The 287,058-nt window shown below is 43.8% G+C and overlaps 8 protein-coding genes across 13 annotated transcripts; 4 read left to right on the plus strand and 4 right to left on the minus strand.

Annotated features, from left to right (window-relative positions):
* The first annotated feature begins 918 nt into the window (after window positions 1-918).
* On the plus strand, window positions 919-57,967 carry CYFIP2 (cytoplasmic FMR1 interacting protein 2). Of its 2 annotated transcripts, none has more exons than XM_030503912.1 (31): window positions 919-1,085; window positions 7,764-7,904; window positions 9,930-10,019; window positions 10,100-10,177; window positions 12,992-13,093; window positions 14,053-14,234; window positions 14,542-14,638; window positions 15,323-15,451; window positions 16,774-16,878; window positions 19,931-20,022; window positions 22,919-23,036; window positions 23,917-24,036; window positions 24,723-24,848; window positions 25,821-25,987; window positions 26,262-26,409; window positions 26,726-26,879; window positions 27,427-27,583; window positions 28,330-28,426; window positions 28,980-29,056; window positions 30,042-30,150; window positions 30,505-30,624; window positions 31,307-31,506; window positions 32,008-32,095; window positions 42,038-42,181; window positions 43,768-43,858; window positions 44,554-44,684; window positions 47,796-47,868; window positions 48,384-48,478; window positions 52,423-52,661; window positions 53,129-53,276; window positions 53,827-57,967. In XM_030503912.1, exons 2-31 carry the CDS (start codon window positions 7,788-7,790, stop codon window positions 53,992-53,994), a joined length of 3,762 nt encoding a protein of 1,253 aa, XP_030359772.1. In that variant the 5' UTR covers window positions 919-1,085; window positions 7,764-7,787; the 3' UTR covers window positions 53,995-57,967. The 2 variants fall into 2 exon arrangements, with proteins under 2 accessions (XP_030359772.1, XP_030359773.1); XM_030503913.1 differs by having other exon boundaries at window positions 937-1,085; window positions 19,934-20,022.
* FNDC9 (fibronectin type III domain containing 9) lies at window positions 32,128-34,708 on the minus strand. Its single transcript, XM_030503917.1, has 2 exons — window positions 34,579-34,708; window positions 32,128-33,602 (listed from the first exon to the last, which is right to left on the minus strand). The coding sequence occupies exon 2, from the start codon at window positions 33,593-33,595 to the stop codon at window positions 32,942-32,944; it is 654 nt and encodes a 217-aa protein (XP_030359777.1). The 5' UTR covers window positions 33,596-33,602; window positions 34,579-34,708; the 3' UTR covers window positions 32,128-32,941.
* A 5,570-nt stretch (window positions 57,968-63,537) lies between the features above and the next one.
* NIPAL4 (NIPA like domain containing 4) lies at window positions 63,538-72,891 on the plus strand. Of its 2 annotated transcripts, XM_030503916.1 has the most exons (8): window positions 63,540-63,692; window positions 65,279-65,518; window positions 68,157-68,213; window positions 69,250-69,340; window positions 70,393-70,553; window positions 70,651-71,234; window positions 71,691-71,727; window positions 72,444-72,891. In XM_030503916.1, the coding sequence occupies exons 1-7, from the start codon at window positions 63,656-63,658 to the stop codon at window positions 71,700-71,702; spliced, it is 1,182 nt and encodes a 393-aa protein (XP_030359776.1). In that variant the 5' UTR covers window positions 63,540-63,655; the 3' UTR covers window positions 71,703-71,727; window positions 72,444-72,891. The 2 variants fall into 2 exon arrangements, with proteins under 2 accessions (XP_030359775.1, XP_030359776.1); XM_030503915.1 differs by lacking the exons at window positions 71,691-71,727; window positions 72,444-72,891 and having other exon boundaries at window positions 63,538-63,692; window positions 70,651-71,519.
* Window positions 72,892-73,291: 400 nt separating this feature from the next.
* ADAM19 (ADAM metallopeptidase domain 19) lies at window positions 73,292-106,642 on the minus strand. The gene is made up of 23 exons (XM_030503914.1): window positions 106,562-106,642; window positions 106,265-106,338; window positions 103,310-103,380; window positions 93,713-93,791; window positions 92,652-92,728; window positions 90,887-91,079; window positions 90,619-90,684; window positions 88,588-88,659; window positions 87,617-87,783; window positions 86,385-86,469; window positions 86,008-86,147; window positions 84,253-84,430; window positions 83,465-83,554; window positions 82,050-82,245; window positions 81,669-81,777; window positions 80,943-81,147; window positions 80,299-80,379; window positions 79,987-80,095; window positions 79,753-79,885; window positions 79,461-79,527; window positions 78,649-78,843; window positions 76,183-76,329; window positions 73,292-75,755 (listed from the first exon to the last, which is right to left on the minus strand). The coding sequence occupies exons 1-23, from the start codon at window positions 106,614-106,616 to the stop codon at window positions 75,690-75,692; spliced, it is 2,655 nt and encodes an 884-aa protein (XP_030359774.1). The 5' UTR covers window positions 106,617-106,642; the 3' UTR covers window positions 73,292-75,689.
* A 5,373-nt stretch (window positions 106,643-112,015) lies between these two features.
* On the minus strand, window positions 112,016-120,838 carry SOX30 (SRY-box transcription factor 30). The gene is made up of 6 exons (XM_030504865.1): window positions 120,393-120,838; window positions 119,776-119,981; window positions 118,324-118,563; window positions 116,543-116,722; window positions 114,189-114,669; window positions 112,016-112,448 (listed from the first exon to the last, which is right to left on the minus strand). The coding sequence occupies exons 1-6, from the start codon at window positions 120,836-120,838 to the stop codon at window positions 112,076-112,078; spliced, it is 1,926 nt and encodes a 641-aa protein (XP_030360725.1). The 3' UTR covers window positions 112,016-112,075.
* A 183-nt stretch (window positions 120,839-121,021) lies between these two features.
* Window positions 121,022-126,981, plus strand: THG1L (tRNA-histidine guanylyltransferase 1 like). Of its 3 annotated transcripts, none has more exons than XM_030503918.1 (6): window positions 121,022-121,243; window positions 122,040-122,216; window positions 122,668-122,837; window positions 123,526-123,614; window positions 124,237-124,344; window positions 125,309-126,981. In XM_030503918.1, the coding sequence occupies exons 1-6, from the start codon at window positions 121,044-121,046 to the stop codon at window positions 125,468-125,470; spliced, it is 906 nt and encodes a 301-aa protein (XP_030359778.1). In that variant the 5' UTR covers window positions 121,022-121,043; the 3' UTR covers window positions 125,471-126,981. The 3 variants fall into 3 exon arrangements, with proteins under 3 accessions (XP_030359778.1, XP_030359779.1, XP_030359781.1); XM_030503919.1 differs by having other exon boundaries at window positions 121,063-121,243; window positions 122,672-122,837; XM_030503921.1 differs by lacking the exon at window positions 121,022-121,243 and having other exon boundaries at window positions 122,150-122,216; window positions 122,763-122,837.
* A 1,966-nt stretch (window positions 126,982-128,947) lies between these two features.
* LSM11 (LSM11, U7 small nuclear RNA associated) lies at window positions 128,948-144,320 on the plus strand. The gene is made up of 4 exons (XM_030504652.1): window positions 128,948-129,505; window positions 133,621-133,760; window positions 134,512-134,595; window positions 136,121-144,320. The coding sequence occupies exons 1-4, from the start codon at window positions 129,073-129,075 to the stop codon at window positions 136,523-136,525; spliced, it is 1,062 nt and encodes a 353-aa protein (XP_030360512.1). The 5' UTR covers window positions 128,948-129,072; the 3' UTR covers window positions 136,526-144,320.
* A 12,546-nt stretch (window positions 144,321-156,866) lies between these two features.
* On the minus strand, window positions 156,867-208,642 carry CLINT1 (clathrin interactor 1). Of its 2 annotated transcripts, XM_030503739.2 has the most exons (12): window positions 208,403-208,642; window positions 181,364-181,468; window positions 180,607-180,703; window positions 179,000-179,108; window positions 177,944-178,108; window positions 174,346-174,520; window positions 169,271-169,508; window positions 168,665-168,746; window positions 164,272-164,349; window positions 160,020-160,312; window positions 159,106-159,310; window positions 156,867-158,630 (listed from the first exon to the last, which is right to left on the minus strand). In XM_030503739.2, the coding sequence occupies exons 1-12, from the start codon at window positions 208,441-208,443 to the stop codon at window positions 158,269-158,271; spliced, it is 1,950 nt and encodes a 649-aa protein (XP_030359599.1). In that variant the 5' UTR covers window positions 208,444-208,642; the 3' UTR covers window positions 156,867-158,268. The 2 variants fall into 2 exon arrangements, with proteins under 2 accessions (XP_030359599.1, XP_030359600.1); XM_030503740.2 differs by lacking the exon at window positions 164,272-164,349.
* Between the last annotated feature and the right edge of the window lie 78,416 nt (window positions 208,643-287,058).

The following is a 287,058-nucleotide window of genomic DNA, read 5'->3' on the forward strand; positions in this document are numbered from 1 at the left end:
GTAGCAGAGCTATGGTGTAAACCTGGTGTCCAAACTGCCCTGCAGAGACAACATATACCCATGCGAACAAGCTCAGACCCACACTAGCACGGACAGCAGAGCGGTGGTTGCTAAGGAATCAGGGGTGGTCAGACGACAGTCCATTTTCAGCATAGGGTGATGCTGAGGAAAGGGGCACTGCCAGAACCACCAAGGAAATATATCTAGAGCTGTACCTAGACCCTCAACAGTCTTTGTGTACCCACCAATGTCTTTCAACAAACAAACAGTCATAACAGAAGCTAAGGGATGCGGAAAAATGAATGAAGGCCCCGCGCAGGGCTTCTATCAATCACCATGAGGCGATGTTCCTCTGAAAACTGTAATCCCGCTTGGATTTCACAGTAGATCTGAAGAGCTGTATTGGAGCTTTAAAAAGAAGCATGAGCAGAAGGACTGGAAGCTTGTCCCTGAAGAAATGCCAGTTGCCAAAAATGCCAAAAGGAAGATCTTTTGGATGCAGTGCTGACTCAGAAAAGGCTTAGCGTTCTGAGCAGAGGCACTGATTGCCTTCTGCTTTTGGTCCCTAACATGTGGGGTGACCCAAGGCTTTCTATGTACTCTGTAAAGAGGGCTTTCGTTAAAATGGTAGGCAAAGCCTAGCGATGATGCAGGGAAAGCAAGCCGGACACCTGAGACCCTGCAATCTCAGCAGCGGGGTTATGGGGAACCCCAGCCGGGTCCTGCCGTCTCAGGCACCCAAACGTGCCAGACGGGGGGGGGGGCTGCGGCAGCCGACCCCGGCCCCGTCCTCCTCCGTGCACTGCGGGGGTCCTGGTATTCCCGCTCCCCGCCGGGGCCGCACTGCCGCCCCCCGCCCGCAACAGCGGAGGGGAGAACGCGGTCCCCCGGCCCCGCCGCGCAGCCCCGGCGCTGCCCGGGGGAGGAGCCGCCTTCCCGCGGCGGGGGCCGGGGCTCCCCCCGCCGCCGTGCGGAGGGGCCGGCGGAGAGCCGCGGAAGTGCACTTGCTGCAGCCATTTCCTGCTCTTTGTGCGGGCGGCGCGGAGCATCCCGCGGCGCGGAGCATCGCACCCGCGGAGCGCCAGGTGAGCGGCGGGGGCTGCGCGGGGGCTGCGCGGGGGCTGCGCGGCCTCACCCGCTCCCATTCACCCGCCCGCCCTCCTCCTCCGGGGCTGCGCGGGGGCTGCGCCCGCCGCCGCTCCCGGTACCCTGCGGCCTCGCCGGGCGGGCTCAGCGCGGGGCAGCGGCGGGGCAGGTGCGGGAGCAGGAGGCCCGTGCGGGCCGGGATGTGCGGGGATGTATCCCACAATGCTTAGAGCTACCTGCAGCGTTCAGCCTCCCCGCAGCCGCTGCAAGGCGCCGGGGGGGGGGGGGGTGCGTGGAAATAGCGCAAATCTCCCTCTTCTTCTCCGCATCCCGGCTCCGCGCACCCAGGTCGGGGGGGAAGGGGCCGAGCCCCGGTGCCTGAGGGCCCCGCAGGCCCCTCCGCGGGCGGCAGCGCTGGGTCGCGGCGATGCCTGGCGCAGGGAGAAAGGGTGATGGAGGGGATGGAGGAGGTTGAAGGTGGCCCCGGCGGGGGCTACAGCCAGCGCCTGCATCACCCGTGGCGTGGAAAAATGGTGTCCCTGGGGGAGGATGGGGAAGGAGGAAGCAGCGGGGTCTGAGCCAGGGTCGGGAGCGAGGGGCTGGAGCTGCGCCCGCAGGGTCGTGCTTTGGCGTCGGTTGGAGGCGGCGAAACCTTCCCCTTCCAAAGCCGGCAGCTCCCCGTGCGTGGGGCCGGCAGGAGCGAGGTGCGGCCCGGGCAGCGCGGCTTTGTATAGAACTTCCCACCCGAGGACGCTGGGAATGCGCCGTGCCAGCCGCATCCCACCTGGGGAGGGAGGGATGGATGCGTTCTGCAGGGAATCTCCGCGGGTTGGAAGGACCGGGAGGGAATGAGCAGAAGAACAAGAGGCACACGCTAAAACCTGCCTGCGTGCTCAGGGTTGTTTTGGAGAAGGGGGAAGGGTGACGGTTGTGTGCGCTGTCAGAGGACGCTGCCAGCAGCAGAGCTTGTCCCCTTCGCCATCTGCCGCTTTCCACGGGGGGTTCCTGGCCGGAGGGGGGGGTTGGATCACAGAGATCTCGAAGAATTCGGCCGAGTCGCTAAACCCGCCCGCATCCCTCCTGCCCTGCGCTGACACCGAAAGGAAACGCACCCTTGTGTTTTGCATGATGACAGTTGTCTGGGGTTAGTCACTGGGGGGTGACTAGCCCGGTGTTTTGGTGTCTGTCACAGCCATATCATTCTAGGGTAATTCCCTGCAAAGGATAGTTCTTTTCTCTGTACAGTTGTTATTAATGAAGCCTGAGGAATATGGAAATATCTTCCATTTTCTGACCGGGGTCTCTTGAGCAATGCTCATTTCACGATAATAATTTTATTAACAAACAATCATCATCTTTGCATGAAAAATAGGAAGATTGGTTCTGGAAGATAAATAATTTACAATGCTATCCTGTATGATTTGATTTCCCAAGAAGCGCTGTAACTGTCAGCAGTGGGCTTGCTTTGTAAACTTGCTCTAAATTTCTCAACTGTATTGGAAATGTAGCTATGTATACGTGCCTCCTTCCTGACCTTCTTTCTTCGACACCAGAAAAAAAAATGATGAAGTTATTCTAAAAAGAATAAATTCCAAAATAATTGTGTTGCTGAGAAACAAGCAGCATAAATGCTTGGAACTCGGCCCTAATGGAATGAGAGAAAACGCAGAGTGGAGATACAGAAGAATGGCTCCAGGAGTCATGCAGTTTGCCTTCCTTTTTTAATGGGAAGGGTAATTTCATGGTTATTAACATCTGTGTCTGCGTAGGGCAGGAGGCCGGCTCTGCCAGCCTCCCTCATCCTTGGCTGTGTTTATTTGCTCCTGCAGAGAACCTCCTGACTGTCATGGTGGTTGAAATTACAAGTAATTCTTACAGCGTGAGAGAAGGGGTTGGTGACATGCATCCTAAAACACAGGGGACTTTAATCCCATGCGTTTTAGGGAAGGGTCAAACTAAACTTTTGCATGCTGATGTTATTCTTCTTGACTTAAAATATGTTAGTGGCCAGGAGCATTTATCTTCCTCTTGTGAGGCAGTGGGTACCAGAAACACTCTGCTTTATGCACCCAAGACATCAGTCTGCTGGAGTACTCATTGGGCCAGATGCTTCCTGACCAAGTTAGATGCTATTTTGGAGTAAGAGGGAGAAACATTATCACAGGGTGAAAACAAATTAAGTGACGTTCCCAGGTTACCCAGGGATTGGAGAAGAATCCAAGATCCTCGGGAGGTGACCAGCAGCAGTTTGTCCTTCTCTACGTTGCCATCTGCCCAGCAAAAGTAATTTTGCTGCTTGCAGGGCTTGGACCCTGTCTTACTGCCAACCTCCTGGGCAATTCCCATTTTCCCTTGCCTCCGTTCCTGCTCTTGGTAGCTGCTGCAGCTCCAGTGTGGATGTCTGCTGTAGGAGCAGGCGAGCTGACAACCGAAAGAGCCTGGGCCACTTCCCCAGAGCTCTCAGCTTCGAAGCCGGGCACACATGCATGCAACATACTCATCATTACCCTGCTTTTAAAAGTCTTGCTTTGTTCCCCCAAGCTGCTCTAACAATAAAGTCGTCTTTGTTCCTCTCGCTGCAGAGAGGATGATGTGGCACTGATACTTCTGGGCAAGCATTTTGATGGGGAAGGTAGGACCTGCCCTGCAAGTTCAGACATCTGGGATGTCCACCCTCAGTCTTTCTCAAAGCATTCCTACACCATCTGTTAAATCTGCCCTCCAGGCTGCTGCCACAACAGAGTCACTGTGTTGGGAACTCTTAATTTCAGTCTTGGGGTGGTGGGGCCATGCGCTGTGCATGGACTCCACGTGGCCAGATCCTTGTAGTATCTGGAAGCCCCAGTGCCTCTGTGTGACCATTTGGCTTTAGAAGGTCTAAGAGATGGCCAGAGGGGTTGTGATGGAAACATGGGATGGAGAGGGGAAGTTTTTGCAACAGATGGGCAGAAAGTGTGGGCAGCACTGCACTGGAGCAGCAACTGTCAGCAGAATCAGTCTGGTGGTGCATCCCTTCCCGGGGCTCCCCTGGAGTGGGGTTGCCTTCTGCCAGGTTCATGTCCAGTTTTACCAAAACATGTAGGACCAAAGAGACTTCAGCCTCTCTGACCAGTGGCAGGATATGGAGAGAACAGTAGTTTTGTGAGACGGCTCAGAGCAGCCTGTGTGGCTGTGTTTGAGGCTGCTCAGGCGGGGTATGCTTCCTGTGTGCATGTGTCACAGCAGCAGAAAAGCCCCGTCCCTGGGCAGGCTGCTCATGGGTGGTAAGCCCCCAGCCCCACGGCCACGTGCACTGAAGTGCTGTTGGCAAACCACCACCACCGAATCATAGAATCAATGAGGTTGGAAAAGACCTTTAAGATGGGCTGACTCTCCTCTTCCCAGCACAGCCACCGGTGCCCTGAGGCCCAGGTGGTGGATGGTGGTTAAGGCTTAATGAGGACTTTCTGATGAGTATCCCTAGGGATCCCCATTCTCCCTGGGCTGGAGCCACTTGGTCGCTGCCCTCCTCATTGCTGGACTGAGGGGATGAAGCTGGGTTTGCTGGGGCAGCCCCAGCATGTGTGTGTTAGAAACCTTTCTGCAGGAAGGTGAGGCAGCAGGACTTCCCCTTTCAGCTTTCTCGGGCAGCCCCTGTGGTGGGGAGATACCATGAAACACCCCATGATCTGGGCCAAGCAATTACTGATGCCTTCAGAGCCTTACCCAGCCTTTTTGCCAGTGCACACTCCATCTAACTTCTAGGTGCTCATGACTGGCAGTGGACCCCAACCAAAAGCAGGGCTCCCACCAGCCCTACAGCCACCCCAAAGAGCAGGGGAAGGGCCTTGGCAGCTTGGGGATTGCTTGAAGCTGTTCCTCTGTGGATGGTCTGGGGTGATCATCAAGGTCTGCTGGCCCTGGACCAGTAGCCCCTCCATCACACGCTCCAGCTGTGAGTTTGCTGTCTGTTGCACTGTGCTACATGCGTGAGTAGGGGAGGTCCTTGCAGACCATGCTCTTCCCTGTCGCCTCTGTTGGTTTAGCTGTTGGGCTTAAGAAAGCATAGAATGGAAATTAAGAGTCCCCATCAAGATTCATCTATTAAACCCTCAAAGTCCATGTAATTTTTCCATCCATATCCAGATTCCTGCACTTTGCTCCACCATGGCAAAGCTCGGGGTGGGCTGGTAGCAAATTGCACCGATCGCTCACTGTGGTTTGACACTTCCTTTCCTGTTGATGTATTTCTACACTCTGCCTCTCTTCCTCTGTCTGAGTGCAAGAGCTTTAGGGCAGGGACTGGCTTAGTCTCGCAGGTTTGTGGACTGCCCAGCACAGCAGGACCCTGACGCCCTACTTGGGACTGTATCTCCTGGTGTGGCCCAAACAGCAGCAATAACTTTGTCCCTTGAGTTGCTGAGCTCTTTGGGAGTCACAGGGTTATTGGGTTATTGGAGAAGCATCTTTGATTACAGCAAACACCTTGTACAAGTGGCTTTAGAATTAGATCTATAGAAAAATGAGAAATGATCCCAAATAACCAGCCACATCCCTCAAAGCTGTAAAATGGAAGGGTTTTGCTTTCCCAAGCCTGAAGTACGTAATGACACATGCGTGAGTACCAGGGGTGTTGTTCTGGGAACCCAGAGGCGAGTCTTGATGCACTGGAGGATGGTGGTGGAGAGCGGTGGGCAGCAGAGGAGATCCATGGGGCTGGACCTGTTGAGCCACCAGCCTCGTGCAGAGCAGCACACGGTGCTCACAGGCAGGGAGGAAGCTGCTTCTGCCTATGGGGTGCCAGGATGTAATGCCTGGTTTTGACGGTTGCTACAATTTGTAACAGGAAACCGTTTTAACAAAGAGGGATGATGGAGGAAACAGAAATTTGAGCGTGTAGGGAAAGGGCTGCTTCATATTTATTTTTCCCAGGCACTTACTTCATGGTGCTTCGGCTGCAAGTAAAACCGAACCTGTTTCTCAGCTGCCTGGTACCTTGGGGAGGCATTTGCGGAGGTGGAATGGCTTTCACCAAGCTCATACATATTCTTGCAGTCCATGTGTGCAGGCAGAAATGATGTCAAGAGGCACAGCAGCAGATTCATCCCAACGTGAAGCTACCCCCGGACTGCATACAGTGTGCATCCCCCTTGGCCGTGGTCCTGCCTGGGTGAATGTGTGTCTGTCTATGGATGTCCTGAAGCCATTGTCCTTCCATGCTCCCAGTGAGGCAAATGAAAAGCAAATTTATATTCTTGGAAACAGTGACTCAACTGAAAAAAGAAAGAGGACCTAAGGGATTCGTAGCAGATAATGGGCTGAATATGAGCACCTACAGAGATGATGTTGTGACCAAAGGAACTGGTGTGATTGTATGCAAGGAGGGAGGTTACACTGCTGTTTTATCTGGTCCTTGTGCAGACACCACTGGAGCCTTGTGTCCTGCTATGGTGTCTGCACTTCAGCAAAAAAGCTGCAAAATGGGATCAAGCTTAGAGAAAAGCCAAAGAGATGATTAAAGGATTGGAAAATATGTTCTGTAACAAGACAGGCAAAGGGCTCAGCCTGCTTGTCTGAGCCGAAGTGCAGGTTGCAGGGTGTTTTATTGAAACGTGTGAGTATCTTGATGGGAACTTTGATAACAGAGAGCTCCACCGTCTTGCAGATTACAGTGATAAAACTCTGATGGCTCGCATTTGAAACTAGACAGGCTCCCAGTGGGGAAAAAGCACTGAAGGGGAGGATGATTTGTTAATTGAGCAACATGACAATATTTAAAGCGTTTTCTGTCTGCAGACATGTAAATGCAGTGGGGTGTTTTTCTAGGAGACCTAAGCTCTAGGTCAGCCACAGCTATTGCACATGGATTAGGTATTAACTGGGGAAGCCCTGTGACTGTGGTTATACAAGCGCTCGGCCTGGGTGACAGCAGCCCCATGCTTGTACACTTCCAGCAAAGGTGAATGGCAGAGGCGATAAGGACATAGAGGTTTGGTTCCCATTAGGTAGCCTGCCAGGGGTAAGTGCCAGCGAGCTTTCAGAAACATTTCCCTTTGCTTTTTATTTCATGTGCAAATGGCATTGTTGGCAGGCCAGGACTGGGCAGGGGACGCCGCCTGTGAACTAGAAGCAAGGAAATTCTCTTTAACAACAACAACAACTTCTTTTTCTGCTGCTTGCAGTGCCACAGCCTGCCTGTGCAGCACTCCATCCTTTCCGGTTCACCTTTGAGAATGCAGTTTGTTGTTTTCAGTTTCCAGCGCCGTTCATGTGTGTGAGAAGAGCATGTGAGTGTCAGCATCAGTCATACTTCTTTAATTGTGCTGCTTTGAGAGGTATTTTTGACACCAGTTTGTATTCTGGAGCGCATGCTTTCACTTGGGGCTGCTAAAGCTGCACGGCAGCACCTAGCAGTTCTCTGTCTTAAACAGTTTTGCATAGAGTTAGTAGAGAAGGGCATGGATGGGTAGTTGTGTTCCTCTTATTCTGCATTCCTCTTCTGCTGTTGAATCATGGAAGGAGAGATGGCATAGAGATGTAGGTTAAATACACAAGAAAAGGAAAACGAGATAAACCGGGATCATATCTCCTGCAGTGCCAGCCAGTTGTGGTTCTGGTTTTGTCCTTTGGCACTTTCCCACTCAGTCTTCTTGCTGCTGGCTGTCTGTCTATCACCCTCTGTTTTCCTTTGGATTTAGCGTGGAAACTGAACATCCAGAACCATGACCACTCACGTCACGCTAGAGGATGCCTTGTCCAATGTGGACTTACTGGAGGAGCTGCCTCTGCCAGACCAGCAGCCATGCATCGAACCGCCTCCATCCTCCATTATGTACCAGGTACCTTCACCTCCGGATGTGGTGGGGCAGGGAGGGTTGTTCTTTAGCTCACAAAAAGCACAGGGACACATGGTGCTGTGAGAACTAGCCGAAAACATCCTGAGTTCAGCGTGTTTAAGGAAATGTTCAGAACAGATCTAGCCACAAATCTGTTCCCAAAGGCTTTAAAAAAGGAAAGCACTAGGGATTGGTGAAAAGGATCTTTTAAGGCTGAGCAAGACATAGGGAAGTTAAAAATGAGGACCAGAGTGCTTGAATGGGTAGGAAGCAGGAGATAAGATTTGTGATAACAGCAGAAAGTTCTCAGCGATGTTTTATTGTGCACATAGTTCTGTGCTTCCTTTTTATGCCATGCACATATCTAAGGTCAGAATCAACGTGCTGCCTGACTTTGGCTGGCCTTTGCCGTTAGCACAGCTGGAGCTGCTGGTCCGGGAAGTTGGTGGCATGCAAGGGAGGGCGGTCACTAGAACCACTTCTCTGCCTTGAACCACCACAGATTTAGCTGCAGCTGCACTGACCAAGCAAAGCTTGGCATGAGCCCAGGGCAAGGCTCAACCTCCTGCTTTCAGATCCACAGCAGGATGCCTCGGCTGCTTGGCCACCACACCCTGCCCTATAGCACACACCCAGGGTTAAATATAATATGGGGTTACTTTCTCCATCCTGCCACTCCGGAATTCATGGACTTGCCCATGGCAGTGTATAAATACACCCGCACAGTGATTGCAGTGCTGTGTACACAGGAGTCTGAAATTACAGTATCTCTTTCAGCAGGTCAGACTGCAGGCTCGTTCAATAGTGTTAGTATCTCTGTGGGTTATCAGACCCAAAGGCAGTTCTGGGCCACCCAAATTTCATCTCTCCCTGGGAAATCTTGATATTTTTTACTTATCTCTTCTCTCAATAAATATTTAGTCTGTGCTGGCTTGTGTCCTGTGAGGGGCTCAGGGTCAGGTCTTATTGCACAGCCTCCTCTCAGGACCATGAGTGTGTGCACACAGCTGGGGCTAAAAACCTCCTCTAAACTGGATCTTGAAGTAGTGGCCAGGCCTATTTCCTCATCTTATTCAGTTTGTATGTAGCCCTCTGGGGCTTGCTGGCCAGAAATGCATATGGAGCCTCAGCTTTTATTGTCACATAGTTATATGTGATGTCCTGGAGGCACTAAGAAGAGTAGTCCTGTGGCCATGGGTCTGTGCTCCCGGTTTTCCTACTCAGGAAATCAGTTATCAAGGTGAGTGTGGTCGCTGCAGTGCTACTGTCATTGCAAGGAGCAGCTCTGAGTGCTTGGGACTCTGCCCTCTAGCAGATATCACCAGCCAGCCCTCGCAGAGGAAAGTGCATGTGTGCAGAGCATACCCTGCTTGTTCATACCCTGCCTTGCTCTGCACTTTCTTGCTCCCCTGCCCTGACCTGAGTAGTAGCTCAGCTTCCAAAATAGATATTTGTCCCAAAGCATCTGCTTGCAAGAGCAGCACTAGCACTGATAACAACACCTGGATGAGTGCTGACTTTCATATTTATGTTTTCCAGACATCCCACTCCCTGCCCTTTCTGTGTGTTTATTCTTTACAATTCCTGCTGACAGGATGTGGTCTTTCCCTAGCAGCCAGAGCACAAATGGAAATTAATGAGGATGCTTCTATCTTTGAGTTACCAAGCTAAAATCCTTGGAACAATTGCTGTATGTTTGCTCTCTGGTGTGGCTGCAAGTCCCTGCAGCTGATCCCCATCTGAGTTTGGTTTAATTTTACAAGGGTTTGTCAGTCTTGATTGTCACATTTCCACACACAGAATCTGCAGGATTTCCTCTAATGAATATGTGTGATTCAGAACCATCTCAGGCTGCGTGTATGAATCTACTTCAGACCTAGAGGTGCAGCACCTCAAATTGCCCATAAGCTGCTCCCATGCCCCAGGAGCTCTGTTGATTCCTTTTGCCAGCAAATCCCAAGATGGACTATATTAGATGAGCAAACAACCAGCTGTATGTTAATCTGTCTCTCTCCCTTCCACCCACAGGCTAACTTTGACACAAACTTTGAAGACAGAAATGCCTTTGTGACCGGCATTGCCAGGTACATCGAGCAGGCGACGGTGCACTCCAGCATGGTGAGTCCCCCAGGCACTGCCCCAGCGATGCTGAGCCTTTAGTGTGTGCCCTGCCCCAGCAACACCTCTCTGTCTTTCAGAATGAAATGCTGGAAGAAGGCCATGAGTACGCTGTGATGCTTTACACATGGAGGAGCTGCTCACGAGCCATCCCGCAGGTACTCAAGCCCTTTCCCAGGCAGGGATGTTCCAGAGCACCTCATTGGTTTTGTCCTTAGTGTGGGTTAGTTTGGGCTGGAGACAGAGCAAAAGAGCAGAGATTGAAGCAAATAGAGATGCTGAAATGAGAAAACACTGACTCTTCAGATTGTTTTCTCCCCACAAGAGTCTCAACCACTGATCTAGCAGCTGGTAACCATTTCAGGAGCAGATCTGTGCTGCTGGCCTAGCAAAGGGTGTTGTTCTGCACCCTCAGATATAGATGAGGCTTCATCCCTGACCCCTCCTAACAGTGCCTCTCAGCTCACTCACAGTCACCACAGCCCAACTGTCTCTATAAACATTTCCTGGTTTCATGAGCCCCTCCCCTGCTCCCCAAAGCAGCCACATCTGAAGTTATTTCAATCCCCACAGTACCAGCTTGTTTGTCCTACAGCTGCCAACAGGACTCAGCTGAGCACAGCTCTGGTCCAGAGCTGAGGATAGTGCTGTGTTTTGTCACTTGGGTCTTTATCCACTTCTCTGTCTGGAGAATGGGTAGCCTTTGCTTTAATTAAAGCAGTGTGGTTATTTCATTCCTGATGCACCACTTGAATATTTTTCTCTCTTGAGTTGTGGGGAAATGGAGTTTACTTCAGAAAAAGGCAGTTAGTTTTTGGAAGTTGAGAGTAAAATCACCCGATCTGGTTTATATCATACTCTACTGATACCATTGTGTGGTATCAGGAACTTCAGTTAAAAATAGCCCCAGTACCGAGTGGGACTCTTGTATTGTGCGAAGAAGGGAGCCCAGGCAGCCTGGGATGAAAACAGCGGGTCCTCTCGACATGTGGCAGACTCAGGCTCTCCCTGACTTGCACAGAGCAGATTAGGCAGCTGGGGCAGGTTTCAGCATCCCGGACTGCTGCCCTCAGGCTGGGGTGCTCTCTCTCCTCCCACAGGAGCCCCAGAGTTGTAGGTGTTGTGTGAGGATGTATGAAGGAGCAGCTTGATTTGCCAGAAACCTTTCCCCAAATGCCCTTTTTTGGTGGCGATACACCTGAGGATCCTGATTTCCCCCCAGTTTTGATCATTCTCCATCTCTGCTGCTAGTTCTGCTTCAACTGTTTTCTAGTCCTTCTCTCTCCAACCTGAATTTTGGTGGCTTCATCCTGCAGACACCTACAGACATGAGTAAGGTTGCCCACATGGTGATTCAGACTCCAGCTCGGAGCTTGTCTTCCGCAGTGTGAACACGTGCTGGATCACTGCAAAAACACCGACTGACAGTGCGCTGGGGTGGGTGCAGTGCACTTCCATTAACCCTGCAGATAAAAGGGTTTGCAGCGCTTCTGTGGAGCCAGGAACAAATATTTCCACTTGGCTGGCAATGCTCATGTTTGTGATTCCCCAGGAAAGGTCAAACCTCCGTTCCCCTCGGGTTATACTCTGCTGATGGTCTCGTGAGACCCAGCCATGGGGAAGTTTCCGCTGCTGATTGAATATTTGCTTCTCTCCCATTTATATTTGATGTTGTGCTGCTGCTGCCTCTCTGGCTGTGATAACAGAAGGCAGGCTGTGGCTGAGCTGATGGCAAGACAATGCTAGAGATAACCTGGTTTAGTGTCCTCCCATCCCCATCACCCCCATGATATTCGTGCCTTTCTGTGCACAGCTTGTGGGATCCCTGCTCCCTACCCCATTCTCCCCAATGGGGCTCTAGACAGTGCCACATGTGACAGAGGAGCAGACAACACCATGGTATAGGGTTCAATTACAGAGTCACTAGATTTGATCTTGCACTTTGCCATGGGGCACATGGCTGCAGCCGGGGGTCCTGTTCCCAGCCCCAAAGCTTGGCTGCTCAGTCATGTACCTCCCTGTGCCACTTCAGAAAACTGTGGTTTTAGAGGTGAAGACCAGAGCCTACACCTAAATATGGACGACTCCTCCCTACCATGAGCTGCATCCTCGTGGCCATCAATATTGCCTGGCTGCAGTATGAAACACCAGGGCAGGGATATTAGATTCCCCACTACAGAGAGGGCAAAGCTAGTTTCGCATCTTCCCACATGTAAAGCCAGCTGAGTTGTCTGCTCTTGCTCTATGCATCAGCTGCTGGGATACTAAATTTGTGCCAGAGCTGTCAGCTCCTTCACAGCCTTGTGTCAGCAACAGCTGGAAACAAAACCAGAGGAGGACAGAAAGATGCATTGCCCTGGGCAGCTGGGGTTTTCCCTGAAAGTTTGGCAATGACTCCAAGGAACTCTTTGGAAATGAGATGGATGACAACTGAGTAACTCCTTAAATTTAGCTTCCTAGGATGTCAGTGAATGTGACTCACTTCATTGCTGGTAGGCACGTACAAGCCCAAGTTGCTGGTCAGCAACAGAAGCAAAATTATCCCAGGGAGGCTATAGCAGAGCCATAGCCTGGTGCCTCGTGTGTCCATGGGACTTTGCAACACAAAGTCTCAACTAACATTATAATATAACACTCCCACGTTGTGTAGCAAGTCCAGACTCCATGTTCCATGTGTTCTACCCTAGACAAATGTATTTAGAAAACTTTTGTTTCTCAGAGTCAGGATTGAGGCTGTTTATAATAGATGGAGAGAATTTCACATCTGAGAAATAGCCCCTTCTGCTGTCACCTAACTGTTTGGAAATGAGATGGATGACAACTTGCCCCAAGAAAAAGCTCCCTCTCACATCCCTCCATTGTCCTCAGATGGGACAGGATTCATTCTGAAACAAGAAGATGGTGGCTGCTGCAGTCCACAGGTGTGTTAGAAACTCTGATGCTGAGAAGGATGTTTTGTCTTTGCAACACAGGTGAAGTGCAATGAACAGCCAAACCGAGTGGAGATTTATGAGAAGACGGTGGAAGTCCTGGAGCCAGAAGTCACCAAGCTCATGAAGTTCATGTATTTTCAAGTAAGTGGTGAAGTAGAGAGGCACCTTGCCTGCCAGGCCAGCTTGGAGAGGGCCCAAGCGCCCTGATAAGTCTCTTCCTTGCAGCCACCAACAAATACCTGAGACTTGTCTAAGGGAAAACCTGTGTCCCCCTTGCTCAGCCCTAAAATCTTGTATATGAGTTGGGAATGAACACATACCCTGCAGTTCATGGAGGACCAGAGTCCCCACTATGTGGAGCTAATGGGTGGCACAGGCTCCTGTTTTTCCAGTGTGCTGGCTGTTGGATGTGAAGAGCTGTTTCTCCACCAGCGCCAGCACAGCTCGCTCTTCTGCTCCTCCCTCTGAAGCAAAGCCAGGAAGAGCTGAGGGCTGGTGGTGCTGCTAGTGCCTGGGGTGGGTGGGATGCAGCCATGCAGCTGGACACCCTCCTGCTGTGGCAGCAGGAACAGGGATGTGCTCACAGCCCCCTGGACTCGGGGGGCAGCCAAAGAGCACCAGAACTTAAATTTAGCAGTTGCTACACTTGAGGCACTTGACAAAATAATGCTTAGATCTCTACAGAGCAATGACCACGTGGCAAATGCTGAGCTGCTGTAGGCTCCAGGGACCTTTCTCTATCACCTCTTGTGTTTATAGCTGGCTGCAGCTGGGTTTCACCACCCTTTTTAGGTTATATGTCTTGCAAGGTCTTTATGCCCCTCCTAAAAACCTGAAGCCTGATTTTGCAGAACACGCCACACTCAAGGCGGGCACAAATAGAGGGTTTGAGCCACCTTCTCCCCTCCAGCACTCAGGATGTTTATCTGCAGTGATTTTTTACGCTGCTTCATTCCATGGTGGAGCCTCCATCCCCAGCAGAAAATGCTTTTGTTAAAGGAAGGAGGTGGTGGGTGGGTGAAAGGGGGTCCTAGTGGTGGTGCAATGACCATGGGATGGCAAAGCCACTGCTGGGATGACGCTGTTCCGCTGCCTTCCAGCGCAAGGCTATCGAGCGGTTCTGCAGCGAGGTGAAGCGCCTGTGCCATGCTGAGCGGAGGAAGGACTTTGTATCTGAGGCCTATCTCCTCACGCTGGGCAAGTTCATTAACATGTTCGCTGTCCTGGATGAGCTGAAGAACATGAAGTGCAGCGTCAAAAATGATCATTCTGCCTACAAAAGGTGAGAAGGGGTGAAGCAGCAGGAACGGGGACAGCAGTGTGCCTGGTCTGCCCAGCAGTGAGGGCAGGTGGACATCAGAAGGCTGGAGGCTGGGTTTCTGTGCTGTTGTAGGCTCTTTTTGAGAGTTTAGGCAAATCTCTGAGCCCTGCAGTGTTTCGGTTCCCTCTTGGTAAAACAAGGAGGGCACAGCTGTACTGCAGGGGGTCCGAGGCTGCTGCATTGCAGCTGCAGGTCAAACAGGGAAGATGGATGGTGAGTCTCACAGTGGGTTAGTGATCCTCAGTGACCTTGGATTTCTCCCTTCCAGAGCTGCCCAGTTCCTGCGGAAGATGGCAGACCCCCAGTCTATCCAGGAGTCCCAGAACCTCTCCATGTTCCTGGCAAACCACAACCGCATCACACAGGCAGGTCCCTTTTCTCTGAACCACTTAACATTTCTGTGAGTAGAGAGAGGCAGTGATTGTGCCAAAGTTGACAGCACTCCAGACCAGAATTTGGCCATAGCTGTTGGGTCATTGCCACTGTTGGTGGCTCTGTTGGTCTTTTGGTCAGGCTGTGTAACTCTAGCAATATCTCCTTCTCATGGTTCATCCCGAGTGGTTTTGAAGGTCTCTGTGACAACACAAAGATGATCTACAAGATGTAAGAAGAGCTTCTGAAGGGGAAGTTTCTGCCAGAACTTCTTCCCATTTTCCTCAGGAAATCCATCCAGTCCGTGTCTGCAACTGCATGGGAATTGCAGATCAGCCCTTTGGCCCTCCACACTGCACAGGCTCTATAGCTTCTGCTAATTAGCTACTGCACAAAGGCAGGAGAGAGTCAGAAAGTCTCTGAGGCATCTTTCTTTACATCTCACTGTCTGCTCTTTGGCTGTTGTGATCAGTCTGAAGGGGAAATGTCCTGCAGAAGGCAGGTTGTTCCTTACATGTGGTACCATGAGGTCAATCTTCTGTTGGTAACTTAAAAAACCCACAGAGATAAGGTTTGAAGAAACCTTTTGTCATTCCACTCAATCCTTCAAATACTTTTCTCCCCTGGTTTCTGCTGTTCTGTCCATGTGGATAATGTGGCCCCTGTTGATGTTTCAGTGTCTGCACCAGCAACTAGAGGTCATCCCTGGCTATGAGGAACTGCTGGCTGATATTGTCAACATCTGTGTGGATTACTATGAAAACAAGATGTATCTCACTCCCAGTGAGAAACACATGCTCTTAAAGGTGAGGTTCAGCCGTGCTTAAGGGGCTGGGTGCTTGCATAGTTCCACTTCTGTTTTAGTAAAATGAAATTCCCTTCAGGACAATGTTTCTCTTATTTTGTTTTTCTTTTTACTTCTTGCTCCTTTGGGTTTACACACATCCCTTCTCTGCAGAGCCTGCGTCCTCTGGACACACGAGTTGCTATGAGATAGAAAGGCCATATGCATGCAGCAGCAAAGCCACCTTCCTCCTCTTCCTATTTCCCTTCTGATCTCTGTTACTTTGTGTCTTCTGCTGTGATACCTCAATCCTCCCATATTCACCTCTTCTTTGTACCTGAACACACTGGATGTGGCCATGGGTTGGAGATGTCCCACTCCTGTGCTCTCATGTGGAACCTCTGTTGGGCAGTGCCATGAGCTGCCTCTGTTCCTGCTGAACTTGGACATTCTCCCATCATTTCTTTGCTGTCTTTTCTGGCCTTCTCCCATATTCCCATATAAAAGCATTCCTCCCTTTCTCCCTTTCCTATGCTCTTCTCCATCTCTATCTCTGTCTTTTCCCCCAGTCCTTCCCAAGTTTGCTCTGCCTGCGTGGGACTAAGTGTGGTGGTGGCCTCCAGCTGGTGGACGAGAGCACTGGTGGGTGCCCTGTGCTCTCCAGAGTTAGAAGGGGCTTTTCTGTTGTGCATGGATGTGTGGGATCATGGATTTAACCTGTGTAACTGTATGGGACATGCCAAAATCACTACCAACTTTGCAACCCTGGATTTTTTCTGATGGCCATTCCCGGCAATAATTCCCTGCAGAAGGTAGATCCTTCCAGGTTTTGTTTCCTGGCTCTAGAGAGCCCTCAAGATGAACATGCCCAAGTATCTGCTTGTTTTGTATATTTGTCCTTACTGCCAGTTACTACAGTGATTGCAGTCACTGTTACTATAAGAACTTCATTACCACAGTTCTTTGAAGGATAATGTGGGTAATTTGAATATCTGTAATGATTTGTATTGAATTAAAGGGAAAAAAATCAAACCAGGAGAATATTCTAAATGTTTTTAGTTCTTCTTGGGGAGTAAAGGTTTGCTTTTGGGTTGTTGTTATATGGGAGAAAGAAGGAACAAATGACTAAAGTGTATGTCGTGGTTTTGCACAGAAAACAAAAGCAATCCATCATGTATCCTCTGTCTACCATGTGCATCCTTGCAGATATGTGCATGTTTTATACAGTCTCAGGTGATACAGGAGCCTGAAATGGTCTTTCCTCATGTTAAGTGATGGAGAACTGTCTTTGACTTGTGCTGTTGGCTTGACGCTAATGAAACCAAACCTTCCTGTCTTCTGCAGGTGATGGGGTTTGGCCTATATCTCATGGATGGGAACGTCAGCAACATTTACAAGTTGGATGCCAAGAAGAGAATCAACCTTAGCAAAATAGACAAATTCTTCAAGGTCAGTGACCTCTCTGGGTGAGGCTGGAGTTTATTGCAGACCATGAGTTAGTGACCTGTACCATTGCATGTACTGCCAGCAAAAAACAAACCACAGGAATCATTACAGGTCCAAAAATCCTAAAGGGTTGAGAAATTATCTAGGCCAAAGGACGAGGAATGGGATTGCTGTGAACATGCATGGGCACGGCGCTGCAGCATGGGTGAGACTGGTGATGCAGGCTCTCAGTGCCAGCAAGGTTGTGGATGGATGAGCAGTGCCTGGGGCTGGCTCTATTCCCATGGCTCCAGCACAGTGGGAGCTGGTGGGAGCTGAGGATGCTGCACACCCTCACTAGACAGCCCTGCCACAGCAGCTCTACCTGCTTCCTGCTGAGGAGCAAAGGATGGGAATGGTGCATGGACCATGTTTTGTGGATGAGGGAGGGGTGAGCCAAACATCGCTTCTATCTCTTTGCACATATCTGAGGCAGGTTTGCAGTCTCCTGAGGAGCACCATGCTTTCAGCCGCCTGGCTGGTTTGCTGAGGTCTATGTGGGTGATGGTTGCACTCCCCTTTCCCTCAGCAAGCTGCTGAGCTGAGGGACAGAGGCCGCAGCTGGCCAGCCAGTGTGTGATCTGGCAGTCTTACTTCACGTATGTGTTCCCTGTAGGACAGGAAAATGCTTCTTGGGAAGCTTGTGTTGGCTGGGACTTGGAGGTACTCAGTGAGTTCCTCAAAGGGCTCTCACCTGGTGGTTTAATGAACCTCTGTTGTCTTATCTGGGATCTGGGTTTTGGGAAAAGCCTGTGAGAACTGGATGCACTGGGAAGCAGCCATGCAACCCCCTTCTGACCATGCACATGTACAGCTGAGTCCAGCCATGGGCTGGTCCAGAGCTGGAGGCCAGGCTGCATCCTGGGGCTACTCAGCATGGGAAAGGTTTGGGTTAACCCTGTTGCTTCCCCCCCAAATCTGGTGTGTGGGAGCCATTGGCCACCAGTGGCAGATGGACCCCACACAGCACCACCTGTGGCATTCACAGAGGGAAATGATGCCTCCTTTCCATTGCTTCTGTGCACAGGATGGGTCTAGGAGGCATTTCAGGTCTGGGGCACGTCAGCTTTAGGAGGCATGGTGGGATCTGGCAAGGGGCAAATGTATTGGCAGCGAAGAATAACAGTTGTAGCAGGAGGATAGCAGAATAACTTCCCAGATGGAGCAATTAGTTTTCTTACAGACCTACTGAGCTTGAGCAGTCCTTCCAGAGTCCTTTTCCCTCCACTGTCTTAATCTTTCTTCTGAGATGGAAAGATTAGTTTTTGTTACCAACATTTGTTCCATATCAGGGAAAATGAGAAGATGATGATTTTTGGGAGGGACAGAGCCCTTCTTCCCCATCACTGTCTCAGCAGAGTGGGTTCTCCCTGTTGCTCTACCCAGGAACCTGAAAGAAGAGGTCGGTTGTGACAGGGTAGAGGATGCCTCCCTGCTTATTGCCCTGAGTTGCAGTTTATAGATAATGCATTGGGTCTGTGCAAGGGGAATGGGAAGGAAATGGGCAAGCCCAGAGAGCTGGTTTCATGAAAGGTTGGTGTATCCTCACCCAGAGCAAGTTGGGGACCTATTTACCCCAATTTGCATCATCTCCTGGGGACAGCCCTGAGAGCAGGGCTGAAATGCCCGCATAGGGGACTATGGACAGACGCCATAACCTCATGGACAGGGCAATGATGAGGTGGGTGTCCCTCCAGGCACTGGGGAGACTGCTGAGGGCTGCAGCTCTGCAAAGGTGATTTATCATGCCATCCCTCAGTGTCTTCCAACTTTTCCCTGACTCAGCTTGGCTAATTCAACAGAATCTCAGTTTAAATCAAGCCCTCAGTGTAATCTGTAGAGTTTGGTCATCTTGGTGCATTCGAACAGATGCAAAGTGCCATGGGCCATCAATGAATCAGGTAAAATCTCTTCCACTGCATGGAATAACTTTCTTCTTTCCAGCTTTTTTTCCATTTGCACTTCTCCAATATCTGCTGTGGTCTCACCTAATCAGTTAAGTACCACTCCAGACTATCGGATCTCAATAAGAAAAGGCCAACCGCTCGTCTTACTACATCTGCTTATTGCCTTCTGATTAAATTTCTAGTGGATTGACCAGGAATTTGAGTAGTGAAAATGAACTACCCCTTCATTTAAACCTTTTATGGAAGTGCCACTGGGAATCCGTGATGACAGCATTACACATCCTCCACAGAAGTCAGCTTGAGAAGAGAAGTATGTGATAATAGGACAGGGAATTTGCCACCATCTTCCCTGAATTTTGGGGAAAGGCTTTTGTAGCTGGGTGAAGTGGAAGCTTTATATTTTATTGAAGAAAAGTCAGTAGCTCTTGGTTCAATTTTGTTTGTAGCTGAAAGCTTAGTGGAGCAGGGACCTGTCTGAGCTTGAGGTATATTCAGTGCACTTGGAATTTATTTACCATCTATATCCTCCCGAGATGTAAAGATGGAGCAAAACCGTGTTATATTGCCTGTGTCTTTCTCTTTGTGGAGAGATTTTAAGACACATCTGACTCCCTGGGGAAAGATGCTGTATCCCTGGGAGTCCAGGCAGCAAAGCAGCCTACAGCTCCCCTCTGAAGGGAGCCGTGCAATGTGTTGACAGAATACCAACGTGGTGGCTTTTCATCCCTCTCTTCTCTTGGAGGATTATGGTGGGAGGCAATAAGCCCTGCTCAGGAATATGCTTCTCTCTTTTTGTTGTGAAAGAGCTTTTCCTCTGCCTGGTTGCAGCACTGAACCATTCTGGCCATAACTAGCCCGATATCTGTGAGTCCAGGACTCCAGAGTACTCGCAGGGGTGATTTTCCTCACACAAAAAGCCTTGTGATCATTTTCAGTCACTTCCTAGGTGTGAAATGACCCTAGGTCTAGGTTTGCACCTTGCTTTAAACAGCCTGACACTTCCCATAGCTCCAGAGATGCAGGATGCCGTCTCGCAGTCCCTTGTGTTGCGCTGAGGCCACGGGCTCTCTCTCTGCTGTGTTTCAACCATCTTTTGTTTTCTTTTCCAGCAGCTGCAGGTGGTTCCTTTATTCGGCGATATGCAGATAGAACTGGCCAGATACATTAAGACCAGTGCTCACTATGAGGAGAACAAATCCAAGTGAGTGCCTGCCATAATGTCTCTTGGCTTCTGTGTGTGTCCTGAAAGCCATGGGAGCTGCAACTGTCTGGTGTGCGTGAGGTCTGTGCACGGGTACCCGTGTGTGTCTCTGTGAGGTGTGAGTCCTGGTGTGCCAGCTCTGTGTGCATGTGTGTACCTCCCTGTCACTGCATGGGCAGATGTCCTCGCCGGCCCCTCAGTGCGTGTGCAGCCAGCTCTGAAGCTCCATGTAACTGTACCCCCATGTGCAGGCAGGGCAGTGGGCATGCCTGTACCTCTGCTCCCGCTGGCAAGGGCTGGGAGGATGCTTGGTGACCAGCAGTGAAGCAGAAGGAAGGAGGAAGGAGGAAGGAAAGGCAGCTGGCGCATGGATCAGGGCTGAGTGCTTGCGAGGTGTGTGAGTGTGAGCAGCGTGTCCCTGCTCTGGAGAGATTTTAATCCACATTTTTCAGCTCAGGGACAAAATCCTCCAGAGCATGAACACAGCAGTGGATCCCTTCGCAGCAGACAGGTTGTCTCCTCTAGCTCAAGCAGGTTTCGTGAAGATTGGCAGAGGGAATGAGGGTTGAACCAGAGGCTCAGATGCACTAGAAATGAATTAATATTGTAGGAGAAGGGCAGAAGTGGAGTCTGTATGGGAGAGCTCAGGAGTGGTGTGATGGTGTAGGGCACTGCTTCCCAGCCTGTGTTCACAGGCAGTTTGCTGCTTCTCTCAGATGAATTTGCAGATGTTGTGTCCGATCGTATCAAGCATGTGGCCCCACTTGATTTTGTAGTTTTGCATCACGCTCAGTTATTGCCAGAAGAATCGGTGTTAGGTTTGGATATCCTTGGAATGGCGTTTGCAACCACATGTAAGCAAAGCCCATCTGAGCTGTGTCTGGCTGTGATGGCTGGTGGCAGCCTGACTTCCACCAGTCTTTCACCCATGGAACCGTATTGCGTGGAAGTCGGATTTCTCCAGTAGCTGTGAGAAACAGCCAAGCTGAGCTGTCTCAGCAGGACAGGAACTAACCTGTAGGCTCATCTCTTTGCTCCTGTTTGCTCAAACCTTTCCACCTCAGAAGGTCTGGTTTTTCTGCCCACCATGTGGCTCCCCCAGGAACAGCCCTTCCCTGCCCTCCCAAAGGCTGGTTGAAAAGTGCCATTAATTGTTCATGAGAAATTTGACAGCAAGGTGACAAAACTTCCTGAGCAAAAGGTTTTCAATTGAAATTGAAAACAAGAAAAGAAAAAAAGTTCTACAAACTGTAAATTTAAAGAGTATTTGTGAAAACTCAGTTTAAGAGGGAAAAATTGCCTAAAACTTTGCACCGTTTTATCCCGGATCATTCAGAAAGCACATTTCAATGAAATGTGTGTCAGCTGCATTCATTTTCTCATCTCAGAACCGGGGTAGCTCACGGGCTGTTTACCTGTGCACAGTTTTAATGTCTGTCTTGAAATCTGTCTTACCAGGTCTGTGTGCTGTACCTTACTAACCAATGTTTCTTCCTCACTCACTTGCTTTCCCAGCAAATTGCATGGGTCTCGCAGCACTAACTCTGCCAAGGTGGTTCCATTTAATCCCCATTTCTTACTAATATTGTTTTTTGTCACTTTCTTTCCCTCCTTGTCTCCATGAAAGTGGAATTAAGTGATGTTTTCCCTGCATGGCACTTTGTTTCTGCACTGTGGACTAGGTTGTGTGTGGCAGGGAGGGCTGGTGCTGCCCTGGCCATTCCTGCTAACCTGCCGATTGTCCGGTGGGGAGCACAGGACATTGAAACGGGTAAGAGTGGAGCAATGGGACTGTGGGAGGATGGATTTCATGAGGGATGACAAGGCCCCGTACTTCCAGAACCTTCTACCACCACGAACATTGGCAACAAGTGTCTCCCAGTTAACTGTAGGAATACATCTTCATGTCTATGTCCATGTTAGAGGCAGGTTTCTCACCTTCCTTTTGTACTGCCAATCTAGACTGGAGAAGATAACTATCTATAGTAAGATGGACAATTATTTGGGGGGGGAGAGCAAGATGTAAACTTTTACATTGTGATCACAGAGTAAGACATGAGAGTCTCACTGAGAGATGTTTGCTTGCACAAAACATTTAGGTGGAGCCATTCTGGTTCTACGTCTGTTGCTAATGCAGAATGGGGAAAAAGGAGATGTTTAATTAAATTAAACCTGATTAGCACCATTTCTTCATATGACTGTGCCTTTGGAAGGGGAGCGCTGCCTTCTTTTAGGACGTCATTACACTGTTACGTGGTTCGTGTGGCTCAATGCAAATGAAAATCTCATTCATTTAATCATATTCTGCTCGTCATTTGTATTCCACATTGTTCACTGAGCTGGCAGTGTGAGTCAGAACCAAAAGCAAAGTGGGAGGGCTATTCTCTTGCTGGCTATTCCCTTGGCCTCTTATAGATTCTTTCTCTGCAGGAGAAAGCAACATGACCCAGCTGTTTCAGACCTGGACGAATGAACTCTAAGGGGATGATTATCCTTAGGTTTAGCAGGAAGGATGGTGGTCTTTGCTGTTCAATGATGCTGGGTCTTTGCAGTTCATCCTTCCCTAAAAGTTTGTGCAACAATGGCCTGGGAAAGAGCTATCTCTGCCCATGGGGTAGGTGGGCCCAGCATGGAGAGCAGCCTTCAGGGTGGGTGGAGCAGAGATGTTCAGGCTGAAAGGTGAGGCAAGCGTCCCCATCATGCTGTGTGAGACCACCTCTGGAAGACTCCACACACCAGGGAACATGACAGACAACACAGGCTGACATTTGCCCTGAAGGTGGCATGTCTTGAGCACATTGAAGTGAAGAGAGCAGTTGAGCACAAGGCTTTATCCCTGGGGGTGTCTAAGTGGAGCCCATGTCCTGTCCTTGAAACTCTTGCTTTTTTTGCCCAGGTGGACATGCACGCAGAGCAGCATCAGTCCTCAGTATAACATCTGTGAGCAGATGGTCCAGATACGAGATGACCACATCCGCTTCATCTCAGAGCTCGCTCGCTACAGCAACAGTGAGGTAAGCTCAGCAGGGAATCGCTATAATCAGGCTTATTAGATGGGTGGGGCTTGAAGAGGACAAGCATGGCAGGAGTATGGTCTGCCAGTGACATGCAGGGAGGAGGGAAGAAGGACACAGATGGAACAAACCACTTCTCGATCTAGCCATTAAAAAGCAGGTTATGAAAGGCCCTGGCAGGTCCAAAGTCATGTGCACGAGATCTACTACAACAGCTTCTGTTCTTTGACCACGGCTTTGTTAAAATAAGAAGCAGAAAAGATTTTGCAGCTAAGTGTTTATGAAGAGCTAGGTGGCAGAACACCCATGACTTGCAACTTGGTCTTTTCTGTTACACAGAGCCATTGGTCAGGGCTTTGTGGAAAGTTCACGAGAGCATCTCTGTTCGTATCATTACTAAGTGCCTGCACACTCTCTGATGCACAAAAACTGTGACTGGTTTTTGCATATGTATGATCCTCATTCACCAGTGTTAGTTTAATGAATTGTTAGCATTCTCAGCCCTTTTCTTTTTGGCATTTGTAAATGCTTATTTGATCTTTAAATCAGGAAAGGACTGTCAAGGATTTCAGTAGTATTAGTTTATCAAAAAGGAATAGGAAAGTGGAATGAAAACAGTCAGTTATTTGCTCTGAGGTGGCAGGTCAGACTCATTTTTCTGTAGGAAATTTACTGCCTGGGTGAAAAGAGCCTTGCCAAGTTATACCCCTTTTCCTGAGGGACAGTATATGCACTGCTCAGTTTTATCTTGATTGTATAAGGTCATGGGGAATCCATTTCAGCTGGGATTTGAAGAGCAATCTGTGGCTGCTGTTTGGCTCAGTAAAGCCTCTGCAGCAAGTTGCTGAGTCCAGCCCTGACGTGACGTGTTGTTCTCCAGGTGGTCACTGGTTCAGGGCTGGACAGCCAGAAATCAGATGAAGAGTACAGAGAGCTCTTTGATCTTGCTTTACGGGGACTGCAGCTGCTGTCCAAGTGGAGTGCCCACGTCATGGAAGTGGTGAGTGTATTCATGGAAGTGTTGAGTGTATAACATCCTCGTCTTCCCAGGTGAGCATGAACATTTCAACATGGCACTTAACAGACTGTGAAAGGTGAGCTTGCTTTCATGCCACCCAGCTTTAAGCCATTAAGAAACACGCTAAGGTCAGGCAGCTAATGACCCTGAACACCCTCTGTACCAAGTGGAGAAAGAGAGCTTGATCATCTCACTCTGGACCTGACCACTCTTTTCGAGGTGCTGGAGTGTCACCACCGATGTTAGAGGGGGACTGGGTGACTGTTCTCCTAACCTGAACACCTTGGTTAAGTAGTGAAATCTGACTGGGATGAGTCTGGGCCTTGAGCAACTAAAACTGCAATTCAGATGATGATGGAAATTCGTAATTTGCAAAATTTCAGCCATATCTCAACACAAGTCCATTGATGTCAAAAGCCCAATATGACTGGTAACCTCCCAAATAAACAAAACCAGTATTCAGTGCCGTGATAATAAAGCCAGAAAGAAGCACAAATTCTGCTCCGTAAATGAATGTCAAGTAACTGTAATAAATTCTGCTCCCAAACAAATGTCAAACAACTGTAGTAATGTCTAGGGAGTGTTTTCCTGGCATAGGGCCCTCTTCAGTCTTTCCAGCCTGGCTACTTACTCATTGCAATGTTGACAGTGTCTTTTCCATCTTCTAGTACTCTTGGAAGCTGGTTCATCCCACAGATAAATTCTGTAATAAGGATTGCCCAGGAACAGCAGAAGAGTACGAGAGAGCCACACGGTATAACTACACCAGTGAAGAGAAGTTTGCTTTTGTGGAGGTAGGTGCCAGCTACAGAAGAGTAAGAACCAGCCAGGGCTGGTTTCCTGTCCCATGTTCCTCAGGCCAGGGGAAAAGGAGGGAGGGGCATCTCACCACATTCAGCCAGTTCCTCATTCCCATGGGATTAAGGTTTCTGACATCCCTGTGGCCCTTAGTTTGCCAAGAACCATGGGCTGCAGAGGAATCTCTGAGTTTCTCTCACATATTCTCATTCCTCTCTCTCAGCTGCAATTGTGCAGGGGTTTTTCGCCCTTCTCAAATACATTATCCCAGAGGCACTCCCACCATTGCTGATGAGCTTGGCCTTGGCCTTGGCCTTGGCCAGCAGCGGATCCATCTCGGAGGGAAGCTTCTAGCAGCTTCTCACAGAAGCCACCCCTCTAACCCCCCCTGTTACCAAACCCTTGCCATGCAAACCCAGTACAGCAGCCTGGCAGAGCAGTGTGATCTGGAGCAAAATCAGGAGCTACATACAGGCGCTGTACAAATGCAAGTGAGCTTGGCTGTGGGAAGCCCCCAAATCTTCATCTTCCTTTACACATTCCGAGATGGTTTGAATAGTGCCTTAATTTTTGTGGCTCACTCCCTCCTGCGAATTTTCTCTGTACTCTTGTACAAGGAAGACTGTGCCCTGCGGATGTAGGTCTGTGGAAGCCACACAGTGCATCCACATGTGGAGCATATGCAGTTTCCTGGGATTATGTGTTATTAAAGATACCAAGAGATGAGGAGTGGAAACAGTCTGCCAAGGGACAGGGACCATTTACAAGAAACTAGTGGTGTAAATGCTCTCCTCAGCTTTGTTGTGATCTGTAAAGCAGCTAATGTCAAAAAAACCAGCCACCTAATTACTGGACCTCAGTTACTTCAGTAGAATTAATTTAGTCCCAAGTTCTCTTAATATTGGATTTATAGACCTCTTACTACAATGGAAAAATAGCAAATACATCCAGTTTTATTTTTACTTCAGGTAATTGCCATGATCAAAGGTCTGCAAGTGCTGATGGGCCGGATGGAGAGTGTCTTTAACCAAGCCATCCGCAACACTATCTATGCAGCCCTGCAGGACTTTGCCCAGGTGACCCTGCGAGAGCCACTCAGGCAGGCGGTCAGGAAGAAGAAGAACGTGCTGATCAGGTCAGTCTGTCCTTCTTGAATGTAATGCAAAGCCCATGTGTTTATTTGTTTAACACATTGGTACTCTATAAGCATGTGGCCTGGCATACACCTCAGGGTATACAACCAGCCAACAGCTCTTTCTAAGGTAACTTCTGGGCATGACTCCCCCAGTAACAACAGTGTATGTCCCCACCTCGGGTACTTTTCCTCCCATAAGTGCACAGCAGTTAATATTTTAATCTTGAAGCAGAATTAAGCTTAAGCACTACTTTCCCTCTTCCACCTATTCCAGTGTCCTTCAGGCAATTCGGAAGACGATCTGTGACTGGGAGGGAGGTCGAGAGCCTCCAAATGATCCTTGCCTGAGAGGTGAGAAGGATCCTAAAGGTGGATTTGATATTAAAGTCCCACGACGAGCAGTAGGACCATCAAGTACACAGGTATGTAAACATCCATCTCCTGTGTAAGGAATTAATGGTTTTACAGCCATGTAGGAGTCTCCTACCCCGTGGAGTAGCAGCTGTTTCCATGATCTGTTGCACCAAGTCTTCACACTGTTGTGTGTTAGGGGTTGTTTTGATGCCTAACTTGTTGTACAGTTCCCAAAGCCTCCTTTTTTGGGGATGTAATTGTTTCTAGCTCTGGAAGATAGTACCTTATGGGAGAGGTATTAATTTTTATTGCAGAGCACTATGGCTGTGCGTAGTGGTGTTTCACTGCAGGGTGGTAACTGCATGTTGACTCTTTCTTCCACAGCTTTACATGGTGCGGACCATGCTGGAGTCCCTCATAGCAGACAAGAGTGGCTCAAAGAAGACTCTGAGGAGCAGCTTGGATGGGCCGATAGTCTTGGCCATTGAGGAGTTCCACAAGCAGTCCTTCTTCTTCACCCACCTTCTCAACATCAGCGGTGAGCTTATGGCAGGGGGAGGCTTGAATCCAACTCTTGCATACTCAGAAAAGCAAAGATAGATCAGCTTTGCTTCTTATTGACTAGGCAGATTTTCCTTGATTTTTTCGAAGTGTCCTACTTCTGCCTTATTCAGGCATGGTTTAGGTAGTAATCATTGTGTGAACGGGAATGAGTTATCAATATGAAATAGCAATAGGTGACAGTTTATTTACTAGGACTGGAATTTTCTTTCTGTCCCACACAAACTTCTGAGCCACTGAGAACAGCAGAAATCTTCCAGAGTAACTCTGGGCCATTGAAACGTTCTCCCTGGAGCTCTAGAGCAAAAAGAACCATCCCTTCTTTTTTCCTCCACTACAAAGTGCTCAGACAGCATGGACATAGTCTGGGTTTGAAAACAGAGAGATCCTATAAAAATGTTCCATACCCAAAGCCAGTCCAATATGAGGCTGCAGGAGCTGCCTCTTGTGCTCTCCCCTCGCTGCCATCCCCATGGGGGTAACGTGGGTGCCCTCCCACTGGGGGGATCTCCTCTGCATTTCAGAAGCGCTGCAGCAGTGCTGTGACCTGTCCCAGCTCTGGTTCCGGGAATTCTTCCTGGAGCTGACCATGGGCCGCCGCATCCAGTTCCCCATTGAAATGTCCATGCCCTGGATCCTCACGGACCATATTCTGGAAACCAAAGAACCCTCCATGATGGAGTAAGAGCTGATGGGCTGTGTTGGGACTGTGCATGTGCTGGGGCTTGGGATTTTGTTTTCAGAAGGGTAGGCTGGGGATGAACAGTCTTTTTGACATGGAAGGGAAAACAGATGTTTCCTGACTTGCTGTCATGTGGATATGTACTGTACGAGTACCTTGTTAGCAGATGCACACAGTCAGCTTTCTGGTACTGGCACTTACTTATGCATCATAAACCATATTTGGATGTGGGCACAAATTGGTGGTACTGGTACTGTCATCTGCATGCAGCAGTCGGACAGCATGTGCAACCAAAGGGATGTGGGCCCTGGCTAAGGCATCTAAACACTTTTTTTCCATATATGTGATAAGTAATGAGAGGAATTGCTGTTATGCAAGTGTAGTTATGTTCATAATATCCTCCTCTAATGAGGAGGATAAAAGAAGAAAACTTTGTTTTCCATTTTATGACCATTGTCAGAGCATTCTGTGGAGTGAGGGCAGGGTGAAAGCTTTGTTAAGGGCAGAGAAGGAGCAAGTGTTTGATTGAACAAGTCACAGCTCAAATCTAGATCTGTTGTAGCTGCTTCCAGCACAACAAAAAGAGCAAGAGGGAGTATTTGAGGAGCTGGAGGGATTGGAAGTGATAGAAGTGAAGTCAGAGAAAAGCCACTTTTTGCAATGAGCAGGGCACATACAGTGCCTGCTGTTCATGCTGATATGCTCCAGAGTCAATTTAAGACATGATCTGTGTTCTTGCCCTCAGGTATGTACTGTACCCCTTGGATCTCTATAATGACAGCGCATACTATGCCTTGACCAAGTTCAAAAAGCAGTTCCTATATGATGAAATTGAAGCTGAAGTAAGTTCTCTTCATCTTTATTGTATGGAAATAGCTCACTGAGATCACATTGCCCTGTTTGACATCCTCACCCAGCAGTTCAGTGAATTCATCATAGGCACCTCAAAAAAAAATACCCTATCAGACTGAGAAGTTTTCAAAGGATCAAAATGTCCAGAGAACTGATTAAGGGCTTCAGCTTTGCTGTACCCAAGGGGAACCATGGAAGCCAAAGGCTGTCAAACACTGGGAGCATCGAAGAGTCTGTCTGATGGGCAGAAGGTTATGAGATATCAGAGGAAAATGAGAAATCAGAGATCCCGGAGAGGGAAGGATGATTGAGGATGGGGGACCAAGACCTGTAAGAATATGCAGAAACTATAAGAGAGAACTGTAACTGCAATTTTCTGTTTAACCTCAGTATGTGAGAACCTCAGTGCAGTTTTTAGATAGCATGACATACATGTATGTATTAAATTAGAGCTCTGTGTTGAGCTGTATTGATCTTGCATGCATAGGAAGGAGCTGCTCTGTGCTAGTACAACCTCATAAAGTGTTGTTTTTTCTCCCCCAGGTGAATTTATGCTTTGATCAATTTGTGTACAAGCTGGCAGATCAGATCTTTGCCTATTATAAAGCAATGGCTGGCAGGTAGGAGAACCTGACTGCTGATGATGACTGATGATAATCACTGTATCCAAATTGCTGTTAACCAAAAGATTTCCCTCAGGGAGTAAGTACTGCAAGTGGACACAGCAAAATAGATCATTCCTCTCCCACAGAGCTGGCTGTCCATGTCAGACCAGTGCAGATGGGGAAATTAATTAATGGTGGCACGGAGACGTGGTTAAAAGTGAAAAATAATAATTGGCATCCTAAGTAGCTTTCTGAGTACAGTTTGTGAGAGCAGCAGAAAAGCAAACTGAGCCTATTGAAGACACGTCCTTGCTTGACTTCTGTTTGTGTACAAGGCAGATGAGTGAAAGCCTCCCATCTCTAGGAAACAGGAACATGCACTTGTCCTCACCTTAGTAAAGCAGAACTTGTAAAAGTGAGAAGGGTAACTCAGTATCTTAGGTCACACATCAGACCTGCTGTCTGTAGGACTTCTGCAGAGTCACTTGCTCCCTTATGAGAAGATAGGCCCTTTGTGACATTTCCTTCTTACCGATTTAAAGAACATGGATGAACTCTAGTGAGAGTCCTCCTCTCATGTCCCCAAAAGTGAAGCAAGTCTTTGGTGTAACTCTGCAAGGAGTTTTGTCTCTAGATCAGATTTGGCCTTAGATAAGGAGGGCAATCACCATCATCAACCAAATGCTCCCACAGCAGATCTTCAAGGAGGGAGCACACCTGTGGGACAACCCCAGTACCTGGCATTAGTGATACCTTTCAGCACAATCTTTTATCTTTTTGAACATTGTAGCTATAAAAGCTAAGAATGATGGACAACGCTGTGGCCTTCCCCAGATAACAACCGCTGTTCTGTGGTTTAGTGGTTTAAGCAGTTAATAGTATGTGGAAATTTCTTGGCATTCAGAGCAAGATGAAAAGAAAGGCTAAAACAACTGAAAGGTCCAGACAGAAGCTGATAGTGTGTGTTTCTTTTTTCCTGACACTGCTTCCTTTTTTTCAGTGTTTTATTGGACAAACGTTTTCGGGCTGAATGTAAGAATTATGGGGTGATTATTCCATACCCACCATCCAACCGCTATGAAACACTGCTCAAGCAGAGGCATGTCCAGGTACTATGCAAGCAGTAGACTCCAGTACTTATAGCTCTTGATGTATTAGCCTTTTGTTGGTGGCTGCCATCCTAGTGCTGGGCTCAATGGCAGTTGGTGCTGGAATGAGAAGGGTTGAACCTGTTTCTGACACCATGCTCAGGGCATGGGGCCTGAGGGGAAAACGAGTTATGCTCCACATTTCCCTCCTTCCCTCTTAAGTAATGATAAACATAACTGAGGCATTTGTATCACCGCTTTCACATTTAAGCAGACTTGGATGTTTGGTTTTAATTTGTGTCTGTTACAAAAAAACCTAAAGTACCTTTTCCCCATCTGTATATAACATGCAAATGTCTTCTCTCCTTTTCCCAGTTGCTGGGTAGATCAATTGACCTGAACAGGCTCATTACTCAGCGTATCTCAGCAGCGATGTACAAATCATTAGACCAGGCCATTAGCCGCTTTGAGAGCGAGGACCTGACATCCATAGTGGTAAGAACTGTTAACTGACTGTGAGTATGAATAGAGAGAACAATACAGTACTATGGATATGGAATTAACTACTTTCTGCTTCAAGTCCCACCTACAGTAGGTTTCAGCCAGCCATGTATCCTCCTTTATGCTGCTGCGTCTCTACTATTTCTACTTACGAAGCTTTAATTGCATTATTACTGGACCATTAAGTGTCTGCATAAATTGTAAGGTGACAGCCAGCAGTTAGATTTTGCAGAGCTCATATAAGAGAGTTCTGTAATCTGGGAGAAGGAAATCCTGGCTTTGATTCCCCTGTTGGGTGAAGGTGGCTGAGGCATCGTTTGTGTGTGTGCAGGATTTGCTGTCTGATACGTTACGGGAGCATCAAAGTCAAGCAGTGTAAAATTACTAGTTTCCACCTTTGGAGGATTCTGGTGTGAAAGCCAGCCAGCACTCAGTGGGGAACAAACTCATTTTGCTTCCTGCAGGTTTTAGAGATACCAGACCAGGACACCCTTGAGTGGAAGTGCAGTTGGCCTTGGCCACTGGGTTAAATGGGTATCTTCAGCATTTTCTCCATCCTCACCTGAGGACTTCTGTGTGGGTGTGGATATAAAATCATTCCCCTGGCAATGAAATCAGCTGTTTCTATTGTCATCTTGGTGATATGTTGCATTTGCTGCTGCTTTATGTGCTGCAGGAGCTGGAGTGGCTCTTGGAAATAAATCGCCTGACTCACAGGTTGCTGTGCAAGCACATGACTTTGGACAGCTTTGATGCCATGTTCCGGGAAGCCAACCACAACGTCTCCGCGCCCTATGGGCGCATCACCCTCCACGTCTTCTGGGAGCTCAACTTTGACTTTCTACCCAACTACTGCTACAATGGATCCACCAACAGGTGAGGAGGAAAAGCAAGACAGGGGGCACTGGAGACTCTGCTCTTCCTTCAGAGTGTTGAACCTGCCGCATTAAATTCACATGCGTTGCAGTGAGGTTTGCATTCTCTATGGGATACAACAGTTACACTTAAAATGAAGTTGAAGCCCATCAGCTGCCCTTGGCCTTGAAATGTTAGTAGCAAATTCAAGCGATAGTTAAGGCAGTGGTTGTAAGCAACAGAGCTAGTGTTGTTTGGAGGGTTGGATTACTGAGCAGCTGTGGTAGCTGCTCATACATGGGTTTCTAGCCTGCCCCAAATAAGAAGAAGCCTCACCTTTGGTAGGTTAAACTGATGTTTTATACCACCAAAAGATTAAGACAGGAGTTTGCCTTCCAGTTCCTGTGATGAATCGCTCATTAGCCTACAACTGCAGTTCATCCCAGACCATCCCATATCTGCGCTCAACACAACTAACTGGGCTCTGACCACTTTCCTCCCTGTCTCCTGTCCCTGCCACAGGTTTGTGAGGACAGCAATCCCATTCACACAGGAACCCCAGCGGGACAAGCCAGCCAATGTTCAGCCATATTACCTCTATGGATCCAAGGTCAGTAAACAAGCTGCAAGAGCCAGAAGGGATGGATGTTGGAATTATTTATTTAGGAAGAAAGAAATGCAAGAATTACTTCATTAACAGAATGGTGGGTGCAAATTTGCAGGGTCACATAGCCGTGTGAAACCAAAAAGCCATGCAAGAAGCAGATTCAGTGTGCTTTTGCTATTGCTTTCCCATATTCTTCTCCATAGGAATGTTTTCCTGTGTTAGGGGATGCTGACACAGGTCTGTGCTTGGTGTTGACACTGAGACTCAGTCACATCCACCCAAATGCAGAGAGAGGAGAACGAGTTTGAGCTCCAAAGCACTGCTTCTCCCCAAGGAAGGTACCACTTCAGGAATCCCGTTTGTAGTTCAAAATGGGAATTACTAAAATACTTGTGTGTGCAAAAGAGACTACTTAATACTGACAATAACTCTTTTGTCAGGCTGTGATGACTGTTTATACAGGTGTTATGAGGGCTTAGGGTGTGATGCTAGTGGAGGATCACTCAAGTGTGAAACTGTTTGAGTGGAGTTTATTTGTTGCGCAAGTTGATTGATGACTCTGAAGTGAATTTACAGCACTGATGCAGATTAGCTAATGACACTGCAGTCGGCTGAGCCCGGCCCTTCCCAGAGACCTGACTTGGTTCATTTTTACAAAGCCTCAGCAAATGAGAATATTTTTGCCATTTGACAAAAATCTTTCTCCCTACAACCAATGTCCCTGCCTCATGTTCTACCCTAGGACAAAAAGCCCCCATGGACACACAGACAATCCTATTGGCAAGAGCTGGGAAAGAGCAATGTGAACCAAGCAGGGCTCTCCAAGCAGGATCTCCCTTTATTTTGTTTTCATTGAAGGCCATGCTGCGGCAAGATGGCCTTTTTATCATCACTGGTTTTGTAGGAAAAGAAGCTGTGAGGGGAGCTATACGGGCTCTCCCTCATGAAGCTGGAGCTCCTCATTAGTACAGTGGTCATGGGGACTTCCAGAAACTCCTCTCTCAGTCCATCATCCACTGGCCTCTCCAGCGAGCTGCTCCCTTCTTCAGGGCTGGCGTTGGGATGCTTCAGCCTCACAGCCCGGTGGCGCCGTGCAGACCAGAACTGCAGGCAGCCATAGGCCAGGAGAGCGGTGAAGCAGATGAGCAGCAGGCTGCTCACCATCCATATGGAGGTGGTAGATTCATGCTTAGAGCCGCCGAAAATCAGAGGGGTTTTGTCCAGAGTGTGGAAGGTGGTGCAGTGGTTGCTGGAGGGGTAAGAGTTCTTGCATGTGATGCAGAGAACATAGATGGTGGATGGTGTGAGTCGGTGGAGGACGAGGGAGCTGAGGGGGTGAGGAACTCGCTCCTCACGGTGGAAGTTTTGGCGTAAATAGCCAGCGAAGATGCTGTTCCAGTTGGGGCGGTACATGACGTGGTAGTAGTTCTCTGGACAGGGGTTGCTCATGGCCCAGGAGACGGTGGCGCTGGTGTAAGTGATGTTGTGCACTTCGATGTTCATTGCGTCCCTGAAAACAGATGCAGGGAGAGGCTGACTTTCCTCATTCATATACAGGCTCAAGGTCCACTGACATCAGTGAAGTCTTTTCACCGCTTCACCGGCCCTGAGATCGGATTCAGGACTATGCCTGGCTAGTTTAGATTAGCTGGTAGGTCTTGGATAAAATTAAAAAAGATGAATCCTGCTGGTGCCTGGACTACTGTATCACCCTGCTTCAAAACCAGGAAAACAACTGGGACATAGGGCATACTTTATGCCTTAGTTAGATTTTGGTTTTCAAATCTCTTCTTTCTGACTAGTTGTCTATACAGGAAGCTTGCTTAGCTTCTTTGTTTCCCATGGAATAGAAAAGACACTGCAAGTGTGATTAACATAAACTGATAATTAAGCTAGCTCCAGCTTGTGAAACTGCCAACAGATACTTTGATTTTACACCTAAGTGCCATTTTAAAAGCTGCGTAATGATTAATTCACTGGTTTAAGTTTTTTGCTGCATTTTCTGTACTTTACTTGTTGCTTAATGGAGCATGAACTCTTTCTATTCCTGCAGCATCTCACACTGTAATATCAGGATTGTAAGTCTGAAACCTGAAGATTGGTGAAATATAAAATCAATGCCTTTAGGGAAATACAAACACATGAATAATAAGTACAAAGCTCTCCCCCAGATAGAAGACACTGACCACTAACAAACTACTGTTTAGCAACACCGACAAATCACTTCAGTCCATCACTCCTTTAGAGTGCCCTCTGAGCCTTGCTGCAGCATTCTCTCTCCCAGCCATCCCAGTTCTCCAAGCAAGAGCTGCATGCAATAGAACCGGTTTCTTTTTTCCCTCTTCCTCCCTCTCTATAACTAACTTTCCTTTAATTCATTGAAGAATCAGCTCATCTCAATGGCCAGTTCAGCCATTCTTACATGAAGAGCAGTGCAGCACATGCACCCATTGCAGAGCCCTCCCGGGGCCAGGGCAGCCACTTACCTCCTGTCGGTGCTGGGGAGCAGCGTGGCCACAGGCAGGCAGAGCCTTCCCCTCTTCCCAACTGCTCTCCTCCCTCCTACCTCTGCAAAATCCCTTCCCCGCACGCTGCCTCGTATTATACCCGTCTGGGGCTCCGTCATCTCTCACCATAGCAACCAATACGGAAGGATGGGCAGGCACCTCTGAGTGATTTGGGAATGTTATCCCTAAAAGCTTCTGCCTGGGAGAAGTATGTCTCCCAAACAAGCCAGGTAGTTTTGTTTGCTGGCTTGTTTGGGGTTTTCTGGTTTTCTCCTGTCCAGAGTCCCCCAGCAAGACCATCACTGGTCCCCAGCAGGGTCTGCATTAGAGACATATTGGCACATGGTATGAAATGTGGGATACTGGCCTGTAGTACACATTGATAGTTTAGCACTCCGGGGCTTTGTCTTTAATTCTATGATTCCTTGCACATTTAAACTACTGATTTAAGCCAAAGCCAGTGAGCCGCAGATTTTCATCCCTGATGCTGCAGCAATGTCTATTAGCTTTTTAACATTTTCTAAGCTGTGTGATGAGAGCAGAAACTGGGTTTTCAAAGACTTTGACCTGCTGAACTCCCATGGGATTAAGACAGGCTCTTCTTTGTCTGCATTATAGACACCTCAGGGATGTCCCCTATCAGTCTGGTGAGAGAGCAGGAGGGAGAGGCAAAGCCAATAGCAGTGGTGGTCAGGGGAGCAGCTCAAGTCTGTGGCCAGGAGGGGACAGACATGGCACTGGGTCTGGTAAGGAGAGACTTTGAACAAGTGCCTCACTGCTCTTTGAAGCTGAAATGTGTTTGAGAGAGGAACTCTCCCAGAAGAAATGTTAGTTCTGAGTCTGGAATTACTCATTCTTTGTTATTCCTGGAAAGGTGCAACGTTCCAGAGATCTTCTAAATATCAACAGTGACTAGATGATGATGCAACCTGCATCAGGAGAGGCTATTACAAGCCTGGGGAGGACACATGACCCTTGCTTTTGATTTCTGTTTGGCAGTTCTGCATGTTTTGGGTTTGTCTTCCAAGATCAGTATTCCCTTCTGTCCCTGTGAGTGAGCTGTGGCTGCCAGTGAGCTGAAAACTGGGAGCAGAGATGAAAATAATTATGGGCAGGGATGGAAATGAAAGTGCTCCCAGGTGGCTTCCTGCCTTTTACATGGCTCCGTCCTGCTTACAAGAGCAGGGGGATAAGAGAGCTCTTAGCTGGTCCCTTGCTGTGAGTAAAGTACATCTTTGCCTGCAGGGAGAGAGCTGAAGATACAAATCCGTGCTTCAGAAAGGTGGGTTACACAAGAGAACTGCCTTCTTACTGTGTTTGGGTTTTTGAGTTTATCAGTGTTCAGAGTGGCTTAGAAATTAAGTTCTTGTTGTTCACAAATAAGATGTGTTAGCAGCAAGAGAGGAAATTGAAGTGGAAATAGCTGGATTAGGCCAGCAAAGGGTCCCACTTTCTGCATGCTGTGATCAATACCACTGGCTCAAAGGAAAATGCAGCAAAGCTCTCAGTGGTGTTGGTACTACCTGCTCCAGAAGTCAAGCTTACACCCCTTTACACTTGTGATGAGCTTGTAATTCTTATTTCCTAGGATGAGGAGATGCCAAAACCATGCCAGTGCCAGGACTGCTCCAGCACTGGTGTTCCCCATATCTGCAGGTGGACCCAGCTGGGACCCCTCACTCCACACCATAGGATGCAAACCCCAAGTGCTCTCTGGTGGCCAGCAAAACTGAGCCATTTTCTGTCATTCAGCCACTTACAAAACACAGCAGGTTGCCAAGTGTCTGACAAAGAAGCTGCAAAATTACAAGCAACCCACTACTTACTGCTCATTAGCACTTAGCTCTGTAAGTGCTTTAGATTGGGCTTCATTTATGTATTTTCATGAGTGCTTCAGTTTTTCTTGGCACTGCTGGACCAGGGTCACACAAAACTCACTGGAAATCCCTGTTTCCCTTTCCCTGGTTGAATTTACCTCCCCCTTTTTAACAAGATGTAGGCAGAGGTAACCTGAAGGACAGTACATGCTGCCGGCGCTTGTAAAAATAGTTACGGTGTGTGAATGGGATGGAGCTGCTCTGGTTTTTGCAGCGACAGCCCAAAGGTGTTCCGAAGCTGTGGCTGCTGCAGTTGGCAGTGGGGGCTGCTGATCCCCTCCAGCAGACTGCATGGGCTGTGCTACCTGGAGTGCCACAGCCATCAGCTTGTATGTAATAGTGCATACAGATCCTGGAAATCAGGAGCTGGTATAGCAAGGCTTTATGCTGAGACACAGAATATACACAGACACAGCCTCAATACAGTATATAAACATATCTGCCGCATTGTACATGTCCATCCCAGCTAGGGAATATGTATTCTTTATCATGAAAGTGCTAGCAATGAGCCAATACAGCTGAATATAGTAAAAGCTTTATAGGGAGAGCGAAGGTTACTTGTGGCAGGGGAAGGAACCAGGTCATATTCAGGCTGTTTGACTTAGAGAACCTCCTCTGACAATTCTGGTCAGAATTGTTTTTCACTTTAAGACACGTCTCAGCTGTCACACTGAAGGTAGGTTGGCTGGGAGCCTGGACTTATCGGGCTGTGTGCAAGTCCTTTTTTGTCTCTAAGTATTTTCCTTTCTCCTTAGCTCTTCATTTTTCCAACAGAGTTCTGGCACGGGCAGTCTTATCTGTCTGTTATCTCTCTCTCTGATCTATTTCATTGGATAAAACTCTCCCTGCCTTCCCTTAGATGAGCTCAGACAGGTCTGGGTGATGGCTAACAACAATCTCAAAGACATGGAAATGACAACTGGGTTTTGTTTTGATTCAGTTGCTGCTGAATCTGCTCCACAGCATCCCTGGTATAACCTCCTGAGGTCCCAAAACAACTTGAGGGCCTTCCCCGCATGCTTCCAAGTACAGATGGCTGTCCTGAGACCTGGGGTGGGACACCCAGGCTCTGTGGGATGCTGGGAACTCTGCCCGCACTGCAAATCCCAGCCTGCCTGCACTCCCAGCCCCAAAACCTGCCCGTTTGGCCCCAAACCAAAGGTGGGGCAAAACTCCACAGTCTTTGACAGCTGCTGCTCCCAAGACACAGCGAGATGGGGGCTTTGCTCTGGCTCTCTGAAGGGGTAGAAGCAGCCACCCAGCGCGGGGGAGTGAGCTGTGCTGTGCAGCCAGCTTGTATGTTCAGCTGTTTTGTCTTAAAATACCCACTGGTGTCATTTTTTACATCCTACAGTCTTTATCCCAAGCTGTGTATCTCACCCTTAAATGGAGCTGTATTTTTAATTGCTGGCGGAGTATTATTATTAGACTTGAGCCTGCTGCTAATGCACTGTGTGGCTCTGCAGAGAGCTCCATGAACCAGCCTCATCTTGCAGACAGGCACGGACGAATCCTCCTGCTTGTCTGCAGCCAATACACGTCCTAAAATGTGTGTTCTCCCAATCAGGCTTATTGTCAAGACCCTCACTTGAGGGAAAAGCCCACTTGAAAGCTGCTCTCCAGCCCCATTATCCTGCTAAGAGGTGAGGGAATGCTGTGATGTGGGTGGCAGTGCAGCAGCACCGGCTGCTTGCTGCCCATACAGTAAAATGTCAGCCCCATTATGGGGAAAATCTGACCAGTTCCTGCACAACTGGGTGCCAGTGGTAGCCCATCTCAGGGGACCATGGCACATGTGCAGATAGAAGACCTGTTTCCTAGCCATGGAGTAGCAAAGAGGCTGCCAGAAATGAGTGTGGATTCATGAGCACACTGAAATGGGGATATTTAATTCAAGTCATGGGTGTGCTAACTGTGGGGAAGCAACAGAGTAAAAGAGCCTATGGGGAGGCAAGGAAGGAAGGTGTGAGAAGCCATCACCCTGCAGCACGGTGCTTTCTGGGGACACCCGGGGCTGGAACAACAGTGCAAAAGCCGCAGCAACAGAACAGTGTGTAGCATGGCTGGGCTGGGACCCTGGCAGGTTACTGGCTTCCCTATGGGATGATTGTGTTCGTCATTTGGAAAATGTTCCAGGCTGGGCGTTACCTGGTGTTTAAATAGACACACTTTTAAAAACATAAACTATTGCTCATTTTCACACATAGCAGTGTGCCTCTCTATTATAGTAGGCAATAAGCTGCTGGACCAGAGCAGGGGGGCTGTAACAAAATGAAGGACAATTAATTAATTGATTCAAGCAACTGACCAGACTATGAAAGCACAATCAGTACATCAGTCTGCTGAAATTCTGTATATGAGAGGAAAAGAAAATACTTTTCTGATTCTTAGCAAATGACTTCCCTTCGTAACTCATTAGTAACTCAAATGAAGTGTTAAAGTAAATCTCAAGGAAGTGAGTCAGAATTGGAGGACAAGGGAAGCCTTCAGCTGGCTGTATTGTGGCAGTGTTGGAGGAGAGACACCATTTTGCCCTGTTATACTACTTCACACTTGCTCCCTTTCACCCTAAGCTCTTCAATGCATTGGTCCTTCTGCTTCCTTGGCTCCATTACTGGCAGGGAAGGGAATCCCATCCCTGTAGAATAGGGTCTGCAATATCTGCAGGGAAGCAAGCTCCCCGCTGCATGAGGGTGCGGTGTGCCTCTCCTGTGCAGCACTCACACAAGAAACAAAGGCAGCCTTGCATGGTGCATTTGGAATACAGTTTGATTTGTTTTCTTACCCTTGTTTAAGTTCTTCTGGTAAGCATGAGCCAAGGGTTTATCTGTGTGTTGCTGGAAGAGGCACTACTGCCAGAATCTTTTCAAGAATGGGCTTTTTTTGCTGCTTACTGAGGCTGCAGTTATAGATGTCGTGGGGGGAGATTGCAGCCCTTCTCTGCTGGGCTGAATCATGGTGCCAACACTTCTGCTGCAGAGCCCAATCTGAGCATGTGGTGTCTCAGCTAAATCTAATTTTCCCTATGTTTTTTTGCGGATCACACAAGTGAATTAATTCCCCCTACTCCTGTTTCCCTCACACCAAATGGATCCTAGAAATCTTCCACTGATAAAACATTGCAGCAATTTCCACATTTCCAAGATTACACTGATACAGTACATTCCTGGAAACAACTTTGTTTTCTGCCACTAAAAATTTGGGAGGGGGCAGAGCCCTGGGTACTATTCTCCCTAGACCAGGGTTAGATTCTTGCCTTTTTCACAATCCCATGGGGTTGCCTATTAAGTACAGAGATTAATATAGAGCTTTGCAGGATGCAAAAAGGACTTTTTCTGTGTCTTTTCCAACTGCCCTTAAACTCAGGTGCTGCAGTTCCTACTTTTGTTAATAAGTCTCATTTAAAGCAAGTGCCCATATGAAAAAAATTCTGCCTGATTACAGGTATATAAAGCTTTTCATTTTAGTAGAGAAGAATTTGGCCCTCTCCAGAAGCTATCAGGAGAACTGGCTACCATGGATTTGGAGAAGGCTGAGGTTCTTAATGACTTCTTTGCCTCAGTCTTCACCAGCAAATGCTCTGACCACACAACCCAAGTCTTGGAAAGCAAATGCAGGGACTGTGAGAACGAAGACCTTAGGCCCACTGTAGGAGAGGATCAGGTTCGAGACCATCTTAAGAACCTGAACGTGCACAAGTCCATGGGACCTGATGAAATCCATCCACGGGTCCTGAAGGAGCTGGCGAATGAAGTTGCTAAGCCACTGTCCATCATATTCGAAAAATCCTGGCAGTCAGGTGAAGTTCCCAATGACTGGAAGAAGGGTAATATAACCCCCATTTTCAAGAAGGGGAAGGTGGAAGACCCGGGGAACTACAGACCAGTCAGTCTCACCTCTGTGCCTGGCAAAATCTTGGAACAGTTTCTCCTGGAAAACATGCTAAGGCACATGAAAAACAACGAGGTGGTTGGTGACAGCCAACATGGCTTCACTAAGGGGAAGTCCTGCCTGACCAATTTGGTGGCCTTCTATGATGGAGCCACGGAACTGATGGACAGCGGCAGAGCAGTTGATGTCATCTACCTGGACTTGTGCAAAGCATTCGACACTGTCCCACATGACATCCTTGTCTCTAAATTGGAGAGACATCAATTTGATAGATGGACCACTCGGTGGATAAAAAACTGGCTCGATGGCCGCACGCAAAGAGTTGTGGTAAATGGCTCGATGTCCAGTTGGAAACCTGTAACGAGTGGTGTCCCTCAGGGATCGGTGTTGGGACCGGTCCTGTTCAACATCTTTGTCGGTGACATGGACAGTGGGATTGAGTGCGCCCTCAGCAAGTTTGCCGATGACACCAAGCTGTGTGGTTCGGTTGATACGCTGGAGGGAAGGGATGCCATCCAGAGGGACCTTGACACGCTTGTGAGATGGGCCGATGCCAACCTTATGAAGTTTAACCAAGCCAAGTGCAAGGTCCTACACCTGGGTCGGGGCAACCCCAGGCACTGCTACAGGCTGGGCAGAGAAGAGATTCAGAGCAGCCCTGCAGAAAAGGACTTGGGGGTGTTGGTTGACGAAAAGCTTAACATGAGGTGGCAGTGTGCACTTGCAGCCCAGAAAGCCAACCGTATCCTGGGCTGCATCAAAAGAAGCGTGACCAGCAGGTCGAAGGAGGTGATCCTGCCCCTCTACTCTGCTCTTGTGAGACCCCACTTGGAGTACTGCGTACAGTTCTGGTGTCCTCAACATAAAAAGGACATGGAGCTGTTGGAGCGAGTCCAGAGGAGGGCCACGAGGATGATAAGAGGGCTGGAGCACCTCCCATATGAAGACAGGCTGAGGAAGTTGGGGCTGTTCAGCCTGGAGAAGAGAAGGCTGCGTGGTGACCTCATAGCAGCCTTCCAGTATCTGAAGGGGGTCTACAAGGATGCTGGGGAGGGACTCTTCCTTAGGGACTGTAGTGGTAGGACAAGGGGTAATGGGTTCAAACTTAAACAGAGGAAGTTTAGATTAGATATAAGGAAGAAGTTCTTTACAGTGAGGGTGGTGAAGCACTGGAATGGGTTGCCCAGGGAGGTTGTGGATGCTCCATCCCTGGCAGTGTTCAAGGCCAGGTTGGACAGAGCCTTGAGCCACATGGTTTAGGGCAAGGTGTCCCTGCCCATGGCAGGGGGGTTGGAACTAGATGATCTTAAGGTCCTTTCCAACCCTTACGATTCTATGATTCTATGATTCTATAATTTGGGTTTGAAGAAGCAAAGGGCCAGTGACCTGAAAGCCTTGATTGGGAATGTACGAAAGAGTAAATTACCTTGGAATTGAAAATGTCATTGCTACATAGCAGGATAAGAAACCTTGCGACGTTGACAGTATGTTGAGATTAGAATATATCTCACTACATAGCAAGAAAAGAACTGTTGTGGATATTATTATTTCTCCTTCTCTGCCTTAAAAATTAATTGAAGTGATGGAATGTAACACTGTGATAAGAGAATTGATTACACGCCTGGTAAATGCTCCTGTCTAACTGTGTTGCTGTGCTTCTAATTTCTCAGCCTCTCAATATTGCCTACAGTCACATCTACAGCTCTTACCGCAACTTCGTGGGGCCACCTCATTTCAAGACGATTTGCAGGCTTCTTGGCTATCAAGGCATTGCTGTGGTCATGGAAGAGCTGTTGAAGATCGTCAAGAGTCTGGTAATTATGAATCTGACCCTGGCGATGGAGAAACCTCGATGTCTTGAGAGGCATAGGTTGGATGGTCAGCCTGGGTTTTGGGTTCAGGGTGTTCACATCTGGGCACCTTCATGTTCCTTGATTCATGCTGAAACACTTGTATTAACGGCTGATTTTCACTGTTGCTGAGGAATCCCACTGTTTGCTGTGGGATGATGGAGTGTTTCCACCATCTTGAAGTGTTAACTGTGATCAGCCACCTACCTCTGGGGGTGGTGGAGCTGGCATGCAGCTTTGCTAAAAGCCACTGGGAAGTGATCAGGTAGGACAAGGCACTCACGGTCCCTCAGCACTGCCTGTGCTGCAGTCTGGGACACCTTCAAGACGTGTGCTCATGCTCAGCAGTAGCACAAGAGCACTCTGTCTCACTGCCTTGTGATACCCTAGAGAGCTGCAGGAAAGCAGAGAGCAGGCAGCAAAACTGATGAAACCAACTTTTTCAATCTTTATAAGAAATTTCCTGCTATAGGTGAGTCCTTATGCAAACCATACTGTCCATTTGTATCAGGTATTCTGAAGCCAGGCTGCCAATAGCCCTATCTGCTTTCCAGTTCTTTTTCAGAAGAGAAATGTGATGTTCACAGGGGAATGATCCCATATGCTCCCTAAGGGCACTAACAATACCGAGCATTAAGAAGGGAGGAGGGAGTGTGCAAAGACATACAGTTTTTCACGTCATGCTTTTCAGCTACAACCCTTGCTTTGCTTTACTGGAAAGACAATCTTCATTCATTATAAATATCTAAATTCTGGTTTGATTGCAATGACGGCATTTTGAACTTGTCTAAGAAAGCAATGTAAAACTGAAAACCTCAAGTGCATATCCAGTTTCCCTACTGTTAAAACATCATAGTTACTGAAGATGTAATTTGTGTCACTTAGTTGAAAATGCTGTAGCTGGTGTGCGAGATCAGACAGCATTCAGCACAAAGACAAAGATCTTATGTTTGGCTAAATAGTGTTTAGTGTATAATCCTGCATAATGTATCTACAGGATGCAGGTGTATAACTGCAAATGACAGCAAGCGCTTCTAACTAAGAAATATTCTTTGCTCTTTTCCATATTAGTTCAAAACATCAGATCTGCAGAAACTTGTTCTACATGCTTGTAAATTCTTGTTTAAATTCCAAGTATTTAGTGATCATTCCTCAGGTGGAAGGAGCATTTCCTGTGCTGGGGAATGACTCCTGTAGCAGCTCTGGTGAAATGCTTTTTGGGTTAGGAACACAAGTCCAGCTGGATCTAAGACTGAGCCTTGTTTGGATTTCAGCTGCAAACAATGCAAATACAGCAGGCTGTATTTTGAAGTCGAAAGTCCATGCAGCTGCGATTGATTATTTGGGAGGAAGCTGTAAAAGCACTCTAATTCCATACACTCAGTCTGAATTTTATATTTGAATGAAATCCAAAATAAGCAAGTTCTTGGATTCCAGCTGAAGTTTCATCCTGTACTGTCAGGTGTGGGCCCATCCACAACCAGCCTGTTTCAAAACCAATGCCAGGAGAAGACCACCATTCCAGCTTAACCTCACTTTGTCTCTGACAGCTACAAGGCACCATCCTGCAGTATGTGAAGACTCTGATCGAAGTAATGCCCAAGATATGCCGTTTGCCAAGACATGAATATGGCTCTCCAGGTGGGTGCTCCTGATAGATACTTGAGCAAGAGCTCGCCCATGTGTTGGTACACCATTGAGTCAGGCATTACTCATTTAATTACATTAGTAATTAAATAAGGCTTGGCACCTGACATGCCAGTGCAACATGCAGCCAGGCTTGCTGGGACACACTTTCAGCTGCTTTGCTATTGACACTGGAACACGAATAGGAAACTTTTCCAGGAAATCTCCCATTGGAAATTTCCCTTTGAACACACAGATGGCTGATAAGGGAATGTCTTCTGGTAGCTTCTGTTTTATTTTCAGGATTCTGTAGGCTTTTGTTATTGTGGGTTCACTGATATTTTTCAAAAGCTCTACTCAGTTAACACAGAGATTTTTTGCAGTCTGCCATTGAAGTGGAAGGGGAAACTCTGGCTGGTATACATGAGCCAGCACCAACACATCCATTACAGTCTTGAATCTCTTCATTTCGTCTGATGAGGAAATCCAAGGAGTTCATATAAATTACTCCCTATTTCCCAAGGGTTACTGAAAGCAGGATAAGACACTGCATCCTAGTTCTCCCCAATACCAATCTCCATCTATCTGTTTAGCAGTTACGGCTTGCAATTTCTGATTAAGAGAATATCAGGCACTGATTGTCATTTTATCCAAGTTATCAAGGGTGATTCTGTTCTTGCTTTTCTGACTGTCCTTCCTTGTCTTTTAAGGAATCCTTGAGTTTTTCCACCATCAGCTGAAGGACATCATTGAATACGCAGAGCTGAAGACCGATGTGTTCCAGAGCCTCAGAGAAGTGGGCAATGCCATTCTCTTCTGCCTCCTTATCGAGCAGGCTTTGGTAAGGCAAAACCCCCTGCACAACAGATCATACTTGAAATTGCCAGCTCCAGACTATGTGTGGAAGTGGGTTTTCCAGCAGAAGAGCTGGGAAATGTTACTTTCCAGCTTCTTGTGTGCTCAGGGTCTCTCTGGGGCTGTGTTACTGGGCTCTGTGGGCATGTCCATGGATGGTGTGCGTTGGCACTTGGTCACTGACATCTGGGATTGCTGGAGGAGAATCTGAATACTGGAAGATCTAGATTTAATTCTTGGACCCAAAGCTACCCCTTGTTTGTCTTTCTCAGAAATAAAACCAACTGGAGCTTATTTCTAGATTGTAAGCTCTCTGGGGCAGGGATCAATACTTTTTTATATACATATTTGTACAGCGAGAAATAGATTTGAGCCCTTTGCTCTTTTGGGTTGCCAGTGCTATGAAAAAAAACCTGATTGATTCCAATGGTGATAGAGATAAAGTAATCCAACAGGAAGGAAATCTCAGAAGAACTGATGATAAATTTCCTCTGCTTATCTTTACTGAATACTTAGATGGAGCAATGACTTGGTATTGCCCCCATACAAGTATTTCTCCCAGCTCATGTGATGCTCTTTCTGGTATGGGGCAAAGACCATGGCTGCACGCCATGTGTCTCCTTAGCTTCTACTTTTTCACATGATAAATTCACTTCGTAATGAATTTATCTCACACTTTGGCCTAGAGCCAACTGAGGTATGTTTCATAACACAATTTTATATTAAGAATGCATATTTCATCTCATAATGGTTTTGACAGGGGTATATTTTGCAGTTTTTGCAGCAATATTTCAGAAAGACTTCCTTAGCATAAGATGGGATTTCCAAGCCAAGTCAGAAAGTTTTGTTCAGAGCAAAACTAGAAGGAAGCTCAAAGATTCCACGTTTTATCCAACCATAGAGCACAGAGAAAACCAAAAATCTCTGCATGTCCTCAAAATGGATATTTCTGCCCTTGCCTTTGCATTTTAACCCCAGATAGAGAGACTTTTAGTTCCTGATACAGTATATCAAACATATTCAGTGAGCAGTAGTTGTGTAAGATTAACTAGAGAGATGTATATCACCTAGCAGCTTGGCTTTATTTTATAGAATGACCAGAGTTGGCAGCTATATCCTGGCAGTTTCTGTTCCCTTTGTGGCTTCGTCACTGCTTTCTGCTGTTCTCAGTGTTGGATTTTATGCTGGATGTACTGCATTTGCCTTTTCCCTCCCATCTTTAAATGGACACTTAAGGGACACATGGTGTTTTCTTTTAGAAATCCTTCATTTCAATGCAAAAAGGTTCCTGCAGTCCCAGGAGCTGTACATCAGCAGTGCACTGGCATTTTAGAATAGCAGAAAATAAAGAAAAGAAGATGGTGAGAATTTGGGGTCCCTTTAGGAAGGTTGCCCATCAAAGTCCACATCTGCCTGCTTTCTGAGCAAGCCAAAAAGTCTCTCCCTCTCTGATCCCCTATTTTTCCACACAGAAATAGATTCAGAATATAAAGCCATTTTGCATGCGGCAGGCACCAGTTCTCACTCGCTGGAAGATGTCAGATGTGTAGAGCCATCACGTTAAAAGATTTTCCCTCTAATGGAGCTCTTATGCAGCAGGAGCAATTGCTTTTACAGTGCAGTTACCTTCATAGCTGTCAGAATGATCTAAGGCTGGTGGTATTTGCTGGCAGAGACTGCTCTTGGTGAAGACGTGTGGTCTGCTTCTGTCTACCCCCTTTTTACTGTTTAAATCTGAGAAAGAGGGGTTGCTTGGGATTAAATTTCTAAGCAGAATTCTTAGGTAATGGGCCTTGGCGAGGAGTTGTATTTATAACATGGCTAATTTTGGAACAGATACCAGGTGAATGCAGGCTGCAAATGGTAAAAATACTCTCTTTATCAGAGAGAAACAGCAGGAAAGAACATTCATCTAGGAAGGAATAGTGTTTTGCAAACAAAATAACCAAGGTGACAGGCACACTCCGTTAGCATCAGTATCTCTCTGCCCATGGAGGGACCTCGGTCTGCTCCTGTCCCTCCAGCACTGTGTCACAAACTGCACTCCCACAAACTTGCTCTCATTCCAGCATCCATGTGCCAGTATAGCCTCCTGCAGGCTCCATGCTACACTGTCCTCTCCCTCTTGGCTGGAAAGTGGGGTATTCACCTGTGCATCTCAAACAGACCCAGCCGAGTCATTCCATTGGGCCCCCAAATATCTTTTGCTACACTGTCATGACCTGCTTTCGAGTGTGTCCACATCTCTACAATAAGCACAGAACTGAAAGCATGTCCTAGAACTGGACTTTTATAGGAGCAAACTAATGCCTTGTCGTGACGCAATGCCTCTGTGTTAAACAGCTTTGGTTTCCTTGCTGCTGTTTCCCATTGCAGACTCGTATACAGTGTATTGTCGGCCATCGCTCCTCAGTCTCCACCTGCCTATTTCTAGGTTTCTCCTCCTTGTGCATCTGTGTTTGGGATTATTTTTTCTCAAGTGCATCAGCATGCATTCTCTCAGGTGGCATCTCATGATGTTATTTCTCTCTGGACTTCTGTATTATTCTGTATTATCCCTGGTGACTATGCCACTAGGATCCTGGTCTGATAGCCCTGGCTGAGAACATTCTGTGAACAACCAAATCATTTCAGACCAACATATTATATACCTATTTGCAATAGAGTCATGCACCACTATATCTTACATGTACACGTCCTAAAATAACTACGCCAAAGGGTAATTTCCACCTGGGCTCTCTATGTAAAAATAAATAGCAGGAAGCTATCAGGGTAAGATGAAACTGAAACCTCCATGTTCTTTATGCCCTCCTGCAGTGTTAGTAAATGGGGCAGAAAATAAATATAAACCTCTGGCCTTGTACAGGCAGGAAGTAGCTTCTTTGAGTTAAGGAAACTTCCTGGCTTAAGTTGAGAGGTATTTCTTCCAGTTTTAGTTCATTTAGGTTCAAACTGTTGGAGTTACTACTGAGTTGGGTTGGATTTGAATAGGTGCTGTAGCATGAATTGTTGTAGTGTTGCCCAGGCCCCTAATCCCTACACTCAACCCCTGTAGGTATTTTTTAACTTACTTTATCTTTCTTTCTTCCTGCCTCAGTCCCAGGAAGAAGTTTGTGATTTGCTGCATGCTGCTCCCTTCCAAAATATTTTGCCCAGGGTCTACATCAAAGGTAAGAAGCTGAGAGGGAAGCAGTGGACAGACTCAAAGGTCTCTGCCCAGAAGCTGTTTCGCTCCCATTTCTGTTGAGGATTAGTTCTGGCCCTGCTTCCCCCTCGAAAGAGATCAGTGCATCCAGCCAAAAGTCAGGTGGAAACAAATGCCAAGGGTGCATTTTCTGTAGCCTAGTTACAAACTGAAACCTTAGTTAGTTTGGGGGTTCCCTTTAAGGTTTTAAAGCCATTTCACAGCCTCTTTGGAGAATGACAGCATGAAATGTCCATCTCAACAGGAGCGGTCAGTTAACAGGGCCATGCTTTTGGACATGTTTGATAAAGCTGCTGCTGAGACTGCAATCGCACATCCCTCCCTTCTCTGCATCACTGGTCCCCTCATTTGCTGTCGGTTTGGCTCACTGATCCAAAGTCTCGTTGGATGGTTGCTGGGGGGCAGTGCTGAGCAAACTCGGCGGAAATTGCGGGTCTCCACTTCCTCCTCTCATTTCACTGTTTGCTGCTCGCTTGACAGAAGGAGAACGCTTGGAGGTGCGCATGAAGCGTCTCGAAGCCAAGTATGCCCCACTTCACCTGGTTCCCTTAATAGAGAGGCTGGGCACTCCGCAGGTAAGGATTTCATTGAAAGGGATGGCTGTTGAAAACTCATAGCAGTCCCCACATGGCCTGTTTGGCCTTGGGAAAGTGATCCTTTTTTCTTTTTTTTTCTTCTTTTTTCTTTTTTTTTCCACCCCCCCTTTTTTTTTTCCCCCAAAACATCAATTGGACAATAAAATCACAGTCCTTGCCCTAGCAGACACTTTGAAGGGAAATTTGTGAGCGGGTCCAGAGATGGTGTGTTGCTGCCTCCGGTCTGAAGGGCTGGTGGGGAGCTTAGGGCAAGCATGCTAAGAAGCCAGCTCTGAATAAGAACAACTCTGAAAAACTCTTCTTCTCCATTTTAAAAAGGTAGAGAATTGCTGGGATGGTTTGAGGGGAAACTCCACGGGGCTGTCCCTAATCAATTGCCATCGCTTTGGGATCCCGTTTTAGGGCTGCAATATGATTCATTTTTAAGCTCATCCCTGTCAAGGAATACATCTGAGAATGATTTCCCTCCTAGCACATGCTTAGAGCTTCAGCACATGCTTAAAATTATGGCTCCGTTTAAGTGTCTTCTTGAGGTGGGTCTCAGCTTGGAAAAGATCTCTTGAGCAGAAATTATCGTTCAAAATATCTCTACAGATTGATCAATGTAGCAGGCAAAATTTGAACCCCATGGATATCAAGAGCCAAACTTCCACTCCCTACTTAGTGGGGTTGAGGGGATCAAAATCATCCAAAGTATTAAATGAATCAAACACCCCTTTTCTGTAATGTACTGCTGAGGGAATGGAACAAACACTCAGTTGTATGAGGTAACAGATCTATGGCAAGCAGAAAGTTGATTTTCTTGTTTTTCTGATGAATCAAGGACATTTTGAGCTTTGCTTCATTGGAAATCTTACGAAACAAAGAAATTGCCTGGATAACTGAGGGCTTTGTCTTACTTTGTAGACACTCCTCTCACTTCCCATTAACTTCCTTTTAAAGGAGACACTCGAGAAAAAGAATTCACCTCTGTGTTTTTGTGTCTTTGTGTTGGTCTTTCTATCTCTTCTTCTTTCCATGCAAAATCATCATTAAAATCTGCTATTAGAGTCCACTCGTTGCTTATCCCTGCCACAGTTAGAATGGTGATGAAAACAAAAGGTATTTCATGTCCTGCTAGAAATGATTTTTTCTGTAAACTGTTCCCATATTCACCACACAGGTACAGTTGAGTACCAAATCTTGTTTTGAGCTCAGATGTAAATTAACACAAAGGTCACTTTCTAGAGATGCCTCCATAGCTTCTAAGCTTGCTCCTTATGCAGTTTTGGACATGCATTTTGGAATTGCAGTTTCGGACACAGGCCGTACAGGATATTTTCCTGCAGAATTCCTAAGTGCCTTTTAGCAATTGTCCAGAATCTGAGCAGAAGTTGCCTGCCAGATGCCTCTCCATAAAGGTGGCCCTATGTAATTACATGCTGTGAAGGGGCTGAGCCAGAAGCTGCTGCAGTTATTGGGGGTCTATCAGTCTTTGCAGGCTTTGGGTACGATTCTTGCCAGGTAACAAGCTGTAAATGAGGTATGGCAGAACTGGATTTGTGCAATGGCAGGAAAACTGTCAGCAATTCTTGTTTTGTGTTGGGAATCCGGAAGCAGCTGTTTGGTAGGTGATTCATAAAGAACCAGGGGAGTGAAAGTGGTTCCTTAAAGGAATCCTTTCCTTTTTAATACTGGGCATTTAGTAAAGGGTTTTCTAAAGTGGTTGATCAGTCTGATTTTTTCACTGGAAGTAATGGGAGCCTTTCCTTTTGAAGACACAGGGAATAATTGAGCCAGCACAGTGGCATCCTTTGACAATTTATCCTGAGGGCATCCTTCCTCTCCTGATCAGAGGAATCAGTGGGACCCCAGACTATAAGGCAGATCTGGCCACAAGACTAATAGCTCTCCAGCTGCCTTCACCATGTTAGGTATCAGTAGTATAGTTCTGCATCAAAGACTGGTCTTATGGTGATGAATTTTAGAACCAAATTCTGTCTGTGCATAACTGAGTGGCATTACATCCTCTGAAAGCCAGATACATCCCTTTCTAGATTGCGATTTCTTAAGAAAGAGTATACTGAGATCACTGGAATAGTTTGTTGTCAAAAGTACCTGTTCTATCACTATATCTTAGCAAACAGTAATGCTAACACCTAATTTATATTTGAAATAGCTTTACTTCTGCCGTGTGTCCATTTTGCCATCGTAGACTAGCGTGTGCAGATGCTAACCTGTACCCGTAAGAGCTTGGAGCAAGTGAGGAGAGAGAAAGTGTACAGCCTTTAGCTATAAAAACAAGCTGGATAAAATAAATCTTTATTTGCCAAGCAAATATGTGCAAGCGTGTGCCATGAAACCAGTGGTACCATTCCTGTGTTTAACAGATCTAAGGATCCCAGGCCCAATCTGGCCTCCGCACAGCAATACAGCTTTCCCTTGATATTTGCTATTAGTTGAATATTAATTGATCACAGGTTCCCAGAACGTCCTTGAAATGGACAAGCAAGAATTGTAACGCTTCTAATTTCCAAATAAATTTCCACCAAAATAAAATGCTTTAGGTTACTGCCAGCATAAACTAACAGTCAGGAAAGGGGATGTGTAAAGAAACATTCATGTTTCTTTAGGGTGGAATAGAGACAACCCAAGTAAACAGGCTATAATTCATGTTCCTAATGTCTGGCTAGGACACGTGCCTGCCTATTGCACCAGATGCTCTGAGCCCCCATGGTGACTCTGAGCGGGGTGACGTTTTTATGGGCATTACAGGGACAGCTGGAAGTGGAGCAAATGCTTAAAAACTACTTAAAGCTCCAGGAAGTCCTCTGGGATAGGCAGGGGGTTGGTAAATGTCACGCTTGCTCTGCATGCCTCTGTCAGAGTGGTGACAGGGGGTAAAAGGCTCTGCTGGTGGGGCCAGTGCTCTGTGGCAGCCGCTCATCTACCGGGGTGAGCATGGCAGAGCCAGAGCCTCCCACAGCCACGGGCATGACTCTAACAGCACTCAGCTCCCATTTCCTGTGTCATTTTTGGCAGTGCTGCAAAGAGGAGTCAGTAATGCTGCTGGAAATGGCAAGAAATGGGCAGCTAAGAGGAGCAGACTCCACACTTGCACCCCAGCCCCACTCAGTGGGCTTGATATTCCTGTGCTGGGGGGAGGCCCAGCTTGCTTATTCACAATCCCCCTTTGTTTTTCCCTCTGGGGGAGGAATGGGGCTGAGGTCAATTCTCTTTTAATTCTCCACTAGTGTAAAAGCCAAATTAACTCCATCCAATGGAGTTATTCCAGATTTGTACATGTAAATCTGAGTGAGGATGGCACAGAAATTCTCCACATGCGTAAAGCTTCCGCATCTGGAAAAGAGTATTTAACTTTCTTATAAACCACAGGTTTTCCAGTATTAAGGTTCTGGTGGCTTCTTATCTTCCTCAGAGCTATTTAACCCTAACTACAAAGGAAATCAAGAAAGCTGTAGGGTATCTGCATGTTAAAGAGATGATGGCAATGTCCTGGGAAGCAAAATGTCCCTGTTCTCTCCTGTTTTATTTTCATAATCTGCAGAAATCATGAAATTAAGCCCAGCAACACTAAGTAGCACTAACAGAACAGCGTGTTAGCGGAATTAAGGATCAGAATTTCTGGTCAGAGCTCTGCCTTCAACTTTTGATTTCTGATGTACAGAGTTATTTCAAAAGATACTGAGGTTGGTGAAATATAACTGAGCACAATATTAAGTCTTCTTCCATTTGAGGGATGAGTATTCTGTGGTGGGAAGTGCCATGGCAGCAGCCATCAGAGGTAAGGTTGGAGATTGCATGGAATGTGTGTTAACCTTGGAAGAGCCAGGGAGACTGGGAAGTGTTAAATCCAGCGAGAGGCTCCGTCTGTATTACATCTTCACTTCTGTTTCTTTGGTTGTCCTCCTCCTCCTCCTCAGCAAATAGCCATTGCCCGGGAGGGTGACCTGCTGACCAAGGAGCGGTTATGCTGCGGGCTGTCCATGTTTGAGGTCATCCTGACACGAATTAGGAGCTACCTGCAGGACCCCATCTGGCGTGGGCCACCCCCAACAAACGGGGTCATGCACGTGGATGAGTGTGTGGAGTTTCACCGGCTCTGGAGCGCCATGCAGTTTGTGTACTGCATCCCCGTGGGCACCAACGAGTTCACTGCAGAGTGAGTGTCACGCAAGTGTCAGCAAGTCCCGAGGATGCCCTCAGCTGCAGCGATAGCCTCAGCCAGTGTAAAGGTAGAGGGGAAACATGGGTCCTTGATGAAAGGACTTTGTTGTGCATGGACATAAAGAAATGCCCAGAGAGGTTTCTGTCTGAACAACTGGTGAAAAGAGGAAAGCAAAGGCATATGGAGAAGGAGATGGGTAGATGGGCCAACAACCCAAGCCAGAGACTAGGTCTTTGTCCATCTTACCCTGTGATGCTCCCTGCAGAGCCTGGCCCTGGTGTAATTCTGCGTATCTCCTGAGTTAATTTTCTCTAGCTGTATTTCTGCTTTCTAGAAGTAGGGCTGAATCTGATTTCCCTAGGAATTCACCAAGGGAAGTTCCTGGTGCCATGGTAGGACTTCTCTCACATAATTCTATCCTATCATCTCTCCCCACCCCATCAAACCTGTCCTCCTTCCAGGCAGTGCTTTGGAGATGGTCTGAACTGGGCAGGTTGCTCTATCATTGTTCTCCTTGGACAGCAAAGGCGCTTTGACCTCTTTGACTTCTGCTACCACCTGCTGAAGGTGCAGAGGCAGGACGGGAAGGATGAAATCATCAAAAACGTGGTAAGTTGAAGGGTGAGGTCCCAAAGGACCTGAACCAGCACACTTCTCTATCTTGCTTTCTCCAAACTCATAAATTACTACCATACCCGCTGTTAACCTTATTCATACTGGACACACTCACTGTGAGATTTCCATCTGCAGTCTCAGCAGAGAGGCCAAGGTTTTAATTGCCTTGACAATCAAATCTTTTTTCTCCCAGAGCTTTTCCCTTCTTCCTGGGGTTAGGAAGCTGGAGCTGAGAAGCTGGTATTTCCAGCAACCATCCTGTGATCTCAGTGGCTTTATCAGTACGCAGCTGGGAGTCTAGACTTTAGAACTGTTAACTTAAGGACCACTCACTGACCTTGTTAATGCTCTGTCTTGCATCATCAAACCCTATAATGAAGTGAGTCACTGGTCCCTGGGAGGTGCTAAGCGAACTGTAACACGTTACAGCAGCTTTGCTTTAGCAGAGGTTTCCAGCAGCAGCACAGTTACTGGTACTGTTTAGCTGGTCAGGTGGCATAAAACTCTTTTCATACACTGTTTTTCTCCCTCACCATCCCTCCAGCCCTTGAAGAAGATGGCCGACAGGATCAGGAAGTATCAGATCCTGAACAATGAGATTTTTGCCATCCTGAACAAGTACATGAAGTCTGTGGAAACAGACAGTTCCACGGTGGAGCATGTGCGCTGCTTCCAGCCCCCCATCCACCAGTCGCTGGCCACTACCTGCTAGTGTGGACGCTGACCCCATGCAGGTTGGGAAGGGAGAAGGGACTGAACCCAGAATGGCTGGGAGAGGTAAAGATGGCATGAGACCTGGCAACAAAGACTGGGAATGCCTACCACACACGAGGATGCATCTTCCCATCCGGCCGTGTTTGAGTGCATGTTCTTCTGTCCCATCCCTGTGATCGGTTTTACTTGTAGCTTTCAGACTTGGGGGTGGGAGGGGGTGGGTGGGCAAAATGTGCTTTTCTTCCATGAAGTGGTCCAGTTTCTCCCTGTGATTCATCCAATCGAACACATCACTCTGAAGCCATATTGCAGCCCCAAACGTGGGGGCCCTGGTGGAAGAGCTCCATGCTTCCACAGCACTGGGAGCCCACTCCCACCACAGAAGCAATGGGGCAAATCAACACCCCCAAATGACATGTGGAACGGGAGGGTCTGAAGACAAGCCACTGATTCACTCTGTGAGGGGAAGAAGGGATGAAAGCAGGATGTCACCTGTGGCAGCACCCTGAGGATCAAGTGATGGACACAGAGGAGCTGGTCTCAGATGGCTGCATGCCCCAGGCTAGGGCTAGCTTCGTGCTCTCTGCCATGTTGTTGGCCTTCCTACCATCTGTAAAAGGGAACTTTGGCACGTGGGTTTCAGAATAGCAATGGTGTAGTCGCCAAATAGCTCCTCAGCACTTCAGAGAGCTGGGGAAAGAGAAAGTAGCCTGGCTTTTCCCTGCTGTGGAACATGTACTTATTTTAATGCAAAGGGTTCTCCCCGAAGACACATCTTCCATTGACTAAACAAGATTTCTTGCAGACTACAGAAGAGGCTGCATTCATGTGAATGTGCTCTTGAACATATTAATTTGGGTGGAAATAATCACTGGTCCTGACAGCAGGCAGGTTTAGTTACCTCGAACATACGTGATCTTTGGCCAAGGATGAGAGCTGGGGTGTGTAATTTGTGTACATTCTGGGATACTATTTTCCCTTGTTTTAGACAAATTCCTAGTGGCAGAGTGACCAAATATCTCTCCGCAGAGAACGGTGACTATCAGCAGGGCTTAGGAAACTTCCCATCCCTCAGAAATCATGTGATTGTTTAGAAGAGGTGAAATACAGGATAAGCATTAAAAAAATACCCAGAAATTTCCAGGTTTAAAGGGAGGGAACACTGGAGTCTGTTTCCTTTTCTCACTCATCTAATCTAAGATCCCTGGATATTGAGAACAGATTCAGTAGGAACTTCAAGGAGAATGTCGTTACTCATGGTCTTCCCTGCTCCCCTTCAGTAGTGTCATTGAAGTGATACAAAAGCTTATGCTTGAAGTTAAATGAGATCAAACCACATGCTCCAAGAGGAAACGATGCTAGCCTTACCACTGCCAATATTTTAATTTCTCAGCTTTAGCCAGGTCACAGCCCATAATTGCTGTAACAGTACACAGATGTGATAATATATATTCCTTTCATGCATTTCATCATGCCTCGTAAGCTGCATGCTGTGACAAGTGTTAAAAAGGCAGAGCCTGGGCATTTATTCTGTCAGAGGGAACATATAATTAATTAGTAGAAATGTCCCAGCTGGAGTATTTTTGTCTTCCAGCAAACTACAATAAGCAAGAGATCTTGCTGGGTGGGATGAATTTGTTCTCCCACTCACCACCTACTCCCTTGATAATCAATAGATGCCCTACACGTGAAAAGTGCTGGGCATTTTCACACCTGGAGTTTCCTTTAATTATCAAGACAGGCATTTAAACTGCAGGGAGGAAATTGTGCAGCACACTAACCTGAAAGTAAAATGAAGTCTCAAGAAGTCTGGCTGAAATCTTTGAGTGGCAGGGAAGGACCCAGCCCAGCAAAACGAGTTGTTTCCTCCATATCATGAGGAAGAGCAACAGAAGAGCATCTGGGACTCCATGACACTGCAGGGCTCTTGCTTTCTATTTACTCTTCTGCTAAGGATGTCAATTCTGGTTTTCCATCATGTTCCAACACTTCTACACTACTGGAGTGAGGGTATCTACAGATATATATTTTTAAAAGGAAGAGGAGAATCAAGCACTTTATTTTTTGTGGAAAACAAGATATGAGGAAGATGGATCCAACCAAGATCCTATTTTTCCTGACCTAAATAGCAAGTGCTTGTTATTTTGGTATGAAAGTGCTGCTGAAAAGGTCGCACAAATCCCTGTCTGGCTCTCAGAGCCACCTCTGGGCACAGCACAAATAAAATATCCTACTGCATCTGACATGTTATGGGATGTTTGAGTATTTTCAGAAGCCAGCATGAACAAGAAGTTACTACAAAAGGATGAACTGTACCATATGGCCCAGTCTCAGCTACCTAGACGAAGTAGGATATAGTAAGGTGAATTTAAATGCCTGTTTTCATCTGTTTAGGTCTGGAGTGAGTCATGAGATATTTTACCTAAACATGAGTATCACTTTGCATTCTTTTGCAGTAGTTTTGCAATAAGAATTCTCTGAAACCCTGCAAAACACAGTAGCATGTACTTGAAGGAACAGGTAGATGAAATCTATTTGTTGCCCTTAGATTTGCTGGCAAAAATGTAAAATCCCTTCAGATTCCAAGGGATTAAATGTTTTGAGCAAAATGTCCAAACTGCATGAACAAAATGTAAAGTGGTTTTGACTACAGAGTGTACACAGATGTTTTGCCTTGTTGCTCAAGTAGAATGAGATACCAGCTAGGAAAAATCTTATGGTCTTCATTTCTGAGATTTGCTGTTACTGTCCATTCATCATCTAAAGGATGCAAATAGTCTTTATCTTCAGTTCTCTAACCCTCCTTGACTATGTATGAGAAAGAGGTCCAGGCTTAGGTCTTTAAAGAACTCCACGAAAATGGACTTTTTTTCCTACTATCCTTTTTTAATGTCATAACTGTTAATGGAAATAGGGAGCAAATTTGTAGCAGTAGGGCTAAATAGTAATGGACTGCCATGAGGTTGGGCATACTCTCTACACTTGCAGACTTCCTGCCAAGTTTGGGGGTCTTCCTTGCAGATATGCTCTAATCCTATAGTTTTCATCTTTTTCCAATCTGCAGACACCTAACTTATTTTTTCCAGGGAAATGTGGATCCCTGTCTGGATACTTTAAGTCCATTGACTGCAGGCTTGCCTTTTCACCTGTTTTTTCCCCTCTTACTCTGAAGTAGTCTGCAAACTCCCCAGGATTTACCAGCCACCACCTAGAAAGCCCATTTCAAAGACAGGTTGTTGGCTCAGTACAGGAATTACAGCAGGAAGAGGGGATGGCCTGTGTCATGAATGAAGTCAGACTAGGTTATTTTAATGTTCCCTCCAGCTTTGACATTATAAAACATCACTATGGGCAGTGCACATGCCTTTCTTGGATGATGCTGCACTTGACTTTCAATGATACAATAGAAAGGGGAAGCAAACTAGTTCAAGCTCAGCACTTCAGTGGTTTTCCTTTTAGTCTCTGACAGCACTTATTAGCATTGAACAACACGTTAGTCCTAATTCTCTTGCATTACTCCAGTCCAGTAGGTTTATGTGTGTTTGAGAACAAAAGAAAAAAGAATTGAAGGTGTAAAAATAAAACCCAAGAAAATATTCTCAAAACCTGTTGTCAAATGTACCAATATTTGTATGAAAAGCTGCTTGAGTTATTTTGTACAATGAATTTTATTTATGGTGAGGTATATTTACGCTCGTGAGCTGATAAGGTGTTAAATTTCTGATCCATATTTGCTATGCAGCTGAAGATGATATTTTGGTTTTGTATTATTACTTTTTGCTGTTGTTCTAAAAATTCAGCTAACAGAAGCTTCCATCTCCATTAGAAATGCTTCTGCAAGAGTAAAGCATCTGGTACATGGTGATATGTCCCGTAACACAGCAACCAACAGTGTGTACAACAAATGTGGGATGACTTTTGTGATGAAGAGAAATAAAAATTGGGCTCATTCGTGAAATGGGCAGACTTTAGCTTGTGGTGTCATCATTGTTGTGATAACTGTTATTTGGGGAGAGCCTCCAATTGCTGCTGGCATGAAAAAAAGCTAAGAGGAATAATGGCAGCATTTGGTTAGTAAAAAGGTTGAGCTTCTTCCAAAGGGAAAAAAAGATTCTATATGAAGGTTTGTGGCCAACACTGAAGCAAATAAATTTTCCTATCCCAAGCCTAATGATTTTTGATAAAAATATTCTTCCACAACAAATTTTCATTTGAAAATTCTAGTATAAGAGGCTGGGGAAGGGAAAAGTACATAACTATAAATAATAGACTTTGACAGGCACTACTCAAAACAAAGCTAAACTGGGGAGCTATTTTCCCTTCATTACCACAGACTTGCCAGCTCAAAAAAGGGACTTTTTTCCCAGAAGACTCTCCTTGCTATTTTTTTTTCCAAATTTCCATTTAAAACCATTCTTAGGTTTGTGTTAAAAGCATCTGAGGAGCAGCCATGGTTGTTGACTGGAGAAGGAGCAGTGGGAATTGAGGGGAAAAGACACCCTGGGAGCTGAGGAATTGGGGTGAAACAATTGGATCTATGGGAGTGGGAGCACCTATGCTTCATCAGCTCTAGGCAAAATAGTGTAATTGATGTTCCCTTTCATAGCTTCTTCCCAAGGTTTCCCTGTAGGAACACTTCCTAGCTTAAGAGGAATAAAAATGCAACGATTCTTCACATAGAATGGGAAGTGAACTTTACACCATGACCACACAGCTCTGTTGATCTTTCTGGTGTGCTTTAAGTCATGGAACACCTGATGTTCCTGCAGCTTTGTGCGAGCATGCTGCTGTGGAGGACTATTTGCCCAAGGGTTGAAAGTTGCCCAATGTTTACTGATTTCAAAACGGTTCTGCAATGGGGAATGGCAGAGAGGAGAGCAGGAATTTCTTCCTAATTCAGCCAATGATACTAGGCAGGTTATTGGGTTTTCTTCCTTTCCTCCATCAGGATTTCTTTTTTTTTTCCTCTTTAACTGATTTTAGCTGCTGTCTCATTGACACCACCCTAAGAAGTGCCACAGGCTGCACGGTCTCCCCTGGAGCCAGTAGCAATACTTGCTCTGAGTATCAGGGGCCAAGACTGAATTTTAGACAAACAGCTCTAAGGGAGTTGGTTGTCTAAAGGTTAGATGCTTAGAGGTTGAAATTTAAGCATCAAAGGTACAGACCCACATCTTTCTTCTTCCTAATGTTTCTAAATATGTTTACATCTTCAGATTAAATGGCACTTCAGCAATGTGAAGAACAGTTCATTAATGATTGTTTTATTCTTTCAAAAGCATAACAAAATGACCCTTTCTGTGACCCCCTTCTGCAAGCCAGGAGTGCTCTTCATACCTAGTTTTGCTTGATTTAGGAGTTCTGATGCAAACACCTGGAAGATAAGAGGTCTGCAAACAAACAATCTGCTGATTACATATGTCTTCATCTTGTGGCACCCAATGCTGCTTTCATGCCTTAAGGCCTCCGATGCCCACTGAGCATCCACCTCCTATCCATCACCAACCACAACTCCTGCCAACATAGATGGTTTGTAGGGCCCCAGTGACCTTTATCACTGAACTGATCTGGATAAAATATTTAACAACCCTGGGAGAAACTAATTGGGGTGTGTTTTATGGCCTCATGACCCTGGATCAGTCAGCTGCCCCACAGCACAGACCCACAGGTATGTGCACTGGCACAAGGAGGGCAGAACAGCAAGGGTGGGAACGCATCATGGGTGTGACAGGCTTGGGAGCTCTCCCAAGCCTATGGTGGTGTCTAAACTCTTATGACACAAAATAACAGCCTCAGCCACTGCAGACATGGTTACTTTGGGATAGGCTGAATTAAAAGCTGTCTGCCCAACAAAGTCCAGCCTTTCAAGCTTTGAGCATCCTTTCATGTAGTGCTGCAACCATTTGAACACCCGGCAATTCCCTTATTCCTTACACTACCAGGTCATTGTCAGAAAGAGGATTTGCTCTCGCTTTGAAGCAACAAACTACTCCTTTGAGTCCTCAAACTATACAGAGCCATAGCAGAATATTGCAACCCTGCCCTGAAAGTTTCCACAGGAACCATGCCTAGCAGACATCAGAGGGCAAAAAGTTTCCACCACCTGTCAGCAGGATACTTCCACCATTATTTGTATTGCAGGACAATTGATACCCAGTATTTTTCCATCATTTTCTCCAGACTGGAAGAGATGAGCAGAGAAGAGCAGGGGAATGAAAAGCCTTTTGATGTTGCTAAAGAGTTTATTTGCATGTAAAGCTGCCTTGCTTTACCCAGTCAAGTTTTTTTGGCCTGGAAACCAGTACTTCAGGAAGAACTGCATTGTTAGAAGATGAGCTGCTAAGGAAGAATCTGATTTCTCATGAATTACTTTTAAGGGAACATCTGATGCGAGTATCAACCAGTGAGGTCATAGCTCAGAGCTGAATTCCCTTAATTACAGCCTTCCCATTAAAATGAGGATATGAAGCAATAAAAGAGGCATTGGTTGCATCCCTGCTTTATTGTTATCAGTCTCAACTTGCCCTTGACTAAGCATAGTACGCAATTCCATGCCAATCCTACCTGGCTTTTAACTCTCCATACGCAGCCTTGCTAAGTCCATCAAATGCAACTCCTGGCACTCAATTTTATATACCACACCCCTGCGCCAGAGAGAAAGAAATTCATGACACACTTGTGTCCCATGGCTGATTGCAAGATCTGACTGAAGCTTCTCCCACCGTGGTGACAACTGGGCACGTTCCTTCCCTGAAGCATAAGACAGCTCACACGGCAGTGTGCCTTCCTGTTGGGACTGCCTCCCCGTCCTCTTCCCAGAGCTGATAACAGCTTCTCATGGAGATCTCGTCCCTTGTTAAATCTAGCAAAAGTGGACCATGGGGTCATATATTTTTGGGGATGGGGGGGGGTGTGTACATAAACACACATGTATGTGGTCACATTAGCCTTCTCCTTTAGGAAATCAAGCTGACAGGGGAAGAGTAAAACTGTGGCCCAAACTGCCTTGTGCTTTTGACTGTACCACCCCCTCTTTTGTGGCAGTAATTTATCAGATTGCACCATGACCAAAAGGATTATTTTAACCCCAGATCTCTTCCATACAAGTTTGCGCCCTCCCTAACACATCTTTGTGCAGAGTGGGCAACTGCGCTCTGCACAGATGTCAACACCACTTACTCACATCATTTTGGACGCAGTTTAACTGCCAACAACCGCATCACCATTAGGGCTCTCCAGCTACAAACAAGACTGCAGGGTGTTGGAGAAGGTCCAGTAAAGGGTAGAGCCCCACAGTGCCCCTGAGCACAAGCTGAAGCAGCCTGTGAGGGGACACAGGACATGAATTCCCACAGACCCAGCCAGTTGCAGGCAGGCAGCACTGTGAACGCAGAAATCCCTTGTCCCCCTCAGCCATCACATCACTGCCTGCAATCAACCTCATAGTCACACATTGTATCAATAGTTCTTAACCAGCATCAGCCAGTAAATTTACTAAATAAAGACCGAGTCCCACCATCACTGTCTCTCCCAGGGTGCCTTTTGCCTGCATAATATGTAACAGCAGCAGAAGTTGCTCCCAGATCACTGATAAATCAGCACACATTTCATTTCCTACATCAAAACCTGCTACCACAGGATTTGGATTGATTATAAAGTGCCCTGTGATAAAGGAGAGGACATGGGATTTGGCTGGCACAGCCTCTCCCAGCCAGTGACCCGCAGGTCTGTGACTGATGAACAGACCCGATTAAAGTCGAATGACTCACAAAACACTTGAACATTACATTTGCTGGAGAAAACAGTTGTACAGAGATAGGATCAGGCGCTGAGTGAAGGAGCCACGCAGTGCTGGCAATGCAGCAGCTTGATGGTCTAAGGGCAATTTCCACAGTAAGAGGTATATTTTATGGGAAGAAAAAGAAAAACATCTAATTTTCAGACAAGTTCAGATCCTGCAGATCTTACATCTTTATATTGCCTTTATGACAGATACCGTTTCTACCTGTAATTGTGGGCTTGCTGAAGAAAAGCTATTGGGTTTACTTATGTCTGCTGACCTACAGCTAAATCTGGCTAATGGCTCGTGCTGCAACAAAAGGCCTTTTGTATCGGCAGTAGGTTTCTACATACACACGGCCACCGGGCACAAACACAGGAAGGGAGGACTCAGCAGAGGCGGGTGGGGATGAAGGCAAAACATACAGTGTGCAACATGCTCCACATGTTCACACGCTAGTATTAGCAAGAGAGGCTTCAGCTGCATGGGATGGGGCATAGATGGAGGAGCTACAGCCACCCATATGGGGGCTGTATGGGCTGTATTCAGTGGCTGTATTCAGCCATATGGGCTGAATCATGTGGCCATGATGAGTGAGACCTGCCAATCAAACAGTCAAAATTAGAAGGTTGTAAAATGAATGTAAGTGATGGAGGAGCTCAGGGCTGGGATTCAGCATGGAGGCAACCAAGTCTTAAATCACAGCTGCTGCTGGTGGTGAAGTAGTGTATCTCTGATCTCCCCTTGCACAAAACTTCACAGCACAACAGCGTCCTTGTCATTACACGCTCACCTTCTGTTGATACTGCTTTTACAAATGCGCCTTTGCCTGGAGCCAGGCCTTTCTCACTGCAACTCAAGCATCAGGAATGTCCAGTAGGGAAATTTGGCCAGACCTTCAGCAGAGAACATGCCTATGCCCAGTGAGTACACAACACAAGGAACCCTGCACCCACCACAAAACTTCCATTAGGATATATCCATCTTCTCTAGACCTCTATGTGTTTCTCAGCCTTCCAACCTCATCCTTCAGTCCTACAACCTACTGCACACAGCCATAGTACTAAGTGGAGAATAATAAACACCAATGCTTGAAGCAACAGGATACTTTATGAAATATTTCCTTGCTATATTAACCACAGTTACAGTCTCTTTTAGGTAAGAGGAGGTATCTCCAGGAGTATGGGATTTAGCTTATAGAATCATAGAATAGTTTGGGTTGGAAGAACCTTAAAGATCATTTACTTTCAACCCCCCTGCCACAGACAGGGACACCTTCCACTAGACCAGGTTGCTCCAAGCCCTGTCCAACCTGGCCTTGGACACGGCCAGGGATGGGGCAGCCACAGCTTCTCTGGGCACCCTGTGCCAGCACCTCAGCACCCTCACAGAGAAGAACTTCTTCCTTATTAGATAATCTAAATCTACCCTCTCATTTTCTCATGTTTAAACAATTTCAAACAAAACATTCAAACAATTTCTCATGCTCAACCCCTGTAGCTGGGCTCCCCCCCACCTAATCACCCGCTCAGCCTCCTGCTTCCACACCTTCTCCCAGGCACTGCAGCAAGAAAAACACGCTCCAGAGGAGAAATCTGCGCTTGGGTTGAGACGGGGGAGCCTGTGCAAAGGCTGCTGAACCCACCCGCTGCTGCCACCAGCCTCCGGCCCCCGAGCAGTCAGTGGGGCCGGAGGTGTCTGCCCCGGGGAGGGTGCGGGGCTTGCCCGGGCATCCTCTGCACCGAGCCAACCCCGTCCCGTCGCGGAGGAGGCGGAGCCGGGCGGGCCGGTGTGCGGGCAGGTGAGCGGGCAGCCCGGCCCAGCCCCGGCTCCTGCCCGCGGCGCCGCGATGCTCTGAGCCGGCCGCAGCACGGAGGAGATGGAGCCGCTGGAGGCGAACAGCAGCTGCAGCAACGGTGGGTGCTCGGGGGGAGATGGCGGTCGTTCCGGCTCCCCTGTCTTACCCTCCCCGGCATCGGGGCTGTTCTCTGTCACTGCTCTGGTTTTCTGGGCTTGGGGGTTCTTTTCCTTTTTCCGAGGTCTATATAGGAACCGGAAAACTCACTTCATGCACAAGCCACACGCAGCTGCTCTGCCAGCAGCAAGTGCTGTCAGCCTTATAGCAGACACAGAGAAGCTAGAGGTTTAGTTTTTCTCTTTTAAAAATTACCTGATCTATTTGGTAATCGCCCCATCCCACTGCCTTATGTCTGTGCCCACTAGCACATTGTGGAGAGTTTTACCCCACCGAGGAGGCAAGATGCCCCCCTCAAGAAATATTTCGACGATTAAGGATGTTTTTCTCTTGGAAAAGAACCCTATTAAGGAGCCTTTGGAAACTCATCTAGAAAGTCACTGTATTTTTTCCATTAGAAAAACTTTGGATCCAGTTCAGATCCAAATCCTCAGCTTTGCCAGGGACAGGGGGTGCAGCAGCAGAAGCACTAAGCCAGTCTCTCAGTTCAGGAAAATTCAGAGCTGCCAGCAGGACTGTGAGCAGTTCAGCCATTGCACTGGAAGACAAATACTTGCTCTGTAATTCCTACATGAGTTTAGATAGAAAATTACAGTATTTTCCTACAAAGGGACTTTTATGACACTCCACCTGGCTGCTCCATTCCCCATGGTCACAGTCACGCTGCTTTTACTACACTCGGAGTGAAGATTGCGATAGAAAGATGTGCTGGGTGTGGTAGGGGCATGAGGGTAGGAATAAACTCTGCAATTTTCCCTCCCACACACACAAACACACCTTGGCTAGAGACATGGAGGGTTAGTGCTTTTGGTGTTAACAGCAGAAAACTGCCTGCTTTCAGTCCTTCTCCACTGGCAGGGCTTGGCGTGCTTTATGAGCACCCAGGCACTCTGCAAATAGGGAAAATAAACCCCTTAGGCAGTAGAGACAACATAGAGATCAAAGTTTAGTCCGGGACAAGCCTGTTGTTTTTTACAAGTGATCCCATGGCACTGCTCAGAACACAGAGCTGGAACAGATGCACAGTTACAAAGTACTGGCATCACTCCACATCAAACCACAGGCTGGCAAGCTGGCAGAGGCAAGGATTAGTTGGCTGGAAAGCACCAGAGCCTTTGAATTAACAAGGTTGAGAGTTGATAAGGCATAGTTCAAACTCATGACATTGGAGTTCGGTGGAGAGACTCTGGCATAAATATTTGGAAATTCAAATTTCATTACAGTGGTCCTTGTGGTTTTCCAGTTTCCAGTTCGGAAGCCTGTGCCAGTTTTCCATACTGGCAGGCACATTCAGTGTCAATGAGCTGCTTGAATTGCGCACCATAAACCTATCGCTCAACACCTTGGCATTTCCATACGCAATTGAAGAGGTGTCCTGAGTTTTTTAGAGCTGGTGGGTATGTGCTGTTCTGGTGAAAGCTTGGTTGGCTGCTCAGAGGGACATCTGAATGAGTGCGAAGGCCAATAGAGGCACTGTTGATAGTCATATCAATAATTTGCTGTTTTATCTCCATGGTGATCTCACAGGGTCCCTGCTCACCCTTTCGTGCCTTTCCCACCGAGTTGTGTGCCAAGTGATCAGCAGTGCTGACCCTGTCTGGGACAATGGGACTTCAAATAACTCCTGGGTAACTCGGCTGGAAACCAGTTATGGATTCTACATTGGCCTGGGTTTGGCTGTCTTCTCCAGCTTCCTCATCGGAAGCAGCGTCATCCTCAAAAAGAAGGGGCTGCTACGGCTGGTGGAGAAGGGAGGCACCAGGGCAGGTAAGGCTTTTGTGGGGGTAAGAAGGGGGAGATCCACCTGTTCCCAGAACTCCAGCACTCATAAGGCAAGAGAACACCTCTGGATACACATCAGCCTTCCATCAGCAATATAAATAAGACCTTTTGTGGATGCATTTTTGTGGGCAACACCTGGATATCAGCACTGTGCTGGAGCTGAGGAGCTAATTTACAGAGCCCTGCACTGGAATGGCTGAGCTGAAAGCACTATTTTCCTGCCTCGCACTGCAGATAGCAAGTCGCATGCACTGCGTGATAAGAGGAACAATACATGTCCATCACAGCTCTTACATGGGCTGTGCATGAGGAGGCAGTGTGAAAGGTCTTTGAAATGGGCCCCTTTGTGCTAAGGTGCAAGTCATCACCATGCCACAGAGCAGAACAGCACAGCTCCATGACCCCACTCTTGCTCTTACTGATGCACTAGGCAGCTTTACTAGCAAGCCACTGAGACAAGGATAAGGCCCCATGTGCTTTAATTGCATTAGCAAAAGCCATTCATTAATGCAAGACTGCACGCCTGTGATCTGTGTGAACTCTGCTTGTGGTCTCCAGGAAGGATACTTCTGAGCTATGTTGCTCAACAACATGTAGATAACTTTTCTTTAGCACCAAGCTCCTAGGGAGAGATATGTGTGTATATGTGCACGTATATATGGATGGGAAAAGGTGGAGAAGCACTGCCTACAGCAGAATTGCACTGTGGAATTGGGCACATCCCATCAGCACTGTAAACATGAGCTCTAACAGCAGCGTTAAGTCCTACCTGGCAGCTGACCTACTTGCATAACTACAAAACAAAATAATGATAATTAAAATACTACTGCTGCCCAGCTCTGGCCTAGGAACAATTCTTAATTCATTTTACAAAGGAAGTAAATGTCACTGTCTCCAAATGGGGACATAGAGGCATGGGTCGAGTCCAGAGTCAACCAGCAAAGCTACCAACAGCACCTGAGCCACAGGCCAGTCTCAAGTCCATCTCCATCCTCTGCCATTAGGCTGACCACATGCAACTGCTGAACTCAAAGGGGTTTGCTTTTTGCCATTACATTTGCACAATGAAATACCAGTATTGTTTTGACTGTAGAAGATGCCTCTCTCCTTCCCCTCCATGAACTCCTCCCACAACAGAGCTAAGTGAATAAAACAAGAGCAAACCCCTCCCTATTTTTCAGGATGTTTAACCAGGAATTAGAGATTCATGACAGAAAACCCAACCAAACAAAAATGAACAAAAACCCCCAACAGCAAATAAATCACCAATTTTTAAGGCATACCAAAGTATAACATTTGAACTTGTTGAGGAGCAAGAAGCAGCTGAATTCTAGCAAAAGATTTTTCCACATCCTGAACTCATTGTGTCTGCCTCTTCATTCCCCTTTTTCCTATCTTGCCCTTTAATCTCTCAGTCCCAGTATTTCACCCCTGCTATCTGGGAGCACATCGCTTTTCTCCAAGGCAGGTCAAACACTGCTGTTATTGACCAGTCAGGTCAGACTTAGGAAAAACACAGGCTCTCTCTGACCCTGCAAAATCAGGGTTCACCATATCAGCAAATTCAAGCCCTTTACATCTAACAATGTGTGGATTAAGACCACAGCTGGGTTAGTTCCCAGCACCGTATGTCCATTCTTCATTTATATACACATTTTCTTTCATTTAGTTGTTCAAATGCCATTAATCATTTTTCCATCAGAAATGCTCGGTCAACACAGTGGCTGATGTACATGAAGTTAACATTAGGATTTCTGACAGTTCAGGCCTCAGCCCTATGATACAACTATGATACAAAGCAGTGTATAAATGGAGCAGATAACCGCTGGGATAGGACGCAGGGAGCCTTCACCACGACCATACAGCAACACAAACTATGGCACCACATGCCTGCACAGAGCAACCAACTGCTTTTTCCTCTTTTCACCCTTCATAGCTATAACCCTCACTTGACCTAGAAAACAAGGTTTGGAAAAACTCATTGCCTTACCTTAGTGCCCATAGCTGAGACTCCACAGCGAGGCACTGCGATACGGGGTGAAGCACAGGCTTCTTGCAGGCAGGATGCAGCTAGCAGCATCCCAGAGAGCAGTCTTTGGGTGGGGGGCACCCAGCACAGAGCAGTCGCGGCCATCCTTCATCCCTCTGCTCCAAGATGATGCACAGGGAACAGGCAAGTGGAACATGCAAGACAAGACATGACCAGTCCATGGGAGCTCAGCTGGGGTGTTTGTTGATGAACTGAGCGGCCGATGCATCCCAATGAATTGGTGAGGATGGCCACAGCTCCCAGGGCTGAAGGGCAGCCCCAAGCCCTTCAAGGCAGGCTGCATCCCAGGCCAATAACTTTCAGGGCAATAGGTGTCCACTGCCACCCAGGATTAAACCACTGCTTTTATTGTATTTGTGTTGTCCAGCCCTAAGTACCGGCTTCTGCTAATCCCTTGATTCAATGTAATTTCCCTATAGGACAGAATCTCTGCATATTCTGTCCTTCCAGGAAGCTTTCTTTGTCACACTCTTCCTCTTGCAATTCGTACTTCTCCAAAGCTATGTTTCTCCTCTCTTGCTCTGAAGAACATGTTTGTTAACTCCTCCATACCTGTGTGCTTTGCTTCCCCAGGAGACGGAGGCCATGGCTACCTAAAGGACTGGCTCTGGTGGGCTGGCTTGCTAACAAGTAAGTAGAAGCTGCTTCCCTGGGTTTTCAGCTTTTCCAGGGTCTGTCCCTGTGAATCAGGCGTAGAATGAGTCCAGCATCTAGTGGTTTAAAGCCTTTTTTCTGGTAAGATCCCCCATCCTCAGCAGAGGCACCTCAAGGAAAGCAGTGAGCTACACAGAATCTCCCATCTTCCTGCAGGGCTGGTAGGACTTGATAGCTCAGTTTTACCAGATTAAATGCATGAAAGGCCAGGTTTTAATAAGGCAGTTGGATGGTCTGCCTGCATACCAGGCACAGGGCAAACAGCCTCCCATGCATGCCTGGGGCTTCTGGGAAAGGTTACTGCTGCAGTACAAGGGTGATAAGGTGGTGTTGGTAGCAGTTCCTTTCTTGAGCAAAGCTTGCTTTCCCTTAGAGCCAGCCTTAAAACCTTTTTTTATGATGCTGTACATTACAGAATCTTCTCAAATGGAATCATAGCTGTGCAGAGAACAGCAGGTTTTATGAGAGCTTTTCAGAGCAGTCTTTTTTGGCTCTCACTGCTGCAGCAGCTCCAGGTACCCCCCAGCTTGCTCTGCCCTTGTAGCTCCTGCTGCACAACCACTGTAACACAACCCATAAGCAAGCACACAATACTCACTGGTCAGAGAACAAGGACAGCTCAGCCAAAGAGCACCATCACAGCTTGATGGAGAGACATTTTATAGGTGAGGAGCTGCTTCCCAGCACTGCAGCTCCCACAACTGCCCACCCCTCATTAACCACCCAGACATGCTGCAGCTGCCTGTGTTAATGAGCTCATATGGATCAGCTGTGACAAGGCCAAGCCCTGGCACCCCCAGCCCAGCTCTGTGTGGTGCCAGGCTCCAGGGATGCCTCTCTGCTTGTATTAATCTGTAATAGATTTGCACCCATTATCTGGCCCTGTTTAGTAGTAGCATGGAACTCTGCATAAAAAACACCACTCTCTAACTGCTGTCTTGCAAGCCCACAAGAGAAAACACAAAAAGTATGCTGTAACTCACTGCTATTTATTTTTCTTATGTTTGTTTAGTGGGTGGAGGGGAAGCTGCCAACTTTGCTGCCTATGCCTTCGCTCCTGCAACGATTGTTACGCCTCTGGGGGCTCTGAGCGTTCTCATAAGGTGATTTATGTGTCTATAGTTTGCAGTTTGCCTTTTTGTTTGCTTGTTTGTCTTGGAAGATAGAAAGACTTGAAGTGATGGGAATATGATTTATTCTGCCTAAAGGAAAAAGTGTCCTGTGATTTCTAGTTGTTGTCCTTTTGGGGGATCATTTGGAAACTGATGTATTAAGTAGCATGCCTTTTGGGACATAAATTATTGCAAATGTCAGTGTTATTTTCTTCTTTATTACAGTTCTTTAGCCAATTCAAGGTTTTATTTGTTTGCTTTGTTTTGTTCTCATAGTGAACAGTACCAAAATCTAAAAGGGTCAAAAATGTCAGGCTTGTTTTTAAACTCTGTCATTTGCCTTTTATTTCCTAGGCTTTTAGGGGCTCTGATGTTGTGCATTTATATTTCTGTCTGTTGTTAAAAGGGCTGAAACCCTATTTTGTTTGTTTTTAAGAAGGCGATTCATATCAAAATACATGATTCCAGGTATGGAAGACTTTGTAGAAAGTGTTATAATGAAATGCATGAGCAAACTGAGAGTTAGGACTGCTCTGGTGTCTTTTGCCCCAAATTTTTATGAACAACACCTAGATATTTCTGCAGATATATCTGTAGCCCCAGTACCTTTAGAGTTTCTCTGGGGCTTAATAGTTCTGATGATGTAGTTACAATTAATGTAACTCTTTTGTTGTTAGGTTGGGGTTTTTTTTCTCTGTTTTTCTCAGAAGTTATTTCCTTGGGCTCTAAAGGCTTAATAATAGCCAACAGCTGAGGTCTGAATCTGTAGACCTTGAAAATATTTCTGAGGATGTGCTAACACATTCAGCATTTTCCTCACCTTGCTGATACATGAGCTGTGATTTGGAGATCACACCTGTATTTCTACAGGTTCAGCTGTCAGTAGATGCAATGTGATCGTGTATTAACTCCCTGGAATCCAACAAATTTACTCCAAATTTGTGTTCTTATATCACACAAAGATATTCTTTACCATATTTAAGCTGCTGTTCCTTCTATAAAGGACTTTAAAGCACCAGCTGGCATTCTTCTGTTCTATGCAGTGCCATCCTGTCTTCATATTTGCTTGGAGAACGGCTCAACCTGTTGGGAAAGCTGGGCTGCATGCTGAGCCTTGTGGGCAGCACCGTGATGGTGATACATGCCCCAGAGGATGAGGAGGTCACCACTCTGGATGAAATGTCCTCTAAGCTGAAAGAACCAGGTATATGGAGGTTGTGTTTTCTCTCTTGAGGCTGGGCAGCACGTACTGCTCCCCATGCCCACCGCTCAGTTTTGAGTCACTTCTCTCCCTCTTCCAGGTTTCCTTGCTTATGCTGCGATCCTCTTGGCTGTCTGTTTCCTCCTGATCTTCTACTTCGCACCCCGCTATGGCCAGAGCAACATCCTCATCTACCTCACCATCTGCTCTGTTATTGGTGCCTTCTCCGTGTCCTCAGTCAAGGGCCTGGGTATTGCCATCAAGGGCTTCTTTGCTGGCCAGCCTGTGCTGCAGCACCCATTGACATGGATCCTAGTCGTCACACTGGTGGCATCCATCACTACACAAATTAACTACCTCAATAAGTCTCTAGACATTTTCAACACATCTTTGGTGTTTCCCATCTACTATGTGCTGTTCACCACCATCGTCATCACAACTTCTGTCATCCTCTTTAAGGAGTGGGTCACCATGACTGTAGTTGACATCATTGGAACAGTTTGTGGCTTCCTCACCATCATTTTGGGAGTGTTTTTACTCCATGCCTTCAAAGACATGGATGTCAGTTTAGGGAATCTACCACAGGTCCTCCAGAGTGGACAGCAAGCACCAGTCACCCGAGATGACAAGAACATCCTAATAGAGGTGGACAACTCCAGCATCGCCCCAGAGGATAAACCCAAAGTATTCATGATCTACACCTAGCATGTTATATGCGAGGGTCTGGAGGTTGGGTGAATGGGTTGATGTCAATATTCTGGATGCTAGTGAGCAATTTAAAAAAGGAAAAGCAGAAAAGAAAACCAACAGTGTCTTATCCAAAGCTTGGTAAAGTCAAGCCAAGTCTTTCTCTGGGCTTTTGGATTGGATCTTTGTTATGGTGTGGCAGCAAGGGGTGGGTTTAATCCTTACTGGGCTTTAATACATGCAGCCACTGGAAATGAAAATCCTCTTGAAATACGCTACTCCTGGGAGAAAGCTTCGCTCTGAGGAGAGGAGCTTTGCATCTCTTATCCTTGGCAGGGAATTCCAACATTTACTCCTGTACTCCTTCCCCGGGTGGCCATTGATGTGTTTATTTCCAGGCCCTGATTGAATCATTGATTAGTGGTTTTTTTCTTGTTTTTCCCCTCTTTCTAGGCACTTGCATGAACTCCAAAATACACACCAGTATCTCTGACAAAGGTAAGAGACAAGGACTGAGTGGTGCACACATTCTGTTCAAACTCTGTTCATCCTTCTTTAATTACTTGCTCTGCAAATATGGGACAAGAATATTGGTGAATATGGGCAAAATGTGGTGAATTCTGGAATAGGTGTTCACTCAGGCTCAGTGGCAGGACCCATGAAATAATTTTCTAGGGCCATGGCAAAGAAATCTTTCTCAGCTTTTGTTTTTTGTGAGGTGCAGGAGTTTCCCTGCAGCACAGTGTTACTTAGCTTTATGTGGGCTTTTATTTGGTTGCCCAGGCCATGTTGATGTGGCTGGTGAAGCCCCTGGGCCTAATCTGGACCTCACTTGAGCAAGGGGCAGCCCCTGCTCAGGCTGGGGAGCTCTGGAAAGGTAAACTCCATGTTAGGAGGAACACTGCCACTGTCTTCAAGATTTTGTGTCCTGTGAAAATCTTTTCAGCCTGAAAGACCAAATGTCTGTAAATTTTAAGTACTTTTTTCCTTAGGAAATGTCTTGACCTTGAAGAGCATCCCAACTCTTTGAGTCCCGTGACATTTCCTGCTATCATTTAAACACAAAAGCTTTATTGCTTTTGTTGTTTAGAGGGAGGTATGAGCTGTGTGATAAAAGCCAAACAGGCACAACTGGGTGATGCTTTGTGGAGCTGTAGGGATGCAGTTTATCCCAGAGTGGTCCTGATCATGCCTCTCTGTCTTTCTCAATACAGTAGGGATGTTACCTGGACTCTTGGACATGGCACACCTTCCAAACCTGCTTGGATTTCTGTCAGTGGTGACAATGAAGAGATGGGAGAAATATCATTTTGAGCTGGAAGGTGAAAAAGGAAGGTATTGCTGCAGTTAAAAGTTTTTCCCGTCCTGCTGCACAGGGAGGCCGGAGCCCATTTGCTCACAGCAAATCCCAAACAGGAAGCAGCAAAGCCGGAGCCAGCTGTGCCAGACTGGCTCAATCCAGAGGCAGCTCTGGCTGGTTTAGCCCTGGACCACTGATGCTGTCTGAAATGCTGACCTGATTATACCTGGGCCTGAGCATCACTGGGTGAATGCAGCATGGGGCTGAGGGGGTGGGAATATGCAATCTCTTGTTGTAATAACATTTCAATACTATTTTTTTGGAATGTGGAAAACGAAATAAAGGCTTTTTCTAGAAAAACCCCACCGTTGCAGGTGGATCTGAAAGTTTTTCATGATTTGTCTGATCTTATTGGTGAGGCCCTAAAGGATAAACAGGCTGAAGGACAGCTGCGTGCAGCAGAAACAGCATCTGGGCAGAGAATAAACCAGCAGCGCCCTCCTTTGGTAGTAGAAAATAATCCAAGTAACTCGCTCGAGCTTCTTTTTGACATTCTAATTGGTATAATGACTAATGCATCTAACCTTAGAAAAAGACTGTAAACGGGACTCCTCTTTCCTCACTGCCTAGAGCTGCATTTCATAAAAGTCATTCCTCCATTATCTTGCCATCTGTGGACAAATGCCACATGTAAAATGAAGGTTTGAACCGAGGTAACCAAATGGCACACAGCGATTAATGACACACACACTTGTTAATGACAACTGACAAATTTATTAAAACCAGGCAAAAGGCACAATGAATTGCATTCTTCAAGTATTTGCATAGAGAACATTATTGTAAACCATTAATATATGGACACAGGAGAAAGTGAGATGTATTTTCGTATATATATTCCCAAGTAACATTTTCTTTCAAAAAGAATCAGGTTTCACCATCTTTACTCCTCCCACAGTTCCCTGTTCTCATTCACTCAACTTCCACATATATGAAAACTTAAAAGGATTTACTTAAAACTATCTTTTGGAGACTTTGTGATATTCCAGTAATAAAGTTTTCCATTAGCGTTTGGGCACATGCAGATGTTCTCTGAGCTTTAGGCATTTTTAAAAGCTTGATCACATAAAATACAGTGAAAATAGTTTTAGTAGACTTTTTTTGGCGGCCATTTGATAAAGATCACTGATGGCAGCAGAATGCTACTGCTGTCTTCAGTGAGGGCTCAGATACAAGATCAAGTTCTTGTGGTTGAAGCTGTACTACTACAGTGTATGTACAGTATGTGCCCAGCCTACTGCTCCACCTGTGAGCAGTAAAACATACCATTATGTAGCAACATTAGCTGCACCCCAAGAAACAGCAAATTTGGGGGTTATTTGATTATAGGTTGTTTATAATATATTCCAACTACAGAAAAAGACATAAAAAGATTAGAAAGCTGATGTCTTTTCACTTGCCATCCCTTATTTCAGAGAGAAGTATTATAGGTTGGTTTGTTTTCCAGGCATATAGAAGGTAACAAAATGGTCAAGACAAGGAATAATCAATGAGAAATTCAAGACATGCCCTGTGTACTGTTTCCTTGTGGAGAAAGAGGTAGTAAAGTTGCAAAAACTAGTATGGTTTGAGTCATTTAACTGCTACATATAACTGCGCATTTAATGAGTGCTTGGGGCTTATCTGTTTTGTTATATTTTGGGGGGGTTTTTCCAATCAGTGGAGCTTTGGGAAAGAACCATCAGACAAGACTTTTCTTTATGCAAATAATACAGTTTCTCACATGTGCAGCAGCAATGGCTGAGGATTTGTCCATAATAAATCAGACACAACAGAACTGTTGTAACCGTAGCTCCAGCATTCCCTATGTTCTCCAAGGAAATTGTTTCAAGGGAAAAAAAAAAGGGAAAAAATCTGGCATAACAAAAGGCCTTAATTTAAAATCCTGGGGAAAAAAAACAATGTAAAAAAGCCCGAACTATTGGAAGGAAAAAAAAAAAGAAGAAAGTCATAAGGGAGGGTCCTCAGGGTCAGAACCATCAGCTGCTTAAAGTGCACACAGACAGCTCTCTCCATCCACATACTGGAGAAAAAACCTGGAGTAAATGAGCTGCCTTACAAAAGCACCATGTGTTGCAATAGTATTTCTGCTGTTTTACCACCTGGGCAATTTGAAGGTAAGTTTCTCACCAGTATGAGGAGCAGACAGCCCATGCTGAACTACTGCTCAGCACAGACTGAAGCCTGAGGAGGCACGTGCAAAAATGTCACTGATCCACGGTACCGCATGTTGGAGAGAAGGTTTCAGCACTGGCTTTTGCTGAGCTTCCTTCTGGCTATTCACCCTTGTCAGAGAATTTCCCTGTCGTACCTTGACTGTGTCCCAATGCCACAGATGAGAGCACACTGGCTGCACTGGGGATGCTTTCCTGTCTTACAGCACCAAGGCAAGGCAAGGCAAGCGAGTGCTGGAGGACAGGCAGGTTGCAGCGCTGTTGGTGAAGATGGTTATATTGGGAAAATAATCCACTCTATTAAAGCTAATCAAAATCCACAGTGACCCACAAATTACTTTAACCAGGAATATTTTCATGGTATGCTCCCTGTTGTGGCCTCATTTGCCACCCACTGTAAACTGAGAATAAGCCAAAGTAAGTTTTCAACAGCTGCCTTCTGCTCTCCCAAGAGGCAGTGGTTTCTGTATAGCACCAACCTATGCTCCTGCAGCTGCGTGGATGGGCTGAGGAAATCAACAGGGCTGGGTCTTACATGAAAGTCCATCAAAGCCAGCACCTGCACTCACAAACTTGTCCTCCCTGGTGACACTTGAATAACTGATTAGAAACACGTGAAATTCCCATCACCCCATCCTGGCATTGGATATTGCACAGTAATATTTAAATACCGTATAAACAAGTCATTCCTACACGGAAAAGGCTATCAGCAGAGAGGGTTGAGTTCAGCTTGGCATGTACCAGTGCAGTTCCTGGGGATACTCCTTGCCAAGCCTGACTGCAGATTGTTGAGTCACACAGGAAACAGGGGAGGCTGGAGGAGAGGAACCAAGACACTGCCTGCGGCTGTGAATGGGTTTTTGGGTGATCAAGGCCATCCAGTCCCCTGTGAAGGTAAGAGCTAGCCAGGAACAGACTGCTTCACGAGTGCCCACGGGAGCCTGGCTTCAAGACCTTCACTGCTCCAGCCGTCCTGACACCCGTATTCTGGATGAGATAGAAAAAGGGAAAAGGGAGAGGAGTGAGCACTGATGAAAGAGCAGTTGCTGCCCTCTCCTTCTCCTGGAGCTGATGTTACAGCCGGCCAGGGTAAGCCTGTCTCCATTCACATGCATTCACACCCTGACACATCACATAGGAAACTCTCCCAAATGTTTACCCAAAGAAGTGCTCAGGGGTGTAGAGAACTGAGTTAACTGTGTTGCTTAACTCAGTAAACGCAATAAGGATTGGGTAAAATGTATTGCCCTGCAATAAAGGCGACCAACCCAACAGCCTCTCCATTTCCACCCACTGGGGTTGTGCATGAAGGTGTTTTGCAGTATGATACCAAGGTTACTCCCTTCAGAACACTTTTATTCCCCAGTAGCGAGGGAACGCTGCTGTGCTTCCCAACACTGTGCTCAGTGCCTACCTCTGCCACAGGCTGGAGTCGTCCTGGGGTTCTGGTGTGTGCAGGAGGCAGTGAGATGGCAGAGCTCTGCCTCGGCCAGGCTCTGGGTCTGGTTGGGATAGGATCAGCTGGCAAAGCTCTCTGTGGTGGCCGGGGCCTAGAAATATCCTACACAAGAAAGAAATAGTTTTCAATTCTCAGCCTGGACAGATGCCCAGCCTGAAAACAGAGATAATATTTTCAGTATTACAATCTAATGGATGCATGATGAAAAACAGGAGAAACCTTACAGACTAGGCAGGAGTCCCCATCACAACTTAGCTTGTAGCATCCCTGCCCAAGACAGAGGACTGAAGAGACACAGGTAAAATCATGCTTGCAAAGACCTCATCCTCTCTAAAGCAAGGGGGGAGCGCAGGTAGCTACTGCTGTGGCTTATTATATTACACAGGTGATTAATGGTTCTCAACATGCAGGAGTTTTTCACCTATCAAGTTTCATGAAGACCGATGGCTTTAGGCTGCTGGGCAGCTGGCTTCAAACTGAGGACAACCAAACAGGGTAGCAGGGTTTCCACCTTGCTCTGCCTTCTAAATGGATCTGCAGGCTGAAAGCATGTCACATTCTGGCTACTAGAGGACCCAGAAGTTTTGAGCCTTGAATTTCACAAGTAATAGGGAAGCAGTGTTCCAGAGCCTTTTAATCAGCTGCATTATTGATTCACTTAAGACACACATACTATAAGATCGCCAATACAATGCCTGTAAACCCTATATACATGTATACATATGTGTGCCCATACAAACACACGCAGCTCTGCACCCACCTACAATCAGTTATGACTTTGTTTGTGCACACAGCTGTCCCTAATAGGATACTTGGAGCATTATATTTTCCATTCGCCTAATGAGTTTCAGTGTAAAGCATGCCCCTGGGGAGAAGTTACCCACTCAAGAACCAACTGCCTGTTGTTGCTTAGTCTCCAAGCTGCCGCTGGCTTACAGGTGTTGATTTAATAAACACAGCTGCACTCACAACTTGGAGGGCACCCAAAACCCCTGCAGTCTCCTTAGACTACACACAAATGCAATGCTCGATGGCTGCATCAGCCAATGCTTGGGAATCCATTGCTCTCCAGGGACCTTGCCCTGTGACTCTAGGAAAGACTAGGCAGGCTAAATCCCACCAACTACCAGGTCCTATTTGCTCCTACAGGAATAGCAGAAGAGCAAATCTGGCAGATACTGCAAACGTCTAGGAAGGACACTGACACTAGCAAACAGTGAAATTAATTATTTCCCCTGTACCTTCCACACCTTGTGGCTCTCCCCCAACCCAGAAATGGCAAGGTTTCTTTTGGAAATCTTAGGAAAATTGTTCCATCTAGTAGGTCTTACTGAGAAAAAGAGACTGGATGCATTGAGGAGGGAACACAGTGGAGATTGTGGGGAACCTGTCAGCAAACAGCTGGGAAGGATACCTATTCCTTATTGACTACAGCCAGCTTCCGGCTTTTGTTTCAGTTTTCTTTCCTGCTGAAGTGCCGGCAGTTCACAGGAACAATGGAGCTAGAAACAAATCCCATTCACTAAAGTATTTTGGGTTTGTTTTCCTCTCTATCCTTCAGAGAGAGACTGTCTGGGAGCCAGCCTCCTGCTATCCTGTAACTGAGCCCTTGGCTTCTTTGCTGGCCCTAACCTAACAAAGTTAGTAGGGAAATATTTTGGTAAAATGGAGTTAAGGCAGTCTGAATGATTTACCATCTTTTCCATAACAATGTGGGGTCTGTGCTAAGCTTAGACCAAAATTGTTAGCAAAAGAAGTAAATCAAAACCCTTTCCTTATAACACTCAAAACAACCTGTGGCCAGGATGCTGACATAAGATGGGGTCAGTCGGGGTTAAGTCTAATGTTTCCTATGCGACATGCATCCCATTTCTGCTCCACATCAGAATTCGAGGCTCCTGAGGCTCTAGTCCAGGAATGGCCAAATACAAGATACCTGCGGGATCATCCCAAAGCATGGAGATCCTGTACTCAGTACTGAACCTCAGATATATCATTGACTGGTAATCCCAAAAGGGCTTGTTTCCAGGAGACAAAATACACACAAATGGTAAGAGAAGCCGTGCTAGGCTTGCGCAGGGAAATATCTGTACAGTTCTTTAGTTCCTGGCACATCATCTATTTGATTTGCAGCTAAAATGTTTAGTAAAGTAAATGCTGCTTTGTGATCCAAGCTACCTGACTTCAGCTCCAGGTCAGAGGTGTTGGGGAACCTGAATTAAAAGTAATTGTGTGTGCTAGAATGGTCATTGTCATCTAAACTACAAAGCAAGGAGGACCACCAGTGATTGACCTGTGGCGAGATGGAGCATGTGCTAGTGAGTACTATTACTCCTACACCCCCACCAGGGTGAGAGGCTTCACTCTCAGAACAAACCTTACATCAAACCACATCTGCAGGACAGCAGCACAACCCCGTACCTGAGAGACGGTGGGTCTGGGAGCAGGAGGTGCTGGTCTGCTCGGGGGTGTCCGACGGGCAATGTCCTTTGCATTGGGCTGCCCTGCACCACACATGTAGCCAGTGGAGAAGGTGGGTGGTTGCTGGATGTTTATTCGGAGCCCTGGAGCTTGCTGGGGAGGAGGTTTTGATGGGATTTCAGGGAAGCCAATCACCTGTGCAGAAGACCCACAAATCCCTAGAGTTAGGTGTTTCCACTTCAAACCACTGGTTTACTCTCTGCTACACTTTTGAGGATCTACAAGAAGTCTATGAGCCACATAGTGGAAAATACTGCCTGCAACACCAGTATATGTTGATTAGATAGACTGCGACAATTTAGGATCACGAGGCAGAAATGGGAATCAAGAGAACAGAATAACTCAGGCATTAGCATTGAGTGATGCATGTAAATAAACCCAGGGTTGCAATTTGTACAGTTTTGAGATGGGGATGTGACAGAAAAGGATCTATCAGGAGAGACAAGTGGCTACACAGGTCTGGTCAAATCCCAGCTCCTGCCTAGGGAAATCACTAAAAATAAATACTACATTCACTGACTTTCAGCCATGGGTGAAAGTTTGTTTTTCCCACCGACAATACAAGTAATACCCTGGGAAGGATAACAGGCCATGAAGTTAACCTGGTTCCCAAGCAAACATAACGACTACCCTAAATCCCATGTCTGTTTTTCCCATCCTTTCCCTAATTGCAGTGTGAGAGGGAACCACATGCCACATCTTAGAGCAGCTGCACCTCTCCCCAGGGAGGTGGAAGGTGACCTTGCCCCTACCTTCCTCTGCTCCTGCGGGGTTTTTAACTTGAAGGCAGGGTTCGCGTGCCCATTTCCAGAGGTGTCACTGACAACGAGAGAAAGAGTGTTATTTCCTTGGTATTTTCTCCTCCTTTTCCTTTGCTGTATTTTCCATTATATTTTAACCGAAGTAAAGAAAACGAGAAGCAAATGCTGACTATACCAACAAACCCATTTAGTTATATTCCTCACAGCCTTTGCAATTTCTCTTCTGTCCTGACACTGAAAAGGAGTGGATGCAGGCAGGCAAGGCACAGCGCTGACAACTTACCTGAACTGTGGGGTCTTCTTGAGAGAACAGATGGCAAATTTATTCCAGCATTTCAGATAGTAGAATAAAAACACGATGATGAGAAACAGAATGGGAGCCAGGATTGCAAGAGTTATCGCGACTGCTGAAGGGCCTGAGGGCAAGAAGTAGGGTTTGTTAAATGGAAAACTCTCTGCTCCCCACCTAATTCAAGTCCTCCTGAAGTGCCACCATAGTAGAATTGGTCCTACTCACCTTCGGGCATGGGGGGACCACTGTCCAAGCTTCCGCCCCTTCCCTGTTTGTTGCAAAATGGGGGGGCCCACCCCTGGTTGCAGTGGCAGTTCTTGTTGTTATTGCAGACCTAGAATAGGAAGACTCAGAGACTTTAGTCCACAGACCATAAAATGCATCAAACATGAAAGGAATGAGCAAATTGATAATCAAGAGCTGAAGTCCAGAGCAAACTGAAGTGGGGTATCAGAACTGAGCTGAACAACCATCCACAGATGAATAGCAGCCCATGCTGCTTTAGTCTGAAATGGAGATGAAAAGGAAGACACCTACTCCATGACCATGGCACTTCTTGCTACAGCTTTCAGAATCAAAGATGATGGATGTGTTCTGGCAGCGTCCCTCAAAGCAAACCTGTAGAGAAAGGATCCAAAAACTCAGCGTTAGCTCTTTGGGTTATGTACCATACTACTCCCTTGTGTTGTTTTGTGACTTATGGAGTCCCAGACACTGACAATACAAGTAATACCCCGGGAAGGATAACAGGCCATGAAGTTAACCTGGTTCCCAAGCAAACATAATGACTACCCTAAATCCCAGCTAACACACATGAGAGAGGGGCGGGAGCTCAGAAGATGATAGCTTGGTCATGCCCATGTGGCAAGTCTTTGAGCGAGCTCTCAGGTGACTTGATTTCTTATAGCGTGTCTCACCTTTAAGCAAGACAACGTCAACCAACCAGCAAATACCAAATTCAACACCGGCCCTGGCCTTCATTCGGCAAAGACTTAAGGTATGGCCTTTGGTGTGTATTCTTCCATTGCTTCTCAGAAGCCTCTAAGAAATTGTTGTAAAAATCCCCTAGAAAGGCATTAGACATAAGAAATGAATGGCTTGATAACCACAAAGCACTTTCCAGATGGAAAAGTGATATCCTGAACCTCCCCAAAAGCCATTACAGGCAGGACTGTACCTACATGATGGCTCCCACATTTTGTTCCTGTCAGCACCAAGCCAGGATCCAGCATCTCCTTTTCTTCACTGTCAGATCTGTATACATGGGTCCCTCGGCACTTCAGCTCTGTCCTCTGCATGAGGATAGTTGTGTCTATGGCCACTGCATTGGACTGCAGGGGTTTGGAAGCAGAGCTCTGGCACTGGATCTTCCCACATTTAGCATCTCTGATTTCAAAGGAAAGGCTAAAGTGATTATTTCTGGCTTGCTGAACATTTTGTAGGCATCAGCTCCACATGTGAATTAAAGCAGCACTGTTGAGTCATTGCTCAATGGCAAAAGACCAAGCACTTCCCAAGAGCTAGCCCAAGCAACAGTGCCGGGTACTGATGGCACTATTTCAGTGTGACCATGGGTAAGCCAGCCGCAACAAAATCACAAATATGACTAAGAAGTTTCTGTCTCACTTTAAAAGCTACATTTAGCTTATAGATTTGTAAATCCCTCTTCTGCTACTTTGAAAAAATATCATCTAGATACTTTAAAATGCAAAAAGCAGGGAAAATCTTAAAGCTTCAGTATGAAGAGCTCATAAGAGCTCTAAGTCCAACAGGGATACTACTTGTTTCCCAGGAAGCAGAGGAGGGTAATGAATCTAAAACATGGATTAATTTTATCTATTGGCCCATAATTTTGTAATATATAAAAATATCTCCCAAGAGCAACTCTTGGCTATCACTCTTCCTACCTCATCTCACACTTCCTGTAGTTGCCATAGATGTCCTTTCCACAGTTCCCATAGGTGTCTCCAGCAGCATTAACCTTCTCAAAGCAGGCATCTGGTGCTGGCCTTGCTCCTGCATGGAAGAGACTCATGTGGCTGTGGAGCCTGGCAGCCCACCTCACTCCATGCCAACCACTCAGTTGTTCTTTCTCTGGGATGGTCTGAATATGGGAAATTTCTGCTGCTCTTCCAAGCAAGCAAGGCAGAAGAAAAGGCTCCCCAGACTTTGCTACTGATAACAGGTATGGAAGGTACGACTGCCTTACACAGGGTAATAATAGCAGGATGCCACATAATATTGCCAGTTCAAAAGACGGTGCATTTTGCTGCAAGCAGTGTCCTTACCAGGCCCCCACAGCTGTATGCACTGGTCTTTGTATGTGAGGCACATGCCACTGTAGCAATAGGCCTTTCCTCCATCGCAGGGAGCCCCATCGATTTGGTAAGAGTTGGAGGGGCAAAACGGTGACTCGCCAGTGCAGTATTCTGGGAGGTCACAAAGTCCTGCTCTTTCCCTGCAGAGAGTTCCTGGAGACATCAGCTAAAAAGATACAAAGCGAAAAAGACTGAATTATTGCTTGGCTCCTTTGTGGTTTCATGTTTGCACAACGTATCCCTGTAGATAAGAAAAAATCTTGCATGTGTCTCTATATCCACCTCATCTTAGGCTTTTTGAGGTCAGCAGTGATCCAAATGACTCTATAACTTCATTAAGTGGGTGAGCTGTGTAAAATCAAATTAATGACTGTATCCCTTCCCTAGGTAGTGATGAGATCATGCACACGAAATAAGGATGCCAGATCTCAAGGGGACACTGCTCCATCTCCCCCTACCCTAGGGTAGGATCTGGTTTAACTAAACCATGTCTGGCAGATGTTTGTGTAATCTATTCTCAAAACCCTCCCTGTTTGGGAATTTTGTTTCACTGTTTGCTGTCATTTCTGCTGGAGACATTTTCCTAATGAGTAACTTGCTTACAAGTTTATCCAGTTCATTCTTGTCCTGTCCACCATAGACATGGAGAACAGAAGGGCATGCACAGTTACATTCAGGAGGTTTTTCCAAGTCTCTTGTGAAATAAGTGAGTCCAGGTAGATTCCTGGAACATTATTTTCCATGTGCCCAGGATAGGTCAGTAAAAGAACAGATTAAACGTGCAAACACAAAACTGAGCTTCAGAGAAATGTTTGCCTATGTTCATTTTTGAGTTAATTTGTTGACAAAGCTTGAGATCTTTGGCTCCAAAATCAGAAACACATTTTAACCAGCCTCTGTAAGGAAAGCGGAGATTTAAAATTATAGTGGTCATATGTATACAATCATCTCTGCTAGCATTTCTTCATCAAGAACCTGGGCTAAAGGAATCCAACTGCATCCCAGAAAAAGAGGATTCAGAGCAAAGATAGCATCCAGCCTAATCCCCAGAGGAAGTGTTTGCTCTGTCTAGATTTCTTCTAGAGCCAAAGGAGAGAAATACTCATTCTGATTCATCCCAGCCCTAAGTGTTTAAGAGAAGCAGCGAGACAGCAGCATTCACAGCTCATCTTAAATTATCAACTAAGTTAGTCAGCTAGAAGAAAGGACCCCACTAGTTTGATTGCATTGTAGCTGTTGTATCTAAAAATCAGACCATTTCTTGCAGGTGAGCAGCTGAACTCCATGTTTGGTTGTGTTTGCTCCCCTTTCTCCTCCATTTTTCAGCCTTACACTTCCACCACCATTATTCTCTCTCTTCTCTTAGGAAAACCCAGAGATCCCACCTTGCACTGATGACAGCAGCTGCCGTGGGCACATTCGGCACCCAGCTTCAGGGAGCAGGTTCTGGCATCGCAGCAGGGGTTGTCGCATTCCTGAAAGACAGAGAGATGCAGTGAAGTTTAAAGGCAGATATTCAAGACAGGAATGTGCCAAAGTATCGAACTGTGAGGCTGATCCTAATCTGTTCTCACACATGATGAATTACATGCACACAAAGTAACACCCTTCCTTCCACAATATGTTCATAATACCCAGCATGTACTGAATTACAGTACTGCATAACTGTATCCTCTGTTGGACTGACTGGATACTATAGACTTTGCTCCTTACATCCGGCAAATCTGGGCTGCGGGTTCCAGCTCACTTTTGTCTTATTGGTCAAAGTATGGACTAGGAAAAGTGAGATGCAGTGCTAAGAGAAGCTCCACCCTTATCAGGAATGGAGCCGTAGGTAAATTGGACTTACATATAGAAGATCTATATGTAGATCATCTATATGAACATCTAAGATCACTTTTCTTTTTTAAATCAAGTTTTCATCACCTCTGTTCAGCCATGGATTACACCATCCCTGAGTTCTGGGACGCACTGTGCTACACACTATGAATTCAGTTAGACATGATACTTTACAACCTCGATTTACATTTACATATACACCTACATACAGGGAAGGTATGCATGTCTACTGCACAAAAGCTGTTTACATATCACATAACTGTATTTGCAAAGTACATAATAAAATCATAGTGTCCCACTAAAGCCCAAATGGCTGTATCTGAGCAATTGTTACCTCCGCTTCTCCACAGTCACACTCCTCCCCCTCTTCCAAGTAGCCATTTCCACATTTCTTTCCACCATACATTTTTCTGGTATCCGGCATATTGGAAAGACACATGCCTCCACCAGACTGCAGATACTTCTCCAGCTCTTTCCTATTGCACCGGTTGAACACTTTGGGGAACGGGTGCCTGAATGTGGAGAGCGTAGAAAAACATCAAGACAGATCTGGGCAATGATTAGAGAACCAAAAAGAGGTGCATTGAAATCCTGACAAGTGCCAAAGGACACAGTTCTCTCTCTGAAGTCTATAATACTGTGCTAAAGCAGATGGTTGTTTTGTGTGCCTGTTCAAAATCAGATCCATTTGGATTACATTTGAAGATAAGGTGACATTGCACTGCAAGACTGCCTAGAAACATAAGTGGCCTTAAAAGATAAACTTTATTGAAGCAAAATATGTTAAATTTGACTTTGGTAGCTAGCAAGCATGACAGTCCTCACCTGCTCAGTACTGATGCGGTGGCTTATTCTTAACGGCTTGAAAAAGCTGGAGAATCCAGCATTCGGACTGTGAATAACTGCTTGTGAATCTAACTGCTAAAGATAACATTTCCTTTTTCCTATCTACTGTCTTATTGCAAAGGATGTATTTTCTGCTACGTGAATTATTAATTTCTGTTGCTACAATGCCAGCAGCTATGCACTCTATATATGACCATGAATTTGTGTGTTCATGTTTTGTGTTCTACTCGCACGCCACGATGTTTTCACCTCTCACCTAAATGTTCTTCCTTATTTGGAGAAAATAATGTACATTAAAGAAGATATCTATGGAGAAAATTCCCTGCTAAACCCCAAGGAGGAAGGCTTGAGAGGGAATGAGAAATGTGGCTTTAAGTGAATGGGTTCATCTGACGTTTTTACGTGACTGAAAAATGGAAGCTGGATCCCTGTGGGTTTCCAGTCACTCTCACTTCTCCTTTCTCTCAAATCCAGCTGTTTCCTTTTAAACATAGGCTTTCTGAGGCTCACTGAAACCAAGCAGTATTCTTACAACATGCAGTCAATCTGTTTTCATGTCTTCTGACTTAGAAATATAGCCCTATTTACAGTGCCTTTTAATAAAAATCAGTTCTTTCCTGAAGCAATCCTTTTTCCTCTTATTACCACATTCTAACACACATAAGCTTTTGTACCAGACGCTTTAGAAACCCTATCAATGACCTATCTATGCATCTTGTGTGCAACACAGAAATGAAACCCAAGTAAAACTCTGCCAAGGTCACAGATGTTCCGGTCACCCCTGTTTCTCTGTACCTGCTGGCAATAGGCAGTCCAGGTTTTGCAGAAGGATGTGTGTCTATATGTATTGAGCTTGCTTTGGAGTGATGGATCATTTGGTAGGACAGAGTGTGAAGCACAAACTCTGATGAGGAGCTAGAAGGGTCCCGAGACAGACTATCAGGACTGAAGATAGGAAAATTTTCCTTTTTATTGGACAGTTTAGATCTCCATTTCTAAATGCTGTCAGGTACCTGTGTTACCTAAGGCCAATCTTAGGCAGGATAAATTTATTAGGAATTTATCAAATTGCTACTGATACATTAGCCAGGGTTTGCCCAGCAGTATTTTCTCTATAAACACACTGGCTCCAACAGACAGCAACAGACCCACCATCAGTCTGCATTTCTAGCTCTTGCTCCACCAAGGCTTTTGTAATGAAGCCCTTTGCATTTCCCTGTAAGATCATGTAAGATGAACTCACCCAGTTGCTGAAGCCATGATGCAGCCTCCATCTTCTGCAGGGGTACTACAGCAGCCAGCTGAATCATGATTCATGCCAAAATTGTGTCCCATCTCATGGGCAATGGTAGCAGCAACACCAATGGCATTATCAGAGTGATCCTGTGCAAGGTCAAAGAGGCATATCAGCATTTTACCTGTGCCTGTCCTGAGTCAATGGGGTATGCCACACTTCTCATTACTACAGGTAGAAAACATCTACTGAAGGTATTCCTGCCTATCAGCAGGTAAGCTAGAGGCCTTCATGGGAAATATTTTCTTCCTGAGCTTTAGGAGACATCTATCCTATCCATTCACCGCTGGAAAGAAACTTCATATTTGGTATTAGCATTTACTTACCATGTTTACTCCTCCTGACTGGAAATCAGAGCACATGGCCATCACAGGAGCCAAGCCTACTGTGGTACCTTGGAAGGGCACACCCCTAAAATCAACCCAGAAAAGAAAGACCATGAAATGGCACTGAGGCCCTTGAGAAGGCAAGGCAGAGAAACACATCCTTCAGTCCACAGCTTCATACATATACACAGTGTGAGGTGAATACATTTTCTTCAGTAGCATCTTCAAGTATAGGACATTATAGCAGAGCTACAGAGCCTTAAGACCTATTTTTCTTGGACTACAACTTTGGTTTATGGGACAAGCAGCCAATCCTATTTTTTGTAATGGTCTGGTGCCAAAAAGTGCTCCTGCTGAGCTTTGCAAGAAGCGCAGAAAAGACTATTTCTGGATCCTTAACTGGGAACTGTTTGTGAATACTTAATTTACCATAAGCCCGATAGTTGTCAGCTTGGGATTCAGGGACTTGACAGAGTACTAGGCAACATCTCTGAGGTGCTGCCATGCTTGGCTCCTACTTGGCGAGTCAGAATTCTGCATTATCCCTGCCATCATGTCTGAAATGGAAGCCCTGGAAATTGCGCTCAGGACATGACTAGGTGAAGAAGAAACACAGTAATGTTAAAGGGAAAAAAAACAACCAACAAGCAAAAACCAGCCAAACAAAACAAGGGAAACTGCATTTCAGTTCTGCAGGTTTCTCCTTACTCGCCACTATTTACTGGTGGAGGAATTACCATGGAAGAGGTAAGGAGATCTTCCAATGACATCTGCATTGCTGGTCATAGCTACTGGCCCTAATGGGATCAGCAGGGTGAGCTGCAGGTTATCAGCTATTTCCCAGCACCATGTCACCTGTGCCTCAGTGGGCTGAGTTAGGAATGAATTACTTCCACAAAGGGTTTAGTACCCCTTTACAGCTCTTGTTTACGGTTCAGTTTTCCTTGAAGATCTACATGTAGCTGTGACAGATCATGTGCAGCTGCTTGTGATACACACACACAATAAGGCTGATGCACTTTGATGCATGTGTATGGAGACTGCTGCATAGCCTGGGACCTCCACTTTTCCTAGCATGGTTGTGCTCTGGGTGCCAGAGCTTTATACAGGCTGAGCAGTGTCTATGTAAATTTGCCACTCTGAATCTTAGAGTGATATAATCTCACATACTGATTTCCCACCCACCCAAACCACTTGTCAAAAGCAGTTTATTTGAGGAGAAATAAACTTACGTGATGAGTTGGGCATTATCGTGTTTTCTGTGCACCCGCTCCTTGCTACTCCAGGCCAGAAAAGACTTCAAGGTGGAGTAGGGATTCTCACTTACATCACATTTATTCCAATTACTCCAGATCTCCAGCCCCACCAAGGCAATCCGGATATTCAGGGATCTGTAAAACTAAGATACAGGAAGGAAAAGAGATGACAAAATGAGCACCACTGATTTATTTTACCAGGTTTAAGTATTGAGTATGAACCCTGCTAACTGTTACTACAGATACACATGTCCAGAGAAGATGCTCCCTCTGGCAATGCATTGCAATGCTGTGATGGAGCTCTGCAGAAAGAAATGTGCACCACTCACAAACCTAAACTTGATTGAACCAGAGACGCCGAACTTTCATTTTTAAATGAATGACAAGAAGAGAAACGAAGACTGGAGCCTCACATCATGTTTATCTTTAGATATGTCAAAATTCCTGAAAAGGGGAAGGAAATGATCTGTTGCCCGTGTCAAGTACTAACAGACAAGTTTTCACAGGCAGCATGGTGGAAGGAGTTTACGGGGAGAAGGTGAGTGTGAAGGGAGTGGAACCAAAAAGTAGCACTGGGTACCACTGCAAGGATGACCTCTGGAGGCTCCTTCCAGCTCTAGTTGCCAAGATTTCTAGTTGCCAAATTGCCAAGACAATTTGAAATGAATACCTTAGTCCCTTGTCAAAAAGCATTATTTAGGTAACACAGTTAATACAGAGATGTATTAACGCTTATGATGGCTCCAAGGTAAGGAATAGAGATTCCCCCAGCCCGTCCCTGATGTCCAATAACAGAATTGTTTGGCAGATGCTCTTCACTCCCCAGGTCACTGGGGAAAACCGCTGAAGCATTATTCTCACTCACAGTAAGGCAGTTTTCCTGTCACATTTTTCACAATTCAAGATTTGTGCTTTGTTTTCCTCATTTCACGCACACCCAATCTCACCTTATCTACGTAATTAGCAGCCTCCACTAATTTAAGCCTTGTTGCTTCAACGCTGAACTGATGCTTCTGAAACTGAACAAAATGAACATGTTAAGCAGCACAAAGGCAAGTAGAAGAGCAGAAATGTGTTAAAACAAGTCACATTACTCTGGGAATAAGAAGGTAACTGTGAAGGGAAGCCCACAAGCTTTCCTCACTGTATATCTGACTATAGGCCCACCCGTACACGTATATTCAGAATTCATCCCTAGCATCCCACTGCAGCGATGTTACTCAAGCATTGGTAGTAACTCAGTGGAGCAACCCAAACTTATCAGAGCCACTAGAGCCAGGGGCTGACAAAGAACTGACAAATGTGCCAGGTGAAATATATGGTAACATGACTTCATGTCTGAGGTCAAAGCTGCTGTAGCACTCATCACATCTCACCTTACCTTGTCGTGGTTTGAGCCCAGCCGGTAACTCAGAACCACACAGCCGCTCGCTCACTCCCCCCCCCCTTCTTCCTCCCCCCGCTCCCGGAGGGATGGGGAGGAGAATGGGAAGAATGTAACTCCCACGGGTTGAGATAAGAGCAGTCCCGCAACTAAGGTATAACACAAAACCACTACTGCTACCACCAATGATAATAACGATTAGTGAAATAACAAGGGGAGAGGATACAATTGCTCACCACCCGCCGACCGATACCCAGCCCGACCCGAGCAGTGATCTGGGCCTTCCGGGTAACTCCCCCCGGTTTATATACTGGGCATGACGTGCTGTGGTATGGAATACCCCTTTGGCTAGTTTGGGTCAGGTGTCCTGTCTCTGCTTCCTCCCGGCTTCCCCTCCTCCCTGGCAAAGCATGAGACTGAGAAAGTCCTTGGTTGGAATAAACATTACTTAGCAACAACTAAAAACATCGGTGTTATCAGCGTTGTTCCCAGGCTGAAAGTTAAAAAACACAGCACTGCACCAGCTACTAAGCAGGAGAAAAATGACTGCTATAGCTGAACCCAGGACACATACAATCAATGGGGATGCATCATCAAATGAATTTGCCCATTTAAACCACCTGGCAATTAACAAGTTAATTTTAACAAATTGTTTGATTTAAGGAATTAAAGGTGCAAAATGTTTAGATTTTTGTTTAACGAACAACAAAACCTGGGACTTTTCTTCTAGCCAGACAGACAGTAAAGCAAGGGCAGTTAATGACAACACTGCGAGGGTGTCTACCCCAGCTTGTCTAATCAAATGAACAACATATGGCAGCTCCCGGGTATAATGTGTTTTCTCAGAGTTTCCCTGGTATCCTGCTACCTAATAGAGAAAACAAAATGGGTTCTGCCTTTGGTTTTGTTCCAAATTAATTGTAGCCCAGAGCACTATGCGGAGTTTCAAGTTGTAAATTATGAATAGGACCAGCCTAACTCCTGTCTGTGTTGGAGATTAAATGATCAGCAAAACACTGCACAGTTTGCACTGTCAGTAAGTATGTCTGGCGTGCTGTCCAAGCTGGGGAGGGAGGAGGGATTGCTAACTTCACTGGGTCTCTTCCAGCCCTATGCTATGATCTGGAGCCTTAAAAATGTCTATTTATATATCTGTTACCAGCTCAGGGCAGAGGATAATCACGGTTATCTTCTCTAGAGATTAAGTCTACTGCAGAGTTAGAAGCATGTTGTTCTGGAAACCCTCAAGTCACCCTAGGCTGAAGGCAGTCTCTCCCATCAAAAACTAAGGCCAACCACTGGTACCTTGGGAGGCCAGAACTGACTTCCAACCCTCATCCTTCATCCAAATCACAACCCGCATCTCTACCCTGACCAACAGTGGCTGGCAGTGGTGGCAGAGGGGTCATGGCTGCTAGGACTAAAGTGATGAAGACACAGCTCTCCCTGTCTGCTGGTGGGGGTACGACCATTGAGATGGCAAGAGGAAACTTGTTGAGCTCCAGCTTCCTTCCCCACCTCAGGAGATGCTGCAGGTGGGATGCTCGCTCTGAGCCCAGTGCTCATTTGGTATAAACATGATCCCATTTCTTACCTCTGCATAATCAGCCACGAGCAGAAGCTCCACATACTTCGTAGCCTGCAGAGTCTCCCGTTTCACCTATAGCAGCAGTAACACAGGTTATTTCTCCAATATCCCCCAAGAAACTCTTCACAAAATATATGTACAGGTCATTTTTCCCATTTTTCACTGGCCATTCACCCTGCCCCATCACACACAGGGACGTCCAGATGTGAGTGACTTATAGCAACCAAGTATCACAAGTCAGTTCAGCTACAGGCCTGTCCTCAGCCCTGCTCACCCTCTGGCGTGGTGGTTTCATCCCAGTTGTGAAGTCCCTGAGCCAGTCTTTGGCTGTGTCTCCAGTGCCCTCATAGCCACAGGCTCCTCTCTGCAACCTCAGGTCATCCAACCTGTAAATCAAGTGCTGGTTTGGGCTGTCAGGAGCTGGCTCTAAGATGTAGCTGGAGTTGCTGCTCAGTACAATAAGTCCTCTGTTGAAATGGGAAGCAATAAGAGGGAAAGTTAATTACTATCACAGCAACTGCTGCTGAGTCCCCGTCTGACCCTGGCAAGGCACTTATCCTTAACAGGCCATTAGGTTAATTAATAAAAAGGATGGGAATATTTTGAGTTCAGAGGGGAGAATCCCTGAGCTCCCATATATTAGCATCTATTCAGTGGGCCTCAGATATTCAGTTGAGGGGCTTTTGGAGATGTGCTGTAACAGTGCTAACCTAAGAAGCACTTATTTCTTTAAAGTACAACCTTTTCTTGGGGGGCAGTGAAAACTTTACAACCAATTGCTGAAACTTGCCTTTACCAGAATTGACTGAAAAATGTGAAGACTTTGTTTGTCAACAGAAAACAAAAACATAGTTCTTTCTGTGACTTGCACATAGCCATATGGTTCTGGTTTTATCAATGAGCACGTTACAGCCAGGAGAGCTGGAAATCTGAGTTTGATGCCCACTAGATGCATGGCTTGATGGGCAGCACGCCTCCCTATGAAGGCTCGGGTGAAAACAGCTATGTGTGTGCAGCTCCCATGCCTTCCTAGCAATCAGAAAAGGATGCCAAGGAGCTGCCAGCACACGCTGACAGCATAGGGATGCAGGAACCCAACTGCATGAGCACACTGAGACATCTCTGTTCTCCCACACAGATGGAAGGCAGAGCCTAGGAAAAGGCAGTCTGATAGAAGCAAGGCACACCTGTGACTACTTTTGCTTTTGGATTACTTATTGGAAGCCACAGGTGGCTGCACTGTCTTGTTTATCTCACTAGGCTCTTTGGCCTGTGCTACAGTCACTTAAGATGTCTCAGGTTTGCTTTGGCACAGGCTGTTTCCTGGCTGGAGCTGGTCCCATCAGCACAGCTTCCAATCAGTGCTCGACAGCAGATGACCACTAATATCAATAAAGCCCATGTGGTATTTGAAAACAAACTCCGAGCTGGTGTAAATGAATGCAGCTCCGTGGTTACAATGAGCTGTTTCACTTACTCCTGCTGAGGATACAGACCATTTTTTCCTGCCAAAGACTCCATTACTACCAAAGCGAAGGTTTTAAATGCAGGACACACACAACCCCAGCACCACCCAGGGGGAGAGCAGAGAGCAAGTCTCACGACTGAGGAAGAAGTTCAGACTTGAAGACTTTGCCCCAAAGTGCACACAAAAACTTCTTGTTGTGAGAGAATGGGAGAAGGAGCTGGTTTCTGCATTAGCGTAGAGTATTGGGGGGGTATTGGGCTCTGATGTGGTTAGTCCTGTCTCTGTAACAGATGCAGCACTGAGTCACTAACAAGAGTCTTTTGCTCCAGAGGACTCTTGAGTTAAACTCACTCATTGAATGAGTCCGTGTTGCCAGCACAAAGCGGGAAGGAGTCTAGGAGCTGGCTAGATGGTTCCTAATGATACCCAAACTTCTGCATTTCCCCTGACATGCTTTCTTTTATGCCCAGAACTCTTGGCTGAGTGGCATTTGAGAACAGGTCTATCTGCCCCGAAAGATGAGGAGCTGAGTAGAAGCATTCCCACAGCTCCGGCATCACCAGGCACTTACCGCAGCCCTCGGCATGTGCTGAGTGTGACGCTGGAGCGCTCCCAGCCCCTCACAACCCCATGGTAAAAGCAGTGGTCCTGGAAAGCAGAAAGGAACAGGGTTGGAAATGCAGTTTCAGGATGGACACACACTATACTTGGGCAGAGTCCCACACGAGTACCGCCCATACTCCAGCAATTGTTCTCTTTGTACTGCATTTGGCAGTTGACTATCAGAGCGAAATCTCTGTGAGTCTGCATTGAAAACTGGCCTTTTGGCTGCCGTGCATGGCCCATGCAAGTGCATCAAACAGCTCCTTGTTGCCAGTAAAAATTGAGAGCTTTTAATCCCCAAGGAAGCAACTCAGATAGCTGCAGCATTAAGGCTGATGCAAGGCTTTCTGCCTGTAATAGGAGCTTCCTATCAATGGCAGCTGGCCCTAGGTCAGGCCCCAGAGGATGTGCCTTCAGCCGCAGAGAGGGTGACACTACAGGCAGTGGGGAAGTCCATGTCTGGGGGCTCCTGGCAAGACAAAGGCAGCCTCTGGCAGGGACAAGGAGGCTTTGGGGCAGAAACACCAACATATTCATCACATCCTTTCCCCTCACCCCGGGGCAGCATTAGTAAAGATGATCTCATGGGGGTTTTATCTCTTATTTTTGCATCGCAACCAATGCACATCTTTGTGCCACTGCAGTGGAGAGTCAGTCGAGGCCTGCGTGAGATCAGTAATTTATGGGTTTTATACTGAACAGGAGCCAGCTTACACAGGCTGGTTTTCCCAAAGGCTGGGAACGTCCCCAGTGTGGAGTACCCAATGGCAAAACTAAAAGCAAGAGGGTGAGCATCAGGAGAAACAAACAATTTCCCAGCATCCAGAGAAAGGGGAGCAATGCTGGCAGCTGACCTGGCCTCTCATACGGAATGCTTTCTTGCTGGAACTCCCCAGGTCAGAAAGCCCTCTCCTTCAGCCTAAAGCTGCAGGGACTTGTGGCCTTAAAGAAAGGCTCTGGAGAAAGCAGCTCACCCACTTCTCTGGGGCTGCTGCATGGCACAGGAGGGAAAGCACTTGCTGCACTCACCGTGTGGGTCAGAGAGATGGTCTGGGCTTCTCCAGTCTTGCTGTAATGAGTCTCAGTGTAGTCTGGTGCAAAGAGGTTTCTGAAGACACAGCAGAGCGGGTTAAAGACAAGACAGGTACCTTTCTTTAAATGCTTCCCAGGTGTGCTAGAAAATTGGCTAGATCCAGCTCTTTCTGAAGTCAGTATAAACATTTCTGTTGCTGTGAACCACCGCTGTGGACCTGGGGCAGTGGTTATTTGCTACCTGTAGCATGAAACCAAGTGCAAAACACGGGGAGCAGTTGGGAGATTGGTATCTGTGGGACACCAGCTGTGCTGTATCTCTGCACTCTGCTCTGGACCAGCACTTTCTGCCTGTGAGGCACTTGTTAGCACTGTCCCCAGGGAGGCAGCAGCTAATCGCTTCCTGGTGGCACAGGAGCCGTCTGAGCTGCGGCAGGACCGATGCCGCAGGCTGCGCTTCGCAGTGCAGAGTGATGTGATGGCAGAGGGTCAGAAGGTGGAAGCATAGCTGACCTCGCCACATCCATCTATCTTCTGCCCTGGCAGGACCTGAGCACTTCTCATGGAGCACATCCACTTCTGAAAGGGTGCAGTACACATCTTCCTAAGCGCTATTTCAAGCCATTTATTAAATTAAATTAAAAAGCAGAAACCAGCATCATCATTGTCCCCTAATGGATACAAGTCTCTGTGTAGAATTTCCTTTACTACTGCCAAGTTATGCCCCAGATACACTGGGATTAGATTCAAAGCACAAAGTCCAGCGTAGCAAGCATAGCACAGGCCAGTTCAGGACACATCTGGGCACTGGTGTGAGTTCTCAGCTCAAACCCAGACTCTCTCCATAGTCCAAATCTGAGTACAATAAAAGAACAATCTGCATTTGCATTTCAACTTCTGCCCAGAAGCCGATTCACATCTTTGTCCTAGGAAAATGCTGATTCCCCAATTTGAATTTGTTCGTGTCAACCTCATATAGACAATATTCTCCCTGTCTTCAGCCCAGGATCAGACCAAAAGTCTATAAAAGGAGCTCCTGTGCACTGAATAGTAAGCGGTTTGATTCTGTTCCAGAGGAAACAGCCTTCCCCTTCTTTTTACACATCTGCATTTGCTAAACAGTGATCTAAAAAAGTACAGCGAGTCAAAATCTGGGCCAAACCAAGAAGGTCATATCCTGTGTCCATCTCAGCAGCCATAAAATGTAGGTTTAAAGCAGTTTTTTTAAAACAATGGCTTCACTCCAAAAGTTTGGAGAAGGATCACAGAACATGCCCCATCTATCAAATACTTCTGCAGCAACCCCGCAGTGCTACCAGGCCACTGAAGTGACACTTGCCATGCCACAAGGATACTACATGAATCCAGGGCAGTCCCTCTGTATCCCTGTTCAAAGCATTTCATGCACCACATTTATGAACTATGGCCTGCAAGAAAACAAATGTTTTCTTCTTTTCTTTGCTTGATTTCTTTAGGCTGGATGGAGAAAGCTGTATCAGAAGCAAACCCAAATGTTTTTCCATCTGCCTTGGGTTTTGGTGTGTGGCAGTCAGGTCTAATCTACCCTGAAAGCCTTTCTGTTTAAATAAGGGATTGGGTGCTTGTGGTATCAAATTAAATTAGGCCAGAGCAACAGGAAATCCAACCTTTTATCAGTGTTTGAAAGTGCCCTCCCCATCCAGCATCTAAAGACTCGGACACCTGAACAAGTATGATGGCTTAGTGTCAGACAAAACTGTGTGCCACTGTTGCATTTGATAGCATTTGATGTCGGGAATGCAACAGCTTTTATCTCCACTTTCAAAGTTCACTGTCGCCAGGAAAGCTCATTTTGTTTCTTTCTGATGTGTTAATTCTCATCACTGGATCCTGTCAGTGATCAGAAGGAGAGATTGCTGCGTTCAGCTATCTCAGGTCTGTAAACTGAAGATAAGCACAAAAGCACCATCCCACAGAAAGTAACTCCCTTCATCTCCCTGACTGCAGTAGCTTGCTCAGCATGAGGCTGCAAGAAACAAATGTTTAATCAACAGATTGCATTAACTCACAGGAAATTGCCTTGAGCAATGTGCTCTGGCAGGTATCTGGTCTGTGTAAGACTGTCATCTCAAGAGTAGACAGTAAGCCAGTGTTCATCTGCCCAGTGCTACTAAAGCCAGAATTAGACACCAGCCCATGGATTTCCAGTAGCTGAGGCTCGCACAGCTTATTTGCTTCATTCCCAAACAAGCACGCTTATGTTTTCTTCCCACTCCTTTATTCTTGGAAAGCATTCACTATGAATAGCTATTTTATCTCTCCTCCAGCATCGACCATGAAACTCCTCAGTGCTATGACTCCTCCCCAGGCCCATGGTGCTGCCGTCCAGCCCCAGTGTTGAGCTGGGCCATACTGAGCACCAGAGCCCAGCACATCAGGTTTCAGGGCACAGGATGATGCCACACAACACTCGCTGTGTGCACATCTCTTTCTACCTGCAGCCTGAGGCTCTAGCACCTTCTAGGGTGGCTTAAGGGGCTGAAAGATCTGCCTGCATTTCTAAGGTTACTTATGCAGCTGCTGAATGGAAAGCATCTGGCTGAGCAGTGCCATGTTACAACTTTCAAGCCTCTCTCTACTAGTTCATTCCTATACTGCAGGCTCCATATAAAAAGTCCAGCTGCTTATTCTGAGCTTGAAACAGTCCTGTTTTGAAGACCTTACCCTGCCTTAACGCAGGAGAGCCTGGGGACTCTTGCAGCACTAAGAAGGGCTCTCACACTGCATTGCACGGTGTGCGGTGAGCAGGTCAGTGAGGAAAGAGGAAAACCAACAGAACATCTTGTTCTTGCAACACTCTTGGGGTGCTATCTCACTTTGAGCCTCTGAAAGTTCATTCTCAGCCCCACTCTCTTCCTCAGCTAGCATCAAGCTTTCCACCAGGCTGTAAATAAAAAGAAAAGAAGCCGCCTTTCCATCTCAGAGTACATCAGAGTTATCAGCCAGTCTTGTCACTCTTAGAAAAAAACTGGAGAAATTAATAAGACACACATACCCCAAAACCTCATCTATCATCGTTTCAGGACAGCACCACTGCCAGGCTGAACAGCTGATTCCAGGGGAGCTCAGCCCTGCAAAGCACCGAGAGACCTGCTTCACTGCTCCAGAAGGGCACAGAGCTCACCTCCTTGCTGGAAAAAGCAGTACCATTTGATCCTTTCTTTGTTACATTACACATCTCAGTGACTACCCCTCCAGCAGCTCAAGATGAAGCTGCAAAAGCCTAGATGCAAAATAGCATCACTTAAAGGCTTCTGAGATCCAGTCAGGCAGCTGGCAGATTGCTAGCACACATCATCTTCCTAAAAGGCAGCATGCAGTCCCTCATTAGAGGAGTTATCAGCATGAAGAATTGATGAAGTAAGGGGAAAAGCTGGTTTTGGATGGGAGCACTCTCCTTTGCTAAGCCTCAGTCCCAGCTGCAGCCACGTGGGGCTGTTTGAGGCCAGGGTAAGCTACACATGAGCTCTCAGGATGTTCTAGAGAGGCCCTCACACCTTTCCAACAGTGACCGGCTTTCGGCAAGATCAGTCGTTCCCCAAGATCCAGTTCAGGGTGGACTAGCCTGCTCTTGGCAGGATTTGTTCCCCAGAAAGCCTTGGGAGCTGGGTTAAATACAAGCAAGGAAGCCAAGCGAAGGAAGAGTGGCTCGGTGCCATAATGTACAGATGGCTTGAGACTGTTTCTGCTGTTGACTGACGTGGAGTGATCTTGGTCCTGCTCCAGCCTGTCAATGATATCATTGTTTGAAACCAAACCCTTCTCTCCATGCCGCTGTGTTGCTGCCTGGAAGGGCCCTGCCGTGCAGACCTGACATTACAGGGCAGCGTGGCTCTGTTTTGCCACATTGAGATGCCATGCCAGGGAGGTCACATACTTCACACACAAACTGATGGTATTCATTGGGAGAAGCAGGCTGAGGGCATGAGGCAAAACCAAGCTTTCTTCATGGGCAGCTACCCCTGTGGCACTTGTCATCAGGCAGAGAAGCAGCTGGGGGGAGAAGGGCTGCACAGCACACCAACACACTCCCAAAGCCAGCAGAAAGCTGGGGCCTTCCTCACACAACCATGTTCATTGGAGGGAGTTCACACTTCCCAGCTGCTCTGCGGAAACTCACCCCTATTTTCTGATAAATGGGAGCAGTTTTCTCTTGCCTGCGAAACATCACTTGTTAGCACAAGCCTAAGAGGAGCTTAGCCCTCCATCGCAGGGGACTGCCATGAACGTGCTCAGCTCCACCAGCTGGAGGTCACCCACGGGCACCAAGAGGGCCCTGGTGGCATACTGGAGCTCTTGCTAACTGGAGCAAGAAGGACTTCTTATAATTCAGTCCCATTAGCAACTTTGTCTGGGTTCATTATACAGAGGGGCTTGAATGCACAGACAGCCGCCGATTTAAACACACCCAGGAGTATCTAGGAGACAGACATATTTTTTGTTTCCTCCCCAAAACCAAAAGCCAAACAGCCCATGAAGCTCTCATGAGAAATATTGACTCTCTGTTTTTCAGTTGTGGGACCAAGAAAAGGGAAGGCTGCAATCTCTTACATCTCTTTCCCTGTCCCTTTCCTCAAATCACAGTAAATCTGTCCAGCCAGGCTGCCAGCATCTGGGGGTGGAGGGAATTGATTCTCCCAAGAAAGCTTAGATATCAGATTTCCATCTACAATTTGTGGTCCCACTCCATTGCCTCTCAACAGGAACCAAGTAGGGTAAGAAGGAGAGTTTGACCCCTTACCTCCCAGTCACTTAAGTGTTCCCTAAAGTCAGAATTTATTGTCAAAACCTGTAGTAACCCCATATGAACACCAACATATGACCCATGACAACACAAGCAAGCAGGCCTTTCTGTATCCACCACTAGCGGCAGGTCAGAGATTTCACCTGTCTGGAATCCTCCAGCCAAAACCTGGCACTTTATACAATCAATGAAATCCAGATTTTTTTTTCTTGGAGTTTCAACCAGACAAAGCCTGGAGCTCTTACGCTCCTTTCCTCAAGTGTCTTTCCTGACATAACTGAGAACATGTTTATTGTGTGAACAGCAGCAGTTTGGAAGGAAAAATTAGCTTCCCAGCTATTGAGATGGAGCTAAACTAGCCATTTATAAAGCCTAGGAAAATACCACAGGCTAAAGACTCTCCATCCCCTTCTGCCATCCACATCACCCTTGATATTCACTGTGTAAATCAGAACCCAAGCAAAATTTGTCACATAGCCCCTTGGCTTACCAATGGGAACCACAAAAAGTTGCCTGGACAGGAAAAGGGAAATAAAATAAATGGGAAACTGGCTGATAATGAGTCAGTGCACAAAAGATTTGAAGGGCTCCATTTCCTCATCTCTTCCTCTCTGCCCCTCACAGAGAAATCACTGAATATCCCAAGGGAATCAGGAGGCTGAAAAGCAGCTATGGCTTTCCAGGTCCCAACCCTATTTTTCTGATGATTCCAAGAGACAGTAGAGCAAGATGAAATTCAATTTCCCTCCTTTACATAACCCTTACCCTCTCCCCATGCAGGAAGCCCATTAGACACTGATGATGTATAGCCCATCAGTGGAATAATCTCATATATCCTTCCTGCTCTGAGGCAGGCAGCAGCCTCCCCTTCTGCTCATTCAGTTGGTAGAAGAGGCCCTGGAAATGAGCAAAAGCAGGAAACAGTGAAATACAAATGACATACAGATCTCTTATCACTGAGAGCATCGAGCGGGGCTGGAACACTCATTGCCTACCCAGGTGGGGCCAAATGACATCGGAAAAGATACTGCTCCCTGTCAGCTCCAGTTGCCTAAAAAAGGCTGGATTGCTCCGGAAGTCAGACCAAATGATGACCTTTGGACTTTCTCTGCAGCGTCCTCAGCCATCTCCACTGCACATCTCCACTGGGGCTCTGTCACCAAGTGCCCCACACCATAATGGCTGCTGTGGGCAGGCAGCAGGCAAAACACATAGGTAAAACACACATTTGTGCCCCATGCTGCCCACGGGATTCACTGCAGGCAGGGACATCCCTTGGAGAAGCCTCCACTACCTCGTGCAGCTGAGAGCACCTTTCCCAAGCCTGCTGTCCCCATGAGACACACAAAGAGAAAGAGGAAGAGGAAAGGGAGGAAAGTCTTGGTGATACTCAGGTGACAAGACAAATTCCACACAGGTTTCTGCTGTGCAAATATGAGCTCTCCTCTTCAGCAGAAAGAGAAGGCTCACACCAGGCAGTGCTGCCACATGCATGCAGTGTCTCAGCACCCCCTCCCTGCTTGGATGAAAGCTGCTTTTTATTAACAAATGTCTTTTTAAAAAAGTCACTTTTCATCCAAGGTTTGCAACTCAGATTCTTCCGTTCCTAAGCCCCAGCCAAATTTAAAGCTGCTTTATAGGCATCTCTCCATATATTTGTTGTTTGTGCAGCTTTGAGCTTTCCAATCCCACAGCTGCAGGACATGTACTTGAGTCACTTGAAACAAGCCTGAGTTGTTTTGGGGATATACTTTTGTTATTATTCAGAAATGTTAACTAATGTTGTGAACTCTGCTTGGAACTACAGTGTGGTTCCACCGTCTTATCAAGCTCCTGAACAGGAAATAATGCAATATTACGTTAGTTGCTAATGCAATAATTGTGTTTGTAGATGTATGAAGCCCAAACTCAGAAGTGCGCTGAGCTCATTACAAAATAGAGAGATGTGCACAGTCCTGAGGAAAGATATTCAATAATTTCTGTGTTTTGCCTCTGTGGAAGAACACAATGTCCTTTTCACATGGAATATGAAATCACAGGCTTGGCATGAACATTTCTTCCACATACTGAAAACTGCACGTTTCTTTCAAAGCTAGTGCATCCCTACCGAAGCCATACAGATTGTGACTATTCCCCTAGCTCTCAAAGCAAGCTCATACTCTCAGCAGCTTTGCCTCTCCATAAGGAGAGTGGTGAACATGTAATGAGGCTGCCTAATCCACTGAGAATATAATTTACAACAGTGTCACTAGCTTGGAGTATCTCTTTTCTAGCTTTGGGAACCATTGGTTAAATAATATCCCCACCAGACCTGATTAATGCCAATCATTTCATGCTTTCTTTAGTGGTGGGAGTCTGGGATGTGGATATAAAACAGGACCCAGGCTGGTGTGTTCACACCCCTGTGCTGAGTCAGGAGACAGAAAGGGAGCAGAGCACCAACCTCAGCAGCAAAGCTGGTTTCCAGAAGCTCCTCTAAACTGGATCAATGAAATGACCCAGAACTCTGGGACTTCATTTAAAAATCCCCAAGAACCTTCCTTAAAGTTGCAGTTCTGTTATACTCACTTTCACATCAACTCAAAACCAGGAGCAGCCAGGGTTCAGGCAGCTTTGAAGGGACACTTCCCACTTGGGGATTTCACCTTCTCTCCCCCAGTCCGGGTGCCCAACAAACCCTTCAGAGAAGCAGCCTCTGATGCTGTAAATATTCAGCACCCCAAACCTCAGCTAGAACCTCGGGCTCCCCAGTAAGACAAGCAATAGCAGTGATGAGCTGGGTGCTGTGGAGCAACCCCAGGCTGGAAACCCAAGGAGCCAGGCTGGACCCTGCCTTGCTGCATGCTTTGACAAGGAGAAGTGGTTTACCTCTACTTAGAAGTGCTCTATGGATGATGATAATGACAGCATCCACAGGGCTCTCAGGGACTTCATGTGTTTGTTTGCTTCATCACTTCTCTTTCGAGTGTCTCTAAACTACTTCTGCACCTTCACAAGTCTCTGAAAAGTGGCAGCTCTCCAGAGCCTCTCATTTAATCCAGTTCAGACTTGCATATGAGGATTGTACCATCACCTTTCTTGAACAAGGGCTTGAGGCCTGGCAAGCCTCCCATGTGAAGCACTGCTGCCTATGAATCACTTGCATTTTCCACAGAAAATAAGAACAAAAAACCTCCAAGCCACTTGTTGTATTTCATCAGCCCCAGTAATGCGATTCATCCTGCTATGGAAGCGTGTGTGTATACATCCCAATGAATGAAAACACATTTCAGGAAATGAACACAATAGAAAGCTTCTATTATTATGATTCTGTTTACTAACACCAGCAATGAGTTTGTGTGCACTGCAAGTAGCACAGCACTGCTCCCGCAAGGCACCTGGGGTTACATCAGCATGCTTGGAGCACAAATGGGTTAATTCAGCTGGAATCCTTGCCCGTGCCAGAGACAAATTCACCTTTGCACAGTAATTGCAGAACACTGGCAGCCCTTCCTCCCCCCTGGAAGGACACCCCCAGCAGCATTACCAGTTATGTTGCTTCCAGGTTCAGTTCAGAACTGACCACTGTTGTCAGCAACAGCTATTTTTCCTGCACTAAAAGCACGGAGTTAGCAGTGCTCATGGTACCTGGTCTCTTCTCTGTTTTCCCAGCTGAGAGATGCCAAAACACACAGAATTTATGGCTGTTTCTGTTTAGCTTTACACAGGTGCACAACTGCCTGGGAAACTCAACCAGCTTTTGCAGCAGTAAAACTCTCAGTAGCTTATATGGCCTATCACAGAAAACACCTCATAGGATGCGCTCGCCTTTCACCAGCCATCAGATTTCAGTCTTTACTGCAGGCAATGCCAAGAAAAGTCTGGTTTTCCTCCAAAACACCCTGAATATCATTTCGGTTTATGCATCGCCATCAGAACTAATAAGTGAGGTGTCATAAGATGTCTTTCAGGAGGAAAGCTGAGCCCCCGAGCTCTGTGGTTGGGATGTCCATACAATACATTTAAAATATAACCGGCGGCATTATTCCAAGGTTATTATTCTTACTGATTCTAGTAGACAAACATCTCCAGACTCATTTAAAAATAAATGAAACACCAACAGTGCAAGTGGACTGCTTAGCAAGACAAGCTTCTTGCAGTTAAATTTCCAGCTGCTGTTCCACCACTGGAAACTAATATACTTACAAGGCAGAGAGCCTCTGGAGCAGCCTCCAGACCAGAATTCTTCTATGTACCTTAATCTCCTGCAGCTTCAGCTGAATTCAATATACATCACACCCTATGATAGCACACAGCATTACTGTATTGTGCCTGAGAGGAGGTTGCATTTCAGTTAATGCAAAAGCATTTTTTTCAATCTAATTTAGTATGAATGGCACTAATGGAATTGAAACTGTCAGGTCATTTCTTCTAGGAAACAGGGTAGGACCTCTTTGGATCACAGCAAATGAAATCCTCATTAGACACACTGTCTCTAAAGCATCAAGCCATTTAGTAAATAGTGTACTTCATATTGGCAACATTTTCTAGTTAATGTAGTAAGAATTATGATGCAAAAATAAGTTTCCACACTGAGGGTCAGGTCACTGTCTGTTTTTTGCTGACAAAGCTCTGTTACAGTCAGTGCTGCTTGGCTGATTAATGTCAGCAGGGACTCAGACCTGGAATAACCTTGAAATCCACAAAAGGACTTCCTTATCCTGTCTTTATCAAAACCCTGTTGAAGTCAGTGGAGGTTTTCCTGTTGATTCCACTGTAATCCTTATTCATTATTTCAGTGAGACCACAGTGCAAGGCACAAGTGTACTTACCCATTTTTCTCCAGTTCCAAGATGAGCTCCTGGCCTTCTGTCTTTACTGTAACTTCAGCTCTGAATGGATGCTGCATGCAAAGGAGATGGTGCCTGTTAGTCATACATCATCATTATTATGAACACATCCAGAAACACAAACTGTCCTCCTGGAAATTGCAGCTGACCTTAAACCACTCCTTGCCCTCCTCCTACCTTCAGACCTGGAGTGCTAGGGAAGGGAAGGGACAGGCCATGGCGGCTCCCAGCTCCAGGCACACTACTGCATCCCATGGCACAACTGGGAAGCAGTACAGGCACGCTGATGGGATGTCATACCTGAGCTAGTGACCCTGGTGCCTCAGGAGGAATAATGGGCTCAGACCAAGCAATGAGTCCTGGTGCTGGAGCGCTTAGAGGTGCAGCTGGGTGGCAAGGATGCGCTGCATCCTCTTCTCCTGTGCACTGTGCTCAGGACCGCACCACAGAGGTTTACAAATCAAATATAGAAGCTAGTTAACCAAAGCTTCCTTTGATATCATAGCAGAAATAGACATTTTTAGGAGCCTGCTTCAGGACAGGAGGAATCATGCCTCTTCTGGAGGTTTTCATGTAGTTCTTTACTTGCAGAAAATGCCAACAGAAGGCATGCAACAGGGTCCCTTAGATGTCTTTAGGCTCTAGCCATTGTTCAGACAGTATTTCACAGCTGCTTTTCTGTTAGTCCTAGGCTGCCAAGGGACTGGAAACCATGACAGCAACTTTCTAGTGTGTTCAGGCACACAGGCACAGCCATGGTCTGCAATCTGCCTACAGCTCCAGATGAGGACCTAGGACAGCCAGCTGCCCAAGGGCTACTGGTGCTAACAGAAAGGACCCGTTTCTTAGTGCAATGGCAAATGCATACAGTAAAACCAACACTTAAAAACCTCCCAAACATTCAAGCGACTGAAAGTATAGGATATGTTTTCTAGAGGACCAACTAAAAGGGCCTCTGGAGGTCTCCAGTTTTACCTTCCTCAAAGCAGGACCACTAGCTAAGGTCATCTAGGGATTTCTGAGTCTGAGTGCTCATAAAGGAAATGGATGAATAAAATCCCCAGAAAAGAAATAATCCAGACTTCTCTATTCAGCTGAAAGAAAACTGATGAGATTATTAACTCATAATATTTCCTCATTCAGTGTTGGAGGGGATTTTGCAGAACAGATCAACTGAAAGCAAAACAAAGCAAGTCTGACTGAATAGGATGTTCTGAAGAAAGATCTGTCAGCCCAGAGATACACTCATTTGCTATTTCATCAATCTCAAGCTCAGTTACAAACTTTTCATCAGTTCCCTGCTCGTATTCTGGGTTTTATTCATCTTCCCTTCAGTTTCCAGGATATTGCACCAGACCCACGCAGATGATGCAAAACAGGTTAATACATTTAGTGTATACAACAGCAGCTAATTCTAAGGGGCTGAGTTTAGTTCACTGAATCACAGGTGCTCAGTACATGTCAGGGTAGGTCTGTTGTTTTGCTAACTAACACATCAGCAATGGAGGTTGCCTTCCCCATAACTGGGGGGAGTCTGAGGTTCTCCATGATCATAAAAGTCTTCTCACAAAGGTTCTGCAAACATCATTATTACGAAGAACGCCTTCCCTTCTCCTTCAATAATCCCACTACTTCAGAGTCCATCAGTTGCTGTGTAACTGAAACATCCCAGCTGGACATAAGCTTTGCTAACACTGGTTTTAAAGCCAAGAGGAACTTGCCTGAAACAAGCCAAGTATGACCCCTGAGACCCAGCAAATTTGTATAAGGGGAAATGCTGACCAGATGTATTTGTATCACTATCAATAATAGAGAGAACCAAAACTTCCAGGCAGCACTGCAAGGATATTTTTAAGAGAAGTAAGAGCATGAGAGAGTGGTTGTAGCTTCTTTGTTTGTTTTAAACATGACACAATAAAAAGTCTTAGAAACTTTGAGGCCATAAGCCCCAAAATAACACCATTTATAGAGAGATGCCATGATTTTTACTTTAGTATAATGCTGCCACTTTCCCTTTTTCTGTTTCACGATGTAAATAATACCATCTGGATTTTCCTCTTTCATTTGATTATGCAACTTACAACTTCTTGATTGTGGCAATGCAAAGGCTGGGAAAGCTGAACTGTGGTTTGTGATTGTGTTTGAGTCTGGCACAATAGCTGTTGTCTTGGCTACAGACTACTGATACACCACTCCACCCATCCACAGAGGGGAAGCAGTGATCTGTATTGATACAGATAGTGTCTAAGACACAGTTAAATACACCTGAGGTGCTGGTTGACTTTTCTCAGTGAAGCACCCTCATAGCTGGGATTCATCTCTTAAAGCAGATGCTTCCATTTACATGCTCCCTAAATGCCGCTGGTGGCATTGCCTCACTCTTCTTTCACAGCCATACAGATCAAATAGATTTGATCCAGGTTTTAAAGCATAGCACAAAGCAAAGGATTACAACAAGCCTTTGCACAGAGTGAATGCGAGTCACCAGGAGCAGCCCAATGCTCAGTGCCCAGGATGTGCCAGCCAGCTCACCTAGCCTTTCCCGGGATTTGAATCATGGAGTCACAGAATCATAGAACACTAGGTTGGAAAGGACCTCAGGGATCATCCGGTCCAACCTTTCTAGACAAAGCCTGACCCGGACTAGATGCCCCAGCACCCTGCCCAGCTGAATCTTAAAAGCAAAAGTGGGGAATCCACCACTTCCCTAGGGAGGTTATCATCAGTGTTATCATCACCATGTGGAGGGGCTGCAGCAGCTCCCCGTGCCGCAGACGGGCGTTCTGGCTCACCTCCACCGCTCAAAAAAAACCCCAAAATCCCTAAAAAAGCCCCAAACGCACCCTGCGATGTTCTGCGCTCACCGCTACATCGTTCCTCCCCCTTGAAACGCTATTGGGAAAACAGAACGTAAGCCCAGCGCTGGGCGCGACCTACCTTCTCTGTGCCGGGGCTGCGCGGGGCTGCCCAGCGCGGCACCACCACCTCGGGCTGCCGCTCCGCCGCTCCGGCTGGGGAGACACGAGAGGAGCCGCTCAGCACCGCCCGCATCCCGGGGAACACGGGACACGGGGAACGCGGGCGAGGAGACAGCGAAACGGGAGGATCCCCCCCACCAAGCCACCCCCCATTCTCCTTCCTTCTCTCCCTCCCCGGGGGTTCATGCAGCTCGGGGCACTAGGGCAGGGTAGGGGGCAGCCGGCCGGTCCCCCCAAGCCGGGTCCCCACACTCACGGGGCGGCGGCAGCAGCGAGAGGGCGATGCCGCAGAGCAGCCCCCAGCCCCGCATGGCTCCGGGCAGGAGACGCGCTCCGCCGCCACCGCCCCGCCGTATAAAACCGCCCGGCGCGGCTTTCTCCTCCCACCACCGGCCCAAATCCGGCCCTGCAGCCCCCTGCCTGGGGGTGGGTGGGGGTGTCTCCTCCTTTTCTTCCTTCACCCCACCCCGGGGATGCAGCTGGTGCAGTAGCGATGGGGCTGGGCTGTGCCGTGCCCCCGGCACCCCGGGGCAGGGGGAAGCCTGAGCTCCTCCCTGGGGGATCCCTCTGCAAAACCTCCTTTCTTGCCCCCCAGCTCTTTTGCCAGCACGGAAATCTATTGTGCCTCAAAAGCTAGCAAAGAGGGAAGACCCGGTGGAGGGAAGCAGCCAAATCATTGTCAAGAGCATCCTGTAGGAGCTGCGCTATGGCTTGAGTTGTTTATTTGCTATGTTTATGTGTAATCCTGGCAAATCGTTCATAGCTGAACCCATGTCCAGAAGCAACCTAAACCCTTCCAGTCCTGGGAAACACACTGCCCCTGGACAGCTTAGGGGATACAGGGTGGATTTTTAAGGACAGAAGCAAGATGATGTTCAGTGCTTCTCTCTCCTTAAGGCACATGGAGGAGCCAGACCTGGGGAATGGCTTGGGAACATCCACAGCTCCTATTCCCTGTGCTGCTCTTCAGGGATATCCACTCACTCCCATGAGGATCCCAAAGGAACACCCCTGCTTCTCCTGCACCCTTTGGGGCTGAGCCATGGGTTGAAGTCCATGCACCATCCCTTTACTGGTCCTCTGCCCTCCAGTGGAATGAGCACGAGGAAGACCACCAGACGCAGTGCCTGGCTGCTGAGGTCAAGGCTGCATCAGGACAGCAGAGTCCAAGTTAGCAGACTGCATACACTGAGCTTGTGAAAAGCAACTGCCTTCCCTCATAAAATGGTTTAGGTTGGAAGGGAGCTTAAAGCTCCTCCAGTTCCAACCCCCTGCCATGGGCAGGGACACCTTCCACTAGAGCAGATTGTTCCAAGCCCCTGTGTCCAACCTGGCCTTGAACACTGCCAGGGATGGGGCAGCCACAGCTTCTCTGGGCACCCTGTGCCAGCGCCTCAGCACCCTCACAGGGAAGAACTTCTGCCTAAGAGCTCATCTCAATCTCCTCTCTGGCAGGTTAAAGCCATTCCCCCTTGTCCCATCACTACACACCCTCTCCAGATTTCTTGTTGGCCCCTTTACGTACTGGAAGGCTGCTATAAGGTCTCCCTAGAGGCTTCTCTTCAGCCTCATATCAGTGTATTCCTGCTGTGAGCCCCAGCCAGCTCAGCTGCAGCCTCTCTAGCAAGGGTGGGCTGGCACAGATTTTTATGGGGTCGGCTCAGAGTGGCAGGAACAGGCATTACCTCTCAGTTGTACTATTCAGCCAGCCATTGATCCGCATTATCCATGCAGCCCCTTTCCATTCATCTCTACTTAAAGTGCCTGTGTAGGTGAACCACCAGGAAACCAGCTTAAAAACTGGGAAGAATTTGCACCTGGCTACACTTCAGAGTGTATCGGTAAATCAGGCTGATAGGAAATTAACATTCCATTTAGAAAAGGGTTTGCTAGATAATAGTAATGGTTTTGTCTCTTCTCCAGAGGTTTATTTAAGCTATTGAAACCACCTTTCACTGAAGGTCTTTGCTAAATCCTGCCACTGTTGCCCAAAGGAAGTATGACTGTTTCCATTTGAAGATACCATTTTGGTTTATGGCTTTCATATACATCCCCTTTTCCCCCAGCACTTCACATGCTGAACCTTCATGATCTTGTGAAGGTCAGTTTATTCCTGATATCAACCTGGCAGAAGAAAGCTGGGTTATCTTGGGGACACACAGAGGGACTCATCATGGTGAGTGGGCTATAAATGACATTTTAGCTGACCACAGACAGGTCACAAGTTTTCCTCTCACAACTAAATCATGTTATTTCCCAGAGCAAAAATCCAGGGACCAGGTTTCAGCACTTTTCTAATCATATGGAGTATCTTGAAAGGAAAACTTGATTTTCTGTGAGCTCCCTCACTTATTAATAGCTGCCTGTAATATAGAAGAAAACAATGGCACTATTGTTGATGCCTTTATTATAAATAAGTAAAAATGCAAGCCAAATTTAGACACAAATTCAGCTATTCTGCTTTCATCCCTGCATGAAATTTCTGTCTACCCAAAGGAAAAAAACCAAAACACTTTGATAAGGAACATGTCTATTTGCATTGAAAGATTGTCACAAACCTTCTCAGTGCAAATAATCTTCACAGAGATTGCTCCATCTATTTCTCTAAAAGAAGATCAGCTCATGAAAAAGCATTAAATGGAATGAAAGGTTCCTTAGTTTGAGATTGTGACAATACTTAGGCCAGTGACTGTCTGCTCGTGATTGTTGTCAGCATTTAAGTATCACAAAAACAAAATACATGGAATATTTGCATTTGTTATATAGTGATATTTTTATCTTTGGCTCTTGGTAATGTGAGAATTGATATCTGAATTTATAATCACCAGAAACTCCCTCTATAAAAATATAACCAGAGGCTGTGCAGCTGCTATCTATAGTTTAATCTATATATATGTGATACATCACTTACATTGCTGAGACATTGTTGCATGGAAAGATTCAGAGGCTTCTAGCCTTATTAGCAGTGCTCAGATGCTGTAACTACCTGCTCTGGCACAGGATGAGTCAGATCCTGCCTGTACCCATCTCTTCAAAAAGCTCTTCCCGAAGCCAATGGGACTTTTGCCTGATTCACAGAGCAAAGTCAGGCTTTCAGTTATCTAGGAATTACACAGACTCAGACTCATTTCCTCCAGGATCCCAACTGCCTGATTAAAAGTCTGCAGCTGGGCATTTGGAAGTCTGTGCTCTGCTCCCTTATCGGGTCCATCCCCTGTGATCAAGGGATGGGCAGACCTATTAGCAGCAGCTTCCGTGCAGCACCCAGAGGAAGGGTCTGCACATACAGCTGATCAGTGGGCTTGAAAATTAGGTGTTTGAGTTTCCCCAGGGCAAAGCTGATGAAAATGCTTTTGCAGTGAGGTTTCTGTACTTACTCAACAGTTTGTAAGATGATTTTACACTATTGTTGTTAGCTGGACAGCAAAAGATGATGATTCTCCCATTACATTCATAATAAATTAGGAGTTAGCCACCTAGAAGGAAAGAGAAAGACCTACAGAGGAGAATGCCTGTTCAGGAAACAGACTTATGCAGAGAATGACTTGGACACGTATCACACTAAAAGCTCAGTAATATTTCATTGGAACTCTCTTCAGAAATAGGATAGCTCATTGAACAAGCGGCTCTGAAAAGCCTCCTGCTGACACTGGAGAAAATGCTACCAAGAATCAAAGTCTTAGCAGGAGAAGACAGGAGACTTTTTGTCCTGCCTAACCTCTGCATTACAGACACTTGCGCTGATGAAAGAAATCTTATGTCTTTGGCTGACTTGAGTGGAATGTGAAATCTTCCATTTTTCAGAACATTTTTCTCCTTCAAATCACTTGAAATGATCAAAGGAGGAAGGATGCGAATCCATGAAGGGAACTGGTGATTTAACAGTGAACTTCTTTACTCAGAGTCTTAACAGTTGAGAACAGCTTCGGCTGACCGAGAATGTTCTGTTTAGCCTTGGTTTTCCACCACCCATGTAGGACATACTTAGAAGAGCCCTAGAGCAGCTGTTCTGCCGAAGAGGGTGAAGTGCTGTAAGATGATCAGGTACTAGGCAAGGGCTTGTCCCGATGTGCTGCTAGTGAAATGATATCAAAGCACTCTTTAGGCTTTCTTTAAAGGGTGGGTCACTGCTGCTGCTCTTGCTTCATTCCTACAGGCAAGTGAACTTGATGGCAGAAGATCAGGCATGCAGACACACGGCATCTTTTTAACTGTATTTGTACATGCAAAGCACTGTAGAAGTCTCCCTCCTGCCTGCAAACTTCGACTCCATAGTATACTGAAGTCCTTTATTCTTGTAAAAGAAGGGGAATAGGTATATCAGTGCAAGGTCTTTTAGTAACATGCAATCCACAAAACTGTCCAGTAGCTTTGGAGAGGAAAGGTGTCTCTGCAAATGGATTGCCACAGGCAGCGATGCACTGGGAAGCACTCCTGAATGTCTTTTGACTTTTACAGCAGCAGGGGAAAAACAAACTTTGTTTGGAAAATCTGCATCTGATTTGTTTTTCAAGAAGGATGTGAGGTGATTTTTAGTTTAGATCAAGGTAAACAGCAGAGAAGGAATTAAAGAATTATAAGAACATGTGTCTCTCATGTCTGAAGTACCCTTTGCCCTGCCATGAAGCAGGATTGCAGGAGCACACACTCACCAAGGGACTGGCCCTGCCTACGACCCTCTTCACACACTGCAAGAAGAGAAATAACAGCACAGACACTTGGCACTTCAGGAATCTGCATTTAGGAGATCAGTTCAAAAGTGGGCTGAAAATGACCTAGAAATGGGAGCTAAAACCTCTGCTATCAACAGAGAATTCCCCCATGGGGGGCTACCAGAGCATGCTAAGGAATGGTTCAGAGGAAGACAGGTTTAGGTGGGTAGTTCACTCTGAGCTACCAGCACCAGCGAGTTCACAACAAGCACAGGGTACAATCATTAAGCTCTGAGGCACTTCCCTTCAAGCACTGCTGGACACCCCCATATAGGAGGAAATAAATTTGTATTATCCATGGCAAGCAGCCATTCTAGATTCTGCTGCATTGAAATATGTCTTCTATCCTATGCTATAGGGTATAAAAAGAAAAATGGGAGAAGGGGAAAGTTAGATCTAGAGAATAATCCCATAAACAGCTGTTTTATACCCCGAAACATACTTTGTATAGGAATTAGTACATTTGCCCACATGCACTCCTGCAGGCCAGATCAGCTTTCAGTGAGAAGATAATTTAGGCAGAAGAGGCATTTTCTACTATTTATAAGACTTTCCTCGTAATGATTCATCTGCATTACAGATGCAGTGGGAGCAGGGGGCTGTTTACAACACAATTGCAATGTGTAGGGTAGACAGGATTTACTCATGCTTTCTTTAACTACAAAATGCAGTAGTTCTCAAATGATAGAATTTGATCTTGGACTTGGAAAATGGAGTTATGACCCTACAGAAGAAGAAAAACATAAAAATGTTGATATGAGACTGAAAACTTAAAATGCAAAGAACCCAGATGAGATCTCCTTTACACTGGCTTAGGGCTGTGTTTGGAAGCATATGGAAACTTCATCTGGACCTCTTTACCAGTAATGCAGTCCCAATGGATATAGGTGGCCTAAGCCCCAAATTACAAACAGATCATCAGATTCTTTAAAATGACCTGTACAGCTTGCTCAAGCGACACGAGTTTTGCATTGAACACACTGACTGAAAAGAAAATGTTGAGGAAAACATTTATTTCCCATTCTAAAATATAACTCTGGATTATAATGTTTTAAAAATTACAATTCTTGCAACAACTTTACTTCCTCTTCCTCGTCACTATCAGTTACATTGACTATGTGGATGCTGGAGGAATTAGACGGGGTGGCTGAGAAAACCTCCTCCAGTACTCCAACGTCCAGCTGTGGTAGGGGACTTATAACCTGCCCCTCGTTCCAGTTGCTGTGAGAGGACACTGCTTCGAGGCTCACATAGCTGTGGTGGTTCTCACATGTACTTTCTTCTGGGTATTCCTTGGAAGGATAGGCTCCGTCCAGAGCTGGAAACATCAATTCCTGTCTTCGGTACTTGTCTTCATAAAAGCCAAAGCATTCAGGCACTGAGCTGGGGAAATTCGCACAGCCAAATGGAGGACGGCTGAACGGGCATGTGCTGCAATTAGAGAGATTGAAAGTTGGCTTTCAGAAAGGCAGGCTGCTGTTCAGCTGAGAAAAACAGAATGACACTAATGTTCTCTGCTAGCCAGCTTCTGCTGTTGAAATATTCAAAACACACATACTTTAAAATCTTGCCTAATTTAAACACGAGGGCCATAACAAGAGTTGTGCACAGATTCCGTATCAGTGCATGTGCACCTCTTCATGCTAGATATGTGCATGATGTTGCTTTGAAAACAAACACAAACCCCATTGTATTTATGAATGAAATAGTATCATGGATAAACCAGCATCAGGTCAGCCTGCAGTATGTTAACCAGCATGCTCACAACAGTAAAAAACAGGCATCAGAAGTCAGTTTGTGCTATTTCTGTATGCCAAAATCTATGACAGAGCTGGGGTAAAACACTGTTACTTATTTTTTGAAGCAAACTCTTGCATCTGTCACATTCTTATTAAACAGGAGGTCTGACAGAGGATCCTTGTGGTTCTCAATGTTACTATTTAGAGAAGGTACAGTTATAAACAGTGCAGATGTTATAAAGACATTGATACAACGTCTGTTGAGGCTTAGGGGAAACTACACATCTTTCCAATCTAATATTTAAATTTTTAGTGCATAAATCTGCATACATGCATTTACACTGTCAGTACTACTCATAAATTATGATTCTTGTATGCGAGAAAGGAGTTTATAGGAACATGAAGTTATGAATCATTGTATTAGAAAGATCCTGGTATTAGCAAAGCTGGCAGCCTTCCGAAGCCTGCTAATGTGTGAACTCAGAACAGTCTTTTATGGTACAAGAGCACTTCTCTCCCTCAGAGGCCTCATAAACTGTCTAATTTCAGAGACCAAGGGCTAAGCAAAGTTCATCTTTAGCAATTTTGGGAATATGTATCCTGTGTTTCCTTAAAGGAGCTCAGAATTAGAAATGTCTTGTATTGCCAATGTCTTTTACATTCGATAGGTCATCAGCCTTAATTTATGACCAGGTAGTCTTATTACTGTGTGAAAATACTGGTTGTTGCTATTAGTAGGAATGAGCAGTGCATAAGCAGGCATAATTTAAGTCTAATAGTCATAACAATTTGTTATGTTTGATATTGCAAAGTCATGAAATAAAAATGATGCCTTACAAAGAATAAGCATCAGTAGGCCATCAGTCGACTTGTGTTTGAGCAGCACAACTGCTGCTGGGAGGGCACTGGTGCCTTCTCTTCATGCTTACCTTAGGAAATACCCACAGAATACTACACGTGTTAGCTTGTAAATTCTTTGGTTAGGTGATTCCTGACTGACTGCCCAAGACTTCAAAGAAAAAGCTAGGTATTGCTACTTATGTAAGAATTCTGGAGACGCTTCCCACCAGGCTGGGTTTCAGAAATATTGCTAGTTATGGCAGCTCCAATCATAGTACCAGGAGACATCTCACATCTCACACACCAACTGTAATTCTATCTGATCAGTTTCTAAATATATTTACAATGTCTCTACCTAATGCTTTTCTGTGGAAATCAACTGCATCTAGATGCATAAAGTGGAAAGAAGATAGTTCTATTTACTGTGAGCCTGGCAGTGCCAATTACTGCAATAGTACTATGGAGCCCTCAGGAACAGGGCATAAATTAAGAGCACCTTTCCTTCTAAATGCACCATCTGCTTTCTCTAAGTCAAAAGACTCTGCCTTTTAGCATTTGTTCTTACTGGTATTGTAGTGAAAGGTTTCATTACCTTGATGGGAAATAGTGAGGTCCAGGAACAATGTAAGAGTGGTAAAATGAAACCCGAGGAGGTACTCCAAACAGACCAGCTGGCTGAGCAATGTCATAGACGTGTGAGTGGAGAAAAGGGGTAGCCTGGGGAAGAGGTAAACCTCTAGGGAAAATAGAAACCCCTGGGTACTCCTTGGGGGGCTCACTATTAGAGACAGAAAATCTGCCATTAGTGTTGGTTATGTTACTTGGGTTTCCGCTGAAGCTCTCAATGAAAACTGGTGCAGGTCTCTTCAGAGAGCAATTGAGCCCAGATGACACATCAAGAGCTTCTGTCTTAGCAGGTTCAGCAAAGTGCTGTGGTGAAATTACAGGGTGCAGGGGCAGGGTTGGAGCTGGAACAGCCACTGATGCGGTGTTTGCACTAGTAGTCTGGAAAAGAGTAATTGGACCAGCAGGTTGAATGGAAGAAGCCGGCAGACGGATGGCAGGAGGCTCACCTTTAGGAGACAGAACAGTTATTTGTCAGACATGAATACAGAAAGAGATTTCATAAAGAGCAGTGTAGCAAACCACAGCCAGATCCATTTTCCCCAAAACACATCCTAACATTACTTCCCTGCAACTCACTGTCATATGCCACTTGGAACCCACAGAGTCAACCTTCCGCAGAAACCCAAGGGTGAAAGAAGAAGGAATTAGTTAGTGAGTGTTGAGGATGTGAGGCTGGTGAGGCCTGTGTCATGCCCTGATATGGTCACAGAATGGGGCTGGAGCGTGTATTTAGTGTCTGAAGCACAGAAAACCTCCCAGATCTACTTGCTTACTTTGAGTGAGCCAAATTCTTAACAAATCTGTGTGGTGCCAAAGCAGCAGTGAGGAGCAGAAGCAACAGTTAAAACACCCTCCTCTCCAATATGTTTTCTTACTTGTTTCACCAGCAAAGTACTCCCTAGCCAATTTCACTTTTAAATGTTTTGCAGAACATCCACTTGAATGTCTACTTTCAAATCACACCTCATGTCAACGGAGCTGCCTTTATACAGAAAGACTGCAAAACACGTTGTGTATTTTCAAAGCCCACTAACTAGTGTAAGAGTCTAAATACCAAGTCAACAAGACTTAGATGCATCTAAATTTTTACAGCGTGTATTTAAGAATCATTTCAACCACAACAGGATAGTAAACTCTGGAATGATACCTAGTAGCATCTGGGTACAACATAACATTGTAAATATACTATGGTAAGAAAACAAAGAATACTTCATTCAGCCAAATTTACAGAAGGATTTGAGAACGGATCACATCGCTAACTCAGAACCTCACCAGAACAAAGCTGAGTGTGCTCTTTTACATCTCTGTGTATTACCACACAGCGTAAACAGGCATTTCATTTTCTTGTCTCACTATAAAGAGAGCAGCCCTCGTCAGTATGCTTAAAGAGAAAAATGCCATTAAGCTATTTGTTATTGAAATCCACTATCCATACACTGAGCCAGACTTCTTTCACTACAAAATATGACACAGGACTGTTGGCTCTCCTACTATACCCTATTTCACTGCCCATATTGACGTCTTATCAAAATCCTTCCAGGTTAGGTGCAAATTTTAATGCATTCCTTCTGTAATTATATTTTTGTTTGTATAAAAGCTGAGCTCAAACGGCGGGCATGTGTGAGCTCATAACATCTACATGCAGAACTCCTCCTGGTGTGCATAGATACCTAAGTAACTGTTCATGGAAAACGTGCCAATGAAAAATCTCTTTTTCAGATTTAGTGACTGCTTTAACATTGCAGCACACATCTTACTAACAGCCTACTCACATCCTTTTGGATGACCTTGTTGCCAATTCTGTCTGCTCTCTCGTAAACAGCCTAAATTGTGGAGCATTTGCTCAGAGCAATGGTACCCTCACTACCAAGAAACACTAACACCAGGATGGAGGTGCCATGGACTAAGCTAATGAGCTTTTTCAGACTTGATAGGGCAGGTTTGAGCACTAGTGCACTTAGAGCTGGTGAGGTAAGATATATGTGAGGTAGAGACAGAACAAGAAAAGGAAACAGCTGTAGCTTGACAGAAAGCAAGTGTTGAGTAATAGATATCCAAAAAGACTGAGGGAGGGAACCAGAGCTACAAAGACAATAGCAGTGATCTGTGGGCAATGAAGAAGCCAGAAGGATCTAAGAGGCTGAGGAAACAGTAAGTAGAGATGAGGAGATGGAGACGCAGTGCAGAGGAGGACTGCTAGAAACGATGGTGACAAGAAAGACCAAGAAATTGTAACCATATCTACACTACTATATATGTAACTTTTCTTACAATAGGTAAATCCTGAGTTTTTAAAATCATTCACTACTGAGAACTCACAAACTGGATATCCAATACTGTTCTTCACGTTGGGGATGACAACAGAGTAAGCAGGTGACTGGATGGGACAAATGCCAACTGGATTTGTAGTGATGACACTCTGAGAAACACTGGAAAACACAGCAGAGACAGGCAGTGGAAAACGCTTCCTTTTGCTTGGTCGTGGTTGATAAACCCAACCTGTCAGAGATGAAAAAAGACACAGATGTCCCATTTTTTGGATGGTCTCATTCTTTACATGAAGTTATGATACCTGTAATTCTGAAATATATAAAAAAAGACCCAAACCGTCCCAAACCGGCTCCTATAGTCAATGGCAATACTCCATTTGTTTCAGTGACCCAGCAAATGGGGCATTTTATCAGAGGTGGAAATAAAATGGACATATTTGGGCATTGGTTTTATGTTACTAAATAGTAACTGTTTGTGAGACAAAGAAATACAGAACAATAGAGAGTGACGTGGCCTTGCTGAGGGAAGCATGCTAAGGAGAACATGACACTGTACCACGGGCTTTCAGTGTGGAAGAAAACTATGACTGTATTCTGAGACATTAGGAAAAATTCTTCACTATGAGGCTGGTGAGGCACTGGAACAGGTTGCCCAGAGTTGTTGTGTATTCCCCATCCCCGGAAATGTTCAGGGTGAGGCTGGACGGGGCTTTGAGCAACCTGGTCTAGTGGAGGGTGTCCCTGCCTGTGGCAGGGGGTTTGGAACTGGATGATCCTTGAGGTCGTTTCCAACCCAAACCAGTCTGTGATTGATTTCTACGATTCTACTAAAAATGTAGATCTTTCCTCATTGTTTCATTAACCCATTAAGTCTCACACATACCTGCAGTTTACAAGAGACAATGGAAAATATGACCCACTGGGAATCCTGTCTAGATTTTGGAGGAGTACATTTGCCTTTGCCTTACAACATTAACCAAACACTAACAGACGTATAAATATATTATGAATTTACACTGAGCAGCTTGGGTTCTTACACTCTAACCCTTAATGCCACTTTCAAGAAGCTCTTTTTTAATTCTCTTGAAGGGTGTAATGAAAAAGGGAGAGTGCTGCTTTTATCTTTTCCTTGTTTATGACAGATTAGTCACATCGTGTCTTGTCTGCCAGGATTAGCCATCACCATGAACTAGCAGGATTATGACAACAGAGAGAGAAAGGATCACAACACCTGGTATCTCAATGCTTTTAAAAAGAGCATTCACAGTATTAATGCTGTTTTATTGAACTGCAGTGTTATGGAGAAAGGGATTTGTTAAGGGTACAGATTTTTAACCTTTTTGACCAAAGGTTGAGAAACTACATCTTCCACACCATTATTTGGGAATTCCAAGTCTACACATTGAAGAATCCCACAGAATACAATGCTGTTTGTGCTTCCTGGGGCATTTCCTTTTCCTGTTTTTAAGGAATGGATGCATGTGTCACCACAGGCCACCTGGGCAGCACTTTCTGAAGGACAAGAAATGATGCAGTAGGCCTTGTTCACAATAAACTCACTATCTGGCTATTAGACTATTAAACCATTCAGAAAAGCTGCTCTAGCCGTGGTGGTCTGAGAAACATTAGAGGCTATGAAGGATGAAGCATCATTTTGGATGCTTTAAGGAATTAATATGCTTTCAGGCACTAGAAAGCTGACATGAGGACTGCATGCTTGAAACTTCTGTAATCTTTTTCTAATACTTGCTCTAATGAAAGAGATCCATTTCTCAAAAAATCTTGCACTTCTAAAGCATTCAGGTAACTAAAGACTTGTGACTTGTTTACCAGGAAATTCCTCTCTGTGCCTTTGTTTTATTTTATGAGCTTCATCATAATAGGGCTGCTTCTGCTCTTCAGTCAGTTTGCTCCACTCCAATCCAAGCTGAACACTGATGTCTGCATTGTTGGCAGCTGGGTTAGCTTTTGCTAGGACAGGCCGATGAATCCTTGCCCACACCATAAATGCATTCATTGGGCGCTTTACGTGGCCATTTTTGTCCTTGCTAAATGGAGTGTCTGGCATACCTGTGCAACAGAACGAGGGAAGAGGATCATCTGCCAGGCAATATATGCGTACAGGTTACATTCAGTTGTGCATCAAGAGGATATTTGGCACCAGTCAAAAGAATCACTAGAGCTTTGGAATACAGGAAACTCAATGCGCATTTGGAGAGCAATTGCTAGAAAAATAACCAAGGCAAAGAGAGTGTCCTTCACTGACCTTCACTGAACCACTGCCCAAGGAATCCTTTACCTGGCTTTTGTTAAATAGTATTAAACAAAAAAGAAAGAAAAAAAACCCAAAAGAACAAAATATGGGGCTGCAAACACCCTCCTTTGTGTTTCATTTGGCTAGATTGTTTTCTTATGAATTTGTAAACTAAACATTGTCTAGCAGAGACCATGTCACTGCAAATTTGTCATCTCCACTAGAACTATGTATCCAAAGCCCTAAGGAAGCAGGGACCAGATCTAATGATGGTACAGCAGCTTAGTCCCACACAGTGCAGTCCCTGGCTTCTCAGCTGAGGTTGTTGCTGGTTTGGGTTTTAGCTGTTGATTTCCCTCTCTCTTTTCTCTGATTTGGACACTCCTTTTGCTGGAGGAACTTGTGTTACGAAATGACTGTTACATGGCACCCAGCTTAGCTTTTTGTAAACACAGACTGCATTTAGATTGGTTTGGTGTCATGATGAACCCCCAGATGCCTCAAAACTGATCCCAAAGCCATACCCTCTCTGAAAATGGCTTAAAAATGAACTCTTTCACATTATAAAGGGCAAAAGTCTTCTAGTCTTTCAGACCTCACTCTTAAGTCCTTAATTTTGAAAACCTAGATGTCTTTTCAAAACAAGCATCTAACTCAGGTGTTTCAAATGCTTATTTAACATGTCCAAGTTTTCTGAGCGAGGTGTATGAATGTTTCATAGCTTTCAAAATCAAGCAGATTCCCAACCTTAAAACTTGCAATCACAACTCAATGCAATTCTGAACACCGTTATAATGGGCTTAACATAGTCAGGGAGCAAGTGGACAAAACTGCATTGAGTTTAACAAACCACTGCTCTGTGCTCCTGCGTGTTTATTACATCTTACACTGAAGAAGAGAGCTGTACAAACTCCAGCCTATCCAAAGGGATGATTCTCTAGCACAAGCTCCAGTTGTGTTCTCCTATCTGGTAACCTGTCAACTGTGTGCCACTTACAGAACCCTTGCAAGCTCTCTTAACATAATACCTGCATCGGAGGGGAGTACTGTGAAGGGAACGTTTTTGGTTTCGATCTTTACTGAAGGCTCCAGCAAAGACTGCATTTTAAGCGGCACTTTTTTCACCGGCACTTTCGCCATGTGGAGCAGGCCTGATGGCAGAGGGCCTTGGATCTGGATGTGGGTCCCAGGAGGCAAAGGGTGAAGCACAACCGGGATCTTCACATCTTCAGGGAGGACCCCAAACCCTTCACGCAGCTGCACCTTGCCGTCATTGATGCTGGCATGAACAGGTCCACACAGGGATCCAGCGGGAGCAGGAAGAGGCCTACACAGGGATCCAGTGGGAGCAGCAAGAGGCCCGCATAGGGATCCAGTGGGAGTGGCAAGAGGCCCACACAGGGATCCAGTGGGAGCGGCAAGAGGCCCGCATAGGGATCCAGTGGGAGCAGCAAGAGGCCCGCACAGGGATCCAGCGGGAGCAGCAAGAGGCCTGCACAGGGATCCAGTGGGAGCAGCAAGAGGCCCACATAGGGATCCAGTGGGAACAGGAACAGGCCTGCAGAGGGATCCAGTGGGAGCAGGAACAGGCCTGCACAGGGATCCAGCTGGAGCATGAACAGGCCCACACAGGGATCCAGCTGGAGCATTGGCAGTCCCACAGAGGGATCCAGCCGAAGCATCACCCTTTCCCACCTTCACCCCGGAGGCCTCAAAGGCCACATCAGGCAGCTCCACTTTGACAGCACCTTCTCTGCAGGTCTCCTTTCCACTCCCCCATTTCTCCAGCACCTTCACCTTGCTCTGGCTTTCACCACTGCCCCTTTCACGGTCCCTTTCTCTCTTGACGGCACCGCAAGCCTCTTCACCCACTCCCTGAACTTGGGAGCACCCGAACCCTCTCTCTGACTCCCTGCTATCCCCGCAGTAGCCCGAAGCATTTCCCGGCTGCACCTCGGGCTCCTCCACTTTGACGTGCAGCACCCCGGGGGCAGCCTTGGCGTGCCCCGGTGCCGGGCGGTGGCGGGGCGCCGCCGGCGGCCGCAGGGGGGCGCTGTGGGGGAGCGGGCGCTGCCGCCCGCCCCCCTCCATCCCGCTCCGCCGCCCGCGGCCGTTGACGCCAACGCTCGCCACGCCCTCGCGCCGGCGCCCACCAATGGGCGCGCCCCGCCCGCGCCATCAGGTCCGTTGGCGGAGGCCACGCCCCGGGACGCAGCTGTTAACCATAGAGAGGTCCGCCGAGACGCCTAGAAGGGCTCCACCGAGGGAGGGCGCTCACCTCGCTTCCGGTCTGGTCATGTTCGGTTGCGGGCGGGCCGCCTCGACTGTCGCGGCCCGGAGCGGGTGGTGGGCGCGCTGCTTGCGCTGCCGCGGCCGCCGCTTCCTCCTCTCCATGGCGAAAAGCAAGTTCGAGTATGTGCGGGACTTCGAGGCGGACGATACCTGTCTGCCCAACTGCTGGATAGTGGTGCGGCTGGACGGCCGCAACTTCCACAGGTGAAGGCCGGGCGGGTGGGCAGCCAATGGCCGGGGCGCTTATAGCGCTGTGGTTGCTATGGCGACGCCTCAGCGAGCGGAGGGCCGGGGCCGGGGTGCGGCGGCCTAAAGGCGCTGGGGGTGCGGGCTGGGGGTGCTGGGCCGAGAAAGGGGACCCTGGCTGGTGCCGTGCGGGTGTCCTTGGAATTACTGCCGGTGATTTGTCTCTGAGGGCCGTGGGCTGGTTCAGAACGGTACCTTCAGCAGGGAAATGGTGTACCAGTGCTTTGGGTGTGCTGGGGGAAGGACAGCAGCTGGGGTGCACAGGTGTTTGTTTGTGTCTGGTGTGTGTGTGGCATTCCTTTCTTTGGGATAAATAGAACAGTTCTCTCCAGTGCTGGATGACACATCCTCTTGATGGGGAGTTGTTCTCTGGTTTGGTCATGGGGCGTTCTGGTAAAGCTGTTAAGTTTTAAGAAGTTAATGGTAATGTTGCCTGTATTGGAGAGAGTATAAAAGGCACCCTGGGAGAAAGTGAGTTTATAGAAAGCAGTATTTGTCATTATTTTCCAAGTAAAACACAGAAGCCAGTTGAGAAAGACTGACTAGGGTGAGATACTGCTGGGAAAGAGGATGGGTTATCCAGAGTATATAAAAAAGGTTTTTTGTTCTTGTTTTTCATACTTGGAGTGAATTCTCTGTATTGAGAGGATACTGGAAATCAATATCCATAGAAGGCAAATATGAGCAAAATAAATGGGTTGTCATTTTTAGTAGCTTCTTAAGGGATTCTTATTCAACCATTTTTGCTTTGAAGGTTTTCTGAGCAGCACGAGTTCAAAAAGCCAAATGATGACCGTGCTCTTCATCTGATGACCAAGTGTGCCCAGACAGTGATGGAAGAACTGGAGGATATTGCTATTGCTTATGGACAGAGTGATGAATACAGTTTTGTTTTCAAAAAGAAGAGTAGATGGTTTAAAAGAAGAGCAAGGTAACAGCTGCTTTGATACTACTTCTCTAAACCTGTAATTCTTCTTTAGATTTGCCTTTATCTACAGCCAGAGGTTAAAAGTTGGGTTGTGTTTGGGTGCATATACTACATCTAATTCAGGTCCTTCCTGTGAAGGCTTTGCATGTGATCTTTCAGGAAAATATCCTCAGTGATACAGAGACTTAGAAACAAAATTGATAAAACAAACATTGGAAACAAACATTGTTAGAATAAACATTCTTCTGACAAAATATCACCTTTTCCAAATATTTTTCCTTGATCCTCAGTACTTGCTGTTCTTCAAAAGACTCAGTCATTGCTGATCTGTTAGGCCATTACTTAAGAAATGCTGCTCTCCACCAGAATTATTGGTACTTACACCTCAGATAATCAGAGATACAAATCACATTGATGTATTTCTTTCTTTTTCCTTTTGCTTTGTGTTTGCAAGTAAGTTCATGACTCATGTGGTCTCCCAGTTTGCCTCAAGTTACGTTTTCTATTGGAAGGATTACTTCAAGGACCAGCAACTTCTGTACCCCCCAGGATTTGATGCCCGAATTGTGTTGTATCCCAGCAACCAGAACTTAAAGGACTACCTCAGCTGGAGACAAGCGGATTGTAAGTGTTTCTAGAAAACAGATTTGTGCTGTTGAGTTCTCTTCCTCTCTGAACAGAAATGCCTTTATTGCCAGTGTGTTTGTGTAGGTATCAGTGAAGGAACAGCAGGTAGGGTGGTAGTTTTAAATCAACAATATTAGAATTGTTTTGGGCTTTGTATGGATACAGAAGTACTGGCTGGAATGTTGAGCCTTGAGGCTATAACTGTATTTGTTGCATCTGGGGAGTGAGTTCATCACAAGAAAGATCTGAAATATTAATAGAATTAATTAATTTTTTATGTTCCAAGTTTGCTTAGCCAAGGGAATCTTCTTTAATGAAGAGATGTGGATGTTCAGATTCACACCATGTAGCAATCAGTGCTGTATATTCCATGCTAGAACACATCGTTGGATTTACTTCCTAGGCTTTCTAATCCCTATTGCTCAGATGAAGATAATTTACATTACACAGAAACACTCTTCACCCTCCGCTCTCCAATTCCAGAATTATAGTGAAATCTGTCTTCTAGTCATACTATGATATGCACTACCTTGAAAATTAATCAGAAAGATTGCATCTTCTGTAGTAACTGATATTATTAATTCTCTTGGCTGTTTCTTGGGTACAACTCTTGAACTAAAGCTGTTTTTTCTGAGTAGTCACTGAGATTTGGTAAATTCTCTCACTTTCTTCTCTTTTTCTGTAGGCCATATTAATAACCTTTACAATACAGTGTTTTGGATGCTTGTACAGCGAAGTGGTTTGACACCAGTGCAAGCACAGGATAGGCTGCAGGTAAGAGTCTCTTTAGATCGTGTGTTTTTCCAGCTACAGAGAAAATCATAAGGTTTGTAAAGCTGCAGCTTGCCTACCCAGCAGCCGTGGCTGGATTGTCTGTTCTTATAGTAACAATTTTGTGGGTATAGAGTCAACAACTTCTTCAATGAAACAGATGTTAATATGATTAGAAAACCCTGTATTTTTGGTCAAATATTGGTGGGATTTTAATTTCTTCATTTACAAGTTCACAAACCTTGGGAATGTCATATAAACATCCAGTACACATATGCATGAAGTATTATGGCAGGATTCAGCTACTGTTGATTCCCAGTCCCGTCTGTAGGATTTTCGTCTCAATGTGCAGACCTCAGCAGATCATTTTCTCCTGGAGTCTGACTTTTATCTGTTTGTCTTTAAACTGTAAAAAGAAAAACCCCAATAAAACCTTCTCTGTTTTAATGTCCTCATTTGGCAGTTGGAAATAATTCCTCTGTTGGAAGAGGTAATTAAACCTTGTGGCTTAAAGGTGAAAACCTGTCTAAATGTCAGTCTTGCGTCCAATGTTCACCCATTTTCTACCTTAGAGATTCAGTTTGGTTTCTGTAAGAGTATCTTTTCTAATTTCATTTCTTCTCAGGGGACTTTGGCTGGAGATAAGAATGAAATATTATTTTCTGAATTCAACATCAACTACAACAATGAACCTTTGATGTACAGGAAAGGAACTGTCTTAGTATGGCAAAAGGTAAAAAGCTGTGTTACCACTTGCTTCATGCTCATGGTTTTAGTAGATGCACTGTGGCAGACAAGCTGCACTGTAAGATCACCAGATGTATCCCAAATACATGTCTATGTATTAACTAACCATATATTTACCTTATAATGATGTGTGAGATGTCTAATTATTTTGGAGATGTTTTTGAGAGATCTGTATCTATGAGCATAGTATAAAAACTAGTCTTTGAAGTCTGCCTTAGATACAAATTATGACTATTGAGATAATACATGTACCAATAGGTGAGGGGGGCTGAACTAGATGAGCTCCGGAGGTCCCTTATAACACTGATGATTCTGTGGGTTACACAAGACTGATGTATTTGCTAGATAAATCTCCCTTGTTTAGTGAATTGTACACTTGGTTTCTCAATGTTGCCAGCTTTGAAAATGCAGAAAGTATTCTGCTTCCTGAAAAACTACATTTTAATGACTCTTGTCAGTTTGATATGATAATCGTTGGGGCCTGTGCCAGGCCTTCACAGGACTAGATCCCAAGTATTTCCGCTGCAAAGGAATGATGACCTTTTGGCCTACTTATTTCTATTACTTCATTTGAACTAATTAGAATGGATAGAGGCTTCCACCTGGAAATACATTCCACTTGTTCCTTATGCATATTTATTCTTGGTAATGACTTTTGCATGGTTTCCCATTTGCTTTATGTAGCTCCAAATGAAATCTTGTACTTTATTCCGGAACACTTGCAATCAGGTGACTTTGCAGGTCATTTCTTCAAGCCATGTGATGATGACATGCAGTTTCAACTGCTCACGGGCTAGTCTTTGAATTGAGAAGAGGCATCTCTTTCAGAAGATGCTCTGTAGTGTGCTATAGGGTTGATAGTTGCTTTTGTTGTAGCTTTGTTTCTTGTCCATTTGTGAATCCCCTCTGGAGTCTTTACCAGTCTGCTGATGCATCAACTGTATTTTCAGGTTAATGAAGTCACGACTAAGAAAATCAAACTGCCAAAGGAAGCAGAAGAAAAGGAAGTTGAAGTGACCCGGACTAGGACTAAAGTTGTTCCCCTGCACTGTGACATTATCGGGGACCAGTTCTGGGAGGAATATCCTGAGATTCTGGCTGAGGATAGTTGATATCTCTGATGAGTACAACTGGTCATTTACACTTTACTCTGCTTGGGTTGTTGGCAAGTGAGGAGTATGAATGACGGCTGGCAGTTTAACCTGTAACCCTCTTCAACAACTACCTTTGCTTTAGCACTGTTGTTGCCTGAAAAGACGACACTTGTATGTTGTCTGACATACAAGGATATGCCCGTATGGAAAACTAAATCATAATGTATTTTGAATGTTAAGAAATCGTAAATGAAGACTGCTCCTTCCTTGAACACGCATATTTATAGAAAAGGTTTACAGAAATTCCCTGCATTTCTATAGCATTTAAACCACGAAGTATTTTACTGAACTGCCAAACTATAAAAAGGTTTGTGTATTTGAACAGTTCAAAGCAGAGGAGAAAATAATGTTTGAGTTTTCTTTTGTTTCAACTGCGATGGGCCAGAGTAGGATCATAGGATCATAGAACAGTTTGGGTTGGAAGAGACCTTAAGGATCATTGTCCTGCGTTCAGCAGTAGCAGTCATTTTTCTCCTCCTTAGCTGGTGCACTGCTGTGTTTTCGACTTTAGTCTGGGAGCAGCGCTGATAACACCAATGTCTTTAGTTGTTGCTAAGTAATGCTTACTCTGATCAAAGACTTTCTCAGCCTCATGCTCTGCCAGTGAGGCGGGGCACAGGAAGCCGGGAGGAAGCAGAGACAGGACACCTGACCCAAACTGGCCAAAGGGGTATTCCATACCACAGCATGTCATGCCCAGTATACAAACTGGGGGGAGTTAACCGGGTGGCCCAGATCACTCGGGTCGGGCTGGGTATCTGTCGGCGGGTGGTGAGCAATTGTATCCCCTCCTCTTATCATTATTATTGTTGGTGATAGTAGTAGTGGTTTTGTGTTATACCTTAGTTACTAGGCTGTTCTTATCTCAACCCGTGGGAGTTACATTCTTTCAATTCTCCTCCCCATCCCTATGGGAGCGGGGCGAGGAAGAAGCAGTGTGGGTCAGGTGTCCTGTCCCTTCTTCCTCCTGACTTCCCGTGTTCCTCCTCCCTGGCAGAGCATGAGCCTGAGAACGTCCTTGATCCAAGTAAACATTACTTAGCAACAACTAAAGACATCGGTGTTATCAGCACTGCTCTCAGGCTACAGTTGAAAGCACAGCAGTGCACCAGCTACTAAGCAGGAGAAAAATGACTGCTACAGCTGAACCCAGGACAATCATCCACTTCCAACCCCCTGCTAGAGGCAGGGACACCTTCCACTAGACCAAGTTGCTCAAAAGCCCTGTCCAGCCTGGCCTTGAACACTGCCAGGGATGGGGCAGAATCCTCCAATTGGCATTGACTGTTGAATGTCAAGGCTGGTGTGTTTACTCAGATCAGTGATAAACTCTTCCACTGCCTCATGTCTCTGATGCTTACAGAAAGGGAGTAGCCCAGCAGTTTTCTATGACTGATTTTAAAAGCTTTTGTGAAATGTACAGGATTTTTATACTTCTAAAAAAATAAACATAGTAATTTTTTCTCTGTTATTACTTTGCCTTTATTTTCCTGGGAATTTTACTAGTAATTGGTGAAAGTTCCAAACAGGGAAGTTAATACTAAAGATACTGTAGGGACTTGAATTCTGTTAGGACATAGGGGGTGCACTTTGTGCTCTCCTCTTCTGGGGCCTGCAGAGTTGATCTGTGTCTCCTACTGTGCAGTAGAGTGAAAAGTGGCAACACTGAGCTGTTCCTGGTGCCTGCAGAGAAGCTGCTGATGAGAATTTGTCCTGCTGTCCTCTGCTTTTCCTAGGGATGACACAGACATAGCGCTACTCACAGTACATCTTCGTTAGAGGGAAGAGGGAGTGTGTGTGGCCTGGTCTGTGCAGTTTTGTTCTTGTCTAATGGTCAGTTAAGCCCATATAGAAATACAACTATAATGATGGAATAGGTATTTATAAGGATATTACTGCTAGAACAGCAATCTGGCAAGCTGCTGCTAAGGGAGAGACAGGCAGGAGTTGGGACTGGCCATAAAAATGGAAAGAAAGGATAAGATCTGATTGAAGGTCAGTTCTGAATTAGTTTCCCGTGAATTCACACAGCAGCCTGCTCTCAGTTTCCCCTTTTTCTTCCCATGTATAAGAAAGAACTTACACATTTAAGGCAATGTGCAGTTTGGGTTTTGTTTTGTTTTTTAAAAGCCACTCCCCAGGTGCTGATTTGCAGTTTCTTCCTGAGATTAAGCAATGAGCCAATGTGCTCCTGACAGCGCAGGGCTTCCCCCTCCCTGCTGTGTGGTTTAACACCAAGCAGTGAAGTGCACACAGTGGGAGAATGGGTATTGAATTGACTTTGTAGAATGGGCTGTGTAATTCCCAGGAAGAGGATATGAGGGATTGTGAGAGGATGATTCCAAATGAGTCATTGCATTTGACCCCAGCCATTGACCCCTAAGAACTTCCTGTCTCTATGTTGGATTGGGGTTTACTTGCCTTTGGAATGCTGTGTGTTGGTATCTGTTGCCTGACTTGGGACATTACATATAAAGCAGCTGTTCCAGAGGTGGCAACAGTTGGATTTTGAAGTCTGAGTAAAGGTTTTAGATTAAAAAACTTGGCAAACATGATTCATGCTTGGAAAGTATTATGTAGTTCTTTGATCTTATATGACTACCTCATCCATAAACAGATACACTGTAGAATGTATGTACATTACATGTGTGTATATTAGGTCATCCTTACAATAATACATAAACATACCTGTTTACATGTGGATGCAGACTTCAGAACCAACATACGGATTATCTGTAGAGCCATAGCCTTTGATTTGTATTAATATAAATGCTACAGAAAGAAAATCCCAGTGGTATCCTCATGCATAAACTTACTTCTGTGACTTTATAGCTGTAGGGGGAAATAAATCTTCCCAAGGCTCAAGCCAGGCATTAGCAGCACACATAGCTCCACCTGTGTCCTGTGCCTGTAGGGATTTCTATAGCTGCAGCAGTCCCATACTGTGACCCAGGGAAGAAGAAGGTGTTTCCTCTGACGCTGTCCTGCAGCCTCTGGCTGATGTTGCACTGCGTAACAGGAACCACAAACATACACGACCCGGGTCTGGAGATTAATGGCGGAATCTATTACAGTAAAACTGCTTTGCAGCATTAACCCATGGGGCCTTGCTTTTGTTTGGAGACGTGTTCCTGTGCTGTATACTCTATTATGGATTAAAATGCAAATTATATTGCAAACACGTTTTCCCCAGGTGCTATTTCATGGCCCGGGGCGGTGCCGTTCGGCCCCTGCGCAGGGAAGAACCCCTAAAACGGCTGTAGGGGCTGCAGAGTGAGGACCCGGTGCAGAGATCAACGCCGCGGCCACACCTGGGAGCTACCTGCGCCTGCACGGAGAGGGCAGCCGTAGTAACGCCGCACTACGCGTGACTCCCGACGCGGGCGGAGCCGGCTCAGGCCCGCCCCGGACGCGGGCGGTGCTCCGCGGTCTGCTGTCCCCTCCCCGCGCGGTGCCGCCCGGATCCTGCTCAGCCTGTGCGGCCGCGGGGGCCCGCCGGGCGGCGCGGCAGTGGCCCCTAGCGGCGGCGGGCTGCCCCGGGCGGCTGCCCGCAGCCCGGCATGGAGGAGGACGAGGGTGCCGCGGGCGGCGCGGAGCAGCGGCACCCACCCCCCCGCCGCCGGCCCGGGACCGAGCGCTGCCCCAGCCCCAGCCGCCTGGACGTGAGCTCCAGCCGCTTCGACCCGCTGCTGGCGCTGTACTCGGCCAGCACGCCGCTGCCCTTCCCCGGCGCGCCCTGCTTCAACAACCTCGCCGAGTACGAGAGCTTCCAGCGCGGCCTGCTCCGCCCGCGGGGCCGCCGCTCCGCGCCCTCCCGCCGCGGCCCGCCCGCTTCCCGCTCCGCCCGCCGCGGCCCGCCCGCCGCCGACCCGGAGCGCATCCAGCGCCTCCGCAGCCTCATGGTCAACGCGGGCCACGAGCAGGAGGCGGCCGAGGGCGGTGGGACGGCCCGGCGCCGGCGGGCACCGCGCAACGTCCTCACCAGGATGCCCCGTGAGTACGGGCGGAGGGTGAGGGGTGCTGCGGTGGGGAAGGGCAGCGAGGGGCGGCTGCAGGCAGAGATGGAGGGCGAGGGCGCGGGCCTTTGCCGGGTGGTGGAAGACGAACGCTGTGGGAGCTGAGCCGGGGTCGAGGGATGCGGCGGGGCCCGGGTGTGGCCGGAGGCGTGGAGCTGCGATGGAGTTTGGGGAGTTGGGAGGTTGGGTTTTGGAGGAAACGGTTGGGTGACGGGGGATGTGGGTGATGGGGAAGGGGTAATGATGGAATTCGGGTGGGAAACGGTGCTTGTGTGGTAGGTGAAAGGCTGGGAAAATTGTGTGCGGACATGAGGAGCGGTGAAGTTCACCGAAGTGCTTACTCAGAGCTGACACTCTCTGTGGTGATGTGCTGCTCAGCTGTGTGGTTGATTAAGCCTCTTGATTTTAAGGAAAAAAGAGTGAGATACCGCTGGGCGTTTAAAAGTACAGTTTTTAAACCAGGACTCAGATTTGAGTCCGTGCAGCTTGTGGCTAAATCATAACCACAGCATGAGTCTGTAATGCTCTGCTATATATATCTTAGTTACTAACTGTATATCCTGGGGACATAAATACAGTGCTGGCATTTCTAGTACCATGATGGTAGAACAGTGGTGGGAGGCTGGAGGCAGCCGTGATGCTGATACAAGTTTCTTCCGTAAATCTGGGGGTGCAGTCAGGATGATAGCCCCTGCACATGGAGGGGTGCAACTTGTACACCAACGTAAGAGTCAAATGGCATTGCTATCAAATGAGATGTAACTTTAGTGCACTTAATTAAACACAGTGCGTGGTTTTTTGGAATCCAAGTGTTTCTTCTGATCACCAGCATCACCTTAATGTTGTTTGTATAAAAAACCAAAGCCCAGACTGTTCAGTTCTGAGTGCCCAAAGCAGAACTTTGTCCTTGCTTAGATGCCAAAACATAATGTATTCATTGCTGTAGGCGCTGCATGATGCTAATGTCACATCAAGTTAGCATTCTGCATGAATACAGAGGTTCTGTTGGTGTAGGGTTTCCAGAAGAACTGACCTTAAATACTGATTTAAGATCTTAATATAAAGTATCTGGATGACTGTGATGGAATTGGGAAAAAAAACCCCAACTGTGAAAATCGACTTCAGCGGTGGTGTAACAAATAAATGACATGCTTCCATTAAGAGCACGTATTTAATATCCACACATCTAGGGCTGGGTAGCGTGGACTTTGAAGCAGACTGGCACAGCTGACATAAAAAGTGCTATTCAGCAGTCTGGAGAGTTTTAAGAATAATTTATAGTCAAAATTGTGTGCTTTCCCTGTAAGCAGGGGGTCTCTCTGCACTGCAGATGGGCCTACATTTGAAGCCTGAATTCTAAGGTGGTGGCTGCCTCTGAAAATAGCTGTGATGGGTGGTTTGCTGCATCCCTGTGCTCCCAGGTAGCTGTGATGTGTTCCCTAAATTCAGTGGATCAGAAGCGTAAAACAGAGCTAACATTTTGCCTGTCATGAGAGATGATTTCACATGCAGCCATAGAAGTAAGAAGGAAGCTACTTGAGCAGTGCCTGTGTTGGATCAGTTCAGGAGAAGCTATTTCTAATTACTTTGGGTCTACCAAAGGGGCAGAGAACTCATGTGTAGGCAGTTAATGCACAGCAGTTACAAAGGCCTTTGGTAGTGCTCTGAGTTATTTCAGCTGTTCTGATTTGCTTTGCTCTTGTTGCTTGGGTTTGGTTTTGTTTTTTAATCTTGCCTCTTAAAGTCTGCCCTGAGGACAGGGACTTGAACTTAACCAGAGTTTGGATCTTTATTTTCTCCCTTCTGGTGTACTTGCCCTCTGACTCACAGTACTTTTCAGCTATTCTTCAGAATCCTGATATTAAGCATGTGCCTATTTTATCCAAAGAGGGATTGGATTTTGAGTGCAAAACCAACTAGGTACATCTCTTCCGTGTGGATTGAAAAGCTATTAATACTGGTACATAACAGCATCAGCAGCCGCAGGCGACTCTAGCTGTGTGCAGTCTGGTCACCCCAGGCTTTGATGCTTGCAGAAGAGCAAAAATGAATTCCTTTCATTGTTGGTTTTATTGTTTAGCAAGAAGTGGATGGCAGATTGTTGAAAGGCTTTTGGTGCCCTTTTTGTCAGGTGAAGTTGAAGGTTTGCCCTGCTGAAGCCACAAGGAAAAGTGGGAAGAGTGTGTTTTGTCTAGGTTTGGTAGAGCTGTAGTGTTCTCCACCAGGCCTAATGGGGTGCTGACAATCAAAGGCATAGTTGGAAATACAGATGGTGCGTGGATTTTTATAAGAAGTTGTAGATAAAGTTCCTATATAAAGGGAACACTGGAATTTAAAATCTAAATCCGATATGATGCTGTAAATTCTCAGTGTTGGTTAGAAAAAAATACTGTTCTCTGATTAAAAGCATCAATCTGATGTGGCGATGGTGTCACCTGTGGTTCCTGCAAATTCAGAACATCAGTTCCTCATCAGTTTGGCTGAAGGAAGCAGAGAGACTGGTGAAGAGAGCCCCATAAGCAGCGCTGGGAGGTACTGAGGCAGCTTATGCTCTGTCTGAAGGCAATTTTCTCCAGCTACCCAGCTGGAGAGGGCTGGCAAGACGACAATGGATCTCAAAAGATAAATGTCATTAGGTTAATTCAGAGGCAACTGCTTTAGCTTTCCCTGCTGTGGCTAAGAATTACCATGCAGGCAAACACCGCAGATCAGCTGTCATATAGCAGCACTTTACACTCGCAGGATGTATCTTCTAGTGTGCAAATCAAACCTTGGATGCATGGTCCCTAAAGGACAAGGCGAGAGATCATCTCTGACTCAGATATTTTATTAATATGAAGAACTGTGTGAGATTTCAGAGGAGTGTTTTCCCCTGACTCTCAGAAGGAATTGTACAGCAACCCTGGGGCTGTGTTTGCTTAAGCAAACGGGTAGCTGTAATTTAGCACTGGAATGGCTTTGCCATGGTGTAGGTGGAAGTTGTGAAGTAAATAATATCTACCCCTCTAGATAATTCACACACACAAAGATTTTCTAGTGTGCAGGTAAGGCTTGCGTGTGCCAAGTGAGCTGTATGTTTTACTGAATCCCTTTGGGTTTGCCTTGAGTAAAAGCATTGTGCCTAAAAGAGACCCACAAGAAAGCTAGAGAGGGACTTCTTACAGGGCATGCAGGGACAGGACAAGGGGGAATTGCTTTAAACTGAAAGAGGGGAGATTCAGATTAGATATTGGGGGGGTGGGGGGAATCATGAGGGTGGTGAAATGTTGGCACAGGGTGCCCAGAGAAGCTGTGGCTGCCCCATCCCTGGCAGTGTTCAAGGCCAGGTTGGATGAGGCTTGGAGCAACCTGCTCTAGTGGAAGGTGTCCCTGCTTGTGGCAGGGGGTTGGAACTGGAGGAGCTTTAAGGTCCTTTCCAGCCCAAACCAGGCTGTGATTAGTGTTCTGTGGGTTAGTGTGGTTTCATTGGTGGCTGCTGCTTAGAGTAATTTGATGTCTTTGCCAAATGCTTGTACATCTTTGAAGCATGTTCTGCTGCCTGCTGAAAGTTGAACTGAAACAATGTGTTTTCATCAATTTAGATGGGTCCAATTTAGTTGAAGATCTTCGAGTCATTCATTGTTTCGGAAATCTTACAAAGAAAAGGAACACATCTGATACAATACTTTATTAAGTAATTAAGCTGAGGTAGCCTTAACTAAGTATTTGTCCTTTCTTTGTAACTCACTCTGCCTCTCTGAATGTTCTGTTCCCTCTGAACCACTTTTATTTAAGATTAGCATTGCTTTGTATGTTTCTGAAATGTAGCAGAAAGATTTTCAGGTAAGGCTGTTTTGGCTGCAGGTTATGTAAAGCAAAACCTTCATATTTTCTAACGTCTTTGCTGTCCCCACTGTAAGAAGAGTTTTGGTGGTCTACTAATGACAACTGCAGTGCATTACAGTGCTCCAGGGCTTCTCTTTTCTTTTGCTGTGAAGACAAGTGTTATGCCAAGATCTGCTGTACTTCTACATATATATTCCTACATATATTTTTAGATATATATATATGTGTATTTTGTTGAAAACCTGTGATGTTCTCTTTCTGGTTTAGTCCATGAAGGCAGCCCGCTGGGGGAACTTCATCGCTGTGTCCGAGATGGTGTAAAAATCAATGTCCATGTCCGCACTTTCAAAGGGCTTCGGGGAGTCTGCACAGGGTTTTTGGTTGCATTTGACAAGTTCTGGAATATGGTAATTATTGTTCCGTGTAATTATTGTCTCTTTGATTTATAGCTGCTGTACTGAAACCTTGAAATGTGCAATAGGTTTAAGTAAACTACATTTTGAGAGGATTAATGTATTGTGGTTCATAAAGCTAATTTGCTTTGGCGCAGAGTGCTGGGTGACAGATGAAAGTGGTGCTTGGTGTTGGATTGGTACATCTGAGAGGTGCCTAGCCATCTTACAGAGGTTTTAGGTGAGAGAGGAGCTTTGAGAGTTCCCAACATCTTCAAAGGTTTTGTATAAGAACTCAGGAAGGTGGAATATGAGGAATATAAGAAGCTTCTGAAGCTTTCTCTGCAAAACCCAGTCTTCTTATAGTTGTAGCCATTTCTCTGTTTTCTTTCACTAACATGTCATTGGGATGTCAGTGACAAAAGCTTTTCCTTGTGTTCTACCTCATGAAGATTTTAAAGACAGTGATGGAAAAGCAGCTGTTAAATACTTGTGAACCTGGAGCTGTGAAAAGTTTGGAAATGGGGATTTTGCAGCCTCACAAAGCTTTTGCAAGTAGTGCAGGACAGATGCCAGGCTTTGCTGGTGCTTTTATACCTCACTGCAACTTGGATGATAAAGAAACCAGCTTCAAAGCACAACTTGTTCCTAGGATGGATTTTCTCTCAGATAGAACATAATTTCATAACACTGTGACACAAAGCTGGGCCAAAGCTTCATGTTTGCTTTTATTTTTGACCTTTCTGTTTCTTTTATCTTCTTTTAGGCCCTGACAGATGTGGATGAGACATACAGGAAACCAGTGATGGGCAAAGCTTTCTATGCAGAGCCTCAGCTCACACTCACCCGGGTAGGTAGCCATCTCCAGTTTTCATTGGGTTTTTTTAGTATCTCCTTTTTCAAAGCAGTAAAAGGGGAGCATTGATTGGAAAACTTTATTTATATTTGAAATACTTTGCCTCTTTTATTACAGATGACTGACTGCAAAATGACTTGAATGGTTTTCAAATCAGAACAAAACAGTTTTCTGGCCTTTTTGAAAGTAATTTGGTCATAATTCAGTGTTAGAGAAGTTCCACTTTGGAGTTGCTAATGTCAGATCACAGTTGCTGCCACTGCATAGTGCAATATGCTGACCTTCTATAAGCTCACTCTGTGGCTTTTGATTTGTTCAATGTGTTTTTATGCACCCATGATTGATCTGGTTCACATTTGTCCTATGCACAGTTGGCAGCGCCTAACTTGGATACTCATGTTCATGGAGCAACAGTTTTTTGTCTCCAGCCAACAAAACAGTACGTCTGTGTGGTCACTTGAACTTCTAGTCTAGGTACTGTGAAGCCCAAGATTTGGCACGTTGCTCCAAAGCAAGACACTCTCTAGGATCCAGCTGCACAGAAAGATGTTTATGAAGTTGAGAACTGAAGAGATGATAGATGGAATTCTGAACAATGAAGGGGACAAAAAGATGTGTCAGGGCTGTGTCTGTGAATGGCATTGCTCTGGGCCTTTCGAACATCTGAGAAGTGTCACAAAACCCAACGGTTTCATTATGAGGAATTTGCTTTCAAACTTCTGCCATTTCAGTTTGTTTTCTGATAGATCCCACCCTTTATTTTTTAAAGATTAGTTAAAAATAATCGAGTTGTCATTGTTCCTTCAGCCCGCTCTCACAGGGATTGGTTTTCCATCCTGTTGCTGGGAAAGGGACAGGCTAACCAGAATCTTCTTCATTTGTCTGTATTTCATAGAAGTTTGCCTGCTGCCAGAGTAAAAGCAGTTTCTTTTCCAGTTTTAGCACATGTATCCTTAGATTAATGAGCTCATACAGTGCTCTGGATCTGCTGCTCTAGCTTTTATTATTTTTCTATTGTTTGTGGTCTGCTCACGTCCCAGAATACCCATACAGCATCATTTAGTTTGTTTTGGGGAACACGAAAGGTCCTTCATCTTTTCAGTATGCACTCTTTGCTGAATGAGGCCCCTTACCTTAGGGATTCATGACACAAGAGTGGAAATCTCTGTAATCCTACCTGACAACATTACAAGAGTGTGGGGGAAAGTGAGTTAATGGGGCAGCTTGGTAGCTGTCTGTTGTTCTGGACCAGAGTTAAATGCAAACACATCAGTATTGCTTCCCAAATTAAATTCCTTGGTGCTCACATGAAGGCACTTGTGCATGCGGCAGATGCATTCACCTTATGTCACTGTTGAACTTTGGCAAGAAAACATAGTCTTTATTGCTGGTAAAGATTCCTCCCTAATTATGTATTGTGAGCTCTGATTTGGGATTGTAGATGCAAATACCGCATAGAAATGCTGAACAAGCACCTCGTTTCATGAATGTGGTCACATACACAAATGTTCTTTTACAGCTGTTTAACAGACTCAAACTGCAGGAGTCCTCAGTAAAGAAGGGAGCTGACTCAAAGACTGTCTCAGAGGAGCTAGCCCTGACAAATGACTCTCAGACGCTGGGATCGAAAGCTGGATCAGGACGAGGGAGAGCAGAAGATGAGCGTGAGAGGCAGAAGCGCTTGGGCAGAGCTGGAGAGAAGAAGATGCCAGGTGACAGTTTGCATCTGGCTGCCAGAGGTGAAGCTGATGTGGGCAGCGGGACTGCCCGCACAGAGGGTGCCAGTGCTGGTGGTACCCGTACAAGAAGCCAGTCACGGAGAAAAAGGAGGCCCAAAGTGGATTATCAGCAGGTGTTCACACGTCACATAAACCAGATCTTTATTCGAGGAGAGAATGTCCTGCTTGTCCATTTAGCACACTGACTTGGCTGAGCCTTTGTCAGTGTATTTATTTGATAGCATGAATTGCCGCTGCAGCTCGCATCGCTATTTAGCGTTCTCATTAAGTATGATGGTACTGTGACTGGTTTCCCATTGCCATAACAAGGTAGGGGAAATAATTCTAACTGGAGCATCCTGAGCTTGATGCCAAAGTAGCCTCCTTAGGTCTCTGTTGGGGATCTCTGTTGCTGACAAGATCAGAAGTGCATTTGTTTCTGTGAGATGAGCACAGATCCTACTGCTCCTTAAAAAGAAGCTGAACAGGGAGGGTTGGAAGAGAATATTGGTGTACTCAGTGGTAGGAGCTAATTGTAGCCCACATTTAAGGAGCTTAAGGTTAGAACTCCACCTGAAATGAAACACAAATGCTATTTTGCATGTTCTGAGTAATCTCAAGAGAAGGTTGCTAATGAAACCGATAGTTTATCTGCTGCTGTTACGTGGATGTCCTCTTTTCCAGACATAATTCCGACAGTCATTTTGAAATAGTCTATGAAAAGGTGGAGTGATGTACTACTGATGGCTATTAGCTGCTGCTTCATAGTTAGCTCTCTAATGCCCTGTATAATTGAAAGTCTCTCAATTGAAAACTGCTCTTTTTCTCTGAATTATGGAAGGCCATTCATTTTACAATGTCAAAGCCCGTGCTTCTATTTGTAATGCTGTGCTTTAGCCCTGTGTCACCAGCAAGCAGCTAACGTAGCTGATCCACGGGCCTCCCTGTTTGGAGTTTATCTGTAAATGTTGTGGCTGCAGATGGCAAATTGTACTTTCATACTTCACCCATTTGCTACTTGGTGTAATAGTGAAGTTTGCAAAGATGTCATTTTTCTTCTCAGATGTAAGTGTTTGTGCTGAGCACAACTGTACTGTATCTAAGCGCCTTTCAAGTTCCCTCTATTGAAACTAGAGGTGCTGTGTCTCCAGCAGTTCTCACGGAGCAGAAATCTTCATGGGTCTTTCCTATCCATGTGAATGATGTATCATCTAATTCCAGTTAAACTGAGCTTTGGAGGTGCGCTTACAAATGTTCTGAAGTATAAAAGTCAAAGTCAGCTTACCATATAACTGCTTTCCAAGAGAGCTACATGCAGAAGCTTGAGGGTAAAGGAAGCTGTTACATTATCTAGTCTGTTCCCTTGGTTGTGAAAGGACAGTAGATTTCATACTGCTACTCCAGATGCTACTCATCTCCACTGCCTTACACTTTGTAGCAGCTCCTGTTTAAGATGAAGTTGGGAAGTTGCTTTATGGTAGGGCTTGTATTGCATATAGAGGTCATAAGTCTTCAAACTGGGCGATTATACTCTCAGTGACGTGTATTTCTGTTGCTGTGAATGCAGCACGCTGCTTGCTTGTCATTAGGGGTATGTCTGGGGTTTGGGTGGATGACAGAAATCATTTAGCAGGAGTTCCTGGACACACAAAGCAGCTGGATGCCTCTGGGGGAGCCTGGGAGTTTTATGGCAACATTTCAGGTGACACGGGGCTTGGATGGCTGATCAGCTCAGCCACTGAGCTGCAAACCCAAGTTCAGCCTGGGACAGAAGTGCCTCAGAATAAAAAGTACTGTTGGCAGAACAGTTTCATCAAGGGGAGTAACGAAAGAATATCTAGTTTCTTACTATACATAACTTTATTGGTGTAATCCCTTCCTGCTATGAACTTGAGACTAGGCACTGAAAAGATTCTTCTCTTCAAGGTTCTTTTTTCCTCTCCTTTAGTGCTGTGCTTGTTTGCGTTCGTGTGGTCTGCAGTTCTCCCTACCCCCTTCTCTTATCAGTATTTTGTCTCTTCAGAATGTTCTAAACTCTGGTTTAGGAAGATTGTTCTTGTATTCACCCCCAGTTGTCCTTTCCAGGTTGGCTTTCTGTGTGGTTGCCAACTAATCAGAACCCTCACAACTTATTAGAAATGTGAAGCTAGAACAAGGGGCTTGTTTCTGCTCCTGACTTCTTGGCAGCTTTTATTGCAAGTGAATGTTTGTCTTCATTATGTTTTTGGTTGTGGGTTGCTTTTTCCCCTCTGCTTTCCGACTGGTTTGTTTTTCTTTCAGTTGCTTGGGATGACTTATCTCTGCCTTTTCCATTCATGCCAAAGGCTACTGGTTTTGACCTCTTTCCTTCATACTTGACCAAAGGGTGTCAGATCTCCACTCAGGCCTATGTAGCCTGACTTCTAACTGAATTCTTGCTTTTCTTTACCTCATATTCTTAATCCTCTTGGTTTGCCCAGTTTATACCACCTTGCATTTCCTTTCATCACAGCTTTTTCTCTGAAACCTTGGAGGTGTTTGTTGCTTCACACCTACAAGTTTCTCTTTTTACATTTTATGAAAAGTGCTGGTGCTTGAACTTTTGTTTGTGCCTTGATTTTTATACCATCACTGACATGTTCTTCCAAAATCATCACCTCAGTCAACAAACTTAGTTAAGAACTATACAAAAGTTTGTCTACTTTTTTTGCTCTACCTCAGTATTAAACTATTCCTCCTCTGTTCTCGTTGTTGTCTCATCTGTTAAAATTCTCTCTTCCAGTTTAGATTTAATGGCTTATTTGGTGGTTCTTTGTTTCCTACTTCCTTATCCACCTCTCTTGTTATTTCCAAGCTGCTTCCTAAATACAGCCTCTTCTACAACTTCAGATCTTCCCAATGTCTTCCTTTTCCCTACTTTTTCTGACATTGTATCTTTTTAAAGTCCGTTATCAAAATGCTAGTTTATGAATTTTCTCTTTCAAGCATAATATTTGTGAGTTAGTCTCTTTCAAGCATCATCATTGTGACTAGGGAAGTGATCCTGTATGTGTGTGTCACTTGTGTGTTTAATACTTCAGCTGAAGTTGCTCTTTAAATAAAATCGAATGTGATGTTGTGAAATGAAGTCTTCTACCTCACTGAAGCATGCATGAAAGTCTGTGAAAAGAGAAATCAACCCTTGGAAACAAATGAGCTTTGGTTTTATTTATTTATTTATTGTTCCTGGTTATTTCTTTCCATGTTTTTTCTCTTCCAAACTCAGCATAAAATCCAGGTTCAAAAGCTGTCTGCTTCTAGCAATTCCTCTCTTGCTGCAGTGTCACAGAGATGGTGTGAGTGTACACACCTGAAGTCATTGTGCTAAAGAATGGAGAGTAGGAGCACGGGGCTGTCTTAAGAGCGAGCTGTGTGGGAGTGAAAAAGCTTTGGGCCAAGTATAAAATCCTCAGGAAAGGATCTCCATACTGGTTGCGACCTGTCCAGTATTTTAGGATGTTGTTCAGCCTGGTCATACATGATGTCACAGATACATCTCATGGTGTCATCATGTCTCTTTCCGTTGCCAACACAGTTCAGCAGAGAGCCAAGTCTCATGCATGCTTTAAGAGTTGTGATTTTACTTGTACAGTGATATAATTCTAGGGACTGCAGATAGTGTGAAAGGGGTTTTCATGGAACCACAGCATAAACCCTTGCTGTGCCATGGGGTTGTAGGGAACAGATAGAGAAAATCAGGCTGAGAGCTGCTGTGTTACTCATGGTTATGGGTATCTTGGCTGGGATAATTTCTTGGGAAAACCTTTTGCACAGGTACTTCATTTTTACTGAACACTTCTTAAACAGGGCTGTGGCAGTAGAATAGGTGAGGCCAAAGGAGAAGGAGCTTGTAAAAGGTGTGGGTTTAGTTGTTTCTCTCAACTGACTTCTCCAGCTTATTAATTGCCTGGAAGTTGTTTGGGGGTTTTTCTGCTCTAGAGACAGGTATTTGGCACGTCCTCACCAGGTGATCACCAATCAGCAAGAACTGTTTTCCATCTGCTTCTTGTCCTTCAGTTTCTGGATTTGTTGTTTCTGACGCAGCTTTCCCTTCTGTATCATTTGGAAGCAGGGCAAGGTCTCTCAGCAGGAGTAGGCTTAACTGCACACTGGGTTTTTTTTTCCCTCTATAATAAGAAATATTATACCCTGTCTAGTTTTGCATCCAGATAGCCTTTAGCTATTCTTGATTTTCACACTGTTCTCTGCAGACTTCTGGAATTATTTGTTCAGAAGAATTATTGATCTTGGGGTTTTTAGTAATTTTCTTTACTTACTTTCCTCCCCACAGTGCTAGGTTTGTCTGGATGCTGTTGCACTCACCCACTTGCATTTACAAATCGCTGTGGGTGAAGAAGTGTCCAGAAAAAAAGCAGCAGAGAAAAAAAAAATCTTATTTTTGTTGAATTTGACATCCTGCCCAACATGCTGTCCACACTTACTGTTTCTATTGCTTACCAGAACTGACCTGAGACTGGTGGAAACAATGATTTCATCCAGAACTTGAAAGAAAATGGAAAGGCAGCAGGGACAGCAAACTGAAAACACATTAGCAGTATCCTTCTAGCTAAGGAGCTAGAAATCTAGCAAAGGAGGATAGAGTTTCTGAAGATGTGTATCTCCAGGTAAATTTCTTGCCTTTGATTAAACAGGTTAGAATTATAATGACCAACTGCAAGCTCTGCAGCTGGATAAAGTTGGAAGGCACAGTGCTTCACCCTTTCAGAGGCAGTGCAGCAGCAGTAGCAGTGATGCAGTGATTCCTTCAGCCAGCCAAGCTCTTTCCTTAGAAGCTGTTGATTTCTATGCTAGTGTCTGCCTCAAAGCATAACTGCGAAATAGTGCAAATTAATAAATTAGTGTTTTAAATTAATGTTTTTTCTCCTGCCTGCATTGCAAAGTGTAAAAGATAAATGCTGCATCTTCTGCAGCCCAGAACTCTTTCAGTTCATGTTTTTGCTTCTTGACATTGGCTTTAAAATTTGAAGTTTATACTAAAGCAATCCTATGACAGTCTTTGCTGTAATGTTATGAAAGGCTAAGGCTTACTGGAGATGATACTAAAAAACCTAAGGTATTACAGAATTTATGGAATTCTTACTGTAATTATGGTGTTGCAGACCAAGAATATCTATTATCAAGATGCACAAATGGAAATGAATGAAGCCACAACTGGAAGAAGAGATGATAAATACTTCCCTTCTTCTAGCGAAGGAAGATGATCCTTCATTAGAAGGAGTAATTACTTTTTTACTGAAGAAGTGATTTCAGAGCTAATTCTCCCGGTCTGTAGGTGTGATGGGAGGTGAATTAAGCACGCACAAAGCCTGAGCTGAAAGATGCATGGCTCAATTGCAGACTTGAGTATCAACAGTCTGACTTTACAATGAGAGTTTCTAGAGAAGAAACAGTTTACAGCCCTAACATCTACAGCATTAGCTCCATGCAGAGCTTTCTTGTCGCTATTATCCTTGCCCATAAGAAGATACAGGGGTTTTTGGATTTATTCTTGTATTCTTGTGCTGCCTTCTACAGTCTTTTCCAAGGTGTACCTAGTCGAGAGATCTGACTAGATGGACAGAGGAAGAGAGGGGCGACCACTTGCAATAAGAACTCAAGGGGAGAGAACTATAATCTTAGCAGTATCCTTCTAGCTAATGAGCTAGAAATCTAGCAAAGGAGGATAGAGTCCAAGCTGAGCTTCATTTTTCAGGTTACCAAAAATATCACTACCCTAGTAGGGTATACTTGGACCAAAAGAGAAGAATGCACTCAAGTTTTCATTTAGAGTCTTCAGCTTGGTCAGAGTTTTTTCCAGTAGTGCCTGTCTCGCCTTCAGATAAATATAATGATTATTTTGAAGTACTGTGCTGTTCATGTAGCCAGTAATGTGCATTTCATATTCAAAAGGTGCTTTTTGGAATGGGTGTCATTAAAAGGACACCCATTTTCAGGAGGTTACATGTCGTCTTCTGTTCTGATTCATAACCTGAGATGAATTTGGCAGCAGCTGAATGTAAGTAAAGGAGTTAAAATTTGCTTGGAAATTAAAAAACAATTTTTAGGACATCACAGCTTTTCCTGTCAGGAGTTGTCAGTGTATCAGCAGGACAAACATCAACTGTTATATGGTAGAAATGTGGAGTAAAACCTCACTATTGAAGAGCATCTTTTGCTGCGATTTTTTACCTATTAGCAGCCTGGGCAGAAAAAAACTGAGGCCTCTTGGGAAGAGCTAGGCACATGTGAGGGTCCTCCTCCAGGTGGGCACTGCAGGGTCAGTGTGTTTGAGAGAGACTTTTCTTGATGGAAAAAAATGTGCATAATCTACTGTAAGTGTAACATGTACCTCTGTACATTTCCCCAGCTCTAGGCTTTCATGGCATGCTGAAAGCAGGTGAAGAGAAAGGAGGAGAGAGGAATTAACTTTACTTTGTGATAACTCCTTGGAGTGTGAGGGTGCTTTCCAGCCTGTACCCTCTCGTCATGCTTTGGCCAGCACTGGGCAGTTGTGCTCTGTAGGTGAAGGGGGAGTTGCAGAGACAGTTCTGGAGTGCAGCCTCCGTTACGCTGTGAGTGTTTCACAGTGCAAGGACTGTACCCCAGGAGTCTCTGCCAGACTCCATCCCTAATAACTGACACGTTTGATCCTGCCTCTAAAACTTCGCAGAGGAGGAAACCCAGTGGGAGAAAAAACAAGTAAGCAAATTTCCCCTTTTGAGGCAGGGGCGGTGGAAGGCTTGGTTATCCTTGTTAGCTTCCTGGAGGTGGAGGCAAAAGGCCTATGTTAGTGGAGGAATGTCAGAGATGGCTTGTCTCATGATGTTTACAAGTCCTTTTAGATGTCACTGTAAGTGCTCTTGCTTTTAGCTGGTAGAAGTGAGGGCCTGTCAGGGAAGCAAAATGCCTTCTGATGTTCCTGGGTAACTATTTTATTAGCTGCTAGCTTCATAGTATACACTTGGATGACTTAGCTGAAGAAAATTAGTACACCTGAGACTTTCAGTCAGTCTTGTATTCGTTTAGAATGAAAAGTAGTTTGATCGGCTTGTGTAAAAACATATCCATCCTTTTTCCCTCTCAAAAGATCAGTGCTCTCCCTCAGGAAAGAAATGAAAGCTGCTCCCACTTCTATAGCGATTGCTTCTGATTTCCACAGCTTCAGAGCAAAGTGCAGCTGTGTCATTGTATCTTCAGCGTGACACATCATTCTGAGGTGAGAAAATGAGAGAAGCATTCGGTTTCTTTAAAACTGAAATGGGCATTAGGAGGGGAGCACTTGCGTTGACCCCTTCTTCAAACGGGGCACGCATCCACTGCAGTCGCATGGACTGGGACTTGATAACCAATTAGTCATCTATAAAACTTCCTTAATGAACCACAGAGGAGCAGCATGACCTACCACACTGACGTGGGACAAATTCCCATCTCTCTACTGCCACTTGCTCACTGAACGGCCTTGGCAAGCCACTTCCCTCCCTTTCCCTTGTGTTCCGCAGCTGTAACACATCTGAGAGCAATCCCTGCCTGTCTCACAAGGATTCGGGGAAGCGGCGCGTGCTACACAAGTGCTAAGTATTGTTACTAAAACCATAATATGTCAGGTAACGCAGATACATACATCATCTGCCCTCTTCAGGCACTTGACTGTTAGCCTTAAGTCTTGGCACACTGAAAACGTGCAGGATATCAGGTACAATGACACCCTTCAGTCTTGAAATTACTTGTGTCTTCAAGGTCAGATTTGGTGACTTCAATATCTGTCTCACAGCTGCAATACCATGTTTTGGCCAAATGGTGATAAATGAGAGTGTAACTTGTTTGTAATTCCTTCTCTGTCTTCCTAAATATTTTGTTTCTTGGGAAGCTGATGCTGCTATGAACATCCTGAGTAATACTGAATTTGCAGTATTCTGCTTTCCAGATGTAAATGTTTATATTTAAAATTGCTAAGACTGCAATGCAATAAATATATCCCTGTAACTGTTTGCTTCAAAGCATGTTTTTTTTCTGTGCTCTGTCAATATGCTTGTGTCAGGGATGAAGCTGCTACTGCAGCGGTTAGAACAGATGCTGGGATGTGGAGACTGCCAGGTTTGAATGCTGGCACTGCTGCCTATCCCATGACTTGGGGGCAAACTAGTCACCTGTGTGTTCAAAAGTGTGTTAATCTATAAAATAAGAATATCATTATACCTGTCTTTTAGAGGTGCAGAGGGGAGGTGAACTTCATGTTAAATGTAAGAACTATTGGCCTGATCACTCCGAGGTCTGTTACCTTAAGGTGTTGTCTTCTTCCATGTCATCAGGAGATGGTTTTCCAGGAATTGGGAAGGTCCAGAGCCAGCATCCAAGCATCCCAGCCCAGCGTGTGCTTAGCTAGCAGGGAACTTGACTTCCAGGAACCTCTTCATTCCCATGGTAAATGATGCAGATGTATTTGGATCAGAGATGGATGTAGCTTGCTGAAAATGGTAATATACCTGTGCTCTGGAATTCAGATGTTTGACAAAAGGATTAATTCCTATTGCAGCCTGGGAACTGTTTAAAGAGAGCAAAGTCTGTGGTTTAAAGCCAGGAGGGGCAATATGAGGATGCATGTAATGAGGAGGATCAGACAGAGAACTCGCAGAAGAGGTCTGCAACCCATTGACTTTCATTTGCATTTTAAAGTGGTGTACACTGGGAGTCTGCCCTGTCTTCCATGTGTCTGATGTTTCCCTGGTGTCTTACAAGATGATTCACAGTCAGTGTGGCAGTAGACTCTTGCTCCTTTGGATTGCAGTTGTGTCCATTTAATTTAAAAGTCCAGAGGACATGACTTTCCCTTTGATACTCATGCAGGTGCCTGTGGGTGTGTGCTCAGATACCTCCCTAAACTGGAGTTAAAACTGTTGACTAAACTACAACAGTTGTACTCCCAGGCTGTTAGGGAAACAAGTCCTGTACTGCCACAAAAAAAGCCCCTTTTCTGAGCTTTTCTCATTGTGTCTTAGTGCTCATATATATAAAAACAAACTAACTTTTCTAATGTGGGAAGCCCTGTTAAAACACGGTGCCACCTCAACTAGAAGCTTCTGTGTCCTGTGCTGATGTAGCAGGTTGGAGCATTTGGGCCCTTCCTGTGCTGCCATGGGTGAAGGCTGATGGCCAGGGTAGCTCTGGTGGGTGTGAAGAGCTCACTTGCCCACTCCACCGGGGTGTAGTAATGTCTTACATTGCTCCACCTGCTTGTAACGCAAATACCTCTGCTTTGTCAGGTAACTTCGTATGGGGTTTGATATGGGTTTTCTTTGTATGCAGGTGACATACATCTGAGAGTGTTTAAGCAGGTGTTCTTCTCATAGCCAAGCGTGAGAGTATTGCTCAAATTAAAGAGAGATTTAAATTAAATCTTTCCTTATTAAAATTAAGCTGGAGTGGGAAGGAAGAGTCACAAATTCCAGAGTTGATTTTAGTGCTCTCTTGGAATTTCATAGAGCTTTCACCCTCCTCTTCCTGATGTTGCTTTGCCCCTGTTTTGAGAGGAGAGTTGAAATTTGTAAAGAGGTAAAACTGGGGGAGGAGACATCCCTCCTATCTGCGGGAAGTTACACCTTTTGTAGCAATGCTGAGGGGGGGTTTTAATTATCAAATGCCACCTGAATTCTCTGAACAGTTCATCTCAACTTGGAGCTGTATCTTCTTGCTGTGAATGAATTATTATCCCAAACAGCAGCTTATTCCCTACAGTTTCTTACAAGCCTGGGAGGTCTCTCTCATATTGGCATTTATGAGTCTGTGCAGTCATCCTCCATAACACAGACCATTTCTTAGGTTTGATTGTCAGTTTTCCACAGCCTTGGGGTCAGTCCTCAACAACTTGAATGCAACAAACGGTATGTAAAAAATGAAGTTTTAATAATTCAGCTAAGTATGTTGGTGATTCCCATGTTTGGTTTATGGGTCAGTTTGGGTGATACTGAGCAAGTATTTGAGTATTTAAAATAGGAATCATAGAATAGTTTGGGTTGGAAAGGACCTTAAGATCACCCAGTTCCAACTCCTTGCCATGGGGAGGGATGACTCACCCTAAACCGTGTCACCCAAGGCTCTGTCCAACCTGGCCTTGAACACTGCCAGGGATGGAGCATTTACCACTTCTTTGGGCAACCTGTGCCAGGGCCTCACCACTGGAATCATCACGTCCACTGTCCATTCACTCAGGACCCTAAATTGAACAGTACCTAATGGCAGCGCTACTGCTCATACCAGTTTGCCTCGGATCTGCTGGAACTCGGTGTAGTGCTTGTGAAGCTCTGCCAAGGTAACTGCATCAGTTTCCTTCACAACCCTGGGCTGTGGGAGCAGCTTTCCACAGGAGGAGGTAATAGTTTGGATCCTGATGGCTGCTCTGAGGATCGTGCTCTGCGTGCCCCTGCCAGTGTGCTGCCTCGTGCTTGGGAAGTGGTGGGTGCTGAGGTAAGGCCCTGCGTGTCCCCTCTAACAGCCGCACCAAGCTCTGCGCGGGGTGTACACAGGCCATGCTCTGAGGGAATCCCTCTGAAATACTACTGTTTATGCAGGTCCTTTTTGAGGGTGGGGTTGGGAGAGTGAATGGGTAGATCCTGTATATATGACAAATGATCTGTGCCGATGCCCAAAGGCTTTTACAGCTTCATGTTGGTGCTGTGGCCTCCTCTGGGACAGCTCCAAACCCCTCAGACCCTGTTCTGCCACTGCCAGTCGAGCGGGCTGACAGAGAGGGAGGATCCGGCCCCAGTGCTCTGACTGAGGAAACCCCGGGTAGGAGATGGATGGGCATGGCGGCGTTGAGGTGGCTCCTGTTCTGGCTGGGGGCCCTCTTCTCTGGGAAAGCACTGGGGGAACTTTCAGGGGTCTGGGTACTGGATTTCTCTCTTCCACTAAATGCTCCAAAGCAATTGTCCAAGGAATCCCCTACTTGTTACAGCCCTTCAGGCTGCTCTTTCTTCACCTGTTTTGGCCAGATAATAGAATCACAGATTGGCTTGTGTTGGAAGGGACCTTAAAACTCCTCCAGTTCCAACCCCCTGCCACGGGCAGGGACACCTTCCACTAGAGCAGGTTGCTCCAAGCCCCTGTGTCCAACCTGGCCTTGAACACTGCCAGGGATGGGGCAGCCACAGCTTCTCTAGGCACCCTGTGCCAGCACCTCAGCACCCTCACAGGGAAGAGCTGCTGCCCCAGAGCTCATCTCAATCTCCTCTCTGGCAGGTTAAAGCCATTCCCCTTGTCCTGTCCCTACAGGCCCTTGTCCAAAGCCCCTCTCCAGGTTTCCTGGAGCCCCTTTAGGCACTGGAGCTGGTCTAAGGTCTCCCCTTCAGGAGCCTTCTCTTCTCCAGGCTGCCCCAGCCCAGCTCTCTGAGCCTGGCTCCAGAGCAGAGCTGCTCCAGCCCTTGCAGCAGCTCCGGGGCCTTCTCGAGGGCCCTCCTCGCAGGTTATGGCAGCGCGGTGCTGGAGCTGCCAGGCGGGCTCTGCGGGGCCCTGCGGCTGCTCTGAGGAGCAGAAAACCCGCTGATGGCCGCTCTGGGGAGCGGGCTGATCAGAACGCACCGAGGGGAGCTCAGCCGCGCGGGGCGGAGCGCTGCGGGGCCTGGCTACGGGGTGGCTCCCGCTGCTCGCCCCTTCCCTCCGCGCCCACGAGGTGGCAGTAGAAGGAAGGGAAACGCGGGGCGGGCAGCGGGGCCCTTTCCCAGGTTTGCTTCACAGAACCAGGTTGGAAGGGTCCTCAGGGATCATCCGGTCCAACCTCTCTAGGCAAAGCATGACCCGAACTAGATGTCCCGGCGCCATGCCCGGCTGCATCGTAGAAGTGTCCAGTGTTGGGGAATCCACCTTTTCTCTAGGGAGATTTTTCCAATGGCTGATGATGTGTGAAAAGTTTTCCTCTTGCGTCCAATTGGAATCTTCCCAGGATTAACTTGTACCCACTACCCCTTGTCTTTTCCATGCGACCCCTGTAAAAAGGCAGTCCTCATCTTTGTAGCCACCCTCTGAATACTGAATGTGGTGATAAGGTCACCTCTGAGCCTTCTTTCCTCGAGGCTGAACAAGCCCAGCTCTCTCAGCCTTTCCTCACATGTCTTCCCAGTAGGTGAAGCACCATTGGATCTGCCACAGGGACTATGCAGACACAAGCCTGAAGCAGCCCTTAGCAGAGGGGACCATTGCTGGACCAAGCTACAGGAGCGGCAGTGGGGCTCCCAGGTAACTGCTGTGTGTGTATTAGAGTAGCAGGAGTCCTGTCACCATCCATGTGGATGATGGCCATGGCTGATGGAAATGTTGGTTGTGGGAGGAGAACAGGAGTCGGTGCTGCTTGGTGGAGGGTGTACTAGAGCATGGCTGGAATAGTGACCACTAGTAGATGCTGCCCAGGCTGTAAAACAGTGCTCCGTGGGTACCCACATCTTGCCATGTATTCACAGGCAGAAATCATGTACCATTTATGCATGATGCCGAGGAATAAATCCTTTCAAGTAATATGCTTTGGGTATATGGATGCTGTGCTAGAGCTCTCCGTAAATGCACCAGCACAGGGTTGGAGAAGGAAACAGCCCATTTCTGTCCTGCCCTTCTGGGAGATGAGGCTCAAGCGCAATAAGTTTTACCCATCAGAGTGTGGTCAATGGGACAATCATACGATGTGTTGACCAGGAAAAGGATGTGAGAGTTTGAAGGGAAAAACTGATGCTATCATGCTAATGGCATAGAGCAGCAGGAAGGATGGCAAACAGGATACTGATACTGTGCCGTATGGAATGATGCTGCAGAGGGTGGAATCAGCCGTGATCTGCATTGCCAGCCTGAAACAGGTCCTTGATGTAACTTGCCCTAAAAGCAGCCCAGTGGTGTGACTTGGAATCAGCTCCCGTCTCCTCCAGCTCACCATGAGCAAGCAGGGTGTTGCTTGCATTGCAGTAACGTTTGCATGCACATAGCCTTTGCATACTGCTTTGCATCGGGTTTGCTTACCCTCCTCGTGTGCTGACAGCTTTATACCGGTGAGAGAGTGAGTATTAACTAATTCATTTTAAAAGCGGCCATGTGTTTGTCATTCTTTGTTGGGTCAGAATGCTCTGAAGTAAGTCCCCCATTCCTCAGCTTGCTGTTGTCATTAAAAACAAAGACCCCGAAAAGAGGCTTGTACTGTCTCCAACTATTCAAGACATGGCAAATGTTAGTGCAGCAGAGTGTGAATTGCTTGCTGAAAGCCATCCTCTACCCTGGCCTCACATCTATTACCAAGTGTAAACTAATGAACAAAGAGCTGGTGTTCATACTGGTCACAGTATCCAGTGTAAGCGCTTTCAGAAAGTGCTGCGGGCTGACACAGGAAGATTGCAAGAGGCTGCAGCCCCTGACCTCAATAAAGGCTTCAAAGGAAGCTCCTGAAAAGTTTTTTGCAGCACAAAAAAGAAATTCACCTGGTAAAGTAGCAGCCAGTGCACTTTAATAGCTGAAACTACATCAGGGCTTCTGCTGACTGAGTGGAAACGACATATTTATTTTGCATGTAGATGCTGTTCTGTAATGTCTTTTTTTGCTCCATTAAGAAGAAAAGGACTTGATGCTCATGAGATGAATGTACCTGCTTACACACACAGCCCACCTGCAGCGACAGAGGGAAGGAAGAGCTGGAGAGCAAGAGCCACGTGGGTGCCAGTTCCTGCAGTAGGCCGGGATGTTGAAGCCCCAGCGCCCAAAGAGAAAGGAGACCCCGAGGAACTCATCGCCTGCCCAGGCACCCTCCTCTGTGGTGCCTCTGGCTGGCCCTGCAGTGGGAGCACACAGGCAAGTCAGGGGGGCTGAGGGAGCCCAGGGCTGTGCAGTGCAGGAGGCAGCAGCAATAACATGTGCAGTGCTGCTTGCATGACCCTGGCCACAGCGTTTGGCTGTTTTCCTCCTTCCCACCTCGTGACTGCTCCAACCATTTTGCTGCCCCGTGTCAGGGTTGTGCTCCCTCACACACCAGGTCATTCACTTTGCCTGCAGCACTCCTGTCTCTCTTGTCAAGCTGCAAGCCCTGCAAGAACCTCTGCCTGTGCACGGGATTGTATCCCACTGGACGTCATTCCTGCAGCTGGGAACGGTCACTGCAGAGAGGCTGCTGCTGGTGAGTGGGGAGACCAGGGCAGCTCATCTGGCCTGAGCAATGTCTCTTACCCTGCCTCAGCTCCTGAATGCTGCCAGCTCTGGGCTTCAGACAGGGGCTGTGGGCAGCTGCCCCTCGCTGCGCTCAGTGGCACAGGAAGCTTCCCTCAGTGATGTTTTTCCAATCTTTTTTTGCTCACAGGTACTTAAGGCTTCCCATGAGCCACAAGCCCCAGTGTAGGGAGCGGAAGGTGACAAGCACCTGGTTGGGCTCTTTCCCATAGCCCAAAGGTGACATCCATGGGACAACGATCAAGTCCAACTGCCTCCTGCCAGTATTCACTCTTTGCTCAGTCCACCCAGTGCTGTTGTGGACCCAGAAGCCAGGAGAAGGGAAGTGACAGTGTGATAGTCGTACATATTCGACAAAAATGGAGCACCAGGTAGGCAGATTGATATGCATCAAACTGGGCTGGAAAACCACTGGAGGCAAGGCGGTTTTAGGAACCACCTTTATGTTTAGGACATTTAGGAATCTCAAGATAGAGGCAGATGCTTCCTCTCTCCTTTTTACATCTTGGTGGGACTTGGAAGGATGTGGTTCCCTGAAGGGAAGGGACAAGAGGTAACAGAGGCAAGGGCAGGGAGACCTCTGAAAGAATTGGTTTTCCTGGATTTTAGGAATTTAACCCTTAGTGTTCCCTCATCCAGGATTTTGTTTGCAAATCAAAAATGGGGAAAGATTTTGGTAACACAGTATCACCAACAGTTTGTTAAAAGACTAATTGCCAAGTAGCTTATGCATGTGGGACCATTAGTAATTCTGTAGCTATGCAAATTAAAACAGTGATGTATGATTTATAGCTTTAATAATGTTCTGAAGGCTCTTAAATTTTAATCACTTGCAACATCCTTTTTAATATTCAATTACTTTATTAACTAATTAGGTCACTTGCTGAAAAAGCACATAAGGCTGGTGCTATTTTAATATCAGCTGAACATCACAAAATACCTTTGAAATGGTGTAAATGGTTTATTTATTTTAAATAGATCATTAAGATGCTATAATTAATAAACCAGTTACAGGAAGAAGACAAGAAATTGATAGATGCCAAACCACAATAGCAGCGGCTTCTCTGCTTACTGTATAAATGGTCAGAGGGATGCTGAACTCAGTGAATGTGGCCACTGAAGCACCTTCCTAGATAATTCGTATTCAGCTGAAGGGATAAGGCTCAAGCTATGCGTGCTTTTTGTATGAATTTAGCTTCCTATTGATAAAAGCTCCACAGATGACCTTGAAAAGTTAGTGTTTAAAAGGACAGCCCTCCTTTACTGCCTGCTGTTTTGTCTGTCTCAGAAAAGATAAAACCATCACATCTTAGCCCTGCTAATGCTGGGCTGAAGGCAGAGCTCTTGCAGGAGGGAAGGTGGGTGCCTAATCTGTGACCTGCCTGCTCCACTCAACATGGGTGATGACTTGCTCCTGTCCGGAGACACGGGCTGTGGCTGCACAGGATAGAAAATTATACCCCTGCAAAACCCACAACAGCGCTTAACTGTAGTGTAGAGCTTTACACCAACCCTTGATGTAAAACCTGAAGTTTGAGAAGTTAAATTTGTCACCAGTGTGGCTGAAACAGGCTTCAAATAATCTTCTGGCTTAAAACTTAGTAATTAAGGGCAAGACAAATACTATTCTAGGAATTAAGTCAATCTATTTAACAGATTTTGGTTTAAATTATGTCAATATGATGATACACAGTGCAATAGTTTTCTCTCTTGTGAAGTTGCTAAAAGATATCAGCAGTAATTACAGGGCATCTTCCCATTTTAACTTTCCTTGCTTCCATTTTCTTGTAACAAAACCCTGTAAATCAGGGGCAGAAAGCTTAATGCCACAGTGATCTTTCTGCTAAATGTATGACTGCCCTTTAGAAGTCAGATACAAAGAAAATGATTCCAAATCTCAGTTTACAGAGAGTTTGCTGGGATCTAACACATCTATGGCCCGAGTGGGGCTCTAAAGCAGTGTGCTGGTGTGATACAAGACTGGTACTCCACTTCCCTAGAATTAAAAATAAGAGCTACCCCTACCTCTGTTGCAGTTTACCCAACAGTTGACAGTAACTTCTGCCATTACAGTGGCTTAAGATGAAACCAGAGTTTTTCTCTTTGGAAAATTCTACATCATTAACATTTCTCATCAAAATGATGCTCCCTGCTGCAAGAGGCGGCTGGTCAGCAGGACTATCCCCTGAAAGGAAGAACATAGTGGACTAACCTGGGCTGGGTTAGAGAACTGTGCAGATGGGATGAGGGTGCCTAAAATAATGCTAAATCCAGTTCACGTTTTATGGGAGCTGCCACAGGAAATAAAGGTGCACAACAATACAAATATAGGATACGAAATGCTGCTGCAAGTTGGGACAACATATGATGCTACTACACACCTTGGAACAAGTGCAGGTACAACTCTTCAGGGGTCAAAGATACTTACACAGTCAAAGGAGGTAAGTGTCACTGGTTTTAAGTGTTTATTTCACCCTACACCACTGCTGTTGTACAACATGGCGCCAGGGCTGTTCTGAGTCTCCTTACAAAGCCCCAGGTCTGTCAAATAGGTGCATTTTTATCACATTCCTGTAACTTCTCCCTAGTTATTTATACACAACTGATTCCCCTGTCGCTCAGATCATTTGGGTAGGAAAACCCACACCCTCCTCTGTCAAGCCAAAATAGACAGACTAGCTGGACCTGCAATTAAAGGGTCATCAATGCCTCAAACACAACTGGTACTGGGAGAAATAAGGAGGTAAAACTCAGCAGAAACCACCCTCAGAGGTTTGACTTTATGATCTTAAAGGTCTTTTCCAACCTAGTTGATTCTGTGGTTGTGTTTGGGAGTCCAGCGGCTGCGGCCGCCTCCTCCGCCGCCGGTACCCAGGGGCTGTTAACCTCCCCGGCTCGATTCAATGTGACGGTGACACTTCACAGCACATTGCATCCAATCTCATTTGAGGCTGACAAAGATTGTTTCTGTTTTATATCTATTGGTTTATTAATGGCCTACAGCCTCTTAAGCAGATGCATATTCATTAGATAGCCAGCTGTTAGGAGGTTCCCAGATGTCGAAAGTAGCTCTGTCTTGCAATGCATTCTTTTTTCCCCCTTATCATGAAACAAAGTAATTGTAGCTCTATTAAAGAACCAGTTAATTACTGAACCAGTACCTTATGGCATGCTTAGAAAAAAGTAGGATCTGCACATTTGTGAGGAGTAAAGGCATGTTTGAATATAGAGAGGAGCTGAGCCTTTGCTGTGCTGTACACATGTGGAACTTACATAGATGGAGAGACCTGGATTATACTCCATGTAAAGAACCATCAGCTGCAGCCATCCAGGGATAGACCAAGTTCATTTTCCACATTCTGCAAAATTTCTCTTACCTCTTGTCCTTCCTGATCTGAATAGTGGATGCAGAAGCACATAAAAACTGAAAGTGAGACACATCTCATGTTTAAAGGTCATTTTACACAGAGAAGCAAACTTCCACAGCATCCCAGCTAGATCAAGCTGTAACCAGATCATTGAACAAGCTGTACAGATTGACTTACAGATTGACTTACAGATTCCACAGGCCATCCTCTTCAGTCTCACAACATTAACCAGGCTCACCTAGTTGTCTTTGCAACTTACTATTTTTTCCTTTCATAGAATCATACAATGGTTTGCATTGAAAGGGACCTTGGCACGGGGTTTGGAACCAGATGAGCTTTAAGGTCTCTTCCAGCCCAAACCATTCTATGATTCTGTGTTTAGCTTCCAATTCTCTCCTTCATATTTCTAGTTTTTGCCAGTCCCATCTGTCAGCATGTACCTGGAGCTATACCATAAGCAGTTTTTCACTGTGCTGACAGTTCTGAGTACTAACAAAAAAAGAAAGAAGTTTCCTTTGCAAACCAAGTATTTTTCTTCAAGAGTTTCACTTTGGGCAGTGACAACTTGGGCTAAAACTGGGGAGAAGAAAAAAGGTATTTGAAAAATCCCATCTCCATTAAAAGTTTTAATCCAAACCAAGCGATGCTACTATCAAATGTCATATGCTATAAAAGTGTTTACAGTCACGCACAGAGGAACATGGAGGCAATTTTGTAGAGTAACTCCTGGAGCAAAGGCCTCTGAGAATAAAAGTGTCTTTAGATATTTGTTATCCTGTTATAGCTGGTATCACCTTGAGTATACAATGCCTGCCTGCATTATGTAAACACGTCATTGATAAATCCCTCCCCCACCTCCCCTCAGCTCTGTCAGACCGTTCCTACCTGACAGCTATAGCTGAAACAGATGCTGCTATAAATACCCTTGTTTAGCTGGTTTGAGTATAATTTCTTTTGTAGAACATGGTGGATGCTCTAGTTACCACTGAACTTGCACCTGTGCTGGAATTTATTACTCCTTTGTACACATCAAGATGTATTTTTTGGATGATTATATAAAACACACACACGGGGGTGGGTTCTGATGCCCCTTTCACCTCCTTTTAAGTAGAGACATCCACTACAAAGGATTTCACTAATTTAAGTGAACTATTATTGAATTTAGAAGCTGCAGAATCCAGAAGTAAAATTTACCTCTCATGACCAGTTAATTCCCTCTATTTACTCCCTGTAGGCTCCAAACTCCCCTGACAGTTGCTGCTTTTCAGCTCAGTGTGAAAAGTCCACGCAGCTAAAGCTGGCAATGGTCACAAGGCTTACAGTTGGGCTTCTGAACCTCGTGGACACTACCATCATAACACAGAAGCACACTCAGGCTACTGGGCAGTTCAGTTACAGTCAGATCTGGCTATAAAACTGGAGAAGGAGTTGTACTAACAGAGTAGCATGAGTTGGGTTATGTTCAAGTTATATTAGGCAGCAGCCAATAAATGGTAGATCTGTCTCTATTCACACAGCAGCTCATTTGTATTTTTACCTTAAATGATATAACTTCTATTTTTAATACATTATGTTTCTCGTACATGAAATATTAGATATGGAAACATTTTATGATAACCATATTAAACCAGTTCAATATTGTTTTAAGCAAACACAACCCACTTTATATTTGGTCTTTATCTAAAGATGTAAACCATATTCTGCTAAGCACTGCTGCCTATGATCCATGTCTTATAAGTTGGGGAGAGAGACTGGGATAAAAATTTCTGTGCAACGGGCTCCAGTCGATACAAGCTAAAGATGCACGGGGATGCAGCTGGCCCATGTGCTGAAGGAATCATTCTGGGTTTTCTCATGTTTGTTTGGTTCAAAGGATGTTCTTAGCTCTCATCCACCTGCAGACAGCCTGCCTGGCTGAAAAACCCCTTTTTGCACTCCAAACAACCTCCTTCATAATTAGGACATTGATGCATAAGATAAACAACTATGGTAGGGACAGTGAATCAGTTCAGTACTACAACTGCTCTATGAGCCTGTGTACCTTTGACTGAGATATAATGGACACAACCACAAAGATCCACTCTAAACTGAGCAAGTGTTTTCCACTGGAGTCATTCTAACCCCTGACAAATATGCTTCTATAATTAATCTCTTGATTAGAAGCTAAATCACTGGCTCCTCTGAAGAGACGGGAGCAACCTAAACAAGGATGTGATCTTTCAACACAAAACCAACTATTTAACCAGCTAAACTTACCTTAAAGACAGCATTATGAACAGACTCACCCTTCTCCTCCAAAAACCTTCTAAAGGCTATTGAGAAGCACTGCATATCCCTTCAGCATGGCTAAGACAGCAACAGACTACAGGTTTAGTTTTCCTTGTCACCCATCCACCTTTCCCAGGAACTAGCTTTCTTCCCCCCCCCAATTTTGCATATATTGAACCAGTTTGAGTCTTCCCAGCTGTTAGAATCAGAGGTTTTGAAGATGATTATTCCCAATAAGTTTAAAGGTTTCAGAACAGGAACCAGAGTGATCTCTCCTACTCAGCCGTTAAAGCTTGCCTTGATTACTTTGATGTAACAACACTTGAAAGCTCCTATTCTTTGAAACTAATTTAAACACATTGAATTGTTGAAAGATTAAAAACCGCAGTCAGCTAATTACACTCACTCTCATCTCTTATTCAGCAAATGAATCACTTTTCATTACCACTTAGCTGAAGTACATGAATTTCTGCCTAATTAGAAATGTTGTAGATGGAGCATTAGCAAGGCTGGAGCAGGTCAGGATATCTTGCCTGCTTCATTTTTAATTCCTAACAGTAGAGGCAGATAGGAAAGGCTTCAGATAAGAAGTCATTAAACAATTTTAAATTATTTATAAAAATTACTTTGCCCAAATTATAATTATTTTTTTTCCCCAAATGCTCTCATAAACGTCAAATGGAATGAAAGGAAAAGCAGCCCAACATTGATTTTAATGAACATTTTAATGTTATGTATAACAGAACATTATGAATACAATGGAAACAAAGTTTTATCAATTTAATAATAAAAAAGAAATCCAACATAAGAAAAGGGAGGCAATAAATTTCATACCTATAGTATAGTGCTTATTCTTAACAATGTTCCCGGCTTGTGAATATAACAATGTCTTTGTATTCCGGATTCTAGAATCATGATTCATGTGAACTGAAATGCAGAATTACAGAAGGAAAACCAAAAACCCCCAAAACCTTAATTCATTCTTTTGTTTTCAGTACTTCAGTAAAATCTTTTGACTGCTACAGGTTTCCTTTATTAATATATATATATTTTACTCCTCTATTGGATTCCACAGCTGCTAATGCCATATTTACACAAAAGAATCTGTGCAATAATTGTTGTATAAAAGCCAAGATCCAATGCTGTTGGATTAGGTGGGTTCATAGAATTACATAATTTAAGTGTAATTCACCTTTATTGGTTTTGTCATTATGCAAAAAATACGTATTTTTGCCTTTTGACTGCTGCTGCTGCTGCTCTAAGCCAGTGGCTCCACAGGGATACGGGTGGTACAAACGATGCCAGGTGCCACTGTAAAAGAACTGCAAGAAAGTGCATTTTCTGAAAGGAAACCTTCCAACAGTCTCAGATAAAGCTTTTCCCAGGCTCGCACTGGATATCAGTTATAACATTAGAAGCATGTTAAGACCCCAAAAATCTTGATCACCAAATTGCTGAGAGAGGATTTTTACAATAAAAATTTGGGTATCATAGCAGTGCGGCTGGAACATTAGCAAAAGTATATATACATTCCAGGTCCCTTTGAATTAGCCATAATCACATATGTAAGCCATTTTTTTTGGACAAAAATATATATTCTTATAAAAAACTGATCATAGTACTTGAGTGACTTCAATTGCGGACTCAGTGATAGTAAAAGGAATGATCCAATTATGACAAAGCGATCAGGGAGAGGGGGGAAAGAAAGTCAAGCTCTTCAAGAAAAAAAGAAAGGTATAAAATTAGATTCAAACATTTTTACCCAAACCCCATTTCCAGCCTTCCATCAAGTTCTCAAAGTTAAAATTGGTTCTTCTATGTAGGAAAGGTTTTTTGATGGTCTCAATAGAAATTGGTTTGCAAAATCATCTAACACATTCCTTAGAAGAACCTTTCACCTCTCCAGAATTTGAACACTAGTTATTCAACACTTAGAAAATAGCTTTTGGTTCTTTATGTAGACACTTTAACTGATAAAGGAAAAAAAAAAAGCAGTATTGATCAGTGTTTTCCATCCCTTCCCCAGCTATATTTGTGCAGCTAAAAATCCTTCATTCCGTCTGCCCATTTATTTTCATTTTTCTTTCATTTGCTTTATTTTACAATCTTTATTTGCTAAAATTGGCAAAATTTGCAAAGGCATCTTGCTTGGGTTGTACAGTCCCAGGAGTCAGAGAGGTCATAGCGATATTGGGTATTCCCATTCCTATTGTGCCCGTCAAACCCATTCCTGTAGCTAGCACTCCCATGTTCATGTTCATTCCCATCATTCCCTGGTTCATCATAGGCGTGGGTCCCATGGAGGTCATTCCCATCGTACCTGACATCACACTGGGCATTCCCATCCCCACAGGAATGGGCCCTCCCATCAATGGGTTTGTCTGGGGTCGAACAGGCGTCATGTTCGGCTGAGGACTGAGGTTCACGGCTGCGAAGTTTTGAGTCATGACATTCATAGGTTGTTGTGTATCTGCAAAGAAGGGAGCAGGATGCAAAAATCATTACCCAGAATCTGATGCTGAAAGCGCTCGTGTATTTTAAGAAACTTATGTGGTAACTGCTGTGAAGAAAGATAATGATGGCCAATAATGTGGCTGTTTCACTTGTTTGCCTTGTGTGAAGACTCGGAAAACTTTTATCAGAGCTTTAAGTAGCATTTTATAACAATACATGCTACTGTGCATATTCTAGAGATCAAGAAGCCTGAAATCAAGATGCAGCAATGGTACAAATTCTATAGGAAAAACATGCACAGGTAACAATTTCCTAGCATGTCAGTCTCCATTTAGAAAATAGCATTTGTGTCACAACCATCGCAGCAGTTTAAGAAACATTATGACTAACTGTAGGAAAACAGTAATTGTCAGAACACCCCGTCTCAAGGACAACCTGCCAAACACATACAGGGCTTGGTGTGCATGCAAATCAGTGCAATAATCACTTACTTTGTTGCTGCATCATGGTATTAAGTGATGGCTGCTGGGGTTTGGAAGGCTGCATCCCAGGTACTAAATTGTCCAAACTGATATTTACACTGGGATCTGACCAAGTTGAGGGTAGAGTTTTGCTTGCATTCTTCTGGACCATCTCTGTGCTTGCATTATAAAGAGGGTTAGGCTTCGGCATCATAGTGTCCATGCTCTGCAGAGGCTAAAAAAGAAAAGTTTGTTGGGATTCACTTGAGACAACTTACCAATAGGAATCAGGACTAAACAACAAGTATTAATTTTCCACACAAGACAATAAGATTTTTAGCCATGAAATTGAGCTTTTCCAAAGCAGTGTTGCCATGTGCTGCTATGCCACCAGAGCATAGTATCTTCTAAGCTAGCATCAAGCTCCCATATCAGTATGAGGAATGACAGTGATCATCTGCAGTCAGGTTTTGAACTCAGACATACTGATTTTTTTCCCTCCTAACACCAAATTGACCTGTTCTGTTTCCCAGAAACACTCTCCACTGAAGCAGGCACTTCTGTGTTCTGGAGAACAGACCAGTCCTCGCTTCCATCTACTTAAGACTAGGAACCTGTAACATCTGTGGAGGATGGCTTTAAGGTTTAAAATATAATCTAGTCTTCCCCAACAAAGCAGCAACACTTCATAGAGCAATGAGGACCCCCTCAGAGAAGACCAGCTTAAAAAAGGCTTTTCAATAACATCTGACACCTTTTCTTTCTAGGAGGCTACTCCTAAACATTTTGGGGCGAAACTTTCTTACAAAATGATGACCACAACATCCAAGTGACCAGGTATGGGTTCCAGGAGTGGAATGGATTAATTTTCAATGTTGTGATTAAGGAGAAGGGAAAAGATTAATTGGGAAGGTCAATAGCAAACTGTACAAATAGCAGCATACCTGTGACCTTGACATGGGTAAACTGATGCCTACAGCATTGGAGATCATAGAGAAATTCATGCTCTGAGAAGAGGTCATGGTTGTCTGAGAGGGGCCCATCAAATCAAAAAGATCAGTAGAATTTGAAGCAGTTGGAGGCTGGCTTGAAACTGTCTGTGAGCTACCGAAGAGCTCTAGAGCTGGCTGCTGTGCTGTGCTGCTGAAGAGCTCTCCAGATGAAGCACTGGGACAAGGAGAAGCTTGGTTGAAGGCACTCCAGTCACCAAAGTCTCCATTTCCACTTGTTGCTGTACCTGAAGGAAAGGCCACAGTGTGAGAGGAAGGAAGACAGAGAGAAGAAAGGCAAAAGACTTCAAGAAAGGAACTGAGCAAATGCCATATTCCTTGAACTGAAACAAATGAGAGCCGATCTGTGTCCGTCCAGATTAACATCTGCAGGTAGCACCTCCATCTGGACATCATTCCTTCTCATGAATATTCCAACAGTTTTAACAAGGTAGCAAAGGAAATATGAAACACCCATGCACAGAAAGTAGAACGATGTTTGATAACATGTCACTTGTGGATGCAAGACAAGCAGGGACAGGTTTTCTTTAGTTGAAATACAACTGAAAGGTAACTTAGGGGTAGATTGGAGACCAGCTAAAACAACACCTGGAACTTTGATGATATTTATTTGCTGAGAGTACAGTTATCAGGAATGAGCCACCTGATAAAGCAAATTCCTTCACGATAAAACAAAGACAATGGCTTCAAACTTTGGTGTATACAATTAGTAACTCTGTATAAAACAATGCTGAGGGGAATAAATCCCAGAACTTCAAAAGCAGGTTGCCACGAAATTCTTATTTGAAGTGATAAGGAATAATTTCTTCCCTGTCCCATGAAGTGCTCATGTAAAACACATTAAGTTTTCCAAATTTGATTCATGAACTAAATGCCTTGGCTTGACGCAAAAATGCAATCTTGGATCTAGCAATTCCTTCAGCAGAAGCTTTGCTGAACATTCAGTTCATCACTTAAGCTTTGTTTCATTTCAATATACCAGGGGTTTTGTAGACAAGCATTTAAATCCAAACACAGCAACTTACAGCTCGCTCTGTATCTTACTGCAAAGAGCCTAACAGTATAAGCTGTTTGTAGACAACTCCAAGGGTACCTATTTCAGGATCACAGATGTCCAGAGACACAAACCAGTGAACTGAGAATATGTCATACCCTTTGAGACAAATGGAAGGAGATGTTATCTCCCTTAAAACCACATGTTTTTCTATTAACAAGAAAAGGGTTACGGTGATAGGGGAAGAGAAGCTTGCAAAAACATATACAGGAGATGCTAAAAATAAAGCAACACCATTTACACAGCTCTCATTGCTACACAATGCATCATGTTGCAAGTTCGGGCCATTGTACAGGTCAGCTTTTTGAATATCTCACTGATACACTTTTAGTACTTCAGCTAAGTTACATGCAACATCATTGCTATATGAAATGAAGTTCTAATGAACAGCTAACTCACCCTTTGAATTTCTTTCTATGAGTGAATGAAGACTCAAATGGAAAGCAGGGGTAGATGAATCTAGTGCCAGTTGCTGTTCCTAGCCTATACAATGGCTAGTCCTGTAAGGGGCATCCACAGCAATTTTCTACAACTGTATTTTACCCAGTCGAAAGGTACCTGCAGCAGTCTTTCACACGCCATGTAAATATTCATCGAAATACACCTTCAAGCTTTAGTCATCTTTATCTTTACCAATACATTAGAATTCAAAGAATAGTAGGAGAGTAAATCTGTTCAGGGAATCCAAGTATTGCCAACAACTTCAGTGCACGAAGTGGACTAATATTCATTAGCTTAGGGCCTTACTAGAACATTGCTTTGATCTCCCTCACAAAGAGGGGCTATATTAGAATGTTTCAATTAGTATTACATATTAAAAATTAAAACCTACTTTAAATATTCCTGATAGATAAGTAAATGCTGAGTGTGCTCCTTCTACGTTCAGACCTGTGCACTGAGCACCAATAAAGGAACTGGGGGAAAAGGGATAAGGTTTTGCCCCTTCAGTAGAACTTCAAAGATGATTAATCAAGAAGGAAAAGATTTCTAGAGGGGCTTACGCTGTTCAGGAATGATTAATCATTTCACAAGACTCCTTGTCCCTTGCATAATGGTGATTGGAATAGATTAATCATGTTAATGCAGATAAAGGATTGTATCAATTTAAGACTGTATTCACACAGAAATTATTTGCATAGTAGGCGGCTTTGTGTTTGCAAAACAACTTGGTTTTGACTAGGAAAGCTTGTAAAATAATCAGAGCAGTTTTTTCCTGCCAAGCAAATTAAAGGTGTATTAACTAACCCATGCCTAGTGCAGCTTTCCTAACACAGCAAAGCAATAGAAGAGATATAAGCATGCTGGCTTATATCAAGAGATATAAGCATGCTGGCAGAAGAGATATAAGCATGGCTAGCAGGTAGATTTGCTGATCAATCTCTTTGTTATTCTCTTCTCATTTTGGACTTAATCCTACACCCTGGCTGGGAACCCCCAGCCAAATACCAGTACTGCCCAAATTAACTTCACAAGAGACAGCCAGCCAGCTCCCTCCACCCCATGTGTGTTTGCAGCACTGTCCTGCCTGGGTAGCGCTGCAGGCTCCCAAAAACACTCCACCAAAACCAAAAAGATTACTTTAAAAGTGTCTTCCCAGTATGTATTTTTTTTCCCAGTCCAATTTTAAGGGAAACATGTTTCAGATGGAGGCCATGCCTATGTAATAACTTGTATGTTTGCAGGCAATATGACTGTGCATGCACTGAGCCAACCGTATGGACACTTGACAGCTCTAAACTGCATGCCATGCAGCCAGGCAAGGGCAAAACTTAGTGTTGGCCCAACAAGCATTACTAAAATCTTGCTTTTGTGATTGGCAGGAACTTCTTCATGCCTGACTTAAGATCTAGGTAACTTTTATTTAATAGGCTTCTCCTAAAGGGAAAAGAAGACTGTATCAAATTTCTATTTAGCCAAGCTAATATAAAGGGTTGGTCAGCTTCATCCCACAAATGCATATATACAACTTCAAAGCCATTGGTGAGGTTGTACTGTGTACAGAAGACATAACTAAATTCCCCTCCAACATACCAAGGTTTCCAATAGTAACCCAGACATCATTGGAAGCTTTGGAAATCATCTGTCTCAGGCTCCCCTGGTTATGCCATCTCACATGGCCAGCAAAACTGTGTGTCCAAACAGTGAAAGGTGGGAGCTGAGGACATCTTGTAAGGACCCTTATTTTTCCAGCATGGGTAGGCTGCTATATTCCATTGAACATGATCACATCTTTTTTTTTGTTGTTCAACTTACCCTTTTAATTTACTGTCCTGCCTGTAACATTGAGATTTAAAGCAATGGGCCCTCTGCACATGTCTGGAAACTATAGACGGCAGCACAAAACCATCCCCAGAACTTTGCAGTTCACAGCATTATCCCAAGCAAGCAAACCAGATTACCAAGCACTTTGTGCAAGTCTTTATCCCGCCAGAGCAGCTACCTTTTTAATATAATTAATTCCTACCTGTATCTGAAAAACTTGTAAACTCTGAGTTGAAGTGTTAGAAAAATGGCTGCTTTTAACTGCAAATAAAATAGTTGAATAACCCTGCAGATAACTTTGGGAAGACTATGAGGATTAATAATGTGAATGGTCCCATCACTACAGCCAATTTTCCAATCATTTTTGAAACACGAATCCCATCCTCTTGAAGCATTCATCACTGTAGAACTCCAGTTAATCCAGGTCCTTGCCCACAGCTCAGAAGTGGGATGTGCTAGGCTCTTTCTTAATTGTTTAGTGAGCACGTCAGCCAGCATTTAGACCTACACTTGGACCATTTTAGGTTCTACTTTTCCACTCCAGAAGTCACATCACCTTTCAGTGCATTTCAAAATTAGACTTGGAGCTATGTTTTAAGTCTTATTATACTTACATTAGTAGATAAACAGGGATATATTTGTAACTCCTACTAACATTTTCTGAAATACAGTTAATGAAAAGTTTTAGGTCCAATGTGACACATGCTGTGCCAGACAGGAGATATCTTCCTCACTCAATATAGCACTTGTGGTCCAGTTACATAAACACAGTTTGCCCTGGAAAGGGAAGTGACTTGCAATAATACCATGTGGCATGTCTTTGCCTCTTTCTGCCCTTAAACCACAATTCAACCTGTAAATTAAACCTACCTTGTGACGATGGGAAACTTGCTGAAGCAGCAGCTGAACTAAAATCAGCAAATCCTCCAAATGGGTCAGTTGATACACCTAGAAACAGAAGGAAGCCAAATGCTGTTACAGGATTGTGCAAAGATCCATTGCAACAACTTCATGTGGCATTTATGAAGAAAAGCTCTTCTGTATTTGGCACAATGGATTTATTGATTGTGCTGCCTAAGTCAGTGCTGTTTTTCCTGTTCATCACCATACTATATTTATACAACAATAAACTGGATTATTTCCAACTGCCTTGAAGATCTTGCAATTTTGTTTTCATAGGGAAGGACTAAAATACACAAGTTTTTGCTATCTCTAAAAATAAATTGAGAGAGATTAGCAGGTTTTTAACTAGTGAGGGATGCTACTAGTTTGGCAGTTTGTAAAATTACAACTTTGGAAGCGTAACACATAAAAGCCGAACATTTTTATTGTCGAAAAGAGAATTTATTATGCTTACTATGAAAAATTATGTGTCGCCTTATATTTACTTTTTGTGTTACTTAAAGCATGAATGATTCTGCAGTGATCTTGGGTTGGGACTTCAAGGACAGAGCTTGCATTTGTGTTCATTTTTTTATAAGTTTGCTTCCTTTTACAGCAGGAACATTAACTTTTCCAACCAGACGTTTGTACGCAGCGTATAAATTATTAACTTCTGAATACAGCAGAGTAACAATTTTTCACTTAAAAAAATACAGCCAAGGTATAAAACCAGAAGAAAGATCTAAGAACTATATTGGAAAGCTGCTATTAAAAAACCCCACCAAAACCCAAATCATCCAATTATCCCTGATACCTACTTACAAGCAGTATTGCACTGACCTGAGAAAGCTAAGAGAAGTTGACCTTATTAGTTTGTCCTCAAAGATTTCACCTCCAAGCAGTCCCACCCTTAGAAGAAGCTGCAGCAGTTCAATTATTTTGCTTTTAGTGTTATGCGTACATTATATAGGTTACATCACAGCTGCTTAGCCTGCAGTGCTTAGAAACTAGCCAGGTGGGACTGGAACATCTGTGCTGCACTCAAACACCACTAGGGACAGCTTCCAACATCTGGTGCCATTTCTGAATTGTCTTATCGCTGCAAGACATTCTGCCCCATCTGCTACTCTCAACTGGGTTAATTAAACTAGAACCATCTCCTTTTTAATAAACGGCTAGCAGTAATAAAAGGAACCATTCACTTTCTAATACATGTGTACTTGTATTTCTTTTTAATGTTATTTTACTGTAGACATTGCCAGGAAGGCAACTGTTCATCCAAGGGGAAATGTCTTTTCTTGCTGAGCGTGTAGCATATGCTATAAGACATGAGATGGGAACGCAAGGATGGTCTATTTGAATTTTCAGAAACACAGCACTAGTGAAAGCCTTTTACAACTTTTTCAAGAGGGAGAAGATTTCACACAAAGTTAAGAAATTTCTTCAAGACAAATTCTGCAGTGATCTAATAAGCATCTCACATATATTTATATACAAGTTTTATGCTGACTGCAACCTGAGAATGAAAAGGCTAACGCAAGCCAGTGAAACATCAAGCTAAAAACTTGTTCTGATCATGTTTACTCTGCCTACTGCAATGAACATTTTCAAATCTTTCTTTTTGCAACACGGGTCCTTTCAGGGTTCAGAACAGGTTAATGGATTGAGAGTTTCTGTGCAGAATGAGCATCACAGATGGCATATTTTCCACTACATCCTCAAAATATCAACGCTCTCGTGTGCGCCTGTTATCCTGGGCCGTCTGACAAAGTATCTAGGGATTAATTTAACTTTAAAACTGAACTAGGTTCAATCCCAAAATAACCCCTTCACATTTTCAGTCAAGTCAACTTTTTCTGCTCTTCTACTGCCTGTTTTCAAATGATGCCGAGTTCCAGAGAGAGGCGTCAGAGCACAAGCTGAATGCAGTAACACTAAATTGTAACACTATCGCCAGCTATGATTAAAGAACCTCATCTCCAGTAACACCAAAAAGTAACTTCCAGAAGGTCTAGTCACAGATTCTACATCTTCTCAAACAGATTGTTCTTTTATGGCAACCAACCACCCCTCTCATGTACAAATTGTGTTGCTTTAGTAATGTGTAACCCCCCCAAGCCTCACCAACCTTCTTCCACATCTCTGCACCTGAAAATACATAGATGAGCAAATTCCGAGTTCCCTGAATTCACATGACTTCCCTGCCAGTTCCTTCACAGGATAGATCAAAGGCTGCATTTGACCCTTTCCCTGTGTCTTGCCTGACACTGGGAATGTTCCCACACCCTGTGCTGCAAGGAACAGTGGTCATAACAAGTGACCTGCACGTGAAGGACAGTGCTAATCTTCTCAACATGAGCTATCCTCAAAGATTCCCATGCAAGATCTGTCACTACAAATGAACCCTTTCCATCTGCCTTCCCAGGTCAGCAAAGAGGTTATTTAGCAGGACCAGCTGGTAATATGCCTCTTCTCAACACCATTTCCAAATGCTGCTTTGGAAAGAGAAGAAAAAAGGCAAAAAGAAAAAAGGCTTCCTACACCAAAAGAACCAAACTGATGAAAGGCTCAAATACACTATAATATGGAAGCTGCCATAGATCTGTTTGAAATACAGGAAGGTTCACTTTGAAGTGGAAACATCTATTCTCAATGTGATTTAATTTATATACATAAAAATAAAACCATAAACATATGTATATAAATAAGCAAAAAAGGCTCTAATGTATTTCCTGTATTAACTGGATAGGAGAAGTTTCAGTATTGATAATAGGAGGGGTAGTGGTTCTGATCCAAGATATTAAAATTCCATGGAACTGTAGTAACTCCAACATGCAATGAACACCTTTGTATATGAAGCTGATAAAATAGATAATAACGCAAAATAAGTTGTTCCTTAAATCTGGGGGCATTTGTGCATAAAAGCACAGATGCACAAAATCAACTTTATCTCTTAACCATTAGGAATTAAGACATATTTCAGAACAGACATATAAAATGTATCTATTTTTCAAAGAAAATAAGAGTGAACAAAGTTTTTAAGATCTACCAGAAATAAGGAAGAAAATATTTAGATTCCTGATCCTAACTTACCATGACAATTTCCCACCCATCCAACAGAGTTCTGATGTATTTTATATTCTATTAAATACTTTCAGAGGTAGCATTTTGGTAGCCTAGTGATGAAAGGCACTGTATCATGTAAAGTACTCATAATACTAGGGGGTTTTATACATTATAATAAAAATACCTAGCGTGACATACTACAGGGGTTCCACTACAATACACCAAAAAGCACCATAACTTCAGATAGAAGTAAGAGTAGTCTTTGCATACACATGAACACAGGCACATTGCAACACGTGGGCCTCCAGCCACTCTGGATTGTGATTTTCTGGCACAGCCTCTGTGATTTCACATTATCTTTAAAAGAGAAACTGAGGCTGAGTATCTGTCATTCCCAAAATACACACATAACACTTCTACAAACAATGTGAATATGATCCTATATATGACAACTTGCTTACTTGTAATGAAGTTACATGAAACATTTCCATCTATAAAAAGGCACATGCTCATCTTTTATTTGCTATTCAAAGTGATCTTTAAATAAAAATTAACTCTCTCCCAACTGTGCCACTAGACCACAAGTGCATGGAAATCCTTTTTCTATTCTGTGCTAGCCACAATCGAACCTGTCGATACGAAGAACCTGTAAGCACAATAAAGCACTTTAAAGTTTTAGGTTTTGAAAAGCAAACCACCAAAGCTCTGAACACCTCTATCAATCCTGTATGCAGTGCACTGAAATTTAAACACACTCCGGAAAAGAAACTGCATTTTGAGAGCATAAGTCCTTGTGAAGGTTAATGGACTTAAAATTTAACTGAGTGTTTACTAAGTGAAGGGACATGTTTTACAATGAATAATTTTACTTTTAGGTAGCAATTTCTTTTTGGTGTTAGGGTTGGGATCAACCAAGTGCCAAAACAAAGTAAGATAAAGAAACAAGTTTGCCATATACTTTAGATGAAAGCTTATATGAAAATCATCCATCTCCAGCTGCCTAGCCTTTGAATTGCACTAGGAGAAAAGCTTCAATGTGAATGGATTGCATTTGCTTTTAGAGTTAATTATAAATAACTGTATTACAAACACACTTTCTGACAGACTGATCTGGCACTTAATCTTTGTGCTGCTAACATTTAATAGTCCCACGCAATAGCATATACACTACCCCTGCTACAAAAGATTTTAGGCAGCTCTAAATTTGTTTGAGTATTCATTTCTCAATTTATCTACTACTCTATATATCAAACAAGCTTATCCTCAGAGTTGGTTCTAAATATGCATTAAGAAAATAAAACCACGACATGCCTACCTGTTGAAACTGGCTGGCTAGCTCCATCAAACAACAGATCAACCAGGTCATTAGATGACTTGCTGCCAGAGGGTACAGAAGCCTGAAGAAGAAATAACACAACAGATCTCATCTCATGATGTCATCACTCATCTTATATGACTTTAAGAAGTTTTCTGTGGCTTTGGGGTTGGTAGTTTTTGTTTTCAGGAGAGATGGCAGATGTGTCTTCAAAGCCAACAATCACTGAAATGTGGCTTAATTTGAAATCAAATACTGAAAAGCCAGTGACTCAGGGGGTTTTTTACCATAAAGGAAGAACTTGTTAAGTGTGAAGGTTCAGATAATCCTTCAAACTTCAAACCAACATTTTCTCTTTGCTTTCCTGAAGAGAGCACAACATGGTAATGACTAGATTTTTAAAATTCTACATCTTAAAGCAATCAAACAATTTATTATAATTAAACTGTTCCACAGCCTTTGAAAGCCCCAACTGAATACTTTTGATAAAATAGTTCTCTTGAAGGTTGTATAACAAAAATTCTACCCTAAACTAGAAACTGTCTCAGATGTCAGAAGAAAAGAGGTCCCAAAATCATGCTTTATTGTGCTCTCCTGCGGTCTCACCTTTGCTGTAGGCTGTGCAGTATGAGCATCAGCATTCTGTTCTGGACTTGCTTTATCGCCTGTATAATGTGCTGCTGCTCCCAAGTCAATGGTTTTTGAAGGATTTGCTGTGCGTTTGTGTCTGATGGTAGTTTCTGTAGCTTGTGTAATATGAATGTGTTTCGTTGTCACAGTCTCTTCATCTTTAAACTCAGCTTTGGGAGATTTACCTCGTCTTGATTTTTCTTCATCACTGTCACTAGAAAAACAAAAGCGATAGAATATGTCTTCAGCTACAAAACTTTTGTAGTTCCTTGTAGCAATGATTCATAATGAAAATATTGCTTCTTCCTATATTTGAGAAATGCTTTAACCTTACCTAATGCATCAACATACCACAGCATTACACCTATTGTACAAAAGCGATAAAGAAAGTTATTTTGTTAAACATGGACTGCAAGTCCACAGCAAAGGTTAATAGGAAATCAGTGTTTAAATCCAGTACATTTAATTATCTTCTGACAGGAACTCCTCCACACATTATATAACACTTCAGCGACAAGAACCTAAGTCGGCAGGTCTGCTCTGTACTTACACCAAGAGGCAGAAAGCAGTGAACCAAATACAGCTACTATCGTTCAGATTTCAAGAATTCCATTGCACAGAAACAGCTTTTCAGATCCTTTCAAATGTTTGTGGAAAAAGAATGTTTACAGAGTTATGCAATGCAGCGATACTGATCATTTTCTATCAGAGAACACACAGCCTTAAAACATAAAAGAACAAAAGTGTCACCATTTCAGGCGAAAACTTTTTAGATGTCACTGTGTGATATTTGTTCTATCCGTTACATTTTCTACTTCTATATTTTAAGTCTTTCACAAACAAACCAATTGACCCTCACCAAAAGTCATGTTACCATCAAGGTAAGATTTGTGCATAACAGTGAAAATTGCTTTAGAGAAAGCTTCAATTTGTTGAAACGTATTTTGAAATAGTAATTCCCTTAGCAATATAGTTGAAAGTGGAAGGGTTTTTACATTTTAATAATGCATTAGAATACTAAACCTGCAAAATTTAAGAAAGGCTGTCCCTTTGTCAGTGGGAATATGACAGTAACTGCAATATACTCTGGAGGGTAGCCTTTGTTCTCTGTTAACAATAGTGGGTTTTTTGGAATACATTGTGTGTGTCATTTCCTCTATGCATATTACCTACTCACCACTGGGGATGGCTCAATTCATTAACATTAGTGAATATAAATGCTCACTCCCTCTTTTAATCTTTTATTTTTAAATGAAATATATCACAGCTGCTGGCCAACCAAACTACTACGGGCATTTGCTTGAGGCAGCCTTACGTGGACAAGTGAGCTCAAATGGCATCCCTTCACCTTCTCCTTCCAAGGCATTTCAACCCTGACTTGCACAAGTGTTGCCTGCTGTTCCAGTTCTGGATTTCTACACCTAGCCTACCTATGTGCACAAATGCATCAAAGACCTCTAACCCCATTTTCATTTGTGACATCAGGATTTTAACACAAGCCCCAGAGAAGACTGGTCTGCACATTAGCATGGTGTACACGGTACCTCATTCCTAAAGCCTCAGAGGAGTGTAGATGATGTTGCCTTTTAGATGCATGTTGAAAGTACCTAAAACCAGGACAATCACAGCTAAGGCTCAGCCTCTTAAAACCTGCTGCAATGTATTTCTTGTCATCACTCAGAACGAGCCTCGTCCATACACACATTCTGTGGGTTAAGTGATTGACAAGCATCGAAGTCCAATCAATGGACCTATTGCTACAGAAATGGTAGAGATCAATCTCACTAATGTAAGAATGAAAAAAAAAAAAGTAAGTCTTTGGTGATCTACAGCAAAATAAATGTCTAAAAGCTTTTGAGAAAAGAAATTAAATATATATGCCAGAAAGCAGGACAAATATTACAATCCTCAATTTTCTATGACAACCTGTACTGCTTCCAAACTGTCTCAGGAGATCCATTCTTTATTTTTCTTTCATGGTCACATTAACAAAGAAAAAAATTACAGATTAATGTTCTCTTTAAATGTGTTTACTGTGCTCACAGCAGTAAATTGCAGTGCTTCACCTGAGAATTGCAGAGTGAACTTAAAACCAAAAATTATAGCTGGCGTTGTACCAAATAATTAAAAAGACTTCTGAAAGGAAGTACATGGTTGCAACTTCCAGAAGTTAAAACTATGGATACATGCTTTCTTCTTTGCCTTAAGGTTTTTGTGGTGTGCATTTTGAGTTTTGGGCTGGTTTTTTTTAACATTCTTTAAGGCAATAAAAATAGTTACTGACCCTGTAACCCTTTACATGGAATTTGCCTTTAAACACGGGTGTTGCATCCTTTTTCAGATGTACTAAAAGCTTTGCTTCCTTTCTATTCCATTACCTGCATCAACCTTTCTGAATACTGCAGAAACAAGGATTGAGAGAGTTTTAAGAATTCTTATGAAGAAAAGTGTAGTGTTTCAGAAGATCCTCTGTATACCTGCAGGTATTTTAGAAAACAACTTCAGCACACAAGGCTTGACTCAGGGCAGCAATTGGTTTATTCACCTGAGAACTAACAAGCACTATGAAAGAAAAATTGGGGTTTTCCCACCCCATGGGGTATTGTTTCTGGTCTTTGCTTCCAAGGGGATATATCTCTGGAGAAAAGAATCCAATTGCCCCACAGCAGTACTAACACTTTTCAAGAGAAAAAGCAGACTAGGCTTCTCTCCAGAGTTAGCTGTGTGAGCTGCAGGTCCACTGAAGTCTACTGTAAACTCAAGCCCAGGTTAAGCTCTTGGTTACTTCAAGCATTTTTTATTCTCTTCCATGCAAACTACTAGCTTTGAAAGCAGAGTCAGAAATCCAGAAGTTTGGCCAAGTTCGCCTGGTGTGTATATTGGAGGTAAGGATTGTGTCATCCAAATTCCATTAACCCCTGTGAGGATATGCAAGTCATTTATTCTTTGTGCTTCAAGACCTTTATTGGCTTTACAGTACTAAAGTAATAATGATTTATAAAGCTATTAAGATAGAAACAATAGAACATACAACAGCAGATTTGCCAGCTGAGCGACTATCACCATTTAGCCTTTTCCAAGGAAAACGGCAACTTAATTCAATGTTGTTATATAGCAGCAGGCTACAAAGAAACTAGTACATTTCTGGAAGCTTCTTTTGGTTTTTAAGAAGAAGAATTGCTGAAGTGTGAAAACACAGAAATGCATGGATTCCATGATGCATTTACAAGAGAAAGTTATGTTGTTGTGACCTTAAGTCACATGATAATTAAAATTCCATGTTTCTTTCTGTTTCAATATGTGAATATAATATTCTGTTAATACATCAATGAGGTTTATATTTACAGTATCTTTAAGCATAAATAGACGTTCTATAACTTCACGATCTTCTTAGATCCTTTGATGCCTTCTGTAGAAAGAAACCCCTTCATTTCAACACTGAGAAAATACCTTCCATGTTGTCTAATCACCATGCTAAGAGAAGCCGAAAGGAAATTTCAGGCTGGTAGCCAAAGCAATGCTGGAGAAGCCACATTGCTGGATTCCTTCTTATAGCAGGATAACCTGCAACTACTCAATTGGTTTTGCTAATGTATGTGCAAAAAAATTTCCTCCTTTTATTTCAAGTTCTGAGTTTATTACTTCCATAAATTTCTAGACAAATAGCACACCTGATGGTTACAAAAAAACCAGAAGAAAAAATTAAAAGGGACAAAGGGTTACAAGAGCAAGACAAAAATGAAAGATGTAATATTAGCCAGAGAAAAACATCAGTGTAGAGATGTACAGGGGAGAGTCCTCAAAATAAGCTGGTTTTGGTAATGATAAGACTGCAGAAAGGACTGTCTAAAACACTGGAAGGTGCAAGACTTTATACCAGCACAAGTAAGAGACCAACGCTGTTCAGAAATAAAGCGAAGGAAGTAAGATAAAAATTGGTCACTGGACATCCTCTACGTGAAATGTGGATAGTGAGCTTTCCAGATGTCATGTGACAAGTTGCTTTTCAAAGGTAAGTACAGAATAGCACACAGCAATATACCATTGTTAAAATTGAAATTGTTTACTTTCCTTCTGATCCCTTCTCTTTGTAGTCTACTGATAGTACGTTCTAAGAGGGAACCCTCATGTCTGCAAAGAATACCAGTTTTATGATTTATTAATGCCCTAGCAAGGGCACCACACTCTTTTTCTCAGAAATACTACCATTATATTTTGTTTCTGTGCAAAATGGCTTGTAATGCATACACATCTGTGTGTGTATATGGGTATTTTTATATACACATATATAAAAATGTGTGTAATTGCCATCTGAAGATATTCCTGTAAAAAATATTAATCAAATCTCAGTGCAATTTTGAATTTTAAGTTGTTTCCCAAAAAGGGAATTATTGAGCAATTTCAGATTCTGTTAAGTATGGATTTGATCTCCTGATAGTAAAATTCAATGCACCTGTTGAACTGTAATGTGCAGTTCTTTCCGCAGGCAAAGCAGGGTAGGTTTTCTTCCTTACTGAAGAAATTTAATGGCCAGATGTAAAACACAAATTTCTTGAGGAGGTTCAACTGAAATTGACTTTTTTAAAATGGTTTTAAATAAGTCACCTGCAGTCTGTCTTCCCGAGATCAGCTCAGGGAAAAAGCACTGTGTCAATGTAGGTGTGAGCAATTTTACATCTCTTTCCTCTTTGGCACTTCAGCATTCAGAGTAACTGTATCAGCCTCCGATATACTGGTGCAAGGAAGACCACTGAATTGCTGAGACAAGGAAAAGCTTAGGAAATTTCAGCCAAATTCCCTGCTTTGCCAGCAGCTATCTAAGCGAGGGGCAGTAATGGATGACAGCCAAGAGCAGTTAACTGACAGAACTGCATTATTCCCCAAGACCAGTAAGGGCTGTATCTGAAGTCCAGGAAGCAGATACTGAACCCAAACATGCTTCCATACAGACAAGAAGAATGACAGAGTATTATCACTAACAATCAGCAGTGTTGAAGAGCTTTATAATAGCAATTTCATAGAATAAATGAATGTTAAAATAACTGTAGTACCTGCACCTTTCTGGAGAGTCTTCTCTATCTTTCCTTTGGAACTTGCGGATGGTATCATCAATCGTGCTTCCAATTTTGTCGCTCAGCTCGCCTAACTTATCACTGAATGGAAAAGCTGTTTTCTTATCCCATTCTTCATCCCATTTTGACTTGGGCTCAGGATCATATCTTTCACCTGTGTAAGGCATTAAGATAAGACATATTAAAGATAACAGGAAAGAAAAAATGCCTGTGGTCTTTCTGGAACCACTCTCAAGCCCCCCTGCCCTACATACATAAACCTTACAAGTTTTCAAAGCAAACTGAAAGCTCCCACAGTGCTGAATCAACACTATTATAGCAAGGCACAGCATGTAATGCCAAACATTAAGTGGCAGGAATGCAGATTCAAAGACTTTTGTTTATGACAACGATACAATCTGAATGCACTGCACAGCACAGCACATCAAGATACTGTTGGACTCTGCTGGAGAAACACAAGAGGCACAATCAACCCTGGCTGCATAAGCAGCTTATCAGAAATGGGACGTGCCAGCTCTGTAACAGGCACTTAATACATCACATCCCATTCTTGGCCAAGCTGTGTGCTCAGAAGTAAATCAATGGGGTTTTTTATATGTTGACATTCATGAGCACATAGAAGTGTAGTACCAAAATATCAAAAGACATAAGTGTGCAATACATAACTTTCTGCTCTTTCTTCTCCACACTCGGCGAGTGAAAAAACCTTCTAAAGAGATAAAAAGAGGCGGCAATAAGGCAACTCACCATTTCAGCAGCCACTGAGTACCCTGAGCATCTTTACTAAACACTGTCACCAAGAAATCAAAATCACTCCTTCTCCCCCCCCACAATGAAGTATTCAAGACATCCATACTGTTAGCTTAGCTTACCAACCAAGTTTTACTTGAAATAAGTATATTTGCAGTACAATCTCATTAAGAAAGCTTAAAAAACTTAACCTGGCTTTATTCATACACATTCAGCCAACTTAAGATTAATTTAAAAGAAAACCCACAACATTTACACTTTAACAAAGACTTAACTATCAGAAACACAGCACACATTACTAACTTGTATTGTGATCTTATATCAGAAAATATAGGTATATAAACCAACCCAATATATGTTTACTTAAGCTGAGTAACACTGAGCAGCAGAAAGGAAGAATGGTGAAAAATTCATTATTTCAAGTTACATACAAATTATATTGTAGCTCAAGTAATGTTCAAGATGCATTCAATTAAGCCACTTTTAATTAAAAGTAAATGATAGATTCTAGCACTACAAGGTGCAAAATTTGAGTTATATCTGTCCAATAATACCGCATAGCAGAGGATGCATTTTCTTACTGAAGATGTAAGTGCAAGTCTCCAGTGGTGTTTGTTTAGATCCATAAAGGATAGGCAAACTTTTACAAAGCAGAGAACCTGTTGCAAATCAGTGTGAGTCAGTGAGACCTTTATCATTGAAAAAGGAGAAATTGCTAAGAAATGTACTGCTGTTAAATGTTGCAGAAGAATAAAACGGCCTTATTTCAGTTTATGTCAGGCTTTCAAGCATTTTAACATAAAATCCAGTAGAAGGTTTCCTTGTGCGTCAGGAATCAAAGTAAATTAAAAAACACCCCAAGAGCCTGGTGCTTTCGGGACAAAAAGAGCTAAGGAACACTCTGAAAACACAAGCATTTCATATTTAAATAACTAGAATCTTTTAGATGACAAGTCTGACCTGGGAAAAAGTTTGTTTTGTGCTGCTAGAGATTATTTTTTTTAACCTTACTCAATGAAAGGATAATTAAAAATCCTTTACCATAAAAACTAAGTACAAGACAAAGGAGATATTCCTTTAAATTAAAAAATTTGAATGATAACTAAAGAGCATATGGACAAAGAGTTCTACCCAGCGTACAGGGATAGATCACGACTGTACAGAGCTAGTCAAAAGATAAGCTCAGTGAAAGAACAGAAGGACATGTGCTTAAAGTACAAATGCAGTGACTCATAAGTATTTCTTAGAAGAGAATCACCAGAATTCCAAGCAGGTAGCAAAAGCCTAAAAGAATATAATAAAACTAGACATATCCTGCCACAGAGATACAGATTTTCAATGACTGCATATGAGGAAAAGGGAGAACAGAGGAACAAAGAGAAGTAACCTGTCAAAACCAGAAGAGAGCAAATCTAAATTTAAGGCTTACAGTGAAGAATAAAAAACATACATAGCACCAGAGAGGGACAGATGAGGTTTACTCATCTGACAGATGACTTACTACTCAGATCTTATACCGACCCCTTCTCTCGAAGAAGCCACTGACTAGCAAACCAGAGCCATGTACCATTGTGACTCTGGGATTCATCCCTTAATAAAAGCAGCCAAGGATTTACTCAGGCCAAAGAAAATACAGCTAAACATCTCAAGACTGGCAGCTGGATCATGGACGACATGCTGGGATACATCAGGCATAAAAACCAGTTCAGATCCCTGCTACACATTATGGCAGGGGCCGGGGAGCAAGAAGGAAGCTGCACACTTGTACTTGATAAGCAAAACAGTGCTGGTTGTGTGCCTTTATCTAACCAAGGCTATCAGGGAAACCTGTGTCCTCTCCAAACAAAGTCAAGCTGATGGCATTACATCCTCCAAGACCAAGATCCTACAAACACATTATGCTGAAGATGCAAATAGTCTGACAGAACTCAATGCACACGTGAAGCACATCGGGCACCTCAGCAAAATGGGTGAATTTGTTTCCAAAGCAAAGGGACATCAGGCTACCTGTCAACAGCATTCAGATGGTGGTTTGGTTTTTATTTTCCACTTCGTGCTTGAATGTTTTTAAATAAAGGATCTTAGATTTTAAAAACACACAAACTGAGACACTAACAGCTGTATTGGTAAATTCCTGAAATATAAACTCCACCACTTACAACATACTTAGTGCATACATCTGAAGTCAGATCTGGCAGACATCAGAATCCATACAGTTAATACTTGAATATCTTTCAAGTGTCCAAACACTATTACTTGGGAAACCAAAAAGTCTAATGCTATATAATATCTATATTGTTTTACCCAAACAGTATTACTGCCCTAAAAGCCCTAACCCAAATTAACCAATGGTTCTAAAGGAGGTTGTCAGGAAGGAGTAGGTGAAGTCATTCTTATGCTGTAGTGGGTGGAAAGTACCATCATGTTTTAAGACTGACTAAGAAACCCTTACTTACGAGGGCATTTATTTATCTACTTCTGCTACAGCAGCATTCATTTCACAAGGAGACTCTGCCTATGAATAAAAAAAGAGACAGCTAAGTTTTGGCTAAGCCAATGCATTAATGTCATTTGTATAAGTTGCTAGTTTGTTTTTAATCTAAAAAGAAAAAAAAAAAACTAACTTACAAATTTAAATGAATTACTGTAAAAATCCTTACGTGGGAGAAAATGTGCAAGAACTCTTTGATAACAGCAACACTGACAGTTAAAGAAATATAAAGAAAAAGCACCTAAAGGAGCATCTTAGAAATTCCTTATGTTATCTGTGCTATCCAAGCCAAGTTAAAAGATGGTCAATCCTTGACCAAGAAAGCCTAGTACTCACTGTATCTGAACCCTCCAACACTGTCCGAGGAAACCCCAATGTATTTGTCTTTGTTCTTCTTTGCTTTCTTTCTCTCTTCCCGAAGTCGATCATCATCTTGAGCAAATTCAACCATTTCTTTTACCTTCTGGCGTATGTTTATACCCTGGTCTTTGCCATTTTCATCTATATAGGTAAAGCAGGATAGAGGCGATGGGTGGAAGGGGGGGAGGAAAGAAAGAATTAATCAGAGGCAGTAATATTGAACATCAAGCTGATCAATCTGAATTACAGACACAGCAGTCAGAGAAAGATCTTATGGCTATTAAGGTCCACTGCATGTGTTTAAAAGGGATGAAATATTTTGCTTCAACACAAATTTTCCCCCTTAGATAAATGAATTTTCACTGAATGGTGTATTTAGAAACATCTCACTGCTGCCAAAACATTGAAAAGATTAACAAAAGATTGAGGCAGAGATTATATTCTCCAATGGAACAATTTTAGCCCTTCCAAATACAACCCCTCTTCCTCAGTCTTTTTAGCACAGTTTTGCAAGTTTAACTGCAAGAACTCAGCCTTATTGTACAACTGAATTCTTGAAAAATAGCTTTCAGTTGGGATGTACTACTAACTAAACGTGCTCCTTTCCCAGCCTTTTTCACATTCAAAACACACACTGGCCTTGCTGCCTTTGCACTGTAAATATTATTTGGTGGGAGGAAAAAAAACCCAGCTTCAAACAGATGTGTGTGTTTTGGAGCTCTAACCTTTTCTTCCCATATGATTAAAGCTATTCCTTTACGGACACCACAGGGGACCAGTCTCTAGTGCATATTTTAATATAAACCCGAACACTCATGTTGTGTTGGTTCTGTTGTTATTAGCCAGTCTTTTCTGCAAGTTCTTGTCTTCACTAATTAATACTCTAGGGTCCCACGTCTTGGATTCTGCACTCTTCACACAACTGGCAACAGTCACATTCTAATTAGACTGGGGAAGCTTCTAAGCTGGTTCAGGTGACTGACAACTCCAACTACTGTTTTAATTTGCTTATAAGATTTTTCTATTGCTCACCTACAAAGTGGTAATTTTCCAGGGATCGCAAATCATAAATGTGTTCTCTGGCACTTGTAACAACACGCTCTGATCCATTCCTTATGAGGTAAGCTAGGAGCAGCAAAGACTATAAAAATACAAAGCACCTTATGATTGCATGAACAAAAGCTCTATCTTTTTTTAAAGGAAAAAAAGAAAAAGCTGCAATAGAAAACCAAACCTATCCCCCTCCCCAAATTAGTGAGTAATAAGACTTTCCCCTTTTAAATAAATGCTTATCATACGGGTTCACACAGAAAAAAGACGTTTTCCCCACATGCACCTTTTGCTCTTTGGAAGATCAAAACTGTATTTGTCAAACTAATTTGTTGTTACTAAATCACGAGTAGTTACCTTCATTAGCTACTGCTGATTTTAAAATGCAGCAGTAGCAACGTAAGAGGAAAAGTTAACCCTGGTAAATGAAGCATTCTCTTTTGCCTCTTTTGTACACAATTTTCCAATGGTTTTCATTGAAAAGTAACTCCTACAGAAATTTGAGAAGCCTTCTGTAGGACGCAATGGATGCAAAAAACTGCACTTCAAGACAATTTTAAGCAAGCAACAAAGTAAATGAAGTTTTAGTAGTACTTTAATTATAATTTTACGTTGAGGATTTCTATCTAGAAAGAAACCCACACATGCACTTTCACCAAAGTAGTGCCTTTATCAGCTAAAACTATCATTATATTTCAACCTATCCAAACCTGATAAGCAATTCCAAGCAGTCTTTATAACATTAAGTAGCTATGTGTGGTAGCATTAAATATTAATTTATATCGTACTTCAGGGAAAACAATTACTATGAATACAAAACATCAAGCACCTGTGAAAAGCACAAGCCATGCCTTAGAATTAATTCTGTCTTGCTACAATCCTGGCATCAAGAAAATCAGAAATATAAGCTAGTCTAATACACCACATCTGAAAAATGAGGTTATATTTGCATAATTCAGTGAACACTGAACACCACTTTACGTGCAGCATGATATAATCTTAAGCAAAAAGTTTCTCTACCATGTTAATTAGCCAAAGACAGGAAAAATGCAAATGATTCACTCTTTTTTCCAAACCACAAGTAGGACATAAAAACCTCCTATAAGATCTGCAAGAAAAGTTGGTCCATTCAAAGCTAAAGTACTATTTTCAGAGAATTCTGAATTGAAATAAAATTAAGATTAGTTTCCACTTTATTTCAGGTATTCTTGAGTTCCTTCCAAAACATTTTCCCGATAGCACAATAACTTCTCATGGAGCACTGTAACAACTCCTTTGGGTGGATTCAAAATGTGAATGCTACTCCAATACTTGAATATCAGCAAAATGTAATTGCTCTATTCTGTTCACTAGGTAGCAACTTAAGACACAATTGTAAACCCAGAATTTTGTTTCTTTCATATACAGCATTAGAAAGACATCTTTTGACTTCAGTAACAGCTAGGAAAAGAAATTACAGGTTCCTAGTGGAGTGCTACAGCAGTATCTAAACAAGAAACTACATCAGCACATTGTACTAGCAACAAGAATTATGTCCTTCGTAGACCAACAGAGAATCTTGAATATTTCCAGCTCATATACATACACACCTTATAAACTCTCCTCCAGTTCTTTTTATTGTCTTTCAGCATTCGAGTCCAAAGCATGTTCATAAGTTCTGGAAACTGTTCATACATAAACGTTGCCCTAAAGGATTAAATAAAAGGAGTAAAGAAATTTTAGCCGCCGTGGTTTGGCACCATGGCTTGTTAAGACTCAGGGCTGACAGTAGATGGCAGGCTTGATCCAAGCCCATTCGCATTTGATGACATTACAAGAGAAAAAGCTATCCCTCTTTCTTACTCATGCAGAAGTAATTTACATACCAGCACTACAAAAGAAATCAGTAATTCTAAAAATCTGAGGCTGTAAAAGAACCTTCACTAATTTATAACGAAGGTAATGCTTAACATGAATTCCCTAATAACCACTGCAACTGGTTAAGCACGCAACTTCCATACTCATTTTTAACAGGAAAAAAAAGTTCAAGGAAGAATTTGACATGTTTTCCTCTATTTAGGAAAGTCACATGAAAGCAGCTTGAAAATAAGCACTCCAAAAAAAGTCATATATATTGAAAGAATTATGAGGCTCTATAAATAAAAACAAGACCTTAAAAAAGACTTTTACTTCATTCTTGTTTGACAGTTTTCAATATATTATAAGATTATGCATTAAGACTTGATTTACAGCAACTTTTCAGCATTATCAGTCAGCATACCGCAGAGTTGATTTAGCAGCAAATGTCACATTCCCGTATAAAATGCACCCTTCTTTTCTTCATCACTGAACCAAATTATCACTTACTTGGCAATCTCTCCCATGAGTTGCCCTGAAGGTCCCCATGGATCATCATTGGTTGCTTCTCGAACCTTAGACTCTATTTCTGAATAATTCATAACCACATTGGTGCTGCAAAGGAAAAAAAAAATTCACACATGAAGATTAGCATCAAAACTGAGAAACACATGAAAACTTAATAATGACACTAGTGCCTATCTCACTTAATGAGATACCTCTACAGGGTGGGAAAGAAAACATCTTTAGTGCAGAAGTTACCCTGAGGACACTATACAACCCATTTAAGTCATCTTTAAGAAGGTTTTACTATTCTATTAGTCTTCAAGAATAGAGATGAGAAGCTAGGGATTACATTACAGCTGGATTCGGTCCAGTAAAAATGGCTCCTGGTCAAATTAAAATCCAGACCAAACCACTAGAGTCAAAGCTGATAGCATCCCCAAATATTTGCTTACAGGTTTGTATGGTGTACAGCTATTTGCAAGAGGCTTTATAACTCAATCAGAAGCAGATTTTTTTTGTTAATGATGAGTGCTACAAGAGAAACTCAAGAATATCAGTACCAGACTGAAGTAAGGGAGATGAGATTCACTAGAAAGTCTGTTTTCTAGCTTGAATTTATTTAATTAAGGGAAAACAGCAAAAGAAGAAAAGCTGCAGTGCGCTCTCTTTCACCATTAAAGAAATGCAAATACTATATGGAGCTCAGACTGCCTCTATGAGAGTTCACAGAAAAACATCACTTGGAAAAAGGAAGCAATTTTTCCATATTGGTTATATTAAAATAGTCAGTATGTGATTATGTTTTAAAGAAAAAAAATCTCTCAAACTGGTGACCTTCAACTACAAGCCCCTTTGTGGCCCTAAAAGCACCCAGATACATTTGATAACAATGATTTTCCTTATATTTTAATGTGAGTCAGCAGGCCCAAAACATCATTCGTATAGAGAATGTTTGAAAAACAGCTCTATAGTTATGGAGCACTATAGCATTCAATAGGAATGAAAACATTACTATTACTAAAAGGAAGCCTAGTGGCCTCAGCTTTCCCCACATACCTTGCAGTGTATTTGAATTAACATGCTTACATCTATTGTAGCAAAAGTTTGAAAGTTCACTTAACTGTTAAAAGCACATCATACAAGCTAAAAGAACCCTGTAAGATGACTGTGTTCAACACAAACCGTCCCATAAAGTCAAATTCATTACACTGCAAGAACAATCTAGTGATCTTATAATGCAATGTGGAGAAGGCATTTGCTGCTTAAAAACCTCCTCTGATCCTGAAGGTCTAGAAGAGGGGAAAAGAATAAAAATAAAGATTCTTAATAAGTCATCCTTCTGCTCATGTAGGAGTTGGCACAAAGCAGCATCCAAGCAATACCCGTTCAATTTTACTGGCATAAGGATAGCAAAGATCTTGTAACTGGGAGTTATAAACAGCAGAATCAAGAATAAGATCCCCTTAAGTCTGAAAGGGAACACAGAAGGTAATTGTTAAAGTAGAATAAAATTCCTGGACTTAATCTTGGATTCTCAGCATGAGAATCCTGCTGTCAGATTCCGATGTATGATTTTATTCAACTTTGTGTCTAAAGAGAGTGGAAGCTACACGACTGAATAAATAATCAGTGAGCTAACAGAACCTATCTATATAAAAAAAGCCATGTAGGAACACAGCAGTAATTACGAACAACAGCAATTAACGTTTCACAAACTCATTTCTGCTAAACGCACCTCAAGCTTCTGCTGCTGACATTTTCTTTACCATACAAATGTAAACTAATACCATCTTTATTTCCCATATGCATGGAATGTTAAAAAAACCCCCACAACTCCAAAGCTACAGGCTTCAGGGCTTTGCAGCTTCCAGCACACTAGTTCCCTTGTCCCATGGAGGAAAGGCAGGGAGTTGCATGGAAAGGTTCTGTTTGTTTTTCTAACCCCTCCTTAAGCGCTTGTTTGAGAGACTTGATGGAGAGTTGGGGGTGGGGGGGGAAGCATAAAATAAAGCATTTCCTTAATTTCTTAGAGGAAAGAATTTAAGAATGGAAAAAAAGCTTGAAAAGATGCAAACTTATTGTAAAAAACTAGCAATCCAGCATTAAGGAAGAGCTCAAAGCGCATGGCTGAAACAGCACTGGGGTCGAAAGGGGGAAACGGAAGGAAAACGAGGGAAATTAAGTAATGCCAAAAGAAAGGAGGTGTAGTTAAACCCCCCTAAGTACAGAAGCATGCTCTGTGTCTATAACACTCCTGCAGTTATTGTCCTCTTTTATAAGCGCCAAGATGAGCTCTAATGGCACAAAGCGTTCCAAAACAAAGTATCTTTAAGCCACATTTAATTCAGCAACAAATGTAAACTTCAAGGAGGAAAAAAAAAAAAAAACCCAACTGTTGTATAGTTTGGCTTTATTCCAGGTCACTTAAAAATAACCATTTCTAAGAAGGTGGAAATACAGTTTTATTCTTCCTTTCCCATGTTTTCTATGGCCCTCATTCCATGCCCTACCCATGATTCCTGTGACCTCTGCAACAAAAAAATAATTTACGTCCAGATGTGAAGGGAAAAAGTGACTAGTTTGATTGCCAAGACTTCCTGGGATTGATATAAATTTAATATCCGAGGACACTTGCAGACACCAGGGGGGGCTCTCTGATTAGTTTATACTGGGCAGCTTCCAGGGAATCGTGCTGGATCGCATGGACACAGCCCGCTCGGCAAACAGACATACAACAGTCAAGACTGTCAGAAAGTATCTTTGAGACAGTGTTTCAAACACCCTGTTATCTGCGAGATCACATTTGGATCTACCCCAAATCGTTAAGTAAAACCCTGCACAAATGGAATCTTGTGAAAAGCACGTTTACAGAAGCTTCTGACATGGCCAGACATTAAACACAAGAAGTGTATTCTGAAAGTTACATCCAAAACAAAGGCACGGCACAGAAATGGGTTGACATTAACATTACAAACTGGTGCATTCTTTGCTGTTTGTGTCTTACATTTGTTTTAAGCCTGCTTAATCAGACTAATGTCAACAGATGATTTTTACTCTTTATTGTACACATTAAAGTATTTCAGTATTGTTTCTCTAAAAAACCCCCAAAACTGTTCAGAAGAGCCAAGAGAGGGCACTGTCACATCTCTCAAACAGCAGCACGGTGACACTGAGCAAAATGATCACTTTCAATTTCTTGCACGAGAACACTCAACTTTAAATGTTTGCATCTCCAATTAATAGCAATGTTGAACAGGTAGCTCAGGTCTGAGACTAAATACTTCCACATGAATAAATGGACATTGCTAGTGAAATAGCGGGTAATAGCTCTGACTATCTCTGCATCAGGCAACAAGACACACTCCCTCTTAAAAATCTCTGAAACTCAATAGATGTGCCACGGATGAAACACCCCAAAAATTCTCTGTCCACCAATTTGTCTGCATTTTTCAAAGAAAAAAATCTTTCAAAGAATTCAACCAATTGTAAATCGCTTCAAATGTTGTTCTAAAGTTACGTTTTCAGATTTGTAAATATGAGATAAAGCTGCCATCTGGATCCAGGTGCCATATCCTACAGTGTGCTAAAAAAAAAAAAACCCACCCCAAAACCCAAAACAACCCCAGAAAATAAGCAGGAGGGGGAAAGGAGAGGGATGGGCAGGGTGAAAGGAAGTATTGCACATACCTCAATTGTATAATTCGAGGTAAAAATACATGTTTAGTTGTTGTTAGGGAGAACAAGACAAGCAAGAAGGGACAAGAAGTTCTGTTCCTACCCATATGGAACTAAGGGGATCAGAGAAACTGCCAATAAGTTTACCAAGTATCTGCCACTTCAACCTTTACAGCTGCAACCATCTGAAAACCACTTTAGTTTTCAGGCACAAGAGAATAAAAATCCCACAGGTCTGAGATTATACTCTGAGCACTATTCTTTGAAACAGGGAAATTGAAGACAGCTTGTGGATGGCCTGCAAAAAAATAAAGCCTTACAGAGTGAAGGAACACTTCACAGGATGACATACAGAAAAGGCACAGTTTAAGAGGGGTTCTGTCTTCCACCTCCCTTACCAGCAGATACTGAATGTAACCCACAACATGGACATAAATACACACAAACACTAGTGAGTGATGAATATAACTGCAGAAAACTTCTATTATTTTCATTATTTATTTCAACATACTGCAGTATAAGGCTGACATATATTCTGGCTACTCTGCTCAGGCTTCTGACCTCACATAGTAATACATGACTTGAGCTACTGATGCTCAGAAGGACACTATTAGTGAGGGTGAGCTATACTCTGCGCTCAGTAACGTATCAGCACTTCTTCAATGTTGGGTTGTTTTTTGTTTTTTTTTCCATAAAATAGCCACAAAATTAATTCCAAAAAAGAAAGCTTTTCTCTTTCAGACTAAGGAAAAAAAAAAGAATTTAAAAAAATCACTTTTCTGCCAGGAAAGCAAACCCATTGTATTTCCACCCAGCATTTTATTAAAAAATTAAACAATCACAACATCATGAATTGAAATGTTGTTTCGGAGTGAAGATTTCTCATTGTTCAGGACCACAGGGATCTCAACAGATTCATCTGCTGTAACCAAAGTCAGCTCAATTATCTGTTAGGAAATTATCATCACTTACAAAATATTACACAACTGTAACTATGCAGCTTCTAGTAATAGCTTCCAATTGGTAACATTACAAGTAGCTTTGTTGTGTCTGAACTAATTATCCCACATCAATCACTGCTGGTTCCACACTGGAAAAAACTCACCCCTAGATCTCTCTGTATCATATCCCCTGAACCAGGAACACTCTGGAAACAGGCATGTGGGAACATGAGGCTCTGATCACAGTCAGCAACAGAAATGGAAGTAGGCTGGTTTTTCAGCTAATGTCTGCTCTATAAATCAGCCCCCAAACTCTAATGTTACCCCTCAAACAACATTTCATAATCATGATTTACATACACTACCAGCAAATGTGCTAAAGAAAAAGGTGCAACAATTTTTGTCTTTATTCTCATGATTCAACACTTTGATTAGAACCCTGGATGCAGCACATAGCACTAGCAAGAGTAAACAGTTCAGTGTCCATGGTCTTCACAAAAGGATGCCACAGAGTGAGGTATTTCCACTTCATGCTCCCCTGCATCTCCTATATCTTCCAGACTTTTTCCATGGTCAGTGGTGTTCCGTACCCTCATCACCCTGACAATACAGTCAAAGTGCACGAAATCATAAAGGAAGCTTACAGTTCACTAGTAGATTTTGGGAACAATGTTCGTTTGAAGGAAGTATTCCTAAGATAAGCATTCATTAGGAAAGGAGTATCTCACAAAGTTTCAGCTCTTCAAATGACATGTAAACTTAGCATTTCACATTAACAGTCAAATAGCAGCAGTCTTAAATATACAGAAACCTTTAAACAGCACATGCATAGGAAACCTGCCATAGTGAAAATAAGCACCATGAGAAAAGCAAGTACTTATACATTAAAGGTAATGGAAGAATAAGAAATATCCATCCATCCAGAGTAGAACTTACTTTAAAACATATTAAGGAATTGGAAAGCCTAACAGATCTTAGTCAATGATTCTGCACAAACTTGAAAGCCTTGAATATGCCCTGGGGCAAGAGTCAGACCACTCCATTAAAAGCACCATTAGGATTAGAGTTGCTATTGATGTGGGTGGTGTCACTGAGGACACAAGCACAATTCTAGACATTAGATCCACAGAAGATTTGTGAAATGCCATGTCTAATCTTGTGAAAACTAAAATAACCAGAAGTCACAGAGAGGGTGCATGACAACAGTTTCTTTATAGTGATGATAAAGGTATTGGCTTGGACAGGGTAAGCCTAATTAGAAACACTTCTCAAACCTCTGGGAAGCTGCCCACTGTGCTGAGGGACTGAGCAGCAGGAACAAGAAACCTGGTTACACAGTTAAAATTTTCAATGTATATTTCAAACCAATTACAATATCATGTATACATGGGACTCCTATGTGCATAATATTATGCCTTTAACTATTACTCCAAGGACATCACTGGATTATGCACCTTCTGGTTTCCTTTTTTTAATTTTACAACTGGGAACACTAAAATACTAAAAGCTGAGATGAGAAACTTTCTACATTTTACCACCATTAACAGTTTCCAACGAGACATCGTTCTGCAAATACCCGTTTAAAGACTAAAGTGCAGAAGAAAACACCAAACTCGAGTGTTACACACGTGTGTGCCTATCATATGTCCAGTCTGAACATTGATGCCATCCCAACAAACAGCAACACTAAAGAAATTCTAATTTTAAAAGAAAAAATAAATAGTCTGTTAGAGGAGGAGGGGTCTGGATGAACAGAGGACAACAGAAGCTCTGTTCCTGTACCGCACTATGCAGTGTGGTACCAAAGTCTTGCAAGAAACAAGTATTTTAACCTTTTGTTATTTGAGGTGCCAGAACAGGCACAACATAATTTTATCTTTTACATAACTGTGCTTAGCATTATCCTTTCAATATGCAGTGTCATAGACTAATACTTTAGCCTCATTCTCTCTGCAATTTGTTAGCAGCTTCTTTATTTTTAGAAAGTCTTCACCACGTTGCCTATGAGTTTCACAGTGAATCAAAGCAAAGCACAGTGAGTTTGGTCCGTGACAGAACAGATGTTACCGACTCAGAATAAAATCTTGCCACCTCACTTGGTGACATAGCAAAGGAGATTGTTACTGTAACAGTCTCTCAAGTCCACATGGACAAAACCCAGTAAGAATACACTTGCACAGCTCTAGGTTGAAAAATTAATAGATTGCATCGTCCAAACAGAAAGGACCATAAATGGCATCTGAAAAATAAATAGATTAAAAAAACATTAAATTACAGCATGAGGAAAGTTTGCTTTAACTCTAACTGAAGAAGGAAGGATCGGAATCTGGTTAATTTATTCATCTTGCATATCTCCATTTAAACATCACTACAATTTTTACGGAAAGACACACGGCACTGCTGTTACCTTTCTCATATGGATGGTTTATTACCAGCATGGTGGTAACTTCAACGTAAACCTCTGAACAAAGGCAGCAGTAACTTACATCTGGAGGCTGAGCTAATGCTCTGCTCCTACAGTAAATCGCTGGCTTTGTCTTCCAGCAGCTTATTTTCTCCTAACAGTTAGGCTGTCTGCTCCCTTTCAGTCGAGAAGCTAGCAGTCTCCCACTATACCACCAGATAAGGACCCACTAGCTATTGTTCATCTGGTCCATGGTGCATGTTCCAGGAATAATATATAAACACAACAGCAGTGATTTTTTTTTTCAGATTTCCCCCAAATCAGTATAGCGGCTGACAACTTAAGGCAAAAAAATGAAAACCAAAGTATAATGTAGCTTTGCTTTTAGACCTTTGAGACTGCATCCATATTTGCTTTTTTAAAAGAAATGAACAAACACACCACAAAGTAAGACGAGCAAAGTGAATGTTCAACATCTGGAGAAGAGATAAGGCGGACCCCAGCAACATTTTCACGATATGGTTATCTAAAAGACCCCCAGCCACAGACACACATACATCTAAGATGAAGCCTTTGGAGGGAAGGGAGCCATCTTATCCCCACCGCTCAACTTCTGAGTCATGCATCTAAACTATTTTTAGTCTCTAGATTAAAAAGTTCCTGTAAAGCAGGACTGGAAATAGACGGAAAGCTTTCTGAGAATGCTAAAAAGTTATTTTATTATTAAATGATCCATTTTTAAACTGTGTGCAGAACTTAGTCTCACCTACTGAGAGTATGTGGTAAATAAAAAAGCTACACAACTTGTCTGAGCACAGGCTATGCCTCTCCCACTCCCAGGTGTGGGAATCTTGGCATCTATTAAATTGTTAATTAGTTTCCAGGAACATTTTTGCCAATTAAAAAAAGCATTTAATACTTATCCATCTGGGCATGAAACACTTTCAACAGAGCGTTTGAATTGGTGAGCTAAAAAAGAAACTGTCCCGATCCGCACAGCACCACCTCCCAAACCACACAGGGCCAGCACACCATGCAAGAAGCACCTCCTAAAAAGGTGCATCATATTAACTCCACTTATTTAGCCTTCTTTCCTTCAGGCTCTGAGGGATTAAAGCTGATCATTGGTCCAAACTTGTGTCTCAAGAATCTGAAAGGATTTAAGGCAAAGTCGAACTGAAAGACGCATATCAGCACCAGATTTCACTGCCCTGTGGCAGTCTGTCACTACCTTAGAAAGCTCACCATGCAGACTGGCTCACAGTGAGGACAGAAAAGATAAGACATAATTTATCCACCTGTTATCCCAAACAATATAATGGACATTCAGGAATGTATGTACCCAATGTTACTAATTATTCAGAGAAAAAGATAGCAATCGCCTTCAAAATAAAGATGGGCTCACCACTGGGAGGGTGGAGAGACACTGGCACAGCTTGCCCAGAGAAGTTGTGGCAGTGTTCAAGGCCAGGTTGGATGGGGCTTGGAGCAACCTTATCTAGTGGAAGGTGTCCCTGCCCATGGCAGGGGGAATGGAACTGGACAAGCTTTAAGTTCCCTTCCCACTCAAACCATTCTGTGATACTATGGTGCTGCTCTTCCCCTCGGTGAATTTGTATATTCAGCCAGCATCTCTCTCCTTGCTTAGTGAAGACAAACTAACTAAAACACATTCAACAAACTTACTGCATTTTCATTTTGCTCCTGTCAGTAATGTCACTTTTGTTATAAAACACGCAGCTTAGATTTAGAGCCTTGCAGATGAAACATATGGATACCAAATATGAAGCCAGCAGTTCACATTCAGGGAAGAAACAGATGGGTACCCATCTGCCAAAATGCCTGGTGAAATACCTCAGGTTACACAGAGGTAACAGCACAACATTAGCTGATACTTGACCATTTGAAGTTCCTTATTTTGAAGCCACTCCTCAGAAGCATTACAAATACGACACCAGTCAATTTAGGACAGGAATACCAGGTATTATCACAGATCTTCTATGCAAGTTGCAATTATGCTCTTTCTGACCAATGATACCATCTTCATTATGGTACAGTAGGATCTGAAATACATTTTCAGCTTTTCAAGTTAACAGTTCCATAATTTATGTGGCAGATGTGCAAGGCAAACTGCACAGAAAGAGATAAGCCAAGAAAAACATCCTGATGGCCACAAATGAATTACGACTTGTGGGAGGAAGGAACTATAAAGCTATTTCCTGTGCCTTACAACTTCTAATCACAAAAGACTACCAAGTAAATAAGATAACCCAAAGTCTACCACACACACACACTTTCAAAAAGAACAGTGACTTTCAGAATTAAATTGAAACCTGTTAGAGAATTTGGAAGATCTGTCAGTTACAGAAACCACTCACTGCGCATTACTGAAGTCTTCTCTTTCAAAGTCTCCCTCCCTCACTCACAAGTTACCCATTTGCAGCTTGCTACATTCTTCATGTTCTTATAATTGTTATGCTACAGCTGAAGTAGTTTTTACAGATGTTGGGAACATGAGGCAACTAATTACAAGGCAGTTTTAAAACATATTTGTGCAAGGAACCAACACTTCTCCCCCTGAGTTGATTTAAGGCTGATTTCATCTCTTCTATTGCAGATTCCCTGCAGTATGTAAGTGTTAATACTTTCATATTCTTACATAAAACAATCCCTTGTGGTTTAAACCAACAGGTACATGGCTGCTTAAATCTATTAATTTGTCAACAATTGTTGAGTGGCAATATGTGCTGGTAAATAACTTCTCAAACTCGCTGAGGATTTTGCCACATTACTACTATCGATTGTGGTTTTGTACCATCTCTATGTGAAGTATTTCTTCATCTAAAGCCCAGACCCATTTCTTTGTTTCCCCATTCTTTACGGATGTTTTGGTTCTAAACACCCACCTTAACATTCTTCAGCTAGCATCCTCTAATCTTCAACAATTATACTATCTTCACTTCAAATACACATTTCCACGGTTCCACTTTAAAGCCTTAGTAAGTGTTGTCATTTTGCTTACTGTACTTCATCCAAAAAACCTTCTTTTAAAGGTGACTTGCCAAAATAAATGTTGTACTCCAGCAAGTAGAATGAATCAAAATACTTCCTTTTAACGCACACTGCAACACCACCATGACAGTATTTTCCACTGCTTAGCAGTATTAGTTTTTAGGTCCTTTTTTTTAGTTCGAGTTTTTCTTAAAATTAGAGTCCAATTACACCTAAGCCATTCTTGTGACAAATCTGGTTAATCTTAAGCATAAAAACCAATTTCATGAACAAGTGGGGAAAAAGCTGCCTTTCAAGCAACATTTGACACTTTGGTGGGATAGTTACATGCTACAACAGCAACTCTGGTTTTGATTCAGACAAAAAGGCGACACTGTTACTGCCCTTCGCAAGTTCTCACTCTCCGTACACTCATGTGAGCCTACATCTGGCATATCACATTGAAGCCGCTGCTTCATAGCTCCTATGCCTGTGGATTTAATTGCTTTCAAAGTTCAATACATTATGTTTAAACAATAGCAGCCATATAGTCAAAAAAGATGAGGAATTACAAAACTTGGATAGCCTTTTGTAACTGCGGAACTGAAGAGATTTCCATGTGTATGCCGTAATCCCATGATTATTTGTGCTCAGTCTTCAGACTTACTTTGCTACTCTGCTCCTCACACTTCAGATTTTTTTCTTCTGTAACAATCAGGCTGCAGCAGTTGTAAAACTATTTTTTAGACTTAACTCCATGTCTGTACAGAATTCAGTCAGATTGTGCTTCCTCCTTTAAGAGTCAGCAAGAGCCGCTGTGTACTTTCCGTCAAGAGCTGTATCTTAATTTTTCCATATTTGTGATGCAATCAGGTAACATGACTTATACCGAAAACAAATGTTTAACCAAGCAGAGCAAAGAACTAGAGAAATCTAATTAAACCCACACTTTCTGTAGAGTGCTTTTTATACAAATAAAATACCAGCACAAATAAGTGAATCCCAATAAACACTGCTAGACAATTGTAAGGTAAAACTAAAACACCTCCATTTGGGACAGAGAGACTGAAACACTCTTCACCACAGCTTACATCCTTCAATCAACTGTTTCTTTGTACTTTGTTGCACTCATGTAACTTCAAGAGTAACTTCCCCAGAAAATAAAAAGCTTGTGTCAGGTGTTCATAATGGGTTGCATAAGCCGCCTTCTAAATTAAGTACTAGTGCTACTCCCCTTTGTATGCACATGCTACTAAGACACCACACTCAAGCCAACAGCTGAAGTATTTTAAGTGTGTACTGAAACCTTCAACGTATAAAGAGACTTCACAAGTACTTCCAGTCAGCCAGCTTTCAGGATTGGGGCACAACATTTTAATGTTGAGAGAGAAGTATTTGAAGGAACAATGAGGTCTTACCCTTCTTTCAAAACAAGAAATAAAAGGGGTAAGTTTTCAGTGAAGCAAGCTGTAGCTTTGAAGTTGTGTGACTTCAACCCACCGGTGTACCTCAGACTTCCTGTATTTGACCATAAAAAAATGAGAGTGACCTTTGATTGAGGAGGAAGATGGGGGGGGAGAAACCAAAAACCAACCTCACAGTAAAATGAATCCTTGAACAGCAGCTATGACACTCCAAACCCTCCAGAAGCTTAAACAATGATCTCTGTACTTAAAACAACCTGTCTCCTGGTCCCAAGACAAAACTGTAGTTTTCAGAGTGCCAAGGTGTGTCATTAGTGCTTTAACACCATCCCCAAAAGATACTACTCTGTTGACAAGCCCCCTCACACTAAAGCTTCTGAAATTCTGCACTCTTTGTAACTGTTGACTCACCAAAAAAATGTCATATGAGGATTTTTCAACACCACGAAGAGCATGTATCAGTTGTAAGCTTACAGTACTGCACCAACTGGTCAAGGAAACCTCCTGATGCTACACATGCTCTAAGTATATCAGCTGAATAGTTACAGATAGTAGATTTTACTCCAAAAAGCAGCAGCACTGCCTGATAGTTACTACACCTGTGAATTGTGCAGACCTTTCAGTGTTACTAATCACACTGAAAAGTAATCCAAACTTCCCTTACTCAAAGAATCGTTTCAAATATTTGTCAACTGACAAAGTATTTAGTGCAGACAGAAGAATGCACACACAATAATATGGAGTTTAACACTGTCAAAACCCACACACCCCCAACATTAATGGATCGTGTTTAATGATCTTGTAGTTTCAGCTATCCCTTCACTGCAAGCTGAGTACCAAGAAAACACTGCCCTAATTCCAAATTTATTACAAATTAAGCATTACTCTAAACACTAGCTGTTCCACTAGGCAGGGCTGATTAAAGTTTAAACAATGCAAGCTCTGAAGCTTTTAACCCACAAACTGATCACTCTCTGCTACTATATAATCACTGTGGCTCCGCGACATGCCACGAACCCCTATACTTTGCAATATCAGTCTTCTGCAAGCATTTTGAGAGGAATGAACCTGAGTACAGATAGCTCCTCTAAGTCAACAGTAAGCACCAGTTACAAGCTCTTCTCTCATCAGAGCCACAGGCAAGGCACAGGTAAGGTTACCAGGTCTGTCTGGAGCCCTGCTCTCAAAGTGCTGCCTGTTCTCTCCAGCCTGTCCAAGGGCTCCAATTCCTGCCGGCTCTTCTCCTTGCCCCTCCAGGCTCAACACAACCAGGGAGACAGCAGCATCCCACCTGCATTTAAACCATACAAGTCAAATGAACACACACACACACCTTTTACAACACAAGTTACACTCTATCCCTGGCATCCAGGCTTGCTTTGAAAGGCTTGCAGCTCCCTTTTACCTTCGACTAGAGCTATAACTCTACAGCTTCACATTTCACCTGTGATATAGCAAAGGATTAACCTTATATGACCTAAGAAAACCTGAGATGTGTATCTCATCAACAACAGAATCTAGAAGTATGGTACATATAGCAGGTGAAGCAACTAAACACGAAAACCTTCAACCGCTGTTTTAACGCAGCCTCGCGTCCTGGAAAATGTCTTAAGACCAAGGCAGAAGCTGCACTGCACTTTTCAGAGCAGGAGAAAGGAAGAGGAAGGAACAGTTTACACAAAGTTATCAAATTGCAGGCTCATAACCAGTTATTTCCCTTCATTTATTCAAGTGTCTTTCAGTGGAATTGCTCCGCAGGAGGTATTCAGTAGGAAAGAAAGACACTTGAGACTACTATCCTCACCTTTGTTTTTGTGAAGCGAACTACATTATCATTTACTGATCTTATTCTAAGCACACTGGAATTAATTCTATAGTTGCTCTTTGCAAACAAACCCCACACAACCTCAACACTGGATTTCAGGCCTTTTATTTCTGGAAAATAATTAAAATAAAATCAGAAAATGAATAGTGCTGTCACTACAGAGAAGTTGATAGGCTTCTCAAAATCGGTTCCTTACAGTCTGCTTGCCTGCTATGTGAAGCAGAAAGCAAGGACTATTCCACTGTTCCATGCAGCGCTACAACACGTGCTACACTCAATAGCAATAATGCACCTGCAGTGTTTTCTTTCACATCCAATACTGAAATCCAATCCAGAAAAGACCATTACATCTGTCACACAATTTAAGAAGATGCTTAAGACTACATAGAGTATGTCTGGATGCAAGAACCTTATTTCTTGAGGCCACTACACACAGCCTTAAGAGGAACATAACCAAAGCCCTTTCAACTTGTGTTTCAGTGTCTCAGTACATCTTATTTTTCCAGGGAAGGAAGCTATTAAAAAACTAAGCCTTTCCTTTTACCTCACCTTGCTAACAAGAAATTCAACATCTTATAAATTAAAGTGCAATTAAGACTTTGCAGTCTCCCAGTGAGCACTTTGCACTTCAGCATAAGCAGGGCTGTGCAAGGGGAAACCTGTTTGCTCAGTATCGTAATCTCTGATGGTGTCAAAAGATGCCTGTTATGTCACATAACAAACAAGTACAGGCAAGCATGCAGTGATAATTGTGCAGAATAAGCTACGAGGATCCAACATTTTACAGCTAGGGGCAAAGAATTCAGGGGGATTTCCAGCTATGCCTTCACCTTTTGCCAGTGTTTCTTCAGTATCTAGCGGCCCCAAAGGCACTCCTTCACTTCTTGCTTCCAGTTTGTTTTGAACTAAGTTGGAAGCCTTTCACAAGTTGTTCTTCAAACTGCCTCATCTGTCTCATTGTTTTTACATAAGAATAACCAGCAACTCTAAACTTAGCATTTTCTTCAAATAGACATTTCAGCTGTTTGAAACACATGGGTTTGCTTTGAATTATTTCCTTAACCCTCCTCTTCACCAATGACTTTTCTGCTGCATCACTGTCTTTGAGAAGCAGTAACAGTTTTGTTAGGAGCCCCAGTAAATATAACATTGGCATTATCTCCACATCCCTGCAAGGATTCCATTCTTCAGCATGCCCTTGGAAGTCTGGAGGTTTTCAATAAACTCCTGATTTTTACATGAGCAACCTTTTTGAAAAATGCACCCAAAAGTATTTATTATTTATGCTCTCTTTGCTCACAACACAAGTTTTAATCCAAGTGCTTTACTCACTATTACGGAGTGGCTCTGAAAGTCATGTCCTGAACCAGAATCAGCACACAGCTCAGGATCAAGTCAAGGCTTACAACATCTGTCTTCTTCACTAGCTCTTTGGTGAGCCAACCACCGATCACCTAAATGTGTACTGGGAACAGTGGAAGATGCTGATGCAATGTCTATCTAACCTAGAGAGGATACATGAAGTCACTCACTGCTGTCACATTTCCCGCCCACATCGCCTCTCTGCCATCCACATGGGGTGGGAAGACATGGAGCAATACAGTCCTCGTCCTGCTCTTGCTCTGCCCTCACGCTTTTAGACCTCAATTTTCAGTTCATAAGGACTGACTGGATGACACAGTTTGCTTGTTAATTTGATCTGAAAACGTTTTCTTCAGCATGTTCCTTACCCGTTCAGCTGTGCCTGTGTTATTTTGTGCCTGCCCTATTACAGAGTCCTACTAACCACACTGTTCTAAAATGGGACACTGATAGAACTCATTTATCCAAAATTTGCTGAAGTATTCCAGGTTCTACCTTATTCTTCAGTCTTCTAAAATTTGTCTTATCCCAGGACAGATGCCCTTTGTAATATATGTGTACCTCCTACAATACACCTAAGACCTATTTTTCCCTTCACCAACTGGCGGCCTCCGTCCCATTAAAATTAGTTGTCACCTCCTGGTCAAGTTAATTTAGTGTAACCATAATAAAGTTGTGCTGACTGCCAGTTCTGACAATCAACCATTTCTCCACTATTTCTTCATTTGCATCTTATTACATGGGATAAAGACAGTGTGTATAACCAAAACCACATCAAAATAGTTCAACTGATAAAAGGGTCACAGATGAGGCTCATGGCACATGAAACAATAATGAAATACTATAAAAGGGCAGCACAATGCACTTTATGTCACTCATGGAGTTTCTGCTGGCAGAAATAGTGGGGTTTTTTCCCCAGAACTGAGTGTTAGGAAATACAGGGCTGTGGTTCCTACTCAGTCCACCTTTGTTTGATACGTTCTAGCTGATACTTGTTTCAGTATTCTGTAAAGAGCCCTTACGGTTCCGGAGAGCTGGGTCAGAGTCAGAGAAGGGCTGAGGCTGGGAGGGAGCCCCTGTGACCGCCCAGCCCAGCCACTGCGCTCACACAGGCTCAGCAGGAGGAGGTTGCTCAGGCCCGTGTCTAGGCAGGTTCTGAACATCACCAAGGATGAAGCCCCCACAGCGGTTCTGGGCAACCAGCTCTGGTGTTTGTCCCCCACACCGCAAAAAAAAACCAACCTGTGTTTTCTTCTGTTCAGATGCAACCTCATGTGCTCCAATTTGCACCCACTGCCTCTTGTCCCATGAAGTTTTATTACTATTTACTGTGTCTTCTAGGACTAGTACAGGGCTACGATGTTTACCATAACTAACTCTTTGATTTCTGATGGTTCTTTAGAAAGACAAAACTGAAATTTCTCACTAAACCACGTCAGAATAATTATAAGGAGAAGGAAAAAAGTGCATGAGGAAAGCAAACATCGCTGTTCCAAGAACACACACTTGCACAGGATTTAAAGAAATGCAAATGCAGTTCTTAGGAATGGCACAATTCCACAGTTTTCAGCTGATTATAATGCAGCCAGTATATTAACCCCACAAAAAGTTAAAAAAAAAAATCTCATCTTCTTTCCTACATCAGATTGTTCATCCTTTAATCAATCTGAATTACTGTGTTTCTTTCCTGCTACGAGTGTATCTAAGAATAAAAAGCACTTGCCACAATCCTAAATAAACTAAATTAGCTTAATACCCATTTTCTTTTGTTATTCAATTTTCTATGAAGGCAGGTCACAACCTAGAAATCCTTCTACTACTGTATTAAGCAGTTAGACGAAGTGTCTTTAGCTAATGGCAGTGTCCTTCTGCAGCTATTCACAGCAGAGTATCCAAAAATGGGCACAAGCAGTAAGAACACACCATTCCAAGTAACTATTATGACATCAACGTTATATTAACATTCATTATTTCATTAGAAGTTTCAGATTGGGATCGCACATGAAATAAGAAGGGCAGCTTGGCAAACTGAAACCCCGCAGGTCCACAAACATGCATTTTTACTCAAAGCAAGCTTGCTTTTGTGGAATGAGTCTGGCAAATTACATACAAATTAACTTTCAAAACGCCAGGCCATGTTTATTTGTGGAGGATAATGACGTTTCCTCTCCTTTCATAGGTATCATTTGTTAAACTGGTTCCTCCAGGAGATCAAGTAACTCTTCTGTCCTAAAAAGGTAACAAGAGCTGTTTCATTTGCCTTGGAGCCCCAGTTTCTAGTTCCTGCCACAAAGATGATAATTTCAAATTACACTGCGTGTTTACAACAAGCCAATTTCCCTATGGTTCAATACACCAACTATTTATTTATTTACACACTAATGGGGAGATGACTGGATTTTGATGGTCTAATGTCTGCAGCCACAGAGGTTACAGTTACCAGGTAATCAACAAACCCCTGGCACTGGTAGTTTAAAGGCTGAGACTCCACGTCCAATTAGGACTCTATTAGCACTAAGTTCTCAAGCTGGCTCAAGAAATGCAACCGTCTGCTTGGTAGCAGGGAGAGAGAAACCACTGTGATAGAAGTTAACTCATTTAGACAACGAACACCTTTGAATGAAGGGCTTTTCCCCCCACCTCTCTTTGCATGATCATATGTTGGAATAGTTAAAATGAAAGAGTTATGTCTTAGAGGAAGCACTCAACAGTGTGTAATGTATATTATGATGATTCTAATCAGCTCGATAGGATGGGAAGAGCAACCAACAAGAAAAACATTTATTGTTATGATTCAGAATGGAGCAGAGGAAAAAAAAAAATGTATTCCCTAACTCCCAACAGGTCTCATTATTATTACAACAGATTGAAAGAAATGCAGGTCAGTCTCATTAAGCAAACTGAATATACACTAATATTCCTAATTGTATCCCAAATGCACCAGTTAATATCTATTAAGCATGCAGTCAATATTTATCTGGTTACGATATGACGATTTGGATGAGAGGAGGGAGGAGTACGACAGCTTTGAAGTAGTTTCCTTAAAACACATAAATACACACTAACAATATTGGTGTTGTCACATTAGTTTCATGTTTAGTGGCAAACCAAGCACATCCAAGCAGATTTAATCTATTTAAAATAACAGTCTACACAGAATACCACTCTTGCCACTCTGTAATAACTGAAATATACACCAGCAGGATTTCTAATATAATTAGCTGCACTTTTAAATTGAATTGAAAGCATCTCATACAAAGATGTGTCAGATCCCACAATCACTCCCAGCCTGAATTATTCAGAATAGCACCATACAAGACACAAAACTATATTTTACTCTATATCCTCTCTCCCAGATCTGGGACCTGAGCGTGGAACCAGAAATACAGATGCTATTCCCCAACACAACAGTGATACAAACATAGCAAGGTTATCTCAGGAGCTTGAAGTAGTAATATACAAAGTAGAAGATAGTTAAATTTGTGATCTTTTAGAGCAGTTTTGCAGCTAATAAACCACTTTGTTCCAAATAAAGTTATGTAAAAATGTACTACCGTCAAAAAGGGTCCCAGCCTATCTTTCTGTCCTTTCCCCTATCAACACAAGTGCTTGTGGTGCTGTAAGCAGCTGCTAATGCAGCATGCTGCCAAATCAGTTATGAACCCTAAAAGCTTGGGGTTTTTTTAGCTTTATCAGCAAGATAGCACATGCAAATACTGAACTACGTAACAGCAGCATAAGGCAGGTAAAGACAGTGAATGGCCAGGTATAAAAGTGTGACATTCTCTTTTAGCGGAAGAATAATCTCAAAGCTCCTCAACCTGCTTGTGAAACCACACGCTAAGGGAGTACTTCAAGCAGTAAACCTGCACCTTGCCCTCTTTTGCCCCCAGCCACTTAGTCCTACCCAAATACCTTCCTTTATGCCAGTACAAATATTTGTGTGACCATGGAGTTAACTATACCAAGGAATTAAACCAGTGGAGGATTAAACTGGCAAAACCAACTGGTTAGTCAGAAAGAGATTCTCTCATCAAGCAGAAAGTAAGCAACTGCCAGCAAAAGGGAGAGAGAAGTGTGCAGTCTGTGGCAGACGGAAGGCTGTGAAACCTCTTTTACCATCAGCCTACGCTTATACTGACTGTGAAACTACAACCTTCATGGCTTAGGTTATGTTTTCATAATTGTGATAGTGCTTGCTGGTAGTGTTTGAGACCTCAGGGCAACTACAAGGGGAGCCTCAGCCATGTGTTCCACTTACACCAGCTTTAATGAATGGTCCCTCTCCTTTCTCTTCGCTCCCATCTCAGTAGTGCTTCCTCAGATGCGCGACACAAACACTTGTGCAGTTTCACGGCAAACAAGTCTAGGGAATTAATCTAACTTGACTCGCTTTTGGGAGAGAGACAAAGGAAGAGGGAAAGCTTCCAGTTGGATCTGTTCATCTCTCTGGTTCACTGCTCAGCAACCCAAACCACCATACTTACACAGCACACGACGCAAGAATGAATAAGTAATGAATACTTTTCCTAACACTGTTACTGAACAAATACTCCTGGAACCACAGCCTACACAGCGTTCTGGAATGAAGTGAATTCCCAACTCATAACAATTTCACATGAGGTCATCTTAACGGACACTTGCACCTCAAAAAAATAAAGTGCATCCCAGTTAGAATCAGATCTTATTTTTTGGAGAGGGAGAACATGTTTTGGCATGAAAGAGTTATGCTCTCCTATACAACTGCTCTTTCTAAAGAGACTACCAGGGACCCTTACAAGAAAGTTTTAGCTATACTACAGCTGTTTATTCCAACTGCAACAGGTAAGTAAAGCTCATGCTCCAAACTGAACTATGTCAGCAGCTGGCAATCTTTGTAACTGGGCCCACATCTGACCTGTGTCAATAAGGTCCAGCACACTATAAGGAGCTATAGGAAAAAGACCTATCACAGAACTTTACGTACTTGGTATATTTGCTACTAATTCAGTTTTTCATTTTCTTGCCCTATATTAGTTTTGCCTTATGAATTAGCAAAATTGAAATAAGCATTTAAATAAGCCTGTATAACAGTCAACTTTAAACAGAAATTTATGCCATTGTAGATCTTTGTTTTAGTAAAAAAGCATTAACGGGATTAGCGCAGAGCTGAGTTAAACAGCCTGATCCTTTTGACCACAGTCGCACACAGTGGTTTAGGTAAGGCTCTTATCTTTGACCAGCTTCACTTCCTTCTCAAGCAGAAGCCTGGTCTTATTTCTGGCAAGACAATGCAAAGCTGTATTTTAAAAACACCTCAAGGACGTAGAAGTTGTCACACATACACACATCATTTGGCTTTCCTGAAAATACAAAAGGCCTTACCTAGCCTTATGTAACATAAGACAAGCTATTGTTAGCTTCCATATGGCATAAAACGGCAACCATACATTTGGAAGGCCATTAACAAAATCCACATGTGAAGAAGTGTGTTAATGAAATTTGCGTATTTGGCCACAACTACCTTATGTTAACTCTTAATATATACTTCAGCTTATAGTGTTGGCCTACTTTTGATTACTCGACCAGTAGAATATTCAAACAGGAGAATGACATGTCTATGTGCATGAGATAACAGTGCGTAATGCTTTCGAAGATGCTTATTACCAATACTAAATTACATGGCCCAAAGACTGCAACCATTTCTATTCCTTATTAAAACCAGCAACTTTCTGGAAGTTTTTTAAAGAAAGGAGGAAAACCCCAAGAAATAAGTGCTGTGACAAGTGCTTGGCAGACACAGCCACACGCTGCTGCAGAGCCAAATGACTTGCTCATATATGGTCTTCCTTTGCATTCCCAAGACTATTTCTTCTCTCTCTCAGTGTCTGGGAACCAGGCAGAAGACAAGTCCTTATAGGGCTGGAGATAACAATCATCACCTTGCTTGTAATAATGATACAAAATGCTGTTCTTAAAGCAGTTACCAGCAGGACATCTCTTAAGCAGCAATAGGAGGATAACTCATGCAGTGAGGGTTAACTGTCCCTTACATAAAACGATGGAAGTGTTCACTGCTCTGAAGATCTTGCTTATGCAAACTGGAATAAATCTTCAATATAAAGAAAACTAAATGATCCTGGAAGTGGAGCAAGGGAGTTTATGGGAAGGTCAGATCGCAAAGGACTAGTGTTAGACAGTTATTTACCCTTTTACTGGATCTATCATATGATGGATCATTTACCATAATACCTGCTATTACTAAACTAGCAAACAGCACTTCATTGCAGAAGAGGTCAATTGTCTGGGTTGACAAATCCATGAACCATAAGAAAATCACCTGTAAACAAGAACAATCACAGGCACATTAGAAAAAGAAAATAATTAGGCAAGAGGATTTCAAACCCCCAGCTGAGTACACATAGGAACCTGCTTATATTTGGTCAAACGTGAGCATACTACAGGCAATAAGCAACTGAAAGCTGACTGTAAGCCATGTAATTGTAGGGTAAATGACTGGTATGCATTTACCATATGAATATGTATAATGCATAGCATGAGTTAGCAGACAACATGAGACTGGAAGTCAGCAAATCCAGAGTTTTATCTGTGATCACTGTGACTTGGGTGACTTGACACAATTATCTTTGTAGTCTTCCTCATGTGTGCAGTGGGGTTAGTCCAGAAAACTCTGCTCCTCAGCTGAAGTGCAAAGTCTAATTTACACGCCACGCTTGAGGCTACAGCAGCTAGGAACTGCGATGACAATCAAAGCAGTAACTCATTCTATTTTACCAACAATTTATGCCTCTCTTTACAGCTGGTACAATTAGAAGTACTAAAGAAAACATGCTGTTTATTAACTAAAAGAATTTCTCCCCTACCTAGTTGTATCACAGCCAAGGACAGCAGCTCCTTTAATCCTTCATTTTCCACTTTAATCCTTCCTTTTCCACTGAAAATCCTTCCTCCTTGCATAGATGCAACATCAGAACGAATAATAGAGGACTCTAGTGCCTAACTCTACAAGTAAATTTTCAAGTGTTATAAATGCTTCCAGCATTTAGTGTCTGTACCAGCACTACCATCCGTTCTAAACAAGTCGATTTGCTCTGCAGTTAAAAACAGCTTAAAATATTACATTCTGCAGCAATTCACCAAGCTTGAAAATTGTATGGAAACAGCACTGTAACACTTCAACTCCCACTCTACAACATGAGGGAGTGCAAATACATTATTGCTGGGACACTAGAAATGTGTGGCTAAGAGCAGTACTAGCAAAGCAGGACTCAGCGAGGTAGGCAAAGAACTGAACTGGAAGGGGCATGGGAAAAAAAGGAGGATGGTGGTTGTCATGTTCCTTAAAGTGGCAAAAAATTTACAGGCTCTCTTCTTTACATCAAAGCAGCTCAAAATCTAGTGACAGCTATCTCACCCACCTTAACTAATTCAAATGAACACCTGGATAATACTGTCCTTACTACGTACAGATCCTTTTAGCACCTAAAGGGGCCTACAAGAAATCTGGAGAGGATAAGACAAGGGAGAACTGCTTTAAACTGAAAGAGGGTAGATTCAGATTAGGTATAAGGAAGAAGCTCTTTACCATGAGGCTGGAATGGGTTGCCTGAAGCAGTTGTAGATGTCCCATCCCTGGCAGTGTTCAAGGCAAGGCTGGACAGGGCTTTGAGCAGCCTGGTTTGGTGGAAGGTGTCCCTGCCTGTGGCAGGGGGTTGGAACTGGATGATCTTTAAGATCCTTTCCAACCCAAACCATTCCATGATTCTGTGGTCTGCTACCTTCACCGAATTTTTAAATAGACTGTTTCTTACCCTTTGATGTGTGAAAGGTGCTTAAAGTGAACTCACATTCTGGTCATGCATGTACAAGACCACAAAAGTAAAGAATGGTAATGAAACTTTAAAGAAAGTGCCCGTAAAGTCTCATCACATTGCGACACAGGCAACAATCTCAGTGGGTCCAAAGGTCTCCCATCCTGCTTCCTGCACACACTACATGTCTGTGACAGAAACCAGTCAGCAAAAATGTTAAGTTAGCCTGACTTATTAAGAGAGGAAATATTGCTATGAGGAGTCCAACTAGCCCTGCAAACTCTATATGCACAAATGCTGTCTTCTGCTTTAAGCAGAATTACCCTGTGCTAGGTTAACATACAGCAACACTTAGTAAAAGAACCAAACCAGCAGATGCTTCAAGAAAAGAGAATTCAACAAAACTAGAGAGAGATACAATGCCTTGGCTTTTGAATTTGACCACAAGGCCAAGCTAATACCTTCGTGCTTTTGCTAAGCTAAAAACTGTTTTAACAGGGTTTTTTTTATCCCTTGTTTCCTTTTGAAAAAGCATGGGGTTTTCTTTGTAGAATTTCCCTAGAAATTTCATGGGGAACAAAAAGGACAACACATACTCTGCCTAGCAAGATAAAAAAAGGAAGTTACCAAGTTGTGTAATACTCTAGATTTCCGTAGCCAGGACTCCAGAACTCTATCTCCAGGACTACAACACCTTTTGCCAGTTCTGCTATCACACAGTAGGGACATACTTGGTTGGGGCTTTTGATGGTTTGATTATCAAAGTTCAGGTGCACCTATACCAATACAAATACAACATTTCATGTAGCAGTATAAACTGCTACTACACAGTACTGGCCAGCCTGCAGATCCTTAGTCTCATGCAGCCACAAGCAGTTCAAACACAATGCTTACCCTCAAGTTTCACCACAACTACAGAGCTGTTTTGGTGTGGGCATGGGGTAACCTGAACCCCACTATGGGAGCTGCAGAACGTCCGGGACTGCAGGCACCAGGTCATCCAGAGACAAAGCTGCAAAACCCATGGTGCAGCAGAGCAGTGGGACAGCTGGTGACCACCATGCTTCCCACCTCCCAAACGTTCCTGAAGCTCACACTCCCACCAGCTATGTGAAGTATGCACTGCATGCCTCTGCACTCGCTCATGTTAACATGTTGGTATGCAGCTCCTTAGGTTAGAAAAATTGGCCACCTCTTGTCTATAATGCTTAGGCTACATATTTCTACTGCAGACCTAATCTAAGTCTATGGCAAAACAGAATTTAACAAGAAGTCTACTACATTACTTCAGGAGTGACTCAGAACTGCCACCTGACTCACTAACTCTGCAGCAAGCACCACTCTGGACTTGAGCCATCAGAAACCTCTGCCAGTTAAAGTGAGTTTACTGTTATAGAGCAAACAAGTTGAGCACAGAGGACTGCATTTATTATCCAATTCTTTTGTTTGCTTTCCAATTCAGTTTTGACCAACTGGGGAAAAAGAACTCATACAGGTGAACACCTAAGGAAAAAAAAAAAGTGCAAAGCCACCTTCTGAATCTACTAACACAATGTGAAATGGAATTTATTCCAGAAGAAATAAGAAAATGCAGATGTACACCTTCTAAACTACAAGCTAACCAGAAATGCAATACAATTCCACACATTTGAAGAACTCTGACACACACTGCAATACCTGGGAAAAAACTGGAGAGTAGAACTAGTTTAACATCTATTTAGGAACTGCAAGAATAAAGCCTAGGACAAGCAAATTTTACCAGGCACAGAGAGGCTTTATTAGTTACTTGGTTTACGCCCGACACTTACTCACAGCGCCCAGTTAGAAACAAGGTATTACTGTTCGGTTGCAACTATTCGAGGCACTTAAAATAAGGGGGCAGGGGGAAGTTACATTAGCAACTAAGAGCAGGGAGGTTAACAAAAAGGGAGAACAAGACACAAAGTATCTTGTCACACCTTAGAACAGTCTAATAACGCTATCACACAGACTTCCCAACTTTCACATATAATAGGATCACCCTTCAGTATAAAAAATAACTTTCTTATGCACAAAACATGCAGATCCATACTTTTGAGTTACTAGAAAATGCTATGATATAAATAGAGGTGATTCTATGATTCTAGTGTGCAAAGAATTATGAAGCAGAATTGAGCTAATGAACTTTATTGCTCAATTTCTACCACGCTGCAGAAAACATAAATACCAAACACTTCAGTAATACTAAATACAAACTGTGTATTTTGCAGTTGTTAACTTATTAAGCTCTAAAACTCTGAAGACTTTTAATAGGTTACCATTTTTACTTAAAGTAAAAGTAACCCACAAACACTGAAAAAAATAAATAGTAGCTTAACTATGTACCATTGCTTACTGAACTTTCACACACCACAAAAACCTGCAAACTGTTGAACAGAACTTCACCTTGACACGTCTCTGACCTAACCAAGCTCTCAGCTACCTGAGGCCCAAATAAGGATAAAAAACCCAGCTGAATTAGTTCAAATTCTAAGATGATAAGTATCAGCTGAATATGGAACTCAGATGCAGAGATAACGACCACTACGAAGCTATCAAAGTTCAAGCTAGCAAAATTTCAAGCTACTTGCACATTTCCAAAATCCCCATATAATCATATTCCTTTCTTAAGGAAAGAGAGCTTCTAGTTAAAGTTCAGTATGTTCCTGCCACAGCATCAGCAGTTATTTATGAGGCAGATAATATCGCTTAGCCTCTTCTGTGAAGGATATTGTCAGTCATGGCCTTAAGACAGAAGACATTATGACAAATCTGCACCACGCACAATGGGACTATTGATTTTGATGTCTCTAAATACTATTTACTCTGCAAGCTCCACTTTGCCCTTATTCCCCCCCTTTTTTTAAATACACAATCTGCTTTATTTGGATAATGCTACTCTCAGAAACTAAAGTTTATTCAAAAAACATTTTATATTATTTGAAATGTCCACTTCTTGCACCTGTTTTGGAAAGAAAATGTTTTTTCCAAACCAGATTTTGATGTACTGTTTGGCTTAACAACATACGAAATATCCTTAAAAGTAAAATCCTTTTTTTTTTTAAAATCCTTTTAAAATCCTTTTAAAAACCAGTGGCAGTGTTATAAATCTATAGTGATCATTAATCCTACACAAATGAAAGTACACAAGCAAAGCTTATTAAAATCTGATATCCCTAAAAGTGCCCTTTTAGGTCCTGGAACTCAAGACAGGTTTATTTGGGTTGTTCTACTATGTACTTCATATGTCACATTATTAAACCTACTTCAGCAAGGGCTGACTTTGCATGCAAGAAGCTGCAAAAAATAAGCAACCTCCTCAGGAGAAGTCTAATTGACAGTGGTTTTTAAATGTCACCTGATTCTTGACCTCGAAAAGTCTCAGTGTCATGGTTTAAGCTCGGTCTGGTATATAGCACCATACGTAAAATCACTTACTATCATAAATAAGCTGCCATTACTCTTCAGTTTGCTGTCTTTAAGCATATATATAAAGGAAGTCAGTTTACGAACTGCTTGGGGAAACAAAACTAAAGAATATTCAAAATGGAACCTCGAGTTTGCAAGACTCGCCCTTTGACTTCCAAGGCTATTACTTCATGTCATCTCATTTGGTATATACCAATCAACAGACTTCCAGACAGATATTCCTCTAAGTAGAGCACAATTCATGAAAAAGCGCTCCAAGTTTGCCCCTGAAGATTTGTTATTTAAGGAGACAAAAGAATCTTTGTTAAGTTCTCCACCATATCAAGTTTTTCTCATGCCAAAAATAAAGGAGTGGCCGAGAAACGCAACAGTAACGTCACGTTCTCAAGCTGCAACACGGTGATCACGATAACCAAGACTGAAACCAAGTCTGAGGTGGGAGGAGGTTCTAGTCAAGGAAATAAACTTGCAAATATCTCAGCTATTTCAACATCTAAGGGGTGGGATAGAGCATTTCAGTCTTCTACCATGAAGGCCCAGGGGTGTCAATGGCAATAGGGACCTGTCCTTAGAGAGAAGGAAAGCACTTAAGAAAGCACGTGGTGACTTTGGAAGCATTCTGAAAATTTACTGCTGTACAGGTGGTTCTCTTCTCCCGCCCTTCGAGAGGCTTGTGCTTCTTCCTAAGGGGCCTATGGGCCGTGGCAGCAGCCAGCCCAGTACAGTTAGATTTTAAGGGCTCATGTAACCAAAAGGACACACTCTCCCCGGGACCCTGCCAAAGAAGGGGGTACCCAAAGAAGAACCACAGATCGCCAAGAGCTGGAAGGGCCCAGATGAGCCCAGGATGGGCGGGAAAGCTGCCAGCCATAATGGAAAGGCCACAGACTGCCTATAGAACAGCCCCTGTCTGTTCGGAGGGGCCAAAACCGCGCCGGGAGGACGAGCCGGGGGCCCCGCCGGGCAGAGCCCCGGGGAGCGGGGCCAGGGCGCGGGGGTCAGCTGGGCACGGAGCGGTGTGAAGCGGCCACCTCAGCAGGGGGAGGGGCAGCGGCCATGTTGTGAATGGGGCGGGGGGAGCACGGGCCCGGCTGAGGGACCACGACCGAGCCGCCCCCCGGCCCCCCGCCGCTCCCGCCCGCCTGCGCCCCGCCGTACTCACGCCTTGTCCACCAACTCCCGCACTTTCCACATATTCAGCATGGCGCCGACCGCCTGGAGACCTCCCCGGCCTCGCCGCCCTCCGCCGCCGCCGGCCCCAGCAGGCCCCGCTCGCCACGCTCCGGGCAGCCGCCGCCGCGCCGCCGCCGAGCCAGGCCCGCTCCGGGCAGCCGCCGCCTCCGCCAACCGAGGGACGCGGCGCCGCTCCCGGAAATGGAGGGTGCCGTAGCCGCAGGGCCTGCCGGGAGATGTAGTCTTCCCGCCTGGGAGGCCGGGCCGCCTCGCAAAGTCTGATGGGAGGCGGGCGCGGAGCCTGCTGGGAATATTAGTCTCCGGTGGAGGACACCTCCTCTGCGCGCAATGGCTGCTGGGAGTTGTAGTGCGGTCGCCTTCCCTGAAGGGAGGGAGGAAGGGCGGCGGGATGGGCTTCGTGGGGTCTGATCTGGTCTGATCTGATCTGCTGTGGTCTTGTCTGACTGCGCCGTGAGGGCTCCGTACACATCATCACAAAGCAGTGGAACCAGGGATTTGAGTCCTTCTCAGTTTGGGGTGCTGGTGCAGCCTGGCTCTGACCCACCCTCACACCACGGCAGCGCCTAGCTCATGGTGAACTTCCTGACCCACAGACACGCAAGGCGCAGGAGGGAGGAAAGGCCATGCAAATACCTGGTTAAAGTACAAAACACAGGTGTAAAGCTGATGTCTGACTGGAATATGGTTTTATACCATGCTTTTATCGGGTGAGCTCATTTAAGAGCAGCATTCTGTCTGTATGACTGCCTGTTTGCACACGCCTGATCAAGGTGTATGGACTACAGTGAACTTTGAGTGGAATTTCCAGATTCCTCCTGCAAGCCAAGACTGGGATTTCAGCAAGAAATGTCATACGTGAAAGCGGATGAAAGGGTGCAGCCTGTGGGCTAAGGTAGCACAATCCATCCAGGCAGAGCACATGCAGGAACCTTGCCTCCACTTCTCAAGAAAGACCAAGTCTATTGACAAAAAGCCAAGGAACAATCACATACATTAAAGCTGCCTCTGGAGAATATTAACTGTTTTAACATACTTGTCAACAAGCATTGCAAGACCATCTTTAAATATTGCCTATGCAGGGTATTGAACAAGCACCACAGCTCCCTGGGTATAATAAAACCAATGAAGTCAGTGAAGTGATTGTCTAATCAGGATTGACAGATAGTTTCATTAAGTACATTTGCTTTTGTTCTCTATCAATTTGTTTTTGATGTGAGTTTTGAATGACCAGTCATGATGGGGGGATTTTCTTCTCCAGAGAAGTGGCAGTCTGTTGGCTATCTCTGTGCATGTGACAGGATGTGAACAGAATACTGGTTAGTCCATAATTTGTTCTTGATGTATATTTCTTGTTTGTGTGCTTGTGTCGTAAATAAACATATGCTGACCAAAGACAACACCCATCTGTAAACTTTTACTCAAAGGCAACATATATTTGTACAACTTTGCCTTTTATTTGTTTAGTCAGAGCAAGCAAAAAAAGGCTTGAGAAAGGCAGATTGCAACTGCACTCGCTGCTCAAATAACAGTCACCTCTTTTAAAAGTTGGTGGTTCTCTGAATTATCAGGAAAGCTAAACAGCTGACCACCTGCCTAGTTTCTGACATCCCCTTATATCATTTTACATAGGTACTTCCATGGTTTCTGTCTCCTGAACATCCCAGTGAAATCTACTTAAGTATAAGAACATCCTGAACAGATCATCAAATCCAGCATCCTCTCATTAGCGGTAGGAAGTATTAGATGTTCGTGTAAAGAACATAAGAACTGGTGAATGTGGATGGATCAATACCCAGGTACATCTTTCCCATTTGTATTCTTCTGTGGTTTAGAGACTTGGTTCTGGAGCACTGTTACTAAAGCTTTCTGCTTAGGAGCACTGGATGGACTTTTGTTTTAGGAATATAACTGACTGCTTTTTGAATCCCTTTAGATTAGCTTATACAACACCTTTGGTGTGGCAATGAATTCAATGTTAGAACTGTTGTGTGAAAAAATAGTTTCTTTTGTATGTTTTAAATCATCTGCTTAATAGCATTACTGGTTCCAGTATTATGAGAATTGGTATATAACAACTCCCTATTGCTCCTTTCCTTGTCAGTTGCACATTTGGAAATCTGTAGATTTCTTACTATACTGTTCTCTTCAGTGTGCCTATCACTTGCCTCATACTTAGTGTCTCCTTGTTCAGAAGTTGTGTCATACCCCTTCAATTCTACTGTAGGGTTTTTGAAACTGAAGGGGAAGAACCAGCACTGTGCTGTAGTGAAGGCACTCAACAGCTTAGTGATGTTTAATGGTGTTTTTTATTCAGCTCCCTTCATTAGAGTTCTTAACATGGTTTTTCTTTTTGAATACTACTGAACACTGAGATGATACTTTAATCTGCAGCACGACATCTGTGGTGACTGGTTGGTGTTCAACTGAACTCAGCACCAGTTTTGCAGCCCCCACAAGTGTGGGTCACACTGACATTTTTCTTTCCATTATGGGCTGGGAGGAGGGAGATCCTTAATTTCATATCATAACACCAGCAAAGCAAGCTGGGTGAGGCCTCTTGGTCTTTGATATCTGTCCTTTGTTTTTCTCTGTGAAAAACTGAGGACATCGGCCTTCAGGAGTAGAAGACAATGTTTATAATCTCTGTTTAAAGAAGAAATAATATTAAGTATAATAATTGGAGCTTGCAGAAACACAACGTCTTTCATTTGCTAGAAGTGTTGTTATTTTTAAATTTGGCTTCAGTCCATATTGGATCAAAATCAAATTCCTGATGAACTGCAAGTTCCCCAGATTCTGCTGTGGTGCAATGAAATTGATGTTCTTGCTAGTGCTGGTTTCCTTGAGCAGCTGCAACTAGCTCCCAGAGCTCGGAGTGCTGGAACAGACCTGCCACCTCACGATGGGCTGCAAGAAGCAGTTTCCAGAGCCAAGGCTCTAGACACACCTCAAGGTACACACACCCCCGAAGTCAGATCCACCCATTCCTTCCTATTTTCCCATCAGGGATGACATTTGAACTGAAACAGTCAGAGGGCAATAAGCCATCAGGATTTGGTTGATTTGTTTGTTTATTGTTTACAAATTGTTATTTCTATGTGAAAAAAAGAAATAGGAGTCACTGTAATCATACACTTCAGAAGAAGAATAGTAAAGAGAGAATATTTTAGATGTAGGCATAGGAGAAGAAAGAGGATGAAGCTGGAATTTAAAAGCAGTTAGGATTAAGGTGCATATCTTCTAAGCATTACTAGCTATGTCTGGATGCAGTAATGGGGCAAGGAGAGATGTCTGGCATTTATTGTCAATTTTAAGGTATAGTAAAAAGCAGGTCTTTATGTGACATTGAATGCAGCATGACTGACAGTAATTTTGCCATCCCCATTCTGTCAGCCACTGATAAAGTGCATGAGCATATGTATAATTTCTGAATGATGTGAAGACACTTTCTGGTTCATAAGTAGTTCCTTTAAAAGAAAGATCTGATCAGAGTAGGTAGAGGGTAATGCAGTTGCAAAGCAATGTAATATTCAACATAACAGGTAGTAGTTATAACGTATATCATGCAGAGGAACTGTACTTTATTATAATTTGAGTCATCAATTACAGGAGAAGCAGTTAGAGAAATTGAACTAATTTGAACACTGCAATAGAGTTTGCACCTGGCTATTCCAGAAGTTAATACGGGCCATTTGGTGCACAAAAAGTCTTGCACATTCCAAATGCCTGGAGAGCAATATTGTTGTTAATATCAACCATATTAATGCACAGTAGAGAGATGTCCCAGTCAGTGATTAATCTACAATTAAAGCGTAGGTAGGGGAAAAGAGGAATGTCAAGGAAAATCACATTGCGGCAGGGGAGGGAGGCAGTGGCACAGACTGAGACAAAATTTAAAGCAGGATTTGTTTTCATGATTTCATAAAGCTCCACTTTTTACCCACTTACACAGCTGAGGTCTGAATTTCGTAAAGCCTGTTTGTTCTAAGAATTAGTCAATAGGGCAGAAGTAACATTGAAATAACGTTGTCTGCTGGTAGGCTGGTTAGCATCCCAGGCTTTTCTGAACAATTGCAGCTTCTCCAAGTCCAAATCTGTCTTTCTGAAACAGATCCTATCCACACAATCATGTCATGTTACAAACAGAAGGGCACTAGGTGGGCTGTTTCAAAAACTGGCTTCCTGCTCTGCCACAGATACTGATACACAGATACTCTGCCTCTGGTAAAAGTGGTAAAATCCTCCTGTCACTTACATACTCTATAACTGCCTACAAAGCTTCCACCACTCAGCACCTGAGCCCATATCAAGCTCATATCAGAAGGAGAGCATCTTGGGGGCCAGGAAGTAAGAGGGAATATTGGCATCGAATACACCGTGTGGAAAATGTGGGGAGAGTGAAAAGGGGGAGAGTGAAAAGGAGGCTCTGCAGTGATTTATGCTGTTCCAGCTTTATCCCTCCTAACACTGCCCTCTTTCCCCTTGCACTGAGCTGTTACACCCATTTCCTAACATCCTTTGCATATCCAGGACCTGTCTGATTCAGTCTAAAGGAATGTAGGTAGCAAATGTCTTCAAAGTTTTTTAAGAAGTGAAAATGATCATATTTTAAGCATTTAGAGACTACAACCGCCCATGTTATGCTCATGGAAGACTGGGAGTGCCAAGCAGAGGTGACGACTTCTCTCAGAAGCTGGGAGGACAACTCTGCCACTCAGACAGCTTCTTCTGCCAGGATAACACTAGCAGTGTCTCACAGGAAGTCCCTGCAGGGAGGCTGTGTTGAATGTTAACTTCAGCCTGCATTCAGCCCTAGTGCTGCTTTCTTTTCTAGCCTGAAGAAATGTTGATACCATACTATGGGCATACTGTGGATTTTACACTGTCTCCTCACAATCTTGTGAAATACTTGAACCATTTCACTTGGATGAGGCAGAGGTGGTTAGTTCTCAAAGTGAATTACAAATGTATGCAAAATTCTTACAAGTTTCCTGAAAATAAACGACAGAATACGAGAGACCTTATTGTTTCTGGTCCTGAAAAAGTAGTGCAAGCTGAGTTCAGCCTTTAATGGAAAGCATTTAAGGTCAAGGTTCTCTTCTCAGGGTTCTCCATTGTCCAGTAGGCAGTAAATTCTGGCTTTTCCTGTGCCTAGGGCGTTCACAATGTTGCTCTTTGTTGTGGATTCCCTGATGTCTAAAAAGGGGTGAATTCCCACTGCCAAAATATTACCATTTAATTATCAACCAATGAACTATGAGACAAATGTCCCCAGGGAAGCAGTCTGCATTAGTTACACTTTTTACAGAGCTACTTGGGGGTTTTTTGGTTTCTCATTTTCTCCCACATTAGCAATTGGCAGTGTGTGCATGGCTCCAAATTAGGATGGAAATGTGGGGTTTGGAGATTGCCAACTAATGGCTGGTATTAGATGTTCTGAGCTTCCCTTCAGGCTGATGATGTGGCATTGTCTGACATTTCTTGGAAAGGCTTTGGAGCCATAGTATTTAAAATGTTCCCACTGTTAGAAGAGTATAGGGAAAACCCCTCTGAATTATGTCTTAATGTCACAGCTCTCTCTGCCATGCCCTTAGACACCTCCTTTAAGTGGCTGTGGTACTTTCCAAGGGAAATTTAGGAGTTTGTATTTGAGAAGTGATCCTCAGAATTCTCTTCTCTCAGATGAATCACGCATGATCTTTATTCTTCTCATAGAAACTCATCTTCAGATTCCTCAGTCTTTTGTTTTAGCTCCAGCATATTCTAACAATCTAGAGCCTGGGTTTGCTATTATGCGGCTGTTCCAGTAAGTTCTTTTGTCCACTGACAACAATCCATCTTTCCCTAGCATTTAAACTCTACAGGAGGAGAAGAAAAGGACAGGCCGCTGTCTGCTTTTTGTAACAGCCAGCCCCTGACATGTTTGTCTTGGTTAACAGTCTGGGTTTCAAGTTCCAAAATTCCTGTGACAGTGGCCAGAGTTAGAAAACTGGTAGCAGAACAGGGCTGAACCAGAAGCACATGCCAGACTAGTGAGGTCAGAATTCTTGGGTATGGTTGCAGCCCGTAAGTGTTCCCATTTGTTACGTTGTCAGTTTGACTGTAGTCCAAGTCACTCAGCTTTGTGCCAGATCCCAAGCAAGAAAGGTCTTGTTTGCCTGGTTTCCTAAGGATACAAAGCATATGACATCTTGCTGCCTCTGTATCTGTGTCTCTCGGTCCCCTTGCAATTTCTGCTGGGCCCATTTCAAACAAATTAGACACAGGGGTGGCAGGCTGGAGGATACGAAGTTATGTTTTGTGAAAATGCACAGCCATATGGAGAGAGATACCATTTGAATGCCCCTGAAAGCATGTAGTAGGAGTTGAAAGGCTGTAGTAAGAGTTCAATTGAATAGCTAGGAATCCCCTTGGAGAGCACTGTTACTAGTGTCCCTGCTTCTGAGGGAGTTTATTTGTTCTTACGCAGGAGAATGCAACCATGAGACACAAAACTACAGGAAAAGAGATCTCCTTTATTGCTCACTGAAGACCTTGTTCCTCTTTGGTCTGGCTGCTGTCATATATATTAACTAGTATCACAAATGTCATACATGTCCCATTAGATAAAGGCCTACCACGGCTTTCCATCAGCTGCGAGCAATGAGAGGACAGAATTGTAGTCATGCTTCCCTCTTCACACTGCTGAATAGCCCTCTACACAGGTGAAAGAAATGGCAAACCAAAATCATCTTCAAGCTACAGTCCAGGACAACTGCTCTTTGGTAAGCCAATAAAACATGGTTAATGAAATCACTGCAACTTTTTAAGGTCATACATATGTATTTTCATGGATGACAACACGAAAGCAGTGTTTGAATCACCAAAAATTAGTCTCATCTGGCTGGCAATTAAAACTGCCATGACAACATTTCACAGGATGGTCTTCAGATTCCTTTTTCAGAATGTTTAGCTGGACTTGGATTGAAACACAGTAGATGGAGACATTTTCACAGACTGGCAGGCTGAGACTTTCCAGCCTGGAATTATCCAGCCAGTTTCAGTCAGAGAAACTGGCTTTCTGTCTCAAAGTGGGAGACAATGCTTTAAAAATAAGGCTTTAAAAGCTGCTGTTGTCTGTTGGTGTTTTACAAAAGCAAACTGCAAGCACTATCACCAGCATAAAAGCTACTGACGTTTTAATGAATTAAAAGGAAAGTTGAAAGAGTGAAATCAATCTCAAAGGTGAAACCGATGAGGTTTATTGTCAAGTTGAAAGGAATGTCACATGGAAAAAAATACCGTAAATTAACAGCATGTATTCCTTGTGCTGTCTACAAGAAACAGATTCAATCCACTGGGTTTTAAGTGGTCATTTTCTTGCAGCATTGAGTAACCTTATCCACAGTCATTTACTTCAGCTCTTTCTCAGGATTATTTGCTACTGACCACCATCAGGTAAAAGACAGTCAATTAAACAGATTGATCCTTTCCAGTTCCAGAACTCTTTTGTGAGGTTCTCAGCAGCCCGTTCAGTATTGAATTTACTGTGTCTGGAACTTTCATTTCTGACATCTTAACAAAGTAAGTGAGAACAACCATCTACTCTTTCTCCGATCTTGAGGATAGCTTTGGTAACAAAGTGATGCTTATTTGCATCTGCCTGCATCCTTCTTCTGGCATAATTGCGAGACAGATGTAAAATTTTGCCTTGCATGCAGTACCACCCAGTAAAACAAGTATGCTGCACAAGACCATAATGCAGTGGCCTAGTTAATTTTGTACCACTTGTTCTCCTGCTTTCTTCATTTGCAATAGTTTCAATTCCTCTCTCATTCCCATTGGTGCAGCTTTTCTTTACTGTCTCTGCCTATGTCGTTAACTTACTACTTACCTTTGGATAAAGGCTTAGGGATGACTTGAGAGAGAACGTATTAGCAGCCCTTAAGCTTCAAGGTGCTTGTTCGTTGGAGTTCATCAGCTTAGGAACTCCTTTCTGTTTTAGAAGACAGGAACAGAAAAAGAGAGTATAAATGCTTCTAGCCTGAATAAAGGGTTCTGTTATTGGGAAGAGAGTAAAAAAAAAAGAAAAAGCACACAACACAAACAAAGAGATAAGAGCTCTAGAGAGGCTGGAGTTGTCAAAAAGCCTTCCCCATCAAACAGACTTCAGAGAGCCATAGCAGACGGATTTTCAGTACCAGTCAAATGTAGGAGTGTAGGAAGTTGACGTGCTGTCCCTTGGAGAGCCCTGGTATTGACAAAAGACATGCAAACCTGAGAAATGTACATTTGTGGAAAAATCCATCCTGACAAGTGACTGCACTTAAGTTGCCAAATGGACTTCACCCATGGGATGAAACTCAATTATTGTTGCACATCCAATGAAGCCATCCATGGAGAAAGCACATGGCCAACAAAAGGGAACCGTTCAGTAATCAGATCTTTCAAAAACTGTTTAGCTCTTTGCCACTGAGTACCTGCTGTTTGTGATGTGGACTTCCCCGCAAACCTGCTTGGTTAGAAGTGCTGAGCCATTCTGAGCTGTTCTGGAGCATCCTGCGCATCCTGCACAAGCCATTCAGAAGGATTTCTCAAATCCTTCTGAGATGTCTAACATGATGGTTTTTTCTATTGTGGTTTGTATTGAGGACATCTGAAGAACACTTTTGTATTTGGAGGTATTTTTACGGTACTGGCAGTAGGAGCTATTTAATGCTAAAAGGATTGTGTTAAATGGTTTAGTCCAGCAAGTCCCAGTCAAGACTCCATTAAGTAAGAAGTTTGCAAGCTCTAAGTCATTAAGGCAGCCTTCCATTTTGAGTGAGGAAGTGTCTAATGTGCAGCTGCTGCTTCGAGTTTATCCTTCCATACCAATATTTCCTAGGTGCCATCTCTCTTCTTTTGAGATTGCATTATTCTTTGCACAATCTGTGTACTTTTTATTTGCCATCTTCTTGATTTCAGCATGGCCACAGTTGTGATCAGGAATAAATCCTTCTCAGTGAAAGATCTATTTTGGGTCATTTTTATTTTCAGCTTCATAAATGAAAGCCAGCCCCAGTAACGGCATCTGAGCTGTTTGTTTTAGGATGCACCTGCACAGAGATTTGTTTCATAACAAAAACATCTTTGTGAAACCGAAACACTGCAACTGTTGTTTGCGAAAAACAGGCAACAGTGGCTGGCAACAGAGGCCTTTAAGAACATGGGTATTAGGTGCAAGTGTTTCATAAGTCCACTTATTTGTTATGGCCAAATATGAAACCTTTGCTTCTTTTACCAGCCATCTAGTTCTCTGCTGGGTCTGTCTGTTTTCATAGGTCTGTCATAGTGCTTTTTAGAAGATGTTGTTCTCCAGAATAAATTGAATATTCAGTTTTTCATGACAACTCAGAATTGCAGTTTCCCTCAGATATGTGAAACTCCAGTTCCAGGGCTGTGTGCACACAGATATGTGGACATGCACACAGACATCTGCCTTTCCACCCAGCAATAATAGGAAAAATGTCCTTGGGACTAAGCTGTACTTTTTTTTTTTATATATAAAATTTCTTTTTTACTCCCATTGTTTCAACCAAGCTTTTTTCATTATCCGTCTGCCTTTCTCTTTCTCTTCACAAGCTGGCAATTTGGTCTTGGAACATTCTCTGGGCTGCAAAGCTTTTCCTTATTCAGATTTGCAGGGAGAAAACATAGCACATCTATTTACACTGTCAGCCTGACATGAGTTCGAGCCCACCCTCAAGATGAGAGTTATCGGCGCTATCAAGTCAAGCAACAGTGATGAAGGATCAAGCATAAACCACCAGCTCTGCACCATCCCAGCCTCAGGGCTGAGAGTGGGAGAAAACTGTTGAGCACAGTTTTATTCATACTATATGAGTGGGTATAAACAGGGTGCTGGATTTAACTCAACAGTAGGTGTCCACAACTTGACTGTTCGGAAGATTATGTGAGTACTTTGATCTCGATCCATAGCCAACAATGCAAATGGAAATGCAGGGGGGCACATGGCCTAGAAAGCTTAAGTAAGTCCACTGTCAATCCTGCTCTTCACTCGACATAATCAGAGCCAAAGAGTGTTTAACATTTCTAGCCATTACATTTGCAATTTTACCTCAACAAAGTAAAAATTCTACATGCTTTGAAGAATCTCCTTGGGGAGCTGAAGAAACTGTCTTTGAGCCCAGTAACACATTTTCATAAAAACACTCCGTATTTGCTTCATATTTATGGCAAATCATCATCACACTCAACATCTATGTAGCAAAGCTGTCTCTCTATCTAACATTCTTTTCAGCATCTGTCTTCACAGATATAATGACTCAGCACAACAAGAACATAGCATGCAAGTCTACCATTAAGCAAATATTTTTCATTGTTTGCAGAATCCCTAGAATTCAGAAGAGGAATAGACTGGTATTTGAGCCAAGAAACATCTGAATGTCATGTAAAGTTCAGTTAATTATTTTCTAAATAGTCACCAGCACTACTCTAGCTTAGAGAAGGGTTGGACTGGCATTGTTGTGATCACACTGGAGCCTTTCAGAGGAGGCGAATGTTTGCTTTCGCTTCAGCCTGCTTAGCTTCACATTGTGACAAAGCCATTTCAGTAAAGGATACATTCTCGAAGACTTAGAAAAACCATGGCTGTGGTCTCTCAAAAATTGCACCATTGTAATTCCACGGAATCGGCTTAGTCCGATTAGCACTGTGCACATATTCCATGTGCTCTTCAGCCAGAAGTACGCAAGCCAGCTGTGGCCACAGCAAAATTCAAGTGAGCTGTGTCTTCCTTGTAATCTCCTGTATCTATGTTTATGGCAGCATAAAATAAAAAGGAAGTGCTGTTGCGTGTTTAGGGTCAAGGCCACAAGCCTTAAGCTTTCTGGCTCTGTCTGGGCTCTGTGACCTGTTCCAGCATTGCTGAGGGGATGGGCAGCTGAATATAAAAGGGTTGCTCCAGCAGCAATGAGTCAACTTTAGTGAGCAACCCCTGGACACACCTCAGCAGGTTTACTGCTCTAACGTCAGAGGTCCCAAAGGTAGCAAAGGATCACCTGATTTGTAGTTCAGGCTCCAAATCTTGAGATCTGCACAATAAGCTAGAAGGTATCACTTTGTTCTGTTGCCAAAACCCTGAAAAGCAACCTGAGGAGCATGGGCACACACCCTTGCCCAGGTTTACAAAGGTATTTAAGCCTACAAAGATGCAGACAGACACCTAATAGGATTTATAAAAGTGCCTAAGGGAGTTTGGGACCTAATTCCCATTGGCTGTCAATGGGAATTAGATGTGTAATCTACTTAGGCAATTTGAAAATCCCACTGGCTGCATCTTTTCATGGCTAAATACCATTAAAAGCCTTAGCCTTAATGAATAGAATTATTATTATTATACATGGTTTCATTTCCTAAAACTCTGATCTTGGCATGAAGACTCAGGGAAAAACTGCTTGACTTCGAGCACAGATGGGTGCTGTGGATATGAAGTGTCAGGAAGGAAGAACTGAGCTTCTCCAACAGTCTTCATATCACTGTTGTGTCTGCAACTAGCCCAGAGAGCTCCCAGGGTTTTTTGTGTCGGTCAGCTTGGCTTTAATATGTGTCAGTAAAAAATGCAAGTGACTTGGTGAAGGAAAATACTGCTCGCTCACAGCAAAGTAATAAAGAAAACGAACTCATAAGTGCCCAGAGGCTGTGACTCGCCAGTTGAAAGGGTTTCATTTTTTCTGCAAAGAACAACGTTGGAACCTTCTCACCACTCCATGGTCTGAATTAAGTCCCATCTGGTGTTGGAGAGAATTCACAGCTCTGGGCAGTACAAGGACTCTTTGGTCACCCTCTTTTGCTCAGGCAAGCCAGACATGGGCTCCAGTGCAGAGTTTAACTAAACAACAGACTGTTCCTTTCCCTTTTTCTTGTCAGGCTTAGACTCAAACAATAACCAAATCTTCCCTATCCATACAACTTTTCAAAAGCTGTGAAAAGCTGGATTTCCCGAGATTTCTACATGATGTAGTTTTCATTAAACCTAACTTGAACCTCCTGTAATTGTTCATCCACTTAACTTTATGTGCTTAGAGTTATGTTGGGGGACTCAGTTCAGCATACAAAACAGTCTGAATGAGTAATTGGGGTAGGAAATAGCTTGGATGGGTTTCTACATTGTCTGAAGTTGAAGAAAGTACTAATTATTTATAGTCTCAAAACAAGGTGATTGAAAGGCTTTTTGAGCTTGATGGAATTTGAGAATACTGTCTGTGTTCAGTAAGAATATTTTGACACTAAGAATTATAACAATTAAAAACTCTTTGAAAATATTACGTATATTGCTGGGTCAGAGTCAGTGGAGCCCTTGTCAGTGGAGCCCTTGACCAGGCAGCATGCTGTGTACATGCAGCTAGTGGTCATTACATATAACGACTTGAATTGGCTGAAAATCTGGCCAGAGTCTTTAAGCACATGATTATGAACATTTGTCATGTCTCACCAAGTGTGTAGAGAGGAAACCTGAGGACTGCTAGAAGAGATACGAAGTTCTTGTATTGGAAGGTGAGTGAGCACTTTGGAGTGTTTGACAATAATTTCGCAAATGATGTTTTATTCTGTGTCACTGCATTTCATGTAGAATGGTTATAACAAGCTAGCTTATGACTGTCCAGCAGCCTGACAAACCTAGATGGCTGTTTTCCAGTGTATCACACCAGAGAACGTATCCCATAGCAGGATTTCTTGACCTCCTGGCCACAGCTCTTACCATTGTACAGGATGGTCTCATCTGAGGTTCCATGTAGTTTTTTAAATCATAAAGAAAAGGGTACATGCTGAATGTGGCTGTAATGCCCACTGACAGATCTCAGGGCAAAAAAGAGTGGAATGTCCTATAAAAATGGGCAAATGCCTAGGTGCATTCAGCACAGGGGACCGTGGTTGTCTGAACACTCACCAAGAACACACACAAGGCTTGGCTGTGGCCAACCGAATCAGTTTTACTGCAGACTGCAACTGCCTGCTGAAATCTTGCCACAGCTAGAATTTCTTCCCAGCACACCCATTGCTGAGCAACAATGCGTGTCCTTTTCCAGAGAATGGGATCAGCCCAGTCTGGCTCTTGAGAAACACACCAGCTGCACTTGAGAAGATGATGGGCTGAATGTTAAAGGAGCTCTGCAGACCCAGCAGAATGCTGGGTTTCCATAGCTCAGGGCAATTAGACAGTGTAATCCCTCATGTGAAGGAGACACCCTTGCCAGAGGCGATGGCATTTAGGTGCAAGGGGGATACACCATTGCAGGGAGGAGAGGGGATATGTATTTACAGAAGCCAGTTGATTTGTAGGAATAAGGACAGCAGCTTCTTTCTTTTCTTTTTTTCCTTTCTTTTTTCCTTGTAAGTCTATTTGATGCTAACGAACTGAAGGGGTGTTAGGGCTAACTGCTTCCTGGCACCAAGTACACAGACATTGTTCAAGATTCTTTTCAGCTCAGCTTTGCTGACATGCTTGGTTCTGACCTCAAATATCTCAAGTTTTTCCAGTTTTGAGTTCCTCTGCAAGTGAAGAGGCCTGTGTCGGGAAACTGTGCCAGAATACCTGAGGAGCCGGGGCAGACTGGAAAGACTGGTTGTTCTCCCTATGATCTCGGGCAGGGGGGTGAGTTGCACTGCAACGCTGGGGGCCCAGTCTCCAGCAGAGGGTAAAAAGCATCAGGTGGAATGTGGAGGGTTGGTTTGAGTGGGATGAGTGAGCACACTGAGTGCCAGCAGGCAAATGGCTCCATTCCTTTATTTCCAGTGGAAAATATTTCAATTACATTTCTTTTTTCCTTCTCATCAACAATTTTCTTAGATTCTTTGTAATTTTCTGTAGAAAAGGAAATCATCCATGGCATAATAATGGGTGAATACTGCCGTGAAAAAGCCAGTTCCCACTAAATGCCCCCTGCTCCTTCAGTAGACATTTTCCAACAAAAGGGTCTGGAATTTCATCTCTGCCTGTGTGTGCTCCAGATGAATTTTACTTGGGGTGGTTCATGTTCCTTCCAGTCTCTGCATGTTTGGGGTTTTTTCACTGTTAGCCTGATTCAGCATTGCTTGAAGAGAATTGACATCTTCCTGTTGACTCCACCAAGACTGACTGAGCTGTATTCACAACACAGAGGAGACACAGATTCTAGTTTCTCCTCATCTTTTCCCCTTCTGGTAATGGTCATAACGATAGTCTTCACTCTACCTGGGTTTTGTCAAGCTAAGGAACTAATTCTCTTACCTCATGAGTGATTTATAACCCTTTGAGTATACCTCTTAAACATCAGACTTGGGATATTTCATGAATTATTTTATTTCTCTTTCTTTTCATCCACTTCCGGCTTTCATTAGTGAGAAAAGTTTAGCTGACAGCTGGGAGAACCCGCCCATACAGTTTTATTTCCCTGTGTTTTTCTGTTCATGATTTCATTTGGAAAATGTCCTTCAAAAAGTGCTTATTTGCCCACCCAGTCCCAGGGCAGGATGGATCCCTGTGTGGGCATCTGTATTTATCAACTTTATTCACCATTTCTTGACCGTGTTCACTCTCTTAAAGCACTGCAATTGTTTTCTATTCAAATTGCTCTGAAAGGTGTTAGTTCTGTTCAGAGAAGGGAGCACTGAGAATGGAGCTTTACAAGGCCTTATACCCCCTCCTCCCTTGTTGCATGTTCAGTACTTTGCTGGAACTGAACATGCTGGAATCACTGGAACTCTTCCGAGCAGCTGAAGGGCTGTGTGACATGAGGAGACTTCACTCAACTTGAGCTCAAGGGGCCTGGGATTGATTTGAAAGTCTATTTTTGACTAGCTGGATTTAGCTAGTCAAAGTTTACACAGCTGTGGACAAATCCAGCTGTGCTGGTAGAAGATATGCTGTTCCCAGGAGATCATCATCATGTACCTTGCCAGAAGTTACTGCCCCATCCATTCTGCCAATGAAACATCCCATGAGTGATCCTGAATTCAAGCAATACCAGGTGGATGGATGAACTGATCCAAATGATGTTACAGAAAGCAAACTACAGCACACTCACACTACCCTGCTCCATCAGCATCTCTAGAGAGGGAAAGGCGGTATACTCGGGTAGGCAGGTCAGTGTCACATAGCTGGAGACTGGGTCTTACACCAGCACAACTACATGGAGAAGAGGACATCTGTCCCTGGCTTAAGCCATAACATAACCTTCCTCAGTTTGTGCTTCACTCCCCTCCCTGTGCCTTACCAGGGCTGGTCAGAGTAGAACTTGTGAAAGTGTCTCTCACCCTAAGCACACTGTGCAAACAGGGTAGTGCTCATCCCACCCAACAGAGTGCTACAGAAGTACAAATACTAGAGATAACAAAAATTTACACCTTTTGAGAATGAGTGAAAGTGACAGAGTCTGACCAAAGGTCAAAGAGTGACATGGAAACCACCCAGAATAAGAATTGATTATTTTTAGTGGGCAGCTCCATTGTCAAATGTTGTTCTGCCTGGCTTGACAGCCTTGGGACCACTCCTCCTAAATGCATACAGTGAAGGTTGCTCTTCAAAGAATGAGGGTGGGAAGGGATTAATCAGTGCTCCCAGCAAACATAACATGGTACAAAAGAGAGGAAAGATTTGTCAAGCTTTAAAGTAGCCAAAAATTGGCAGCAGTTACAAAAAAGCCTTAAACTGATGGGCAAATATGGAAAGCAAACATATTTGCTCTGCTGAGCAGGGACAAATATATCTAGATAAACTAAGAAAAAGATTTCATTTTTGCCTAATCCTCATGGCATTTCCAGCCCATAGATTTCTGGGAATCTGGTGGAGGCCAAATAGCATGACATTTCTAGCCAGATTTGCTGACCAAGGACTTTGGGATCAGCCCTGAACTTTGGACGATTAGTCAAAATGAAATGCTTTGGGCTTAGCTATTAACAGGGCGTCTGGAGCTCTGTGCTCTGAGAGTTGAGCACGGATCAGCTCAGTGCAAAGCCAGGAAACCTGACTGGTTCCTAACAGCCTTGCCCTTGTCTCTAGGAGGCTCAGCCTAGACTATCAGACCCAAACCCTGGATGTCTGTTTTGTGTTTTTCCTAGCTCTCCAAGGGTAAAAGAGGCTAGGGAAAGAGGCTACCAAATAATATGATACCCTGAAACAGTGTTCCAGAGGTATCTGTTGTCATCTGCTCCTTACCTTGGATTTACCAACTTCCACCTCCTCTTTTCTTGCTCCACACTTTCAAGGTAGTTCCTTCTTCCCCTCTTCCCTTGTTCTCAACCCTGAGGAGTGAAGGCTGTGGCTTCGTTTTGTCGTCTTCCAAGTCTGCGACTGCAACTATTGCCTCCAGTTCCAGGGCCACCACTGAGCCTGGGCACAGGCATGGTCTGGGCTGTTGCTATGCAGACCTGCTCCACTGTTCCTGTGTCAGACCTTTCAGCACCAGCATAGGCTCGAGTCACACAGCGTAGGGCTGCCCTGCATTGACCTTCAACAGCTGCCTCACATCTGGCAGGACTTCTGCTTTCAAGCTCTATGGCGGGCAAATGCAGCTGCAGCACTGGAGCCCAGTTGTCCTTGGAAGTGCTGCAGCCACATGCAAACAGCGCGACATTCCGGCACATAGCTATGGCTCAGGTAATGTGCAGTAATCGTCCTCTGGACATGCTGGACTCAACTGGGCTTGTCTGGGCACCTGCCACAGATACACAGGAGGCATCTCGAGGGGGATTGCCAGGGTGAATCTGATTCAGGCACGCAACCTTCAGCAGGCCTGAGCGTGCTTGGCATGGGGTCAGGACTCTCACACAGCTGTGCCCCTTTGCTAATGGTCTGACAAATAGGAGCATTTTTGCATTTGTCACAAAATCCCCAGGCCTGCCGCTTTTATGTTTCCCAGGGCTTTAAGTCCATGCCAGTATATTGGGCTGGGGGAAAGAGAGGGAGAAGCAATGCTCCACAGATGGCCAAGGCTGGAATATCCTGGGAAGCATTAATTCTCTGAAGACAAGTATTTCTTCAAGAGAGAGATTTTAAATATGTGCTGCATTTCTACAAACACTTTAAGCTGGCATAAGCTAGCCCTGCAACAGCCTTTTTCAGAGGGAGGTCCACCATTCCCCTTCCTCTGCCTCCTCCTTCCTGGCCAAGGGCTGCTCCTTTCCCCATGCTGGCACCAGCACACACATGGTTGTGCAGTGAACCAGGCCAGGGAACTCTGCCAGGCTAAAACTAAACAATTTCCTTTTCCCCAGGTTAGTTTCAACCTGGATGAGTTCCCTGATGTGGTTCATTGCGGGGCCACAAGAACACTTGTGTTGGCGCAAGGCAGGGAATAGCAGAGGGAGTGAAGAGGAATGTGGGCTGGGGGTGAAGGGAAGGAAGGGCCATTTCCTTTAGCAGCGGTGCTGGTTTATGCTGCCTTAGAGACTTGGTGTATCTGTGGTGTTAATTGCTGAAAATGATGTGCTCCAAACTGTGCGTAACAGCAGAGAGGTTTTCAGGGGAAAAAAAGCCTCTCTCCCTTTTAAAACAGGGCCTTATTTCTTAGGTTCTTATTAGATTAAAGTTTGGTGGGTCAGAGTCAAAACTGAGTTGCTAATGTTGTGATGCCAAATAACTGACAGTCTACCTAAGCATGATAAAAAGGGAGGTGGAGGCACAGGGAAGGGAAAAACCGCATCCAAAGTTACATGGCAGGTTAGGAGCAGAGCCTGCCATGTCTCCTTGCAGCTTGCTCCACACCAGTGGCTTCCTTGTGTCTCTGTATGGCAAGGAGAAGACTGAGTCAGTTGTCTGCCACACTGCACTGTGCATTGATGGTACATACTTATTGTGTATTTATTTAAATATCAAGGAGAATAAATCTTCTGAGTGGCAGCTTGGTGAATGATTTGTCAAAAGCTGGCACGTTTACCCTAATAAAATGTGAACTAATTCCATTTATCAGAGTGGAGCTTTCTCTAGGTTTACGGTGATGTAACTGAAAGCAGGACCAGGCCCGTTGACTCTATAGCACTATTAAGTATTCTGCTGTCCAAATCATATTACTGGTGTTCCACTAAGGTCATCTAAGGTGTCCATTAAATTCTGGGGTACAAACACTGGCTTTCATTTATAGCTATAGCCAATGGGAAGATATCAGAATCTGTCCCTTTAACGGAAAAATGGACATCAGCAAAAGTTTCCAGTATTTGCTCCTCTGCAGTCCCACTAGGTGAGAGACTTCTTCAGTCATGCTGGGCAGCCTCAAGGTCAGTGTGGCTGTTGTGGCTTTACATGCTTTTCTCTAATGTGAAGATATGACATGTTCATTATGTTGTTGTGTCTGTAATTCACACCGAATCAGCCCCAGTCCGTTGCATTTTGAAGGTAAGGTTCTTGTGCATTGATTGTAACTAAAGGCATAAGAAATTCCCCTTTTCAAGAAAACAAAAAGTTAATTTTAGTTACTTTCTTCCCCTTTTCTTTGGTTCCTTACAGTGTTATTGTTTTCCCCTGAGAAGATAATTTAAAGTGACACCTGACCATATTCCCATACCTTTTCCCACCTGGAGAGATGTACTTGAACTGATTTACATATATATTGAATATATGTTCCAAGGATGGCCACACGGCGATGTCATATCCCATTTACAGCATGTTCCTGCTGGCTCTGTGGCTTGTTAAAAGGCAGACACTGTAAAAAGGAAACAATGTGCAGTGTGTTATATGTGTGCTACAAACATAAAAGTGACTGAAGTATGGAGGGAAGGGGATAGATTGGCAGGCTGAACATATAATAAGCCATTAAACCATTTAAGGGAGGCCTGCTGAGTTTGTTGTTCAATTACTGTTACTGATGAATGATGCCAACAATTATGATTTTCAACCCTGTATGACATGTGCATTTGTAAATCAGAGGTTGGCTTTACTAAAACCTAGTGAGGCCAGTATCAAGGAGCTAAGATGAGGCCCACAGTGCATCTTTTTACAAAAGAAACTTGAATTCTTTGAAGAGAATCTTATGTGTCTTTTCTATTCTATGAAAGTGACTATCAGCTGATACAACTAGATGCAGCACTTTATCTGTGATACTGGACAGGAGTGGTGGTTTTGCCTATAATAAAATGGCTGCATAGCACTTTTACCAGTGGCTGAATTTCAGTCTCCAAGAGGGAGATCGGGTCGATTCTATATTTGCCAGTTGCTGGCAATATGACACTATGCTCCTACCCCACATTCTTACTTATTTCTTTATCTTCTAGATTTAGAAAGTTGATGTGTTGGATGAAACAAGAGTTTAGATTAACCCTTCAAACAGTGGTCTAGTGGGAATGCCTTTGGCATCTCTTGTTTCCCAGGTACATCACTCATGAGAATTAAAGTGGTCCTAGATGTTTGCAGTGATAGAGTCACTGTGATAAAAAAATGGTTAAAGGATTAATAAACTCTGGGTTTCTAGAAGTTCTCTGGGACAAGTTCATGTAATCCCACAAACCGACTTTTCTATAGCCTTTTTTTCCCAATGGAGATGACAAAACAATTAAGATGATAAAAAAAGGGAAATGAGGTAATTTTAAATTGCCATGTGGTAATTTATCTGAAAGGCCTCATCATTCCAGATTCATTTCCTATGCGCTTGAATTGTATTGGTCCTTATACTTGTCTTTGGTATTCAGATGGATATTACAGCTGAAATGTGTAAGTACTGGGGTTAAAGTTTAGCACGGGTTATTGGAAACTATAAATAAGGTCTCATTCTGATTATAATCCTTCCGTGATACATAAAATAATAATCTGAAAAAAATCACAGCTTAATTATAACATCAAATAAGATTAATTTGTAACAACAGTGATATTTACACTGCTTTGTTTTAGTATCAGACAAAATGTCTATACTTACTGAACAGATGATGGCCAGACCAATGTAACTTCACTATTAGTCCTTTTTTATGCTGGTACAGGTAAGAGTAGAACCTGATCCCAAATTCTGAAAGGTTTATTGCATATTACATTATATCATCTCATAAAAATGTTTTCATGAAAGAAAGTACAACATTTGAGAACCTTCACTTCAGAGAGTTTGGAAAGATGTTTTTTGTTTCTTATACACCACCACAAATACAATTTTTCACATTTTTACCAGAATGCTGATGAAGACATTATCCTTATTGTGTTTCTTTAATAAATACTGTTGTAGAGACAGGGAGAAATTACTTTTATTTTACTTTTTTTTTTACAAAAACTGTAAAAAAAAAATATTTTTAAAAGGCATAAGATGTTTTGTGTTAAATATTGCCAATGGTGAAAGATGCTGAAGGTTTCGTTTGAATGGTTTGGAGCAAGGTTCCCTCTTTCAACAAGTCTGTGTCTCAAACCCTGTTGTGCAATAGCCCGAGCTGCCAAGTATTTTGAAAAATAAACTGCCTATGTTGGATTCCTGTTAAGCAATCAGCTTTAATCCTCTGGAGAAAGGGTGAGCAGCTTTGTTCCTCTTTGTTGAAGTCCGGGTTAAGCTCCTTTGTTTCTTTGTCTATAACAATTTTGGTTCATAGAAAAAGCCTTCCTTGTGCTAAAAGCTGTGCTTGGACCCAGGGCATGTCCCAGCTCCCAGTGTGGTTGGTTTGTGTGTTTTTACACCTCTTCAACCAACCAACCCTGATCTTCATGAAGGATTCTGAATGCCATAGGAAAGTATTTACGCTTGGAGAGCGGTTTCCCAGTTACCTTGAACTGAGCTAAATCAGCACAGTGCAAAGAGGGCTGCTCTTGCCTTCCTATCTCTGTCTAGAGACAAGTCTTTTGGAAAAGTAAGGATCACTTGGGGCATGGTTACATGAATACCCTAAGCTGGTCTATGCTGGGACTGGCACAGCTTCTAGGTGTGTGTTCCCTCCACACGCGCTATTGGTTCAGGGTCTGACTTAGCAGAAACTAACGACTTGTTTCTTTTTGTAGTGTTAAGTTTTCTGTCACCTTAGTGAGCTGGGTCATGCAGGATGGAGCCCAAAGAGCACCATTTCCTTTGCCAAGAAAGAAACGGAATGTGCACAAGAGTTCAATATCTACTAGGATAGACCTTGACAAAGAGGTTATGAGACCAGCAGCAAGAGAAATGCATCTGACTCAGTCAGTCTCCCTAGGACTTCCCTGTTTTGGTTACCCAGTACATTTGCAAACACATTTGTATTAGCTTTTTTGTGTTTTGTTTTGTTTAAACACCTACCTTTCTCATCTGGGACACTTCTGTTCCCTGGTCTGGAGGCTGACAATGCATTTCCTTCTGCTGAGAGTCATCACAGACTCCCTGGGGTTGCCAATACACAGAGAAAAGGGTTGCTAGAGGTGCTTTCACACCTACTAATGGTAGAATCATCAAAACTGGTCACTGGGGGAAATTATTTTCTCTTGGCAGTGAAAAGAGTTAAATCATGGTGGGTGCTTCCTGGCATGAAATGCAGCTCAAGAGAAGAGACTGCTGCAGGGGAGGGGTGTCTCTTTTTAGGAGTATATCCACCTTCTAAGCACTCTGTCTCTTCTTGCTTCTGTCTTACAAGAGTATGCAAGAGATGACAAGTATCTTTTGCAAGAACTGCAGCTGTTTACTACAAGATTTGTGTAGGAAAATAATACACCCTCCCTGTTTCGCCTCCAAAAAAAATTGGCCTGTGAGAATATTGCTCCAGCAAAAGAATAAGGCCCTCGCTGCAAGAGAAAACTCACTCCCTTGCATGGGAGTTAGAGGCAGGACTTGGGTAAAGGGCTAATATCCATCAACATGTTTTTGATGTCACTGTGCTGTTCCCCTCTATTTGAGTTGACAGCTGATGCCAGGACTTGGCTACGTCTCCCCTGCATTGAGAGGAGTTTGGATGTCAGATGCAGGGAGATGGAGCAAGCTTGGGCAGCCAGCCGTGAGCAGAGCGAAACAGTGAGGAGTGACTCTTTGCTCCAGGGTGTGAGGTGCCATTGCGAGTCTGACCTTTTGAATACAAAGCATTTGTCAGAAATCCAGAGAAAAGCAAGCCGAACCAGTCAGGGTGGTTCTGCCTCTCATTTCAAGAGAAGCTCATGTATTCAAGCAGGCACACCTACCCCCAGGCCTGACCCAGACATTGTAGGCAAGCATCTCTGTTGAAACTGGGGGCCCTGTGTTCCCTCCCATTAGCAGGAGAAATGAAATGTACACCCTTGCGTGGGATGTCTGCTCATCCATTTGGCAGCCCAGTAACACCAAGTCCAGCCAGGAGTTGTAAAAGGCTATCATGTTAAAGGCACTGTGTTATGGGTGCAGACAGCTCTGGGTGTGTGAATCTTTCTTGTGGCTTATTCTTTAGATACCTTGTCCTGCACCTTGGAGCTGCAGTGCCCAGGGTCTGACACACAGATAGCCTGTCTTTACAGGTTGTTTCCCAACACCTCTCTGGCTCCCTGAGCCATCACTCTCCAACGTGGATCTTCCAAAGTCTCATACCTTGAGCTCTGGACTTGCATGACCGAATGTCCTGTCATGCTCTCCCACAGGCAGGCCAGCGCACAACTAATTCATTGCCATGTAGGTTTTCAGCCTCATGTTGGTGGCCATGGCAAGAAGCTGAGGATGTGAACGGCAGCTTGGAGCCAGGAGAGGGGAGGTGAAGTTTATGCACCCTAAAATCCCTGTCAGGGGTACTCATCCACACCACAGCTCTGTTCATTCCCTATCTAGAGATCTGATACACAACATGTACCTTCCCATGAGTGACAGGTCACAGGCTGCTCTGTATGGCAGAACCATCCTTATGCTCCACCATGCCAAGTATGCTTTTTCCAGGAGCTTTTCCCCCCTCCTCCTTTAGGTCTGCTTTAAGCTGCTGCAAAGCTGCACCCTCCCAGGGACCCTTGGAAGAATTCACAGGTTGCACACCAGGGAGCAATACGTCAGCACATTCCAGTCTCACTTTTAGCTGGGCTTTTCTCCACTAAGCCCATCAAGCACGCAAATCTCCTCTTGCTGATTAATGAAGGCAGGACACTAACTGGGAAGGACCCCCTCCTGTTTCCTGCGCCTTTCTTCAGCAGCATGCAGAACTATTCGCCTTCCAAGCTGACCCTCAAGGCGACACAGAGCTGCCTATGAGTGGTCTGATGGTGAAGAATAGAAGTTTTACAAGACTGGTTGAGCCCGGAGCTGGGTCTTGTCTGGTCGCTCCATGCTCGGCCCTGACATCTAGTGGAACAATCGCACTAAAGCATTTAAGACGCTCAGCAATAAAAGATCAGGGTTTGCTTCACTGCAAGGCTCGCTGGAGCAATCATTCCGTCTACATGCTGCTTTCTTTTATTGCGCTTAATACCGCCAGAGGATTTGCTGTGGAAGAAAGGAGGAGGCCCCGGCATGAACAAAGGGCAAACCCTTTTTTCCTTCTCCTCCAAAGATAAACTACTTTTTGCTGCCAGGTGAATGGTCTTCTAGCTGCAGCAGTGACAAACACCAGTTTCACAGTTACTTCTTGATTAACACCATTAAATGAAAACCAACTGTGACACAATCCCGAGAGACCATAGGGTAAAACTGTCAGAGAGCTCATAATAAACCCTGTGAAAAATGCAAAATTGCTACGGGCTAAATTTTCCACCCTGCTTCTCAGAACACAGCTGTGCCACTTGTAAGTACAACTGTTTGCACATGCGACCCGTGCTCTGTTTTCACAGGTGAGAAAGGAGCTCTCAGTGCATGGAAACATTTTGTGTGTATAAAGCAGATTTTTCAACTGCTCAGCTGGAAGCAATGCATGTAATTGTCTTTCGTAAGGAACTGCATAAATACCTCTCCTCAGCTGAGAGGACAAACATGTGGTTGGGGGTTCTTGGAAGGCTGTTGAATGCTTGTGATGCTGCTCGTGTAGGAGCTGAAAGCATTACGGTGACAGTGACGACAAAGATGACCAGCTGCTGTTGAGGTACAAAAGGAATCTTTATTTGTAACATTTAGAGACTGTGCATTTATGGTGCTTGATCACCAGCACAGACAAAATGAGTCTCCCATGGCCAGACAGCCTTGTGAGAGGTGGGGTCTGAGGGGCTCATGCCTGCTCAGACACAGGCTGGCAGTGGCCCTGATGTGCAAGTCAGATCTTTACAAAAGCCAAAACTCATTCTTTTAGCTCCTGGCTGGGGGCAGGGGCTTCCAACAGGGCACAGAGCATGGGGCAGGAACGCCTTAAGTGGCCCCAGGAACTTCCAGCCCAGGGCTGGAGTACTCCTCAGAGACATGCTTCAAAGTGCCTGGTCAAGCAACCGACTAACCGTGGTAAGAAGTTACTGTCTGTCATCTGACTCTGCTTGTGAAGTGCATCTTACTTCATCACTGATGCCAACAGAGTTGATTACTGTGGCTGTGCTGATCCTTAGCAACTTACTAAACTGCTTTCGGCTGTGTGTCTAGATCCTACTAGTCTGATCCGAGGCAGCTGACGCAGAATTGGAGCCAAAGCTTTTGTACTCTTTGAGGCTGCTACTTGACTTTCCATCAAATGGGGCAGTGACATTCAGTGCCAGGGGACATGTGGAGTGTTCATTGTGTAGGGGGAGAGGCAGTGTCAGAGAGCTCCTGCAGAACCGTGGCATCTGTGCTGCTAATGTGTTGGGCAGTGCTGCTGTCTCAGGGCCGTGGCTTCTCCTGGTGGGTTTATTTAGGATTTGCACAGTTTGATCACTGCACAAGTCTTAAACAAGGAATTAATTGAGATTTTAATAAATGGTCACTGCATGCTAATTGAATACCCACTTGATTATTTAAAAATATTATGTGAAGTTTGTGTAATTGGTTACACTGGTACTAAATTAGCATATAAAATCTCCTGCAACTCTCATATGATTTAATGAGGCTGTTATCGTGCGTGAATAAAATGGTGATTGATGAGTGAAAACCTCTTTTCTGAGCACGGAGGTTCTTTAATAAGGTCAGGAATATTTCTGGCATGTACTGAGTTACTCATGTTATGCAGGTCACTTCTGGACAACAGAGTGACCCGTGTGTATAATGAGGACTGGGATTGAAATGGATTCCTAACTAACATGGTGTGTGACTGGGTTTGGACCTGCAGTGGCAGAGCAGCTCATGAAAAAAAGGTCACTACTCTGTCCTGGCAGAACTCCTCTCATTTTAATTGTCAAGTACTGAAATGGACCGAGCTGTAATTCAGGGTGCAAAAGAAAATATAAAAGGCAAATCAGTAATCTGGAAACGGAGGATTTGAAGTTCCTCCTCACATTAGTCCTGATGCCACTTCCATCGGGTGGGTCAGAGCTGCCTCCTGTGTGGTCTGTCTTGGGTGTGCTGAAAACCCAGCAACAGCCCAGCCAAACCTCCTTTCCTCCAGCTATAGCTCCCATCTCCTACTGTTCTGGCAGGAGAAAGGTGGAATGTCTTAATAGACTCTTTGATGGCCATTATAGGAATTGGCCTTGTGGTATGTTGAACTGATTTGGGTCCAGAGTGTGTGGATGAAATGGAGCAAGTAGATGCATTAGACCATAGCCTAGTGCTCTAGCAGTGTGTGTGGGAGAGGGGACATTACCCTGCAATGAACCCCCTTGCTAGAATATATTAGGTTCACTGGTCATTGGTGTAAGGAAGAACAGCTACATGGGCAGGAACTGAGGGAAGTTTGGAGTGGATGTCAAGTCACTCTGACTCCAGTCCTCCTAAGCTGTGCTGGTGGCAGTGTAGTCAGCCGCATAAGATTAAAAGATGAATGCTAGGATTTGATGTAACTGAACTCTGCTTTCCCTGTGTGGAAAGCAGATGTTCTCAAGTTTCCAGGTGCTGAGAAATGCCGTGTCAAGCTCATGAAAAAGCTTGCCAAGTAGTTTGAAGATAGCCAGTTTTCTCATCATCTGGGCACGCTCCCAAGCCAGTGTTCAATGCCTGATATAAGGCAGACAAACATCTGTCAAGACTGATGTAGGCTGAGCTGCTCCTGCCTTGGGGCAGGCAGATAGTCTAGGTGATCTCTCGAGGTCCTTTCCAGCCCTCATCTGAGTCTGATTTCCTGGGGAAATGGTGCTTGTACAGCCATTCTGCTTGTCTATCCTTCCCTCCTCAACAGTTTTGAAGCCAGGTGGCCAATTTCAAGCACATTTGAACTCAGGGATTCTAAATTCCTAGACCTTCATGAAAATCAGCAGCTGGGTAGAGAAGAAAGACCAAAATTAGTGCCCCCACTGAGAAATGCAGTTATAGCTCATCTTAGTCATTCAGCGAGGCAGCAGCCAGCTGGCCAGTCAGCACAGGTAATGGCCAACCTCTGGGCACAAGTGGAGCCATGAAACACCCAGAGCTTGTGCTACCTTGTGCTCAGCTAGTGGGATGGAGGAGGCAACTTTGGACAGCACAGGAGGGAGAGGGTCACAGCAAGGGCTTAGGGGTTGTGGAACACAAAGCTGGAGGGAACTGAGCTTTGTTGGCTGCTCTAACAAGTTGTTTATGATTCCATGCTTGTCTTGCCCACCCTCTACGCTCTCTGTTAATAATTCTGTTTAGTTGCTTGGCAGAAGATCTGACTTAAGAGAGATCAAGCAGCAGCAACACATTGTCCAAAGTTGTCCAACTTCTTCCACCTGGTGATTTCTGGTCTAACCCTACACCCACTGTGAATTAGGAAACATTGTGAAGGCATCCAGGAGTGTATAAGCATGTGGCAGGGATAATTGCTATGTGTGAGAGTAAGAGTGAAGGAAAATATATACCTAAGGCTGTGTGACTGTGGAGGTACATGATTCCTGAGAACCATACTACCTATGCTCAGTGTGGGAAGGAAGCAGGAAATGTACCTATGTTGATAATATTTGTTGTCACATGTTTCTCTTCCCCTGATCTGGTCTCTGCAGTAGAACCAGTATGCAGGTTCCTGGTGTCTGTGTGTGAACGGACTGCTCAGGCCTTCCACTGTTCTGTAGGTACAGGGACAGATTTTAAGCAGTTTCATTGCATTGCCTCTAGAGTTCTGACTCCTTATCTCTTTCCCTCCTGCCCACTGGCTTGATTTTGCATGCCTATCTGTTACATCCTTTTCCTGCCCAATAAAAACCCACTTTTGGAGCCGGATGCACGTATGTGCCTGACTACTGACCTCTACAAAGCTTTTACATACCTCTTGGTGTAAGCACACACTTAGCTGATTGTTGTTTGAGTTAGTATTCTTATTTATTTGCACTTATGGGAGAACCCTGCCATTTGGCAGACCTAACACAATTGGATATCACAAGCAATGGGGTAACGATTGTGACATGAGTGTGGAGTGCAGCCAGATCATACTTCTCTGCACCACAGAGCCTTCAGGCAGGTTCTTGTCTGCAGCTTGTACCCATGTCTGCTCAAATTTCTAAGGGTCAAAACACAAGCTGTGCGTCTGATCATGCCAGAGCTCATTCCAGGGAGGAGCAAACTCACTCGTGTGTTGATTCTTCCTCAAAAGCTCCACCATAGCTCTTCTACCAGCATCAGAGAAGTAATCCCAAAGTGACTCAGCCCAGGGAAGTGCAGGGAATATTGGGCACCAGTGGCTACAGCAAGAGTGAGGACCCAGAGCACTGTGAGAGACGACCACATTTCCGTGGGCACAGGTGCAGAGCCTGCAGGCAGGGCAGTATGTGTTCCTGAGGGCAAACAGCACCCCATTTATCCGGGCACCTCCCTAGTCTGTCTGCAAGGCCGTCGAGTTCAGGGGCAGCAGACAAGCAACCTGGAAACCACTTCCTGCCAGGCAAACTGAGGGTGAAGCTAAGATGAGCACTAAGGCCGAGCTCTAACTACACAGTGAAAACACTTCATGCTGCAGGAAGAGGAAACACGGAAGGGAGAAAATAAGGTAGAAAGCCTTAAAATGATGAAGTAGTTTGCTTAGGGTCACACAACAGGATAGCGACAGAAGTTGAACTGAGCTTTCTTGATACCTGGTTTAGCGTTATTTCAGCACAGCTGCCTGGCTTCCAGGATGTTGTGACTGCAGAGCCTATAGTCACTTATGCTTATTCTTATTTGTACGTCTGTTGAAGTAGGTTTCTGGATTTCACCCATGCTGGTCTATCCTCCTGGGAAGTCAAATGGAAATGCTATAGTCTATAACGATCTCATTCCCCTGGCAATGCACTGGAATCACAAGCGTTTACGTTAGCTAAATATAGCAAAGAGGGACCTGTGGTTGATCAGTATTTCTCCCATTAGTGCTGTAGGTGGAACTGCACTTAATAGGAATTACACTAAATGGATATAGGAGACATGGGGATAATTGACCAAACTTGTCTTAAATGTGTTTGTGGAGAGAAAGAAGCCGCAAAATGACAGGCATTTTCCCCATTAGCCTCTATAGAGAAGTTAGCAGGCACTGTGGGCCAGATTCTCAGCTAGAGGGACTTGCCATTGCCTTTTTGTCTTTACTGGAAACAAGCTGATTTACCCCAGATGCAAACAGCATATTGGTGTTGCCTGAAATATTAAATGTCTTAGGCTCATGGAAAAGTGAGGAAAAGACATAACTACTACAACCGCAGGTTTATTGTCATGAGTTTGAGCTTTTAAAATAGGAATAACTGAGCCTGCATGCTGAATAGTAGAATTAAGGCCAATATGCCCACTGGTGTAAATGAGCATGCAGCTCTATGGCCAGCAATAGAATTCCACATATTATGCCAGGAAGTAATTTAACACTGAATATATTATTTCCTTAATATACGATGCATGCAAGCTGACAGGCTCATTTCCCAGAAGGTATTTTTTTTAGTACCAGGATACCCAAAACTGCAAAATAGATGTATCTTTTCAGACTTTCCTCTTTACAAACACAAAGCTGTTCATTTAAATGAAGGGGAACTTAATGCATCATTTATAGCTGTGCATTTTGCACTGGTATTTGCATTCAACATTGATTCCCTTTTATTTCGAAGGAGGTAGTGACAGGGTTTGTAAATTATTCCCAGCCGCTATCCACATCAGTCTAAACATGAGAGGTTGTGTTTTTTTCACTATCACCATTGGGGATTGTGCTATACAGTAACCTCCATGTAATGGTTCTGGACTCTGACCCCACCTCCAGTGAAGTCTTCTGCAAACATCTCTTTACACCACCGCATTCATCTTCTGATGACATGTATATTTCTCAGGTCTCTGAAAGATCTTCCTTTGAGGGGAGATTATATTGCAACGCATTGACATAGTGCTTCATATCGCTAACACAGAAAACACAAGCCTTGCAGTTAAGCTTGCTGTTAAGATTGAAGGAAGGAGCTTTATTTTCAAGAAACTTCCTAGCCACTGTAGTGACAGGGTAAAATAACATTTAGGTATGCTTTTTTTCCCCCAGTGTCATACCAGTCTAATGATTCTAGGACCTGAGTCATGATTTTGGAATGCTCCATTGACTCCATTGGAAATTAAGCACTTCAGGTTGAAGTGCTTGTATAAGTCTTGTCTTGAGTAAGATTAGATTTATACTTGCGCTTAAGTGCTTTGCTGAACAAGGGCCCAATTAAGTTAAATATGATGATTTTGTTTCCAGAGACAATCCCCTTTCACAAGTAGGCAGCAAACAGCTCCTGCAAATGCATTCATCCTTAGGAATGAACACAAATGTCTCTACCAAGACTCCACTAAAAATAGAGCAGTTTATTTTAAAGAGAAGCTGGATTTTCATCTTTTCTAATAAAAAAAAAAGGGAAACCTGATTAAACTCTTACACTTATAAGTGCCCTACTTTCAAACGAGACCTGACACTAAGTAGGTTAGTGGGAGGGGAGCTTTCACAAATTTCCTTTAACAGAACTTGATGTGATCCTCTGACCTGAATTTTCAGACTTAATCTGCTTTAAAGAACATGCTTGAACCTAAACCGACAGTAAAATTCACCAAAGAGCTAAGCTGTTAATTTAAAACAACAACACAACAATAACCCCCCCTAACAAACACAAACCCCCAACCTAGAACCATACACAGCCAGCCTGTTCTCGTGCATGTGTTGTGTATGAGTGTGCTTGTGTGTAAGCTCTTATTTTTCTTGCTTTTTCTAAGGAAGAAAAGTTGCTATTGAAAGTGTTAAAGAAGCAAACCTGGGACTAAGCCCAATGCTACTGAAAGGGGCTTTTGATGATACATCCCCTGAAAAACTACAGTCCTCCCATAAGTCATCAGATATGGTATTGCAAAGGCATTTAAATGTGAGGTCCTGTCAAGTTATGCGAAAGCCCCATGATATATGGCCCGGAGGAGTTTATCTTGTTCTGGGAAAAAAAGACCTTGGAACTGACACTTTATATTCTGAAGCCAATAAAAACATCTTAAAATAACGCCCCCTCCCTTCCTCAAAGCGTAACTGACAGTGAGAGAGAGAGCAGGGGTGGGAGAGCAGTGATCAGCAATGATTTGGTTTCTGGGTCTGAGAACTTTGTTGTGGGCAGTGCAACTCCAATGATTTATAATTAACTCCAACATGAAGAAGAAAATGCCAGGCTTTCATAACAGCACTACAAAAATAACCACATTCTCAGTGTTTGCAAAATTGGAAACAAATGTCCCAAGGAAAACAAGAGCTCTTTACAGCCTTATCCATGCTTCAGAGCAAGGAAAATAGTGGAATTTAATCATGACCACAGATGATGAGCCAATATCATTTGTCATGGGAAATTCATCCGGGTAAAACAGGATTGCTCCATTACCCTTCAATCACTCTAACAAATAACTGGATTGAAATCTCTTAAATTAAAAGCAGTTAAGGCCTTTTCTTCTTTCTGGCAGAGAAATGTTGTCATCTTCTGTACCCCAAGGACCTGAAAGTGAAAAGTGATAGCCTTAAATATGTACATTTCTTACATCCAGGTAGTGATACAAGATTCTTGGATTCTGGCTGATCATACGAGTGATCTGAGACAGCAGTTACGTAAAGACACCTGATGGTTCTGGGGTCTGGGCCCAGTAGATTCTAGTTTATGTGATTTTTAAGTAGGGCATGTTATTTCAATTTGGCAAGATACTACTTTTAAACATGGGAGTAATCCCAGTACAGCGAGTGGGGCTACTAGGCAAAGATGTAAGCATCTTGCTGACTCAGGACCTGAATTAGACAAGTAGCAGTGGCGTAAAGGCCCCCAGAGAATAACAGCGAAAATCCTGAACTGGGTCATGAGGAAGTAGTAAAGATGAAAAGTTTCTCTAAGGAGGTTTCATAAGGGAAGCCCTGAACAGATCATTGCTGACTTCCATTATGTTAGTAGCAGTCTTGGGCTAATGGATCTTTTTCCTCGAAAATTAATCTCTGTGGTCCTGGGATTTTAGAAACCTCTCTACTTCTGCACCTCTTTCTGTAAAAGCCTTCTAATTCTGAAAGATTAAACCCCCCCCCCCCATATAATCACTGAGGGCCTGACTCCCGTTTCCCAAATGCCAGTGCCTGTCCATGCTGCGCAGAGGAGCAGACATATTGAGCAAGGAACATGCAGCAAAATGTTCTTTTTTGAATTCCTTCGTGAGCCTTTATTTTATGGATCCTGAGGTGAGATGTGCCAGGGACATGCTCAGCGCTCCACAGCTGTGTCCTTTGGGGGCTTCACCATTTTTATTGATAGATTTCATACTAAGTGCTATGCAGAATGTAGTCATGCCAAGCAATGATGACAGCCCCTGACCAGGAGCATTTACAGTATGAAAAATACAGATCAATAAAAGTCACTGCTGCTACACAACAGAGCAAATGCAACAATAACCTGACAAAGGAAGACAAAAGCAAATGTATAATGAAAACATCCTCTCAATGTGTTTTTTATACTCCAGTGACCCTATAGCTAGCATTTATAACTACAGCCACCTATATAGCTGTCATTCCATTTCTGATAAGATGTATCCCTGGTTAAGATGACAGTTTCTTTGGAGGCACTTGAAAGGAAAACACTGTGATCCTCAGTCACTATTATTTTGGTCCAGACCTAACATTCTCCTTTTTTTTTTCTTTTCCTTCTCTGCTCCAGTTGAACTCCTGTCAAATGCACCCATTGGAAACAATAAGATAAACCACCTCTGTCATTTACTTCCAATGCAGGAAGTCTTAACTGTGCTCTCTGTTCATTAGCACCCCTGGCTTTCAGAGCAGCCATCCGCAGAGCTGCGGCAGGATTCAGTGACTACAAGCCTGCGAAACCTAATTTTGATTCATGAGCTGAAAGCTCTCTAGCACAACCCTTGTGGAGCTTGAAATCTTGCTGGTTTTCACCTGGTCTTGTGTGTGCACAGTCAATATTTGGAAGATTTTATAGAAGCAGTCTAGAAATCTCTTGCTGAAGGGTACCCTGTTTAAAGTGGATTTGCAGTAAGGGAGTTTGCAAGGCAGTTTTCGCATGACTTGTTTGGAGATAGCTGTTAGACTTCTGCAAAACCTCACTAGTTTTCTCTTTTGCTGTCCAGGTCAAATTTTGTTGTTCTGCTGAAGATAATCAAACATCTCTCAATCAACAGTTATCAGAGGCATTGGGTACTTTTTGCTCTTATAAAAGCAGAAGAACTTGAATTTTATGTCTGATTTACTCTGCAAGAGTAAATTCTTTGTGGAAAGTGGACTAGAATTAGTCCACTGGAAAATACCCATTTAACATAACTGAAATATTTTCACAAATGTAACAGCTTCATCATCATGTGCATGGCAAGATATTTCAAAATTCCCTTAGATAAGGCTGAAATGCTTCACTTGTATAAGAAAAAGAAGATCTCTAATTCCGAGATGGTCAAAATAGTTCATTTCAATTTTAATATAATTTCTTATAATATATGAATGAAGTTAAAAGGAAATACACTGTGAAAACGTTTTGACCTTTCTGATGGAAGATATTTTTATGCAGCATAAATGAAGAATATTTCAACAGAAATTTTGGGGGGGTTTAGTGTTCTTCTAATTTCAGAACGAAACCCAGCTTCAAACTGTTGATTTTCCTTCTCACTCTTTTATGTTTTAAGCAATTTATACTTTCTCTGAGAGCTGCAGATGTTTATTATATTGACATCTAAGTGGTCAAGATGTTATTGCCTGAGTTTTTCCTAGTGATCAGGACCATGATTGTCATTAATATATTGCATTTACTGGAAATACATGAGAAAGCTCCATTTTATCAAATGGATTGTAACAATCATCCTGGAGAGTGGAGATCCCCAGAAACTCTGCCTGACTAACAGTCACAACGTGTCTGCAAGGCAAGTGAGTAGTATTACTTTCATTTAATGGATAATCTGTTGTACAAAAGGTCTTATATCAATCCAGTATCTGTGCCAGTATCACAAGTCCTGACTGGGTGAAATTGGAGTCGATACACCACAGCGAAGGAACCACTGGTGGAATCTATCTAGCCAGGCAGCCTTTCCTTTGCTGTTTCCTTAGAATTTAGACATCAGCACTGGGCAAATTCTTGTGTTTTCCTCAAATTTTTCTCGAGTACGCTGTTGTGCAACACACTGGCAGCTTCCAGTCCTTCTGTAACTGCACATTGATGGGCTAATTCTTTTCCTGGGAGGAATTTGTTAGGTTGAAGGAAATGCTAAGGAGACTGTATCTCCTCTTCCTTGAGGATCTCACAGCTCATGGTGTATTTCTGGTTGTGGGATGGAGGATAGTCCATATAGCTGCAAATTCCTTTCGTGCACATGACTTCCAGTCCTGCTCCCTCTGGTGTCCCTAATTTATCTGTGTTTTTCTAAGCTGGTTAGAACAGCTCCCTCCTGCTGCTTGTCTCTCTACTGAGCTCTGCTAAGGGTGCCAGCCCTAAGGTGGAGCTTCGTGATGGCGAAACATGCCTCCTGGCGCTTGTGAGATTAAACTAGTTATAAGCTCTGGATAGCTGGATGTATTTGGCCATATCGTACTAATGTGAACCATGCTCTAAACAAATGTAACCTCCCGTATGTGTTTTCTATGATTTTTTACCTGTTTTTCCTAGATGAGAATTGGCCTGTTTTTTATTTCCCTATGAAAAATGAGTTCTTCTATTTTAGACCTTCGAAACGCTTGTATTGAAGCAACTAAGGAGGAGCTTGGCAGTGAAAGACTATCCCAAATATGCCAAATAAAACTGGCCTTTGTTTTGTGCCATTTCCGGACTCTGCAACATTATAATAACAAATCCTGAAACCATATGACAGTAATACAGAGCATCTTTTTATGATAAATGTAAGTAATGATCCCTGTCAAAGAGACACAGGAATGAGTAATACATAGCAATCTTCATTCAAAGGAAAAGGAAAAACAACTGTTGGAAAAAAAAAAAGTGACATTTTCCTAAATCTCTGCATATCGGTGGCCATAAAGCAATAAAATTCCAGGACACTGTGAGCTTAGGCACACAGAGAAGTAAATGGGAAAAAAATGTTTGGGAAGACAATGTAACATTGTCTCATAATTTACAAACCCCTAATGATTTCCAAAGCTGGTATGCAAGATTTACCCTCCTTTTTTGGCGTTCAGATTGACGCAGGGGCTTTTTCTTGCCAACTAGAACATTCTTTAGGTGGTTTTTTTCCTTCGCATGAAGTTTGTTGTGATCCCATGCTCGCTATTATTCATAAATTAATTTCTGGCATTGCAATAAATTCTAGGAAAACCAATAACCCACAAACGTACAGATAATTCTTCGTCATTTTCTTGCTTTTTTTAAAAAAAACCCCATTCTGTGGGAAAGAAGAAAAAAAAAAGCAAGCAGCAGTAAATGTTTGCCGAGGTGCTGGATCCACAGCGTGAATTTATGTTTCCAATTGTTCTTCCTAACTTGTCAAAGAAGTTTTATTGCCTTCGACAATCTTTATTGGGTCTGTTGGGCAGGGCCAGCTTCAGAACGTATCATAGAGTGAGCCTGTGTAATACATGTAAAACACGTTTCCATGCGTTACACAGTCCAAGGACTGGTAAAACTGGGCCAGATCCCAAAACTCTGACTCGGTTTCTGCTGGGTCCTTATTATGAGATCAACAGGTTTTCTGCATGAAAAAACTCACCTCTGAGCAAGTCCTGGGGTCCTTAACTTTTACATGAAGTAAATGTTCACACCTGCTTTTAAATGCAGTGTCAGTCCACCAGACATTTTCATTTCAGAAGTAGAAGAGGTTGGTCACTGAGGGGTGTGTTTGTGCACGTGTACTGCACGCACCGCATGCACCAATGTGTGCACAAACTGCTTTGGGGGATAAAGTGGTACTTCTTAAGGCAACTGCACCTAGCAGGCTGTCATGGGTGAGGCAATAGAAGAAAGCATCATTAACAACCAGGGGAGAGCCTGTCACTTACAGCTCATTCCCCAAGACAAAGGAAAATGTGTGTCTAGTCCATTAGGCAACTGAGATGTGAAAATAGCTCCATTTTTCTTGGTGTGATAATACAGATTTAGAGCCTCATTTCCATTAAAATTACTGGGTTGAAATGTCCACACCAGATCCTTATTATGATTAATCTATATACAGGCAGGTATGTACATATAGTAGCTCTGGCTCATCTATCTGTCTCTTTTGGCATAGCTAAGTTCAGATTCAAATTTGCTCTGGGAAACAGCAGGCAGGGATTGTAAAGTCCTTCTCTCGTTGGAGGTTTTACTCCAGAACTCTATGGTATTTAGGCACCAAATTCCCACTGAAGTATTAGCTGAAGAGTATCTATGCTCAAGAGTAGATTAAATATTAGCTCAAGAGTATCCAGCTAAGGAGCTGGGCATTTCAGCTTCAGTTCTAATGAAGCTTCAAGTAGTTTAGCTACTTGAAGAGTGCTACTTGACTAGAGATCACAGTTTTCCTGACCATCTGGAAGCTGAGCTCATTCTCCTGTAAGTTTTTCTCTTTGAGGCTTTTATACTACAGCTTGGGAAAGCTTGCATGAGCTGCCATGTCCTTCCCTTGAAAGCATGTAGGCTCCTTCAGGCTTGATGGGCATTGTTGGTAGAAAGAACAGATTTACTGGCAGAAGGGATGAATGAACTTTCAGTATCCTTCTTAATGAGGAATAGCCCTGCCTGAAGTTTTCTTATATGAGCTAGTTTCAGTTCAAGCACTACAGCAATTAGGAAAATCTTGCTTTTTGCCAAAAGGGAAGGGTTAACAGAAAGTTTTCTTTCTTTTTTAACACTCTTCTGAGTGTGTCCTGTTAAGATTCAACCAGGCCTGCAGAGTCACTTGGAATCACCAGTGTGCCAGGCGGTAACACTGATCCAGAGGTATAACTCCTGCAAAATGTTTTTCTTGGAATTCTTCACCTTGCTCACAAGAGTCAAGCGCATACAGGAGTAGTGGATTATCCCCAGGCAGGACGTTTGCACCGGTCTGTACATGCCTTTCAGCTGCTAACAAGGATAGTAAAGAATATGTACTATATCTCTATATATGCCACCCAGGGTGAAATGGAAAGGGTACTGCTGCAGGGAATAGCAACACAGATCAAGTAGAAGCTGCAGTTTTTTCCAACCCTCTGCCCTGTGTTGCTTGTGGGTGTGCTTGGGCTTTGCTCTGATCTTATTAGCTTTGTGATAGCTACTGCCTTCAGCAGCAGAATCTGTGGATTCAGGGATGTGCCGGAGTTATGGTAACTTAACAAGATATAACCCATCAGCTGAGCTCTAGTAACATCCACCCGTGCACTTCTAGCACGCTCCAGCAGCAAAGTAGTGCAGTTTAGTGTCAATGCCTTCCACTAAGGTCAAGTGGAGTCAAATTATGTCACAGAGGATGTTGGCTGTGAGTTTGTGTGTGCTGAGCTCGTAGTGCAGCAGAACACAGTAATTTATGGCATGAATGTATATCTGAGCCTCTTGTCTGTCTTGTTTCTTGGGGATAACTGTGAAAGCTTGCAGGAGGCCCCATCTATGAGTGGCTCTTGGGGTAGCATGGAAGAAATGGCTGTGAATGTGATACCAGGAAGACCATGGAAAAAACATACTATTGTGGATGGTTGAGACCGGGCAGTCATATATCTCATTGCCGGGATGGCACAGATAGACGTGCTTTACTCTTTCCTTTCTTCTGCTTCTTCCAGCCCATTTCTTGTGCTCCTTAATCTAAACAGAACAAAACATGATGGTATCCAGTTCACTGCAGGACTGAGAGCAGTGGACAGCCAGCTGTGGGTTAGCAAGAAATGATTAATTTTTCCAGAACACTGCACTGCACTTTTATAAAACATATTAGTGTTGTTATAAATCAATGAACATGGTTTATAATAGCAATGATGCCCTTGAAATCTGTTAATACTGCAGTCAGTGGTGGTTTGCCAGAGCATTTAGTGCCCTTGGTTTCACCTTGGGCTATTAACTAACAAATCGGTTATTAGCCAGTGGTAATGACCAATTTTCTAGGGATGATTGCTTAAATATTGCCCACCTTGAAAAGAGAATTATTGCTTAACTGAAAACTGAACCCTTATTTTCAACTCGACAGAGCTAATGATCTTATCTGATTTCTTTATCTTCCTCCACCTCCTCGAAGGTGGTCCGAGATCCTATTACTAGAGAGTGGCTTTGCCTTCTGCCTTCTGTGACTTGAATCCAGGAAAAGTTCCATATTTAATATTTATTCCCTAAGCATCGGTGGATGAAGACAGATGGTAATGAAACCAGCGTTGCTGAAAGTGACCACAATGATAATAGATTCTTTATGATGTCCAGAAATTCTGGACTCTCAGTCTCGGCTTAAATGTAGCATGGCGCCAAGCCCGTCACCTTAAGCTTAGTATTCCTGTCATCTCCCTGACCTGTCTTTAGACCTGATGAGTGCAGGCTGCACTAAAGGCATCAATCTGTCTTTCTCCCCTTATAAATGTTTTAAATACCCAAAGCTGGTCACAAATGACACATTCTGTAAGAAAACCTTTGCGGGGTGGGGGCTGGGAGGCAAAATATCTTAGGGTAAAAGGAAAGAGAGTATTTACTCTGGCGCTCATTGGATGTATATGTTTGTTAATGTGTTATCCATTGGAGGTATATGCCTGCGGTTTGCGCTTCCTGCTTCTTACCGCCTTCTCCCCAAAGCAGCAAGCTTTAAATGTTTTTGGAATCATGAACCTCTCCATTTTTGTCAGCAGAAGTGCAAACAACTGTGTTTTGAATTTAATATATAGACAGCGGAATTTGAGTTGTTAACTTCTGAGGATCCCTTAGGACCTAGCCAGGTCCGAAGACCACAGGGTGAATGAAAGTGTTTTGACTAGAAGCTGAATTTCCTTCTCTTCTCAGGCTAACTGCTGCTAAATGAAACCTCTGCATTTCAGAAATGAAAAAAAATACCTAAGTGTGGTTGTAACCAGCAGAAGTTTGGACCTTTTATGGGTGGAGTGGGCTTGCAACAAGAAGTCAGAGGAAGAATTTGGGCAACACTTTTGGGTCCTTGAGCTCCTGGGGCCAGCGATGCTCTCTTGTAACTCCCATGTGTTCTGTCTTGCAAGATGCAGTTTCTGCACTATGGTTTCCTGACCAGCTGCAGGACCAGGCCCACCTATATTTATGTTAAAAAAGAAGTCCATGATATCCACAGGCATGGAGGGTATGCTTTCTCCATGAGGAATGTGTAAATGAGAGTTCAAACCTATGTTATGGCACCAAATGGGCTCAGCTTCTGCCTCCCCATAAGCCTCTGGTCTGCAGAGACAGCAGTAGCTTAGGAAAAAAAACCAACGCAGAAAACAAATAACAGCATTCTGTGAATAAGCAACATCTTTATTTAGACCGTTTCTATTTTTCCTGTGTTTCATTTCATTTATCTTTTCCTTCAAGGCTGTGCACTTTGTAATATGGTAGTGGAAGCTGTATATGCAACTGAACTTGGTATAACCAACGGCAAAAGTCCCTGGAGCCTTGGCAGGTGATGTACATGTCAAATATTCAAGGAGAGGTGGAGATGACTTTTTAGCTAAAAGTGGAAAAGCTCATATGCCCATGCAGGAATGTGATGTCTTTGTTCTGTGTGAGTATTATGCCACTTCATTATTTATGGTTGGACTCGATGATCTTAAAGGTCTTTTCCAAACTAAATGATTCTAGGATTCTATTTTATAAAATAACAGCATTTAAATCCCTACAAGAAGAGTGCAATGTGAGTGTAAGAAACTATACCTTACAGGCCAGCAGTGGAAAATCAGCCCCACTGAGCAGGGAATGAATCTTCTAAGATGCTGCTAGGTAGATAAATAAATAAATAGACTTTCTTTTTTCTTCCTTTCCAAACAAGTGCAACATGCAGTGCTCTTCATCTGGCTGAGACAGCAGGAACAGTCTGCTGGGGACATTGGGGAGCATCTTGCTTGCCTCTGCTCTCTATGCTGCCAGCGTCAGGCCACTGGTGCTGGGTCTTGTTGAGATTCCCAGACCAACAGCAATAAATAATGGATGTTGCACCAGCTGGCTGGTTGTCCTGTAAAATTCTGTTTTTAAACACAGGATAAAAAGAGAGAAAAAACCACACAATCTTCTGTCCATGTGTCCATGTTTCTAATATTGCTTCACTCTAAAGTATATAACCTAACTTTTACCTAGCAATGTTTTTAAAAGACCTTCTTAGTGCATTAGGCTGAAACATAGACATTCTGCATGGCAGGGCCACAGAATTCCTGGTTTTCTGTAGTTAAATTAGGTATGCCACTGTTTTATGCAAGCTAAAGCACTCGCAGCCTGGTAGCCATCAGTAGTGCTCTAAAAATTGAGTACAAACAAGTCAGAAGTCTTCTCTGGGCTGACTGCAGTCAAAATATGAAGGGGAAAGAGGCTGTACGATTGTGTTGCTACTACTTTATCACAAGAGCCAAGGTATGTGTTCACTGCAGGCATCTTTCAAAATCAAACAGCCTCCATTCTGCCCACACTGAAAACCAAGAATGATTCCCACAGAAGGTAGCTTTACGCCAACACCAACAGAATTGGAATCACCCCTCCTTAAAATAAATATCTTGAGGACAGACACTTAGGGAGAAACATCCAAAGTGACTTCCTTGTCCAATTGGAATACTTGAAAAATGCCTGCACTTCAGAAAGTAAATGCTGATCTCTGCTTGAAAACTCGCTGAGTGGCTTGAGCCTTGAGAATAGACGTCCTCAAAATCTCCAGGCATTTTGGAAAGCCTCGTGATCATTACCCTGTCAAACTTTTGAGTGTATGAAGCAGGTAAAGCTCAACAATAATTAGGTCCTTACTCTCAAGCCAGAACATGAAGTCTCAGGAGAGGCATTAAAATTTGGCATGACGAAGTGCAAACCAAATTAAATCACAGTCATGCAGTTGAAGTTCCCTCCTTTCAGTAATCCACAGAGCACACAAATGCACCTTAACTTGCAAAATTTATTGCCACCAGTAGCATAGCTTCAAGAAACAGTGATTTTCTTCCTGCTTTCAGCTGAATTCTTCCAGTCTTTATGGCACTTTGTATGTGCTCCAAACCCAAAAGAATTAGCCCAGTAGGTCAGTTGAGAAAAGGTTAACACTATTCCTTCAGATAGACAATCTGCTCATAGCTGAGAGGAGGGACGGAGCAGCTGTAGGGCGCTATCTGCCCAATGCAGATGAGACCCTTTGTGAGAGAAACAGCTTAAAACAAAGAAGCAGAGAGGTCAGGGGCTTGTCAGAGCTCTCTTACCATGGTGAGGTTGTTTTCCCCTCTTTCTGCTTTTACTTGCCTTTCCTCAAGGTGTCTCTAAGATGCTTTAAACAGGTAGGATAATTTCCTTTTAGAAGCACCAGGGGCTATGATTCAGATACTGTGTTTACCTCTGTACTCATCTGCTTTTCTGAGGGTCCTTTGCAGAGCACAGGAAGGGAATGTACTGTAATTCTTTTAGATCTGAGGGTTGGTTTAATTTGTCTAGAGCTTCTAGGTAGGTGGCAGATTGACCTCTTGGAGACATGGGCTGCAGTAACTTCTGCATGGGAACAGCAGGCTTGAAACTTCCTGGAAGTTTCTGACTTGCTGTGTGGGGTGTAAACAGCACACATGCAGAATATGGTATTCTGTCATGTGGTATGTTCTCCATTACTGGAAACTATTGCAACTGGATGTCTTTCTAAAAGATGCTTGGACTCAGCTGCAGCTATTGGACTTCATGTGGAATTTAATTAGAAGCCCCGTGGTCAGTGTTGTGCAGGAGACTAAACCAGGTGATCAGTAAAACCCTTCTAGCCTAAAGTCGCAACTGCCTGAATCTGTAACTTTGATGGTTAAAAGTTGATTTTGGCTCTTACAATGCCCAGGTTGCCCCCAGCAGGGTGATTCTTCCAAACCTTACCCTAGAAAAGACTGCCAAAAACTTCTACTACAAGGAACACAGGCAAATATGCAATGTGCTATACGTCTGCTCTGTACATTTGTGGTGAGCAAAACATAAATCTTTCCAGTAAAAAAACTCAGAAGAAGTCTGTTTGCCAAGTTACTTTCTTCCTTGGCTGGGAGTGTAAGGGAACTTTTTTTCCCCTGTCATTTAAGTGAGAACTGCTCTCCAAGGCACATGCTCCCACCACCCCGAGTTTCACACAGCTTCACAGCGAAAATCAGGAGCAAAAAGTTCAACTCTTGGGGCTTATCTGAGCAGGAAGTTAGTACAGAGTAAGTTTGGGGGTATGCTTTAGGCACTGTAACTGTTTGGTGTTAACTTCCAGAGCGGATGTTCTTTTGTGCTTTTGTGCAACTTGGGTTGATTCACTTTGCAAATGGATTAATTTAAACTACAGAAAAATTACTTGTGGTTCAGGAGTTTGTGGAATGCTTACTGTGTTTTTAATTTCCATTCACCTTTACTTTGTGCTCCTTTGCTGTTTAGTCCAGTCCTTACTAGAGCGGCATTGACACTTGCTTGGAGTAGCTGCAGAGGACCATATTGCATTTTTTTTTTCCTCTTTTAAAAGGCCAGCATAAAGTCAATAACATTATTCTTGTTTAGTAAAACAGACAGTGAGACATTTCAGGGTTCTTAGGGCAGTCTCCTATGGTTCCAAAATCCCTGCCTTATAGGCAGTGTCTCCTGCAAACCTGTTGCCAAAGTAGTTTGGCAGTACATTGAAAACAGGAAGGGTGAAGGCACCAAACGGCTGCTGAGCAAAGCAAGCCTGTTAAGGTCTGGATGGGAACATGCACCTGAATGACACTTGCAGAAAATCTTCATAAACCTGAGGTAACAAAGTTGTAAACATCCTGTTTCTAAACCTATTAAATGTTAATTATGGCCATGTCAAGGCTATGCTCTGTCTTGGGGAAGCTCTGGCTTAAGCAATTCAAGTGCAAACTCAGAAAGGATCCCTACAATACTATTATATAGAATAACTTTGCTGATTACAGCATGGAAGCTGTAGGTGTAAAGGACCCATTAGATGAAATTTTCTCCAACAAGTTGATAAAGTTGCTCCTTCTGGTATCTCATGTGTTGATTTTCTTACATTTATTGGAAAACTGTTCCAAGTAGCGGTCATCCCAATAGTGGTAACTGTGCACTGGAATATTGGTATTCAAGGCTGTCACGAAACGGAGTGATGCACCCCACAGTACATAGTTCTACTTGTATGAACACCAGCAATGAAGGCTCGGTTATCCCTACATACAGAATGCTTTTACCTAGATAAGATTCATGTGCTTTCTGCTGTGAGGTGTGAAGTTTTGATGCACATGCAATGCCACAGCAGAGACACAGGAGATCAGAACTGAAAGAGCAGATCCAGAATAACACAAACACCAGAATGACACAAACATCTGGAAACTCCATTAGGAGTGTGGATTCCCAGATGGTGTTGAAAGAAGAGGGAAAAATTGGGCTGCAGACGCCAGACGGTCTCACCTTGCCTGGGCGGCTTGGAGAGAAACGAGGTGGAGGGGTCAGCGGCAATAGAAAAACAATGAGGAAGAAGATCTGCTGAAGCTTGTCTCCATTCTCTCATCTCTTTCCACTGCCTTCCGCTGCCTTGGCCAACTTGCCTGATGAATTTTCCTACTCTCAGCTTTGGCTTTTTTCTTTGAAGTCATGCTGTGCTCTGCTCCCAGATGGCTTCTATGCCCCTGTGCTTCCCCGCCATCAAGCACATCATTAAAACTCCTTCCTTCCAAAAGGTAATTTATATACTCATAACACTCCACATTAAATATCTGGGGATTTTCAAAGGGAAACAGTAGAAATAATTTCCAAACATGCTAACTTTGCTATCATTTCTAGTTCTACCGTTCTCCCTCCCCTTCCCTCATGTTTCTATTGGTTTTATTCAGATTCAAGGATACCAGCCCCAGGGTGGCACTTAAGAGCCTGGGAGACTGAAAAAGATTATCTTCAAGTAAATATGATACATTGCTCATTTACAAGAGCTAATGAACAAATGAAACTGCCAGGTAGAGTTTTGTCTTAACAACCTGACTTGAGAACAGATTTTGATCTCCTACTTCAATGCTAAAGGCTATTTTTTTCCCATTTAATAACCATGCTGGTACATTCTGCAAAAGGCAGCACATCCTATTCTTTGTGTTAATGGGGAACACACTGTTTCTGTAAAGAATTTCCTAAAAAGCCAGGAAGAGGTAAACAGTGAACTTGGCTTCCTCTGGTATTACTTTCTTCTCCACCTGTCTGTAGAGAATCTAACATGCTTACTTGTATTATGTAGGTCATGAATAATAAAATAGTTTGGCTGGAACTAAGACAAGGCAACAGGTAGGAGGGTTAAGTTTTCTATTTCCTTTGCAGACTAGACACTTGCATTTTTTTCACAGAACAAATGACCAACAAAAACATCAACACTCTTACATGGCTAGTGGTGTGCCAAAGAGCTTACAGTCTGTTTGCTACGTGGCTGTGCTGTTAGGATAAAGTTTTCAGATGAAAAACACTTCACGCTGATGCACGATGGTGGTGGCTGTTATCTTTTATCATAAATTTGGTGGTGATCTGCACCTTTGCTCATTGCTTAAACTGAAAGTAGGTCTTCTCTTTCCCACAGCCCAGGAAACCTCTGCTAGTTTACTTAATACATTCCTCTCTAGTGTCCTTTGGTGGTGGTCTCAGCAAAACCTTGAAGGTTAAGGTGAAACACATCAAATAAAAAACTCTTCCAGTACTTCTGGTTCAGGCAAAGAGAGAGAAGTAATGAAAATAGCATGAAAACACCGGATTATGTTTCCAGCTCTGTTTAGCGGGTCAAAAAACTTTGAAGGAAACACAAAGAGACACCAAACACTGTAATGAAGTTTGAGCTAAATAGTAATAGAGTATTCATTAGTCATTAAAAGTAATTAATACTTTTAATAATAGCATGAAATGGCAAGTAGTTCCAAAGTGGGCGAATATGAAGCAGTTGCTTTACTTCCCTTAAAAACTGAAGGCAAACCAGCAAATACAATGTGTAACCAAGCAATAATAGTCTATTTTATAGTCTCTGGCAATAAGTTAATAATGGCTCTGTGGTGTTAAGGGCTCAAGACAATTTTAAAGGAATTTGGTACTTTGGTCATCCAGGGAACCATTTTTAAAGCGAGGCTGGTCTCATTCATATGATGGAGCCCTGAAATCGTAGGAGTTGAGCTGCAACAAAAGCAAACAAAAAGGAGGTTTTTTGAGCCTATAATAAACATTTGGTTGTAAATCACCACCAGCCTCAGAACCCACTTAAAAAATATGACGTTATTTGACATTTTCTTCGCAGTCAACTAGAAAGCTCCAGCTTCCAGATCATACAAATTTAGTTTAATGTGAAAATACAGTAAGTTACCCAGTGCCTTTCATGATTCTATCAACGGCACTTTTTGTTTGCTGACACATCAGGCTTGTTTAAAACCACTAGACCAACGCAGACATACTTTCCTTTCCTTTTTTTTCTCTCCCCTCATAATTTCTGAATTGATCAATTAAAGGAGATTTTGAGAAAGTAGTAATAAAAAAAAGCGTAACATCAACAAAACAAAAACCAAGCAGAAGATGGACAGTTTAAGTGCCAACTGTTAAATCATCCTTATTAACAACAAAATGGTGCTTTATGACTTTGGAAATAAACAGACTTGCTAAGCTGAAAACTGTCTCTCTTGCTGCTTGCAGTTTGCTTCACAACTGCAATTTATAAGAAGCTGTCTGCCTGCTTTTCAGGGCTACAAGAGAAAGCAGCTTCTGTGTGAAAATTAGAAATAGATTTCAATCTTCTTGCTGCTGTTGTAACTAAACAGCCTCTTAACTTCCTTAAATAGGAGAATATACTGTGTACTCCTGGTCTCGAATACCTTGAAAGTAATGTGATTATGTCTGTTTTGATACAACCCTACCTCACTGCTACCTAGATGTACTTACATGAATGGTACATGGAATTAGTTCCACATTTCTTCTGTTACAATTAGCATATTAATGTACCAGAGAGATAATGCTAAAAGCCTGGATGCTTGAGCACACACAGTGCCTTCTTCATTGAGCTCCAACACTCAGCCCCTGTGAGTCTTCAGGAATGTATCTGTAAATGCTCCCTGCCTCCTGCTTGTCCTGAGAGCAGCCCTGACCTATGGACCACAGCTGAGATACTTTAGGTGCTTATTTGCTTTGTTGGTCTCAGAAATTCCATTTGAAAAAGTGGCTCAGTGTCAGGCTGCCCACAGTGGGCTCTTTGCTTTCTCTAGGTGTGCGTGGAGGTGTGTGCACATGCGCACATCACGGCTACATGTGGAGACAGTCTAAAGGGTTTTTACATACCCAGCTCTCAGACACAAGTTCTTTGACACGTTTGTATGTATTTTTAGACCTATGTATACAGTATGCATCTATATGCATATGGGCCATGTATTTTTGTGTTTGTATATGTAATGTGGAGGTTTAGGCAGTCTCCCATGACTTTATATGTCAGGGATTCAGCATGGCTGGTGAAAGTTTCTAATCTTCAGTCTATCTTGGTGAAACACTAATGAACTTGTAAAAACAGGAAGCAGTGGAAAACAAATGAATTTCAGCTGGTGTTTGAAGAGCTGTCAGATCCCCTCACTGAAATGTTTCAGAGGAACATCCTTCTGATAAAACCTCTGAGAAAAGTGGAGGAGTTTCAGAAGAGTGATTGAAAAAACAGGATGCCGACTGGCAGGCTTTGCTAATGCATTGCATCTGTAAAGACTTCAGCAACCGAACACAGCATTAGCTATGTGAGAGCCACGGAACTAGAGAAAGTTATTACATCTGAGTGCGATGGGAAGAAGGGGGAAGGGGAAAAACAGGCTGCTCCCTTTATGCATCTTGAAGTCTGCAGTTTTTTTGAGCCTTTGACATTTTTCATTCCATCTACTTTGCTGTCGGCACGCAGACTTAATTCTAACACTAATGAACAATGCTGCTTTGCTGTCCGATATCATCTTTCACCCAAGGCTCTCCAAACATTTCACAAATGTTAAGGAAGCTTTGCAATACCAGAGTGAGACAAAGCTAAGACTCGCTGGCTTCACACAGGATGCTGTAGTGTCTGCACCTCATTGGCAGATGTTATCTTCATTTTAGAGTGGTTTATATCATGGAATTGCAGGATCCTCGAGTTTCTACTAATTTCCCCCTTTTCCATTCCAGTTTCCGTGATTCTTAAACTGACCTCCTGGTGCTGGTCACTGCTTTTGGGGGGGCTGCTTCTTTCACTGTCTAGGTCAGGAGTGCTGCTTTGTGTCTTAACTCCTGATTGACCCATGCTCTTGAAAATCAGGGTATGGGAGCGAGACTGGAGCAGGGCCCACGCAGATGAACAAGCTCAAGGGTATTCTTGGTTCCTCTTGTCCAGGCATAGTTGTGTTTCAGAGTTGGGAACTGGGTCCTTAAAAACAGAGGGGTGTTAAAATTGTAAAGCGAAGGGACTTGGCAGCAAGTGTGAAGCGAATTGTAGCAGAACTATTGATTACACAGAACCAGCCCTAGTTCTGTGGCTTCACCCACATCCTTTCAGTTCTGCTTTCTCTGGAGATGTCTCCCTGAGCTGAACTACCACCCAAGGGATGTGCGTGAGAGCATGGCCTGTCAGTAGGGTCTCAGACACGTGAGACTCTAATACAACACGTCAGCCTTACAACATATGACCTTGTGTCTTTTCCATCCTGCAGCCAGTTGCTTCTTGTTCCTTTGCATCCAATCAATCAGCAATTCAGCAAGAGCTTTCCTTGCTCAGCAAAGCACTGAAACTTCTGTCTGCAGAAACCCCCACATCTAGTCAGAGAATGACTCCGAGGATACGCACATGCCCTGTTTGAAGTTGGTGCGTCATGGTGGAGCTGAGAACTGCCTTTGGATGCCCTTCTTGGGCTGTCACAGCCCTCCTTGGGGGAGTGCCTCCAAAGGCTGTAGGCTTTGTTTATGCCTAAGCGGTTTCTAACATCCGAGTCACAGCAGCAAAACGGCAATTCCAAACATCCTGAGCTCCACAAGAGGATCTAACAGTGCACCCAGGAAAGCCAAGGACGAAGCAGCAACTGAAACAATGTAAACAGGAATAACATCTTTAAAACAACAAGATGCAGGAAAATACCTAACAAAGCTGGTGTTCATTAAACCATTCCTCAGCTGTCTCTTTCAGCCGTTCCCACTGCTGCTTCAGTGCATTCCAATTCCTTCAGCTCCAACAGCCTTTCCGTGGAAGGTGGATGCTTTTGTGACTGAAGCACCAGGCTGGGAGTTGGGAGACTTAGTTTTGCTGCTGAGTTGGACAAAAGTAGTGTCATGTTTTCCTTACCACTCCTAACTCCCAAAGGCCCGAGTTCATGCTTAGTTTTATGTACACAAGCCACAGCAGCTGTAGTTGGTGGGTTGAGGTGTGTAAGGTGTTAGGAGGTCGTATGAGCAGGTTGAGAGTGGCTCTTCCAGGCAGAAGCTCTCTTTGAGGAGCTTATTCAGGGCATAATTCAAGAAGTCACTGCTCTCACTTCTGAATGTCAGGCAGTGTTTACATAGATTTAAAAATATTTTCCAATCAAATAGAAATAATCTACTTTTTAATTCCTGTGTGCCGTGCTCCTTCCGTAACTCATTAATCACCACGGTGTCCTATGGAAAATGTGATTATCTCACTTGCCATTGTCCCAGGCGAGGCAAACCCCGGGGATACCTTGCAGTGTTGTACCCGTGGTTTGTTGATCTCGGTGAGCCTGTGTGCCTGTAGAGCACAAGACAAGATTTACAAATCCTACCTTGGCTCTGGAAGGAAATATATGATGAAATATATAATGTGTTTTTACATAGGGAGAAAAAGAACTGTTTTCTTATTTCAAGCATAACTCTCACTTGTGTATCTGTTGCTTTGCTTTGGTCTGCTTCATCTTTTTGGGGTTTCCTAGGGCAAGGTCTGCCTTCTGTTAGCTGATTACATACCGTGTTCTAACACCCCTTCTAACCCTGGCAGGCCTTTTACATTCCACAGTCATCATCTATTAATTTTGACTGGATAAATGGTTTTGTTTATTTTTTTGTTGTATTTGTATGATCACTGGGCTGTTTGAGAGAGTTCTAATAATGATGACTTGCATTTCATTTTATTCAGATTGCTGATATTTTGATATTAAAAAGTCCAATTCTATGAGACATACTTTGTTAATCTGCCAAAAATTAGGTAGAGTCCTAGACCATGTTGTAGAAAAGTGGTAGAGATGCCCAGTCACAGCTCGAGATAACATGAGTGCTTCTAATGGTAGTCAATGCAAAAATGCAAACTTAGAAATTTACATTGAAAAAGGTAAAATCTTCTGGTTTTTGGTCTAAATTCCAGACATCCCAGTTCAGAAAGAATTTTAAGTTTGGAACCTGGTTATTCAGTATCTGTCACACACACACCCAGCTGCACACTATCATTAGTGTTGTCTAATGCTGGCTTTGACTAGACATCAGATATTGGATGAGAAGGGCTTTGTTCTGGGGTGGTTGTGGGGTTGTGTCTCTTGACGTTGGCTTCAACCCTGTCTTAACTGCTGGACCCCAGTGCACCCGGACTCTTAGAACTGGCCACAGGACGTGTGACGTTAACGCTGCAAATCTGGTTTGCTGTGAAATCCTCTGTTGTTCTGGGTTCGAGGCCTTGAGAGTTCTCTCCATCAGAAAAAATAATTTGCCAGATGTCTCAATAAGCCCGTCCCTGTGTATTGACGGTTCTATATAAGGAGGGTTTTTTTTAAAGCAGCGGATGTTTATTTTTGGCAGCTTCTGTCATTTAACGATTTTCCTGCTCCAGCGGCCCTCCAGAAAACTGATAAGTGTATCCTCTTCCCATCTTTTAAATTAGAGATGAGCCTTAGTACTGGGCCCAGTCTATATATTTGGCCTGAGTCCAAACGCTGTCTGAAAGCGATGGATCTGGGGAAAGCTCCAGTCCATGTGTAAAAGCGTGCAGGTTACAGAATCTGTGGGTCTGCTGGTTTGCTTTTGTTCCTTGTGGATTTAAAGGTTTAGCCCAGATTTCTACTCTTTAACAAAGGCATGTATGTGTGTACATAACGGGAAAGAGAAATAGAACATTGGCTTGAAAACCCTCCAGTTCTAATAAGGGAAACAGCTTTCTCATAGGTTCCCACATCATCAGTCAGCTCATCACAAGCATGCTGCTGCAAGACATTTTTCTTGTAATGAATTGAATAATCACATCTGTTTCTCAAGCTTGAGAAAAGTTTAAAAAGTCATTAACATTCTCCCGTTTCCATCATTGGCAGAATCTACTTTTTTGGTTGTTTTTTTTTTAATCAGCATTTTGGCAGTGTGGACATGTGTGCATGTGAAAAAGTGTTTGTGTGTGTGCATGTGCCTGCAGCTAAAACGATGTGCATGTATTGGCGTCCACTTCCACGCAGGCGCATGGTACCTAGCGCAGGCCACCGCTTGCAAGCACGGACACAGAGATGGGCTCTGGGTACAGCAATGCGTGCACACACCTGCTCTTCTCCGGGAATCCTCATTCTTTCCATGATAACCACTCAGGAAACGTTCCGTGTGGCTGTCGCTGCGCTCCCGAGCAGCCGCAGGCAGCAGACACGAGAGGGCAGGCTTTCCCTCTCCTGCTTCCCTGCCTGCGCTCTCTGCTATTGTTATGTTTATGCAAACAGCCTTTGACATAATAGCTTTGAAACAGTTGAAAATTGGATTGTGCCTTTAGGCCAAACATTCAGACCACCACCTTGGCTATATTCATCTGCCACAGTAAATTGGGTTCAGCGTTGGCTCCACACACTGTATTTCAGGGAAAGATTACAGCTTGGCAATAACTTTTGTACAGGAAAGACAAATGCAAACTCCTGGCAGAAACATTGGAGCTGTTTAGTTGTGCAACCCCCTATCTGGAGGAATACAGATTGTACTAAGAATTTCTTTGGACATCTGAGGAACAAATAAAACAAATTCCCAGGCTGGAATCTCCATTCCTTTCTTTTTTGGCTTCCTAATGCAGTCTAATTATGGTTTAACCTCTTGAAATAAATACCTAATAAAGGATGAACCTATTAGAAGAGTAAATTTACTGCCCACTAGTTAGTAGAAATTTTTGTCGTGCTCCCTTTAAGCGATAATGTTGTTGGGATTGAATATTCTTTGACTGGTTAATCGTCCCTCTACTACAAGACAGATTATATGGAAAATTAAAGTCAAAGTAAAGCCAGTCACAGTATTAAAGCCCATGGTTAAAACCTCTTTCAGCATAAAAAGATGTGTTGAAAAGAAGTGAAAGGGCAACAGCCCCTCCAACAGGGGTTCAGCAAGAATCTAAGCCGTGTTCTGAAAAGGAGACAATGTTCCCGGGATTCACTGTAGTCAGTGTCACAATTAATTTTCTACAGGCTGTGTTACAATTTTATTGCACGTTTGAGAAAGTGAAGGCTTATTTGGGCCTGATCCCAGAGGCAATGTGCTAGTTTCAACCTTTTCCAATTCATCCTAGCAGATGTGATGTGTCCATGGAATTCGGGGCCATATTCTTCCTTCTGCCTCCAAGAAGGGTGGAGATCCAGGTGGAAAGGAGGAGATGGTGGCATGAGCTCTGAGGGCTGGCAGGAGGGATCTGAAGATGAGGTTAGTGTGGCAGCAAGGTGAAGGCTGGGGAGAGAAGAAAAGCAGCAATTCCTCTGGCAGTCTTCCCCGCTGCATCTCTAGTTTCCACCATGGTGCTGGCCCATCAGTGGATTAATGAGGCCATTGACTTTGCCAGGGGTGGAGAATATAAATAAAAGCAATTTCCTGGCCTAGCTCCCACTGAAATCTAATCCAGTGGGAAGAGAAAGGCTCTCGTCTTAAGATGAAGGCTTTTTTAGCTCGGGTGGTAGCTGAGCTGCTGATATCTTCATTGTGAAATCAAGATTTTTTTGCAAAATATGTATTGAGTTTTCTGAATTGATGCAGGCTTACACACCAGCTACTTCTGGTGTGCAAATGAGGCGACACGTGTTGTTAGCAGGAATGAATAATAATGGGTGCAGTAGAAACACATTTCTTGCATGAATACCTCAATGTTTCCTGGGCTAGAATTTGCCACGATCTCTGGTTACGCTGTACCTACGGAGGTCTCCCCATCAGATAATCTTAACTCTGCTTTATTCATTGCTTAGACCAATATCTCAACCCCTGCTTTTAAGGCAACAGAATACAGCAAGGGTTTTACCTGCCTAATGCGTTTAGGCTTCTGAACGAAGCCGTCCTTTTGTATTAGCACTGGAAGCAGTAGTTACACTTAAATGAGAGTTAAAGAAAGCATAAGAGACTTTGCTCTGCTGTGTCTTCCCTTGGCTATGATGGACCAAATTCTGAAGCAAATAAAACATGTTCATGTTTTAAATGGAACTCTGACCACCTATCCTGTGACAAGTGGCCTGCAGTACCTTCCACAGTCAAAAGACATCAGCTCAGTTGGAGTGGGACAGCAAGAACATTACACATGCCGTGTTCCAAGAACAAAAATGCCAGAATTAGCCCACTTGAATTTTTTTCCCCATTTTTTCTAGTTTGCTTAGTCACACTTTGCGGTCTTAAGCAACTTGGTTTTGCCTGTTGGTAGAATACTGGACTCTGCAGAAAACCGAAGTCACTGGGTGAAAATGGGTAGGAAGTCACACATAATAGAGGAATCATATATTTCCGTAGTACTATAAGGAAGTTTTGGTGCTTGAAAAAACTGCTTGTTTCACAAAAAACAATTAATCTTTTTTTCTGTCTCCAGCTGTTTTCCTCAGAATGGAAGAAAAATCTCACTGGATGTCTTCAGTATGGTCCCCCCCATTTATCAGGCCTCTCACACTGGATAGAGCAGTATTTTTATGGACAAAACTGGGTGAGCTGGCTGAATTTCGCTGTAGCAGACTCTGATGTGGTAAGGCTCTTTGTCATATATCACAGTCAGAAGTCATTTATTATCCTGTTTTCCTTTGGGAAGAGACTGGGGCAAAAGATCCAAATTCTACCTTTCCTTTTCCTTAAGTGTGTGTTTTATAATCATCACTTATTAGCAGGATTATGGTAGCATCTAGGTAATCTTGCCAGGATCGGGGCATTATTATGATGAACAATGACAGAAGTCTATTCATTAGAGTCCAGAGAAATTGTTTTGCTTGGCTGTAAAAGCACTTGGGCCAAGGAGGTCAGACAGCTTTATTCAAAGTCTTCTGTCCGTGTTACCAACTCTCGTGATATTATCAAAGTCTCCCACCATTCCGGGCTTTTCAGTGAGCAGCACCTCCTGCTGTCATGTGAGTCCACAAGAAGCTCAGCCTTCATTAAACGAGAGAGATGTTTCAAGCCCTGTTGATTTCAAGTGAAAAGACTGGAAAATATGGGAAGCAGAAGGCAAAGAATTACCCTTTTGAGATATATATATATATATATATATATAAATACACATATATATATATTAATTTTTTTAAATTTTTTGGAAGGTCAGCTTTGTACTTTCTTGGAGCCTGACTTATTGGAGACGGGGCAGGAAGGGATCTTAGAAGTCCTTAGCCCCATGGTTTTCAATCTGCTCCCTGATGTCAGTGCAGAGCAGGAAGGCAGGTGTGAAACACCTCTTTGTGTGACTCAGGGCCCTGCCAAACCATGAAGGATTCCTCATCATTTGAAGGAGGTAGAAATACTCCATAGATATTTACTTCATAAAGCAAAGCTCTATTTCAGTCTAGCCTACCCATCCCAAAAGGATGGCTATTCTTCTTTCATTTAGAGGGTGAAAAGTTGGGAGCCAAGAATAAGTAGAGGGAGAGGGACTATGATAAAAATACTGCTTTCCTCTTTCTCAAGATCGCCTTTACCACAGCCAAACACACATGAATGCCACTAACTGTATCCCATTTATCCTTGGTTTTTCCTTTCCCCTGTCTAGCCCCTTTGTCTCCTGTCTCTATGGCTTGTCAGATATATTTACCCATCCAGGCTCCCAGGCTTTTGCCCAACTCTAGCAATGCTTAAAATGCTGGTTTTCAGGAAAGCACTACTTAGAGCAGGCAGAAGAAGGATGTGAATTAGAATTAACCCAAAGAAAGCAATTCCCTTTACTGGAGGTTTTTTGATAGCCCCAATTTCAGTTTTGTTCCACTTTGGGAAGCTCCAAATAAAATTTTTTCTGCCAATGTTATCCCCAAAATAGAGGAAACCCTGAATTCTCTCTTTTTGTCCCTTTGAGCCACAAATGCGGAGAGCCCTGAGGCCCTAACTGATGGGCAGAGCTTGCTGAAACACAGATTGCCCCACTCACGGGAAACCAAAATTGTTGGAACAAATGCTGGAACAAAACTCAGGAATGAGAAGGCTTTCCATGGATTGGAAATGCCAATTCTCAGTTTGTTTTGTTCTCAGAAGACTTTGAAGCATTTGGGTTGATGTTTTGGTTTTAGAAACAAACCAGCTGCCTGGTCTCCTGAGGCTGTGCCAGGAGTCCCCCACTCCCAGGAACTCTTTTATCCTGTATCCACATTATTTTCCAACAGAAAACTGTTTCACAGGAGAGTTTCCATCCAGTTCCATTGGGAACCTCTTCTCAGTCCTAACAAGCTTGGTACTACCACGGGAATTCTGGATCCCATTTTGAGCTCTGGTTAGTTCTTACTCCTTCTTGCTTGGGCCTTTGCCTTTTCATCCCAAACTATGTGTGAAGAAGGGGCTCGCTGTCTGAGTAAAAGCTTCCAGGTTCAGGGTCTTCTTTCCTATTTTGAGAGCCTACAAGAAGAACTTTCAGTCCTGTCCTTTCAGGCAAAGATCTTTTTTTTTCCTCTTTCTTTCCCTTCCCTTTACAATTAATTAGCTAATAATTTTGCCTCTGATCCATTCTTCATTAAAAAAGCTGAATCCCTTTTGTTAGATCTGGTCAGAACAAAGGTAGGAGAATTTATGTCTTAATTTTAGTTCATTATGGCAGAGAGCATCCCACCCCATCACTCTCCCTCTCCCCCTCCCCTTCCAAGCCCTCCCTCTTCCTTTAGAGGATCAGTTATCACTTTGCCCCTAAACTCCTCACACTCTGCAGAGGCATTGGAGGAGCCTTCACTGCCCTTTATCTTCTGCTGCCTCATTAAGAGAAATGAACCTGAGTCTGAGAGAAATGACACAAGGGAAATAAAAATATAATCCCTTGGTGCCACCTATAATGAATTGTTATGAAAACCATGAAAATATCTGTCTGCAGATATTGTTCTTTGATTTGAAGTCAGTGTTGTAAGCGGTAATTTTTGTCATTAAAGCTGTTAATCTGTGCAGCGTTCCTCATAAGATTTTATGAAGAAAAACAGCCCTGCTGCCTACATGCTCATGCAGGGAGCTTCTGAGCAGTGCTACATGAACAGGGTGCCTTTGAATAATTATCTTTAATTATAGCCAAGGTGGTTGTCTGTCTCAGAAATGGGACTGTTTCATGGCAGCCTGCTGTCCACTGTCATGATGGGGTAGAATGAACTGGTTCATCTGCACCTCACTGACACATTATTCCCTCACCTGGCTGATGCTGGGATGTGGGCATGTCCCAAAGCACTGAGCCGTGTGTGTGTGTGTGTGCAATTAGCTGCAGCGATTGCCCCAACCATATGCTTTTGCATTTGGGATGGGACTGTGAGGGATCGTTGCATCCTAAGCAAAGATGAGCTGTGGTGAGCAGAGGAGTGCCAAGAGTGCTACTCTTTTTGTCCTTCCCAGCTGGCACAGAGCTGACCTCCTTCCTGAAACCCCTCCTCAGCTTTTTGTGAGTGGGGGTCCTCTTTTACCACATCTGAGTTCTCCCCTGAGATCCCAGGTAGTTGCTTTTCATGGTATGTATGTCAAGACATGGCAGGGGGGTTCCTGCAGCTCCCTTCCTTGATACACTAGGATTATTGTATGCATTTCCAGTGCACTCACCATGTGAGTGCCCTCCATTACCCCAAGGACCAAGCACTCTGAAAAGAAAACACTGATGTTGGGGAGGGAAGAAAACATGGGAGTCTTCTGGTGTTTAGATTGCTCTGACTGAAAGGAATTATGGGCATAAATGTTTTCCTGAGTAACTTCCAGCTCTTACTGAAGTTGCATTTTGTGTCGCCAGAGCAATCAGCTGCAGCAAAAGAAGGTGGAAATCAGCGCAGCTCTGCAGGAAAAATGAGGAGAGATGGGGACATGCAAAGCTCTGCAAACCAGGAATCTGCTCAGCCTCCCTTCTGTGGTCACAGCCCTCCATGATCTCTTCTCTGGCCTTCAGGAGCAGGGAAGTCACTTGTATGTAACGCAGCTTAAGAAGCAGGCTGTAGGAGAGTGTGTAATACAAACTCAAAACTTGGGTTAGCTGGTACCAAAGTTGCAAGGGTTATTGGTGTGTTAGAAACCACAAAGGCACCTGAGAATGGTCATGTAGGGCTGAAGGCTTCTCCCCTAATTGTGTGTGGAACTTCCTGACACAGCCAACTAGGGAAGGTGCTCCTCTAGACCTGTTTTTTGTGAACAGAAAACACTTGTGGGTAATGTGATGGTTAGAGGCCATCTTGGGCATAGCGATCATGACATTCCTCTTATAGGGAAGTGGGGTATATAGTGCCCATAATCTCTGTAGAGGAAGTTGATTATGTTTCCTGGAATTCTCAAGAGCATCACTAGCACTAAGTCTTTCATATAGGGGCTTTGTGAGTTCCTAGAAGCAGATATATTTATCTGCTCTACTTCAAGGCAGAGAACTCCCAAATTTGGCAAATTACGCATTATTCTGCAGCAGAGTAGCAGTACAGGACAGCTTCTGACATCCTACAGCTCAGCAAGTATTTTCCAGCATTTTTTTGGCAAGTAAGAACAAGATGATCAGAGAAGAGAGCTCTGCAGACACCATTAACATGGTAGGCTGAATCTGCTGACAGTAAGTCAATGATTCTTTCTGACATGACTCTAAGAGTAGCAGAAGGACGTCTGTAGGATGACTCATGTTAATGGAAGAATGGTATGTATGACTTGAGATTTAGGACAGATGTCAGGTTCAGAGAAGTGTGGTGTAAGGAAGATCATTTTTATTGGCATAGTAGCAGGAGACAACTTGTCAGAGTGATGTTGACTCCTTTTTTTTTGTATTGTTTTGGAAAGTCCCTGGGGAAAAATGGCAAATGGAAAGGGCAGAGGAAGACCTGGCAACATCCCCAGCCAAATGGAAAAGGTTGCTTTCCTGCAGAGAAATAGACCATGTGGTGGTGGTGATTCTGTTACCTTCAGTTTGCAAAGGAGCAGCCCTGGAAGCATAGGGAAGGAGGTCTTTGTCATTTCCAGTGTAGACAGGGTGGTTTCTCGCTCTCAGACCTGCCTCTATGTTGAGTTTACACCACTCCCATGAGTTGACTTAAATAAGAGACCTATTTAAAATACGGCAACCTCTATGCAGACATTGCTTCAAGGGTTAAACAATTCTCTTTCAGCCTCGCACAAGCATGCTTACAAAAGAAGTTAAATATTTGTAAGTCTAGGTTTAAACTATCAGAGAGCAATCCACCAAGTTAAATCAAGCTTCTAATGAGATCAGAAGATACACATCTGCTGGCACTCATTTCAAGCTCCTGGGCTTACTTTTCCTGCTTTTGAAGAAGGCTAAGTATTTCAGAACAGCTTCATGGTCCAAGAGAGGCCCAGTGAAGACATTAAGCAAAACTGTGATACTTCCTTTTCTTTGTTCAAGAAGTGTATGTGGGTTGCATTCTCAAGTTCATTCTGGTAACTATAACAGTAAGATCTACAGTAATGATTAAAAAAGCCTTTGAATGAATTCCAGTCTCTCCTCCCACCTCCTAAAAGCTGGGGTGAAGTTCTATGCAGCTGTCATTGGGAACAAGAAATTCAACCAGACACCTTTAGCAATATTAGTCTTATTTACATAAAGTCAATTCTTAATGAATATTGATGTACAATCTATAAGGCAAGGATCAGGGCTGTCTACTTCCACTTCTATGTGTGACCTGCACCCTGTCCCAGACATTATTCTTTGCTGGTTGCCTCTTTGGGCACATGACATTTATCTACTGCGATCTCTGCCACATTTTGTCCCTCCTGTTCACAGAAATGATTGCAGCTGGAATTTGAGTGGAATTTCCTGCTCTCCCTGGTTTCTGTGTTCCCTCTTGCCATGGGGTCAGGACAGGAAGTGGGATTTTGCAGAATATTTTGAAGGCAGTGTGGGAGACTTAAGAAAAAAGTGAGGTTGAAATGGTATCCACTGTTGCATCTGCAGATGTGCCAGCGTTTGTTCCATTGTACTGCTGTTTATAGGCTCTTATGTTTTCCAAACACAATGGGATCCTGACTCATGATAAGGCGTCCAGACAGTTCTGCCTTAGACAGATAACATTAGGAATGCCCATAATAATTTGCAAGTTATTAGCTGAGTAATAAATTTCACAAGGCTCCACTGAATGGGCAGAACTGTGATTTGCAAGTGGAGAAGTGGAGACCTAACAGTAAGCATGAAGTGCTGGCTTAGAGAAAGAGAGAGAACCCAGGAAAAGGTTCACATACCCTGAACTCCTGGTGGGTAGGCACCCAAGCATCAAACTGTGCCTTCAGGTGTATCTATCAGTAAATGCTCTAAAATGACATGTTTCTTCCATGAGGTTATAACAGAGTCTAGAGACAGTGTTAGCTGAATAAACAGATAATACAGTATATATTGTGTATTACCTCTGGTTGCCATAGCAGAAAGACTCCTGCGGACAGAGCTGGCTGAACAGAAGCCTTTGAGTTGCACTGTCTTTTTTGTGGATGGAAAAGGAGTAAGATGATGTACAAAGAGAGAGCTGGATACAGTCTGGGACTTGAAAGCCACAGGGTTATATTTCATTTCTGTCTTCTCTATTGTGACCTCGTGTTCATTCCCCATCTGGACAGTGAAGTTTCTCCTCTCCTCACACAGACATTACAGGGATGAATGTGCTACAGGATTGTCAAGTGGCCAACATGCCAAGAGACTGGAGACCTTACAGTACCAGCCATTTATGGAGGGCTGTTCTGCGTCATGTCTCTGTCCTCCGATGTCCATTCCAACCCGCACAGCTCAAACACCCCGGGTCTCTAAGCTGTAAGGGTGAACCAGCTTCCCGTACGTTCACAGCAAGAGTCAGGCTCTGAGCCGTGGCCAGCAGAATCTGGCTGAGAAGCGTGGGAAACTTAACAGTAAGAGAGAAAATCTACTCTATCAAGGGCTGTTTTCCTGGGGCTGCAATCTCTGATGCATCCAGCACATTTTTTGGGTAATCTGTACTCCTGTAGCAACATTTGAAGAAGTGGAAAGAAAAGTATTTTATCTTCAAGAAAACAATTCATTCAACAAATGGAGAAGGTCGTGTCAGTCACTAGCAAAGTAAATGGAGCTCCTCAGGACTCAGACTGCCACCTTTTGCTGAACCCATTAACCGTTTCCTTAATGGCAGAAGAGTGAAGTGGATTTTCCTTTTCATTACTTTTAGAGTAGGATATAGGTTTTTGAAGTGGATCCTTTCGAAAGGAAGGAATAAATTAATACTTTGAAGGTTTTTTTCCAGGCTAATCTTTATGTCAATGCAGGAGATTCAATTCATCTTATTTTCTCTTCAGCTGTCTATTTATTTAAGTTTGAAGTAGATAGTTTTCCTTCAATATCTCACTGTAAGCACCTCCTCTACTAGGGCAGTTAAGGGATATTGACGTGATTGTTGTAGACATGCTTTGCTCAGCTCTTTCTCTGCTGAGAGTTGTTGCAGTTGTTCAACAATCATAATCCTGAAATGTTTTAGGCTACAAGTCAGGCAGGACTGAATTAGGGGAGAAGCATTCATTTTGGGTTGGTGCTTGCACAAGACCTAGGAACAGCTCCTCAGGGCCAAATGGCTCTGACTCAGTGGAAGCTCTTGGGACCTGACTCTTGCAATCACTTATACCATAATTGTGATGTTTGCTTATTTAGTCAATCAACACACCTTCAGTCCTACATTAACAGTTGGAATCCACTGGAAAATTACCCAAAGGAACAGATGAACTTACTGGCTACTCTTGTCAGGCAGGTTTATGCGAACTCTACCATGTTTCTGCCTAGTGCTGCTTCCATTGTATCTCTTGGTCTGGGACATGCATTTGGAATTTCTCAGTGGGATTTTGGACACTATTTGAGAGGGTTGAGTATTGAGATTGAATATTTGAGACAAAGTCTACATAAAGGGTTTTTTTTAATGAATTTTCCAAGAAGAAATGTTGACATATTTAATTTCTAACCAGCAGTGGATTTTGCTTGGGGTAAATAGCATCCTTTGCTACAGCCACAGCTGATATGGTGCCATGGGAAAACTGGATACTGCCAACTGTACAGCACTCCTTATCAGCTGGGTTGCAACTGTTACCTGTGAATTACCCTGCTGAATGCATATGTGCTATTTCTGCCTCCTTCTCTTACAGTCCTGAATTGGGACTTCTTCCAACACTTCTGCAATACAAGTTCTACTACCTAGCTGTTTTCCACATTACACATTATATGTGCTTCATAATTACTTTTAAATTCTTACTGTCACTCCATTCCAGTGAGATAAACTCTAGTGTGCTTACTTATGACATGGGGAATTAAGGTCACAGAAATAGAAAGGGCTACACTCATAAAGTAGATATCATCCAGATATCTAATTTCTATTTGGTTCCTAAAGAGAATGTACATGTTGATATCTCTTTATGGACTGGGGTCTGAAAAACTATTTGCAGAGCCTAATTTTCACGTGGAGATGAGTATTACCTTACAAAAAAACCGTATGAAATTTATGTCCTGTATGAGTTTTCCAAAATCCTGCAGGAAGCCTGCAACTAAGCAAGGCACCAGATTCACATCTCCTGACACTGAGCCGCACGGTCTAATTGATGCATTTCATATTTGTAGGAATATAGCCAATTTTTAATCTTTGATCTCGGTGTGAACTTACTTGATGTTATAAATGTTGAATTTTTAGTGTACTTTTGTACGGTTACAATTATGAAATTGACTTCTCATATTTATCTTCCTTCAGGAAACTGAGTAACATGATTATTGGAATCGGTTCTTTGAAGCCTGCGATTCTGCAGTGGTTTTTTTTCCTTTAGACTGTCTTCAAGCAGTGACACCATGTCTAGGTCTCATCATAACAGCCCTAATGAAAAAGCAGACCCAACAACCCATCATTAGGTTCATATGTCCTTTAGGATTCACCGATACCGCAGTGAGTCAAGCTGCAGCGCTATCGTTTTGGCTGCCGTGTTTTATGGTCTCCCTGACTGAGTGAAGTCACACGGTCATCTGCGCCGAGGTGTGGGGCGAGCAGCATGCGGTCTCCTTGGAAACTGCAAAGTTGTGCAGGAGGCAGGAGTGCATGTCCCAGAAACGGCCGAGAGGAGAAGCGAGTCTGATAGAAGATCTCCAGATGGAATTTCACCGGAGGGAAGCATGTCTGATCGCTTGGCCTGCCAAGCCTTTCATCCGACCTGCTGCTGTCCCCATCTCTTACCCTATAACCTCCTGTTAAAAATACCAGCGTGTTTCCTCGCTGGCCGGACATCCTGCCAGTGAGCTTTGGTATCAGAGGGAGCTGAAACACACAGAGAACCCTGCTGCTACAGCGTGTGCAGCAGGCTGTCATCCTGCAGCAGCATGAGCTGTGCACAGACAAGCAGCAGTTCAGCACCTCCTTTCAGAGGGGTCGTCTTCCCCGCATTATATATGATGGAATGTACTGTGCTTACAGCTAAGGGGTTCCCAGGTGTAGCAGTGTGTGAAAATCAGTGCCTGCCAACAAAGAGCTGCCATTGCCAAACGTTTTCCCTTCCATTGTGACAACAGCTTAATATTTTGTAGAAAGGCACTGCCAGCTCTGAAAATCAGAATATAAGTTGTCACTGCTCCTTCTGCTAAAGCTCTCCATTGCCACAGATTCCCTCTATTTAGCTGGTGGTTTGTTTGGTTGTTTGTGTTTGTATCAGTATTACAATAGCACCTGGGAATCCCCGTTAAGATGTGCAGCCCTGTGGGGACAGCAGTTCCCTGGCCAAGTGCTGTAGGAGGCTGGTCCAGCCCCAGAGAGCTCATAGGCTATGTGCCGCAGAAAGCAGTGATGGATGAATTGGACAAATTGGGCAGATGTGGTTTGGAAAGAACTTACTGCAATAGGATGCACAGAGTTTAACAGGAAGGTCATCTGGCTGCTTGATTAATAGAAAGCAATGGGAACAATCTGTGAGCACTAAGCACAAGTAAATGATAAGATATGGTTTACCAGAGGATAGGTAATTGGACAGGTTTTTGGCACAAATGGGAGGAGCAGTGTGGGAGAACACATGGCAACGCTTAAGGGAGAAGTTGGCTTGCAGCTTCTCTTCTCAGACTTGTCTGGGACATTGCAAGCCCAGGAAGCTCCCAGGTTTTTTCCTGCAGAGAAAAAAAAAAATAGTTTTTTTTTTAAAGAAAGAACTCACTGAGATTTAGTTGCACCAATTCCTTTTCATTGGTTTCATCAGGAAAGTTTCCTAACTTTGATTTTAGTTGTTATAGTTTCCTATGAAATTTACAATGATCAAAATTTTAAAATGTAGATTTTGGTACAAGTTTTCAGACTTCTTACAAAGCTACATGTTGAAAACCAAACATTGCATTTATTTAAGGGAAAACATTTCACCAGGAAACTCCTTGTTCATTTAATTTGCCAGGTTTTTACAGGAAAAACTGTAAAAAGCACTAACCATGCTGCATCCTTTGGCTAGCAAAAATTTCCATGTTTATTGAAAGGATATTTTTCCTGAGAAACATTATGATGAAAACATTTGAACCACCCCCTGAAATTAGAAAGAAATAATATTAAATGAAATTTGCTGAAGTTTCCTAAAGGGAAACAAGCGTCAGTGTTAGATAATTAAAGAACTGGGACTCAGCCTTTTCCCAGCCACCAAAGAGAGCTTCCTTGAACTCATCTTGACTTTCCAATGCTGTGTCAGAGTACGGAGATTAGTGCTGGAAAACATGCTAGAGACAGGAGTGGATGATGTGCTGTTTAGGAATGAAAAAATTGCAGACAGGTCCTTTCTTTTTTGTCTCCTCAGCTACAGCTCTTGCTTTGGGAGACAGGATATGTCTCAATTACAGTCTCGCAGCTGAAGCGCTGGACGGAGGGAGGTTCTCTGGGTAATAGGAGGCAGTCGCTGCTCTGAAATGCTTGCAGGCAACAAACAAACCAAAAAGGATGGAAAGAATGAAGGGGTTCAAGGACAGCTTCTGCTGATAGCGATAGGAAATCTGGATATGAACTCAGACCAGAATATATAGATGAGATTTTGCAGAAAATGTTTACTTAGAAGACAGTGTAATCTCACTACAGGAGGTGGTAAGGAACACTGAGCATCCAGGTCCAGGAAAGGAACAGTGTGCTGGAAAGAGGAGCTGCGCTGGCAGAGGCATATAAAGAAAAATGATGCTCTTTGTTCAGAGGAACATTTTGGATTGGAATGCAGTTCAGTGCCTCGACTATTGAGGAAAGTAACACAGAAAGAGAGTGCTTCTGGGAGATTTCCATTAGAAATTGCAAAATCTTTTTTCCCCCTTTCTCTGCCCAATGCAATTAAACAGTAATAGGAGTGCGTTGCACAGTTTATGAAGCAATAATCCAGTTCCCAAATGGCTAAACCGGCAGACTGATGGCCAAGTCATTTATCCCAATGAGGAAAATAGATTATTGCTCAGGAAAGCAGCAGGATGGCATTGTTACAATTATTCTGCTGTCTCAGTTTATCAGTTCAAAAATCTAGATAGGAATTCTTTCTCTGGGATCAGTTTCTGTTTTCCTTGCTTGCATTGCTAGTCCTGTGTGAGGAGTCCTGCTGACTTTGCCACAATTACCTGTGGAGCAAAGTATAGCTCTCAGTGAATAAGAGTGACAGGATAAGGGTTTCAAGGCTGCAACAAAACATGGTAGCTAGTGAAGTCAGTGCAATTTTGGCTGGGATATGTGGAGACATAACATTATGAAGTAGGAATGTAACAGCTCTCATGTGACTGCAGTGGGGATATTGTGCTTAGTTCTAAGCACCTCGTTAACAGAAACGTATTAACAAATTGGAGGGGATCCAGAGAAGAGAAAGTCAGTTGGGTATGTTGATTTACGAATTAAGATGGGCCTGAGTGGCTAATGTCCAATCTGAATCCATATTGGAATACCTCCAGATCCTGCAGATGTTTGTGGGTTCAGGACTTTATGATCCTGAGTCGGCTGGAGTCAGTAGAAAGATTCCCATTGGCTCCGCTGATAGCTAGAGTTGGGTCTGCTTGAAGAAACCTTGGCTGAAGAGTGATTAAGGCTAAGGATATATATATAACTTGGAAAAAGAGTAAATAAAGGGGAATGTGATGTAAGCTTGGAACTATTAGAAGAGTGCAAATGTGAGGACCACCGTCTTGGCTGACATACTGGGAAAATGAACTGGGGACCTTTAGAGTTGGAAACAAGAGCTTTTTAGCATCATGAGCCAAGGTGGCCAGGCTGCAGCGGGTCCATCTTCTCTGGACTGGGAAGAGCAGAGTGCAGGGTGCCCTTGCAGATGGTATTACCCCCATCTGGCAGACATAAGGAATGCCTTAGCATTAATTGACTGAGCCATCGTTTTAGGAGCAGGGTGATTAATCTAGGAAAAATAAATGAGTTTTGCAGCCATTAACTGATGAACAGAGCCACAAGACCCCTATATGTTCTTTTGCATAAACGTTCTGAATGAACAGGTTGGACAGCTACTCAAAAAGCAGATTGTTCTTGCTGATGATTTAGGTTTTGGGATGGTAGGACTGTGATGTAACTCCTCCTGTCTCCCTCGCTGTACAAAATCAGCCTTTTCATTGATCCTGAGATTGTGCATTAGGAAATGGCCATAATTACCATTTCAGCTAGAGCTGAGTCTGCAACACAGGTGCCAGTCACTGCCCTGAAGCCATATCCTTTAAACCTGCTGGTATAGCTGTGTGTTTCCTTCTTAACCCAGTTCTGGGGAAATGATCATGACTACTCCTTCTCCGCACCATTATGAAAACTGTAGCTCATCTGGATTGTTTTGACAGAGCCAGGCTGGAGAGTGCCACCACTGGCAGCCAAATCTGAAGGCCGGTTACCTCTGTGGGGAAGGCTGCAGTAGAAGTCAGACCATTTACTTAGCTGGATGATGGGGAAATGCTTATGCTACAGGGAGATATGTGCAATAGTGGCCATACAGGTTATGTCTAATGTGACACTGAAAAACTCAGGCACTCCAGATCTTAAAAATGGAGAAGATAAACAACCCAGATCATGTGGAAAACCAGAAAAAAAGAAGTAATTAAAATCCCAATTTGGTCCATGGTGAATAACAACAAGAAAGCATGCTGTGTCATGGATTTTGTGTCATGGCTGGAGTCTCTGTCCAAGAGAGGCTTTCTTTGTGGTTGGGGTGTTCTTGCTATTTCTTTCCAATATGAAGCTTCCTTCTCAAATATGGACACAGTGCTCCCACCACAGATTTTTAATTCCTGGGAGCACTAATAGCTGGCATTTTTCTCTACTCAATTTTTTCCAGGAATTTCATAGCATAGAGATTTCCATCCTGTTTTCAGTTTGGCTGAAGTTGGCCAGCAGGTACACAAGTTGTTAGATGGAAAGAATGTCAAACAGAGAGAGATGTGATGGTCTCACGAGCTTTTTTTCTTAGTAAAATCAGTCAAAAAGATGTTTATTTTCGTATTCCCAAGGGCATACAAATCTGACGCAGGTGGAGAGCCCACTTATTCCCAGAACATCAAGAAACTTCAGAGTAATTCAGGTTAAAAGCTGTATTGTTTCGAAACCTCCATGTTTTGAACTGCCTGCTTTGTTCCTTAGCTTAGCTGTAAAGCAAGAGCATAACACAATGTTGATGCTGTGAGCTTTGCTTTCAGAGTTTTGCTAACATCTGCTTGGTTTATATTCCAAATGCTGCTTACAATAAAAAATCATATCCCAAACAAAAGATATTTCTCTACAAATAAGGAAACAATTAATGACACAAAGTCTAAACCAATATATTAAAAATCAAAAAAAGGAAAGCAAATGTCGCTGAACTTTGAGTAACTGATAGTGCTGCTGAAGTCCATTGCGAGGCCGTCGGCTCAAGCCAGTGCATGTTGTGATTGAACTTACTTAATTCTGTATAAACAGTGGATCAGATGGGGGGTTTTCTGATAATGTTTTTTGAAAGCACAAATGTGATGCTGGAAAGCCCCAGTGGATGTTGTTTCATGTCAGTGACATAAGATGGGGCTAAACTCTTTCCAAACTTAATACTGTAGGTGCCTTAGCAGACTTTGTAATGTCACAGCAGGGAACAGCAACGTCACATCTGGAACATTATAAAATTGGCAATGCTGAAAAGGCATTAGTAAACATTATTAAGAATTCCTTGCAGGCAATTAGACTGCAACAATATCTTTGGAGAAAGTTGCTTGTTTTTTTTGTTTTCCTTTTGCATCTTTATTTCTATCTTGCTAATGAGGGACTAATGAGCCACAGGCTTGTTACCTAGGAGGAATCTCTCAACAAAGCTCTGGTGAACTTAAAACCAGTATTTACAGACTGATGACTGTTCACATTCATTATATGTTTTAAACGAGGAGGGATTCTAGTAAAAAAGAAAAAAAAAAGAAAAAGAAACAAAACAAGTTGTTCCTAAGTTGTTCCTTGCTAAGAGACTTCTGAAACTCTAAATGTCAAAAGTTTCCTGATGTTGGGGTTAGAGCCTTCCACCTTTCCCACCATTTAAGGCTGAGCACAGCTATGTGTCATTTTTGTGTGTTTCTGTTTTGCTGTTACCAAAACATTAGTCTTCTCTGACCGTTGCAAAACTTACTTGGTTTCAATGACTTCAAGAGATTTTTGTTTTGGTTTTGTTACTTCCTTAGGAAACTAGGCTAGTAAGCAAAACCTGTACAGACCCTCTCTCTGTGTAGGTGTACATCCGCATATGCCGGTTTCAATCACCCCCTGTTCACAGGTTTTTTGTGAACACAGTGTCTCTGTCTTTTTTCTGGCTTCCTAATCTTAACTATCTGAAAGGCTGCAGATAAGCCATTGGAGAATCTCAAGCAGAGCACACTTACAGTTCCAGGCACAAGGAAATCACTCAGAGTTTATCAGCAGCTCTGATACAAGTTTAGTGATTAGAGCAAATGGATGGGACTTGGGAGCCATAGCTAAAACCAGTTGCACAGCTACAAAGTTCCTGTGTGTCCTTGAGCAAGCCATGCATGGATAGCTTTTAAAAACCTCTCTCCCTTACAGGCTGGAGACCTAAATCCTGAGACATCAGGCTGGGTAGCCCATAGACTGAGACAAATATCTTTAGGATGTGCCCCTTAGGAGCACTGAACACAGACCTTTACAACTGGACCCCATTCAGCACTCGAGCAAGCACTTAATGTGAAGTGAGGGGAATTTAATCTCCAGAGAACAGTCACCCAAAATAGAGCATGAGTGACCGCACTATAAATCTGCTTGCACCTTCCTCTCCTCTTCTCACCTCGGAAGATGTTTGTGTGTTCAAGACATGGTGGCAAAAGCAGCTTCACAGAATATTTACTCACAGAGACGGGAGTGTGCAGACTTTTTGATTTAGAAACAGCTGTTTTGACATCATTCCCTTTGTGAGGACACACAAAAGGTTTTGGTTTTGTTCCACACCAAGTTAGGAAACCTTGAGTGTTGCCACAGAAGAGTTCTTGGGCTGCTCACTTTCTCTTGAATTTTCCAGGCTTATTTTCTCATGGGATGTCTGGTTAACTTGTTTAAGTTGCTGGTTCCTTTGGCATCTTGGATCTTTCACCTTGACCCTGTTATTCTTCGCTTCTCCCAGTCTGTATCCCACATGCTTATTTGTTTTATCTGGTCCCTTACAGAAGCCATTGTGTTCACTGGAAGCTGATGTCTGGGACTTGGCACCCACTCCAGGGCTAACAAAAGACCCTAATCCAGGCTTTTGAACAGTTCATCCACACGGCTTTACGTCAGCTGTGCAAGGGTGTAAACCTGCGATTACCAAGTGCGGGGTGGCTATCCCACCTGTTCCATCATTTCTCCACCTTATGTGCACTCACTCAGAGGACTGTAAGCAATTACTCTGCTAGGTACTAAATACGATATGCAGCACATGGTAGTGTAAAATTATGGAATTTGGGGGTTTTAATGAGCTCAGGTGCAATACAAAAGAACTTTTTTTTCCTGTCCATAAAATTATATGGCTTGGAATCAGGGGTTTATACAGCCCTGGACAAAGCCATTTTATTTAAAGGGTGGGTATAGGGGGAAATACAACAACAACAACACCCTAGCCCAGCACAATTATATGCAGATTTGTTCATAAATCTGGGCTGGAGCAGATGTGCTGCACATGTTGAAAATCCAGAGCATGTTGCTGGAACTTAAAACATAAACATGAACCTGTTTCCAAAGAGGAAAATCTGCTCACAGCAAGGAGCTGACCCTGTGCTTTAAACAAAGATCAAGTCCCTTCTGCCTATTGTGCCTTTGCCATGTGTTTACTTTCCTTGCTTGGTGCCTAGGGTAGCTTAAGGAATAGCCAGAAGAAAAGAAGCAATTTACCTCGGTCAGAAAAGAGCCAGTGGCACTCTGGGCAAAAAGAAACAATAGGTAGGATGTGACCCAACTCGCCCAGCTATCAAGGGTCCTGTTAGACTGGGTCAGCAGTATCATGTTGGATCTCTCATCTGTATTTTTAGATGCTTGAAGTCTTCCGCCCTGTCGCTAAATCTTGTAGAAAAACATAACTGCACTTCACAGTGGGTAAGGCTGTAAGAAATAGTCTGCTTTAAACATAAACCTGCACTCTGTAGGTAGTTGGAAGTGAAGTTCCTGTAACCAGCTGCGTGATTAAATTCCTTTAGAGGGTAGCAGGGCACGCTCTTGCAGACTCTGCACCCTGACCGAGTGCCACCATACTTGTTCTTCTTAATAGTGACAAGCTGAAATGCTGTCAGCCACTCCTATCCAAGGCTGTGAGCTTCCAGATTTCAACATGGTCTGATGCATGTCTCATACATGCAGCAGCAGGTGATGCATTTTTCTCTTTTCCTGGCTTTTTATTTTGTCAGAAAGGGGTGTGGGCTGCTCAAGAGACACTAAGAATGCAAAGTGCTTTCTTCCCTGCCCTTGAAAAAGGTTAGAGCTCCAGGTAGGGAGCAAATGTGACTTTCTGGTTAATATAAGGCTGCTTACATCCCATCTAGTCCCACTGGGTGTTTAGACAAGGAAAGGAATTCATTCTCTATCACTAGGCATGATGATGCCACGACCTACATGAATACAGAGGTTCCAGCTCTCTTTCTTCTAGAGGAAAGGTGTTGGTGGATGTGGTCATCTGTGTGCATGTGTATGTGTTCTCCTAACTCTCCATGGAAGATGTTGGATTAAGGCATGATGTTGAAATCTGTGCTCATCCGCCTATCCCTACCCCACAGGCTGGGCTGCTGGTGATGTTAAGAACTTTGGTCTCTAGGATTCATGTGCACATTCGTGTCACCACTTGCACTTGCAGTCAGCTGGAATACCCTGCTTGTGGGAGGAGGATGTTTGGAGATTTCAGAGCTTGATAAACCTGCACCTCTCTGGTAAACTGCTCACGTTTTATTTTTCTTTAAATCAAAGAGCCATGAAGGGGAATGACTGTTAAAAATAATCAGGTGATGTAGATGTGGATTATGTCAGAAAGGGAATGAGCAGTTAATGCTGGGAACAGTCACAAATACAGCATATCTCTTTGGTTAGCTGAAGATGAGAGAGATGTGTATTTGGATCTGCCCCTGCTTACTGCCACCTTTTCTGCTCAGCATATCTGCCACTTTTACAGCCACGGATTGGGTTCCCCACCAGAGGTGTTATGAACATAAACCTGCCAAGGGCAGTGAGGTACCTCCATGCTTTGTTGAACAGGGTTGAACACATATTGTGATGACTAATTGAAAATGGGCTTTCATTTGAGAAGCACACGTACAAACTCCATTAGCTAATCAGCTTTCCAAGGGGTTTTACAGTTTTGAAGCCCAATGGCTCCTACCACTGCCAGTATACTGCCCAGGCACCACACCACCACATGGATGAATCTAAAAGGGTTGTCAGTGCTGACATGTTCACCTTAAACTGGAAACTTTTAAATGTTCCCAGTGGCCCAACTATTTGTCCTTCCACCTGACTACCGTTCAATCCGTTGCCCGCAAATATGGTAAGAGGAAGAAAAGATGCATTATTATTAATAAATGAATGGAGCTATTTGCTATTTATTATTTAAGCCCTCGATACTGGCAGGTTTTAGCGATACATGAAATATAGGCAAGTAATTTATTTATTAGAGAAAATAATGATTTCCCCCCCCTCCCTGTTCTGGAGCCCTCACTGACCCAAAACAGCAGGGGGTTTATCAAATACAAATACGATGACTTGTAATTTTAGACTCTTTCAGAGCACTGTAACTGACAACCTTTTTAACATAAGTACATTGAGCAAATAATTTATAGAAGTATTCTGGGAATATTTTAGGGTGTTTTATTACTACTTCTGAAAGCTATGGCATGTTATTGATTTTGGTGTATTAATATAACCTAAAAGTGAGGGCACATGCTTGCCTCCTAATCCAAATCAGCTTTGATGGCAACTCATATATTTTACTGAAAGGAGCCTTGAACTAACGGCAGAGGTTAACAATTACACATCATAGCCAAAAGTTTAAGATAATGAATTTTTCTCATTATACACTGTCCAGCCTCAGTCACAGGAAGTTCCCTACTGCTCCCTCCTCTATGTCTCATCCAAATTTCTCCATTAGTTATCTGTCAAAATTTTGAAGCCTTATTCTTGTGTTTGTGTCAAGCAATTTACACTGTATTCATGAAGGCTTCCACTGAGGAAGTGTAATCATCATTACTGTTTTCTGTATGCCATAAAAATAGTGTATTTCTCTTAAAATGGGATTGCTTGCTTGGTTTATATTTTTTCATGTATATATGTGTGTGTGTATACGCAGGCAAAGGTATACACAACAATAGCTGTGATATATACATTACTGCATGTGGGTGTTTCTCTATTTTGTCCTCAGCTGTCCCTGGAGTACTGCTCCCAGGCACTACGGAGATGTTCAGTTCCTCCATCTGCTGCTCTCCATCTGTCCAAAGGGTCCAGAGCAGTTTCAGTGTAGTGTGTCAGGAAGATTGGTGCCTCTAGCCCTTGTTTTCTAGTGACTTGGGTATGTCTGTTTAATGCCTTAGTGAAAGTGGACCAATTCACCTGGCTGCTGAAAACTGTCCAATGGTACCGATACCTAATTGTGTGTATATTTCATTAGCGGACTCTCCAAACTGCACCACTGAATGTGTGCTCCTTTTTTTTTCACCTTCTTGGGTTTCTCAGTAATCTTCTCTGCTGACAATTAGTTTCACTCAGTTCTGGAGGACCTTTTGTCCCACATTTAGTTCTTGGCTTCAAAAAGGAATGGTGGACAGTTTTTAAGTGCCTTGATGTAGCAACAGTATGAACTAGAGTTCTTCTCTAGCTGTGCTTTCTTAAAAGCATCCAGATTATTGAATTACCATTATCTTCTTCCCATTTCAACAAACAATGATTCTAACATTTTCCTGATCGCTCACTGGTGCCATCAGTGATGGCTTGACCGTGGGAACTCCTGGTTCTGCTCAGCTTGTTGAGCAGGCAGAATCTTTTGGGACAACTCTGCAGTGTTGGGGGCCATGAATGAGGGACTGACAGCTTCAATGCCAAAGGCAGGGAGAAAAGTGAGGGGAGCTAATAGAGAAGTCCCTCCTGATTTGTACCCTGCATCAAACTTTCTGGGAACTCCATGGCTGGGGCAGTCAGAGACTTGTGCTGCACTTTACCAGCTCTGGCCCCTTGTTGCCTTCCTTTGCTGCTGTCAGCATGGGTATAACAGCATCATGATGCTATTGGTGCTTCTGCTCAGATTAGGAGAGAAAATGCATGGGATGCTCACTGGAAAAGACTCTTAAGTCTTGAGGTAATGTGGTCCTCAAAGCCAGAAAGACCCTTGCTTACCTTTACACCATGATTTCTGCTTAAAAAGCTTATGCATTGGGCAATATATGAGGTGGACTGAGACATATGCAGTAAAATAGCATAAAATATGGACTTTTTTATCATTTGGGGTAAGGAATTCAATCAAAATAACTCTGGAGGGGGAAGAAAGCATGCAGCTCTTGAGGAGCAGGGAATAGGCCATCTGGCTGAACATGCCACCCGTTAAAATGTACCTTAATCCCCACTTCCTGCTTTTTTTGCCATATGCTTTGCTGTGTGAAGTCAGGTACAAAGCAGTGCCCTTAAAAGAGAAGTTTTATTCCTGGTCACCTAAAAAGGTGACTCCTAATTAAATCCAAAAGAGGCATTTTATATTCATCATAGTAGATTTACTCACATCTTTATTTTCCAATAAAATGCCCTTGCTCCTCCTGTCCTTGTGGCATGACTGATGTCACTTCCCACCCAAGAAGTTTCTGCAGGAAGGACTTTTTCCTTCCCCTTTTTTACACAAGTTACAATTTGTTTTACTGTTATTGGTGGTAACACTCCAGCATCATTTGCATCCTGCTGTAGTTAACGTCCTCATTCTCAAAGCAGGAACACCAAGGGCCTTGAGTGTAAGTAGAAGCTATACCTTGTATGCCTGCTTCCTTTGCAGTCAACATTTAATGATTTGTAAATAGTAATAATATACTGGCAATGGAAAGAAGATGCTTAAATAGAAGCAACTGCAAATCAGTTCTTGGGCCTGTAGAGGCACAGTTTAACTCTACTGGTTTTTAGAACATACTGGGCAGGGCTCAATACTAAAGGACCATTTGTTAAACTTTGTAATTTTCAAGCTTTATAAACTTCTTAAGCTTTCAAAGCAAATCTTCAAGCCCTGGCTAATTCACTGATCTTCCTGCAAGTTGGTCCAGACCTTTAATGTGACTTTGGTGCTGGAACTTGTTTCTCACTTTGTCACAGAGTTAGATCAAGACAGGGGCCCTTTGGAAAGGGCTGTCAAACCCTCTAAAAGCTAATGGGAACCAAGGAACTTGCAAATCTGTGAAGGCAGTATATGAATGAAACCATTCATATACTGCATCCTGTGTGTAGGATAGTCCAGAGTGGTGGTGGGACAAGCAGGCAGTTTGCCTCAGGTCCCTTGTTTAGCGGGATATAGACAGGCCCACTACAGTATCATATTTCCTAATGTGCAATAGACTGAACCAACTACAGCACTCTTTCCTCCAGGTGCACATGATACAGAGAGCTCCTGTTGTTGTTTTGGATTCTTTATTTTTAGGTTCAGTAGATTTTATTGGGTTATTTTCCTACCCTGTGAACACAGGCACCAGGTAGTCAATAACAATCTCTCCATTAAAAAGGAAAAATAAAATCTTCAGTGTTAGCTGCACGCACTAGAAATAAAAAAATAAAAGGGGGAAAGATGCAGGGAAAACCAGATGCCAAACACTGTTTTACATGTCACAGAGGCTGCTGTTCTACAGACTCATGTCTTCAAATGAGCGCAAGTAGAATGTTACAGAAGAAATGCATTGTATTGCATTCCTCTTCCATTCTTCGATATTATCAACTCTGAAAATCAAAATGCTTATTTAACAGCTGCATTATCTTAAATTAACTTTTGGCTTCCAATCTGAGGACATTTTGGCCCAGACAGGACTCTCCTGAGGTTACAAACAAATCAATAGGAGGGCCAGGAATAGAAGTTAAATAGTCCTTCTGTGCTGCTTTTAGCTACCAGACCTCTTCCAGCTCAAAATCACATTGTACCTGCACCTGTAGCCAACTAAAGACTGGGATTTTAGTCCCAGAAAGGGTGAACTTGAATTCTTCCTCTCCCATTGCCTGGAAGTACTTGATTGGTGCTCAGCACCTCCCTTAATGCTGCAACTTCTACAGTCTCCACAAAAAGCAAACAAAATACCAAACCCCATGTCTCCTACTCCTATGCGTACAGCTCTGAGCACCAGTCACAACTGGTTTGTGTTCCCTGCTTGCTTCTGCCATTGAAGCTTTATTTAGGCTTGATAGTGAGTGAAACAGTCAGGTGTAAGATTTTAGGTCTCCGCTCAGACGAGTCGTGCATGGTCCATGCCGAGCAGCCCGCCTGTTTACAACAGCCTGTGACAGAACGTGTTACTCGTTGCGACTTGAGGCACTGCCATCGAAATATGGCACGTTGCACAGAAATTGCTTTTGCAGCAAGCTGAAAGTCGTTTTATTAGGGTCTGCTATTGGATTAACCCACCGACGTGCAATCCAACCCCACACCAGCAGCGAGGATTTATTACCGGCCGTGACTTTCAGTCACATCAGAGCTCATGATGAAATGGCGGGGTCTGTGGGCATGTGTGGCTTTGTGTATGTGTGTCTGTGTGCAATCGCTGTGAGAGACAGAGACAGAGCTATACGGGATCTGGCAGTGAGTTGCCGTGGTGTGGCACTGCATGCAGAGCCCTTTGCAGCGTATCCTGTCCTTGGGATTAAAATCTCTTCCCATAGGGCTTAGCCTGTAAACTATTTGTCTCACTGGAAGGCACTTGGGGGTGAAGGAGGGGTGCAAGTTGTGTCTCAGTTACACAGATGGAGCCCGTTGAGGTTAGGGAGTAACTGGGGATACTGGTAGGTCTGAAAGTCTTTGCTGTTTAGATCCCCAGCCCTCTGAATATCCACGTTACATCCTCTCCGCTGACGCTGCCACCCAGAGTGCCAATTTGTTTCAAAGCTGTTAGAGTTTTGGGGGAGACATGAACACCTCTCGAGGGGAATTGCACTGAGGTGTCACCCGTTCAGCTTGCACATAGTCCGGCAAACTGCCGACAGATGGCACTGATTTTCAGCCACGGGTTGCCGACTGTTACTGGTTTCTTGCCTGCAGCTAAACCACCAGAATCTCCGTCCTTCACTGCTAACCAGCATCAGTTGTGATCTAGCTCTTTTAGCATGAAAATAGTTTAGAAAAGAGCAGAATATTTCTACTTTTCCTTGCAGCTGCCTGACCGATGTCCCATCCCTGCGTCACTCCAACCCTGTGAAATACTAATAGTCATTTTGTCAAGAACTGTCAGTTTTTCTCAATTGCCAGCCTGTGGGTAACCAGATCACCACTGTACTTGCTAATAATGAGCAAGTTTTAATGTCAAAAGAAAAAGCCAACTAATGAGGTAATTAACCAGTTATTATATGATAATGACTATGCACTTGCATGCTTGATGGCTTCGATGTAATTAAAAACTTTGAATATGTGCCTGTTTGTGACCTGTAGAACAATTAAGAGTTTCTGAGAGTTTGGGCTTTTCTTTCTTTCTTTGTTTTTCACACATAGAGTTTTTCTGTCTTTGAGCCCTCTGATCTGAAAGCAGTAAAATTACATATGAGACTTGGAAATAGATTTGACTCTATGCAAATTCTTTGGAGGATATAGAGGACTGCAGCCTGCACACCAGTGACCATTGTGACCTGAGCTTTCCTCTATGGGGCAAAGACTATTTGTTTTGGATTAAATCACAGAGAGTTTAGAGACACTGTGATTTTAATCTTTGATTTAGCAGAAGATTTAGGTTGCTGCTGGAACAGTACTTCAATACTTTAATTTAAATCTGAGCATGAACATTCTTGAAATAAGTGGAACTGCTCATGGGTTCAAGTTAAGCATGTGCTTAAAGTCTTGCTGAATCAGCTGGGAACATCTAAAAAGCTGCCCTTCCTTAAACTTTAAATCCACAAAAGGAATAGTCTGTATTTGAGTAACATGTACCGTGTTGAGATTCTGCCGAGTGCCTCTAACAGTGTTGGGGGATCAATAACTTCCTCTTTCTTCAGAATACTTTTTTCCTGTATTTAAGGCTGTGCTTGTTGCTACAAGAGTCTTTTTCCTCCTCCTTTAGATGTCCCTCTCCCCAATCGGTAATTTATTATTAATTTAAATCAGTGCACACATAAACATTGCTATTTTAATTAGGGAGAAGCAAACAGAAGTCACAGGCTATAAGGCACTGCGAGTACGCTTGCTACTCTCACATTTTAATTATTTATTGGAGTAAATAAAATTAAATATTTTCATAGCGATCCAGAACAGGATTTGAAGTAATTACTCTGTCAAATTCATCAAAAATTCTCTCATCAAAATAAAAACCTTGATGTCATTGAATAATTTATAGTACAAATACACAGAAATTGTAAAGTATTATAAATAGAAAACTGCAGGGTAAGTGAACATGAATTAGTTAAGGGTTATGTTTCTGAAAGAGCCTGTCATAAGCTGTATAAATTTTTAATAAGTGTTTTTGAGGCCTAATTTTCAGTGTACAGTATATACCAACAACTACAGGAAACAACCCCAAAATGGGGATTTAAAAACACAGCTGTTTATGATAGAGGCCAGATTGTGACTCCTCTTCCTGGGCCTTTTTCTCATACAATTTGAACTAATGATGTTTGCCACTGAATGCCGATGGCTTAACATGAATCATCTGCCTAAATAGCAAATACATTAAGTAAACCTAATTCTATTATTATCCATGAGCACCAAATGCTAGGACAATATCTAGCCTATTAAAACCCCAACTGTTCTGTGAGGCATCTGTACGCCAATGACTTAACACCAGCTTGCCTGTGCTCAGTCTTTAATAGGGTTTGTGGCATGGCTGGGGATCTCTCCTCCTTCTGCAGGAGCTGGAAGGGGCTATTGATCTTCTCTGGCACCCACAGGGCCTGATTCTGCAAGCTGCCTTCCCACCAAGTGTAAAAGGAACTGGAAGCACTTAGCATCTTGCAGGTTGATAGTGACTTTTGCATTCAATCTTGCACTGCCAAAGGTAGTACAAGGTGACAAAGGTGACTCTCCATATTACTGGTAACCATGGATGTGTCAGAGGCAAAACCTCTGATCTCAAGACCTCTGACTTCAGTTGTTCTTCTCTTTCTAATTCTATTGAGCTCTGGATAAAAAATTCTCTCCTAAAAGGCTTCCCATAAAACAAATTAGCAACAGATCTAGACCTTCCCACACTAAAGCTGTTGTTTTCAGTGGATCTAAGATGGATACAAATATCAACAGCCTTTTTAAAAAACTACCACTGCCAACTCATGGTAGACTTGAAAAATAAAACTTCCTTCTTTCCAGCCAAATGAAACCTGAGATTTACAGTGGGATCTGGATCTAAGGCAGCAAAAGAAACTTGCTGCAGCTCTGCTGATGCCGAGGGAGTTCTGGATGCAGTGGTGTAAGGCTGAGGTAATGCTACTGGAGTCAGTGGATTTGTTCTGACTTAATCCCGTCATAATGAAGCCTGGAAGTCTTTTTTTCGCTTCCTTGTTATAGAGGTCATTAGGGAAATTCTACTTCTACTCCTGAAAGCAGTTCTAGGAGTTAAAGAAAACAGATTTGGGGCCATTTGATGTTTATTCTATTTTAAGAGGGATTGTTTAAAGGAGGTTTTTTTCTTCGCTTTCTTGTAGCACATTACCATTTTCATAGACGTGTCAGTACAGATCACATCAGTACAGATCATATCTGGATAAAACTTTTGGGTTTTAAGAGCCAGTAAGAAGCATGCACTTTTTCGATCAATATGCGTTACAGAAATAGACACAGGTAATGATTTTCAGACAGTTAAGCCAAGGAAGCTTTATCAGATGTAGAATAAGCTATCTCATTTCATGCATGTGTCTACCTCTGGCAAGGTTCTTTCTATTTCTGGGACCTAAAGGGCCTCAGCAAGGTAGTTCTGCTTGTAAATCTCTGCTACATCAGAAAGGTCAATATACAAGATGCAGAGCAGGCACAGAATGACAGGAAGTGGAAGCAGGATTGGAATGAGTTAAAAATTGCAATCCTTCTCTGCTAGAAAATGAAAAGCCATGTTCGGAACTCATGGGAACAGTTAGGAAGTACTCAGGAAGCTTTGGAAAGCTTTGGCTTACTCAAAGTTAAATGTAGCCTAAATGCATTGTTTCTCTGTACAAGGTGAAAAACACCCAGCTTGAATATAGTACAAGACAAATCTATTGACTGCAGAGTAGACATAGGAATTTATTGCTGTACTGTTTCTCTTCCCATTCATCAGCCAAGGTTTTCCTAACTGGCTGCATGAGCAGTGCCACCAAGCATTCTGTAGAGGTTTTCAGTGACTCAGGGATTTAGTCCTCAGTGTAATCACCGCCTAACCCTGTGTTCCCCACTCTGGATGATGTGGGGGATCCCAAAGATTACATTGCTTTACATCAGATTAACAGCAAACAAGCTTTTAATGACTGTTTGATTAAGGAGAAACCATTTGATTATTTTAAACTTAAATTTTATCTATAATAAAGCTTCCTCTTCTTATAAATCTAGGCTACCAAAGTCTGCATGGAGCACAGAGATGGAGGCTTCCATGTATTAGCTATTCGCTGGGTCCTTCCTTTCTGTCTGTTTAATAATTGATAGGGACAATCGTTCCTCCTACTTCTTCACTGTAGTCAATAGCTTGTCATCCTCTGCTGTCATCTCAGGTCACCTTCCTGAACTGCTTAGGTTTAGGAGTCAGGTCTGGTAAAGACAAATTAAAACTTTTGATAGTAGAAAGAGAGATTCATTTAATGTGTTGGTTGCTAATCATTATCAACCCGTTTTAAAATGAGAAAGTAGCTCATACAGGGCATCACTTAATTTCCCTAAGCACATTTGGGTCTCACTTGCTTTAAAGATGTGCTCTTACCTTGATTTTTCTCTTTGGGTTTGGGGTCTTTAACATTTCCTCTTCTGTTGCTTGTGGTTTCATTGTACCATTATTCGTGTGGCTTTTCCTCTTCCATCTATTTCGCTTTCTACTCTACAAGGATATTGTAGTTTTTTTGGACGTCAAATGGAACGACAAAGGGAAAAAATCCCCACAATTCTTTTTTCAAACTATGAATAGTTTTCCTTTAAAAAAAAAGTTCTGGTTCATCTGCAGCCAAGTTTATTGGAAATGACAGCTCAAAAGTTCAGTGAGTGAGTGAAGTTCCTAGAGATCAGAAGCCCTCTGCTGTTTCTACTGTTTCCAGGCCTCAATACAAGGGCACCTTTTGGAAGTTTCAAGGTCAGCTGTAGGTCTATTATTATGTTGAATGGAAAGGAAATAATTTTGCACTTGTATCCAACTTCTTGTCATCTTTCTCCTTACCCTACTTGGCTTCTTTGTAGTACTTGAAGGC

This window comes from Strigops habroptila, chromosome 12, assembly GCF_004027225.2.
Source record: "Strigops habroptila isolate Jane chromosome 12, bStrHab1.2.pri, whole genome shotgun sequence".
Taxonomy (NCBI): Eukaryota; Metazoa; Chordata; class Aves; order Psittaciformes; family Psittacidae; genus Strigops; species Strigops habroptila.

Bases quoted from the DNA above. Each gene is read 5' to 3' on its own strand.
- CYFIP2 (XM_030503912.1), top strand. From the start codon at position 7,788: ATGACCACTCACGTCACGCTAGAGGATGCCTTGTCCAATGTGGACTTA. The intron at 26,880-27,426 runs GTGAGCTTATGG...TCTGCATTTCAG, and splicing joins CCACCTTCTCAACATCAGCG to AAGCGCTGCAGCAGTGCTGT. The intron at 32,096-42,037 runs GTCAGTAAACAA...CTAATTTCTCAG, and splicing joins ATTACCTCTATGGATCCAAG to CCTCTCAATATTGCCTACAG.
- THG1L (XM_030503918.1), top strand. From the start codon at position 121,044: ATGTTCGGTTGCGGGCGGGCCGCCTCGACTGTCGCGGCCCGGAGCGGG. The intron at 122,838-123,525 runs GTAAGTGTTTCT...CTTTTTCTGTAG, and splicing joins CAGCTGGAGACAAGCGGATT to GCCATATTAATAACCTTTAC. The intron at 124,345-125,308 runs GTAAAAAGCTGT...CTGTATTTTCAG, and splicing joins CTGTCTTAGTATGGCAAAAG to GTTAATGAAGTCACGACTAA.
- FNDC9 (XM_030503917.1), bottom strand. From the start codon at position 33,595: ATGAACATCGAAGTGCACAACATCACTTACACCAGCGCCACCGTCTCC.
- CLINT1 (XM_030503739.2), bottom strand. From the start codon at position 208,443: ATGCTGAATATGTGGAAAGTGCGGGAGTTGGTGGACAAGGC. The intron at 160,313-164,271 runs GTAGGTTTAATT...CCTTTCCTTCAG, and splicing joins AAGTTTCCCATCGTCACAAG to GTACAGCAACAAGTGGAAAT. The intron at 158,631-159,105 runs GTAAGTGATTAT...CCTTCTTTGCAG, and splicing joins TACCATGATGCAGCAACAAA to ATACACAACAACCTATGAAT.
- NIPAL4 (XM_030503915.1), top strand. From the start codon at position 63,656: ATGGAGCCGCTGGAGGCGAACAGCAGCTGCAGCAACG. The intron at 63,693-65,278 runs GTGGGTGCTCGG...GTGATCTCACAG, and splicing joins GAACAGCAGCTGCAGCAACG to GGTCCCTGCTCACCCTTTCG. The intron at 70,554-70,650 runs GTATATGGAGGT...TCCCTCTTCCAG, and splicing joins CTCTAAGCTGAAAGAACCAG to GTTTCCTTGCTTATGCTGCG.
- SOX30 (XM_030504865.1), bottom strand. From the start codon at position 120,838: ATGGAGGGGGGCGGGCGGCAGCGCCCGCTCCCCCACAGCGCCCCCCTG. The intron at 119,982-120,392 runs TCCAGCTGGATC...GTTTGGGGTCCT, and splicing joins CTCTGTGGGACTGCCAATGC to CCCTGAAGATGTGAAGATCC. The intron at 112,449-114,188 runs GTAATGAAACCT...CTCTAATTGCAG, and splicing joins CCTCACTATTTCCCATCAAG to CACATGCCCGTTCAGCCGTC.
- ADAM19 (XM_030503914.1), bottom strand. From the start codon at position 106,616: ATGCGGGGCTGGGGGCTGCTCTGCGGCATCGCCCTCTCGCTGCTGCCG. The intron at 76,330-78,648 runs GTACGGGGTTGT...TTTCTTGTGTAG, and splicing joins CCAGACCCACCGTCTCTCAG to GATATTTCTAGGCCCCGGCC. The intron at 75,756-76,182 runs GTAGGCACTGAG...TATCTCATCCAG, and splicing joins GACTCCAGCCTGTGGCAGAG to AATACGGGTGTCAGGACGGC.
- LSM11 (XM_030504652.1), top strand. From the start codon at position 129,073: ATGGAGGAGGACGAGGGTGCCGCGGGCGGCGCGGAGCAGCGGCACCCA. The intron at 129,506-133,620 runs GTGAGTACGGGC...TTTCTGGTTTAG, and splicing joins CGTCCTCACCAGGATGCCCC to TCCATGAAGGCAGCCCGCTG. The intron at 134,596-136,120 runs GTAGGTAGCCAT...GTTCTTTTACAG, and splicing joins CTCAGCTCACACTCACCCGG to CTGTTTAACAGACTCAAACT.